This window comes from Bicyclus anynana, chromosome 2, assembly GCF_947172395.1.
Source record: "Bicyclus anynana chromosome 2, ilBicAnyn1.1, whole genome shotgun sequence".
Taxonomy (NCBI): Eukaryota; Metazoa; Arthropoda; class Insecta; order Lepidoptera; family Nymphalidae; genus Bicyclus; species Bicyclus anynana.
Genome location: NC_069084.1, coordinates 2,289,497 through 2,542,317, shown reverse-complemented (window position 1 = coordinate 2,542,317; position 252,821 = coordinate 2,289,497). Strand labels below are relative to the sequence as shown.

General features: G+C 36.9%; 7 protein-coding genes across 9 annotated transcripts; 3 read left to right on the top strand and 4 right to left on the bottom strand.

Moving 5' to 3' along the window:
• The first annotated feature begins 13,052 nt into the window (after positions 1 to 13,052).
• LOC112043757 (pikachurin) lies at positions 13,053 to 169,347 on the top strand. Its single transcript, XM_052886383.1, has 18 exons — positions 13,053 to 13,249; positions 93,650 to 93,786; positions 112,991 to 113,107; positions 118,675 to 119,060; positions 121,241 to 121,349; positions 134,535 to 134,736; positions 136,499 to 136,643; positions 143,345 to 143,522; positions 154,145 to 154,800; positions 159,364 to 159,441; positions 161,795 to 161,940; positions 162,420 to 162,657; positions 163,318 to 163,412; positions 164,105 to 164,491; positions 165,547 to 165,684; positions 166,376 to 166,462; positions 167,239 to 167,342; positions 167,533 to 169,347. Exons 2-18 carry the CDS (start codon positions 93,675 to 93,677, stop codon positions 167,691 to 167,693), a joined length of 3,339 nt encoding a protein of 1,112 aa, XP_052742343.1. The 5' UTR covers positions 13,053 to 13,249; positions 93,650 to 93,674; the 3' UTR covers positions 167,694 to 169,347.
• On the bottom strand, positions 81,583 to 91,792 carry LOC112055343 (alpha-N-acetylgalactosaminidase). The gene is made up of 9 exons (XM_024095415.2): positions 91,428 to 91,792; positions 90,672 to 90,846; positions 90,117 to 90,291; positions 89,203 to 89,300; positions 87,955 to 88,116; positions 85,153 to 85,347; positions 83,798 to 83,962; positions 82,859 to 82,931; positions 81,583 to 81,854 (listed from the first exon to the last, which is right to left on the bottom strand). Exons 1-9 carry the CDS (start codon positions 91,589 to 91,591, stop codon positions 81,823 to 81,825), a joined length of 1,239 nt encoding a protein of 412 aa, XP_023951183.2. The 5' UTR covers positions 91,592 to 91,792; the 3' UTR covers positions 81,583 to 81,822.
• A 4,177-nt stretch (positions 169,348 to 173,524) lies between the features above and the next one.
• LOC112043756 (putative ferric-chelate reductase 1 homolog) lies at positions 173,525 to 209,966 on the top strand. 2 transcript variants are annotated; one of them, XM_024079316.2, is made up of 13 exons: positions 173,525 to 173,829; positions 193,414 to 193,522; positions 194,669 to 194,851; positions 196,904 to 197,070; positions 199,834 to 199,987; positions 200,598 to 201,072; positions 201,804 to 201,975; positions 202,389 to 202,446; positions 203,084 to 203,237; positions 203,531 to 203,623; positions 204,139 to 204,251; positions 205,300 to 205,419; positions 206,436 to 209,966. In XM_024079316.2, the coding sequence occupies exons 2-13, from the start codon at positions 193,427 to 193,429 to the stop codon at positions 206,562 to 206,564; spliced, it is 1,914 nt and encodes a 637-aa protein (XP_023935084.2). In that variant the 5' UTR covers positions 173,525 to 173,829; positions 193,414 to 193,426; the 3' UTR covers positions 206,565 to 209,966. The 2 variants fall into 2 exon arrangements, with proteins under 2 accessions (XP_023935084.2, XP_023935085.2); XM_024079317.2 differs by lacking the exon at positions 205,300 to 205,419.
• On the bottom strand, positions 209,540 to 213,096 carry LOC112043754 (DNA polymerase epsilon subunit 2). Its single transcript, XM_024079313.2, has 3 exons — positions 212,776 to 213,096; positions 211,921 to 212,094; positions 209,540 to 211,547 (listed from the first exon to the last, which is right to left on the bottom strand). The coding sequence occupies exons 1-3, from the start codon at positions 212,991 to 212,993 to the stop codon at positions 210,359 to 210,361; spliced, it is 1,581 nt and encodes a 526-aa protein (XP_023935081.2). The 5' UTR covers positions 212,994 to 213,096; the 3' UTR covers positions 209,540 to 210,358.
• A 425-nt stretch (positions 213,097 to 213,521) lies between these two features.
• Positions 213,522 to 222,341, bottom strand: LOC112043755 (uncharacterized). Its single transcript, XM_052887953.1, has 11 exons — positions 221,803 to 222,341; positions 219,477 to 219,635; positions 217,698 to 217,817; positions 217,456 to 217,593; positions 216,719 to 216,915; positions 216,361 to 216,524; positions 215,894 to 216,119; positions 215,189 to 215,338; positions 214,974 to 215,051; positions 214,624 to 214,747; positions 213,522 to 214,372 (listed from the first exon to the last, which is right to left on the bottom strand). The coding sequence occupies exons 1-11, from the start codon at positions 221,835 to 221,837 to the stop codon at positions 214,198 to 214,200; spliced, it is 1,566 nt and encodes a 521-aa protein (XP_052743913.1). The 5' UTR covers positions 221,838 to 222,341; the 3' UTR covers positions 213,522 to 214,197.
• A 6,584-nt stretch (positions 222,342 to 228,925) lies between these two features.
• On the bottom strand, positions 228,926 to 240,880 carry LOC112043753 (uncharacterized). The gene is made up of 12 exons (XM_024079311.2): positions 240,676 to 240,880; positions 240,501 to 240,550; positions 239,273 to 239,431; positions 238,389 to 238,508; positions 237,629 to 237,766; positions 236,632 to 236,828; positions 235,132 to 235,334; positions 234,827 to 235,055; positions 233,910 to 234,059; positions 232,761 to 232,844; positions 232,331 to 232,454; positions 228,926 to 231,469 (listed from the first exon to the last, which is right to left on the bottom strand). The coding sequence occupies exons 1-12, from the start codon at positions 240,730 to 240,732 to the stop codon at positions 231,301 to 231,303; spliced, it is 1,680 nt and encodes a 559-aa protein (XP_023935079.2). The 5' UTR covers positions 240,733 to 240,880; the 3' UTR covers positions 228,926 to 231,300.
• Positions 240,881 to 242,272: 1,392 nt separating this feature from the next.
• LOC112043752 (uncharacterized) lies at positions 242,273 to 252,527 on the top strand. Of its 2 annotated transcripts, none has more exons than XM_052887925.1 (11): positions 242,273 to 242,304; positions 243,359 to 243,523; positions 244,216 to 244,335; positions 245,740 to 245,877; positions 246,698 to 246,894; positions 247,322 to 247,509; positions 248,368 to 248,602; positions 249,339 to 249,488; positions 250,047 to 250,130; positions 251,076 to 251,199; positions 251,627 to 252,527. In XM_052887925.1, exons 1-11 carry the CDS (start codon positions 242,288 to 242,290, stop codon positions 251,790 to 251,792), a joined length of 1,584 nt encoding a protein of 527 aa, XP_052743885.1. In that variant the 5' UTR covers positions 242,273 to 242,287; the 3' UTR covers positions 251,793 to 252,527. The 2 variants fall into 2 exon arrangements, with proteins under 2 accessions (XP_052743885.1, XP_023935077.2); XM_024079309.2 differs by lacking the exon at positions 242,273 to 242,304 and adding an exon at positions 242,315 to 242,667.
• The last annotated feature ends 294 nt before the right edge of the window (positions 252,528 to 252,821 follow it).

The following is a 252,821-nucleotide window of genomic DNA, read 5'->3' as shown; positions in this document are numbered from 1 at the left end:
TATATTCTAAGTAACTTACTTTTCCAAATGAACTGCATCATAATCGACAATATCCACAGTTTTCTTCATTTCGTCTATATTCACCAGACCATCAACATTGCAGTGTTGTCTCATCTAGAAAATTAAAAAAAGATTTTCATAATTATCAGCTTATTTAACTTGCATTTAACCCTTTACAGAACCAGGCTTCTCTCTTTATCCTTATATCCTTATAGAGGGAACACCAGACATCGCGTCTATTTATTTATAGTCATTGCAGTCCTCCATAAAATTCACAGCACTAGAAACAGCACGTTTTTAATAGAATTCTTTACATTCTTCGCACAACTTATCAAATGCATTTTATATTACACTACCGGATACCCGCGATTTCATCCGCATAGTTTTCGTTCTCGTGGAAATACGAGGATAAAAATATAGCTTATATAACTAACTGATCGTATAGCTTTTCATTTAAAATCATTTCAGGCATGAAAGACACTAACAAACCCACTTTAGCATTAATAACATTAAGTAGGTATATAAATAAGTATGTTATTTACATAATTTATCATCTCAAGTTATATTTAGGTACACGGATGCCCATGATTAGAAATCTTTATAAGTCCGAATCTCATGTCATTAGTCTATTTTCGGGCCCCATTAGGCAATGCTTTTGCGCTTGCCCCCGGTGACGCCGCTGGAGTAAGGAGCCTACGGCACGATGTCTTGATATCAAACATGTGCAAAATACAGAACTAGAAACAAATACGAGTAAATAAAGTAACTCAATAAAAAATTCTTAAAAAATGCTTTCACTTTACCTTCCAAAACTGACTAGGGTGTCCAAAATAAATGGCCTTCGAGTCACCTCTGTTCATCTTCACCATCGTTACACAGTGGAGCCACCGTTTATCAATCAGTTAGTGTCAGGTTCGCGTCGGATTTCACTGCGGATTGGTTTGAGATATCGATCCAACTGTTGCTGGGGTTACGGTGGTGCACGCAATTGACGGATTAATATTTATAGCTCAGACCAGACGTTAGAAGCTTTCTCGAATTGCTTTTGGCGTGTGTATGATGGCTACTATCAGATCCAACCATCCTTTTTATATGAGTAAAGGTATCTAAAAAATATTCTTGTTACTGAGGGGGCCGTTCAGTCTTCTAAATAGGCTCCGGAGTAGATCTAACAGTAGGTTTGACAATGACAATGATTTTATCCTAATACTAGCTGACGCTACGTGGTTTCACCCGCATAGTTCCCGTTCCCGTAGGAATGCGGGCCTTTCTCGATAAATGGGCTATCTAACACTGGAAGAATTTTTCAAATCGGATTAGTAGTTCCTGAGATTAGCGCATTCAATCAAACAAACTCTTCAGCTTTATAATATTAGTATAAGCCGTCCCAAAAATTCATACCGCTTGATGCAAACTTGTTTTGTAATAGGTAAACCGATGGGAATCAGCCTGTATGGACTCTTCCAATGCTATCACAGTCCAAACTCTATAATTGGCTACCGTACTTACTTGTGTATCCGATCTGGGGCATGCACCTCCAACTTTTCAGTTGTGTGCATTTTAAGAAATTAAATATCACGTGTCTCAATCGGTGAAGGAAAACATCGTGAAAAAACCTGCATACCAGAGAATTATCTTAATTCTCTGCGTGTGTGAAGTCTGCCAATCCGCATTGGGCCAGCGTGGTGGACTATTGGCCTAACCCTCTCATTCTGAGAGGAGAGCTCAGCAGTGAGCCGAATATGGGTTGATGACGACGACTTACTTGTGATACCGTACATTATTTACCACATTATCATACCAGTTCCAGAAAGTAAGGTATATTATATGGCTATCACAGGCTAGTCCATTATAACTAGTAAGGAATATCCTATGTACCCTGGCAATAAAGATAATAAACACGCACGCCGGTCGTCAACCCGCCATTACAGAAAGTGCAGCGACCGATTTATTGTGTTGTTAGCGTTTCATTTACTTGAGTGAATTGACCAAATTGGAGCCACCAGTGCGTGCCGCCCCGTGAATAGGGTAGTTATAGCAACGTTTCTCCCTACTCGAACACTTCTACCAAATTGTTCTAATGCCTTTTGCGTACTCAAATTGTAAGAACTGCTATTATTTTCGGCCTCTTTTTCGTCTCTCGTAGTCTCTCGTCTCAGTAGTTATTTTTATAGGATTTTTTTTATTCTTTATAAGTTGGCTCTTGACTACAATCTCACTATGTTAAGTGACGATGCAGTCTAAGATGGAAGCGGTCTAAGATGGAAGCGGGCTAACTTGTTAGGAGGAGGATGAAAATCCACACCTCTTTCGGTTTCTACACTTTCGGTTGCCGCTTGGCGGTACGTCTTTGCCGGTAGCGTGGTAACTAGCCACTACCGAAGCCTCCCACCAGCCAGACCTGGACTAATTAAGAAAATCTCAATCTGCTAAGCCGGGGATCAAACCCAGGACCTTCATTTTGTATATCCACCGCGCATACCACTGCGCCAAGGAGGCCGTCTAAATTTACTAGAATTTGTCATTTATTGATTTTGATAAAAACACTAACCATGGCTTTTCAAATTTTAAAACTATTATTCTCTTCAACTAAGCAAAAAGCTTCTAATATGGCAATAGTCTAATGTTCTACGAACTTCCTGATTCGATATGTTCTTCCGCGCCTAGTCTGAAATGCGTCCTACAACAAAGCATTCCTACTTATCTAACCAGCCACAACAAACAAATACAAACATTCATATAAAAAAATTGTAAAATAAAATAATACATTGAAATCAAAAAACGACCTAGAAAAGGAATGTAGGGCACCTCCGCAGCAGATTGAGAGCGACTTTAAGAAACATTCGAGGAAAATGAACAAACACCGGAGGCGAAGTTCTGGAAATGTCAGCGAAATGAAAAGCTGAAAATTAGGTATGCATTCTATGTTCTAGTATTTAGGTTATTTTATACTAAGAGGGTCGCATACCGTGATAGCCCAGTGGATATGACCTCTGTCTCCGATTCCGGCGGGTGTGGGTTCGAATCCGGTCCAGGGCATGCACCTCCAACTTTTCAGTTGTGTGCATTTTAAGAAATTAAATATCACGTGTTTCAAATGGTGAAGAAAAACAATGTGAGGAAACCGGACCATACCAGAGAATTTTCTCAATTCTCTGCGTGTGTGAAGTCTGCGAATCCGCATCGGGCCAGCGTGGTGGACTATTGGCCCAACCCCTCTCATTCTGAGCTCAGCAGTGAGCCGACTATGGGTTGATAATAATGATGATCGCCTTTTTCTTGTAAATAAAAATAATTGCGATTTACTCGTACGGCTTGTATCAACACAACAATAATAAAATTCCAAATTTAATATTATGTGGATACTGGAGACAGTGGTGATTAGAAGTCCTTCTATGAGGCGTAATATGTCCAGCAGTGGACGTCCATCGGCTGATGATGATGATGATAATTATGGTGTTGATGATGATGACGATGTATTGCGTCCAGCTAATCGGTGCAATAAACTCTTGCAAGGCGCCCGCACTGTGTTAATGTATAAACGAAAAACACCTAGCAATAATTAGTCCCACAAGGTGTTGTAGTGCCTTGCGTTTCTGTGGGGTAAGGAAGGGAATCCCTAGTAAGTTCACTTTAGTCTCGATTGCATTATTTAATTAAAAAGGTCACATTACAGCGCGCGCGACTTATTAATCAATTTGGACCCTTTATAAGGCGCCGGCTATACTGTGACAATCATGTGTTACAAAATATAATATAAATGTGAAAGTAAGTTAGTCCGTCTGTTTGTCTGTTACCTTTTCATATAATTTTGGCACACAGTTAAGTTGGACGTTTAAGTAGAAGACTATTTTCTGTCGCAAATATTTTCTATTCATGATTATTATTAACTAGTTGACGCCGCGCGGTTTCACCAGCGTCGTTCCCGTTCCCATAGGAATATGGGGATTAAATATAGCCTATAGCCTTCCTCGATAAATGGGCTATCTAACACTGAAATAATTTTTCAAATCGGACCAGTAATTCCTGAGATTAGCGCGTTCAATCAAACAAACAAATAAACAAACTCTTTAGCTTTATAATATAAGTATAGATTACGTTTGGTTTGAAAGTTAATAGCAAAGTTCTTGACTTTTAAAGTTACATTTATAAAATTGTTCCAATTTAAATAAAAATCACTCGCGATTTCACCCGCATAGTTCCCATTCCCGTGGGTATATGGAGATAAAATAATAAAGCCTATGTTACACCCTGATAATGTAGCATTCTATTGGTGAAAGAATTTTTCAAATCGGTCTAGTATATTTTTGAGTTTATTCGATACAAATGTTTCCTCTTTGTAATATTATGTTAATTAAGCATTTATGAAATAATTCTATAGGGGTTGAAAATAATGTGTTACAAGAATTTTGATAAATCACCCTGTAGGGGACGAAAAGCTGCCTATCACATTAGAAAGGAATTTAGAAACTCCGCATTTTTCTACACTTTGACATTTCACGCAAAGTAAATCCAGAAAGTTCACAAACGTAACTCAGTGTATACACGCGACGTTACTCTATATAATTAGTTCTTCGGCACAGAATAAAGAATGATACAGAATGAGTCTATACAAGCAGTGCGGTGGGTCGGTGAAACCCATAAAAAAACAACATCACGCGTCTCTTTGACATTCGCATATACAAACTTTTTTCATAATTTGTATTTCAAGATTTAATACTAAAAACAATTACGTAAATTGATATCTTAATAGACGAATAATCAATAATGGCCTATAAAAATACTCCATCTTATTTTTTAGTTTTTGTTTTCAAAATATTTAAAAACATAAGACGCCATTTTTCTTGAATAATAAAAAAAATTACTGATGCGACGCTTTGTGTCGTACTGACTCGAAAATGTATTCGTTTTGAATTTGTATTTGGAATGGCCGCATCCCTGCCGTGTTCTGTACGCTCTATCTGTCTATTATTCTATAATCTGTGTTGTTAGGGTGTTCGTATCGCGCACTCATTATGCATGTATTCGGTAACGTCGCATTTTACACTCGCTTTGTTCCGCAGTCATGATTACAGGCATGAGTGTTCGCTACTAGAGTGAGTATGAGTGTCACTCATGCCTCATTAGGTGTATTTGGCACTCGTTTTGCATTTCCCTCGCCTTCCCTTAACTTAGGATCTAATGGAATAGTAGCAATGACGTACATACTTTCAGCTTTGACAATCCTCTGCTAGAGACTTCGAAGAGTTACCACGGAGCTTGACTGGCGAATTTGGACATGATTTCTCATATTCTGTAAAGGAAAATATAAAAATATGCGCTTTTTACTTGGACAGTTTAGGTGAGGGTACCAACAGGGCGTGGTGGGCGGGGGCTCCACCGTTGAGCTATTGAGGCTTTCTAATTATTATGAAGGTCTGACTGCGACAGGCTCAATCAAGTGCAACGTTTTAGTAAACTACTGCTGAAATTCATCAATTTCCTGATAGCATATTTTAACAGCCGAGCGCGGGCAAACGATGCGTTGCGCCGACGGTGCGGCGCCGGAGCGGTGTAGCTGCGTCGTATTACACAGAAATATCTGTGGCATGTCACACGATGCGCTCCAGCGCCGCACCGGACTTGCAACCGCCGAGACGAGGCGGGAAGGGGCAAATACGTTGCGACGTCGGAGCGGCACCGCTCAGTTGTTTATGCGTCACAATATTACTTTATTAACAAACTGTCCAACGCTGCTACGGCGCCGCTGCGATATACCAACGTTGCGGCGCCGCACCGCTCCTGTGTTCACTGATACGGTGGAATCTTTGCGATGCGGCGCCGCAACGCATTGTGTGCCCCCATTCGACGACCCTCATTGTACTTTCCGATTCCGAAAGAAAAGCGAACCTAACCGAACCGAACCGCTTCAAACCGAAGCGTGATCAGACAGCACGTTAGTTAAACCAGTGGATAAACGTAACGTACGTAATGTAACGTAAATAATTACCTATTACTAGTAGTAATCAAGTCAATGTAAATATTCAGCACTAGTAGACGCCGCGCGGTTTCACCCGGGTGGTTCTCGTTCCTGTAGGAATACGGGGATAAAATATAGCCTATAGCCTTCCTCGATAAATGAGCTATCTAACACTGAAAGAATTTTTGAAATCGGACTAGTTCCTAAGAATAACGCGTTCAATCAAACAAACAAACAAACTCTTCAGCTTTATAATATTAATATAGATTACTGTATACAGCTACGGAACACTACGGTCATTACGAGCAAGTGGTTATTGTTGTGATTTCAGACAGTTTTCTACTTCGCTTACACAGCAGCTTGGTAATTGGTGTTTTGTTGTATTATCAACGTTAGTAATAATTATTTACAGTACGATGTTCGTACTCGTAGAACAAGTTCAAAGTGGCTTAGTACACTTGTTCTACGAATACTCTGCGATCTACGAATACTCTGCGTTCTACGTTCAATCACACTTATATTATAAGGGCGAAAATTTGTGTGTTTGTATATTTGTTCCTCCTTTGCGCTGCTGCTACTGAAGCGATTTGGCTGTTTGAAATATCTTTTTTGGCTTTTAGGTTTTCTTAACGTGGGTACAGATTGGTGCAATGCAACATGTAATGTAATATTCTGCCTTACATTGCATGTTCCCTTACACTGCCTTGGACGTGCGGCGCGCGCGGTACGCGCATTGACTACAACATCGGGAACATCTGTTGTCGCATTTCGTAACAAACACTATTAATTAACATTATTGCACTTTTCTGCTGTTATTTTCAATAAATGTCCGATTTCATCCCACGCATCTTTCTTTAAATTTTGTTTAAAAAAGTTTTCATTTTGAGGGTTCCATAAAACTTCTCTTGTTCTGTATTCCTCTATCAATAAAAGTGACTCCTCATCCATCACTCCACGCACCCTCTTTCACCGCCATGATCGTTGCGCATGCGAACGAAACGAATGACCGTCCACGGCTCAGTCCTGCGCACACTGCGCGCCCCTTTGTGTTCGTACCAAAAACCGACAAATCTCGGATCGAACCGCGCACGAGTTGTAACGCTCGGAGCGTGCGCGACCCAGGCGCAGTTCATGCGCGCGAGGCGTCCAAACGACGAGCATTCGTGATACATTGCAGCAATGTGGACGTCAAATTCTTGCATTGCATGTTGCATTGCACCAATCTGTACCCAACTTTAATTGGTCCAGGTCTGGCTGGTGGGAGGCTTCAGCCGTGGCTAGTTACCACCCTACTGACAAAGACGTACTGCCAAGCGATTTAGCGTTCCGGTACGATGTCGTGTAGAAACCGAAAGTGTAAAATTTTCTTCCTTCTAAAAAGTAAGCCTGCTTTCATCTTAGATTGCATCATCACTAACCATCAGGTGGGATTGTAATCAATCTTTAAATAATTAATTATTTATAAAAGATTAATTATTTATGAAATAACCCTTCTTGAAATCGGGTAAAAAACTCAATAAACTTTTTGGTCAGTTATCAAAGTTGTGTAACCTCGTTGGTTCCGTTGTTGAGGCTATCAAAAACGGCTTTATGTCAAACGCTGCAAACTTTAATTAAACGAAAGTTATAGCAGAAAATTTCAAAACAGGAAAATCTGGAATTTTCTATCGCATTCTGTCCTGGGTATTTACAATATCAATAAAGGATATTGCTTTCCCTTTTCAATTAGGTATTTATATATAGCAAATTTCGTAAAAACACTTTTCGAGTGCATTTTTAATTTAATTGCAATAGTCAGTAATTAACTTAATTAATTATTATAGTCGATTAGACGGTAAAACGTATCAGTTTAAAGTCGTTGCCAAGCTTGTGTTATATTTTTTTAAGTTGTTACTGAAAAAAACGGACGAAAGAAAAAATAATGTCTGAGAAATCAAAACGAAGATAAGATACGCCTTGAATAAATATCACCGGCTTGGCACCGCTTTTAAAATGATCAGAAGTTAAAAATACGTCAATGTTATTTCTCGCTTTTTAGTTTCGTGAGTATGTTTATGTATAAGAAGTCGGTTATATTTTTTTGTATATAACTAACCGTACCGTTACAAAAAGTACCCGCAGCATGCTTAAAAAGCTTTCGTTCAAAAAATGTTACTTCGAAGAACATAACATTTTACACACGTGAACAAAAATATGTGCCTAATGGGGATGATGACTAGGTTTGATTATATTGATTTGAATATATATTCGGTTAAATAAGGTCATTGTTAACTAATTTATACATAATTATACAAATCTAACGATCATTATGTATCTACAACGTCGGTAGTTCGTACCATTTTGTATGGGGCGTTTTTCAGGGATCCGCGGTAGCGCCGCAAATCTGACCTTTTAAATTCCTGTAGCTCCGAAAGTAATTATCGCAGATACCCTGTTACTTTTGCAAAATTGCTTTACTATTAGCATGCTCTTAAATTATATACAATTAAAAAAAACTGTCACCATCCCTATTGAGAACATCCTTCTTTTTTAAAGTCGGTTAAATACAACAGTAAGTACCTATTAGTAGTAAATTACTGTCACAGAGCAAGTGTAATACGGGCTGCACTTCACTGGTCGCTCACTTAGGGTCTGTTCAAACTTTACAGGGCCTGTAGCCTTGTGGCACGTCGATTCTCTTTCTACAAACGCTAACGCTGCGTCAACTAAAAAAAATATGAGATTTTCTATCGACAGGTCACGTGATCAAGTTGTCGATCGGGTCTATCATTTCCATACATTTTATTAGTTTTCGAAGCGTTAATGTTTGTAGAAAGAGAATCGTACTACATGGCTATAAGCCCATCAGTACTAAAACATTTGAGCTCCTCAGTACTGGAAAACTGGCAGCACTCGCACTGACACTGAATGGCTTTCGTGACATTTTCCCTTGGACCAACACAAATTGGTTTTTGTGATTGGAGATCAAATTGTTGAATTAAACATGTGTTTAATGTAAAATATTGATGATCCCAAGACTGCGATCGACCTGCCAATGCATAGCTTTAAGCAATGTGTTAAAAAACATTTACTTAGTCGAGGTTACTACACCATTGATGAGTACCTTAAAGATAAAGGCGCTTGGAAGCCATTGGATCAGCTTCCACCTTCACACAGGAAGTAAAACTATAAGAAATTGTAATGTTGTTATTTATAATTGTAGATTATAATACTTACTGTATGATTTTTTTAAAAAAAGATAACTGTTGAATTTTTGGCGGTTTCTTCTCAACAGAACTTGCCTTCTAAACCGGTGGTAGAATCTTTACAAATAGTCAACGTGACGAGTCAAAAGCGCTTGTAAAATGAGCCTACTTGAAATAAATAATGGATGTCTGGATGTTTATTACTCTTTCACGTCGACTACTGAACCGAATTAGCTGAAATTTGGAGTTGAGATAGATTATATAGCCTGGATTAACACATAGGCAATTTTAATTTGGAAAAATTTATGGTTCCCGTGGGATATTTGTTACTTTTTAACGCCGCAACAACTGAACCGATTTGGCTGTAATTTAAAACTAAGATTGATAATACCCTGGATTAACACATAGGCCACTTTTTATCCCGAAAAAATCCATGGTTTCTGCGTGATTTGCAAAAAATTGATGGTTATGATGGTATAAATGTTTGTTACTCTTTCACGTCGCGTTGCTACTTCTGAACCGAATTTGCTGAAATTTTGAATTGATATAGATTATAGCCTGGAGTTACACAAAGGCTTCTTTTTATCCTGCAAAAATCAATGACTCCGACCGACGCATAACGTATACGAGGAACGGGATTGTAGCACCACGAGCTTCCCAACTGCGGGCTAATTGCTGAAAATTACTTACAAGAAATAAAGCTCAATACTTTATAGCCCGACCCAAGACCCGAACCGGGTATCTCATAAGCCGAAGCATCATGGACTAACCATTGAACAAACGAGGCAGAACAACCTACTAAAATTAACTTCTAGAACTGAAAAATACAACGTAGATCGCAAGCGTACCAACTATGCTAATTTGCAATAAATGAAAGCTACACATTAATCATAATTATCACGCTCGTGGAAAGGATTATCGGAAAATCAGCATTCCGTGTAAAGTTGTTTGATGTCAGTGAGATCGAAGTTTAGATGAATGGACACGGGGTCGGTGGGATGTGTCACAGCGCTTGGTTTAGTGCCGCGCCGACATTAACACGACCCCTCCTAATCAGTCCAATCTATCTAATTCTGATACGTGAGAAAATATAATAGATGAACTTTTTAATCTAGTCAGCTGGTCCCTCGATTTTTCCTTTTTACAATTCTCTTCTATAAATTGGAGTACTCGTTCTCGATATTTCCATTTTACTTTTCTGTTTTCCAAGGCGTGGGCTTTTATAGGGCCACGACGCGTTTAGATCTTTAAATTGAAGTTTTTGACATTACTTGTCAAAATAGTTCATAATAATACCTAAACGAGTTTCTCAGAAATCAGAAGGCTCCCTTACAAGGCGGTGGTTAGGTACAGTCTACAGAACAAGTGAAATAAATATCCAACCGTGTCTTCTCCTCCCATGAAACAGGTGAGGGCACAGGTTTCGAGGCTTTGCCTTACCCGGGTACGTCGCGGGGGATCTTGCTTCCCCGGTAAGCTTTTCCAGCTCCGAAACCCTCAAGTCTTTCACAAAGGCCCCTCTGGGCCTAAGGGTCTTTGTGAAAGACTATTCAAAAATCCAGTGTCCCCGCGTGATTACCGACTAAAGAGTGAGAAAATCCAAAATTTCGGCTATTTTAGATTACTAAGTCCACTGTGTTACCTAGTGTATTGTGTATAGATAGGTAGATGATGTTCCTACAAGTTACCAATTGTCTACAACAGTTACAAATTTGATCTCCAATTACAAGACAATATCTTTGGATAGATACCTAACGAAGATTATGTAATAAGAGCCGGCAACACTTGCCAAGTCAGATGTTTGTAACTTAATTAAGGATACAATATTGGGCAATCTAACGCTACACTATTTCCGTTTTAGCTATACAGTACATAAAGTAAACGGGCAACTGTAATTGTCCAATTTTGTGCAATACTCACTGGTCAAGAATTAAGCCCCGGCTATATCGCGCAATTCATTGCATTCAGCATTCATTAGTTTAGAAATAGGGTTCCTATTTCTAAATAGACTCGAATGTGATCTCTGTTTGACTATTAGTTAGTATTTGACTGTCGTTTCACTTGATGTTAAGTGAAGACGTAGTACCAGATGATCAGATGCGTTAATGGTTCACGCAGCGTAGGGATTCCAGATATACTATTCGGGTCTTACAGCCCAACTATCACTTTGAATAATTTATTGAGAAAAAATAGAGTGGTAACTTATGCAAACATAACTATACAAATCATCATCCACGTGGAATGGTGGCAAGAAAACTGGATGTATTTTTGCGTTGGAAATAGAATCATTTACTATAACTGTCGTTGTAACATATTTATTTTCAGGGATTTAAGTAACTTGAAGGCGATGTTTTTTAGAGCCTAAAATTACCTCAGTTTTTGTCAAACTCTCATGTGAAAATTGCCAGTTGGCAAGTTAAGCTGCGTGGAATATTGTCCGTTTAAGTTACTCATTGCTAAAATTATATTAGTACCATGTGATGTTCACTTTATCGTTCTACATATCGCACATACAGATTCATGTAAATCTGAAGATATACATACCTATATCTATATTTGTATAAATATGTACCTAACTACCTACAGTATTATTACGTTCATAAATAGGTAGCTTTTGCCAGTAGATATTTTTATTATAAACCTCGTCCGGGGAAATACTTATTGGTGATTGGAATTCCTAAGGCCTTTGTCCAGAAGTGGACTTCCATCAGCTAATATGATAATAAACCATTACTGAGCCCGAGTTTAATAAAGAAAATTAAATAAACACTTAATTTAGCGCAGGCGAAGACGCGGGAATCTGCTAGTGTTCATTTGTGGCACAAAATATTGTAATGGAATAAAAAACAATCGTAGGTAAGCTTATATGGTCATTAAATTAGGCCACAATAACCATTTCTATGGGCGTCCGGTTTGCATTGAGGGCACAATTTGATCTGCCCGGCATATTGCGTTTAGGGAGAGGGTAAGGGCGAGACACAATGCTCGGGGAAATATACGATCGCGGCGAAGATATCTACAGTGCTTATAGTAATTACAGATTGAATTTATTGCTTCCTTCAATTACTTGATGAGCTTAATTAAGAGCAAAGCAATGTAATAGTGCGCTGAAAATACTGAGGCAATTCTCTTCCCGGCTGGGTCGACTGAGATTTTCTTAATTGGTCCAGGTCTGGCTGGTGGGAGGTTCGGCCTAGTTACCACCCTGCCGGCAAAAACGTACCGCTTAGCGATTTAGCGTTCCGGTACGATGTCGTTTAGAAACCGAAAAAGGGTGTGGATTTTCATTCTCCTCCTAACAAGTTAGTCCGCTTTAATCTTAGACTGCATTATCACTTACCATCAGGTGAGATTGTAGTCAAGGCCTAACTTGTAAAGAATAAAAAAATACCTTTATAGAATCACTTTGGTGTCTATCCGTTTGTCCATCTATCTGTCAAACGCTATCGGAAAGGCGTGGAGGTTTCGAGTTAAAATTAAATCAGACTTATAAACGTTTAAACGTTACCTAATAATCGAAATAGACGTGAAAGAGAAGTAGGTACTTACCTTCTAAGTAGATATACGTGTAGGTACCTATAATTGTAAACGAAACACAATAAATTTAATAATCATTTCTAATTTTGTATCAAAGTAAACCCAGTATTTTTCAATATCCAGTACTTTGGAAAACAAAACAAAACAAAGGAAAAAATATTACGCTGTATAAAAAAGTAAATGGAGCGCCATTTCAAATCGTCCATTTTGGAAATTGGATTTCGCGATTTAAAGAGATTTCTTCACTTCCAATTCGGGTGATCAATTTTCCAGCCTAATCGTGGATGAACAATGGGGAATGACCTTAAGGTGCTGTAGCGCGCATGCGTGGAGTAACCTGGCAAACTGTCATGGCAGCTCAGTACCGTATCGACGCCAAGCCGTCGCGCGTATTTTCCTAACGCGGTAAATACATATCTACTGATTTCACTAACTATTCGTCTCCCTATACAACAATCCGGCTCTCTGTGTTTCTGTGTATCCGTGACAATTCGGACAAGTGTCAGTGTGAACTGGTTAGTGCCGGAAAAAACTGGTTTCGTCCGGATTGAACCGCTTGGAGTAAGCTGTAAGTAGTTGAGAGTATTTGTTTGAGCACGACGCACGTTTCCGTCCACTCGGCCTGTTTTCGGACGGCTCTGGCTGTGGAAGTAGGATACGTCCGTGACTATATCTATATACCTTCGTCCGTTTAACTGCCTCATTGGTCCCGTGGTTAGCTAGTTCAGCTACGAACAATGAGGTCCAGGGTTCGAATCCCGGGTCAGGCCTACAAAAACAAATTGGGATTTTTCTTACAAGGAAAATCTTAATAGCAGCCTGGAGTTGGGAAGTTGGCGGTGTTAGTACACCCCCGTGCCTCGGAGAGCACGTAAAGCCGTCGGTCCTGCGCCTGATCTCTCACCGGTCGTGTCGGTCTGCCGTCCCATCGGATTTCGAGAGTGAGGGAAGAGAGAGTGCACCTGTGCTTGCGCATACACTTGTGCACTATAATATCTCCTGCGTACATGGCTAATCTCACCATGAGATTAGCCGCCGTGACCGAAAAAAAAAATAAAAAAAAAAAAAAAAAAAAAAAAAAAAGTCGGTCGGGAGCATATTATTATTATTATACCTTCGTCCGTATTGGTACTCGACTACAAATAGGAGTTTTGATACAAAAAACTTATCTTTAAACTGTTGATTGTATGAAAGATTTGTAAGAGTAACGTAAGGCACAATAATTAATAACTAAATTCGACAGAACCAAAAAAGGATCTACAGAGCCTAATGCTTTTTCAATCAAAATTATTAAAAAGCTTCACGTGGTTTTAATTCTCATGATTAGCTTTGCCTGATTTAGTATAGAAACATAATAAGCTTTTAATTATCGTTTAATGTTTGTCTATAGACAACAATAACTAGGTACCCACTTATCTAATTGTTTAAGAAAAAACATTCTAACAAAGCGACTAAATTTTCTTACACTCCTACAGTTTTTAAACATCTATATTACTTCTTCCGGCTATTTTCCTTATATTTAACCTATAGCACAAAAGGTAAACTTTAAATTTGACAAGAATAACGTTAGGTCCAGCTTTTGGGAGAGTAAAGAAATATTCCTGTATAAAAAATGCACTATCATAGTTTTTGTAGTGCACAGACATTCAATACACTCTTCCTTATTAAGCATTGTTGAAAATAAAACATTGTTATAAGTAAATTTTAAATGTCTATAGCGAGTTCCACAACTCCTTTGTGTCTGCTACCACTCGAAGACGAACACCAAAGGGTCAGGTTATGTTGGACTCTTACCTTTCGGTCTAAAACGCTGATAATTTTCAGAGGAAACATTTTCGTACATCAAGACGACAAAATGACGATCAGTCTAATCATTTTTGTATGTGAGCAGAATTACTAAATGGTCAATCTATGGTAAACAGAGCAATGTATCATAGACAATGCTAGGAACTCGCCTTACATGGTGCCAGTACCGGCCAGCCTGAGACCTAGGTCTTAAGCATTGTGCCTGTAGCCTGTACCTAATAATACCGGACCCACATAACCTTTAGACCAAAACCGCCCAAAGATAGATACTTCGCGATATATGGTCGTAGTGCTTTCAGTGATCAGCTTTATCTTACAAACTCTACTACTAAAGCTTTTATGGTAATCCCTAGTCTATCCAAACAGAGGAACGTTGTAAAAAGGGTTTTCGCAATCCTGCGAAAAAACTGGTAACTCTACAATACGGCCTTATTTCAAGTTTATGAAAAAATCCAGGCTTACCAAATATGGCTACTGCTTCTGCCTATATTATTATCTTTTTTATCCTTACTTCAAACTTTATGCATATTTGGCACGTCTGTAGAATAATGCTGTACCTTTTCTTTGATAAAATGGGTATCGAATTTTTAAAGTTTTAATGCTATTCTTCGCCTTAATGGATTTAGGAATTTTCATTTCAGGTGAAAGGCTAAATAACTTCGGCCCTTATTTGAATATTTAGTTCATTATTCGCTTGAAACGGGCTTAAACGGGGAGGAATTATACGAGTATTTATTGCCTAGATGAACATTAACGATCTGTCATGGTTTGCCAAAGCTTAGAAGGTTAAATTTTCTGTTTATTTAACCCTAATAATATCAATCAAGATAATAAACCGAACTAAACTATACTAAGTTACCACAAATTCTAAACTTACGTTTTACGAACTTAAGTTTTTAAGATGGTAGGTAATCTCGGCTTTACCAACTTAAAAACTTCAACCTAATATAGCACAAAGTAATACTAGACGGTTCCGTGCTGACCGAAGAGTTGGGGGGGAAAAAAGGTACCTAATAAAGTATCATAAATATTTGAATGCGGGCTTTCATGGTTTTGCGATACCAAATAGGATAATAATTCAACCTTATCTGACCTTTCTTGATGAATAACTCGAAGATTTACGAAATTACATTACAAATAACACAAATATTTTTAAAAATGTAACGTTGTCCAAAGAAAGATTTTAAAAAGTCACCTGTGTATTATTATTTTAAGGAATTTCAGCACCCAAAATTAATTAAAGATCGTAATTCGAAACCTAATTATGTTAGGGTGAAAGGTCTTTGATCATCTAGTGAAAGGTTGATCGGTTAATTAAAAGGTAAAATTCCATTGAAAAACATTATGTATAATTTTGAGTTTATTATATTCAATTATGATTCAAATTAGATAGGCTTGAATGATTGCGGTAAAGTGCAAACCTTATCTATAAAGGACCCCGTTCACAAGCAAGTTTGTCAAATACGAAAACTTGACATGTTTGACAATATTTTCAAACAGACAAAAAGTTTGATGGTTAACGGGTTGCTTAATCTTTTTTTTATTTTTTTTTTAAATTATCGCTAATCAGTCGGACTGGGTTACAAGATTTTATTTTACGTTTATCGTGATAGATTTCAAATCATTAACAATGGCGTAACTACTTATACCGTCTAAATTTGTTAGATAGGGCCCTAGAAAATTCATATTTTTTTTTGAAACTTGAAAATAAACTCACGGTCTCTAGGAGTTAGGGGCTCGCGGCATTTTGCCAGTCCTGCCAGTTAAGCCATTAAATCATAGGTAGGAAACTTGAACATAAACATGAAACATAATAAAGATTAAAAAAAATTACAACCGACTTCAAAATCTAACAAAACTAAATAGTAAAACTAACATTAAAATATTTTCTACCTACTGATTACTTTGAAGGACGTGCCAATCAATGCTGGATTTCTAATAAAATAAATTATCAAAATCGGCCCACTCAGTAAAAAATTACGAGTGTTCATACGTAATAAAAAATTATACCTACACATCAAATTGATAACCTTCTAACTACTAACTAACCTTTAAAATAACATTAAAATATTTTCTACCTACTGATCACTTTGAAGGACGTGCCAATGCTAGATTTCCAAAAAAAAAATATCAAAATCGGCCCACTCAGTAAAAAATTACAGTAGTTCAGAGTTCATTCATAAAAAAAAAATTATACACGTCGAATAACCTTCTCTCAGTTTTTCGTCGTTTGAAAATAAAAAGGCATTCCACACTTCAACTGTTCGGCACAGTAGGTCTGTGCACAGCGTTTAATGTGGGTCGACAGGATGTCAACCACATAGGGATGCCACCGTTGACGGTATAGCACTGTTTTGTGGTATGAAGGAGACGGAGGAACGAGATTTTGGAGTGGGTAGGCGCCCCTCCACCCCATCCTCCGGCAGTCACTAGTTTAACTAGAATGACGACTTTTGTGTTAGTAATTCTTGAACTAATCATGGAGGCTTTTTTGGATTGGTTTATTCGATATTTATCTTATGCTGATGCTGATTAAATCTTCGCCCTGTATAGCTAACAACCGTGTCTCGATAACAACTGCTTTTAAATGAAAAAATTGTATCATAATCATTCAATTTTTTTAGAAGCTATACGATGCCACAGAAAACATATACCATTTCTCTGTTTTACCTATTAATGCGGTATTAAGTATGTTTGTGTTTTTGTCTGTCTGTATGTCTATTACCTTTCCACGGCTTAACCAATGTACCGATTTCACACAACAAGTTATAGAGATAAACTGGGCCTTAGAGCAGAACAAAGGCTACTTTTCATCCCGGAAAATTTCGTGGTTCCCGTGGGATTTCTAGTATCGCACGTATTAAATGAATTGTTTTGAAACGTTACACAATTATAAGAATAAAGTAAAGTAAATGTAGTATATATAATACTACATTATGATATAAGTGCGGTAAGTTGAAACTACAGCCGAGGCGATATTGCAGCTCGAGCCAAAGGCGAGAGCTTAGTAAGGAAGCAGATGCTGTAATTATCAAAGCGTACATATGTCATAAGACGTTTAATAATACATTTGCGAGAAAACGCATTTTAAACACACTCTGAAAATTAATGATCTTTGCCTGTTTTTCATATGATGTCATTTTTGCACAGATAGCGAAGTGCGTGCGTTTTTTAGGCAAATGCACCAAAAACAGCCAGTATTACTATTACTAGTATATATATTTCTAGTACTAGTATAGTATTACTAATAAAGTAATGTATGATCGTATGACACGCTCGGAGACGCAAATCACGTTTAGCTAAAGTCTCAGAGATTTGTATGGGACGAGCCTTTAACTTAAGAGTTTAAGCTTTCACGTAAATGTTGACCTCATTTGCTTTTATAAAGCTTGCTAGAGATGCTTACTTCGCTTTTATGTTTGGAGCATCAGCTATTATCCGATTCTCAATAGGTTGCTCAAATATTTATCAACTCCACCTTTTGAAATTACTCTCCTCTATGGAATGGTAAATAGGTACTTGAAGATATGATTTACCTGTACATTTTAGATTATTTCTTAAGTAAGATATCTTCCAGGCTTTTTTTGATGCTTTTTATTGACAAGTTGCCCAGCTTTGGTCAGTTTAGGATAAAAATATTTTTAAATTTGTCAAGCGATTTAGCGATCCAGTAGGACGACTAGAAATTGTCAAGGCATGTGTAGGTTAAAAATTCTGCGAAAATTTTCGTCATTAGGTAGCGTTGCTACCGCCGTATCAATGATACATGTAAAAGCAAATAATAGTAAAGCGTAATCCACAATTTCACTGAGTCCTGGTGCTTCCCGAAAAAAAAACAAAAAAACTGCCTTCTCTTAAGAAATGACAAAAGTCAAAAAAGCAATTGTTTTTCCCGGGTTTTACCCAAACCTTGCACCCAAAAGTTGAAAACATCCTACATAGGTTAAGTCACTATCATATTTATTTTAAGTAAGCATTTTTGTTTCTTTTGTGAGAATTTTTTACCTTCATTTGGGTCCAACTAATTTTGACACAGGGCCCCTTCAAGACTCCCTACGTCACTGCAGCCTTGTACCTATTCAGCCCCTGTAGCTAAGTGTTACGTCAATTCTCTTTCTACGATCGCAAACGCTTCGAATACTAGAAAAATGTATGGGAATGACATTTGCTATCTTCAGGTCACGTGATCAAGATCTGTCATTCCCATACATTTTTTTAATTTTCTAAGCGTTTGCGATGATAGAAAGAGAATCGTCGTGTCACTTGGCTAAGGGTCAGTGCTGTTATACAATCAAAGTGGGTGTAAAGAACTTTGGAGGAAGGGTGAAAGTACTTACTAGTACTCACAGTTCAATTACTATTTGGATTCGACTACATCTTACCGCTTCTGCGAGTATTTTGTAAGGGTTCCCGTTTAGCTCACCATTACGGCAGATATTCAGGAGCGGGAATGGTCTCCGGATAAAGCTATTCTCGAAGGCTACCGCAAATTTATTCATTGGATCGTCCAACGGTTTACAGTTCCTGCGAATATCCACTCTTTTTGCTTTGAACAGAAATAACTGCGTTCAAACGTTTCATAGACTCCTTTCATGTTTTGAGCTCGTTTTTCTGCTAATTAATGAGGTTTTAAGAAATAATAATATTCTTATAAAGTCATAGATGTTTGTACTTTTTGAATAGAAGCCCAAAAACATGCAGATTCGAATTAGGTATTCGAAGATATTTTTGGTTAGTTTTTAGCTTTATTTACTTTTTTGTCTTTACTCTTCTGTGGGCAGTTAGACTGACTTTTGCATCTAAGGCCGTGGGGTTATTATCTACTAGCAGATGCCCGCGACTTCGTCCGCGTGAAAATCGATGTACATTTTCGAACCCTTCGCCCCTTCTATTTACATTTTCGAATTTTTTATATATGAAAAATACAAAATCATAACCCCTATACAATAAAGTGCGCGTTTTTTTTGCTTGGGTAAAATGCCCAGCCGTAACCACGGTCGGTAGTCCCATCATACGCCCCCAGCCAAAGTTTTTTGTGCTTGGGTAAAATGCCCAGCCTTAGCCACCAGAACGCGCGGCCAAAGGCCGTGCGTTCTGTTTTTTGTGCATAGGTAAAATGCCCAGCCGTAGCCACGATCAGAGGCCATATTACAAACCCCTGGCCGAAGGCCGCGCGTTCCGTTTTTTGTGCATCGGTAAAATGCCTAGCCGTAGCCACGATCAGAGGCCACATCACAAACCCCCGGCCGAAGGCCGGTGCACAATAAAGTGCGCGGACGAAGGCCGCGCGTTCCGGTTTTGTGCATCGGTAAAATGCCCAGCCATAGCCACGATCAGAGGCCATATCACAAACCCCCGAACGAAGGCCGGCGTACAATAAAGTGCGCGGCCGAAGGCCGAGCGTTCCGTTTTTTGTGCATCGGTAAAATGCCCAGCCGTAGCCACGATCAGATGCCATATCACAAACCCCCGGCCGAAGGCCGGTGTACAATAAAGTGCGCGGCCGAAGGCCGCGCGTTCCGGTTTTGTGCATCGGTAAAATGCCCAGCCATAGCCACGATCAGAGGCCATATCACAAACCCCCGAACGAAGGCCGGCGTACAATAAAGTGCGCGGCCGAAGGCCGAGCGTTCCGTTTTTTGTGCATCGGTAAAATGCCCAGCCGTAGCCACGATCAGATGCCATATCACAAACCCCCGGCCGAAGGCCGGTATACAATAAAGTGCGCGGCCGAAGGCCGCGCGTTCCTTTTTTTTATGCATCGGTAAAATGCCTAGCCGTAGCCACGATCAGAGGCCACATCACAAACCCCCGGCCGAAGGCCGGTGTACAATAAAGTGCGCGGCCGAAGGCCGCGCGTTCCGTTTTTGTGCATAGGTAAAATGCCCAGCCGTAGCCACGATCAGAGGCCATATTACAAACCCCCGGCCGAAGGCCGCGCGTTCCGTTTTTTGTGCATCGGTAAAATGCCCAGTCGTAGCCACGATCAGAGGCCACATCACAAACCCCCGGCCGAAGGCCGGTGTACAATAAAGTGCCAGAGAATAGCGCGAACAAAGTACAGACACTCGATTTCTACTCTTTTATTATAGTATAGAAGATAGAAGATAGAAGATAGATAGATAGATAGATAGATAAAAAGATAGATAGATATAGATATAGATAGATAGATTAAGTAGTTCCTGAGATTAGCTTCGCGCGTTCAACCAAATAAACAAACAAATTGGTCAGTTGAGTATAGAATATGTGCCTTAATGTCGATATTACACAGTTTTAGTGGAAAACTCGTTTCTCCAAATAACGCCTGCGAATCAATTTGAGCAATCCGGTTTTTTCAAGATAACTTTTTTTCTATCTGTCCGATCTTAATGAAACAAAGCCTATATGTTGCCCTGAACTTTACCTAATCTATTTGTGAAAACCGCATCAGAATCCGTTCAGTAGAACCAGAGAATAGCGCGAACATACAGACAGAAGGACAGACAGACAGACAGACAAGAAAATTAAAAAAAATATTTTTGTATTCTATTGCTCATTTCTAATCGCCCTAACTTGATTTTAGTTAAATTTGGTCAAAGTACAGACACTCGATTTCTACTCTTTTATTATAGTATAGATAGATAGAAGATAGATAGATAGATAGAAGATAGATAGATTAAAATAATTTCTGTTAATAAAAGTCCTTGAATTTTACACTAAAGAATAAGTTATACTAACTGCTAAAAAGTTATCTCTTTAGTTTTCGAATTAAGTTAAATAACTTACAACAGGAGCTCCCGATCAGCGGTTTTCACACAAACGGTCTATTCACTAATCTGGTCCTTATTAACAAACTATTAAAATAAATAACAAACGAACTGAGATCCTACCTACTGTATGATATCTACGAAGGGTTGTCAATAGGTAACGGATGATATTTGTTACATAGAATCTCAATTTATATCAAACTAGCTGACGCCGCGCGGTTTCACCCGCGTGGTTCTCGTTCCCGTAAGAGTACGGGGATAATATATAGCCTATAGCCTTCCTCGATAAATGGCCTATCTAACACTGAAAGAATTTTTCAAATCGGACCAGTAGTTCCCGAGATTAGCGCCTTCAATCAAACAAATAAACAAACTCTTTAGCTTTATATATTAGTATACTCGTAAATGTGTCTAACTTACTTCAAAGTTATTGAATTAACTGGAAAATGTAGGCAATGTATTCTTAAAGTTCGTCAACATTAGCAGCAGCCTTTCGGCCTTAGCTTGAAGGCCAGGCCTTCATCGCAACGCTGCTCCAATACGAGTAATAATGTTGATTTTTTACCGATCATTAACAGACGTTAATGATCGGACCAGAACCGACAGATTAACATTACGTGACAATAAAACTCAGTATTACATAGCCTGACCCATGACTCGAACCCAGGTCCTTTTCATCCGAAGCCCCATAGGCTAAAAAGTTAACCAACGAAGCAGTAGGAGCGTTAACATCTGGTAATAAAATATGTAACATTGTTTGATAGGTCTGAAGGGTTGCAAGTTTGTGGATTATAATATCTTGTTACGGTTAGATGGCATTTAAATAAAAGGCGTTTTCACGTTAGGAGGTTTACTGATCGACTATATTACATGGAGCCTTTGCCGTAAGGCACACTGAAATAAGAGACATTCTATAGTTATAGTGTAGTTTGAATTTTAATGTGTACCTACTTTTATTTTATTTTTTTAATTATTGTAATGTATTTGTTAATAACTGTATATATTTCTGGAAATAAAAGGCTTTATTATTATATTATTATTATTTATATTACATGGATCTACACTCGACAGCGAGATGCGTGTCTGTACCATATTGTTTACATAAGACTACGTCATTTTATTACATTCACTAACAGCTAACTTACACGTTTAATTAATTCTAGCCTACACGCTACACAAGTATATAAAAAAACTGATGATATTTTTTAAAGTAACTTCCTCGTTGACCTTAGCAAACCCATAGAGCGGGTAAGTCGAACAACTCGTATAGTGTAACGTGCTTGTAAGGATTCGCCACACCCTAAAAGAAAGGGCCCCGGTGAGTCGACGGCGAAGTTCGCGGGATCGATAGCGAGCACGGGGTAGCATACGGTGTGTAATTGAACATTATTCTACAACTTCGTATATCCATACTAATAATAAATGCGAAAGTACGTCTGTCTGTTAACTTTTCACGGTTAAACAGATGAACCGATTTAAATTATTTTCTTGTATGGGTGTATATGTTTGGATGTTTGTTACCCTTTGACGCCGCGACTATTGAACCGATTTGGCTAAAATTTAGAATAGAAATAGATTTTACTCTGATGTAACGCAAAGGCTACTTTTCTTCCCGGAAAAATCCATGGTTCCTGAGGGATTTGTGTAAAACTAAATTCCACGCAACTAAATTAAACGCGGACGAAGTCGCAGGCGTCCGCTTGTTAGTGATAAACGGAACCTGGAAGCAGAACATCAAGGTACTTTTTAACCCGGAATAAATCATGGGAGATTTTAAATTGTCGTGAATGAGAAATAGAGAGAAAACAAGAAAGAAATTTATTTATCACACTAATATTATAAAAGCGAAAGTTTTTGTGTAATGGAAATAGATTTCACTCTGGATTAACACATAGGTTACTTTGCATCCCAGAAAACTCCATGGTTCCCGTGTGAAAAACTGAATTCCACGCGGACGAAGTCGCCGGCGTCCGCTAGATTAAAAATAAAGTAAAAACATCAAATTATTTCGTTTAATATCACCTTGGGTATTTTATTTATTTATTTAACTTTATAAAGTTTTACAATAATATTAAAACTACGTACCTACATATCTATAACTACATATTATAAAAATTAAAAAGGAAATATACTAAATTTATATTATATCTAAAGGTTCAGGCGTCGTAGAATTCGTCCGAATCGACGATTATTGGTAAAATGCCCAAAATGCTGGCAGTATTGCCACGTTGTATGGCAATACTTATTCTTTGGCCTAAATATAGGCCAGAGTTCTGGTCACGGGAGGTGTTATATCACCTTTTTAGAGACACCTGTATAAACAGATTTGAAACTAGTTAATACAAGTTTCTGGTACCGAGAAAAACGTGTATGTGGAGTATATATTATGTAATATTATGTAGATTAGGATATAAGAATGGTATGTTTAAGTTGTTACATACCTGTGCCCTAAACACACGAGTATAACGCAGAGGCCCCAAAGAAAAGCAACGCAGAGGTTGAGTTATGAGTGAACTTGGCAAAGCGTTCGATGGGGACTCGTTTCGCAAATGGACTTCTGAACTTTGCAGATTTCCTTAACGTTGTTTGATTTTATCTCTCTCCCAAGATGTATGAAGAGAACTAACCAACTAACATTAAACTGGCTTAGACAAGGATTTAAATTAAATGAACAAACTTTGAATTATACTGTGAAAGACATCTTCTACGGTGTGTTCTTTCTTCAGATAATCGACACTATTCTCTCCCAACTATATGCCTACTTAGAACACTCTGTCTGCCGTTTTATACATCCATCCTCCAGGCTCCAGCCCTTATGTTCATTGACCTGAGGCATATGTGCTAAAGCTCATGGACCTGTAATTACACCGGCAGCATTACCTTTCTTCACACACAGAAATACTGCTCGGCGGCGGAAGTAAGGTCCGAGTCCTAGAGGACGCCATTAGAGACTTTAGAGAGAAGTTCCGCCTGTCTCTTCTGTTTCTGCTTTCGGGCCCCATCAGGCGATGCTTTTGCGGTGCGCTTGTGTGCCTGTGTCCCATAATACAGTGTGACGTTACTTAATAACGTTGTGGTCACGGATTCGATCCCCGCCTGTTTCCGTAACCGCTACTAGTCCTTACGACAAATATAGAGAGATCGGGCAGCAATTTGATATCACATACTTATATTTTTTATTTTTTATTGGATTTTTTTTTATTCTTTACAAGTTAGCCCTTGACTACAATCTCACCTGATGGTAAGTGATGATGCAGTCTAAGATGGAAGCGGGCTAACTTGTTAGGAGGAGGATGAACATCCACACCCCTTTTTGGTTTCTACACGGCATCGTACCGGAACGCTAAATCGCTTGGTCGCTAAATCGTCTTTGCCGGTAGGGTGGTAACTAGCCACGGCCGAAGCCTCCCACCAGCCAGACCTGGACTAATTAAGAAAATCTCAATCTACCCAGCCGGGGATCGAACCCAAGACCTCCGTTTTGTAAATCCACCGCGCATACCACTGCGCCACGGAGGCCGTCAAAATAATATAGATAAAAATACTATCAAATCAATAACAATACTTCGAGTAACATCGCCGATTTAGGAAGCGTTAGGTTTTAGCGTTGTCCTTTCAGGATGTTCAATGCTCAAAAACTCTTTTTTATATTTATTTATAAGTAAGTACTTTTCCTGAAATGTATCTGATTGTACTCTTTTTTTTAAATTAGTGTAATATAAAACCTAAACTTCAATCTTAACGTAGACACATTACAAGCACAGTATAGTTGTGTTAGTTACATTATTCACATATACATATGTTTAATGACATCATCACAGACAAAGCTTTTTGTCGGCGAATGTTTGTACATTCCGGGATATTTCAGTTAATCGTAAAACTATTAGCTAAATCACTGCACGCGAGAGTTCCAATTAAAATCCAAAATGGCCGGAGCGTTAACGAATGCCGAATAATAAATTAAATCTCTTACCGACTCAGGGGTTGTTAAAATTCACAGTTTTCCGCTTTGATGCTTGAGTATTATTTGATGAAAGCTGATATAATTTATTAAAGACATTTCAGTAATAAAGGTTTTATAATTACAAGGGTGAGATACTAGAAGATGTTTGCATAAGTTGAACATTTATTGGTTTTAGGGGTAGATCTTTATAAATTCATAAAGTATATAGGTAGAGTTAAGAAATTAAATATTACGTGTCTCAAACGGCGAAAGAAAAAGCATCGAAAGGAAACCTGCATACATGAGAATTTTCTTAATTCTATATGTTTCTCTACGTGACCCCTCTTATCGAGAGTAGACTCGTGCTCAACACTCAGCTAAATAAGGGTTGATATTGATGGTACCAATTAATATTGATCCATTATAAAAATAATTCAAGGTCGAATATCGACGGAATCGATCCACTAATACGTAGGTAACATATATTCTAATTTCTAAAGGTATAAAGACAACAAGTTGAGTAGATGAAATAGAAGTAAAACGAGTAAAATGTTCTTTTGTTTCGCCTCTCGCCTCCCGTCTAAGCCTATTGTTGTCGTTCCCATTGCTTCTTGAAAATGGGTGTGGATGAAACTTATTATTATTAAACAGTAGCGCATCGAAACTGAGACGAACAAAGGTGGATAGTTGTCTTAATTTCATTTAGTCGCATAGTAAACAACGAAAGTTATTTAAACAAAAAATAATACCTAAATATGGTCAGAATCGTGTGTTCAGGAAGTGTAAAAACTAATATACATGAATATAATATAGTTTAAGTAAACAAAAAAATGTGCATGTGTGCGCTCAGTGGATTAGGTAAACTCGTATCACTTTTTTCGATTTACACTAGGGGTTGAGTAGTTGTAGGGTAGGGTAGGTTAAAGTAGGGTAGGGTAGTGATATCTTGGGTAGGAGTAGAGTAGGTGTAGGGTAGGTATGGGGTAGGGGTAGGGTAGGGGTAGGGTTGGGTAGTGATCCCTTGACTGGTGTTGACTCGCAGCCGGTAAGTCCCACATACTCCCTTAGAAATACTGCCAGCTTATGCCGCTCTATTTTCGGAGGAGATGTGTAAAAGCATTTCCCAGCGACAAAAAAAATGGTTGAGTACTTGGTAGCTTGGGTAGGGGTAGGGGTAGGGTAGGGTAGGTGTAGGGTGGGAGAAGAATAAGTCAAAGCGAAGCTTGACCAAATCCGCTATTTATAGATATTTTTCAAAGTCTTCAAATTATAGGTACTAACTAACAACTTTCTCTTAAATATGTAAACATTATATCCCATCCCATCCAAATCAAGTTTTTGAAACGGCAAAACGTACATAAATTCGGGCCGCATACAGAAACTCATTGTTTCTAGTCGGTTAATAAATACAATAAATTACATAAGAATCTGTAAGCAAGGCATCAACCTCACGGAGAATGACGGATAGCCTTGGGGGATCCAAATTGACTGCACGCAGGGAGGGGGTTTATTTGAGAACTGTCAGATAAATGATTGATATCTCCAAGTTCGGAGCCCACCTTATTGGCAGTTGTGTATAAACCCCCCGCCTGATTTTCATATTGACAAAGGCGTAGGTTGCTAGCCTACATAATAATGTTAAAGGATGTTTGTTATTGAAAAGAGTAAAAATATGAATGTACTAGCGGACGCCCGAGACTTCGTCCGCGTGGAATTTAATTTTTCACAAATCCCTCGGGAACCATGGATTTTTTCGGGATAAAAAGTAGCCTACGTGTTAATCCAGGTTATAATATATCTTAATACCAAATTTCAGCTAATTCGGTTTAGTAGTCGAGACGTGAAAGAGTAACAAACATTGATATCATCAAAATCATCAGTTTTCGCAAATCTAGGGAAACCATTACTTTTTCGGGATAAAAAGTAGCCTATGTGTCAATCCAGAGTAAAATCCATTTCCATTTAAAATTTCAGCCAAATCGCTTCAGTAGTAGCGGCGTTAAAGTGTAACAAACATCCAAACATCCATACAAAGTTTCGCTTTTATAATATTAGTAAGACTAGCAGAACCTAAGACTAAGAGCCGTGATAGCCCAGTGGATATGTCTCCGATTCCGGAGGGTGTGAGTTCGAATCCGGTCCGGGTCATGCACCTCCAACTTTACAGTTATGTGCATTTTAAAAAATTAAATATCACGTGTCTCAATCGGTGAAGGAAAACATCGTGAGGAAACCTGCGTACCAGAGAATTATCTTAATTCTCTGCGTGTGTGAAGTCTCGTGGTGGACTATTGGCCTTACCCCTCTCATTCTGAGAGGAGACTCGAGCTCAGTAGTGAGCCGCATATGGGTTGATGACGACGACGACGAAGACTAGCAAGCGCCCGCGTGTCCCATCGCTAATGGATTTTGGATGGTTCAATGATTTAGCCTTGAAAAGCTAACAGACAGACAGACAAACACTTTTGCATTTATAATATTAGTATGGTGTATGGATTCGACTTAACAATGCAAAAAGGATTAATCGGTTTTAAATTATGTTTGGCACACAATTAATATCCACTCTGAGTTTACGCAGTGCGAAAATATTTTATCTGAATTATATCACTGCGGCTAATTGCCTCGACTGGTGACAGAAGGGCTGGATCATTTTTTGCGCAAATGATCAGCCTGACTGTGTAGCGTAGCTATGCAGTCAGCATTGCCAGCATTCCACTTAGGCATGATTTGTATAGCTATGAGGATAAGTTAGCTTAGGTTTCTTACACACTTTATTACAGGATATTTTGAATCTCCGTCTGTATGTGTAAACTAAAGGAAAGTCAGCACACAAGATAAATCACAAATTATACTCAGAGGCACAATTATCCGCCAACTTTAATATGATGCGAGTAATTAAAGTGGGCGGATAATTGTGCCTCTGAGTATAATTAGAATAAAACTGAGATAGTCGTATGATTGGAACAGTCTACCAAAAAACCGTAGCTTACAATGACATGTACGCATAGGCCGCATAGCTATCACTCACAGATAAATAATCTATACTAATTTAATAAATAAGAGTTGTCTCTTTAATAAGTTAGTAGTATTGTAGGGGAAAATCTGTGGATATACTGAACCGATTTTGAAATATCTTTAATAGTAGTAAAAGCCACGTTATTTGTGAGTGTCAGATTTTATCCCCATATTCTCACGGGAACAGGAACTACGAATATAAACTGATTATGATTTGCTGACGCTTCTACAGTTTCACATTTAAAAGCAATTGTACTACTAGAAGCAAATCCAAAGCGTCTTCCAAAAATGGAATATTTGTAACTAAAGTCCAACTTTTGAAATTAATCTTTGTCAAAAGATAAAGGAAGAGAATTACAGAAATCGGTATAGATTTGTCCCAGATATGGAAAGGATTCGGTATGAAATGACCACTCAACCCGTGGCTCCGATATTACGAACTCTTCCAAATATAATTACGGCCCGAAAATCAAAAGGTAGAACTTTCAGAGTAATCTTTCGGATCGTTCTGTAAAAGCAAGCCGGAAATCTAATTTTAGATTAGTAGGTAATTTAGTAATGTAAATGAACTTTTTTTAAAATATCAGTATGATTGTCGTACTTTCTCGTACAATAGGAAACTATAAAATATTTATCATAATAAATATTAAATTATTTATTAAAAAAATACGATTAAATAATACGAGTCTCAAACGGTGAAGGAAAAACGTCGTGGCATTTTTCTTTTCTTGGCATTGGCATTGGGCCAGCGTATTGGACTATATTGGCTTAGGACATTTCATCTGAGGGGAGACTCGAGCTCAGCAGTGAGCCGAATATGGGTTGATAATAATGATGATGAATGAAGATACTTTAAATATTATATAAAGCTGAGGCGTTTGTTCGTTTGTTTGGTTGAACACGGTGATCTCAGGAACTAGTGGAATGAATAGAAAAAAGTGTTATGAATTAATGTTGGATAGTCCATTTATCAAGGAAGGCTATATAAATGCACGCTACAACAAATAGAGCAGCGTTAATGAAAAATCTGGCAAAATCTGAAAAAATATACGAAATCGTTTCCTTTACTTTAAAAAAGCTTTTTGACAACTACATCATATTGTACCTACGTTTTATACCCAGTAATGTCGAATTCTGTAATTCTTTACTGAACCTAGTGAAATTCTATAATAAGAATTATTTTGATACTGCGAGTGTGCATAATACATATCTCATATCATCATGCCAACTGTGATCGAGCATCCTAAAGTACGGAAATTGGCCATTAGAGGGCAATTTTGTGTGTAACGACAAACAGGGTAAAACGTTCTGAAACCGTGCATGTTCTTTGATCTATGTGCACCTGAAAACTATTTTTGTCGCGAAAGTTAGCGGAACAAGCAGATAGTATGTACTTATAACATGTCATATCCATCTATTGCAATGCACTGCAAAGGCAGCTGAGTCAAAGAATGTATCATAGGTTTGTTAAGCTTTTTGTGAAAAAAGTTCACTGGCAAAAATTCAATCTGCAACAAAGTTTGGAAGTAAAAGTAAAAGAAAAACTTATAAAGAGTTCTACTATTTTTACTTTTGTAATTATCATCCTACTGTGCCATTATTGAACTGAAGTTTGGTGGTTAATATGTTAAGTAAGTTAAGTTAATATGCGAGTCCTACAGCATCCAACCACTTACATCCTTGGCGGCACTTTCAGCAAACACTAACGCCTTTAGAGCGTTCCGTCCACTCTTCTATGTCTCCCTTCGGGCCCCATCAGCCGACGCTTCTGCCCTGGTGACGCCGTCCGATAAAGGATCCTACAACACTTACACACTCAGAAAAAATAGTAACTAGGCAAAGTGATCACTAAAAGCATAGTTTTCTTCACTTGATGGTTAATATGAGTTCTCTGTCTTGGCCTATCAAACAGTTACCCGTCTGCCTTTGCCTCTTATTTGTAAGGTGTATGTGAGACATGTGACGTGGAATTTTCATTTCGTACGTGTCTCATATCGAGAGGTGTGCCCTCGTCACGACAGCATGTTAAGCAGCGATGAGCCATTAATCCAAATGGCAGCTACCACAGTCAATACCGAAAGTTCTCTTTTATCTTCATGTTCTCTTCTAAATCAAGAATTTTGCTTAATTAGGCGTGAAAGAGGACGCTGGCAGTCTTAAATGTTAATAAATTATTGTTGTAAAAAAAGGTCGGCGGAGGTACAAGTTGAATAAACTTGTGCCTCTTCCAAGGAAGTCCGCTTTCAACTTAGACTTGCATCATCTCTTATCATCAGGTGTGATCGCAGTAAAGGGTTCAATTGTCAAAGAATAAAAAAGCATTGGCAAATTACTAATTACGACTGTTACCTATATTTCCGAATTTGGGTATTATTATATTGGTTATGAGAGGCAGACTTTACAAAAATTCTCTGGTATGCAGGTTTCCTCGCGATGTTTTCCTTCACCGTTTGAGACACGTGATATTTAATTTCTTAAAATGCACACAATTGAAAAGTTGTTCCCATCCCCATCGGTTTCGAACCCACTGGACTATTACGGTTAGCTACATACACATACATGAGAACAAATCCATCTTTTCCGTGAACATAACATGGAGAGTCAACAAATGACGTGCAATTTCGAAGATGGACAAGTTTTGCTTTTGTATGCTTTTATCATTCCGACCCCCGAGGGATGACTCTACATTTCTGTGTGTGTACATTTTATGATTGTGACGTCTGCTTTTTTAACATGTCAGACGTTAGAAATGATTGCCGTCGTTTTTGTGAACCAATGACATAAATGTTTCCAGCAATAAAAAAAAAAAACAAAAGGTGAACTTTATACCACCAAATATAGATTTGAGTGTAAATCTTGTCAGCATACTGTCAATTCTATTTCGTAGTAGCAACTTCCATACCGATACCATTTGGTCACTGTTCATTTGGGTTATCCTCATCAACTTTGTTGTAAAATAACCTTTTTTTAACAGCAAATATTTTATGTCAATATCATCCACTTCAATGTTCCTTATTCATTCATCTATTTGCTTAGTGCATAGAAATAACATTCAATAAGCTATAAATGCACCAGGAACCTTTTGAATTAGAAAATATAAGCTCGAATAAATCAATATATCAAAATATAGGTCACTTCATTCAATAATGTTGAAAGGCGCAGTTTACCTTTCGAAGTCAACAAGGGTGAAGCACGAATACAATCGGTTAACAATCTAAACTGTGATGTACAATGTTCATAATAAAGTTTATATTTCAGTGGCTGATATTACTACCAGTTACCTTATAAATGCTAAACATAATTATTAGGTTACGGAAGCCTTAAAAGGGTCAGCAGATGTAGCATGACATGGTTACTTGATTGTCGAAATTCAGTAATCGATACGTGTAACTTTGATAACGATCTCTTCGGTACAGAACGTGACCTTACGACGCATTGATAAATGAACATTGTAATCTCACCTGATTTTAAGTGAGGAGGACGCACTCTTAAAAGCATCACGCTAACTTGGATGAATTGCAGTTATTACCTACATCCTAGACTTTCGAGTTCTTTCTAGATACGAGTATTGTCGTATCTGAAGTATCGTAGAACAAACACTATATGAAAGTTTGTAACGTCTTTGACGGTATAGTGATAACTTGCCACAGCCGAAGCCTACAAATCAGACTTCGTGGTTTATAAGCTAAATCGCTGTCTTTCAGAGGATGAAATCAACTGAGCTTCAGTAACATTAGTACGTTCGCTAGTACAACTTGAATTATAGAAAAACATCTGCTATGAAAATCATCAAATGACTGGAATGATCATCAAATGAATGAAGGTCGGTGGGTTTCATTATTGTAAAGCGATCGAGTTAGTGATACATCATTTCATTATTAGAATTCGCGTTGGCGAAAAAGCCAATTAAAAAAAACGCAACGCTGCTTTTATTTAGGTCCGAGAAAGTAACAAATCATTCTTCAGACGGCAAAAGGTATTTTTCCAACATGAAAGCAACAAAAAAAACCTCGAAATCACGCATAAATCTGCATAAGTAATCAAAAGAAGTCTTATTTACTCAGCGCCAACAGATTGCTGCCTTCTTAAAAGCTTCCCTCCTTGTATTATGTCTTTGTGTTGTCGTATTTGTTTGAAGTGTTTTTATATTATGAGCTCGGGAGGACGAGCGGTTGTAATATGCAAATCAGGGAGGCGTCTAATTAATTCTTCATTGTTGGGTAGCTCATTCAGTGTAGGTACAGTGCAATTTAGTATCGCCGCACACGGGCCACACGCGTCAGCCACAAACGCCGCTACAAGAAGCAAGAAGGGGCCACAAAAGTAGCTGAAGCGCGCGACAGCCACTTGTGGCCGGTGGTAGACAGTTGTGGTCGGTGGTGCTACATTTTAACCCATACATGCATAATCGCGCGAGTGGCTTGTTGTAATGTTTTGTGGCTGGTGCGGGCCACATGAAGCGAGCGCGATGATTGTAGCGTGTGGCGGCCACTGGCATCAACCGTGTGCGGTGAGTCCATATAAAATGTATGAAAACTACAGGAAATAGGCCATTTGTAGTTGTGGCCGGTGACCCGTGTGCGGGATCCCTTAGCCGCACCTACACATACCTCATTTTGTAAAGGTTGAAAGTTTGTTTGCCCACATATCTATTTTGAAAGTGCGGGTCGGACCCGCACACGAAGGGTTCTGTACCATTATTTAATCCCATTCAACAAACGAGATAATGTTATGTGGGAGCCCCCTTGAATATTTGTTTTGTTATAGCGTCTACAAATTCATCATGATCATCTGTGAAAAATATGTACGTACGTGTACGTTATGTCATCTAAATATCACGGTTCATAAGATACTGCCTGGTGACAGACAGACGAAGGTCCGATTTACCCTTTGGGTACAGAATCCTAAAATCGATTCTTTTCATTACAATAAATTATAGGGCCTGTTTGTTATCGGATGCACCGAAGTCTGGAAGATGGCCTGGAAGAAAAACGTTCCACCACGAAGGTTCGTCACGTTCGTACCTTTTCCAACTCGCCATTAATATCACATAGGTGCCTACAAAATTCTCATGTATGTAGGTTTCCTCACGATGTTTTTCCTTCGCCGTTTGAGACACGTGATATTTAACATCAAAAAAGTTCAATTAGTTTAATATCAGAAAAGTTGGAGGTGCATGCCCCGGACCGGATTTGAACCTACACCCTCTAGAATCGGAGGCAGAGGTCATATCAACTGGGTTATCACTATATGGTCAATATGGTCATGAATAAAAGTATATATTCCGTAAGGAAGTTCCTGTCTTGGAAATGTTTGTTTGTGATTTATGTAGATTTTCACAAAGTAACGTTTGACAGATTCAGTGTTTGACCACCGAGCGATATAAGCCATATTCAGCAAACCGTCAGGAAGATAGAATACCTATGTACGTACTCTTAGGTATTATGAAAAGGTATGCGTATGCGAGCGTATGGCGTTCCGAACTTTCATAAATGCCCTGAGGCTTCAAAATATTTGTGCAATCCAAACAATCCGAGCTTATAGCACAAATACTCGTTCAATTCAAGCCCCGAAGGATATTTTAGACCTTAAATACCAGGAGACCAGTGGCACGCACTACGTAGATAAAAAAATGCCCTACTTACCCTGAAGTCTCATTACAAAACTGTAATGAAGAAAGAATTTTCCACTTTGTACAATTTCTACGTATAGTGCAGCATAAACCTTAAGCACGTCACTGCGAGAGACCCAACCATAAAACTTCGTTTAAAAGATTTCTCCCTCTGACAGTAGGTATTTTATTTCCGTAAAATGATGTTTCATCAAGAGATTCAGCCGGGAAGCCCGTTCTTTAGACCTTATATGAATAAGAATCTTCTCGAGGAAATAAATATAGGGTTCTCTGTATTATAATGGAAAGCAAAACTTATGTACGAACACATTAGATTCGTACATAAAAATATCTGGGCTAAAGGTTCATTTCCCAAGTCAGATACCCATCAAAGTTTTTCTAGATAGGTCTCAGAGACGAAATTTTATTAAGCTTTATTATAATATTACTAGCGGACGCCCGTTACTTCGCCCGCGTCGAATTCACTTTTTCACAAATCCCACGAGAACCATGGATTTTTCCGGGATGAAAAGAAATCTAATTCCATTCCAAATTTCAGCCAAATCGCTTCAGTACCCACAGCGTAAAGGAGGAAAATATTATTATTTATCCCTCGTGAAAATTTTACGAAATAACCATAATGCATGTTAGGTTTAGTAATTTTATAGTATTTTTTTAATATTTGTATACAATATGTAAATACATTTAGATAATTTAGAAGATTTTTTCAGTATGCCGTAGGTAATGGCACGGAACCCTTCGAGCGCATGTTCTATACGCACTTGACCGTCATTTTACCGAAATTTCACCGTCTCGAGATTGGGTGATATTAAAAGGAATATGAAACGGAGGCTGTAGGTGCGTAGATACCTATCTATACAGCACTGTGCCTTTTCAGATTAAAAAAGTGAAGGTTATCAGATATTGTTTGAATGCTTTTTTGGCTGTTAATCACATATACATACTAATCAATATTTTTTTACTAAAAATATAATTATCTTCATGGCTTACGGCCAGTTTCTTCATCGCAAGTAACAGTCAAAGTAACGTCATAAATCAAAAGTGACGGTCTTATTCACTGAAAAATAAAGTCTTCTTTACTACTTACTACTTTTACTGTTACTTTAGCTTTACATGAAGAAACTGGTTGTTAGACAGGTACATACATAATCGTAGGTGCTATACCAATCTTTAGGCGCCATAATGCAAATTATATTCATCATCATAATTTAAGTAGTACAACAAAATTTGGAAAAAAAACTAACTGCTTCATTGGTTCAGTGGTGGTCACCATAAGGTTTCGGACCACGCAGTCTTTGGTTCGAGTCGAGAGTTTAAATTAGTGCACAATAACCTCAATGTATTACAATATTCTGCATAAATATGCGAAGGAAATTGAAGCTCAGTGTATGGCTAATGAGCCGATAAAAGCAGTTGCCACATCCTTTAGCTACACAACCGTATATCAAAGCGCTTCTTACGAAATTGCTCGGAGGAATTTTCAACTAAAATAGGAAGGAGGAAAGTTAAATTATAGTTTATTTTTCGTTGCGTTTAACGTATTTTCAATCAACTTAGCCTTTTGCTAATAATATAAATGTATACATAAGTTAATTTATTCGTTTATACAGGGTGCTCGGGAGTATTTCCCATAACTTCAAGGAGTTGAGAACATCCCATCACACTAATATTATAAAGGCGAAAGTTTGTGTGTAAGTGTGAAAGTGTGTAAGTATGTTTGTTACTCTTTTACGCTGCGGCTACTGAAGCGATTTGGCTGATATTTGGAATGCAAATATATTTTACTCTGGATTAACACATAGGCTTACTTTTCATCCCGGGAAAAATCATGGTTCCCGCGGCATTTGTAAAAACTAATATTTTTTAACTAAAAATAAAAACTTTTTATGTTTTCATACAAAGTAATTAAAATAATTCCGACTATCCATGTAACACACGCCTTTATCTAATGCATTTTAAAATGTGTCTAACTTGGTTACGTCATAATTATAAGGATGTGTCCCATAAACGCGACACATTTTAAGATCTATTTACAAAAGAAATATTATTTACCCCGAAAATATTAATTTTAGAATACATGCTCCTTGAACATTTGTAATTACTTTTCGGTAATCTTTACTGAAAAATAATTAAAACGCCAGAGTTATGGAAAATCCTCCCGAGCACCCTGTATAAACAAATAAAGTAACTTATGTATACATTATTAAATAATCAACTTGATTATCATCATCATCATCAGTCCACGGCTGGGCATAGCCTCTTGTAAGGACTTTCCCTTCTTTAAGGTAGGCTAAGGCCCTATATATTTTACTTTATATGGCCTAAGATAATTTATTATTATAAATTTAAGTTCTGTTATCTAAATTCCTTCAATAATTACCATCATAAAAACATTATCGAGTAGTTCTACTATTGATGTTTTTATAAATAAAAAAGTACCTTATTACCTAATCCATTACTAGTTGAGCTATTTCTCTCAAGAAAATTTATTACAATTGCCAAAAACAGACGCGCGGGTAATTTACTACCGACGATCCTAGGCCTCAATTCTATAATAATACTTCAATCGGCTCTAATGTTGCCAAAGTTTCTAATACTAAAGTTCCACGAGCGAATTCGGTGTTTGATGAAATAAAGCGATCTTATCTTTATCTAGGCTTTATCCTGTCTAAACCAATAGATGTTTCACATTTATTAACCATCACAGTAACTGAAACATTATTGATTTATTACTAGTTCTACTATTATTAGTGACATTGACAATAATAAAAGACCAATTTCTTTCAAAAAAAATATAAGAATTGCCAATAACAATAACTAATAAAAAATAAAAAATAAAAAACTAATAAAAATAAAAAATAACTCTCAAATAAAAAATGAGAGTCGACTTTTTGAGGTGGCGGCCATATTGAATTTTAAAATTGTCATTAATGTATTCTACTAGTCAAGCCCGTTCATTTGATACCCATAATGAGGGAGTTTTGACAAAAAGAATATGTAGTAGGTACGCTATTTTGTGACGGCGGCCATCTTGGACTGATTATTATCAACTTAAATGTTTTATTTTTCAGCAATACATCAAATATAGCTAAGAACACTCCCGAATAATTCTCTTTATAAACATAAACCAAAATCAAATTCAACCGTTCATGAGCTATAATACCACTGACAGACACGCACTCACATACACACACACGACACACACAGCCACGTCAAACTTCTAACACCCTGTCGCTTCTGCGTCAGGGTTAAAAACAGACGTGTCGGTAATTTACTACCGACATTAACATAACCTCATTCCTATAATATACCTACTCCAATCGGCTCTAATGTAGCCAAAGCAGCAAAGTTTCTAATACTAAAGTTCCACGGGCGAATTCGGTGTTTGATGAAATAAAGAGATCGGCTTTATCCTGTCTAAACTTCGGCGCGGAACTTGATAAAGCGATAAAAGCGTTTACCGAATCTGTTCTAGCATCCATTGAAGTGGTTATGAGAAATTTGCTCGTGAATTTTCCTCTAAACCCTTTCTAACGCAAGTCAAAATGTTTTCCATGCTTGAAGTAGTTGGGGACCTCTATTTGTAAACGGATAAGGATGGTCTACGAAATTAATTTTCGAAATACCTTTGGAATTTATTTCGATAGGTCATATTTTCAAGGCGTATATGTTTGTTTGTTGCTATTTTTCTCTATGTCAAACCAAAAACCTTCGCCTACCTACTTATATACTTATGAATTTGTATACTTAAGAGTGAAAGACATTAGGTTTAGGTGAAAAATAAAACATTCTAATGATGATTTATCTATCTGTATCGGTTTATTGCATTTTCACTTCTAACTCAATGAATCCATTTTGGTATGTTACGAGTTCCTCGATTACGGGTAGTATTGACATTTATTATTTATGTTATTGTGGAGGGGAAGTATTTGTTCAAAGTTGTTGCAACAGTGATGGTATAAATATGTGATGGTTTTCGATGACTTGATCTCAGTTATTTGTTAGGCAGCGTGGACACCGTCACGCTGTTGGTCGCGTTAGTGATTTTTGCAATAGTGTTTCATTGTAATTATTAATAATGTTTTGTGTTGTAAATATTGATAATGTTTTAATTGTAATTATTGGTTATAAATTGTTTAATGTGGGCATGGAGAATATGTGGGGCAAGGGAGGTGAGTGTCAATGCATTCTAAAGGTATACCTTAAACCTACACCCAATGTCACATGGCCTGGGACCTGCGCGAGGAGTTTCCTCTATCACAAAATGATGGTACAATCACTGACGCTGCTACCGTTCCGTCATAGTAGATTGCTTCTCGGACATCGTATACGTCTTGTCTCAAATGCAAATCGTGAATGGGGCGAAATTTCCATACCACTCTGTTTGTCTGTTCACGATGATTAGGTACTTCACTGGCACTCGATAAACCTCTCGTTATATCTTCTCTTGTGTAACTAGCCTTAAATCTTAGTAGATACTTAGTATAGCACACCAACAAGCTTGTTCGGAGCTTATCTAATAACTTCTCACTTACATTGATATATTTAACGTTACACTCATAACAAATGAGTGCTGTCGGTGGAGACGAGTGTCTTACAACTAACAACCAACTATTCACAACAAGAACAGGCATTATACAAATTTGCGGGCCAAGTCCCTAATAGACTCATTACTCCACTCGTCCTAACGTTAGCGAAGTTTCACCTTTACTGGAGTTTCACTTGTGAATTTCTCAGCGTTCGGAATAAAGAGGTCGACTCCACTTGGCTTTGTACTTGATGAGCCGACGGAGGGTTATCGAATTATTTTACGTGCGAGTACGTAGGTGCAATAAAAACGAGGAGTAAAATTGGAATCGGCCTTTAAATACACAATCAGATAATATCGAATGAATGCTTAATTTTTTTATGTGTGTGTGGGTGAAGTGATTTTAGAGATACTTGTTTGTGTAAACGTCTCCCATCTATTGCATAGTTTACTATTTCATTTTACCGCAAAATGTATGGGATGGTTTTGGAACAATTTTTGGAGTGAGAGGAAAAACGCCAAGCCAAGTGTGTAGATTTTTTTTGCATCATGTACTAATTCAGAAATAAAGCGCTAAGCAAAATGTCAAGATCTTTTTGCAAAAAGTTTATATAGGTACTAACTGATTTATAGTCATCATTAATCTAACTAGACTTTTAGTCAAACCTATTAATGAAGTCAAGGTAAGTTTTCGCAAAAGTAAAATTTTTCGCGCTTTTTAACTTATACCTATTTTATTCAATAACATATACCTACCGAAGATTACTTTAACAAACAACTAGGTATGATAAAAATATTTTTCCCATCTTCAAGTAATAACAACATGAAAGTTATTGAGACTTATTCTGTAGTTGTAGTGCTCATGTGTACGTGAAATCCCACAACACGTAGTATAATTACGTATATATTATAATAATGGCAACACAACAAATCCCGTGTCTCTCTGGCGGCGAGCGCTTGCTGCATGCATACCAAATTACGTGAAATACGTGCATACCCGGCCTCACCGCGAGAAAAGGCGGCTCTACACGTGTTAGCGACGCAAATTATTATTATATTTATAAAGAAAATCCCGACCTTATTGTATGTATTTAATAAAATAAATGGGCCGAGCAAACAACGGAATGTATAACGTTCAAGGGCAACTGTCAGTTTTGACAGATTTTTGAATAAACCCAGTTCGTTAAGAATTATCCAACTGTCTACATCCCTTGCAACGATATACGTCCCGAAGAGCTCATTATTTCTGTGTTTTGTTTTGTCCGTTACAACACGTACGCGCAAGTTCGACGAACAAGAATGAACTACGGTACCGCGTTCACAGACATCATGTTTCTTTTGTGACATATTCATATACAGCATTGCAGTGATGATTCATTGATTATTTAATTTAGTTATTATAATAATATCAATAACATTGTTTCCCAGGTGATGGTTTGGTAATATAATTTCCAATTATCTCTATTCTATACTAATATTATAAAGCTGAAGAGTTTGTTTGTTTGATTTAACGCACTAATCTCCGGAACTACTGGTCCGATTTGAAAATATCTTTCAGTATTAGATAGCCCATTTATCGAGGAAGGTTATAGATTATATATTATCTCCGTATTCCTACGGGAACGGGAACCACGCGGGTGAAACCGCGCGGCGTTTGAAAATAATGTACTTATATGATACATCTTTGAAATCCTATTAGATATTGTAAAATCAAAAAAAAAAAATTAAATGCTGCACTAGTAACATACTAGATGGCTCCGCAGCTGATACGTAAATTAAAAAACATAATTATAGGTAACGTGCATAATTTCGTAATCGTGAACTCATCGATTTGAACGCAGCGTTAAAGACAGTGATTGTCAGCGAGGCAAAGGTATAATCATTCAACCCCATCGGTTTTTGGTAATATAAATTTAGGAAATAGAGTCTGTCGCTGCCAGCTACGCTCTTTACACAGGTTTGTCGAATTTGCAGCTACGTGTGTAGCCATCATAACATTCCGAGATGTGCATGCGGTACGTAAACTACAGTACTACTGCTTTATTTATCCATTGTTTGTTGTTACTGTGTAGTGTAGATGAACTGAAATTGCACTGTTTCTAAGATAAAATACGGACTACTTTTTTTTAATTGCAAGTTAGTTAGCCCTTGACTGCAATCTCATTTGATGTTAAGTGACGATGTAGTCTAAGATGGAAGCAGGCTTACTTAGAAGAGGTACATCTTTATTCTACCCATAGCTCTGATGGTCTCTACATTGCGCGGACTATAATTTCATAAAGATAATGCGCGATTTAAAGAGCAATGGGATCGGTGAACTTAGCTGCAAATTATTATTACTACAGGAGTAGGTAGGTATATACAAAAGATATATAATAACAAATTAGAAAGAAGATAATCGTATTACATATATTAAGTACCACTACCTATCAGAGTATTTTCCGAGACAAATGAGCCCAATTCTAAAGATTTGTTCTTATATGTTAGGATTTCCCAAGGTCACATTCTCGCTTCATCATCATCTATCTCCATAATTATTATCATTTCATTGTCACCGAAAATACGATGAAATATACTAAATGGGGTTCATTTGGTCGTCCTGACGTCCCAGTTCTAATTTAGGTTCCAAGATTTGACCCATATTTAGTAACAAGTAATATAAAAGCTTCTAATTTTATTTGTAATAACAAAAAGATGTGGGTGTATGAAATCTAAAAGTGGCTACATTGAAAATACGAGTACTCTGTTTCGATGTTGTGTGGGTTTCGGACGTTTGTGGAATCTGCTTGTCACTTTTGTAAGTGTTTTTTTTTACAAAACAAAACATATCTAATAAAGATAGGTCGTACATAACTATGCTAAATTACAGCTTTCTAGTACTAGTCTCTGAGCTAAACCGCGGACAGACGGACTGACGAAGGGTTACATGTTGACTCTAAAAACTCAAGTGACTTCGGCAAATATGAACAAGACGCCATTAATTGCATTACGCTTTTTCAGTGTTGCGTTACGCCTTTTGTCGCAAAGATAAGTAATCACATCGCAGAAATAAGTAATACTGACGTAAAACAAATAGTCACACCACAAAGCAAGTCATACTACCACAAAATAAGTAATTACTAAAGAAAATGAAAACACGACGGATACTGCGTTTGCTTATGAATTGTGCAAAGTATCAACAAGGAACGTTTCCCTCGGGGCGATCTCCCTCCGACCTCAGTCGTATCCCATCCCGAGCTTCAAGGAGCTACGTCATTTCAAGATTTCTTTGTTATCAGTTTTCATAATAAAAGTGTACCAGTAAGCCGATTTTTATACTCGTTATGGTATTAATTTTTATTAAGGTTTTTTGGATACTGATTATAATAGGTAGGTAATTACTATCGAATGCCCGCGTCTTCATCCACATGGAAATTTTGAACTACACTATTTAAACATTATTCTATCTATTGAGTAAAATACGTTGCGTAGTTTAAAAGATAAGCGTACAATATCAATGGCAAAAAATCGCTTTTCGCCATCTATAGATGGCGAAAAGCGATTTTTTGCCATTGATATAAAAGCACAGCTTAAGCGCTTTGTGTTCGGTGTTTTTATACTTATTGCTTATTTATTGGTAAAATTTGATCACATTTTTTTATTCATTGACAAGTTAGTCCTTCGCTGCATCTAACTTGTTGCTAAGTTAAATGCAGTCAAGAAGGTAGCTTTTTTGGCTATTGGGTAAGTATACTCGTAGGGTTTTTACTTGCCTCGGCCGATGCCTAACACTAACAAAACCTGAGCTAATTTTGGAAATGTAAAATCGTAAGTCGATCGAACTTAGGGTTTACTGAAAACCTTAGCATGACCTCCGTATTTTGGATACCTCCACCGCCACACGAAGCTTGGCAGGGTTAGGAAGAACAATCAAGCGAGCAATGCACTAGGCAAAGTAAATTTTAAAAGTAAATAAAAATAATGGGTTCATTGCACTCACTACAACAAACGGTAACAGACGGCCGTCTCGACGTCTTGCAGACGTAATATTGTTGGTTTTATATAAAAACTTTTTTCTTTAGAATATTTAAGGTACCTACTTGTGTATGCGAGGTTCTGGCTTCGATTTTTAGCATTGTTTTCTAAATTGCATGCATGTTGGTATACCATGTCCAGATTGAATTGCGCTATTTGGTAAATAAACAAACCCTTTTGTCGATGCCAAACTTTTATAATAGTTTTCAGAACCATCAAACTATTAAAACACGCACAAACACTTTGTTCTTTACAATCCACCTATGGAGAATCATACAAACGTAACATTTTTTTAATTTACACAGGGTTTAATCAAAATTTTTAGAAATAAACGAAATTAAACACGAAATTATGCACACAGATTACATTTAAATGTTAATTTGACGTTTCGTCTCTCTAAGGTTGTGCCAAGTAAAATTGTCACCACAGATTAAAAATGAACGATTTACCGATTGTAAATATCGAATGTATTCCGTTCAGTATCGATATCGTAATTGAGTAATTTGAATAAAGTATTTTTTTCATAGCGCTGTTTAGTTAGTTACGTACTTATATGTTAAAAAAAGATAATGCGTTAACAAGTACCTACTGCCTAAATTTTTTAGTACTCTTTTAATTTATAACAAACAGATACAAGTGAAAAAATTGTTATTTGATAGGTATTAATTAATATGCAACAGAAAGAGGTAGATAGTTAATATCGCGCGTATTTTGACTGTGTGATTAGTGTTGCCAACTTAGAAGTGAGTTTTTAAGTAAAGTGATTTTTTTACAATTGATATAAAATTCGATTAGTATAAGTTAATTCTCGATATAGTTCATCAACGGCCCATCCCTAGGATGACGTCACAACTAATGTCAGTGATGAATACGGCCATATTTGTTTACAAGATTTTGCAATTCTAAAAAAATGAAGTTTAGGTAGGCTTATGTTATGGCTGGTTAGTACAATCATCAAAGTTTCAAAAACGCAACGGTAATAAGTCGAAGATGAACGTTATAAGAAATACTAAAGGATATACAGAGAAGTGTATTAGTGCCTTCTTACTACTCCGATCATCTGCTTACCCTTATCCCACTTAAGTGGGGTAACTTAACTTCTTACTACTCCGATCATTTCTAAAAAAAATACTTTTTATAGGTTATGGGATGAGAGGTTTTTAAGTATGTGACCTTAGTAGTAAACCTATCACTAAAAGGCTTGCAAGCAGTTTTGAAACAAACTTCAAATCCTTCTGTTTGAGGTTACTACCGTTTCGTTTAGTAGCTCCTGAGCTTGACAGGCCAAAAAGTTACCCAGTTTTTGAAAAACTATATTTACCATAAAATTGTTATTATTTACACATTTTCATTACTTACTATGTGAAAATAGTAGCTGATCCTATTGCATCTTTGATTAATTAAGAAAGAAATTCATAAAATGTGAAAATTAAAACAAAATGATTTATTTATATCATATGGCCTCCGTGGCGCAGTGGTATGCGCGGTGGATTTACAAGACGGAGGTCCTGGGTTCGATCCCCGGCTGGGTCGATTAAGATTTTCTTAATTGGTCCAGGTCTGGCTGGTGGGAGGCTTCGGCCGTGGCTAGTTACCACCCTACCGACAAAGACGTACCGCCAAACAATTTAGCGTTCCGGTACGATGTCGTGTAGAAACCAAAAAGGGGTGTGGATTTTCATCCTCCTCCTAACAAATTAGCCCGTTTCCATCTTAGACTGCATCATCACTTACCATCAGGTGAGATTGTAGTCAAGGGCTAACTTGTAAAGAATAATAAAAAAAAAAAACTCTGCTACCGTTTCGTTTAGTAGCTCCTGAGCTTGACAGGCCAAAAAGTTACTCAGTTTTTGAAAAACTATATTTACCATAAAATTGTTATTATTTACATATTAATTACTTCCTATGTTAAAATAAAAGCTGATTCTATTGCATCTTTGATTGATAAAGAAAGAAATTCATAAAATGTGAAAATTAAAATAAAATATTTATTTATAAAATATCACATAAAAATTGCTTAATTTTGCATTGCCAGGTTCAAAAGGAATATCTAAACTAAGCTATAAGCAACTTAAATGTTATTTAGACTAATAATTTTGTATTCACAAAAGGTACACAGAAGATATTTCTAGCTTTAAGTAAGCTATGGCAATGGCAGCAGTTTTAATGGCTTGTGGGGATCCGATAGCGTTTCGTTTAATCTAGAAAATGGCCACTTTCACAGCGAACTTCGAATAAATTAATTCGAGTTTTGCTTCTAGCTCTATGCGTGACTTCACACCTAACGCTCAGTTTCTGTAAACAAGCATTGACCTGTTTGAACGAAATGTGTATGGAAAAGCAATAAGCATTGACCTGTTTATTGCTTTTCCATACAGATTTCGTTCACACCAAATTACATTCCTTTATTAAATTTTAATTTTTTCATATAGGTATTAAATAGGTTTCATTTAATTTGACGACATCCCTGGCGCAGTTAGTACTGTGTTCTCAACAGAGGGGTCCTGAATTGGATTCCCAGCATGGGCCCGTTAAGGATTTTATATTTTCTAAATTGGCTCAGGTCTTCGACCACCCTACCAATAAAGACGTACAGCAAACGATTTAGCGTCCGGTACGATAAGAAAACGTCATAAGTATGGATAAAATGAACTTGTACGTACCTCTTCCAAGTAAGCTCGCTCCCAACTTAGACTTAGCATGGTCACTAAACATCAGGTGAGATCACAGACAAAGGCTAACTTGTCCTTAAATAAAAAAAAATACGTGTGGCACTCGGGAACTGTCGCGGTAGCATTTTTTATCAAGTTATGCAAATTATAATTAGGTATTTATCTATTATATTCATGTAGTATTTTTTTTTTAGATAATAATAAAAAATAAAAATGACTTTACATTGAGCTGGAATCGAACTCTGGTTTAATAATTTTTGCTTCTTAGTTTCACAGCACTTGTTCAGTTGAGTCGATATGTAAACGTCCAAATGTGTTAACTTAATGCACGGCTTGGGGGTTAGGTTTATTTTCGTTACGGAATTTCTTAATTCGGTCCCCGCGCTCAAAATCCGCGATAAAAGCTATGCAATAGCTTAAAAATGCCAAGGATTATTCAGGCTTTATAGATTTTGTTGAAAAATTCAGAATTATATGCACTAAATGTCGCGTGTCCACTATAGTATGCGCATTATCATCTGAGTCGTCCGGTCATAAAAGTCAAAAAAGATAGGAATGTGCAGCGCGCCTACCTGCGCACCCTAATTATCGATAAACGGCTACCTGCGCACGTGCTAATGATGAGTCAATAATGATTTGGACGATTCTGATTGGTCGGTTTCTAATGTAATTGCATTGCGTATTTTTTTTGCTATAAATGTGTTTACTGCAATTAAATAAATACATTCATGTGTTACTCGTTGCGCACTATGGATACTAATATATAATAAATTTGGCAGAAGACGAAGATTCTGATGATGAAGACTCAGATGAAGATTAATTTTATTTAGTTAATAATTATATAATATGAAATATGTATTATATTAAATCAAATATTGTTAATTTTTTTAATTTTGTGAACAAGATACGATAATAAACTTTACTTATCGATAATATGTCTTTCATTGTTACACCCTTCACTAGACGGCTCCATAAGACCCATAAGTGCAAGCGAGATAGATATAGAGAAATGATTTATGGCCCTAAGACTCAGTTGTTAATGCTATTAGTATAGATACTATTTTGTGATTATGCAAACACGTGTTGTGTGTAATACAATTATAAAATTAATAATTAAAATACGTTTATTATGTATGCCAATTACCAATCAAAATTGTTTCAATTCTGAAATAGGTAATTGTAAATGAAATATGTTAATTAGATTAGAATTATTAGGTAGGAATCATCAGTTGAATATTAAATCAATAAATATTAATTAGCTTATAATTAATGTTACAAATTATTTTCAATTCAAAGTGGAGGTTTAAAGTTTAATAAATTCAACGTCATTCCGGATTACTGATCGACATGCTTAATTAATTAATTTGACGGTTTGACGGGGAAAAAGTAAAAAATCGAGACACGTAATAAAATTCTATTCAAGGTAAACATTTTGACGAATATAGAGTAAAAATTACTGAACATACAAGTAATAAAATTCTATTCATGGAAAAAGAGACTTCTTCAAATTGTACATCAAAAAATAAATCCTTTCCTGAAAAATATGCATTTAAGTAATGAAATCGAGCAAAAGTTCACCAGTAGATTTTGAGAAATCTCAGAGATTTGTATACATACGAGTATACTACAGAAATTTTTTTTAATGCAATTTAAATAAACTATAGACCTATAGTTATGACGGTAACGTTAATGCTAAGAGCAATCTCTAAGGTAGCCTTTCCAGACGGGTTCTAGGCAATGGCGTAGCTACTTAGGGGCTAGGCTGTGCAATGTCCCGGGTTCCTCAAGTTTAGGGGGCCCTTGAATCCTAACCAGGAAATCGCGACCGAACGAACTGAATTTTTTTAGAAAATATTGATTTGTAATTTGATAAAGTAACTTAGCTTAAAATATTAAATTATATTTAAATACATAAAATATGTATTTAAATATAATTTAATATTTTTCATTGGTAAAACCTAACCAGTTTATATAGTAGTGGGAGTGGGGGCCCATTATTTCATTTGTACCAGGGCCCTTGATTACCTAGCTACGCCACTGGTTCTAGGGTCCTCAACAAGGCATATTGAGGTGGTATTTACTAAGAGACTCTGAAATATATCTACAAAATCGTAAAAGGTTGTCAAATAGAGCACAGTAGGAGCGTTGTTACATGTTAGTCTGCAAACTTTCTAACGAGAACCGAAAGAAAAGAAAAGTTTCCACTGAAATTGAACGAGAAAACTCGCTCTTTCTCTCTTTATCTTGAAAATTCTCGCTAGAAAGTTTCATTTGTTAATTAGTAGGCACAAAAAGCACTGTTTACTCAGTTTCGAAAAGTCTTTGCGAACAAATTAGGTATTATATTCATATTCTTTTGCAGTGGTAGACTTTTTTATATTGTGGTTTTCACAGCTTAAGGTGAGAATGAAGTTAAACAGGAGGAGGAAATAAAAAAAAAAGTGTTTATACATTATGATTTGTGATATTTTTCTTCCATTCTCTCTTTTATTATCATATTTACTCTGTATGTTGTACTGTATTTAATACGTACGTAATATTGAAAGTATCTTTAACTGAATGTTACAATATACTTACGTAATATTGACAAAATATTTCAGGTTTATTTGCCGAAACGGTATGTAAACAAGGTATTTTCATCATCGTTCGTTTGTACATTGTTAACTGGTTTGTGCTGGAAATAAATAAAGTAAATAGATCAATAACGATTACTTTTGCTCGAACCAAGTACCAATCAAGAAAGTTGTGATTTGTGTTTAATTTTCATAGATTTGTAGATCTAATTTAATAGTTACACGTTTTGAACTGTTTTTTTACATACATCATCATCATTACCTATCAGCCGAAGGACGTCCACTGCTTAACATAGGTTCTTTGGACTTCTTATTAGGTACATCGGTATTGAGCCAGTTCGGCTCCATGTAATCAGTTCGATGTCGTGGGTTCACCTAGTGGGGGGTCGAACACTGCTCTCTTCGGTGCGGCGTTGTCTTTCTAGTACTTCTGAACCCCAACGTTTATCGGCTCTATGAATTATGTGCCCCGCTAATTGCCACTTCAGATTTGCGACTCGATGAGCTATGAAGATTTGGTTTTCTGCCTCTGATTCGATCACGAAGAGATACTACGAGCATAGCTCTAAATCTGAGCCTTTTATTTTTTTTTTTTTTTTTTATTCTTTACAAGTTAGCCCTTGACTACAATCTAACCTGATGGTAAGTGATGATGCAGTCTAAGATGGAAGTGGACTAACTTGTTAGGAGGAGGATGAAAATCCACACTCCTTTCGGTTTCTACACGGCATCGTACCGGAACGCTAAATCGCTTGGCGATACGTCTTTGTCGGTAGGGTGATAACTAGCCACGGCCAAAGCCTCCCACCAGCCAAACAAGTTTAAAAGCAATGTCCGATGCTGTCATAGTTTACAAAGTTTAGTAATTACTTATCTAATTATTCTTTATTTTCAATTATTTTCTTGTACTAAGCCATCGGTTGAAAGCAGAGAAGAGAGAGAAAAGAGAAAAAGATAAAATAGCTAGTGTTGGCATGAAGAAATTAGCGTTGCACTACTAAGACTTCCGAGTCAAGAGGAGATTCTTTAGTCCGTGGGCAATTGGGCACGCCCTGACCAAATCGGCAGAGATTTTTCCTCATCAAAAAAAAAACTCGGTGCCAGAGTGTAACTTGCATTTGTTTGGTTTATTATTCATCCAGTGTAACAAATGTTACTGACAAGTAACAAAGATTGAAAGCAAGAACAGTTTGTTTTTGTAACCCTACTCTTAAGAGAATTTATTAAGGCAAGTGTTACAATAAGTTGTACTAAGTCTCACTTGTCTCCGTCTACATGAGGCCTCAAGTTGTCTGGCGATGCTTAGCCAAGTTCAGAACATCTGTTGAACACTCCTCCGCTGAGTAACTAAGATAAACACAATATTACATACTTGAATATTACTTAGATTGAGTGCTAATGAGTATCGTTAGTGTGGTAGGAGAACTATGATTGCATATCAAACAGATTTGCTGTTTGAATTATTTATCTAAGTAATATCCATCTATATCTTAGAATTACCTACACTATGAAAGTTTGGCGCACTGCGTTGCATGCTCGTGACTAAGGGCCCCGTATCGGTTAGAAATTATTCGGGCATGCTCCGACATTGTGTGAATTACAATTCAAATCTTAGTTTGTTTATTTTTGTTTGTTTGGTTGTTTACGATTTAACTCAAAACTACTCGACAAATTTAAAAATTCTTTTACCATTACCTACAAGTTTACTTAGTAACTTAGCTAATATATTAACATAAGTATATGCATATGACTTTGTCCCCGTATTCCCACGGGAATGAGGAATAGAATAAAATAAAAACTACTGGACTCTCACCAATCGAAAGTGTAAGTGTATACTTGGATTAAGAATCACTTTAATAGCAGTAAGTCACCGTCTCACCACGACACTGTTATACACTATAATGGCCAGCAGCACACGTCCGCCTTCTGTCGATGCCAGAGACAGAATGCCCGCTCTCTCCCACTACCGGTGTATATATACACAAACACTACAGAAAGCTTCATTATCAGAGAGTAACAAAGGTTATACATATATTACCTTAATATTCCCACGGGAATAAGAACTATGCGCGTTTAACCGAGCGTCGGCTAGTGTAATATATAAAGCTTGTCGTATGATAGTGCCGCCACTCGTAGAAACTGCATCGCATCGTATCACCGGCACGTATCGCTCTCATCTCACAGCCGAGCGCGCCCAGATGAGATCTGTCAGCGTCGCGTCGATTGCCTGACGCGTGTCAAATCGAGCGCGACGATTTAAATCACTCTCATATCCATTGCTGTACATCGATACTACTCGCATGGTATACCTACGTAGTACTATCAATGGATAGCCAATTAACATGATGAATACGTGACACGAGAGCTAACAGAATCAAGATATTGGATCCCTAAGACCGGACATAGTAGGCCTGTTTGCCGAAAGCGGAACAATGCTTGGCTTGCCTTCCATTTATTTTAAATCACTCTCATATCCATTGCTGTTCATCAATATTACTCGCATGGTATACGTACGTAGTACACTATCAATGGATAACCAACTAACATGATGAATACATGTCACGAGAGCTAACAGAATCAAGATATTGGATCCCTAAGACCGGACACAGTGCGCCTGTTTGTCGGAAAGCGGAACAATGCCTGGCCTGCCTGCTATTTATTTTAAATCACTCTCATATCCTTTGTTGTCCATCGACACTATTCTCATAGTGTACCTACGTAGTATATCATACAGTACTATCAATGGATAGTCAGTTACCAGGATTATATGATGTGAGAGGTAACAGAATCAAGATGCCTGAGACCTAGCACATGGCCAGTTTACGCCGTATCGGCGTAAACTGGCCATCGGCAAAGCCTACATAAGTACATAGTCGGTTAAGAACTAGATTAAGAAGAATGTGAAGATAAATAAACTGCTTCATTAGTTAAGTGGTTAGGCACTGATTCTGCCAAATCACATAGAACATGGTGCGTCCAAGCTTCAAATCCTCTCTGGTACCTGTAATGGGTTTTTAGATTTTTTGGCAGTCTATATATTATGTCATTATCCATTATAGATGTTGAAAGGACAAAATTACATTTATTAACTAATGTAATCTTTTTTCAGTTATTTTGATTTTAACACCAAATTACTACTTACATATTCGCAAACCAATTTTCATGAAAATGAAATGGGAAATTTTCAAAATAAATGACGAAGTTATGAGGTAACAAACATTAAAAAGAAAAAAAAACGTACGCGTCGAATTGAGAAACTTCTCGTTTTTTTAAGTCGATTAAAAATAAAGGAAAATCTATAACACAGGAACGAAAAACAAAATCTGGTTTCATTTGCGCTTAAAAGCGCAAGTTATATTTTTAAAATCACTTTTAACATTTTAAATTGGAGCGGAAAACAGCAGTCTTCATTAACTGTTCACGTCAAAGTCAGTGTTTTATTTACACTCAAAGGCTTTCCGGATTACAGCTTTACAGAATTCCGAGAGTAAATTTCAATTTTAGGGTACGTTTTTACTAAAGCGACGAAACGACGCGTGGGCGAACAAACCAATCAGATCGTTCGGATAATCCGCGTCTGGTGAAACCGATAGAAACGAGCAAAGATGAGACATTATAGAGTGCATAAAAGCGAAGATCCGTGTATATATATAGCCTGAGTGATTGATCCGGTTTTCCCCTCCGCACGAATACAAATACTTTGGTCTATAGATCCAGTTTATCAGTAAATAAATAGATTCCTGGCTCAACTCTTGAATTAGGATAAAGGCTTATAAAGTTTATAGAGTATAGAATAGTATCCGTCGTTTCTGTGCGGTCATTAGTTTTAATATCTTAAACATAACAATAAAGCCCAACTTGCATTGAGATAGCATGATTGATGTTTAATAAGTAGGTTGTAAGTGGTATTTTGTTCTGTAGTGAGATGTAGGCAGATAATAATAAGCCGATTTATCGAATTGTTTGTTTTGAATTTATCGAGTGCCTCGAGATTCCTCGACATATCCTATGTACGTCTCCTGGGTTTAAGCTAGTCCCTTCACCAATTTTTGGCCGTCCAGCCGTTCTTGAGTTATAAATAGTGTAACTAACACAACATTACAACCAGTTCGGAAGACACAATCTACTGAAAAGATCCGGCAAGATACTTATCAACAATATAGTCTGTAGACTACAGATAAATTTTCGACGCGTTTGTTTTAAATGAAACTGTACCTTTAGCCGGACAGAGAGCAGCGCAGAATTTTCCAGCGATGCACTCGAAATTAAATACCCTAATAAATGCTAGACTTAAGCGTAGCTTTGGCCGATATTTTCGCATTTTCCCCGTTTTTAAATCCGCGGCAATTAAGTGTGAATTACTTAAATGGTGTTTTTTCGCACTAATTTGTTATCGTTTCGCATTTTGTTTTTCATAACTGATGCTTAATAATAAATTACACGGATAAAGGCTTTGCTTTGCGGGTTTTTGTGGGATAATGAATTTTGTTGAAGTAGATGAATTTAATCTGGTTTTTAACGAGATAAAGGAAGAAAGCTTGTCAAATAATCGTGTTTTTTTTATTTTACTTCTTAAGAATCGATTTTTCATATTTAGCCCCCGGTATGAAAAAAATATGGGCAGTGAAATTCGATAAACGAATGACAGCGTTACGTTTTTTGTGGCGCAATCTATTATGCGCACCTTTCACCATGCGCTGCTATCATATGGTGAAAGGTGGTGTGCTGCGGGGCAACATACACACACCTATTTAGACGATCGATCCGAAAGAGTAAACTCCATACGTGCGTCGGAGCTGACACACACTTTTTTTTAAAATTTATTTACGAGTATGTAGTCGTATGCATTTCTGGCAAGAGTCGAGATCTTGCGAAAGCATATTATGTCTACTGTTTTTTATATGTAGAGAGTTGCACTTGACTACGAAGGAAATTGCGAAAATGATGACCAGATTAAAAAAATCAGAAAACACGGACTTAGAAGAGTGTGTTCTGAGTATGATGACCATGATTTATTGTAAGCCCACGCGAAATCTTGCAGTGTGATGGTAAAATGTCGTTCTAATCAATGATTATTTTATACTACAGATATGTTACGTGCCTACAAAATCACCGCAAAGTGTGATTGCGATGCACTCGACATTGTAGACATTATTGAGGTATTATGTGTTTAAATAACTTTCGTCGTTTAATAAGCAACAAAATGAATTTAAGACAATTACCTGTGCACATTTGTCCGCCTCAGTTTTGTTGCACTAACGCCCTATCTCTAGTATAAATCGTTGGTTCTAATATTGTTTTAGCACTGGACTTCCATGGACACTGTTATTATAGGGAGATTGTACACGGTATGTTACGTTGTCTTTACGAAAAATAAACCTACAGAGAGCTAGATGACTAGCCATTTCAACGAAGTTTCACTGCTTGGTTTGTTTTAAAGCTTTTGTAAGTATTTTTGTACCCTATTTCAATCATCTCGGCGGTTGGGCGCAAACAATTACAAAGAAACAAAAGCCCAACCCCAACCATCATTTATTGAAGCCTTCCCTAAAATTATAGCAAACTATAAGTATGTCTGCACCTTCGAGTTTTCCTTGAGCATCAGAACCCTTATAGGCTCCCCTCTTTTAAATCACCTTGCACAATGTAACGAGTGACTCCAGTGCGATTATCAACTCTAATGCCAAAGCTTTAGGGTTTAAATGCATATTTTGTTTAATGCAAGGGGAATATTGAACAACAGCCATTTCCCTGCCTTTTTGAAAACAATGCTTCAGCCGTGTGGACGTCTAGTCTGAGATATTTGGATTACTTCCTTTAGAAACGTATTATCACTCAGTCTGAGCTTTTACTTTACGATTCTTGCTACAAGTGCGTTGAACTTCACAAGTTTTTTTATTCAAAAATAAGTTAGCTTTTAACGCTAACTTTTCGTTTCTTCTCGTTTTCAATACGTTATCATCTCACCATGTAAACGATGGTAGCACGCTAACTTTATAGAAGACACACTTTCGAATTTATGGGCATCTAGCGGACGTCGCTATTCCTTAAACTACCTCCTAATAATATAAACATACACAATATAAGCTTATCACAACTAAAAATTAATGTTTAAACAACAAAAACTTTGTCTAATTCAATAAGTATACCACGTTCCATTAAAGGAAGAATTATTATCACGTTCAAAAAGCTAATTTCAAAATTCAAACAGCCATTTTCTTTTTAAGTAAAATGTAAATTTATTGCAAAGTGCAAAGAGCGCGATAACTCACAACAGCTAAAGTTGTGAGGCGCAATAAATACACATTAGTAGCTCGCCGCAACTTTGGGGCGAGCGACGCGACGCGAGCCGGGATTGTGCTGTTTTATTTGCTCTTTTACTACAGATTAAACTGAAAATAGGGACACACTGCAAAACGCGGTTGGCTTATTGTCTACATAACACTGTAGTGTCCAAACAGTGCTGAACAAACAAAAATATTCAATAGAAACAGTTGCTTTGCGAAAGTTCATGAATTGCAATTGTTCGTGAGAACTAAAAAGTATGTGTTAACGAAGTTCACCTTATTATGCATTCAGTTGAATTATCTTTGGTTTGGTCTGCTCTGGTTGGTTTGAATGGTTTGGATAGATACCAATCTATCTTTATTGTCAAAATGTACCTCCGATCGCTAAACTTCTGGGGTTTCTTGGTAGACAGGGTTACTTAAGGGTACACAGTAGGTAACCAGACATGGGCACAGTTTAGATTTTCTGTAAATATTTTGAAACTTATGCTGGACTCTGGCGTTTTAATTGCGTCTCATCTAGGTCTCGTGTAGCACAGATAGAAATAATGCTGAATTTGAAACTAATATAATCGAATTATGTTTCTATAGAATAACTCGGTAGCTTGAACAAGAAAAACGTCATCTTTGACGCATGCTATGAAAAATGTCATCCGGTGCTTACTGGTGGATATCACACAGTAGATACCTAAATGACATTTTGTCAATTGATTTGATGTTTATTTCAATAGGTTGATAATAAAGACCAAAATAGTGAACAAGCCAGCTGGTACTTTTATACGGTCAGTATAACTTTTATACGAAATACACGACTTATTTCCAGACATAATTACTAGTATGTTGCACAATTCTGAAACCTATCTGGCTCTATGGAATTTAGATATGGTCTATCGCTAGCACATCCAACAAACCAAGGTATCCAAATGACCTAGAATATAATATTGGGAACAATTGCAAATGCGCCCTGGTACTCACGCAACACCAATATATGGAAATACCAACAATTCAGGAAGAGATAAAGACGCACAAAATGCAACATCGGGAACGCTGGTTGAAACATCAAAACCCACTAGTTTGTGGGCTATTGACTGTTGACAGAGTCAAAAGGTTAAAACGGGCAGACGTGCTCGATTCAATGCAAACTTGACGACAGTGGTCCCCAGCTGGCCTATTTCCTATTATGGTTTTTATTATCAACCCATCAAAATTAAAAACAAATCAATTGACATCCAAATGTCATCCACATACTATGATACAAATTACAAATGTCATCCGGTATTTACGGTGTATATCATATAGTATGTAGATGACACTTTGTTTTCCACTTCAATAAGTTGATAATAAAGACCAAAATAGTGAATTAGGCCACTGGTCTACCAACGCCAAATTAAACTTTCAAAGTACACTTAGATAGTGTACCATCACATAATATCAGATGATAAAGTAGACTAATATCGATAAGAAAAACATATTCACATCTTCTCATTTATAATATAATATTATAGATACAGCTGCGATAAGAAACGATAAATTAGCGTCACCTGCTAATTTATCGTCTCTTTTATCACAAAAAATCGTTTTCTACTTTTTCTCGTTCCCAATTTTGTTGCATTTTCCGAACAGGTGGAGTTGCGCAATATTCGCATCAGCCGAAGTTGCGAAAAGCAATAAATATACATTAGCAGCACCGCAACTTTCGGGTGCGGGCTTTCACTGTTTTGCTTTAATTGCGTTCGGTGCGCCGCTTTACGGATGATGCAGATAATGGGCACCGATGTACCACCTACTTATATATGTTCAGTTTAACTTTTATACGAAAAACACGAGCAATTTCCAGAGGGAATTATACGGAGCACATTTAATTCTGATTTTGTGCAATATCCAAATAAATAACTTTATAGATGTTATCTATCACAGAATAAAGACGCCGCTAAAGCTGACGCTTGTATTAATTAATTCCGTGTTAAGTACATTTCCTTGTTTTGATTTTTTTTTTAATTAAAAGTAAGGAAATGTAAAGACTATAGCAACATTCGAATGTTACTGTGGTCTTCGTTTTCAAATAGACTACATCTAGATCATCTGGGTGCACACGATATTTTTTTAAGTATTTTAAAAAATAACAAGAGCAATTTAAAATTCTCAGCTCAATACTCAAATGAAAAGTTAAACAAAAAAAATGTACTGTATTTACAGTACGTATACTGTAAATACAGTACATTTTTATTGTTTAACTTTTCAATCGATCATCAACATAAATATGGTTGTCAACAAAAATGAATACCTTTTCAGAATAAACTACTGCTCCTAAAATATTACAATAGTGATACGCGAGCGAAGCCGAGCTAGTAGGTAATGATAATAAGTTATTTCACTTAAATCGTAAAAAGTTTTAATACTCGTATAAATCTATACTAATATATAAAGCTGAAGAGTTTGTTTGTTTGTTTGATTGAACGCGCTAATCTCAGGAACTACTGGTCCGATTTGAAAAATTATTTCTGTGTTAGATAATTCCATCCATTTATCGAGGAAGGCTATAGGCTATAAATTTTCTCAGTTTTCCTACGGGAACGGGAACCACGCGGGTAAAACCGCGCGGCGTTAGCTAGTAAACTTATAATAGAGATACGATGTATTGCTATAAACTGGAGAGAAACTATTAGAATCGACGGAAAAATGTCGTCAATTTATAAAGGTAATAAAACCTGTCTTTTCTTAGAGACTTATTTGATTTGGTACCTTGGCGATTGGCTTTAGTATCCATAAAACTGTTCACATCACCACAATGTAATAGAATATTATTTTGTAAGATTATATCTATTGGGATTATCAGCGAAGTCTTGACAACTTTGTATACTTCTGCGAATCTGATAAGAGAGTTGCACAACTGTTTGAGTCGTACTTAAAGAACTAAAACCAAACAGATAAAATGAAATTCCCAGCGACGTCGTATTGCAAGCCTGTGGCAAGCGATTAACTTTTGTTTATTCCGCCTCGAAACTTTAAATTAAAATTCACCTGTCCCTAACAATAAGTTGAAGTTAGAAACAATTTTATTTTTATCATGAAGTCTTTAGCTTTGAAATATAAGTTTTAAAAATCAATTGCCGTTTGTTTAAAAATGATAAGTTAGAATAACTTAAAAACAGAAGTTTCTAAGCGCGAACTTTATAAAATCCACAAATATAGACGACGAGGATAAAGACAAGGAAGAAGAACTATGTATAGTTTACGCCCATAGACAAATAGTTCTATCACCTTTGCGTATTTGGTATCCAGGCGTGCTAAATGTTTTGCCTCTACATTTCTAATTTAAACAGCTAATATGTAGATGCAATTGCAGCATTTGTGTTTCTTACTACCTACCTTTAATTTAAAAACTTTCAAAGCAAGCTTTGTGCAGCTATATACAGCTTGGACTTTTTCAGAATAGGTACGAGTAAATAATAAGACGCGGCTAAAACTTACGAGATTATTGTCGGAGTACGCCTGACTAATTTCGAACTCATTAATCATGAGCTAAGAGCCGTGATAGCCCAGTGGATATAACCTCTGCCTCCGATCCCGGAGGGCGTAGGTTCGAATCCGGTCCGGGGCATGCACCTCCAATTTTTCAGTTGTGTGCATTTTAAGAAATTAAATATCACGTGTGTCAAACGGTGAAGGAAAACATCGTGAGGAAACCTGCACACCAGAGAATTTTCTTAATTCTCTGCGTGTGTGAAGTCTGCCAATCCGCATTGGGCCAGCGTGGTGGACTATTAGCCTAATCCCTCATTCTGAGAGGAGACTCGGGCTCAGCAGTGAGCCGAGCCCGAGTTGATAATTATGATGATGATGAATCATGAGCTTGTTCGAGTAACGCGGTGTGAGCCAAACTGTTCATCATAGCTTTCCATCAGGAATGATTGTTGACAAAAAAAATGTTCTCAATATAAAAATGACTACCAATTCTGTTGACATAATGTTTTCGCAACTGCAATAAACTCGACATAAAATAATTGCGCTGAAAGCGATATTTCAGTGAATTCGGTAGTGATCATATCTTTGGTGCATTCGCAACTGCATTGATGTTGCAAAGGTTCGATTGATTTCAGTCGTAGCAAACATTCAATTGATGTTTGCACAACGTACTTTGATCCGCAATCTATAAAACATACTCGTAATTGAAATACTACCATTATCCTTTTTAACTGCCCACTACATAGTCAGGCCTGCATAACTCATACAACATAAGAAGTTATATGAGAGGCGTTAATGAGCATATACTCATCACGCCACTCCAATGCGAGTTGGTGGTCTAAAGCTACTGTTACACATGCTTATTTCAAGCACGAAAGCATGCTACTATTGAACAGTTGCTACTTATTAGCATGTGTATCGCAACATTGCTAATAATGAGCATGCTTATTTCGAGCTTGCCCAAGAATTAACAGTCGTGCGATTTTTGAGCATGCTACTTGCTGCGCGGTTGGAAGGGGGCGTGCTTTTAGCGTGTCTGAACGGGTTTGGTTATTGAGTATGCTAGTCGATTAGCATTGCTATGATATACTCTTTACCTTCATCTCTCCTTGTCTAACACGATACTATAGACAGAGAGCGGTAGATACAAATTAACATGTGTAATTGGAATGTTTGCTTTGAGCATGCTTATTCAGGAGTATACTTGAAAATAGCATGCTTATTGCTAGCAAATGTAAACTGATGATAAGCATGCTCGTATGGAGCATACTTAATAGCACGTTTATAGCATGCTATTATAGAGCATGTGTAACAGTACCTTTAGGGTGATAATGTTTGACTGTTTATGTTAACTCAGGCAATGATAATGATGTCCTACGTGCTCTCCGAAGCACAGGAGTGTAATACCATTAAATTCCCAACTTTAAGAATTTCTTAGTAGAAAGTAAAGTTAATAACCTCATAACCCTACCAAGGACTTGAACCCACGACCATAAAATAGCCACATAGGCTTACTACTAAAAGAATGAGGAAATTTAAAGTACAATATTTGAACATAATTAAATCTGCCAGCAAAAAGCTCCGTGCTACAAAAAGTTGCCGTTTATAAAGTCACTCTATCACAAAGTTGCGTTACTAGCTACAAAGTACAAAGTAGACCATTTGTCATGTAATATTGTCACTTTTTTTGCCAAAAGGGGAAAACTGTTTTAGACGTTTTCGCAACTTGGGGGAAAAACTGTCGTTGTAAAATTGATTATCGCCTCCATCTGTTGTTGTCTACCAGATTTCAAAATATTTGTACTAAAACTTTTTTATTTTGTATTAGTTTTTAAAATGAAAGAATTCGTGACTTTTGGCTTCTAAGAGATAAAACTTTTTTCATTTTATTAACTTGTAGTAACAAGTTACCTAGTCCTTGACTGCGATGAGAAATATTTCGTGACATTTTGCTTTAAATACAGAAATAATTAAAACTTTTAGCATTTTATTTAATAACAAACTTACTGCGGTCATGCATTTTGAGATGGAAGCAATTTAACTTGGAAGAGATGAGTTTATTGTACCTGACAGTTTCTAAACGGCATCATGAAGAAACGCTAAATCTATTATAGCTTGGCAAATTCATTCATAACACTCCAGATGGTCCGCGGGGGCCGGCAGGTGCGTAGCGATGACAGATAAACCCACAACTGATACATCCTACTTCCAGTCTCTACCCCGCGCGCACGACTTCACACCCGCTCAGTCATTCCCTCCCCGACGCCCGCATATCATGTGAGTGTCGTCAACGAACTTGCCAAGCTATAACTACTACTCTAAATTGACACTGATGAAAAAGTTGATCGATTTATTGTTGATCTATTAAGGTTGAGGTTTTGGTAGCAATATAAATCTATTCTACCTACAATAAGCAGTATAAGCGAAATAATAATCTGAGAACATACAAATTCAAAAACCTACTTACATATTAGATCGATGTACTCAACTATGGTTTTACTTTTTTGGAAATTAGAAACCAACTTCCAGTTGGTTAGTTAGTTGATTGGCTAAAAATACATTTCTTTTTAAATGAGAAATATGACAAATACTTTTTAAAAGGAAATAATCAGATATGGTAAGTTTCTGATATTTTTTTTCCTGACTCAAAGACTGTTAGCGATGGGTCAGAGTACGACCACGGATGGTGCGACCAGTGGCGGCACTTCATACATGCAAAAATGCACTGCATACCCTGAGGACTAATAACGAGCCTGTCTTGTAGAAGAAACTTTACATTATGTACAATTTATACGTATATTGCCTACCCTAGTTAAGAACCGTGTGCACGCCAATGGGTACGACAATAGTCCAGCGGATGACGGTCTTGAATTCGGCCCATTTACCGTAAAGCTATGGAGTTTTAATTTAAAAAAAACAACAAAAAACTGCTGGAACTAGGATTTTCTTTTTTAGGTAGTTGGTTAAAAACAGGTCAACACAAAAATGTGATGATAATTCCCTCACGCGATCGTTCACCGTACGCCTGGGGCGGACGCCATAACAGTTTTTTGTGCTTTTTATCTGTTGGTATTATTTCAAAAACAGAACACAACACTGCCGGGAATACTCTAAATCAAACCAAATCGGTCGTGCTTGCAATTTAGATGACAACGGTGATTATTTAAACCAAATGTTCTACGAGTACAAATAGAAAATATTTATAAATATATTTTTAAATAGAAATTATTAAAAACATTCTCTAACTTATTTTAAAGTACATATAAGGGAATAATATATGTCACTGTATATACTGTTAGATTATAATCAATTTCGCGAGATAGTGAATTGTCAAAAAATTGTAAACCACAAAATACTGCTTACAATTTAACGTATTATTTTCGGTACATTTAAAGGTAAAACGTACAAATGTGTATATTGGTTTCTGAGTCACTGAAGATCCCTTTCTTTGGAGTATGTTGCGATTCACAATCTTTCGACAGTTTACAATCACGCGAGATAGATTATAATTTATATAAACAGTATTTTACAATTTTACTGCGTCATATATAATATGTAAATATAAAAAAGTATATTAGAGTATTTGTGTGCCAATTAAAATTGACTTTTCAAACAGTGCAAGCTGGTTATAGCAAGTATATAACCGTTTAGAAATAGCTTTATGCATTTCTTCATAATACTTTAACTGTGCCCAATTTCATAATCCTGCATTTCCGCAATTAATTTTTCTTTGCGTTTACTAAGCGATCACAAATTATGACACCGAGTACTTGGATAATGGGTATATTTATAATAAGGGTTATAAAGAGGCGATAGCTACCTGGATGCTGATTTCTGTCGCGAACATCGCAGTGTTTCAACTTTCAGCTGATTGGACTGGTAGAAAGACAAACAAGCTTAAACGTGATAGATTTATTCGTAGCAATTCAAGAGATTTTATCTCTCATCGCTACGCAGGTTCTACATTGAAACATTCGTAGCAGTTTCGTAGTGCTACGCAAATGTATTCGTAGCACGATATAGACATTGCAATTGCATTGTTTTGAGATGCAATTTATAGTTTCCACTTATTGGTAGAGGTGCACAGGTGCACAGCAGTTTTGCATACGAATCCCTAAAAAATAACAGGTCAAGTGAAAAACAGAGGTGCACCGATGGTTTCGTAAAATTTGAAGAAAAATACGATCAAAGAAGCTTAGTGCTTTGCAACTCATATTATCTGGAATTTTTTTTAGAATATATTATCTCCAATATTTAGAGTAATTTTTTAATCTTTTTAAGCTGATATCTCTTATCTTAAAGAAAGTCAGAGCCACACAGCAGGCGATGGAACGAGCTATGTTAGGAGTACCTCTGCGTGATCGAATCAGAAATGAGAAGATCCGCAGAAGAACCAAGATCACTGACATAGCTATACGAGTTGCTAAACTGAAGTGGCAATGGGCGGGGCACATAGTTCGAAGAGCCGATGGACGTTAGGGGCCCAAAGTGCTGGAATGGCGACCCCGCACTAGAAAACGAAGTGTTGGTCGATCCCCCAACAGGTGGACTGACGACATCAATCAAGTCGAAAGGATTTGCTGGATGCAGGTGGCTCAGTATCGTGATATTTGGAAGTCGTATAGTCCTACAAAAGGCTTATGTCCTGCAGTGGACGTCGATCGGTTAATATGATCTCCTAAATCCTTAACTAAATTCCATTGTTGACAACTTACCTGTGATAGAAGCATTGGCTGTCAAATTATTGTTAAAAGAAATATTTTATGGATATCGGCACAGCCTGTAATACCAGACTCTGGCTTTATTCCGTAGTATACTAAAGTTCATAAACGATGAAAGGGAGAAAATTAAATGTCCGACGGAAAACTGGTTTTCAAACATCGACATAAGTCGCGTTTAGTTTTCCAACTGCAAATAAGTTTAGGTTATGACGCGAGTATATTAAAGTGGGCGGATAATTGTGCCTCTGTTTCTAACTTAGTTTGCGTTTTTCTTTTTATTTCTATATTACCTCGGGTCTAGTCTGGAGGAAGGTTTCGGGCGTGATTAGATTCCTATCAATAAGGAGACATAAGTGTCATCATCAGCTATTGATGGACTTCGAAATACCACGGTCTTGACTTGACCCTCCAGCATCCGCATCAGCATCGCATCATGTCATCGGTTTACCTAAAGTTCGGCCGCTCAGATATTGCGTTTCTTGTTATTAGTATTATGTCAGATATTGACAAGTGTCGTCAATGTCAATGAGAGTGATATTGTCCATGTTAATGAGAGAGAGAGAAAGAGATAATGTCAGTGTCAATTTCAATGAGAGAGATAAAATCTTTATTACCCTTTACTATGCCAACTTACAATAAACGTATTACTTTCGGACTAAAATTATTAACAATTAATCAATTAACAAAAATAAAAAGGTGACATTGACAGGTGTCAGAAATGCAATATCTGAGAGGCCGTATTTTAGCGGGGATCGACCTAGACTGTGCTAAAGAAAGTAGTTATTAAATGAAAACTTTATAGTAATAACCGTTATAAATTAAGTGTGGAAAATTTAATGCCGGCACATTAGCTGCAAATTAGGTCAAACATAAAATACGTACAACTAACTCAACTTAACGGTTACGGTACGGGCCATAATTTTATATGTAGTTGTTATAACGAATAACAATTTATTATCGTAACAACAACCAGCTTTGTTATCATCATCAAAGCCTGCGTCGAATATACTAAAATGCAAAATATCCAATGATTTTCATTTCCCGTTTAATATCATAAAATGTATTACGCGTTATAGATATCTATATTAGGGTATCGAGATGAAAATTTATATATTGTTATCGGAAAACTCATTTGAGCGATAACGCAATTAATTGGAAAAACACCTAGATTGATGATACATTTAAAATTTGGGTAATTATAATTATTTTATTTTATTACCTTGTTAGTTTGTAGCTACAATTAATTTTATATTTTTCTGTATGAGTTATTATTTATATTTACTACTCGTTTAAATAAGCAATCGTCTGTTAATTAAGAATACTAATTAAGTAGTACTAATTAAAAATCTAATACAGATAGTGCGCGCTGATTAGTTTGCTCATTATAGATGCCACTGTTGCGGTTTCTACTGTGCGTCAATTAATAGGCAACGTTTAGAACTGAATAGAATATAATAGAAACGATTTATTTGTTTGCACAACACACAGAAGGCTTAAAACCATTAATAACTAAATTTAAACATTAATAGTAAAATAGCATTGTTGAGAAACCATCATCTTATTTTAAGTATGCTTCAAAGTTTGGGCTTACCTTCGCGGACGGATAAAGATATAATATCAACAATTTTTGGCCGGTGGGAAATTCGGTCGTGGCTGGTTATCACTCTAACGTTCCGGTGCGATGTCGTGTAAAAACCGAAAGAGATTTTCATGAAATTTTCACAAGTTTATCCGCATCCATTTAGGATAGCATTATCACTTACCATCAGGCGAGATTTTCAAGGGCTAATTTGTAAAGAATAAAAAAAAAACAAAAGAAAATCAATTGGAAATCGGATAAGGAGGATTATTCCTAAGGTTATGGACCAACTTTCAAACGCTCTTGCTATTTGCTATAAACAGTAAACACCTACGCTATATAAGCTAGTTAACGATCTACAACAATAAAATAGAGAGGTGACATCCGATTGCGTTTGTATAAAGGGACGTGCGGAAAGCGCAACCTTAATAGCCTGTCAAGATGGAAGCGGATATTACGAGTAGCTGGTAGTTCAGTCACCACTCGCGCTCGTCATATCCGGAGACTATCGCCGTCGGATGACCCGGATGAAATCAAATGTTCCCACGGTAATTCACGTTTTTCTATTGCTGAAGGAGGGTTGTGTTTAGAGAGTATTTTATCACGATTCTACAGTCAGACGTGAAGAAAGCACAACCTTAATAGCTTGTCAAGATTGAAGCGGATATTACGAGTAGCTTTTTTTTTGGCTGGTCGAAGGCTTCGGCTACGGCTAGTTACCACTCTAATGGCAAAGACGTACCGCCAAGCGATTTAGCGTTCCAGTGCGATGTCGCGTAGAAACCGAAAGGGGTGTGGATTTTCATCCTCCTCCTAACAAGTTAGCTCTCTTCCACCTTAGATTGCATCATTACTTACCATCAGGTGAGATTGTAGTCAAGAGCTAACTTGTAACGAATAAAAAAAAAGCTGGTAGTTCAGTCACCATTCGTGCTCGTCATATCCGGTAGGAGACTACCGTCGCCGGATGACCCGGATGAAATAAAATGATCTCACGATAATCTTCACCTACTATTTTTGTCTATTGGTAACTGCGCTGTGTTTAGAGTGAAAATCATGTACCTATCTATAGTGGGACATGAGGAAAGCACAACCTTAATAGCCTGTAAACTGTCAGGCGGAAGCGGATATTATATTATGAGTAGTTGAGTCACCAATTGCGCTCGTCATATCCGGGTGCTGGGTGCGGGTCAAAGTCAAAATTTATTTATTTCAATAAGGCTTAACGCACCTAATGTTAATATGTTAATATATAATGACGATAATTAGTTGTAAATTTAAAATAAAGTTACTAGGGCTCCAAAGTGGTTCTTCATGGAGTCTGAAAATGTTTAAAAATTTTTCAATTAATTTAATTTTAACAGTATATGAAACTCTACAATATGGTGTTCATAGTGATCGTACAAAAAAAATACCCAACTGTACCATTGTACATTATTTATGTCCATTTTTATTGTTATACAAAAAAGAACTGTATTACCTTGTAATACAATTGATAACAGCTTGTAGGTGATGTTAACGGATATGAGCCGACTTTTCTCTGGCGTCATATCCGGGGACTACAGCCGGTTCCGGCTGAGGCCGGTATGATTTATGCCGCACTTGCTGTTACAGGAAATGCAACTCTAAACACATTGGTGTATAGTTTATAATAACTTGGTATTACTATTTTGGTCAGCAATGTTTTTGTTCGCAAAAACAAAACAAAACAGTATGGCTCTCGGACGTGACGGTCGAAAAGGTGTATTGTATTTTTAACCGACCTAAAAAAAGGACATTTTAATCATCATTAGAGTCAACTTGTATGTTAGTACTTTAATTATCTTTATATGCAATAAATTTCAAAAAAATCACATTTTCAGATGCCGGCGGGATTCGAACCTGTACTTTTTTTTATAGCAGCCACAATGTTTGATCAATACCTCCACAGTGTTACTCTACTGTAATAATCTGAAGCCGAATTAATAATTTTCTTGTAGTTTTATTATCTGTAAGAAAATGTATGCGATATCATAGAAAGAAAAATTACAATATATTGTTTATGATTTAAGGCTCATCTAGATAATAAAACAACGTTAAATTCAACTTTTCTATACTTCTATACTAATATTATAAAGAGGTAAAGTTTGTAAGTTTGTAAGTTTGTAAGTTTGTAACAATTTTTTGAAATGGGGTAATCTTCGGAACTACTGGACCGATTTTAAAAATTCTTTCACCAGTAGAATGCTACGTTATCGGGGAGTGCTATAGGCTATATTTTATATTTCTATCATATATAACTACTGAGATATCGCGGGTTTTCTCTTACAGGTCAGACCGAAAAACTTACTTATTCGCATGCGCTGCCTCAACCATTGCGTATAACTGAAATAAATGTATGGAGGCTTTTTGAACCTTTAAAAGTTCTACAAAAAAGTCCGCGACACCATATATCTATCTTTTATATTTTAGCAGATATAGTACCTTTAGTACTTTAATAAATTATTTAAATTTTAAATTAAGGTTTACGTCATTATTTACACAACTAAACTTAAATCCTTATCAAAATAAATTGTTTAATAATCACAAGGATATTATAGAGATAAGATTTGCCCTTTACAGTATGTTAATTAGTTATATAGTTTCGGAGATAATACAAAATTTCTGAAAGTCGCAGAAATGCCGCTATATGACGCCCCGCGGTTTCAATTACGTGGTTCCCGTTCCCGTATAAATATGAGGACCAAACATAGCCTATGACACTCGCAAATAATGTAGCTTTCTATTGGTAAAAGAATTTTCCAAATCGGTCCAGTAGATCCAGAGATTACCCCCGACAACCACACAAACTATACCTCTTTATAGTATTAGCATAGAAGTCGCTTGGGAAATTATAGTCTTTTGGTCATTGCACCACGCACAAAAGGCTGGACCAATTTTGCTGGGGGTAGGGATAGGATAGAGGTAGGGAAGGGGTAGGATAGAGGTAGGGAAGGGGTAGGATAGAGGTAGGGTAGGGGTAATTTAGGGAAAGTGTAGGGTAGGGTAGGGTAGGGTACGGATAAGGTAGGGGTAGTGTAGGGTAGGGGCAAGGTAGAGGTAGGGGAAGTATATGGAACGTATAGGGTAAGGGGAGGAGTAGGATAGGGGTAGGGTAGGGTAGGGATAGGGTACGGGTAGGGTACGGGTAGGGTAGGGTTAGGGTAGGGATAAGGTAGGGGTAGGGAAGGGTTAGGGTTAGCGGTAGGGTAGGAGTAAGGTAGGGGTAGGGTAGGGGTAGGGTAGGATAGGGTATGGATAGGTTACGGGTAGGGTTAGGGTAGGGTAAGGTGGGGGGAGGGAAGGGTTAGCGTTAGCGGTAGGGTAGGAGTAAGGTAGGGGTAGGGTAGGGTAGGGTAGGGTTGGGTAGGTTTACGAGCAGGTTAACGTAGAGGTAGAGAAGTTTACATCAATTTTTACGCGGACGAAGTCGCGGGCGTCCGCTAGTAATTAAATAAAGCGGTTATATTATCTCGAAAATTGAAGATATTGAAATAGAAGAAAATTCATTTACTCATACACTTAGTGAACATTATATCTACCTAGCTTCTCACTAATTCTACCGGCTACAAACATAAATTTAAAATGCCATCGATAAAATTTTATAATTAACATATTATTTAAAAATCTCTATTTGTCTTAATCGTGCCATCACTTGAGAACGATTTAATTATTTCTTCTCAGTTTTGAAGAAGATTCTTATGGAACGAAAAATTAAGAAACACTTCACATCTTCCACTTGACGGCCTCGGTGGCGCAGGAGTATACGCAGTGGACTTACAAGACGGAGGTCCTGGGTTCGATCCCCGGCTGGACCGATTGAGGTTTTCTTAATTGGTCCAGATCTGGCTGGTGGGAGGCTTACCGAAAAAGACGTATCGCCAAGCGAGTTAGCGTTCCGGTACCACGGCGTTTAGAAACCGAAAGGGGTGTGGATTTCATCTTCATCCTAACAAGTTAGCCCGATTCCATCTTAGATTGCATCATCATTAACCATCAGGTGAAATTGTAGTTAAGGGCTAACTTGTAAAGAATAAAAAAAAATCCTATCCGGAATCGGTTTTATGATTTAGTAAATTAATAATTTCTATTTCTATCTTCTAATAGAGACTTATTCAATATGGATGTTAAAACTGTTAAAAGGCATAGACTCGACAGAAAACCTGAATCGGCATATTGAAGCGGCGGCGAGCGACACTAGTTGGATCGTGCTTAATGATCCGCACCTCGAGGCCTTTCATCTGCGAGTGTTCTTGCCGTTCGCGTGTTCCACATTTCCATGTGAAAGGCTTTTAAATGAAATCATGCTTAAGGAGGTTTTTAAACCAATTCCAGTCGGCTCGTTTGGTTTTTAAATGTGGAAGACATAAGGTTGAACAGCTGTGAACTGATTTTATATTTCTTTTTATTATTAGAATCTATACTAATACACTAAAAGCGTGATAGCCCAGTGGATATAACCTCTGCCTCCGATTCCGATTCTGGATGTGGGTTCGAATCCGGTCCGGGGCATGCACCTCCAACTTTTCAGTTGTGTGCATTTTAAAAAATTAAATATCACGTGTCTCAAACGGTGAAGGAAAACATCGTGAGGAAACCACCCAGAGAACTTTCTTAATTCTCTGTGTGTGTGAAGTCTGCCAATCCGCATTGGGCCAGCGTGGTGGACTATTGGCCTAACCCCTCTCATTCTGAGAGGAGACTCGAGCTCAGCAGTGAGCCGAATATGGGTTGATAAAGACGACAGTAAAAGCTCATTATTCGCGGGGGATACGTTCTCTAACTGTGTCGCGAATACAGAAACCGTGAATATGGAATGGTATTTTATATGGGATTCTATGGGATACGTTCTTGGGTGACAAAATAAAAAACAAATATATAAAGAAAAAACAATTAATTGAAGTTATTGATTAACTATTATCTTCAGTCTTAGATGGCTTAAAGAATTTTGTTTTTTTTTTAAATTCAGAGTGATTTTAAGCAGTTATTTTATTCATTTGCAATAGGTATTTGTAAGTTAAAGTTTAAATTTGCAGATTTTACGTCAGTTTCGTCAATCAGATCCGCGAATAACGAAATATTTAGCCGCGAATATGGGAATTGGGATGCAATTATTTAATTCGCGAATAGTGAAAACGTGAATAAAGGAAGCTTGAATAAGGAGCTTTTACTGTATTATAAAGCTGAAGAGTTGGTTTGTTTGCTTGAACGCGCTAATCTCAGGTACTACTGGTCCGATTTGAAAAATTCTTTCAGTGTTAGATAGCCCATTTATCGAGAAGGGCTATATAATACATATTATCCCCGTATTCATACGGGAACGAGAACCACGCGGATGAAACCGCGCGGCGTCAGCTTGTAGTTAATATTGAGGGAACAATAGGATGGCCTATTGATGGCCGATGAAAAGGTAAGTGGTAAAGTTGTCGCCTTATGCTAGGCGTCCACCAGATCAGCATCGTATGTGTTAGACGCATCGCATCTAACGGATTTTTAATTTTACGGTAGATAAAATCCGTTTGATGTGATCCGTATGATGCGGATCGGTGGACGCTTACCTTTAAACAGAACTAAACTCCACGATATTTTTAAACATGTCCTACAATTTGTAGAACATATTTTAAAACTGATTACAAGTCAATTTTTCGTGAGTAGTTTCATCTCAACGTTTTTATTCACGAAAATTCTTAATTCTGGTAGTACCAGGATTTTGTACGAAATTTCTGAGCGTCGGAACGAGATAATACACCACGCAATTTGTAGGACATTGTGGCTGTTAAGTTGTATAAAAATTAATTAAGCAACAGTAAAAAAAAAATTAGCTGCTTAGTATCAACTTTGAATATCCTCGTTATTGGTACAAGTTGGAAGTTAGGGTACAAGAGGGTAGTTTATTAAATTTATTATTTTAGTTTAAAAATTTAAACGGCATGAAAGCAGTCGATAGTCATACAAAACGGAAATATCCAACAAAATCCAACAAAGAACACATAAAAGAAAATAGTTTCAGTAAAACGCACCGCCCCTCGTTACACACCGGTAACATGCTCCAACGAGAATTGAGAAGTTTAACACGTGCCGTGAATCTAAGCACTTACTCGCACGAGCAAGTATTTTTCGATCGCCTCGCAAGTGCAAGAATAATCAACGAATAGTTCACTGCGAAATAAATGGCGCCATATAAACGTCTGGCCAGTTTATCTGATAGAATAAAAGAGAATCGAATATCTCAAAGCTGTAGAAAGTTATAGTACGATGCCGGCAGATGTTGGTCGGCCAACGGATGGGGAATTATACTTGGATTGCTCAGCAAGTGTAGCAAATCGGTTTGCTTTTGTATGAGAGGAATTTACTAGAGATAATGTTGAGAATGTAGAGCGGATAATAGCTTATCTGATTCTAAGAGTTCAGAAGATTACACTTTAAGATAAAAAGTAATTAAAGAACAGAATAAATACTTTTTTAAAGCTAACCTTTTTCAAAGACGCAAAGACTGCTGTGAGTGGGAACGACAATATTGAATTGGAACTACGAAGGATTTGCTGCCAGCCTTTGGAGTTAAAATTTGACTACAAAACTGTGGAGCGAACTATTAAATCAGGACCTCAATCTACCTACATTCATACATTTTAATACCCAGTTTTTTACTAACGAACTATCGCATTTTTTTCGGGTAGATTTTTTTTATGACAAAGAAATAGATCTGACTGTAAACTGAATAAGCATTAAATATATTTTGTTTTGATTTGAACAAAACATGAAATTTTCATTTTTTTACATAGAAGCTGTCCGTTTAGTAATTAGAGTGAAAAACAAAAGTTGTTTTTGTTCTGATGCTTTTGTACTATATCAATTTATAACCGACTTAAAAAAAAGAGGAGAATGTAATTGAAGCGTATTTTATTTTGAAAAATTCAATGCATAGGTATACTTTCGATTTTTAGGTACCTACTCTTTTACTTACTAATCTATTATATGTTAAAACATAGTATATGTTAAAACATTTATATGTAAAAGCTTTTTAAATATAATTTGAAATATCAATTTATTATATATATTATACATATATAGCTAGTAAAATGACGTAACAGCAAGTAAATAAACAAACGGTTATATTATTACATAAATCCGCTTGTGGTAAAAGGCAGCCATTTTCCGTCGAACAAGTTGTTACAAACTGAACAAGTTTCAATAGAAAGCATTTCCCAAGTTGACGTTAAAGAGATAACCTGCCAAGACATTTCGTACAGCAGTTCCACATTATAAATGGGTCAATCACATTTGACTGTACCAAGAAATAAAATAGATTCGAATATTTCAATGTGGTATGGAAAAGTACAGGTGGGAGGAGATAAACGTGTAGAGTTTTCTATATGTATTCTTTGATATACCGAGATTTATTTTTCATAAAATCACAGAGTAAAGGCGATACAGAGTGAGTCTTTACAAGCAACGTGGTGAAGTCGGTAAAACCCATAAAAAAACAAATGTCACGCGTCTCCTTGACATCCGCATATATACAAACTTTTTTTATAATTTGTATTTCAAAAATTAACACTAACAACAATTACGTAAATTAATATAATAAACAATAACAAAATACTCCATCTTATTTCTTTAGTTTTTGTAAACAGTTTTTAAAATGAGGGGGGGTCTCCTATCAGAATGAGAGGGGTTAGGCCAAATAGTCCACCACGCTGGCCCAATGCGGATTGGCAGACTTTACACACGCAGAGAATTAAGAGAATTCTCAGGTATCTGCATACCTGAGAATTCTCTTTTTTCGTTTCCTCACGATGTTTTTCCTTCACCGTTTGTGACATGTGATATTAAATTTCTTAAAATGCACATAATTGTAATTTGGTGGTGCATGCCCCGGATTAGATTCGAACCTACACTTCGGAATCGGAGGTAAAGGTCATATCCACTGGGCTAACACTGCTCTGACTATGTAATGGTTTGATATTTACAAGCGTTAGATATAGGCTATAGTCACAACAGCCACAGCGTAACAAACATGTAACTACGCTCAAACAATATGTAACAGTTAGCCCAATGTTCCAATATAGAAAGTGTTTTGCGATACCCGTTACTATTTGGCCGGACTCCAACTAGGTTCTAATAGAGGTAGATTAAAACATACAAAGTAAATAGATCGAGATCGCTCGCGTTTAAGGTTTAAACGAATGAAAAAAGAAAAAGTTTAAGCAACTTATACATCCAAATACCTATTATATCACGTCTCATCACACTAATATTATAAAGGGAAAGTTTGTGTGTAAATATGTTTGTTCTTCTTTTACGCTGCACCCACTAAAGCGATTTGGCTGAAATTTGGAATACAAATAGATTTCACACTGTATTAACAAATAGGCTACTTTTCATCCCGAAAAAAAATGTGTAAAACTGATTTCCACGCGCACGATGTCGCGGGCATCCGCTAGTCTATTATGACCCATAGTTAACGACAAAATTACTGAAGTTTCCTACGTTTAACTAAACAATACGCACCTCCAAACATTTCTACGGTCGACAGTACCGTGTCTGCGCCGCCCAAAGCAATGGCTAAACAATAGGGCGTGAGACCTCGGCCCTCGGGTGCGGGGTGAACGCTCCTAGCGCGCCAGTCAAGGCAATGTCACTGGAATTAGATCAATATAGTCTAGGAGTCAACGGACTCGCGGACACATGGCGTTCTGTCTAGGCCATTCTTGACCTATTTGCGTTTTGCTACATTAGTTTTATGCTGATTCACATACATTTAATAAAGATGCCCGGGAACTATTTTAGTACCTAAATAGGTACGCTGAATTAAAACAGGCTTACGTACGAGTAGGTAGTCGCTTATGCTCGGTTGAATTATGATTTAAAAAAATCTTTGGACATCCAACAATTTTAAGGGAAAATTTCTTAACTTTTAACTGTTTAGGTATAGAGCAAAAATATCGATCATTGCATTAAAATATTTTTTGTGCATTTTTAACCTACTTCAAAAAATTACGAGGTTCTAAATTCGACGCCTATGTTCTTTTAAATGTTCTTCTTATAAGCTCAGAGATAGTAAAGCTACTGTTACACATGCTCATTACAAGCACAAAAACATGCTTCTTTTGAGCAGTTGCTACTTATTAGCATGTGTATCGCAACATTGCTAATAATGAGCATGCTTATTTTGAGCTTGCTCAAGAATCAACAGTCGTGCGATATATGAGCATGTTATGTTATGTGAAAGGAGGCGTCCTTTTAGCGCGTCTGAACAGGTTTGCTTATTGAGTATGTTAGTCGATCAGCATTGCTATTCTGTATTCTCTTCACCTTCATCTATCCCTGTCTAACACGATAGTGTAGACAGAGAGCGACGAGATACGAATTAATATGTGTAATTGGAATGTTTGCTTTGAGCATGCTTATTCAGGAGCATACTTAAGAATAGCATGCTTATCATCAATTTATTTATGTGCTATTATGTATGCATAATACATAATATCTATTCATTCAATACGCAAAGTGCTGACAACTTGAAAATTGTGATAAATTGTGTTCGCAAAAGTTTCAAATTCCAGAACTTTCGGGTCGAATTTAATACATAATGATGACAATAGACAAAGGATCTAGGCCTTTGTCCCCAGATTGGGCCCCAAAGGCACCTTTTTACCCCACCTGCGATATGTCAGGTCCAGCCGAAGGGTTGATTCGACCTGCGCAGGGTGCAGGGTGGATTTACTTCCGGGTAACGCTGAAGCTCGGCTTATCCCTTTTTAATGTCCATGACGGGTGTGTTTTTTGGTATTATTTTCTTTTTCTTCGAATGATGAAAAATATTTGTATGTCACATATTATTGTTATGTTTATCTTTGGTTTTGAAAGACATGATATCCCAGTAGGTATGATAATTTTCTTAATTCTCTGCGTATGTGAAGTTTGCCAATCAGCATTAGGTTAGCGTGGTGGACTATCTGCCTAACCCATCTCATTCTGAGAGAAATCTCGTCGTCAGTGAGCCGAATATCGGTTGTTAATGATGATGATGTCTTTGATTAATAAACCTAATAAGTACTTATATTATTATAGAATTAACTTTCTTTGTCTACGTAATTGACTTCGCTTTTGAATAAAGGGTTTGGATACAAAGGCATCGTTGGGACAAAGTAACTCCTAAGGAGGTGCCTCTATCTGGCACTGACCGCCGATTGCCAGTCAACTTGAAAACAGCAGGAGCAGATACTTTTTATAAATTTTCATGGTTTTATTACGAATTTGTTAAAAATTAAAAAAACCTGTTTTTTTTATTCTTCACCTTGATTACAATCTCACCTGATGGAAAGTGATGATGCGATCTAAGATGGAAGCGGGCTAACTTGTTAGGAGGTGGATGAAAATCCACACCCGTTTCGGTTTCTACACGACATCGTACCGGCACGCTCAAAAGGCCCAAAGCCTCCCACCGGCCATAAAAAAAAGGTTAATCGCTACACTTGACCGATTTGTTTTTCATTCCATAATAATTCTCATTTTACTTGACGCAAATCAACAGCACCGCAAAACAACAATTTTTATTTCTTAATCTTACGATTGTCGGAGGATTAGCAACAACAAAATGTCATAACATCAAAGAACGCAAATAATCGTAGAGGGGTCGTGGAAGGCGGCGGCGCAGGATTATTGGGATTAGATCTTTTATTTTCTCTCCCTCTTCATAAGCCCAACACATCCCGTATAAGCTTGCTATTTAACGCGTTATATTTACAATTTACGTTATTATATCAAGAGATAGATATATAATAATAAGATTCTGGTAAAGCAATAGCTTAAGCTAAAATACGCTAAAAAGACAATTCTTAAGTGAAAACGGGCAAGTCACACGGTCAGAGGCACAGAAAGAAAGGTATACAGGCCAAATGCAAAGGAGAAGAGAAAGGCCGACTGAGTGTCCAGGAATTTAGCATATCATATGCCATCATATAAATAAGAAACCGAGGCAAATACCGAATAAAAGAACGGATGGATATAAGCGTCCGTCCTCTTTTGTAGTCCTTCCATCCGTACATCGTCACTGTGGGGAGTGGCAACTGCTAAAAATCTGCAAGGGAACTGTGGAAAAGATAAGAGGAAACCTTTGTCCAAATGGACTATCAGATATACCTACTCGTATACTTTTGAATAAAGGCTGTTATTAAAGCAATAGCTTCGCACAGATGTGCGACAGAGCTCCTCCCAGAAAGTTGGTACTACCGCTTATTTCTGCCGTGAAGCCAGATTACAGCCACATAAAAACACACATATATCTCAGATTAACGGGCGCAAGACGTTAAAGATATTAACTTCAACGTGATCTGTCTAAGGGTTGCCTAAATTAAGCGTCTGGTTAATATCGTACCTAAATCAAGTTAAATAAAAACTTATTCAAAGACATTATGTAACTTGATGGCAAAAATATTAACCGATTTTTTTAGTGTTTTTGTTAGTTCAATGTAAATAGATAATCCGAGCAAAAAAATAAAAACGTGATATTAACAGTAGGTACTTTAATATTTGCTATTTAAAAAAGGCATTTAGTTTACAGATAATATAAAAACGTGTACGGAACGCTCGCCAGAAGTTATTATGTAGGGGAGACGGGGGAAATTGGAGCCTACTAAGGAAAAAGTTGAATAAAAGGCAAATTTATGGATATTTTAGGATTTTTCTATTAGAAACTAAATTCTTACTTATTTGGCTATCTTTTAATCACAGCGTTAACCTTAGATTATTAGACATTTGGCCACAGATAAACTTTAAACAAAAAAAGAGAATCGCTCCCATTACCCGACTTAGCGGGAAATAAGAGCCTATAAATTTCCATAAGTGTAATGGGAGCTACTTAATTATTAAATCAGTCTCATAAATTTTTATGTTATTCTGAAATGTCACATATTCATATACATTTTGATATAAACGTAAACGTACAACAATTAGGTTTAAAGATCCAAACAAAAAACGCAAATATAATCAACCGGACTGTCAGAACCAGAACATTCTTTATGAGCCCGTTTACCGCAACCTCTACAACAGTACCACATTTCGTTATTTTTTCCAATTTCGCTAGCTAATAGCACACAATGTCTCTTCTTCTGAATATTCTGACTCATCGTCGCAAAGATTCTCAAACTCTTCTTCATCTGACGTATCAGTTCCATCCGCAAAAAGTTTCATTTTAACTCTTTTTTATTTTTTCTTTCTTGTTGGCTGCCATGCTTGTTCCATCCGCCTTTCGCTGCGGGACATTTTCTTTCTTTGTTGCTGGTTGCTCCCTTCTCCTTTGATTTTAGTTTTACATTTTTCTCTAAACGTTTCTTCTCCTTCTCTTGAAATGCTGTTTTCATTGGTGTGCTAGATAATATTACTGAATGTTTTCTTTGACGCGACGTGTATTCTTCTTTCTCTTCTTTCTTTCTCAAAATCTAATTTTCAGTTGCAGTTTTGGAACAAGCAGATGTTTGGACATTAAAGATTAAAGTAACTGATTGTAGAATTTTAGACGGTTGCTGTGTATCATTTGATAAAATTGGTTCTGTGTAGAGTGATTGTTCTTGAACGTCGTTTATTGTGGACGAGGTCATGGAAAATTTGACATTAGCTAGCTCCAGGAGTATTTTATCATTTGACATAAACGGGATTTTTATAAGGGATTGTGTTTGGCGATATGTTTTGTGTACTATTTGTTGTAGATGCTTCCACTTGTAGCTCACTTAGTACAGATGGACTTATAGCATGGTCAATATCAGGGTTTTTTTTGACATCTGCAAAAACATATTATAATGTATATGGGGCAATTGGAGCTACTAAGGGTAATCAGAGCCTAATATAATAAGCTCTGATTACCCGACTACTACCATTTCGAAATAAAATAAAATAATTTATTGGATCTAGCTTGTAATTAAATTATACGCGCAGATACTCAAAATTAATATCATTAGCTATAAAATAAAATAGATTTGATTGTAACAAGTGCATAACTTCACACTTACCTGGCCGATGAAATTTCGTATTTTTTATAAGCGCGGAGCAAAAAATCGACAAGCGCCCGTGGTTACACAACGCGTGGCACTGGCGAGTCTAGAACAGTAGAGAAACGCGAACGCAGCATGCCGAAGGTGCCCGAGTGACAACTGAGTGAATACGAGGCCTAGTTTTGTCTCTAGTCGCACCGCTCCAATTACCCTCTGGCTCTCATTACCCTCTGTTCCCCTATGCGTGATAGAAAGAGAAGCTAGACAGATTGGCATCGTAACGCGTTACGTTACAAAGCTGTTTACCCTTCCATGAAGTTATCACTTCAAAACAGTAACTTTGTTCTTCAGATAACTAGTCCATCACAAAGTTTTAAAGTTACCGTATTTTCACGATCCAGCTTTTGCAATCCCTTTAATCCAATTGACTTACATAACCTTCTACTGTATAATATACATCTCTTACTGTATAAAATAGGTATATTATGCATATGTCCCTATCTAAGTCGTACTTAATTGTTATTTCTGTATAACTCCCTAATTAGCGTTCCGTGTCTACATTACGTATGCCGGGATCACGTAGTTAGCTACACGTATCTTATAACTAAGACTTGGCTTAGTTCCCGTCACATTTGTATGTGTATCATATCTCAATGTAACTTTGAGGTGAATAACTTGACTAGCTTTACTTGAGCTCTTTGTGCATTGTTGCAAATATTCATCTACCAATCATGATGGATAAATAATGCACAGACGTTATTTCATGATAGGTAGGTAGACAATTATTTTCAATGTATAATAAATAAAGATAAATAATGCACAGACGTTATGTAGGTAGGTAGACAATTATTTTTATAAATAAAAAAACAAAAAAACACAATCCCTTTCTAAATTTGGTGTATCTGATACTTCCCTAAAATATGCATTTAAACTTGCACAAACCAAGTAGTAGTCGAGGATTTTTAAGAATACCATAGATTTACAAATAATCAATCATATACCTACAAACGCTTTTTAAAAGTCACATGAAAATCACTGAAATAGGTATGACAATTTGATGAAAGTAAAAATCAATAAAACGCATACGTTCATCTCTACTAATATTATAAAGCTGAAGAGTTTGTTTGTTTGATTGAACGCGCTAATCTCAGGAACTACTGGTCCGATTTGAAAAATTATTTCAGTGTTAGATAGCCCATTTATCGAGGAAGGCCATAGGATATATATTATCCCCGTATTCATACGGGAACGGAAACCACGCGGGTAAAACCGCGCGGCTTCAGCTAGTGTTAAAATATGCCTATAATTTCTTCGGCAACCATAATGAACATAACTCTACCTAAAAGTAGGCATGTAGCTGCATATACCTATAAGCAATAAAACATTTACATATACCTTCTTCCTACTAAAGCTATTAGGGCGGTAATATATTATACGGAATGAAGCCCACAGCCTTAAAGTGGCATAACCACAAATTAATTATTCAATAATAAGGAGAAAGTGCTTTCTGCCTACTTCATCCGTTGTAAATAACATAAGAATTGGATTCTTAGTAAATCTATGGTATCGTCTAGATCATATGGCACGTCGATTGTGTCTACAATCGAAAACGCTTCGACAATTAAAAATGTTTGGGAATGATATTTGCTATCGACAGGTCACGTGATCAAGTTATCGATCAGTTATGTCATTCGCATACATTTTTATTTATCAAAACGTTAGCGTTTGTAGAATATGCCACATGGCTACAGGCCTATGTTTGGAATCGGTTGTTGCGTATTGGATGAAAATGTGAATTGATAATGATGTTGATCAAAATAAATGTTATCTTGTCATTACAACATGTCTTTGTATTAGGCCTACATTAATACCTTAATGATATTAAAATTATTTCGTATAGGTACTTATATAAACAGTTTTTTTATTGTCGCTTTTTCGATTTGTGTTTGATATATTTAGACTGTTTCTGAGATATGCTTGTATGGGTCCATCATACAAATAATCAAATGTTTTTGGCAAAAGTTAAGATAGGCCACTTTGTTGTGGAGGACCTAAAATAATCTTATTCGCAAAATAATAACTTTGCGGCCGACATTTACTGCTATGCGGAGTGTTGGCTTATTAGGATTAGACATCATTTACAGGGCCCTCTTGTTATAATATTATAACACAATATTTATTAATTTCTGGTTTTTTCAAGATTTTTAATAACGCTTAAGGATTAATAGCTCTACTCTACGGTAAACGGACCGGACTTAATACCTACTTACGCTTTAAGGGCGAATGTCGTACCGACTCTTAACAGTCTTTTCGACTAATTGGAGAGGAATAGGACTATTGGTCACAGTAAAAAAAATGACAGTCATTAAAAAAATAATAAGTATGAACGTTTTAAAGAGCAGAGGATGACAAAAATATTGTAGACTATCTAAAGACATATGGTCCAATTCAGTAATTTTCTGTTATGCACGCCATTGACGATCAATTATTTTCACGTTTCTGCACCATCCACGACTATAACTGATCGTGTATTGGTCACTGCGTGCATGCACTGCGTCTTCGCTGCCGTTTGCGCTGCAGAAACGTGAGAATAATTTAGTTAGACTTTAGTCTTTCAACTTCGGATGATGAGGTCCTGGGTTCGATCCTGCATCAGACTACGAAATATAGGTACAGCTTTTCTTTCGTCCCAGAAATTCCCAGAAATATAATCGAGTTTATTTCTTCTCTCAAAAAAAATAAACTAATAGTTTCTCGCAATAGTTCTCTGCCAACGTCGCCCTTTGTCCTGGAGCGCTCGTACCCGCCAAATGCGGCTCGTTAAACACTTGGAGCCTCGTAAAATGACGCGCGACTCATAAAACTCGCCTTTGTTTAGCCTTATTGGGTGACGGAATGTGAACTATAATTGGATTTTGAAGGAAAATAACCATTTATGTAGGACATCTATAGAATAATGTCTTCTAGGTATTTAAATGAGTATCAATCATCCAAATGCACCTTGTTTATAGGCGCATATTTTGGTGGGCCGTAACCATCCCTAGAATGGAACTGTGCCCACCCTAGGATTATGGGCTACCGATATGGAATTCTATTATGATATTAATAATAGACTTAAAGTCGGGGGCCGGGCCACCCTAGGAAATAATCCTAGATACTCCAATTACCTTGTTTGGGTTAGGGCACAGAAAACATATGTACAAGTAGTTAGAGCAACATTGCAGGCAAAAGATAGTAGAAAAAAGGAGGAAGTAGGAAGTAGGAAGTACTAGCTACGAAACATAAGGGAGTGGACAGATATAAAGACAGTCGGAGAATTTTTCCGCCTAGCCATGGAGAAGGAGAAGTTTGGGAAGCTAACCGCAGACCTTTAGTAATGGAGAGGCACTTTAAAAATAATAATTGATGCACCAGCCAATTGATTGTAAATGAATAACCATCGCTATCACAGGGCCTGCAAAGAAAACGTCCTACAAAATGCCGCCCATTAACCAGAAGAGGGGGTACTTTATCTAGGGTCCTGGCTCTGCTTGGTGTGGGCAACATATTTCCCCTCCTATAAAGAGAGCGTCTCTGCTCCGTAGTGGGCTCTTAAAGGCTATATGATATATCGTATATTATATAGACTATACGAAAGATTATATACCTACTATTAGATTTTTTGTTACGTGTCTACAAAATCACCGCAAAAAGTGATCCGAATTTAGCTACTGAACTGAGGGCACACATGCACAATTTTGTATTTACTTACATTATTTAAATCATACTCTACAGGCTGATAGGCTAGACACTAAGGATACTAAAAACCGTAAAATTTTGGCTAATATATATTGCATTATTTTAATAGGCCTTAATGTCAGCTATCATCTTGTAAAGTATATACGAGACAACCTGTGTATATAGTTTTTACACTTCTTGAACACACAACTCGGCATTGTAGACAATATTTAGGTTTTATTGGTTTAAATAATTCTCGTTATTTACCATGCTACTAAATGAAACTTAAGACACTTAGAATAAGCCACTTGGACTCGTAGATAATATGTCACTAGCGCATCTCAGACAATAGAAATCCCGGCCAGAAACATTTTCTAATTTTCCTTTTAAATTTCCCCTTCAGGCCTACGTCCTCTGTTACTGGGGCGACTCTCGACCCGTTAGCTCAGGCTAGACTTTTAATCGTAAGTTAGGCACAAATGAGACAATCCAAACGGCTCTTTGGAGTGCCGCCAACACCAATTATTACTTCGAATGCCCTTACGTTTTGAAAGTCACAAAAACTATTTGAGCGTTGATACGCTTAGCTTAATGTATTTAATGTCTGCGCTATCCAGTTATACTCAGTGATTTTGTTGTTTTAACCTACTATAATGAAAGTACGAGCCGTGATAGCCCAGTGAATATGACCTCTGTCTTCGATTCTAGAGGGTGTGGGTTCGAATCCGGTCCGGGACATCCAACTTTGCAGTTGTGTGCATTTTAAGAAATTAATTAAATATCACGTGTTTCAAACGGTGAAAGAAAATATCGTGAGGAAACCTGCATACCAGAGAATTTTTTTAACTCTCTGCGTGTGTGAAGTCTGCCAATCCGCATTGGGCCAGCGTGGTGGACTATTGGCCTAACCCCTGTAATTCTGAGAGGAGACTCGAGCTCAGCAGTGAGTCGAATATGGGTTAATAATGATGATGATGATGATGATGATGATGATGATGATGATGATAAAAGTAGGTCGTCCCGTATTCCTATATCATATATACCTATAGGAGTAGGTACTTACTCCATCTTAGGGAACAATGTAAGATTCAAAATCATTTCAGTAGTTTTGAGAAAGATGTCTAAAGCCAGAACTAGAATTTTAAAAAATAAAGAATATGAACTTAATTTAAAAAATAAACTGACTTAAAAATTATAAGTAGGTAGTTTTAATATTATTTGTATGTAGCCGATTGTGTCAATCAACATGGCTAATGGCTCGATGAAGGAGGAACAGAAAAAATATTTAATTCTCACAACAAAATGTGTATATTCTTCCTGATCATTCCATAAATTAGTAGAGGATATTCGAGTAGCATTGATATATTACATCTCTTAAATACTTCAGTTTTTCCATCTTCAATATGTATATAGTCTTCAACTTACTGATAAATGTGTCATAATGGAAACATTGTATAAATCAATGAATCTGAAAAAAAAATAATTTAAAATTAATACATGTTGATACATATAAATAAAATTAAAGTGTCTGACTGTGATGTAAAAAAAAACTGTTTTTTCAAGTTTATAGCTGTTTACACGATAACAAAACATAATCAAGCTTTTTTAAAATGTTAGCCTGTCTGTCTGTGTTTCTGTTTGTCCGGACTAATCTGTGGTGATGATCGGCTAAACCGATTTTTCTTCAGCTTTATAATATTAAGTATAGATTGTTACACTTTTGTACTTATCGATTTTGAAAACTTTTTCGCTATTGAAAAGCTGCTTATAGCATATAAGATATCTGGGACTTTCACTGGAATATGGAGGAGGTTATAGAGCAACATATGATTTATAAAAAACAGAATTTCAAGGTAATTTGCGGGCGTCCACTGCAAAAAATGTGTCATCTGTGATTTTAAACTAACTGTTTTCTCAAGTGATTATGCGCTGTGAGTCGAAAATATCTCTTTCGTCCCATCGTAACGAATCGAAGCGAGCTCTATTAGTCTTTTTTTCTACAAGGCATGTCGATCACAAATTACAGGCCTACTAGTCAAGTTATAATTTTCTATATTCGACATTTTTCAATATAATAACTAGTCCGCCATTTTACCGCCATATGGATTAAGAATGACGTCACAAAGTTAACCATCCATTGTCATCCAAATTGAACAAGTATACAAAATTTCAGCTCAAATTGGTTAAAAATATCTGCTTTAAAATTGTGCTGCAAGATTTCACAATAGGTACAAACAGACATTACATTTGAAGTTAAATGAAAGCTTGTAAAAAAGCAATCACTCTTTATTTAGATTTCGACGTAATTCTAACGAAGACACTTTAGTGCTTAATACTATCTAGACTTCATGAGCTCTTAGCCCTCAAGTATAATAAAAAATTCATTATAAAATAATGCTCAATTTGCCGGCAAAGGCTCGGTCCAATTCGTATTCCTTAAGAGCCTACAGGAATGAGTAAAAAATGCCTCACCTTCAGCCGACAGGGATACTTGGAACGAGTCGCTTAACGAGATATTCTTTATGAACACTTGGGCGAAAATATCCTGGAACATCAAATTTTTCATTTTAATTGTCACTATACATATATAAATATAGGTATTATACCTATATTTATTTATTTGAACCAACAACAAAATCATATGTACTCGTAAATGGAACTAAATCATCTTAAAAACTAGGGTAATACAAAACATATACTTAAAGGTAGCTACATAATGCACAAAGAATATATCGTTGGTAGATATGCACTTGCACACACACTTTGTGTATTTTTTGTATTATTTTTTACATAGTAAATGATATTATTCATTAAATAAAAGTTTGTTAATATAGAGTCTTCGCTTCCTTGCCATATTTTGAGTATTTAAGTGTGTTTAAATTTCATATAACTGTTTCTCAAGTACTCATAGTCTACGAGTACACTATAGGAGTACTAAAACTCAATCAAGAATTTTTAAATTTTTTGCCGGTCTGTCTGTCTACTGTATGTATATTAGTACTGTAGTAACCAGGACTTTCACTGGAAGACTGGAGGATTATTGAGCAACTTATAGGTTACTTTTTATCCCGGAAAATTCATGGTTCACACGGTATTTTAGAAAAACTGAAATCACGACCAAGTCACAAGCGTTCTAAAGCGTCTAAATATATAAAAAAAGTCTTGTTAGTTATACTATTTATAACTCAAGAGCGTCTGGACCGATTTGACTGAAAATTGGTAGAGAGATAGCTTAGAACCAGGAGACGTTCATACAGGGTAGGGGTAGAATAGGAAAGGGTAGGATAGGGATATGGTAGGGATAGGGTAGGGGTAGGGTGTAGAGAGATTAGGGGAGTAGGGTAGGGTAGAGGTAGGGCTTTACACGGACGAAGTGGCGGGCGTCCGCTAGTGTATAAATAAAATACTTACCATTACAGTATATCCATCAGTGGAATTCAACCCGTAATGTCCCGGAATGAAAGAGACAGTAGTTTCGTCTTTGGATAAATTGACTAGTGCGAAAGAGACAGAGTGGTATTTGTCACCTTTTCTCGGTAAATGCGGTTTCACCCACAAAGTTACTGAGTACTGCAACTAGAGAAATGAATTCCATTTAGTATCTATCCAAATCTCAGACCAATAAACCATAGGACCTGCCTCGCTAGACGTTACTCCTCTATCAAAACTTATATGATCATATTCTAACGTGTTCATGCAAACTGTTTAGATTCGATGTTTCATTGTGTTAAAATTACACGTGTGTGTATTAGGATTTAAATTTATAGTTGTGTAGTAAGGACACAGGATAAATTTTTTGGTGTTCAATATTTTCGATGTGTGAGTTTACCTAGCCCCCTCCCAAAAACGACAGACAATTTTTCTGGTGAATTTGAGTGCCATACAAGTCCAAAGGTAATTGGTCTGAGATCCAAATGGATATTATCTTAAACGTATAAGTTTGTATACCTTGATGTTTGCTACTTATATCATCAACCCATATTCGGCTCACTGCTGAGCTCGAGTCTCCTCTCAGAATGAGAGGGGTTAGGCCAATAGTCCACCACGCTGGCCCAGTGCGGATTGGCAGACTTCACACACGCAGAGAATTAAGATAATTCTCTGGTATGCAGGTTTCCTCACGATGTTTTTCCTTCACCGATTGAGACACGTGATATTTAAATTCTTAAAATGCACACAACTGAAAAGTTGGAGGTGCATGCCCCGGACCGGATTCGAACCCACACCCTCCGGAATCGGAGGCAGAGGTCATATCCACTGGGCTATCACGTTTGCTACTTAAGCATGCTAAATTGTCTAAAGATTTTTTTTTAATTCTCTACAAGTTAGCCCTTGACTACAGTCTCACCTAATGGTAAGTGATGATGCAACCTAAGATGGAAGCGGGCTAACTTGTTAGGAGTAGGATGAAATCCATCCTCCTTTCGGTTTCTACACGACATCGTACCGGAACGTTAAATCGCTTGGCGGTACGTCTTTGTCTAAATGATGAGAATTCATGTATTACATTACACGTCAGATAGTAGTTCACAATTTTGTCTTATAATTTTAACTTCACATGGATATTGGGTAGTGAGGTATTGGACATTTAAACCTTGATTTCTCAGTAGTCGGAATTTAGTTTTTGATGTGAACATCTATCAGCGCCTTAGTAGTTTAAAACAGACAGTGGCGAAATCGCAGTCAAATGTTAACTTAAAGAGTAACAAACATACACACACATAATATAGATATTTAAAATATTAATTATAATTTTGTTCACTTACTACATAAGGTTTCGCCATAACCCCCAGGGGGTCTTGAGCGATGGCGATGAGATCCAAATTGAGTAAAAGTTTCTTCTCATACGTATTTAAACTGTTCATGTCACAGCTTAGCAGCAAAGGTGCTGCCAGCATTGCGTATACTGCTATATGCACGCGGCTTTGGCTGTCTGTCAGCGAGTTTGTGCCGAATATGAGCTACGGAATAAAATATCATGGAATAATATAAAACACATGGAATAAAACATAATGGAAGTATTAAGAAAATAGGGGATGGTTTTTCATTTAAAATCAGTGCCGTGCACTTATTTTAATAGCCTATTCCAAGGTCATGCCTCAAGAGAGAGAGAGAAGAGGATATGGAACTTAGACCCATAACGATGCTCCAATTCGATTTGGCAGCTTGAGGGTATAACTTATAATGTATAGAATATAGTTACTATTACCACGTTGAGTGGTAGGGGGTGAAGGTTTCGTTACGCTCTAAGACGGTTCGTGAACGATTAATTGGACCCGTCTTCTTGTAGACAAACTGAACTATCTTGCTCCAAGTTTGTTATTTGCGACATCTGAATAAGCAGTTTCCACGCTTTCGCCAGCACCCATGATAACGATTGAAATTCGGATGACGACTATTTCTATTGCTTCTCGTATCTTACGATGTACTAGAAACTTTTCCCTGGACAATACAGAAGCCTTATTGAAACGGATATAATGATTCTTATCCGAAGCTAGAACATGCTCGGCTATTGCTGAATCGTCTGTGTCCACATTCTTCACACTATGTATAAATTATGTTCTCTCATTCTTGTAATAAAGCTACGGCAAGTCTCATCTATTATTTTTTTGCCGATACACACACGATAGTTTAAATTCTACAATATCTGATTCAACATTATTCATATTCAATGATCAGTTCAATCAGATCAGCTTAATATAAGCTCATAATATGGGATTTTTGTTAACTTTATGGAATATGAAAAATGCGATTGTTATTGATTTGATGTCAATTATATTAGATTGCTACGAAACCCAGATAATATATTTTTTTTTTATTGTACTCTCTGTATTTCTCAAGAATCTGTCGTATCACGTGAATATGGTCTACAGTCGAAAAGTTGCTCCTAAATCCAGCTTGTTCTCTCGGCTGACTTTCATCGAGGATGTTAGTTAGCCGGAATAATAGTATTTTTGAAAAGACTTTGTATATGTTAGACATTAAACTTATCGGCCTATAATTGTCGATGTCCCCTTTGTCTCCTTTTTTGTGTAACAAAATTATGACTGATTTTGTCCAATCTTGTGGGATGGTTTCTGTCGTTATTATTTCGTTAAATAAATTTGTTAGTTTTGGTACAATTATTGGCATTAATATGTTGAGAAGTTCATTAGTAATTTGATCAGGGCCGGGTGCTTTTCCTAACTTCTGCGTAGTAATAGCTCTTTCTGTCTCTTCTCTTAGGACAGGTGGAATGTTATCAGATTCTTTCGTGTCATCAGATAGTGTCATAGAGAGCTTGTTATGTGTACTTGCGTTCAATAAAGCGTTCGACTCTTTAGAACACTGCTATATATGGGAATCATTAGAGCTACAAGGGGTCCATAGAAAGTATATACGCATATTGAAGAACATTTACGGAAAAAGCACAGCACAAATAAAACTGGAAACTACAGGTCCTGAGTTCCGCATTGAAAGAGGGGTCCGTCAGGGTGACCCAATTTCACCAAAGTTATTCGCAGCAGTTTTAGAAACGATATTTTTAAGACTGGATTGGGAAAATTTCGGCATTAATGTGAATGGAGAAAAATTAAGCCATTTGAGGTTCGCTGATGATCTTATACTTTTCTCAGAATGCCCTAAGGACTTGCAACAAATGTTGCAACAATTAGCAGATGAGAGTGCAAATGCAGGACTCTCAATGAATATATCAAAGACTAAAATAATGACTAATTCGACTAATTACAATGATATAACGGTTAACAGACAGATATTGGAATATGTTAATGAATATATTTATTTAGGGCAGTTAGTATCACCAGCAGGATGCATGCAGAAAGAAATTGAAAGGAGAATAGCCAACACTTGGAAGAGATATTGGTCACTAAGTGAAATTATGAAAAATAAAGAGACACCAATGTCGGAGAAACGGAAAGTGTTCAATACATGTATCCTGCCATGTCTAACGTACGCATGCCAAACATGGGCGTTAACTGAACATCAACAAAATAAAATTAATGTATGTCAGAACAGTTTAGAGAGAAGTATATTGTGTGTAAGGCGAAGAGACAGAATCCAGTTAAAAAGAATAAAAGAAAAAACTAAGTTCAAAAATGTTTACAATGTATGTAGAAAATTAAAATGGCAGTGGACGGGACATATGTTGAGAGAAAAGAAAGAGAAATGGACAAAAATAATAACGGAATGGTACCCTAGAGATAGTAAACGAAATAGAGGAAGACAGATGAAGAGATGGGAAGATGATTTTAAGAAAATAGGAGGACCAGAATGGATGCGATTAGCAAAAGACAGAAATACGTGGAAAATATTAGAGGAGGCCTTTGTCTGTACAAGACAAGCTGTTTGAAAGGGAGATCAATCGGATCGGATAGAAAATTACTATTTTAGCTAGTTGTTAACCCTACATTTTATTAACTTTGTTAGCAAGTAACTACTTGTATGTAATGATAAAAAACAGCAATAAAGGCTTATTTTATTTTTTATTTTATTTTATATTAGATTGCTAATAGACCAAAGTTAGTGAATAGGTGAAGGGTGGCTCTAATGAGTAATGACCTTTAGCTCACCATATCAGGATCGTTCCAATGTCCCGGGCCGTGGAACCTGTACAGATGCTCGTACTGCGTTGCGTAGTGGGCGATGATCGCCTTGACGACGGGCCATGACGTCGCCACGTCGTGGTAACTGCGCCACACGTTGCAGTGCCGGGACACCGCACCATAGTCCGGCTGCGAGAAACATACTAGAATCCGACTGCGAGAAACATCGTCGTCATCAACCCATATTCGGCTCACTGCTGAGCTCGAGTCTCCTCTCAGAATGAGAGGGGTTAGGCCAATAGTCCATCACGCTGGCCCAATGCGGATTGCGTGTGTGAACACGCAGAGAATTTGGATAATTCTCTGGTATGCAGGTTTCCTCACGATGTTTTCCTTCACCGATTGAGTCACGTGATATTTAATTTCTTAAAATGCACACAACTGAAAAATTGGAGGTGCATGCCCCGGACCGGATTCGAACCCACACATAGAAACATAATCCTATCAATAGGTCCTAATTTTGATGACACTCCTATGATATGCGGGAGACGTGGGAAAAACTGCGCGGGTTTTTTTTTATTATTCTTTACAAGTTAGCCCTTGACTACAATCTCACCTGATGGAAAGTGATGATGCAATCTTAAGATGAAAGCGGACTAACTTGTTAGGAGGGGGATGAAAATCCACACTCCTTTCGGTTTCCACACGACATCGTACCCGAACGCTAAACCGCTTGGCGGTAGGGTGGTAACTAGCCACGGTCGAAGCCTCCTACCAGCCAGACCTGGACCAATCAAGAAAACCTCAATCGGTCCAGCCGGGGACCGAACATAGGACCTCCGTCATGTAAATCCACTGCGCCACGGAGGCCGTCAAAATGTGTGTGATATCGTGCGTGCGGAGAAGTGACGTGCATCAGGCGTGGGTTTTTCATTCATAGCTTTTTTTTATTATAATCAAATTCGTTTCTAAAATAACGTATTATTTGCGAGATTTTTTATAAAGTACATTTTTCTATTTTATCCAAAGCGTAGATACGCTGTTAAAGTCTGGCCGCTCAGAAATTGCGTTTCAGTCAGGTCGTGCGAATAGGACACACATATTCAATTACAATTGCATCGTTTTTTTGTCTCTCTCTCATGTTACATCGCCCAACCGTCAGAAACGCAATCTCTGAGCGGCCGGGGTGTCTGCGAGTTTATACATTTTAACGACACCCAACACTATGGGATAATCAAGTAAAAAATTATAATTGATAATGATGAATCTTGGTACCTTTTTGTGATGTATGAACTGTATGTAATAGGGCCAACTGCACGAGTACACCATGGGCCGGCCGGTGGCGTTTAAATGCGCGCCCAGCTTTATGTACGCTGGAATATGTAGTTCAATATATACTCAGAGGCACAATTATCCGCCCTCTTTAATATGACCGCGATTTATTAAAGTGGGCGGATAATTGCACCTCTGAGTATATTGTGTAAAAAATATTTTGTTTGTCTGTTTTAGGGAATTGATAACTCTTTAATAAGTGATTAAAATACAATACTTTTTCAATGCCATTAATTATTGAAGCTCAAAAATTGTCTTAATATATAAATATATTTAACTTGAAAACGATCTGATGTTGGGGGACATAAAATATTGAGCTTTCTTACTTCCAAAGATTTTTCAGAAACAATTCTCAACCTAGTGTTGGGAAACAGGCAATGTGGCAAACGGCAAAGACCCCATGACTTACGGCCAGTTTCTTCATCGCAAGTAACAGTCAAAGTGACGTCATAAATCAAAAGTGGCGGACTTATTCACTGAAAAATAAAGTCTTCTTTACTACTTACTACATTTACTGTTACTTTAGCTTTACATGAAGAAACTGGCTGTTAGAGAGTAATTTCAGCCGATTATCTCTGTCATCATCACTAACAACTAACATTAATTGGTATAACCTACAAATCGGTTCAGGCGTCTTCTAGTAATCAGTGAACATCCATAAAAAAAATAAAGATTCCAAAGAATCGAGAACCTCTTCCTTTATAGAAGTTGGTTAAAAAATATTTATTCCCTCCAACCTGCATCGGTACAGCATGGTGGGTTCATATTCCCTCTCCTGTTCACACAGTGCTGTATGGATTGTCAAGTACACATTATTCACATATAATAGCAAAATAAATTAAATATTCATTGTTTACCTGTATTTAGATAATCTTCTTTAACGAAACAGCCGTCTACTTTCAAATAATCGACATCCCACTCTGCAAACATTTTAGCATCCACCTCAAAGTGACCTCTTGAGCCGGGGTATCCCATACACGTTTTGGTAGCTATGTTTGTGTACATGCCGAACTTTAGACCCAATTTGTGTATCTGTGGATGTTGTTTATGGTTGTATCCAGAGGCGTAGCTATTGCTGCATCAGCCGTATCAATGATACGGGGCCCTCGGACCACAGGGGTCCCTTAATTGTGAAAGCAAAAGTTAGTAAAATTTAATCTATCAATCTCACTTAATCTGGTGCTTCCTTGAGGAAAAAATATGGAAAAAACTGCTACTTATAAATATTTTCAGGATTTACCACTCGTCTATAGGCCCCCAACAAATTTTGATACAGGGCCCCTCCAAGGCATATGCCACTGGTTTTATCAGATAAAATTCAGGAAGTGAGGGTAAGCCAATAAAAATGAATTGGTTCCAATTTTATAAGCCAACACCTGCAGTTTCAAATAAAAAAAAGAAAACAAACATACATAATCAGCAATATACTTCATTCCACGAGGGAATCTCTTCTTATCAGCTACAAGTCTGCCGTTGTCATCTCTTGCCTTCTCAGACCAGCAGTCGTCAATGATAATGTACTCAAAACCTGCTTCTTGGTAACCTTCTGTGTAGAACTTGTCTGCCACAGACAATATTAGCTTCTCACTGTAAAAAAAAAAATTTCAAGGATAAACTATCCATAAATAGTATTTCATGTACACATTATAAAATGAAAAGATTTGTATTTTTGTATGTATTCAATAAACTCAAAAACTGCTAAACTGATGTAAAAAATTCTTTCACTAATAGAAAGCTACATTATCAGGGAATAGCAAGTAGCATGCACTTCATAGATGTAAACATACACTGCCTACAAGCACTGCCTAAAGACTCTATACCAATATGTGCCATCTAATTGTTTCCATGGGAAAGGTACCCAATATACCGGCAGTATTAACCCTCTGGATGTGAAGGCTTATCCTTTTGTCCAAATAAGCACAACTCTTGTGTCACCTGACGCGTGGATCAATTTCTTGAAATTTTTTTTGGTGTCTGATGACCAGTGATTTTTTAAAAGCAGAAAGTATGTCTGCTCATGTTTAGCTTAGTTAAGAATGGCAGGTAAGGAGATTGAACCAGAGTGAGTTTGAGTGGCAACAGGAAGTATATACGTTTGTATTTTATTAATTGTCTACCGAATGGGCCAACAAAGATCGGCGGAAGGTTTGTCATAAAGCATATCTTACTCGAGACATTTATGTGGATTGTTGTCACAATCGACGCCGCACATGTAGTAGCCCCACGACATCCAGCCCATGGGGGGCCGCCGAGCCAATCCATTATCCAATACTTCTACCACGCCCGACAAATACGCGAACACGAGTATCAGCACAAATAAATACACTGCCATGTTTTACATCACAAATATATCGTAAATAGACATTTTTTAATTCATTCCTAGGAACTAAGAAAATTTAATGATATATTAATTATTTGTTATCGCGGTAAGCACATTTTTTAATTACTTTCTTTTGGTATTAATTTTGTTTGTTATTGTTTACAAATACGAATTTGATTTGAACGACCGACACGACACGCCGACGTCACCCGCACTGTCAAACTTGACAATGACATTGACATAATATTATCAAAAGTGATTTTTTAAAACTCGTCTGGCTCTGGGTTCTAGTTTCTAAGTGTCAAAAACAGAGAAAAAACAAAACCCAAAATAATTAAAAACACTGTATTTTGCTTTAACAGGCGCTATTTAAAGTTATATCTCTATAGTTTATTAGCGTTATATTTTCCGTTCAATTTCAAGCAAAATACAGAACAGCATTGGCTCTTCAGTATTTATTAGGTCACTGTTTCCCAAAGTGTTTCCTGAACTGCGATAAAACCCGTCAGAGTTCCCGTGTAGGAATAATAAAAATAAACATGAGTTGTAAGTATTTTCGCAATAAACTGTCGTCTCAAGAGCATTACGATCCAATGCCACATCAAATGCAAGGCGTCACGTACGCCGGGCAATCGTCGAACAAAATAAAATGTAACTGAACTCGATCCACACGATTTAAGTAAAGGGTCGGACGAACCCTGCCTGTACGTTATAGCTTTCAGAGTTTCATTCGTAGCGGGAAAGTAGAAAAGACCAAGGAAATAAGTCTTGCGAGTTATGTTGCAATAAGAAATGGCTCTAGAAAAGGATTCGCTTTTATTGGAAGATTCTTTCGTGAATTTCAACCAGCGTGTTTTTGTTACGAAGGATGGATGCAGATTATTATTCTCTAAATGACGATTTCATAAATCAAAATTCATGACAAATGCTAGAGAATATATAATTCATCTTCGTCGTCTTGAGCTTGTTTTCAATATTATTTATCTAACCAGTTTTAGCTTTGGCTTTAATAATAGTGTAAATATTATACGCAACTTTTGAAAGTAAAGAAGACACTTATTTGCTTTTAAATTAATATAAATTAGTCTTTTCACTAATCTCAATCTAAGCTTGCTTAAAAGTTTTCAAATAGCATCAAGTAGCATAAATGAGTACCTACTTAACTGTCAATTTTAGAGATTATTAAAGGTGAATCAGTGGGTATCCGATATCCATCCACTGGTTTCATTAACATGGGCCTTTCAAAAAGGCCTGTACCACGATCTAGACATCCTGAGCCACCTGCATCCAGTGAATCCATGTGACTCGTTTGATGTCGTCAGTCCATCTGATAAGAAGTCTACACGAACACTCCGCATCTTGCGCTAGAGCTGCAGTGTGAGGTCGCCTTAAGAGCACTTTGGCACCTTGTTTCATTTATCTGTGGCTCGAGTGGCTCGAGATGGTGGCGTGGTGTTTGGAATTGAAAGTCTATGCAAGAGGCCTACGTCCAGCAGTGGACGTCCAGGGTTGCCAACCGTAGTATAATACTTATATAGTATTGTACTCTATCTCGGGTCAGCGTACTATATACCTACTGTTGAAGAAACATATAGTACGCAAAAATACTATATTTTCAACACTGATTTCTAACTATATTTTTTTGAATTTAAAACTAAATCTTTATGAACATTAATTTTCGACTGATGCAATAGCGTTTAGTCTAGCCTATCCGAACTTTTCTATCTTATTTAAATATCAGATGCATAGATCTATTACTATATAATGAGAATAAGATGTGAAAAAACTGACACTCTATTTCGGACAAAAAAATCTTGAAAAATGCAACTAGAGTAAATAAATACTGTTTCTCAAAAATAAATGTTAATTTATTTGCTTATTTCTTAAAATATTATATTTTATATTTTATGTACTACATTTTTTATAGCTAAATCTGAAAAATACTATATTTTTTCTGAAAATATGTTGGCAGCCCTAGACGTCCATCGGCTGTTAATGATGACGATGATGAAGGCAAATCACATCGAGATTGTGCTGGGAAGTGTTTGTAACCGTTGTATTCTGTTGCAGAGTGTTGGCGCGCGGAGCATGGGCGATGGCATGGCGTGAGATGACGCGCGTCGCGCTCGCGCTGGCGGCGCTGCTGGCGGCGGCGGCCGCGCGCGCGCCCACCAGCGACCCCGCGCTCTTTGAGGCGGCTTTTCAAGGTAACCTGGGGGTCATTGCTTAACTATAGCTTGGCAACTTCGTTCCGATGGTCCGCGCGGGCCGGGGGCGTGTAGCGATGAAATGAAAAATGAAAAAAACTTTATTCATCAACTAAGTCTTACAAAAAATACAAGGGCCCCAGGACTAGGTGGAAACCCCGTATTACTGTGTGCCCCGCTCATTCACCAGCGATGAATGAAAAACCCACGACTGATGCACTTCTCTTCCTTGCACACACGATTTCACACCCGCGCAGTCTTTCCCCCGTCGCCCGCATATCATGGGAGTGTCATCAACTTGCCAGACTATAGATCGAATCCGTTTGACAGCAAATTAATTTCATTAAAGTTGTCAAATTGACATTTTTCCTAGGGATTTGACGTTTATTTAACGTATATTACACGTAAATGGAGATGCCGAACGGATCCGATCAACCCACCCGAATATTTACCCACCTGGACCTGCAGCCATATGTCTCGTCGGTTTTCTTTCTGACGCCTGACGCTTCGAATGCAAAGGCAGCCTTATTATTGCTAAAAGCAATATCTAACAGGCAATCCCTGATGATAGGATTGCGGAGAATCACTTGATTACGTGACTTGTCGATAACGAATGTCATTCCCATAAATTCTTAATTGTCGAAGCGTTTTCGATTGTAGAAAGATAATCGACGTGCTACATGGCAGCCATTTGTCTTACATAATCGGAATTGCAAAATCACTCTAGTGTTCAATTTAGCTCAGCGTTACACAGTTAGAAGTGATACGTCGAGATACATAATCAGCCTGCTGCTCTAATAAAAAAATACTAATGTACTACTCCCACAGTAACATACGATAGGTAGGTACGTAACGTAACCTATCGTCATTACCTAACGTCATTAGAAAGATTTCATCTAGTCTACTAATATTATAAAGAAGAAAGATTTAATTGCAAGCTATACACTATTCCCAGCTACCTACTTATATTTAATCCCAGTATTCCCAAGGGAACGTGAACTACGCCAGTGAAAGCGCGTGGCATCTGCGAGTATTTAATAATTTCGTAGAATTTATTCTTTAACTTGAAGAAAATGACTAGTATTTTTAAATGCTAAGTTCAAGGTTAAGAAATATATAACCTGATAAAAATCTTAGGAATGAAAACACGGAAAATACCGCAACAGTTAATCACATTGTTCGTGTTTAATAAACAGTGCCTACTTAACTACACGTAATTAACTAAGAAATTAATTGATATTTAACTTTTTAAACATCATATATTCAATGTTAAAAAAAAATAATATATATTAAACTATGTAAAATAGAAACATATTCCTACATTAATATTTAAACGTAAAAATAAAAAGTAACACGTTTTATTTTTCATTTAAATTTCACCAAACAAAGAACAAAAAATGTTTTCACATTTTATTTGTAAAATTGTATTAAGCAACAAAGAGACACCGCTGTACTGTACCGTCCATAACAAATACTTATTAAATAAAAGTATGCTTCAGGCCGTTTACGATCTCATAAAAGAACCATTCGTAACATCCGTAGGCGGTCTTTCATAATAATAGCTTCCTATTTAGAATTATGTATTGATTTGGAACACAATTTTCTGTCACGTTCTTACGTAACTTACGCGGAAATTAGAAATGAAAATATTGCTGTCTTTAGTCCAGTGGCGTAAATAGGGCGGTGCCATCGGTGCTCAGGCACAGGGCGTATACTCTCAGGGGCGCAAGAATTGACAGAATTAAGCATCAGAATGGGCATCTCATTTGCAGTAGTGAACCTGCGTTTGAGTTTTAGTGAGTGAGACACAGTGGGTAGAATGATAGGCAAAGGGTCTACTTAAACAGGGCGCAGTTATAGATTTGAGAGTTATAGAAGCTCGCACAGGGCGCGGAAAAGGCTACGGCGCTGCTTTAGTCTCATCGCAACGAAACAGAAGTATATTTGTTGCGAGTAAATTCATTGATTCCTCAATCCACTGCACTGTCATCGGTGTGATCAAACTGCCTTTAAAATTCAACATGAATGAAAATGAAGAAAAAAAAAACATCGTAGAGGTGCCGCCTTCCAATCCGCATTTGAGCAGCATATATGTACCGAGTATAAGCTACAAATTCCCTGTCCTCAGCAGCCTGAATCCTGCTGGCCTATTCACTAACTTGGGTCTATTAGCCACCTAATATATTTAACATCAAATTAAAAATCAATAACAATAATCTTTTTCGTATTTATCAAAGGCCGTTGTTAACGAAAATCACAATGTCAAACAAACATGTTAGGAATTTGATCAGTTAGCAACTACTGTATGATAACCACGAAGGATTGTCAGTAGGCAGGTAGGAATCTCTATCTCATATATGTTTACTATTACTGACACACGTCAGAGTTAGTGAAGTATATGAGCTTACAGGTGGCCTATTCACTAATTTGGTCTTTATTATCAACGTATTAAAGTAAACATCAAATCAAATCAACTGAGAAATGTCATCTATTTACTGTATAATATCCACGAAGGGTTGTCAATAGGCACTGGATGACATTTGTTTCGTAGGATCTTAATCATAATACATATATAAATGCGAAAGGTCATTCATAAATAAAAAACTCGAAATCCGCTTGACGTACAAAGATGAAATTTGGCAGGGACGTAGATTATAGTTAGTAGAGGTTCACTAAGAAAGGATTTATGCGACAGGGCCGGATTAAGGAGGCCAAAGGGCGGACGTAGTCGCGGACGTCCGCTAGTTTCGTATATGTCAGCTAATATAATTACGTCAAAGTTAATGAATAAGCCTGCTTGTCCCACTGACCAGTGGTATTTATTCAGTTTCTGTCAGCGACCGATTTAGCGAATACACGTGCTAGGCAAACAATAATAATTACACACTTAATTTGTGATTATACATACGTACAATTATAATTATGTTTGTATTTGTCTATTGCTGATGATTTGTGGTCCACAGATAAAGGTACTGAACCGTGGTGAAATTATTATTAATGTCCCGTTTTAATTAAGACTAGGGGTTGGTAAAGGATAATTTATGTTCATATATAATGACCAATTCTTTGTTTTGAGTAACGGATGAAATAGGTTCTGTGAGAAAAACTCTGTACGACCATCTAGGTACTTAATTATGATGGGCCTCTAAATAAAGTAATGGATTTCACCTTTTGCTATCTGAAACTTATATTACAGTAATTAAAACCTAAAAAAATAACAAATCGCTCACTTAACCGACTCCAAATTCCATTTTTAGGGTTCCGTACTTCAAAAGGAAAAAACGGAACCCATTTACGATCACTTTGTTGACCGTCTGTCGTCTATAGAGGTATAAAATTTCAACATGACCGTGGAAGTCATGTTGAAATTTTATACCTTTACTCAGGTCTAAGATTCCATGGTGTTGTGAAAAAAATCAAACTTCTAAGATTATTCAGCTAAAAACACACATTTCAATACTCTCAAGAATCAAAACTCATAGGGCAGGAACTTCCAGTAGAACTTTGAAATTTGGTAAGTAAAATCGTTAGAGACCACAAGTCCTACAAGAAAAGTCTCAAAACTATACATTTGTAATTAAATCTTAAAACACAAGGGGTCTGAATTTCTCTAAACTACGCAATTCGATTCTTGAACTATTTATAATGATCCTACGTACAGAACTCCCGGTGGGCGTGTCCGACTCGCACTTGTTAAGTTTTTTCTTTTATTCTTTACAAGTTAGCCCTTGACTGCAATCTCACCTGATGGTAAGTGATGATGCAATCTAAGATAGAAGCGGGCTAACTTGTTAGGCGTAGAATGAAAATCCACACCTTCTACGCGACATCGTACCGGAACGCTAAATCGCTTGTCAATACGTTTTTGTCAGTAGGGTGGTAATTAGCCACGGCTGAAGCATCCCACCAGCCAGACCCTGGACCATTTAAGAAAACCTCAATCGGCTCAGCTGGGGATCGAACCCAAGACCTCCGTCTTGGAAAAATCCACCGCGCACACCACTGCGTCACGGAGGTCGTTTTTTTATTAATTAATTATATATAATGAGGATTAAAGTTTACCTAAATACCTTATTTAAAATAATAATTCAGTTCTGAATGCATTAGATAAGTGTTAGTTAGCAATGTGCATAATTTAGTTCGCAACTGTTTGTAATTCAAATCCGACTGAGAGCTTTAGCTGCCAGCCACCTCGAATTTGCTAATGAAAACATCAACGAGTTACATTTCAGTGTAAACGTACCTGCATATATTTATAGTCTAGGAGTCTGCGGTGGTCACTACTTTGATATTTTATAAAGCTGTAAGTTTATGTGCCCCACGTTATATTATTATATGACTATGAAGTTAAGACTGTAGGTTAGGATGCTTTAGGAGATCTTAGGTTCTTGGTAATCCTTCCAAAACACTGTTCGAATGACCAAGCAAAATTATTTTTTTCTTTATTAAAATTACACGCACACTACAATCCTAACTATAATATAGGTATATTGGAGTGTTTCGATTGGCGTAATTAGTACTAAAATCTTGTACATATGTTTTCTGGTCACAATGTCACAAAAATTAGAAATTCGGCTGAAAAATGAAAATGTACAGTTAATTTTGTATATGACGCGGGGGAGCAATATCTCAATAACAATGAACGATTGGTAAAAAGTGATATATACCTTAATTGTAAAGCGTATCAAGAGCAATTAGTCAAAATGTTTGTATCTCAACGGAAAACCGAGTCATTGTAAAAAAACTTAATTCAGCCCTTTTTTCAAGATGGCGGAAAATGCACATAGGCAATATTGGTCAAAAATTTGTAGTTAATCTTTTTTAGGCTCCCCCCACGTTATATTCAAAATTTAGCTTTCTCGGCTACAAAATAATGTATGTAGTTACTGGAGTATAGTAGCAACGTATTATTTTACGTTATTGTTTAAAACGAACACGTTATGCTTGTAATCTGTAGCTAATTACTGTAAGAAAGATGCATTTAATATAGCCGTATCTATCAACAAATAAAAATATATCCTCAATATGAACACGTCACATCAACAGCTAGAAATTTTAAAATACACCTTCAACAAAGTGATGGAAAGCTTAAGAGAACGCGGAAAGCAAACATCTTATTACAGTACATTTGAATACAGAAAATGTTGTTGCAATTTGTTTTGCTGACTCTACGAGAGGAGCGACCGAGGTCTTGACTTGCTATTTGAATAGGGATGATGACAGTTTTTTAAATTGTATATAAATTAAGAGTATACTAATAGTAAAGCAATTTTGTAAAAGGAACAGGGTATCTGCGATCATTACTTTCGGAGCTACAGGGATTTAAAGAGTCAGATTTGCGGCGCTGCCGCGGATCCCTGAAAAACGCCCCATACAAAATGGCTCGAAAAAATGACGTCATAGGCAATGTAGTGATCGTTAGATTTGTATGCGCGTTCAAACAAAATTACTAATATCTTTGTTATTTGTGCGTTTATCTTTATAGTTCATATATTAAAAAATGTCACATTTAATGTAAGGAAGCTAAAACTGTATGAATTTTCATCTAATTACGATAAAAAAATTTTAGTAGTTTTTGAAATTTTATAATCTCATTTATTTTGCAAATATCCAGACAATCTTTGCTTTTTATGTATAAATTAGTTAACATTGACCCTATTTACCCGAATGTATCATAAAAATCAATATATTCAAACCTAGTCATCATCCCCATTGTTGGGACAGCTTCGGCGGCGTATTTTAAAATGAGCTCACTGCGTCTTGAAAAGACAACAGAAAGATAAGTAAACAGAAATAGATTGCTACAGCATTTCTGTAAAATAGATAGAAGTATTGTTTTCTTACATTTAAGTTTTTCCTGCAATTCTAACGAGTTTGTTAACTTGTCTCATTAGCAATGTAGGTCTATTTATTTATAAGATGCCTACGCCAATAATAGTATAGGTCTCCTATTCTTGAAGACAGGAGTGCCTTTGCTAGTAGCAGTAAGTTGACAGACCTAATGACATTGTGTGTGTAACATAGAGAAGTAAGTTATTAACAAAGGGATACGTACGACATCGAATACCGTTCATCATATTTTTTTTTTTTTAAATTTATTTTATTAATAAGATATAACAATTATTTAACATATCGATACTCTCGCCAAACTGTACAGGCAGTTTGTTGGCGAGTTGACGCTCATTATTCTAGTTATTATTTAAAAGTAATTGCTAAATCTAATTTTAATAAGATAATTAAAACTGTAAGGTAAGGAATTGAAAATTCTTTCAGATTTTCACGCAAACGCGCCTGTCAAGCGTTTGTCTCTTTTACGTATATATAAGGCACTTTTACTATGCCTAAGGTCTGTACATACTTTCACAGTCAAACCGTCTTCCAAAATAAAAGTAGAAATATTATTTGTATTGAAGAAACACAAAATAGTCAATCAAAAACAAGTCCATCCAATAATAAATCCATTCAAATAATGACACGATAATGGTTGTTGCCCATTATTTTGGACAATGGTATTAAAGCTTATGAAATTCAGCTTTTACAAATTCAGTGGGAACCATGGATTTTCCCAGGATTTAAAGTTGCCGATATGTTATTCTGTTTTTATTCAAAATTTCAGCCAAATCCATTCAATAGTTTTTGTGTGAAAGAGTGACAAACATCCATCCATACATCCACACTTTCGCGTTTATTAAGCACAAGTACCTCCAAGTGTAGGATATTAGTGAGGAGTGGGATCTTGAATATAACCCTATGATCTCTCTGTGCCAATGAATTCAATACACAAATAATAGCTGGGACCCATATCGAGAAAGCAATAGTTCTGATATCCGTTTATCGGAACAACTGAAGGCAATTACTGTCAATGCCAACAATCTCGGCGCAGCTCCTAAAGCTCTCAGAAGTGCTTGAGACAAGGGCGAGCTTCACGGCCCATCGCACGACCATTGGCTTCGAATAACTCACAGACAGACGTTTCCACTAAATATTAAGTGTCTATTTGAAATTGTTGATTTACTGAATGCTACGGTACGATGCCCAATAATTGGGTAATATGTATATTTCATTGAAGCATCATTGGTTTTTTTTTCGAGAATATTTGCCTTATCTTTTACATTATCTATATTAGTGTTATAACCCAGTGGATATGACCTCTGCATCCGATTCCGGAGGGTGTCACCTCCAACGTTTCAGTTGTGTGCATTTTAAGAAATTAAATATCACGTGTCTCAAAGTGAAGAAAAAACATCGTGAGGGACCTGCATACCAGAGAATTTTCTTCATTCTCTGCGTGTGTGAAGTCTGCCAATCCGGCTTGGGCCAGTGTGGTGGACTATTGGCCTAACCCCTCTTATTCTGAGAGGAGACTCGAGCTCAGAAGTTAGCCGCATATGGGTTGATAATGGAGAGAAAAGATTTGATTGTTTTTTTTTTTCATTGAACTTTGCCTCTGAAACTACTGAACCGATTTGAAAAATTCTTTCATTGTTTGGAAGCTACACTATCCCCGAATGCTAAAGGCTATAACATGTTATCCCTTTATTTCTACGGTAACGAAAACTACGCGGGTGAAATAGTTTCTAATAAATATAATCTGATAGGTACGAGTATCTAACGTGGAATAGGGAACCAAGAAAGTACGAGTATTTCAAAAGCGAGTGGAATTCAATAAATTTTATCATCAAAATACCTTTGTTATTGCTCGGGAAGGGATCCGCTTATAAAGTATGTTATTCTCAATCAATGCGTATTATCAATAAATTTAAAGGTTCAGTTTGTTATTTCAAAATAACTATGTTTTCTCAAGTGCTTATAGATAAATTATTGGTTTAAATATAAGTTCCGAAATTCAAATTCAAAACTTACAATAAAAACAAATTAGGCGCTCATCTTACTTCTTTAATATTAAAAGGAGGTAAGTTTGTGAGGTTGTAGGGGGTAATCTCTGGATCTTTTTTGAAAATTCTTTTACCAATATAAAGGCTCGTATTCCCACGAGAACGGAAACTACGCAGGTGAAACCGTGGGTGTCTGCGTTAAAAAAGCGTTCAAACACAACAATGCATTACCAAGCATATGTTCACACGACAGCGTTTTTAAAACACGGCGCTGTTTTTCGAGTAGTGCTGCGTTTTCAGTTTTGGGCATTGGAAATAGACCTTCATTTAACTTCATACTATAATTGAACGTTTAACGTCCGTTAAAAAATGAGGGTTTAGAATGAGATATAAACTATCACAATAGATAAATTCCCTCGTGTAACGTAGCCTTAATAGAAATGGAGTATACACGGGAAATATGACTAAAACACAATGCACAAAACAAAAATACACTCACAAGAAAGCGCATAAAAATATTCCCGATCCATTTCCATTGAAACTGGGGATTTCTATTTCTATTTCTATTTCTATAGTATATTTCTGCAACTGGATCGTTCAGAATCCATTTTCGTGTTGAATTTTTATCGTATTCCGATATTTCCATGGCAGCGCGCAAACTACTCCCGCGACAATTATTTGTTGATGTCTCTCATAATAATCAAGACTAGCTTGAAAGCGTCTAGCTTTGAATTATCTTTATTATTATTATTATTCATCTGACGAGTTTTGTATACATTCCGTTTAATATTTGTCCTTATAGAAATGTTTGTTATTTTGTTTTTATATTTTATGTCGAGGTACGCGGCAGCGTTATTCTCCAAAATCAAGAGAAAGCCAGCCAGTATATTTTAACTCGAAAGATGCACATTTTTGAACTTTATATCTGAATCCAAGTACATCATACTTTATCACAGAGATTTAAGTTAGGTACTTCATATTGTATCCACGGCTCTATCATAAGTTTCTTGCAAATTCAAATGAACTTTTCGTTTAATTTTATAATATTTTTTTAATAACATTTTCAAAATATAAGTTTTTTCAAACTCCGTATTTCCTTAATTTAGAAGATATCTGACAAATGGACAGCTAGATTAATGATTATAATCTCATCATAGAATAATCTCATTGATTTTTACAAATTAGCTCCAATTTCTTGTTTTACACGAAAATCGAATGAATTAGAAGAAACAACACTATCTAAATCTTACAAAGTTCCTACAAAGATTTTCTGAATCAGGTGCATCCGAAAGATATGTTGACAATTGACATTATCATGTAAGGTCAATTTATCTTTAAATTTAAACAATTGGTATTGAAACAAAGTACTAACCCAAAAAAATTAAAGATGATGAGATGACCAGTCGAAAGTGCTATCTCAACTTATCGCTTATTTAAAATTTTATATTTTACTCGTTTATATTTTTATTCGGCTCCGTTTATCGCGGAAGAATTCTTTTGATGTTGAGTAATGCAGTCGTTTGAACCGGCGCCGCTCCACTGTATAATCCTGCAGGTATTCTTAGATGTTCCAAAGCCGATTAGAGCGAGAATCTTTTACTGCATTTCCCGACAATATCAAAAATGGAATCAAAGATAATCTTACCGGCTTAGACATTGACAACTTAGGCTGAGTTCCCACTACGCCGGACCGGCAGATTTGCCGGAAACCGGATCGTACTAGAAAATCGTGTAGTCAAATACTCACCTCTGTATAATTTGAACCTCTGTGGGTCTGGTAAAAATTCTGTATTTGGTTTTATGTGCTTGGATCCGGGATAGTGTAAATAATTATTATTAGCAACTATAGCTATTACTGTACTCACTGTTGAGCACGAGTCTAGTTTTTTTTCTTTACAAGTTAGCTCTTGATTACAATTTCACCTGATGTTAAGTGACAATGCAATCTTAAGATACAACTTGATAGGAGAAGGATGAAAGTCCACACCCCTTTCGGTTTCTACACGACATCGTACCGGAGCGCTAAATCGCTTGGCGGTACGTCTTTGTCGGTCGGTGAGTCTCCTCTCAGAATGAAAGGGGTTAGGCCAATTAGTCCACCACGCTGCGCTGGCCCAATGCGGATTGGCAGACTTCACACAGTAGAGAATTAAGAAAGTTCTCAGGTATGCAAGTTTCCTCACTGTTCGTGAATAACTTCTTATAAATTGTACAACCTCTAGCCGTTCCGGCAGTTTTGCTGGTCCGGCAAATTACCTGGGTTTGTGGGAACCCGGTCTTACAGGGCTCATTTTAAAGTTGTAATTAAACTCGCGTTCTTTGAAATTAAATTTGTTGAAATTAATTTCAAAGAACGACATTTTTCCAAAGAAGTGGTTCTATTTATGGTGGGAAAGCTGTTGATGCTAGTTATGGATTTACTCGAGTGTCTCAAAGGCTTTGACTTATTAAATTTTCTAATGGTAACCCGAAACAATTAAACATATCTATACTAATATTATAAAGCTAAAGAGTTTGTTTGTTTGTTTGATTGAACGCGCTAATGTCAGGAACTACTGGTCCAATTTGAAAAATTCTTTCAGTGTTAGATAGCCCATTTATCGAGGAAGGATATAGGCTATATATTATCCCCGTATTCCTACGGGAACGAAAACCATGCGAGTGAAACACACACACACACTAGATAGAGGTACTCAACAACATGCAAAGACTCCACCTTCATCTGCTGCAAAGCCGCGCTCCAAGCTGATCTTTAGCGCAAAAAAATCCAAATCCAGCTCATAGGTCACTATTCTACTACACTAGTCGAAACTATTCATTACTTACATTCTAGTTAGAATATATATAAGCAAATATAGGGTTAATACCCCATTATGTGCTTACCTAACCTTGCTTATTTGAAGAATAAAGAATATCTGAAAACTGAAAAAATATTTATGAATTTTCACCTATAGAACACTTCATACTTCATCAAAGAGTTTTAATTAAAACAAGAGTAGAGTTAAAAACTGAACGCAACAAACTTCCAAATATAATTAGCTCTGAACTTCGAAAAAGGCATTTCAAAAAACACGAAACTGTACTACAACTACTTACCCCAAAGTTTACCCTGTCTGAGGTATTGACTCGGACTTGTAATTAAATTTAACACGGGAGAGCTTTCTTTGAAATTTAGCTACAAAGATTTTATATAGAGTCCTCTCAAAGCACCTTAACTTTAAGTTGATAATGTAGGGAATTGTACGATGCCCTCTTGATTTTTATAAAATACGGCTAAAGCCACGGAATTAAAAAACGTTTGCTTTAGAGTTTTTTATGTTCTGCGGCTAAAACTTACGTGATACAAAATTTTTCACGATAATTTAATATGAATAATACTCACGATAATTTAAATTCTAAAATACTTCTTATTCATTTATTCAACTGCCTAGTTGGTTCGTTGGTTAGTCTGGCTTCAATGCCTGACCCAGGCTCGAATCTAGGACCTCGTGGAACTACCACGAGGTTCACGAATTTTTGTTGGCAATTCGACTCCATGGCCAGGGGTCTTCGCGGCAAAAGGTACAAATATGTAGTAACTCTCAGTCAGAGAGATACTTGTGCCACGTTTCAGCTTTTTCCGATTCGGCTCCCAGTCTTGATTCTGTCTCCCTGTGCTAATGAGTCAACGCATGTAGCGTCCCATATTAGGGCACGCCCCATTTCTCAGGGAACCAGCGTCAATCCACCAGGTATCTTGCCACTATCCAGACTCGATTAGCGCAGGAATAATTATAGTGGCAAGAGCCCTTTTCCCCACGGATATTTGTGCTCTAATTACAATGGTGTACTCAGTTAGAGTCCTAGAACAACATAATAACGTGCCAAGATTTTTCGATAGCATAGCATGGAGCCCAAAGCGTTAGCTTTTAGCGATGTCTATTCTCTGATGGAGCCAATACCCAGATTCCTTATTAATATTCCTTACTTTCTTTACCTGCTGGCGGCTCGAAACCGTTTTGTTTGGAAGTCCATGCAAGAGGCAGTGGACGTCTATCGGCTGATAATAATGATTATGATGATGCCTTACCCAGAATAAGTTAGCTCAACTTCCTTGTATTCTTTCTCAATAAAAATTGGAGTTAAGAAGTCAGAAGTGTTACACCCCTTATAGAATACCGGGGCTCGGCGTGAATCCGTCCCCTTTATCATTGACGTGTTAAAGCTATTTTACACCTATTCAGAAAATGGTCTTAAGTTCACGTTGCAACCGATCTCTATAATTAATAACCAAAGCACATCCACAGTTTGCTGTTCGGTGAACAAAGGTATTGACGGCAAAGGATTTTATGGTTGAACGGCACAAAGTGATTCCCCGCGGTGCGCCTCTTGTAAACTTTCTGTAGACACGAGCATTTTTATGAACCGACGATTGACAAAGGCTTGCTTAGTACTTGCAGCTGTCTTTGCAGCTTTTGTTTTTACACATTTTTTTATATATAATGAAGTCCGTATTATCGTACTATAGCGGGCGACGGGGGGAAAGACTGCGCGGTGTGAAATCGTGCGTGTGGGTAAGTGAGGTGCATCAGTCGTGGGATTTTTTTAAGTTGCCAATATAATAGCAATGTTAGTTTTGCAACAACATTATATTATTCTTCTTTTTAGGGTTCTGTATGTATTGAAGTTTTATAACCTGTACAATGGAATGCTTATATAGGTACATTATAATCTACGTTTGTCTGTAAAGATCATTTTTCTCCGAAATTAATGTTAAAAAAGAAAAAATCTCTGCGATTCCTTGGAGCTATGACAAATCAAACATTGACGAGATTGTTTTATTCAAAGAAAATTTAGAAGTGTTTCCACAAGATTTGTGAAAAACTGAATGACAAAGTCACGGGCATCAGCTAGTTATTCCATCATTTCAATCAATATACATATACATATAGTGGTATACGCATTTATTATATATATTCTCACTGTTATCATTGCCCCATTCCATAAGCGAGCAATAGAAAAATGTTCCACACATTAAACTGGGAGTGGAGCAGAAAATAAATTATTATTACCCTCAGATTTTCTCCTTTCAATCCACACGAATGTGTGCCAACATTTCTGTATAAGCCATCCCGGAGACGGCCGCCTATTGCCGCTCTCTGTAATAATACTGATATTATTACAGAAGGAATCATGAATATATTCGTTTTCATGAAATATGAGAAGAATGTCTCGTTTTCGTTTGAATATAAAGAAAGAATTTACATGAAACTCTTTATGTGAACGCGTCAAGGTTGTCTGTCTATGCAAGATGGGTTAGACATCGCCTTGAGGTTATCTTCTTATCTCCCTGTAATGTACACGACATATTTTAGCCCATCAGTTTATTAATTTGTTCACTTTCGTCTTCGAAACAGATTGAATGCGATTTTCACAGATTTCTGGGTAATTTATAAAAATTACAAATACTTTGTTTTTATAGAAACATACTGTCTGTTTTAATAATTGCTACGACAATTATAGTCCAATGGGCGGGAATCGATCCCACGATCTCTCGGTGACAAGCTAATCAATCCATAAACCGTAAAGCTGTACTCGGACATCGCGGACGTCTGCCCAGCCCCTGCATTCTGTAAAGTTAAAGCGATGTGACATCGCTCATTTCCATGACAACTTCGTTGTAAGTGACATTTTATTTTTAGCATCCCATAGAAATAAAGTTCAAATTCTATTAAAACTTGTTATAGGTGAAATTACATCGACGAGTATAAAATACCAGAATCATACCCCAGCCCCCGCATTCTGTAAAGCGTCATCGCTGTGACATCGTCGGTTTCCATGGCAACTTAATTGTTAGTGACATTTTATTTTTGGCATCCCATAGAAATAGTGTTCAGAATAAAACTTAGTATAGGCGAATCTTTCATGGACGAGGATATAAGTAGGGGAATCGTAACCCTGTTCCGTTGTAAATATATATTAATATCTATATGCCGAGATATACTAAAGCCAAACTCGATATGCCATGTTTATCAACAAAAAAATTAAAAATGAGGGTAGGTATACTTAAATCGCTAGTCATTTCACATCTAATAATAATTTTACTTGTTCCTAAATTAATTATATACTTAAAACAATTAGTTATAGTTAACATCTTTTGAATAACATTGTATACAAAAACAATATAGGCGTGCATTTTTTTTACGTTAATTTCTAATTTGTATTTTGATAAACATTGCTCTTTGAATTTGGCTTTAGTATAATTAGCCCATAGGAATAGAGACGTGCTATACAAATAGTTGTAGACAATAAACACAATATCTGTTACCTACTTAGTATTGACGTGCAGTAGGTGAGGATCAAAGCGGCGGCATGTCAAACACTCAGCTAACATCGTATCGAGTTTTGGTACAAGTTACAGTTATTTGTTCCTTGACTATAATTTGCAACAAATTGCATAAACTGGATCGCAATACTTACAGTAAAAACCAAAGTTTGATTTTTTCATAGCTCCAAGGAGTCGTAGATTCAAGTTTTTGGTATTAATTTTGACTTGACACTTCTATTCGTTGTTGAGAAAAAGAGTCAGACATACAGATAACTAACTATAAAATAACTGACTGACAAACGGACAACGATGTGAACAAATTGACGAACGCGTGGCTTTCTGCATGGACAGACGTAGATTCGATTCCCATAACTGGAAAATGCTTTGCCCAAGCTTTGTTGTGACTCATTCCCTACCCCTCTTCTATTCTACTCCCACCCTACAACTGTCTTACTCTACCCCTACCTATTCAAGCTACCCCTACCCAATTCTACCCCTACTATACCCTTCCCCTACCCTAACCCTACTATCAGGGCCAGACTCAGTAAAATACAGATTTACTTTGTTCAAAACGGCATAAATCTGGAACGTATATGGTGAATGTATATATGAATGTATATACTTAGGGTTTGAAACAGAGATAGTAGCTGATTCTCAGACTTACTGATTCAAAGGACAAGCTGATTCAAAGGAGTATGGAAACAAACATTGTGACATGAGAATTTTATGTTAGATTATGAAACAGGATAATCTTTAAACGTTTACAGATACCGAACCCAAAAAAATACGAACTTAATCACATTGTTCTGATCTGTCAGGGCTCGTTGGAGTTTCAGATCAAACCTAATAAAATTTCCTTCGCCATTGCGGGATCAAAAATCAAATAAGTGTAATTCCTTTTGTTATCTACTATTTTTTTCTCGTAATGAAACTAAATTACCATAAACGTTGCCTAATTTAGTTACAATAAAGAACTTTGTGTTACAGATAAGGATTTTAATCCAAAAGCGTTTGCATGCAGACGATTTTCACAAGTAGAATTTATAAAAAAACATTCAAAGAATTTATATTCACTTTTTTTCAGAATTTTTATTTATTCATACTTGTTTATACCAGTATAGATAATAAAGATAAAAGAAAGCCTACTAACGGACGCCCGTGATTTCGTCTGCGTGCCATTAAGTTTTTCACAAATCCCGGGTCAACCCCCCACTAGTTATACCGAGGACATTGAGGGTTTCAGGGAGCCGCTGGGTGCTGACGGCTCGAGACCGTTTTTTTTGGAAGTCCATGCAAGAGGCCTATGTCCAGTAGTGGACATCAATAATCGGATATTAATGATGATGATGATGATAACCCGTTGTCTGTACCTCATAGATGTTTTGAACTACGCAACGGTTAATTTTTATATCGTATATTTTAACATTGTTTTCACCACGAAATCAAAGTTCGGGCATTAAAAGGAAGTTACGATGTCTTTGTTAGTTCAGTAGATCTAGAGATTACTCCCTACAATATGACAAACTTTATCTCTCTAAAATATTAGTATAGACTAGTTGAACCAACAGACGTTCTATTGCCATAATTATCACTTTATTTGTATGCCTCCTGAGTTAGTACTATATTGCAGATGCTTCGACCACCTCAAGATCAAAACCCAAATACTTGTTTGGTACTACAAATATGCAGATTGGAATTTTTTCGAAATTTGATTTAGACGGCTTGGCTAAATATGATAGTTTCACGTTCAACAATATATCGTATCCAAAGTTGTACGTTGTAATAGTTATGTATTAATAAATATCCGCTTCTGCTCATAACTTGCGGCTCGATATAATGAAATGATTGCGCTCGACGGGTCGGTAACTCGTGGCTATACCAAGCTCTAGTTCACACTCATAATACCTATTATAATTTATTGGATCAATCCCTGTTGACTGTTTATTATATTTTAATGGAAAATCAATTGAACTGTTTTAAGTAACATAGTGTTATCATAACTCTCTCATTTATTTATTACTTCTTTTTTTTTAATTTTTAACAATATAAGTATAAAATACAAAACATTATTAAAAATTTATAAAAAAAAAATTCACCATCCCGCTGCGGGACATTTAAGTGTCCAAGCAACCGGTGGTCAGGGCTCCAGAGTGAGGAACCTCCTCACAATACGCGCCGTCTCAAGAATACTGCTCTGCCTTTTGTATCCGACTCTTGATCCAACAGTTAAGCGAAAGCTTCTTAAGGTGTTAGTCGAAGCTTTTCGCTATAAGACCATTGACTGAAACAACTATCGGAACAATAATAGTTGATACAACATTCCACATAGTGGTAATCTCGTGAGCAAGGTCCAAGTATTTTGATACTTTTTCCTTTTCGGCTTTAACCAGATTATCGTCATGTGGAACAGTAATATCAACAATTATTGCACGACGCACTGACCGATCGACTAGCACTATATCAGGTCTATTGGCTACAATATACCTGTCAGTGATAATCGTTCGGTCCCAGTAGAGCAATGCACTGCTATTTTCAAGAACTGACGCTGGGTCGTACCTATAGTAAGGCATCTCAAAATCGATAAGGCCATAGTGTTATGATTATTGACAGCGCTTAGAGTTGCTGTTTTGTCTGTGTACTTTAAAATGGCCGCTCTCATCTGATTGGCTGAAACACCCGCGAAATAATCGGTGACCAATCGAAATCTTACCGCAGCCATAATGATATTTCTTAAGTTTTACTGTTTAATGATATTTTGTCGTGTTACTCTTCGTATGTTGTTTTTATTGATTGACGAGGGGAAAACGACGTAAGCACTGATCAGCAAGAATTGAGTGTTGGTAATAAAAAATTCTTAACCACAAGTCATGGAGCAGCTCGTGGAGTTAGCTCTGCCTGTAACTGATTAGTAATCTATACTAATATACTATATACATACTAATATTATAAAGATGAAGAGTTTGTTTATTTGAACGCGCTAATCTAAGGAACTACTGGTCCGATTTGCAAATTTCTTTCAGCGTTAGATATCCCATTTATCGAGGAAGGCAATAGGCTATATATTATCCCCCTATTCTTACAGAAACGGAAACCACGCGAGTGAAACCGCGCGACGTCAGCTAGTAATAGTATAAAATAAAGTCGCTTAACATCGTACGCTTATATGTTTTGAACTACGCAACTTACTTAATTTGAATGCGGTTTCCTTTGTATATTTTAACATTGTTTTCACCACTAAAGTTCGGGAATTGAAAGAAAGTTACGATGCCTTTGTAAGCTAAGTTTCGTTTGAAATATGATGAGATTTTGTTTGAGATGGCAAAGGTATTGTAAAAAAACATAAATTCATCCTCGCCGGTTCCATTAAAAAGAATTACAATTTCATCTTTCAACACTTCCCCGTCGTAAGCAAGTAATTAAGTTAATTAGGAGCGCGAGGTCACAAAGAGCTTTTTCATATTCTCATTATGATGCTAAGGCGTAATAGATTGAGGGCCTGTTGTAGCCAGATCTTCGGGATTTTATGAAAGCTTAAAGTTTTTCAGCCCATGTTTTGTGAACAACTAGCTGACACCGCGCATTTATTTCCGCGTGATTTCCGTTTCCGTAGGAATACGGCGATAATATATAGCTTATCGCCATCCTCAATAAGTGGGCTATCTAACACTGAAAGAATTTTTCAAATCGGACCTGTAGTTCCAGAGATCAGAGCGTTCAAGCAAACAAACAAACGCTTTATAATATTAACTCTGGAGTTTGGAACTTAGTGGTATTTTTCTCTTAGCTAACATGATATCCAGTAGTAAATATTAATAAAATACCTTTTTTTTAGAGAATATTTGCCATGATTTTTTTATAATATGACCAATATTCCCGTTCAACTGTGCTAGGAGTGGGAACAACAATAGAGCAACAGGGCGGGGATCGAACCACCACCCCTCGGTGATGAGTCCGATCGCTCTTACCGTTGAGCTATTGAGACCTACGCGAGCTGTACTTGTACTTAGACAACTGAGGATCTAGACCAATAAAACTTCTCTCCTCCCAAAGACACCAAGTTTCAAAATCTATGGCTATGTAGACATAACCTATCGTATTTACCTATGGTAGAAGGACAAGCTAACAAAAAGTTTGGTTTTATAAAATAAGCGAAGTCTAGCCATTACAGACTTTTTGTCCAGTACAATTTCATTGAGTGATTCAAAAAAATATTTCATAGCATATCTATGGGTAGCTATTAAAAGTCAAACGAATTCGGTATCTATCATTTCGAAAAAACCGAGTTTAGCGATTAGCACAGCTGGCTTACAAAGCCTTAGTAAAACAAGTCGGACATCGAAGCAAACGTTCGGTTGGTACATTCCGCGTTCACTGTAAAGGGTCCAAAAAACCAAATAAAAAAATAACTTACGATAGTGCTCTTGCTCGAGCCAAACGGCGCGCACAAAAAACGGATAATTCCATGATAAATGACCCGGGACTGCACATGAAACTAACCCTACATTTTTTCCACAGATAATGAAACGACAAAGCGGACTCAAAAAATAAAACTCGGTATTTTGTTGTAGATTTAATACAACATATTGTATCGTGTTTTGATACTAGTTGAAATATAAAAACAACTAACGAACTCTCTGATCTTTTACTATCAAGCAGTGTGAATAAATAAAAAACACTGTACTATAGGTAATATTATGCACTCGTAGTTTTAAAGTGCAGTTTGTTACTATCAAATAATTTTTTACATTTATACGTTTTATATAGCGCATTATAAATAGTCTATTTTTAGGGTTCCATACCCCAAAGGCACGGGACCCTATTAAGACTCCGCTGTCCGTCTGCCACCGCTCGGTGCATGTCAGGCTGTATCTGATGAACCTGTTAGACTGTTTAAATGTTCACTTGTTGCTGCTATTACAATAAATACAAAAATTTTTAATTTTTAAGGGGTTACCCATAAAAACGTGATTTTCGCAGTTTTAATAAATAATGGTACGAAACCCTGTGTGTGCGAGTCCGATTCGCACTTAGCAATTATTAATGTTCATGCGTGTTGTTGCAGGGCGGTGCGGCGAGGGCAGTCCGTGCGAGCAGCTGTGCCGCGAGCTGCACGACGGCACGTTCGAGTGCGGCTGCGGGCCGGGCTACGTGCTGCACGTAGACGGATACGAGTGCTTAGGTAAGGTCACAACACAACACAACACCATAGGGTGTTGTTGCAGGCCGGTGCGGCGAGGGCAGTCCGTGCGAGCAGCTGTGCCGCGAGCTGCACGACGGCACGTTCGAGTGCGGCTGCGGGCCGGGCTACGTGCTGCACGTAGACGGATACGAGTGCTTAGGTAAGGTCACAACACAACACACAAGTCAACCCAAGTCGAATCTATTTTGCGACTTGCTCGTAATGATATTATGTTAAGGTGCAGACACGAATTTTCATAAGCCCAAACAGCCAAAATTAAGGTTTATATGAACGAACTCATATATATAAAAGGTATGAATGAACGTATTTCTAATTCTGTGGTTGATTGACCTTATTTATTTTATACTAGATAAAATATAAAATACTAGTAAGAGATGTAATATACGATCAAGTAGTTGACTTAATCATTAAACGTTTTATCAACTTAGCGGCGTAGCACTAGCGTAGCAGCGTAGCATAGTCTACGAATCCTCAACCCATTGTAGTGTTCGTATTTGTAGGTTTTTGTCAACAGTAATAGACGTTGATTGTACTTTCGGCCGTCTTGTTCTGAATTCGTATTCATGACATAACGGAGTATCGACTGTATCCATTTTTACAATATTTAAATCTTAGCTTACCCTGTATGTCAACAAAGTATACTAGTAATAGTTTACCGAATATTTCCCGCTACTTGTTAGTCTGAGTTCCAGGTTTTTGTTTGTCTATCGGACAAGTTCCTGCACTTCTTCTACTCGTATATTGTTACCCAAATACCTACCATAAAATTTTCTTTTTCAGCTTTCCAGCTATAGCTGGATGTTCATTTAGTACCAAGAATACTTTCTCCATACTAAATGAATCGTCGAAAAAACCAACCCTTCAAAATTTCAAGAAAATCATTGTGGCTGTTCACTCCATTAGGCGCGAAAATAAATACGTGGCCACGCCAGCTAATCCATTAGCATTTCTCCTAACGAACCGATAAAAACGTAACGTGAGAATTTTCCAAAATTGACGAGCAGGCATTAATCAAACTCAATCTCCCGAGATAAATCATAATGTACGCTCCATACCTATACCTTACGCTTGATGGGGGACATTTTTTACCCGATCTTATTATTTCTGGGGTTCAGCCCATGTAGCCAAGTGGCTCGTCGATTCTCTTTCTACGATCGCTTTGAAAACTACAAAAATGTATGGGAACAGGTCTTGATCACATGACTTGACGATAGGAAATGTCATTCCCATACATTTTTCTACTTTTCGAAGCGTTAGCGATCGTAGAAAGAGAATCGACGTGCCAATTGGCTACAGGGGCTGGATTCACAGACAGCGTTTTATCTAACAACCAATTATGTATTGATCTTACGAGTATCTTTTCGAGTAAAGGACATGCCTCGGGCATAACGTCGTTACTTACTTGTCGTTCTCATTTCAACTTATCCTTTTTTAATTCGGATAGACAGAGGTTAAAGTTATTTTGTCTTATATAGTCTTAAGTATTAATTATTAATATAAATTGGATTATTAATAAATTATGAAATATAAACTGGATTATTAATAAATTATTGTTAACCAAGAAAAAGTCTATGTAAGTTAGAATCCTTAACTTGCGATAGTATCTTTTTAAAAAAAAATCTAAATATATAAAGCTCAAACTGTCATAGTGATCTATCAACACACAGCCCAAACCACTGAACGGATCGAGCTGAAATTTGGCATGTAGGTAGATGTTACAACGTAAGCATCCGCTAAGAAAGGATTTTGATCAATTCTACCAGCAAAGGGATAAAATAAGTGATGAAAGTTTGTATGAAACTATGTCAATAATGCGATTTGGCTGAAGTTTGGAATGAAAATAGATTTTAATGTTGATTGACACATTGGCTACTTTTCATCTCGGAAAAATTTATAGTAGTATAGTTCCCGCGGGATTTTGGAAAAACTGAATTCCACGCGGACGAAGTAGCGGGAGTCCGCTAGTAGGCTATAAATGTATATTTACGGATAAACACGAAAAGCTTAGTAATGACGCGATATTCTTATAAGTACAATTTTTTTTGTTATTCTTAGATCTAGAGATTATCCCATGCAAATGCCATATGCAAAACCATGATATTTGCCTCTTTATAATATTAGTATAGTATAGATCTACAGATATAGTAGGAACCCATTATAAATATAATACTCGTAGCAAATAATCTCCAATGCGATCAACCCCGCACTGGTAAATGGTTTCTCATAACATAAAAGACCACTTCATAGCGATCCACCAAATCGAATCCTTTGCGAAGAGTTGTCTTATTCAATTCTCCGTCGCTAGCCAGCAGTATAAAGCTAAATTTCACAAAAGGGGACTCAATTTCTAAGGATAAAGATCCTAGCAAAAAGTTCGATTAAAAAAGAATAGACGAAGTTTTTATGCGACTTAATTTTTATGTAAAGGAATAGGTATCGAGATATAAGTATTGACACTAAATAGCTTTTTCTAATTGTGATTTACTTGAAAACTGCCTAAGCCATGAAAGTCGCGGACAGCGGCTGTGTGATTCCGCTTTTTTATACTTTTACTAGCGGACGCCTGCGACTTCGTCCGCGTGGAATTCAGTTTTTTACAAGTCCCACGGGAAGTGTACTTATTAATCCAGGTTGATAATCTATATCTATTTCAAATTTGAGTTAATTCGGTTCAGTACTCGCGGTGTGAAAGAGTAACAAACATTCATACCATCAAAACCATATTTTTTTGGACAAAGAGTTACCTATGTGGTAATCCAGAGTAAAATATATTTCCATTCCAAATTTCAACCATATCGGTTAACTAGTTGCGGCGTTAAAGAGTAACAAACATACAAACTTTCGCGTTTATAATATTAGTAGGATATTCGCCAATAACAAGTTTTATTAGAATATGAACTTTATTTCTATAGAATGACAAAAATAAAATGTAACCAATAACGAAGTCGCCCTGGAAATGAGCTATGTCACATCGCTGTAACTTTACCGAATACAGGGGTAGGTATAGGTAGGGGCAAATAAGTATATACATACATACAGACATAGAAGCGAAAAAGATTTTTATAACTTTTTACCAAACCAGCGGTTCTATTACTGATGGACCTGATTTTCAAAGGTGTTTAAAAACCTACTTAAAATCATTGCTTGAAATAAATCAATTTGAATACAAACAAACCATAATTTTTCAGTTATTTTTTGGAAATTTTACACTCATTTTAAAATTCACGCCAGTTTCATTATCACGCAAGTGCTCTTCAACACCTCGCTCGCTGCAGACACCACTTTGTAAATCTGAATCGGCTTAACGTAAATAATACTTTTATTTAATAACATGGAAAATATTCGCAGCTCGTTCGTTGTTTTTCGCTAAATTGTGGGATAGTTATTTTTACTACTCATTTATTTATTCGTCCTTTTTTTTAAATTAACAATGTTTATATAAAATATAATACGAAACACTATTAAAAAATATAACTATATAAAAAACCCTCCCGCTGCGGGACATTTGCGTGCCCAAGCAACCGGCATTCAGGGCTCCAGAGTTAGGAACCTCCTCACAATACACGCCGTCTCAAGAATTACTGCCTTCTGTATCTGACTCTTGATCCAACAGTTAAGTGAAAGCTTCTTAAGATGTTGGTCCAAGCTTTTCGCTATAAGACCGTTGACTGAAACAACTATCGGAACAATAACAGTTGACTCAACTTTCCTCATGGCGACAATCTCGTGAGCAAGGTCCAAGTATTTTGATACTTTTTCCTTTTCGGCTTTAACCAGATTATCGACGAGTATACGAATAACCTTTTCGTGTTGTACACTTAACACAAAATTACGAAAATCACTTGAAAGTGCCAAAGTCAATTATTTTCATTAAATTTTGTGTCACAAACCAAAGCTACGAGTACATTGTACAAAGCAAAACTCAAAAAAAAAAAGCAAAAGCAGTTTGGATCGTGCCGCGATGCAAGAACCAGCTCATGACTAAGGGCCCCGTATGGGTTCGAAACTAGTCGGGCATACTCCGACGTAATATCACGTGAGTTTTAGCCGTGTTTCATAATCATTTAATAAGCAAAACTCAGCTATAAATTGTTACAAAGTAACTCTATTTAAACTATTTTAGTATCAAACACTGCCGGTAACCTATCCGCGGACCTTTGTGATGCTCAAACAAGCTAATATAATTATAATGCTTGGACGATTGACTAATTGGATTAGTTATGTGGCCGTATTCCGTGATCCCTCGTATAACGTAATAAATGAACTTAATACTCGCGATATTATTTTTAATTGAATAATAAATGGGTGCAATGACACTATTATAATACGGTCTGATACTCGTTTATTAAAGCTTCAATTTAAGTTGCCTAACAAATCTTAGAAGCTAATTTAAGACCGCTTTCTGATGTCCGTTTGGACTATTTGATATACTTGCGAATCTTCGGTGCCAATGCAATACGGCCAATTTGTCATTCAAATAACGCCTATCATCATTATCAGCCAAATGAAGGGTAATAATGGCGGATAGATGACGTTTTCAATGCAGTAATCGATTTGACGTTTGCTGTCAATTGTCTTGTCATAGTTGCTCTATGGACGCCATCTTGATATAACTCAAAAACTTGGGTTTTTTTTTTATTTATTTCTTTTTATTTAGTTAGATTTATTCACTTTAATAAATTTCTTGTATTTTTTAAATTTCATTTAATAATTCGGGGTACAAGAGTGGACATGAAATGGACCATCTCCTTTACCAACTAAAAAAACACAACTAACACTCTCAAATTTAATATTTGACTCGCAAATTTCGCACTAAAAGCTAATTAGGTATTATGTATGTAAAAGCGACTCGGCGTTATAAAGTGAATGTATTTCACCGGCTAAGAGTCGAGGCGTGCTGATAAAACTCGCGTGCATTTTTTATAACTGGAAAGCATTTTTATGAGCTCGTTACGTTTATGATACATCACTCCTCAGTCGGCGACGACGATGCCGAAGATTATAAATTTAATGGAACCTCCATACTCGTTATATGTTATAGGGATATAATTCTGGTCAACTTCTTCTTATAACTTAAGATTAAAGTTTATTAAAATGTACTTATCACGATTACTGTCGTTCCTACTCGTATGATAAAGTTCTAGCCAACTTAAAGAGAGTATTCAAAAATAAAACAAAAATATATATTTCCTTGTTGTGCCCAAACTTTTGTGTAAATTACTGCTTTAAAGATTTAAAGAAAGCTTGTCGTTTCTCCCTTTTATTTTAAATTTGTGTATATTTGATAAAAATACAGTAAGAAAATGTACGAAAAGACTTGCCTAAGACTTACCTAACGTATCAAACTAAGTTCATCATCATTGTTAGCGGCCAAGAAATGTCCACAGCTGGACTACTCCTTCCAAACATCACGGTCTTCATCCACCTCTATCCAGCGTCTCCATCCTGCTGATCTTTTAATGTCGTCGGTACATCTAAAGGAGCAAGACCAAAGACTGCGAACCCATTTAAACTAGTAATAAACCTAAAGATATCTTTTGTTACAGAATTAAACTCAACGAAATCAACGGAAAGCTCGTCCGACAAACAAGAAGATGTTCTCTACCAGAAAGACGTATCTTTCTCCGCCGAGCTAGAAATAGCCCCGTCCAATAGACTTAGTAGGTTTAATATAAGCGAAAGACATATCGAAAATGATAAGAGAAGACTAACAACACTGCCAACACTTGTAGATGTCGTTAAGAATATCAGAGAACCCAATTATACAGTCACCGGTGAGAGATATAAAGAAGTAGATGGATTGAAAAGTCTTATAGAAGACGGAGTGAGCAAAATAGATCTGAACATAATAGCAGATGATAAGGAAAAAGATGCTCTGGATGAAGCAAACAAGATCAAAATCACTACTCTCGGACCTAGTTTAGAGCAAAAAGTAAGTAAATCCTCCAAATTCTAATCAATAGATGCATTATATTTTTCGTGGTGAGTAAACATTTTGTAACTTTGCTTTAACTATAAATCGTTAAAAGAGAAAATAATTAATAAAAAAAAAATTATAAATGTCAATTCAAACAATGCTTAATTTAAGATCTTATTAAACGAGTATACTTTCGTTTTTTTTAATCTAAAAAAAAAGTAAAGTTGTTTTTAATTGCAAAATTGATAACGAAACATTCAAGACACTCCGGCGAGACAAATTTTTAATTTTTACGAGTAAACGAATATCTAAAACTATAGAAAAGTATTGTGTACAGCCAAACACCAATTTGTAAAAACATTGTAAATTAAGAACAATTGTAAATGACTTTTTAAAAAACACATGGATACTTAAATACGATATCAAAACTTTGTACTCAAGGACAAAGTATTCCTTTTCAATTAATCGATTAAAGCCTAGTCATCGAATGTACGAATAGAACTAACACGCATAGTTCCCCACCAATGAATGGGCAGGAGGAAATAATGGCACGTCGTGTACACGGCACGCCTAAACCAACCGCCTAATGTTTTTGTACGTGGATGTATCGATTAGACCCTTGATGTTAGCAGATTTGGTGAAAACCGACTTGTTTTGCATGGAAAATTTTCATAACAACATTAGTGTATTTATAAACTTGAACCCATAATATGAAAACATTTTTCGTAGCTCCATAACATAAACAAATTGTTTTGATATTTTTACGAACAAATTTTTTTTTTACAATTTGTTTTTAGCTTCAAAATCTGTGTGCTTATTTGACGCAAAGGAAAAGCATGCTTTTGATAATAATTATTCACACAAATTCGACTAAACAACTCCAAACCAAGAGAAATTCATAGTTTAATTTCATTAACACTGAGATCAGAAAATTTGCAAGAGATGTTATTATTTTGGCTTTAGTTGATACTTTACTGTATTTTATTTTGACACAAGTACTCGTATATATCTGTTTAATATAAGAAGATTTTGGTACAGCTGCTATTTAAAAGTATCTCACAAAGAAGGCGCACACACACAGTGTTATTATCTGTTTTTATTCGTTAACAAATTGGCGCTTGACTTCGTTCTCACTCGTTACACGAAGGAGTTCCAAAATGGAAGTGCGCCAACAACGACTTTTGACATAAATTAAAACCGTACTCCTAAGAAACTCAGAACCGCTTAGCTTATACGGCTTTATAGCTGGTAAGTAACTAACTAAAGTACTCGTTAAACTGCTGGGCTATTCTCTCACTTAAACTTTTTAGAAATTTAAGTCAATATTCAAGATTTTTTACTATACAAAAAGTTTGGTTGCTTTCATTTTGTTGCTACCACGTAATCGACCAACTGGTATTTATGTCAGAATATAGATTCATCATATTCTTTTATAAGCCCATAATATAAACCCAACCCAACACTATGCCAGTCATTAGAGCCAGCTAGCACGCGATCTTCATTGACTCATCCAGTTTTTTATCTTATGTTAATCGGAATTGTATTTGATTAATATCATGCCTGATGCAAAACAGTGATGTGTCTAGAAGGTAGGCCTTCCCTCTTGTTTTGAAAGTGTTAAAATTATTGATGGTAAAAAACTATAAAGTATTTTTATGAAGCGATCCAGTGATGATCATGCAGTAAGTTTATGTCTATAGAAATTATCCATATAAAGAGTACCAACCAAACGAGGCAAGGTGGAGCTGGTAGATATAAATAATGCCACAACCATAGAATTGTTGAAAAAGTTGAAAAATTATACAAACGAGATAAAACTGATCCGGTGCTAAGTAGCTCTAATGAGCTGCGACTTAAAAATATGTGCATATGTGTCGCTCGGATGCTAGGCATCTTTAATGATCTATTACGGTAAATGTGTGTAATATGCATAGTGTTACAACATTAGCTGATAAATTTGACAATTAAAAAAAACAAGGACAATAGATTTAATAATTTTATTTAATTTAGAGGAGGTATCCATGCTTAAATCACATCTAACTACCTATTATAAACAAATGAGTGGCTGTTTGTATTGGACACAGACTGCCAAGTTACGGGAATATACATAAGAAAGAAAATATGCATGTTATGTGTTGGTTGGGTGCTAGCTAGCTCTAATGGGACATCACCTTTAATATGCATGTATGTGGTAGGTGCCGGGCGGTACGCTGTCACCGGCCAGGACTACAGCGGTGGAGAGCTGCCAGTGTACCACATGTGACGAAGCCAGTTGTATATGCTCCACCTCGAAGTGTAAGCCCAGTGAGTAACTTTATATATAACACTAATATTATAAACTAGCAGACGCCAACTTCGTCGGCGTGAAATTCTGTTTTACAGAAATCCTGCGGGAACCATGAATTTTTGCAGGATAATAAATAGCCTATGTTCTGCTCCAAGGTTCATGTTCAAGTCCAATCTCAATACCAAGTTTTAGGTTTGGTTCGGTTCAGTATTTTAGCTGGGAAAGGTGACAGACAAACTTACTTTAGAATTTATAACATTAGCTTAGGATAGTAGGAAGTAGGAAGATGCGAGAGCTTATATGTGTACCTATCTAAGTATGTAGGTTCGTTACTCCTTCATGCCACAACTACTGAACATTTGGCTAAAATTTGGAATGGAGATAGATTATACTCTGTGTTAACACATTGGCTTAGAGCCCCCGCTCACTACAACTTTTAGTTGGCCGACTTGGTCGGCCGATTAAAGAACAGGTATAGCGATGTATGACAGCCCGCACATCTGTCTAACTAAACGCACAATTAAAAAGTCGTCCAACTATCGGCCAACTAAAAATTGTCAATGATCGGCCACCCTTAATATACCAGAATAATTCATGGCTTCCGAACTCAGACTAATTAGATATAGACCTGCCTCACAAGACATTATTTTTCTGTCAAAGTATATGATCAACGATCTTATCCGTCGGCTAAAAACCTCCGTAAAAATACTTTTTCTGTAGTTAAATGGTGTAAAAAACGAACAAAAACTGCTAGTTTAGTATAAGATATGTATGAAATCTAAGCTCGTTTTCCTTAGAAAATGGCAGAAAAATTTGTTCGTGAATTTGGGTGCGATACTAGTCCTTATGTATTTAGTCTGAGCTTCCGAAGAAAGGAATATATTTTTTTTCATTGTACATACATACGGACATAGATATGTACGAAATAGTTTTTTATTAGCTTTTAAGCAGTTTAAGAAGTGTTTAAGTTTAAGAAGTATAAAAAGTTATTTCAAGAGTCGTCTTAGAATAACTTATTAACTTATCGACTAAGCGTTTTGAGATAAAAGCAATTAGTTTTCAACTGTTCATGTTGTCATAAGGGCTCGGCCACACAGAGCGCCGGAACCGCAGCGGCATTCGGTACCTCGTTAAAACTTTTAAACGCTATTGTTATATTAAATTGCTAACAAGCTCTTCGTGTGTATAATTTTAATAGTCAAACGTTTGACAATTAGTGTATTTTAATTGGTACATCATACAAAATTGGTTAAAATTCTAGTATCATATGTATAATATGAAACTTCATTACATTTTTATGCTTTGATTGATGGAGCAATTTTGACGAGGTTCAAGTATTAATAACATGTTCATTTCGCCTATTGGCCTCTTTAAACGACACGATACATGGTCAGACCTTTCTCCTTATAGGAGAGAGTTTTTGAATTTGATTTTGAACGCTAGTCAAATGCGAGCTTAAGGGGCCTGTATATCCTAGTGTAATTGATCTTTTTTCCCCCGCGCGCCCGCTATAAAATATCGTTGGCCTCTTTACCATAGTGCATGCAGTGGCGTTGACAGATTATTATCGATTGTTTTGCTCTAGATAAATAATTGTAAAATAAATAATCTTATACGATTATAATAATAATAGTAGTTACTGTAATTAACTCATTTAGTAACTTTTACAAGCTCTCATTTAACTTACTATGTTAGATAATTTTATTTGAACATTTGAACAACTACAAACATGGGATTATTATATTCAGAATCGTTGCCACCCTACTGGCAAAGACGTTCCGCCAAGCGATTTAGAGTTCCAGTACGATGTTGCGTAGAAACCGAAAGGGTTATGAATTTTCATTCTTCTCTTAACAGGTTAGCCCGCTTCCATCTTAGATTGTATCATGACTTACCATACTTACGTGAGATTGTAATCAACTAAACTAACTAGTAAAGAATAAAAAATGTTATAAAACCCATTAAAATAATGGAAATGACTAAAATTTCAAAAATATTAAGACGAAATTTCATTTACATTTGACAAAACATATTTAACCACAGTTGAAATTGAAGTATTCATTGAAATATTGTTCTCCGTTCTCGTTACATTCATTCATTTGATAAAGTACACGATTGCCAATGTGAAAGCGCTCTTTGGATACATTGTATTTTAGATTCGTAGATTGTAATATCGATCAGAAAATTCCAATTATAGAATAAAATTAGCCTGGGCTTTCACAAAGTCATAAATTTAGATTACGTTTCTTAGGCCACTCACACACTGTACTGAAAAACGCTTGCTTAGTTAAAACATACTGAAAACATGAATTTTGAAATAACACTATCACGTTTTACACTGTAAGCAATTCTGATATATTTTTTCTGTTCGTCTCAAAACAAAAAATATATAGTCATCTACAGTCGAACTGTAAGTTATTTTTTGACTCTATATTAACTTTAGTCAAGTGATTAACAGTACACTGTCCACTAGTTACTATACAGTAACTCAAATGTTCCATAGTCTTCTTATTAAATTCGTAAACTTATGAGTAGTATGAGTACTTACTTACTAAGTTAGATTGGTTTCACGCAAAAATAGATTTCAAAAATCATTCACTAATGGTAAGCTACATTAACTGCGAGTAACATGGGCCTTATGTTTTCCTCGTATTTCCGCAGCATCATGAAACGCAGGGCATCCGCTAATAATATAACGACTTATATTACCGAAGAGAACGCCCTGTGTGTCGGGGCCCTTATATACTCAGAAAGAACATGAAAACGCAATTACATTTTATTATAGTACTTGTTGACACAAAACAAGCTATGATAATTGCTATTCCGTTGACTGAATACTGTAATTTGGACAAAATTTACATCTCTAGGAATTCTTAACTGAAACAAAAAGTAATTTGTTCTGTCGCGTTTGACGACCTTTTGAAGCGCAGTTGCCTTGAAGCTACTGTCTTACAATCAAAACTATTTCGTTTGTTCGTTCGTGTTATAAACACGTTTGTCAGTTTGTTTGTGTTTCATCATTGGTTTAAGGATAAGTTTTTCGTAACTACAGACAGACAGGCTTTGAAATTAAGTCAAATTCGGTTATACAAAAAATATACATAAACCGATTTTTATATGACATTGCTTGCTTGCAAAATGAAGAATATTACAAAAAAAAAAACAAATAATACAAACTTTCAACGCTTATTTCACTATCATCTAATTAGATTTTCGAGAAAATATGATTTATAACTATACAAAAATTTATTCAAATCAGTTTACTTATATTTTATACTAGAGATGGTGCACTAGCTTTTCAAAACTGTGAGGCGGGCAAATGTGGAAAATTGACTTAATTTCATTTGGTTGCTAATCAAACAACGAACGTTATTTAAACAAATTATACCTAAATATCGTCTACAATATCAAGTTGTGTGTTCAGGAAGTGTAAATAAACTATATACACTTACATAAATATATAATGGAATTAAAGACAAAATTGTGCATGTGTGCGCTCAGTGGTGTTACTAAAAAAAACTACTAAATTCGGATCACTTTTTGCGGTGTTTTGTAGGTACGTAACCTTCCTATAATATAAAATTATCATTGAAAAAAGGTTATAATCTTAGTACGGATAAATTGCAATATTTTACATTCGTAGACGCTTTGAAATTCCAACAAAAGTATCCTCGTCATTGTTCTTTGCTAATCTATTAGTAGGTTGGCGAGGTCCTCTCGACGTAGGATTTATTTGTGTGTGTATTTCGATGTTTGCGCGCCATCTCAAAGGCGACGGCTCGTTCCATTACCGACTGTGACTTGCTGGATTGTAACTCACTGCCTCACGCCTCTGCCTCATGTCTGTGATACATCGACATGACTTGCACTATTGATTAAACAACACGGAGTTCTTTAAGCCTAAGTATTTCAAGATAATTAGCTAGAGAAATAAACATGATATAAATGGTTTTAAAAACGGTAACTATTGAGTGGTCTATAGTTGCCATCTTGGTTTTTTTTTGTAATTTTTAAATTAGTTCATGGCTAATTTATTAATAATTAGAAGATGCTCGCGACTTCGTCCGCTCTTAGACCTCCGTAATCCGGCCCTATTGCAAAACCTCTCTGTCAAATTTCCTCTTTTACGACCAGCGGTTTTCGACCTTTCGCATTTATATATTGAGATTCAATTCATATTTTTGTAAATCTTTTTCATATACACTTAATTTATCCCTAATAACGTCATGTAGTGTAGTAGTAATAAACAAAATATTGATCAACATATATTATTTAACAGGCTTAATTTTAAGTTTTTAATAGTTTTGCTCAATAACCCGCTTTTTCGCAGCATAAGTACTTTATGTTCTGTACTTATACCCCTAGCATAAACTATATTAGGTTAGTTAAAAACGAAAGAGATATATTAATGACGTGAAGAATGCTTATTTTAAAGATGGACGTATATACTTTCTCCAAATGGTCTTTAGTCTTCAAAATCCGCGCTGACAATCATGATATGCTGGAAAAGAATTAAATACACTTTAGCACTTAAGATTAAGGTCGATATTTGTATAGAGCGAATGCTAGATGTGAGTTAGGGTTTAGTTTTAACACGATAATAGTTGTAGAGAACTTTTTAATTGGCTACGAAAGACAGCTACGACGCGTACACACGTGCTACGCCAGCAGCTACGGCGTAGCACTTGTAGTTTGGAAACTACCGTAATTTTGAGTGCAGACTCTTCACATTCTCGTAGGCCTGAGCACGTCATATGAATTATTATTATTGACGAAATAAAAATGCCATCAAAACATAAATGTTAAAATGGAAGCCAAATTCAATATTAAAATCATATCTTGACGGATGCCAAATTCTATAGATAATACTGAAAATTATTCATTAGAACATGCAATATTCTAAAATAAATTTCAAACACAAATTTTTTCACTTTTTTGATACAACAATGTTCTTTATATGAAATTGTAACTTCTTACATTTGTACAGTAAAATTATTTGAACAGAAGCTTATAACTTGAGGTACATATAAGCTCGGGTGAAGGTAAAAATTCATGTTTTTTTTTTGTTTTAGAATATAGAATAGAATATAGTGTATATATTCAATTACTGTATCTGATTTTCTGGATCACGATACATAATAGTAAATCAATTTTTAATAAAATTTTGTATTTTATACTTATATTGTTAAAAATTTAAAAAAAAGAAGTAATAAATAAATGAGAGACATAAATCAAAGTTTACTCAGTGGTTACACATTTGATTAATCAAATATTCATAAATCAATATATGAGTCTCCCTCACATATACGCCAGTAAGTAAAAGTACGTACCGTGGCTGCACGTGATGTTATATTACTTCAATAATAAAAGTTTCCCAAGAGGGACACTGCAGGCTTCGATGGGATAAACGTAGGGTTGTTACTTTCAACGCACTGAAAATATAATTAAATATTGGTTGTTTTGTTTAAAAAAAAGAAACGTTTGCGTCTCGAAATGCTCGACAGAAGTGATAACTTATGCGTGAGAGAACGGGAAGTCAGACAGAGTGTCGCCGTGATGCGTTACGAAGCGGTTTACCCTCCCGTTAGAAGTTATCACTTCAAAATTTTGATATTTTAAAGTTATAATTTATTTTCAAAGTAATTTTAGTTGAAAACCGTTAAAAACACGAATGTTTTATCACACATGGACTAAAATTATTGCTTTGCGGGTGGACAGCTTTATCTCTTACAAAAAAATACAGAATTTGATAAACAATTAACATAAAATGAACTTAAATATTAATTAAATAAATATTTATTAAATGTTAATAAATAAAATATTACAAATCAAATCAAAAAATCATTATTTCAAGTAGGCTCAGTTTACAAGCACTTTTGACACGTCAGTTGACTATTTGTAAAGATTCTACCACCGGTTCGGAAGGCAGGTACAAAAGCGAAACCATTGTGTCGCTTTTGTAATTTTTTAAACGTAAATTATATTTTCAGTTAGAATCTTATAACAACTTTTAATATTTAATTGCTATGAGTTAATACTCTAATTAAAATTATTATTATTAAAATTAAATTGTATAGTACAGTTAAATGTATAAGGCTCAATTTTACTTGTACATCATACATCAGATTCAACCTACATTTTTAAGATTAAAATATCATTAATTCAACACATACGTTACCTACGTGGTACATGGAGTATATCTCTACGGCGTAAATTTATAAAAAATATAATTGAAAGTAATCGACAACCCTAGCGACCGTGGTGCAGGATTTTTCGATTACCGCGCCCTCGCAGCGGTGCCCCTACTGAAGAATGCGAGCCTGAATTACATTAAGTGATATAGGGGGGTTCGATCTATAAGTTCTTGCATGCTTTCATCTCCACTCCTAATGCTTAGAGTGCTTCTCCCATGCAGTGTGGTGACTTGCGTTGTTTTTATAAGGGGAGAGTAAAATGGACTCAGCCCCTATAAAATCTTCTACTCTGTGACTCTGATCGAGTACTACAACTACGATCTACGGTAGCAGTAACTGCTAATAAAATGTTTATTACGTTTCAATTAAAAAAGTAATTTGTAAGTGTAAGTACATGATTGATTTTAAAAATTCATTCTCCATTAGAAAACGAAATCTTCACCGTGTTGACGGCCCCCGTTGCGCAGTGGTATGTGCGTTGGATTTACACGACGGAGGTTCTGTGTTCGATCCCCGGCTGGGCCGATAAAGGTTTTCTTAGTCGGTCTAGGTCCGGCTGGTGGCTGGCTGGCTTTGGCTGTGGCTAGTTACCAACCTACCGGCAAAGACGTATCGCCAAGCGATTTAGCATTATGGTACGATGTCGTATAGAAACCGAAATCGATGTGGATTTTCATCCTACTCCCAACAATTTAACCCGCTTCCATCTTAGATTGCATCATCACTTAACAACAGGTGAGACTATGGTCAAGGGCTAACTTGTAATGAATAAAAAAAATGCGGTGCAACTGCTATTACTTTTAAATAAATAAAGAAATGTCGATTTCATACAAAAGGCGAAAGTTTCAAAACTTTTGTCTCTAGACACAACCCTATAAATATTCCTCGTTGACCCCAAGTTGTGAATATTTCCGAATCAGAATTGGTTCGCGTATAAGTTTCTTCCAAACCAATTTTTGTGAATTCTACGTTGTGCAATCACAACGCTTTTCAAGAGCAATACACGAAGTTATAAAATATGTTGGATTTAATTAAACAACAACTCTATACCGGAATAGCCACTTCCAACTATTCCTATGTAGCATTGCTATTCTTTTGATAAAAAAAAAGTTTTCAATCCAACCCGTATATTTTTTCGCATAAAATTTTACAGTATGGAATACAAGTATTTCGATTATGCGTGTTTTATTGGATATACTACTTTAGATACTTTAGATACGTAATGATAAATTATACATGTTTTGAAGATATTTTTTCGTAACCCTTTTTTATTAAATTATTAGAATACATGGCTATTTAAGGTATAGTAAAACATAGCTAGGTACATGATATTCGAGAGCTGTGATAGTCCAGTGGATATGTCCTCTGCCGCCGTTTACGAAAGGTGTGGGCTCGAATCCGGTCCGGGGCATGCACCTCCAAATTTTCAGTTGTGTGCATTTTAAGAAATTAAATATCACATATCGCAAATCCACATTGGGCCAGCGTGGTGGACTATTGGTCTCATTCTAGAGGAGACTCTAACTCAGCAGTGAGCCGATTAAGGGTTGATAAATGCCCCGGACCGAATTTGAACCCACACCCTCCGGAATCGGAGGTAGAGGTCATATCCAGTGGGCTATCACGGCTCTCACCACTTTAATATCTAATCATAAAAAGTAAAAAAACGTCTTTTTTTAAATAATAAAACCACAAAAAGCTAGGTTGAACTTGAAGCAGAAAACCCTTCCGAGATACTTAAAAACTGTAATAAAAATGTAGGAATTTAGCTACGAACAAAGTGCGGGCCAAGGAAGATTACAACCGCAGTAAACGCCTCCCACCTACCGCCGCGTGCGTATAATAAGTAATAAGGCCCGCTCATTATAATTTCAGATTAACTCCTGTTGCTTTTATGGAGCCTTGTTGAGATAACCCGTGGCAATATTGTTTAGTGAGAAAATGTCTGCTGTATTAAAAATTTCAAATAACTGCTATTACTAATAAAAGCTTTTAACAAAAAAAATTAACCGACTCAAAATCACAAAAATAAACTAAAAAGCGAAAAATGGCATCGTATGTGCTACCTTCTGATCACTTTGACGGTGTCAACACAGTGATGCATTAACTTAAGCCGTTTAAATCATAAAGTTTTCTGTTTTTAGTGTGTTCTAGCATAGTGAACGAAAGCGCCACAGTACGGAAAATTTCGTTATTTTCATTTTAAATGAACCTAAACTGAACCGATTCTCATGAAAATTAAATGGGACCAATCTGGAAGTATACTCTTTAAAACAAAAGGAAATTTCAAAATTGGTCAAGAAATTAAAAAGTTATGAGGTAACAAACATAAATAAAAAAAAACATACGAGAACCTCCTCCTTTTTTGAAGTCGGTAAAAAATAATGTACACTAGAATACATTCTTCGCTGTTTAACCTTTATTTTAAGGGGGTGTTTCATTATAATTATCAGCATAGACTAATAATAATAAGCAGTCAAACAACTGAAGCACTATAATGGCGCCGATAATCTATTTATGAGTGTGAAGTGTATTGCTCTAAAATAGCATGCTAAAAACGTGATATTAAGTATATCGTACGAGCATGCAGTTTACATTTGCTAGCAATAAGCATGCTATTTTTAAGTATGCTCCTTAATAAGCATGCTCAAAGCAAACATTCCAATTACACATGCTAATTTGTATCTATCGTTCTCTGATACACGTCGTGATATTTATTTTCTTAAAATGCACAGAACTAAAAAGTTGGAGGTGCCTGCCCCGGACCGGATTCAAAACTACGCCCTCCGAATCGAATACAGAGATCATATCCACTGGGCTATCACCCCGTCAAACGTATTACACAAATGTAAAAAGTGCTAGTGTAGTAATTTTTGCCTCTTTAGTCCGCTACATGACCCTAATCTCCGAGTTGGACGGGTGTTGGCGTCTCTGTGATGAATACGACGGCGGCTAAACAAATGAGTTCTCAGCAAAGTTGGGCCGAATACGTTTTTATCAGTTAAAACGCTGTTTTATCGTATGTTAGGACCACAGATTAAGAATTGTAGGCAGATAGAGCGCACAGAACACGACGGTGACGTAGCCGTTCCAAATACAAAATTCAAAAACGAATACATTCTCGAGTTAGTTGTCGTACTAACGTCAACGTCAACGAAGCGTCGCATCAGTAATTTTAATATTATTCGAGAAAAATTGCGTCTTATGTTTTTAAATATTTAAAAAACTGTTCCCAAAAAGTAGAGAAAATAGAGTAAAGATAGAGTATTTTTTTATAATAATTTACGTAATTGTTGTTAGTGTTAAATTTTAAAATACAAATTATGAAAAAAAATTCTATATACGGATTTAAAGACGGGTGTCGTTTGTTTTTTTATGGGTTAAGCGGCTTCACCACGCTGCTTGTAAATACTCATTCTGGATCATTGTTGATTCTGTGGTTAGAACCTAAAAGTTTATTCTTGTTATGAGGGACTATCGTGATACCACAGTCCTTTCGCTGTTGCTACTACTTTTTAACCGACTTCCACAGAAGAGAACTTAGATTCTATGTATGGCTGTTTGTGTGTTTTTTTAATGTTCAAATGAGCTTTGAAAACATCAGGTTTCGGTAGGTGATAAGTGAAGTATTTTTTTTCAAGTTAAGTAAAGTCGAAAATAAGAGTTATGAGAGTCTCAAACGCGCCTAAAATTTTGGCCATGTCTTATAAACATGATCAAAGTTATTGTTTCTTTGATATCTGATGTAGAGATTTTTGTACGCAAAAATTGAATTCCTCTGTTCCAGTCGTTTATAATATTAATAGCTTTAGGCGTCAAAAAGTGCGGAAAAGCTTTATAGCAAAAAGTTATACAGACAAGTACCTAGTCTACACACAGAGTTGAATTCCGCAGTGAAATGAAATTCCGATTCGCTGTTAATTTACGTCATTGCGAATACAATATGGTTTATATTTTTTAAATAAAATAAAAACATGTTCCACCGGCACGGAGCGAGAATGCGGGAAAATAAAATGTTAAATGTCTCTGCATTAATTTATTTTCTGCATTTCCATGTACCTATTTGCTAAAATTTATTTTGCTTTTAATAGTTTCATAGCACAAAGCTATTTATTAAATGTAACAGAATATTACGCTTCGTGATTATTAATTTAAAAGTTTTCAGTATTTATTCCGATGTGAACTGATACTATTTATTATTCAGTCGTATTATACACAGTCGTAGCAACTTCGTTCGCATATTTTTTTTAATGGTTGTTTTTTAAAATTGTATGTCTCATACCGATAGAGGGACATACATTAGCCAGCATGCGTCAACTACATATCGTGTATAGGCCTACAGAGTTAGTTAATGATAATTTCTAGTGGAGCGAGATAAATTTTATTATTAACCTAAGGCTAAAAAGTCACAAAAGTCTTCGAACAGTGCGTGTATTTTCTAATAAGGCTCAAAGTCACTCAGCGAGCTGACTGGAGCGTACTATGCATGAAGTTTCTATGCGTGAGAAATCAGGAATGAGGAGATCCGCAGACGAACTAAAGTGACTGACATAGCTCAGCGAGTCACGAAGCTGAAGTGGCAATGGGCAAGCCACATAGTTCTAAGAGCCGATAGACGTTGGGGTCCCAAGGTGCTGGAATAGCAGTGTTGGTCGACCCCCCACTAGGTGGACCGAGGATATCAAACGGGTTGCAGGGAGCCGTCGAATGACGTCAACTGCTGCACATAGGCCTCTTGCATGGACTTCCAAACACCACGGTCTTGAGCCGCACACCATCCAGCGGATCCCTGTAGCCTTCTCGGTGTCTTCGGTTCGCTTAGTGGGAGGTTGACCATCACTGCGCTTTTCGGTACGGGGTGCCACACCTTGGGACCCCAACGTCCATCGGCGGTTAAAACTTGTGTTAAATATCAATTAAATAATGATTAATTGTTTACAGATACAAAAATCGTAACGCCACGTTTCTCGGGCGCGTCGTGGCTGGCCTTGCGTGCGTTGCGCGGTGCGTACAAACGCGTGCGGCTGCGGCTACGCGTGCAAAGTTGGGCCGAATACGTTTTTATCAGTTAAAACGCTGTTTTATCGTATGTTAGGACCACAGATTAAGAATTGTAGGCAGATAGAGCGCACAGAACACGACGGTGACGTAGCCGTTCCAAATACAAAATTCAAAAACGAATACATTCTCGAGTTAGTTGTCGTACTAACGTCAACGTCAACGAAGCGTCGCATCAGTAATTTTAATATTATTCGAGAAAAATTGCGTCTTATGTTTTTAAATATTTAAAAAACTGTTCCCAAAAAGTAGAGAAAATAGAGTAAAGATAGAGTATTTTTTTATAATAATTTACGTAATTGTTGTTAGTGTTAAATTTTAAAATACAAATTATGAAAAAAAATTCTATATACGGATTTAAAGACGGGTGTCGTTTGTTTTTTTATGGGTTAAGCGGCTTCACCACGCTGCTTGTAAATACTCATTCTGGATCATTGTTGATTCTGTGGTTAGAACCTAAAAGTTTATTCTTGTTATGAGGGACTATCGTGATACCACAGTCCTTTCGCTGTTGCTACTACTTTTTAACCGACTTCCACAGAAGAGAACTTAGATTCTATGTATGGCTGTTTGTGTGTTTTTTTAATGTTCAAATGAGCTTTGAAAACATCAGGTTTCGGTAGGTGATAAGTGAAGTATTTTTTTTCAAGTTAAGTAAAGTCGAAAATAAGAGTTATGAGAGTCTCAAACGCGCCTAAAATTTTGGCCATGTCTTATAAACATGATCAAAGTTATTGTTTCTTTGATATCTGATGTAGAGATTTTTGTACGCAAAAATTGAATTCCTCTGTTCCAGTCGTTTATAATATTAATAGCTTTAGGCGTCAAAAAGTGCGGAAAAGCTTTATAGCAAAAAGTTATACAGACAAGTACCTAGTCTACACACAGAGTTGAATTCCGCAGTGAAATGAAATTCCGATTCGCTGTTAATTTACGTCATTGCGAATACAATATGGTTTATATTTTTTAAATAAAATAAAAACATGTTCCACCGGCACGGAGCGAGAATGCGGGAAAATAAAATGTTAAATGTCTCTGCATTAATTTATTTTCTGCATTTCCATGTACCTATTTGCTAAAATTTATTTTGCTTTTAATAGTTTCATAGCACAAAGCTATTTATTAAATGTAACAGAATATTACGCTTCGTGATTATTAATTTAAAAGTTTTCAGTATTTATTCCGATGTGAACTGATACTATTTATTATTCAGTCGTATTATACACAGTCGTAGCAACTTCGTTCGCATATTTTTTTTAATGGTTGTTTTTTAAAATTGTATGTCTCATACCGATAGAGGGACATACATTAGCCAGCATGCGTCAACTACATATCGTGTATAGGCCTACAGAGTTAGTTAATGATAATTTCTAGTGGAGCGAGATAAATTTTATTATTAACCTAAGGCTAAAAAGTCACAAAAGTCTTCGAACAGTGCGTGTATTTTCTAATAAGGCTCAAAGTCACTCAGCGAGCTGACTGGAGCGTACTATGCATGAAGTTTCTATGCGTGAGAAATCAGGAATGAGGAGATCCGCAGACGAACTAAAGTGACTGACATAGCTCAGCGAGTCACGAAGCTGAAGTGGCAATGGGCAAGCCACATAGTTCTAAGAGCCGATAGACGTTGGGGTCCCAAGGTGCTGGAATAGCAGTGTTGGTCGACCCCCCACTAGGTGGACCGAGGATATCAAACGGGTTGCAGGGAGCCGTCGAATGACGTCAACTGCTGCACATAGGCCTCTTGCATGGACTTCCAAACACCACGGTCTTGAGCCGCACACCATCCAGCGGATCCCTGTAGCCTTCTCGGTGTCTTCGGTTCGCTTAGTGGGAGGTTGACCATCACTGCGCTTTTCGGTACGGGGTGCCACACCTTGGGACCCCAACGTCCATCGGCGGTTAAAACTTGTGTTAAATATCAATTAAATAATGATTAATTGTTTACAGATACAAAAATCGTAACGCCACGTTTCTCGGGCGCGTCGTGGCTGGCCTTGCGTGCGTTGCGCGGTGCGTACAAACGCGTGCGGCTGCGGCTACGCGTGCGGCCCGAGCGCGCGCGCGGCGTTTTACTGCTGACAGGCGAGCATGATGACTTGTCCGGGGACTACCTTGCGCTCCTACTGAGGAACGGCCACGTGGAGTTGAGGTTCGTATGATAAACTGGTAGAACAGACAGACGCGTACAAACGCGTGCGGTTGCGGCTACGCGTGCGGCCCGAGCGCGCGCGCGGCGTGCTACTGCTGACAGGCGAGCATGATGACTTGTCCGGGGACTACCTTGCGCTCCTACTGAGGAACGGCCACGTGGAGTTGAGGTTCGTATGATAAACTGGTAGAACAGACAGACGCGTACAAACGCGTGCGGCTGCGGCTACGCGTGCGGCCCGAGCGCGCGCGCGGCGTGCTACTGCTGACAGGCGAGCATGATGACTTGTCCGGGGACTACCTTGCGCTCCTACTGAGGAACGGCCACGTGGAGTTGAGGTTCGTATGATAAACTGGTAGAACAGACAGACGCGTACAAACGCGTGCGGCTGCGGCTACGCGTGCGGCCCGAGCGCGCGCGCGGCGTGCTACTGCTGACAGGCGAGCATGATGACTTGTCCGGGGACTACCTCGCGCTCCTACTGAGAAACGGCCACGTGGAGTTGAGGTTCGTATGATACACTGGTGAAACAGTCAGACGCATACAAACGTGTGCGGTTGCGGCTGCGTTTGCAACTGCAGCTGCAGCCCAAGGTGTGGTTCTGACGGGTGAGTATGATGACTTGTCCGGGGACTACCTTGCGCTCCTACTGAGGAACGGCCATGTGGAGTTGAGGTTCGTATGACATACTAGCGGAACAGACAGACACGTAGATATACGTGCGGCCCAAGATGAATCGCTGGCTAGAACAATATGACCTGTTTAGTGCCTCGCGTCCCTAATGAAGACTGGCCATGAGGAGTTACTTCTGTCGAGTGCGTTAGCTCATCATGAACATGAACTCAAAAGATGCGTACAACCTTGTGCGGTTGCGGTTACGCGTGTGGCCCGAGCCGTACAAGTGAAAAAATCATTAAAATATAAAAAATATGTAGTGTAGGAGTTCCTCAATTACCATACACAAAAAAAAGTTTTAACATTCCGTCTTGTAGTTGTTCAACCGAACAAATTCTTTGGTCTTATGATGATTAATTAAGGTTTGTTTCCTTACTATTTATTTTATAATTGAAGGATAGATGCGTTTATAAATAAACGCCATGACTACGTATCAATGTTATTAAAGCTCGAACAATTTTTGCCTGTCTAACGTTCCAATACATTTTATGGGTACAATCATGGTACAATATAAATTTTAATCATTTTCGGGAGCCGCGTTTCGGATACACGATGTTTCACACAAGTCGTTACACGCCTCCAGGGCAGCGTTTTTTATTTTACATTCAAGCTACAAACGTGATGTGAAATAAATTTTGAAACTGAGTTAAAAGGGTTGGTGTTTTTATTTAATTTCGCATTTCAGCACAAGCTTCTAATTTACAATTTTATCCAGATTGTTTATGTAACTTTATTCCATTAATTTTCTGTTTTTCTTTTTTTTGTCAAAAAGGATAGTTATGTTATGTACGGCTTTTCATGACGATCGTAAAGCCTTGTTAAAATCTCCTGTTTATTTAAAGCACGAAAACGTACAACAATAATCAAATTCACATACTAATTATACCAACGCTTTCACGCCTAAACCACTAAACTGATTTTAAAAATTATTTCACCAATGGATAGCTACATTAGCAGCAAATAACATATGCTATATTTGATCTACTTATTCCCACAGGAACGGGAACTACGTAGATTAAACTGGGTCCACTAGTTAAGAGATCCGTAAACTAAAGCTTCTATTCAATATAAGTGTTGTTGTCCACAGGTTCGACTGCGGCAGTGGCGCGGGGGTGCTTCGCTCGCCGGAGCCGGTGCAGCTGGGCCGGTGGAACACCATCTCCATGTACCGCCACCGGTGGGACGCCTGGCTCAAGCTCAACAACGGGAAACGAGTGCGCGGCAGGTCTAAGGTATGTTATATGTTCCATGTTAGGTGAGTCTGTGGCAGTGTATATTAGTGTGCGCTAAGCTTTTACCTGTGTAACCACGGAATTAAAAAAAAACGTTAGCTTTAGCGCTTTCAATTTAAAGCTATGGTTTCCATCCATGAAAGAGTTTTCAAATCGATCCTGCCCCCATAGCCAAGTGGCACGTCAATTCTCTTTCTACGATCGCTAACGTTTTGAAAACTAGAAAGATGTATGGGAATGACATTTGCTATCAACAGGTCACGTGATCAAGATCTGTCATTCACATACATTTTTCTAATTTTCGAAGCGTTAGCTATCGTAGAAAGAGAATTAACGTGCCACTTGGCTGGGGGGGTTGTAATTTCAGAACCTAGTCAATGCAAACAAACAAATAATGCCACAGTTGCGATGTAAAATTTTGTCAGGACTATTATTAAATTATTTGAAGACGTGATAGCCAAGTGGATACGACCTCTACCCTCGATTCGGAGGGCGTAGGTTCGGATCCGGTCCGGGGGAATCACCTCCATTTTTCAGTTGTGTGCATTTTAAGAAATAAATTATTACGTGTCTCAACGGTGAAGGAAAAACATTTTCTTGAGGAGAATTCTCTTAGTATGTGAAGTCTGCCAATCCGCAATGGGTCAGCGTGGTGGACTATTAACCTAACTTCTCTCTTTTTGAGACTCGTGCTCATCAGTGAGCCGAATATATGAGTTATTAATGATGATAACGATGATGATGATTATTAAATAGATACCGACTGTTAGTTTACAATGATAACTCATATTACCACCCAAACCCGACACTTCTGAAGTTTAAAAAAGTGCTTAAAAAACACTTTTCGTCACCTATTGTACAAAAATGTGCGGCGAATTTCAAAAAGCGCCGTCGCTCCATTGAAAGCTTAGGAAACGGAGCGGTGGGGACAAATTTGTTTTATACAAGTTTTATATACTTTGTAATTCAATTTTAATTTAGCGGTAAAGAAACTTTTTCCAATCCTGTAAGTTGGAAGTGTTTTATTTTGCACCTTGTTGGAGGTAACTTTCCAATACTCATTTCCCATTTAAGATTAAAAATAGGAGAATAATTAGGCAAGTTTCGAAATATTTTCTATATATAGTGTCGTTTAAGACAGATTTTTTTTTTTATTCTTTACAAGATAGCCCTTGACTACAATCTCACCTGATGGTAAGTGATGATGCAATCTAAGATGGCAGCGGGCTAACTTGTTAAAAGGAGGATGAAAATCCACACTCCTTTCGGTTTCTACACGGCATCGTACCGGGACGCTAAATCGCTTAGCGGTACGTTTTTGCCGGTAGGGTGGTAACTAGCCACGGCCAGCCTCCCACCAGCCAGAGCTGGACCAATTAAGAAAATCTCAATCGGCCCAGCTGGGGATCGAACCCAGGACCTCCGTCTTGTAAATCCACCGCGCATAACACTGCGCCACGGAGGCCGTCAAAAGATAAAGAAAATGAGGCTTATTTAGGAATTCAATCTGACGTGTTACTAATAGAAACAACGTTCAGAATAGGTACAATATTCCTCTTACGGGGGTAGTCATTTTTTTGTTGTTATTGACTAGGCTGGTGGGAGGCTTCGGCCGTGGCTAGTTACCATCCTACCGACTGAGATTTAGCGTTCCGATACGATGCCGTGTAGAAACCGAAAAGAGGTGTGCATTTTCATTCTCCTCCTAACAAGTTAGTCTGCTTCCATCTTAGACTGCATCATAACTTACTTACCAATCAGGTGAGATGGTCAAGGGCTAACTTGTAAATATTAAAAATAAAAAAAAATTAAAAAGTAAATCGTTTTCGCCTTAGATGACCAAGTAGTCATCTGAAATACTACTAATACCCAATACTATCCTCTATGAAACCGTTACAGCAGTTAAACATAAAATATATCACACTTTTTCACTTAATTTCGAACCTGGATAGCTGCAACAGATGCATTGCAATCACTTAAATAGCTCGAAATGGTATAATCAAGCCAGCACCGACACCGAGAAATGATTAGCTTCTTTCAAAGGCTTTTGCCTAACGGAATATTAAAGGAAAATATTTCTTTGTAGAAAATCTCCAAGAGAGCTTAAGTAGTTAGCAATTAATTAAGTAACTCTACATCTTTAGTACTTCCAGCTATTCCATGAAACCTAGATCCAATAAGTAATTTTTAAAATTACTTCAATAAGAAAATATATTTCTCTCTGAAACTTTTAGTTCAAAGGTTCAACGTAGGTAAATTAAGCAACTACTTAGGTACTACTAGGTTTTCTTTCATAATAGTTTTACACTGTTTTCTCTATTTACTTTCAAACTAGCGGACGCCCACGACTTCGCGTGGAATTTAGTTTTTCACAAATCCATCGGGAACCATGGATTTATCCTTGATAAAAAGTAGCCTATGTGATAATCCAGAGTAAAATCCATTTCCATTCCAAATTTTAGCCAAATCGCTTCAATAGTAGCGGCGTTAAAGAGTAACAAACATCCAAACATACATCCAAACATCCATACAAACTTTCGCGTTTATAATACTAGTAGGATAAGGTTTATAAGCTTCTTCTTAGTTTTTATGTTCTGTCCTTCCTTCAATAGAATCTGGCAGAATATCAGCGTTGTAGGTACTGATGTACCCGCAACATTATAGCTGAGTCGGATCCATTTTATTAAGTCAAAGTCAAGTCAAAATTCATTTATTTCAAATAAGCTTAGTCTTTCGAAACATCAGGTAATAATATTAAACTTAAGATAATGGTAATAATAATTATTAGAAAACTTAAAATTAAAGTTACGAAGGTTCCAAAGGGTTCGCCTTGGTCCGAGAAGAGCCCACAAGAAACTCATTTTTTCTTATCCAGGTTTATCCTTTTTTAGTTTATGACCATTTAACAATTGGTATATAAGTAGCCTGTCATGTAATACATTTCATTTCCAAGCAATTTTGTCATTGACACTATAATACGACTTTTCTATAAGCTTACGTTTAATAAACTTTGAACTTATTGAGAGACATGCCAGTGGTTTCATGTGGCAGTTTATTATAAAAATGTATGCAATTGGCACAACACATTTAATTCTATAAATAATAGTTATAAGTATCAAGACGTGTCTAATACTCTTTTAAGTCTTCAATGTGCTAACAAATAAAGTATTTTTATCTATTCTATTGTATTCTACTAATTCTAATTCTAATCTATAATGATAGTCTATGGTGTACAATACAACACGGACTTTTTGGTGGATCTATGAAACACTTAACGCGTCTTGCATTGTTTTGTTAGATCTTGAAAGTATAACGCAGCGTTATCAAAGTAAGTTCCCACTTGACTTTTCCACACACTTCCATATTTCGTCATATAAAAACAGATTTAATTAATAATGACGTCAATTAGCTACCCATTGTTTAATATACAAAATCGTGCAATACTGTAGCTCACTTAATTTTGGAAAACTGTATAATGTCATGTTTATAATGTCAAGACGTTTTATGTAATGTATCTAACATAAATATTCGAAACATAACAAATCTATACTAATATTATAGAGCTGAAGAGTATGTTCGTTTGAACGCACTAATCTCAGAAATTACTAGTCCGATTTGAAGAATTCCTTCACTGTTAGATAGCCCATTTATCGAGAAAGGCTATAGGCTATATATTATCCCCGTATCCCTACGGGCACGGGAACCACTCAGGTGAAACCGCGCGGCGTCAGCTAGTATATAGATATGTACTCAATTACATTTCCTTCTCTTTAAAATTAGCATAAAATAAGTCATGTTGTAGCCATACAAACATAATATCTATTTTATACTTACCTCTGAATCCGTATCACAATCTTATAATCCAGCGAAGTTTCCACCACCTCGGAAAGTTGTGTCGAAGTTATAGGCAAGTTTTCCCCCTCCACCCATTTAACCTGCGAAGGTTTTTATTTGGGCTCCGTGAATGTGGAATGAGCGGAGTCGTGTTATAGGAACGTATAACTTCGGGAGCATAACTTGGTTTATCTTTAAACCTCCCTCACGGTTAGTGAAAGGGAAGTTTTAACTAAATTGTAGGCACGAATACCGCTCTTCCCTATACGTAAACAATTTGCGACAAGAAATTATACATCCATTTATGTACCTACTATAAAAATAAATATTGAAAAAAAATGCAGAGGGTCAGACAAATTAAATAAAAATATGTACGCGCATTTCTTCAGAGAGGCTGGACCGATTTTGATGATTTTTTGTCCTTAAGAATTCGATGTTGTTTATAGATATAATAAGACTTGGTTCGATAGGTGGAGTTTTTTAATAGCATTGAATAAATAGTACATAATTATTTTTTTGCATTTTAACCGACTTTAAAAAAGGAGGGAGTGCTCAATTTGTCGGAAGAATAAAGATATTATTAATTATTATTAGTAGAATCTACCTTCGAAAACTGTAAGTGTAGAGTAACTGCAAATAGTCAAAATATGAAACGTGTTAATTAACCAAGTGTTTGTAAACCGAATGTAATGAATTTGAATTTCAACAATTCATGAATTTCCTCCTTTTTCCTCACCCCAATCATTTGATTTTCCCACGCCCACCCTTTTTTACGCTTCACGGGAACCCCCATAAAGCAGGGCCAATGGCGTGAAATACCGTCAACGAAATACCTCTTTTAAAAAACAAAGTGCAAGCATCACTCATTAAAAATATTCGTGTCTCGCAAAGGGAAACCGAAAGGACAAAAGTCTTTAACGTAGGTAACAAGACACAAGAGTCAGCGGGATATAATTTTAGGTTTCTAGATTACTATTTTCTGTACAGTGTGTTCCGAACCGACAGTAGATTCACTAGACCGACAAACTTGTAACTTGCTTGGTAAATAAGCTAACCCACTTGATTTACCAAGCAATTTGCTTTATTTATTTGATTTGATCTAAGTACTTTTCATTACATTTGATGTAAGTATATTTTCAAATTCTATAAGTACAAAAATCGGAAACATATTAAAAATTAAAGTAACAAAAATATGTAGTTGTTTGAAGTTTTTTTATGTTCGTTAGGATCATTAAAAATTCATAAAAATAATCTGCTACCACGAAATTGAAGTAACAATACCAACAATTGTGGAGTGGTGAATCACGATATGAAATGACAGTTTAAAAATTAAAAAGATATTTCTTACAAAAGCAATTATACAAGTTTTTTCTTTTAATTTCATTCTGTAAAATTGAGCTTTAAAATAGCAAATCTGTTTGTCAGTCAAAATGTACTTTTTAGTCACTACTGTTGCTTCACTACGTAGATTGAAATTCAGAAAACGCTATCAGCTTATAATTTGCGCACTAAAAAGGCGGATTTCAGCACTTATTGTGGAGTCTCCAAGTTAATGTTGTACAATAATTGACGGAATTCCCGCCGTGTAATGATCCGCAAGTTTGTAATTGTCGTTCACTTAGCACGGGAACGTTTTTAACGCTTCGGAATTTCGCCAAGAATCGTTTAAAATTACGTTTCGCCTTTAGTGAGAGCGTTTTAATTTGTATGTACTTGACCTAATTTCATACCCTTTAGGTAGACATTGTGCTTACCTATGGAGTAGGCAAAATATACCTACTATAACGATAGAATAGGTAATATTATCAAAATTGTTTTTGTTATTTTTAAGCAATTTCGAAAAGCCAGATCAGCCTAGTTGTAATGGGTAATGTAACTTTACTATCGCTACCGTTATGGCTTATAGCAAAGGGGAAATGGGATTTTGTATTAAAGCCTGGCTTTAGGGGCCCAAATCCCATGCGTTCAAAAACAGAACCCTTATAAGGTCACTTATTCTGTCTGTCTGTCACAGTAAATTTTCTCCGAATCTACTAGACCAATTAAATTAAAATTTGACACATCGATTCCTGTAACCCAAACGCTGAGGTGTGGTGTGAAAAAATGAAATTTGAATATGGAGGATGATTTTGGCGGGTAACCCCGCAATCTTTCGTATTTCTAATGTTATCTGCAGCCAACATAGTCATCATCATTATCAACCCATATTCGGCTCACTGCTGAGCTCGAGTCTCCTCTCAGAATGAGAGGGGTTAGGCCAATATTCCACCTCATTGGCCCAATGCGGTTTGGCAGACTTCACACACGCAGAGAATTAAGAAAATTCTCTGATATGCAGGTTTCATCACGATGTTTTTCTTTCACCGTCTGTGACACGTGATATTTAATTTCTTAAAATGCACACTGAAAAGTTGGAGGTTTTTTTTTATTTTTTATTCTTTACAAGTTAGCTACTACAATCTCACCTGATGGTAAGTGATGATGCAATCTAAGATGGAAGCGGGCTAACTTGTTAGGAGGAGAATGAAAATCCACATCCCTTACCGTTTCTACACGACATCGTACCGGAACGCTAATTCGCTTGGCGGTACGTCTTTGTCGGTAGGGTCGTAATTAGCCACGGCCGAAGCCTCCCACCTAAAGAAGACCTCAATCGGCCCAGCCGGGGATCGAACCCAGGACCTCCGTCTTGTAAGTCTACGGCGTATACCACTGCGCCACGGAGGCCGTCACAATTGGTCGGTGCATGCACCGGTCCGGATTCGAACCCACATCCTCCGGAATCGGAGGCAGAGGTCATATCCACTGGGCTATTATGGCTCTCAACATAACAGTTCAAGAGTATAATTAGGTGTCTCTATTCCCAGGGTCTGTTCTCGCGCATGACGTTCCGCGAGCCGGTGTGGGTGGGCGGCGCCGGCAACACCACGGGGCTGCAGAGCAAGCTGGGGCTGGCGGAAGGCTTGCTCGGCTGCGTCGACTTCCTGCGCATCAACGGCGACACGTACCGCCTGGTCAAGGACTCTGTCTCTACTTCTGATATTGGTAACTTATACTTTAGCTTATTAAACATCTCCTGGTTCACCAAAATAGCAGTCAACATAAAACGCAATATAACATAAAAGCAGACTGCAAGAGCACATAAATAGTCTTGCCAAATTGCTAATCACGTCTGCCCCTGTAGTCAAGCGGCACGTCGATTCTTTTTCTACGATCGCAAACGCTTCGAAAACTAGAAAAATGTATGGGAATGACAAGATCTTGATCACGTGACCTATCGATAGCAAATGTCATTCCAATACATTTTTCTAGTTTTCGAATCGTTTGCAATCGTAGAAAGAGAATCGACGTGCTACTTGGCTTGTGAGACCTAAATTGTGTTGTGTTGAATTGTGCGGTGGACAGTAATACCCAAAAAGGACCACAACACGAACAGTCGTATTGAGGAGATTCGTGCTCTACAGTGAGCTGAATATGGGTTATTAGTGATGATGATGATATCTTAGCTGGCTGGTTGTCATAATAAATGTGAACTGTCTTTGATGGTCAAATGGTTAGTGTATGAAACTTTGGATCACGAGGTTGAGTTGGGTTATGAAGTATTGAGCTTTGTCAACAAAAAAATCTTAGAAAAAATTATAACTCGGAGATGAGAGATCACATCACATCAGTTATAATTAGCCTCTGAACATCAACATTAACACTCTAAGCCTACCAACCCGCATAGGATCAGCGTGGTACCCGTATAGGTACCAGAAGGATACCCTGTAAAGTTAAAAACCTTTTCCTGAAACTCAGCTTTCTATTAAAAAAACCGCATCCAAATCAATCTCGCTAAGTTCCCATTATCGACACAAGCATATGTACCTCTTTTTTTCGTCTTAGACCTCCTAAATCCGACCCTGTCGCAAAATCCGTTCTTAGCGAACATCTGGTAACTATAAACTAATTCCCTACCTTATTTTTGTGTAAAGAGTCATCATTAACCGACTTCCAAAAGGGAGGAGGTTCTACGTTCGGCTGTATGTATCTTTGTACGTCTAGCGGTTTTCGAGATTTTGTAATGAAAGACCTTTTGTTTTTATATTACGTATATTCAGACAGTACGTGAGATTTATGCTTTGATTATAAATAACGAAAATATATATACATATACTTATTTCGTTCACGCAATGAAGAAATTGAAATTCAAAAGGCGGCTCATTTGTTTCAACGTAATTAGATTCGAAAGTTCGTCGAGTTATCAAACTTATTAACTTTAATATCGGTCCACAATTTTGTATTCCACGAAGAATCCTATTAACAAGTTTTACCGTAGGTACCATCCGTTTCTTACTCCTTAATAGGTATCTACTACAGTACCTACTTTGTTTTCACTTTTTATACACGTTTCTTATACATTAAGAAAGAATACAAAAAGGAACTTAAGCTAACTTATTCTAATAACTATACAAATCATGTTCACGTCGAATGGTGGCAAAAATACTGGCTGCATTTCCGCGCTGGACAGCCAGGGTGATTCTTTGCGCAAAAAATGAGCCATCGCTTCTGTCACCACTCACGAGTCGAGGTAACTAGCCGCGGTGAAATGTTTCGAAGAATTTTTTGGCACTGCGACTCCATGGCCAAGGGCCTCCATGTCTTATACATTTATAAATGTTTATTTAGATAAATAAAACCGACTTCAAAAATATATACCTTCCTATATACGAAACTAAAAAATGAAAAATAACATTGTAATATTTTCTACTTACTGATCACTTTGAAGGCGGTGTGAATTCATCTAAATCGGTTTAAAGATTTACCGTAAAAAGTAACAAACAAACAGACAGACAGACTTTCTTTCGCATTTCCAATAGTAATATTTATTTAGCATCTTTCCTGGCGTTAGATTTAAAAGAAAAATATAGTACAACCACCCTCGATCAAAAAGTCCGTTATCCCTGTCCTTGGATTGCCTCCGGTGTAGCTCTTTGATTTCATTAACCTTTCGAGGCCCTTTTGGGGATCCGAGAGGATTTTTTGTGAAAGTAACAAAATTTCCTTAGTTTTAAAGGTAATACGTCTTACTTGCTCACGTACCTACTGTATTTTATTTTTCAATGTCTCACATGTCCAGAATATTTACTTTTCTTATCGTTTTCAAGGCTTTTAGAAGTACCTACTGGTTAAAATATAACTTTAAGAGCGAGAGATATATTTTCGTTTTGATTCATGCTTTTTTTAACCCCCGACGCAAAAAAGAAGTGTTATAAGTGTGACCTGTCTGTCTGACAGTATGTCAGTCTATCTATGGCACCATAGCTCCCGAACGGATTAAGCGATTTCAATTTAGTTTTTTTTTTGTATGAAATATGACTTATGCGAGTGTTCTTAGATATGTTTGATGAAAATCGGTTGAGCCGTTTAAAAGTTCTGGGGGTTGAAAGTAGGGAAGTGTAACACTATTTTAACCAACTCGTTACTGGAATTGACAATCTGACATGATATTCATTCCAAAATATATCTATTTCGCAAAAAACAGATGAATATTTCAGCAATATTTTCACAGAAAAGTCGCCATAAATCTCTTCTGAACGCGAAGAGCGTTTGAATGAACGTTACAAAGTCATACAGTAACAAACTGCATTTTCAATCACCATCGACATAAAATGTTCGCCTCTAAACTTGCAGCCGCAGAGGAATCGAGTTTTGAATTTTATCTCGTGACATCAGAATATACTTGTGCATTCAGAGCCTGCGTGGCCCGACCTACGAATAATGAAAATAAATTACATTATTCGTAGGTACGGTAAGACACTATGGACAATGATGGGATTAGCAGGTATGTAGGCTCTCTATTGTCCAAGTGTAAAACGTATTTATTTATATATTTTCTACTAAATATAACGTGAAATTATGTCCACAATCGTCATACCTTCAGCTTGATGATTAGCGACCATTTGGTAGACCTATAAAATTTATTTTCAATAGTGTTTTTGACCTGGCGGTGACTGGAGACATGATTTCTCATATTATTCCGAGGAAAATATAAATAATACGCTTTATACTCGGATGGTTGGGGGTCTGGACCCTTGAAACCTGCTACAACCCAAAGCTACCACGTATAAATTTCACAGTGGCTTACAGCTTGCATAAAATTACGAAGGTCTGACTACGACAGGCTATGTTCTGTTGTCTATTACCTCAACGGTCAAACGGAGCGACTTTAAGAGGGCTATTGTTGAATACATGCCCCTCTTGAGGCCGATTGCGAGTGCCAGTTGAATAACGGGCAGGAGTCTCTTGATAGTGCTTACACTAAACCTTTATATATATGTAAGTACTTAATATTATAAAGAGGAAAACTTGGTAGTATTGTAGGGGGTAATCTCTGGATATACTGAACTGATTTTGAAAATTCTTTTACCACTAGAAAGCCACGTTTTCTGTGAGTGTCATAGGCTATACTTAATCCTCATATTCTCATGGGAACGGGAGCTACGCGGGTGAAACGCAGAGCGTCGGCTAGTTATACATATTTACGCATTATCATTTCAACATTCAAAGTTTATTTATTTCAAGTAGGCTCAGTTTACAAGCACATTTGAAATGTCAGTGATTATTTGTAAAGACTCTACCACCTGTTTGGAAGGCAGGTTCTGCTGAGAAGAACCGGCAAGAAACTCAACAGGTTGCTCTTTTTTTAAAAAAAATCATACTGTATTATAATTTACAATTTATAAGAACACTACAATTTCTTATAGTTTTACTTCCTGTGTGAAGGTGGAAGCTGATCTAATGGCCTCCAAGCACTTTTGTCATTAAGGAACTCATCAATAGTGTAGTTTAAATTTCAGGTAAGGGGATATTTACTATTATAAAAATAGGTATTTGTATATTATACTTACCAATCTGATAGAATTCGTAACGGCAAAAATCCGTATAACCAAAGTGATAGTTTTCGATCTAAGATCTACTTCGATGTTTTTAATTGTCCTTTTGAGATTCCATAAACACCTCTGTATAAATCAATCGGATGTTTAGGTTCAGCGAGACTTTTAAACAGCAAATATTTACAAAAAAATAAGCCTTCATTGATATGATCTTCTTGAATTTTTACTCTTATGAATGTAACATACATGACCAATTAGTTCACCTCCTTTTTCTTAAACCCAGTAAAGGAAAATCATTTGGTGATATAGTAGTCAAACGCCAACCTGTCAGCGATGGGGGAAAGCCGGAAAACATAGGTTTCTCAATTGCTGCGCGAAAATAAGGTCGCGTTATAAATCAGCACCCTAGCACGAGACTGTTCATCTCGCAAGCAACCATGATTTTTGAGACTCCCAGGACTATCGATGCCAAAGTAAAATAGACCTAATATACTTCTATTTACAGTCTAAAATTCCGTAGCACGAATTTTTACTTCCAATAAGTTTTCACTTGAACATCTCAATGTAGATGGTAGGACAAATAGGAGTTTTAAGACAATGTGCTTAGGTCTGTTTTACTTTGAAGCAATAGATTTTCGAAAGTCGAAATCCATCGTCGCTCGCGAGATCTAGAATCTCGTAGGAAGGGTGCGAAACGAGATGAAGGTCGTAAATAACGCACCCTCGTCACACAGAATATTAAGCCCAGTTAGGAATTACGTGGAGTTTGTCAGAAGAGAGTTTTTAACAAAAACGATATAGAATTATTGATAGTGATCCACGTGTTTGTGACGTGGAACGTCTTTACAATGGAGGTTCTTAAAATCAAAGCTCGGAAACAGAAATATTGGACTGTAGGTATCTAATAGTATTATATCGTCTTCACTTAATATATCATCATTCTCATCATCATCATCATCATCATTCGGCTCATTGTTGACTGTTGAGCACTGTTGAGTCTCCTCTCAGAATGAGAGGGGTTAGGCTACTCTATAGTAATAGTAATAGTAGTAATAGTCCACCACGCTGGCCCAATGCGGATTGGCAGACTTCACACACGAAGAGAATTAATAATATTCTCAAGTATGCAGGTTTTCTCACGATGATTTTCCTTCGGTGTTTGAGACTCGTGATATTTAATTTCATATAGCTGAAGAGTTAAAACTAGCGGACTCAGTAACTCTGTTAGCGTTAAATTCATAAATCCCACGGGAACCATGGAACTTTCTGAGTAAAAAGTAGTCTATGTGTTGCTCAATAGCCTCTTTACCAGTAAAGATCCCGTTTAAATCGGATTAATTATTCCAGAGATTAGCCCAGACGAAATTTTTGAAAAAGCTTTATTGTGTTTTAGTCTCGTGTAAGTAAGCTACTCTTATAGAGCACTTGAAAAACACAGTTTTTTTTAAATCACAGATAGACACTTGAATTTTATTTATACGTATTGGTAAATTATATGCCTCAGTTCGTTTGGTTTATAAACTCCACTCGAGTTTTAATAACCCTCATTGTGCAACCATTTCATAATAATACTATTCTAATGAAATAATAAAATAGCCTCTGTGGAGGATAAATCTGGGAACGCTAGTGACGCCATACATCCTCATTACGGTCCCGGATATCCGTTAGGGCGACGTCACTAATTAGATGCGGCTTACCTGTGAGCCTTTGGGGACAAAGCGACCAGGTGTTCCTTAATACATTAAAGCTTCACATGCTTTTGCAAAGAAATAAACAAAAATTTTCAAAATTTACTGAATTTTTTACTGATTTCATAAAATTCTTCAACTGAATTATATATAACGGAGAAAGAGTTTCCGAGGTGTTTTGAAAAAGAGTGACGTCATAATTGTCGGCATCTTGACCATTGCTCATACTAATATTAGATTCTTGCAAAGAAAACTTCACTAGTGCTTGGTAAACTTCGTTTAATTATCTAGCAGCGTAACGACATGAAATTACATCGAAAACCACTTAGAATGATGTTAATTTGGCAGGGAGGTAGATCGTTGAAGTATTTTGCGGCAAGGCTGAATTAAAATAGTCTAATGGCGGACGAAGTAGCAGGCATCCACTAGTTATAAATAAATGAATGTTATACACAAACTATTAAAAACATAATCCTCTTCCCGTCAAAGTTTCGTCCGCCATTTTCCAATATGAGACGTGCATAAAACTTGCACCGCGTAACTACGTAGTTGCCAACTTACCTACTTGAAAAGCATTAACCGGTGGCGTGATGTACGACTCTTCTTTATAGCAGTCAAGGAGCATGTTACACGCTTTCGAGTACTTTATTTAGACGTATAAATTATCTAAGTTTCACAGAACAAAAATCATACAGAGTTTTTAGAAGCAGCGTGGTGGAGCCCATAAAAAACCCGTCACGCGTCTCCTTGACATACGCATATACAACCTTTTCCATAATTTGTATTTAAAAATTTAACACTAAAAGCAGCAACTAACAAGTCCGTAAATTAATATTATAATTACCAATATAAAAATACTCCATCTTATTTCTTTAGTTTTTGTGAACAGTTTTTAAATTCTTTAAAAATTAACGACGCCATTTTTTTTTAATAATATTGAAAGTTACTGATGCGATGCTTTGTGTTGTACTAACTGGACAATGTATTTGTTTTTGAATTTTGTATTTGGAGCGGCTACGAGACCATCGTGTTCCGTACGCTCTATCTGCCTTTTATTGATTATTCTGTGGTTTATACGTTATATTTCCCTAGCACATAGAATAATAATAATAATATAATCTATTTTTCAGATAATTATATCCATAAAATTATACGAACTAAATTGTGCATTGTCTATACTTGTTCTAAACATCTCCAATAGCAGACACAGCGTGGTTACATTTGCGTAGTTCCCGTTCCAGTGGGAATTCGTTGATAAAATATAGCTTATGATACTCACAAATAACGTAGCATTGATAGATAAAAGAATTTTCGAAATCAGTTCAGTAAATATTGGATAGAAGCAGGCGTTACTTTGCGGAAGTTCATCATGATTATATAATGATTTATTTATTTTGCTATCATCCGCGAAAATTCGGCGAACCCATGCGACAACGTCACCCAGGTCCGACAAAATACTCTCTACGTACGTTTCACCCCGAAACCGGAGCATCCTCAGGAGATGTTGACTCTACAACGTGCAATTGCAAAGTGTCGTTTTCGACGACGATCGGGTCTTCCACGGTAACCCCCACGGGTCACAGGGTAACAGTGGTCGGGGCGTTGGCCCCTCTCTGTGATGCTCGACGCCGCCTGCAACGACAGGCGGGGCGCTGGGTGGGACCTGTTTAGGTCCGTGGTGTCAACACCGGGTTTTTCAGATCCGGTGCTATCTTGCCGCATCGCGATCGAGCTCGCAGGTATCGCGGGCGATCTGCGGAACTGTGGCAGAGTGGTAAATCCTGGTGGTGCTACACCCACTGCTCAGCGAGGTCGAGCTCGCCGGAGAAACTCCGGCAAGCGCCCGTCAGCCAGCAGTGAGGAAGTGGTCATGTCCGGGGGGGGTTTCAGGAGATCAGGTCTCGTGGCAGTCCTCGTGCGTCCGGCGGACGTCGATGGTATGGCGCGATACCTCGCAGGTGCTGGGATCGCGCTCCGTCAGCGCGCGCGAACATTGAGATGCTCAGGCGGCGAATGTGGTCGTCCAGGCTCTCTATGTTCAGATCTCTGGAGATGACCTGGTTCCGTACGTAGCGTGGGGCGGCGGTAATTGTGCGCAGCGACAGTGACTGCTGCGCTCGTAGCGATTTGCGGCCAGACTCGCAGACCAGCGCGTACCACGCTGGGGCCGCGTATGTAAGGCGCGTGCGGATGTATGCTTTGTAGATACCCAGCTTCGCACGAAGAGGCAGCTGAGACGCTAGCACAGGGCGCAAGAGCCTCCGTGCGGCTCGCGTCTGCGTGACCACATTTTTCACGTGGTGTCGCATGGAGAGATTCCTGTCTATGGTCACTCCGAGGTATTTAGCCGTCGGGGACCATTCGACAGTCTCATCCATTAGTGACACCGGGGGCGGTAGGTGGGATCGCCCTATGTAGATCGCCTGGGTTTTCGCCACGTTGACCTTGAGTCTCCAGGTCTCTAGCCAGTGGGGAAGTGCGTCCAGTGCGCGCTGCATTTTGATCGCCGCGTGTCGGCCCGACAGCGATGTGGTTATAAACGCGGCGTCGTCGGCGTACAGCGCAAGCATGGCGCCGTTCGCAACTGGGATGTCGTCCGTATATCTGCTATAGCAGACGGGCGACAGGCAGCTTCCCTGGGGCACACCGGCACGTATGGGCCGTTCCGTGGACAAGGCGTCTTCGACCGCCACTTGAAAACGTCTGTCCAGAAGAAAGGTGTTCACAGTCTTAACTACTCGACGAGGAGTAGTAGACGTGGACAACTTGTACACTAGGCCGGTGTGCCAGACGCGATCGAACGCTTTTTCCATATCGAGGAATACTGCGATGGAGTGCTCTCGCTTGTTGTGGGCGGCAGCGAGGTGATGCAGTACCCTCGTCACTTGGAGTGTCGTAGAGTGTTCGGCACGGAATCCGAACTGTTCGTCGCGTGGTTGTAGATGGGGCATGATGTGCAGCAGGAGCAGTTTTTCGAAGACTTTTGAGGTGGTCGATAGCAATGTGATAGGGCGGTAACTCCCAGGCTGCAAAATGTTCTTCCCTTGCTTGGGGATAAGGATGACTCGGCCGAGTTTCCACGCTGAGGGGAAGTACCCGGTGCGGAGAATTCCATTGAAGAGCTGCGTCAGTGTCGCAATTGCTTGCCGGGGGAGGTGACGCAGGGCCTCGTTGGGGACTCGATCGGGGCCGGGTGCTTTGCGGAGTTTGGTTCGTCGAATCATCCTTTGGACTTGTCCAGGGGAGAACACGACGGGGTCTTCGGTCGGAGCTATTGGTGCCTCGAAGTATGTCTTTATGTGTCGCTCGATGGTGTCGTCATGCTGCACATCAGTGGTCGGATTCGGTTGGAACTGCTTCTCGAGGTAGTCCGCGAATATCTCAGCTCGGTCCTCGGCGCGGTAACGTGGGGTACCGTCACTGGCCAGGAGGGGCCTAGTCGGAGCGCGAGTTCCTGAGAGGCGGCGACAGAGGCGGTGGATGCCGAACCAATCGTCGCTGGCTCGCTCGATGGTCACGTACCAAGATTCGGTCGCGTACATATGATTATCTGCCAGCTTATGACCAGTATCTAGGAGATGCTTTGCAAAGTGCGACCTTTGTGGACGGTCATTTCGAACAGCGGATATGTGTTCCTTGTAACGTGTATCAAAATTCCGACCGGTTTGACCAATACAAGGAACACATATCCGCTGTTCGAAATGACCGTCCACAAAGGTCGCACTTTGCAAAGCATCTCCTAGATACTGGTCATAAGCTGGCAGATAATCATATGTATGACATTTTACACACTTGCAATAAAGGCCTACGACTATGCGTTTTGGAACAATTAGAAATAATAAAACATAATAAGTCAGGAATTACCTTATTAAATGAACAAATAGAGTTATCGAAGTCACCACTAATAAAAATGTTTGAATGCGATGCGAGATAAATCGCTTATATTATGAGTATCTTGGCAACGCCCACCTCTTGCCCCACCTACTTTTTGGTCTATAAAAGACGAAGCAAAGGTCGAAAACGACACTTTGCAATTGCACGTTGTAGAGTCAACATCTCCTGAGGATGCTCCGGTTTCGGGGTGAAACGTACGTAGAGAGTATTTTGTCGGACCTGGGTGACGTTGTCGCATGGGTTCGCCGAATTTTCGCGGATGATAGCAAAATAAATAAATCATTATATAATCAGTTCAGTAAACTCAGACATTACTATTAGAACGTCACAACTCAACTTTACCCTTAGATAGATTAGCCTCAATACAGTGCGGCATGATATGAAGCGACGTTGGTGTTTTCGAGTAGGTAAATGTTGTTGGAAATTATGGAGTTTGAAACTTTGGCCTCTGTGGCGCAGTGGAATGCGCAGTAGATTTACAAGACGGTGGTCCAAGGTTCGATCCCCGGCTGGCCCGATTGAAGTTTTCTTAATTGGTCCAGCTCTGGCTGGTGGTAGACTTTGGCCGTGTTTAGTTACCACCCTACCGACAAAGACGTACCGCCAAGCGATGTAGCGTTCCGGTAGTGCCATGCAAATAGTATATAGTGCACGCCACTATGCTATACACAAACTATTAAAATCATAATCCCTCGCGTACTCGTCTCTTCAATATGAGACGTGCGCAAAAGTTAGCTATGTGCCGACTGGAGAGATTAGCTGCTGCCGTGATAAACGACTCGTCTCTCAGCAGCTAAGCGACAACCCTCCGCTGCATGTTATGAAGAGATTAGCATGCACGTGTCTGTAGATTTTGATGTTGTAAAAGCGTTTGCTTCGCGGTTTTCGAAATAAATATCTTCGGGAGAAATCTGAATATGATATTGCAATTAAATCTACGAAAATAGAGAAACCGAGTGCCTAGACATCAATAACCTTTTCTGGTATTTTAAAAAAAAACATAGCGAAGACTATTTAGTTTGCAAAATTACGTATTTTTATATATATATATACATTATTAAGTTGTAATAGAGACGAATGGAGGAGATTGACATATTTTGCCACATAAATGGAATAAGAGAAAGGAGATGATAATGACAGAATGGGTCAAAGTTTTAGTTGTATATTTTTACTCGTATAAGTGTGACTAATGGGTCTAATTTATTTTCAGCCGAATGCGCTCCGACCCTAGCTCCATGGAGACCAATCAGCGAAGTTACCAGTGAAATCATACCGCACAAACCCAAGCCTGTAGACATCCACGGTATATATGATATCAACGACATAGTACACTTCGAAGACAATGACATAGTCATGCGAGATGGAAAAGATCACAACAAACTAGACAACTCTTTACTTCAGTTCAAATACAATGATGTCAAAGCACAATTTAAGGACAAACTAGAAAAATTCCGACTAAAAAACAATGTCATAAATGATTCTAAAGGACGATTTCACGACAAACATGACAAACAGTTTATCGGTGATAAAAACGATGATCGTAATGATTTAAAAGCGAGATTTAATGACAAATATGGCAAAATATTTATCGGTGATAACAGGGGTGGGGACAAATATGTTAAAAACTATGCTTCTAGCAAAAGTAGTGAAAACAATGCTCTTAAAAATGAAAAATATGATACACAATTCAGTGGTGACAGTAAAAATGAAGAAAGTAAAATTGTTAATGATATCGATAATGAACTGAAAAATGAAGAAACGAAGAACGACTGCGAGTGTCAGCATGGTGGTGGCTGTGTTAATCGCGTCTGTCTCTGTCCTTTGGGCTACGCTGGAAAGAGATGCGAGATCACACTGGATTTAAAGGTGATTATTTATTTATACTTCACTAGATGACGCCGCGCGGTTTTACCCGCATGGGTCCCGTTCCCGTAGAAATACGGGGATAATATATAGCTTGTAGCCTTCCTTAATAAATGGGCTATCTAACACTGACATAGTTTTTCAAATCGGACCAGTAGTTCCTGAGATTAGCGCGTTCAAGCAAACAAACAAACAAATTCTTCTGCTTTATAATATTAGTATAGATTAAAAAAATGCCTAAAATGTATTAAAACCAATTTAATGTGATGTAAATTTGAAACCTATTTGTAGTGAAGAATTAAAAACATAAATTAATGTTTATGTAACATTTTAAAATGAAGCTGTTATAAACTATTACTTAGAGTATTTAACGAAGTACTTAATTAATTATCGTAGTAAAACAAACAGTTATTATGAAGGCTAGGCTTAATTTAAAACGAAGTTTTACTCATTCATTCTTGTACAAACAAAGCAATTTTATATTAAGGAATATAATTGAATAAGAAGAGTATACCACAAAGGCCGTTAAAAATGGTTTTCTTTTCATGAAAATAAGCTTGAATAATAATTCGCAATTACCGTGGCTATTATGATTATTATAATATTTCCCCACAGTGGCGTAATTAATTGCGCTCAAAGACTTATTCATTATACGTTTTGCACTTCTGTTTTTCTGTACTTTTTTTTTCATTTTCAAGTAGACTCTTTCTTGTAGGTTTATCACACTAATATTATAAAGGCGAAAGTTTGTGTGTGTGTGTGTGTGTATGTAAGTGTATATGTTTGTTCCCCCTTTGTACTGCGGCTACTGAAGCGATTTGGCTGAAATTTGGAATGGAAATAGATTTTACTTTAGATTAACACATTGGCTATTTTTTATCTCGGAAAAATCCATTGTTCCCGCGGGTTTTGTGAAAAACTGAAGTCCACGCGGACGAAGTCGCGGGCGTACGCTATAGTAATATCTGTAATAGCTGAAATATGTTGTTAAACTCTAACGGACTCTGCATTTGTTATTGCTGCAAATTGAGCAGTTTGTTACTAAAAAGACAAATAACCCAAAGTTGTTTATTAATTTAATAGTAGACCCAGTAGAACTTCCAATCATGAAAAAAATTCTGTTTTTTACAATCTTGGGATATAAAGACGAAATAACCGGCCAAGTGCGAGTGAAATATTCCGTAGGTACCATTATCTATAAAAACGACAGGATTTTTGTAAACAAAAATCCTGTCGTTTTTATGTCGTTTTTAATACAAATACATCATATTCTGTGAAAATTTCAACAGCTTTTCTATCGGTTCATGAAGTGTTACTTATTCGTTGGCTTTGTTATTATTATTTAAAATAATAATTGACAATAATTGTGTGAAATTTCATTCAAATGTTTATGAGTTTTAACAACAAACACACCGGCAATTAATAATTGTAATAATCGCAAATACTAAATTGCACATTTACAGTAATAGAAGAATTATTTACCTACTAAATGTGAACACCTGGTTAAAAAGTATTTGAATGAATTTTTCAAATGTCTTTAGATGTGAATATTTTCCTTAAACTTGTTCCTGTGGTAATGAATTTAAATAACGCGTATAAAAAAGTGAAAGAAAACTCTCCTTTGCGTCGTGAAAGTGCTTTAAATTTAAATTGCGAGGATTCAGAGTGAGCTTTATGCGTTTTCTTTTTAAAATGTAAAGTCCGTTTTGATGTAAATAACGCACGCTTACTCGCAGCTAAGTGAAATAGTAGTAGAGTGAATTACCGCTTTAATTTTATACCGGTGTGTATATTTTAAGCTTGGGTTTTTTTTATTTAAACTTGTTTTTTAGGGTTCCGTACTTCAAAAAGAAAAACGGAGCCCTTATAAGATCACTTTGTTGTCCGTCTGTCCTTTTAAACTACTAGACTAAAAAAAGATACGGCCGTTTATTCAGAAAAACACGCATATTTCGACATTTTCAAGGGAATCAAAACTCATAGGGAAGGTATTTTCCGTTGACCTAAAACTATAAATTTTGGCAAGTAACATCGTTACAGACCTTAAGTAGGTAAAAGAAAAAATCTCAAACTACACATATTTACTATTAAATCTTGAAAAAAATAACTGTAGGGCTATATTTTTATAGGGATCTGAATTTCATATTGAAGCGTCTAATTTAAAATATCATAATAAAAGGCTTGTAGTGCACATTGAAAAATACATTTTATTTATTTTTTCCGATTTTCAGAATTCCGACGCAAAATTTCTCATTTATAATGAAAAAATATATAAAAATGAGTTTTTTTTTTCAAACAAATTCGAAATTCTGATTCAAACAATCTGAATTTCGGGAATAGCTCTGTAAAATTCGATTCCTATTGATCCTACGTACGGAACCCTCGATGGGGGAGTCCTACTCGCACTTGTCCGGTTTTTTAGTTTAGTTCTTAACCGCCCACCTAAGACGCCCGCGACTTCGTCCGCCCTTAGACCTCTTTAATCCTGCCCTTACAGTATCGCTTTAAAAATGGAGTAACTTCTCTCGTTTTCCCAACATTTCCTTTCACTGCTCTGCTCCTATTGATCACCTGCCCAGAAGTATAAAGAATAATTGTACCAAGTTTCATTAAAATCCGTCTAGTAGTTTTTGTTTCTATAACGAGCATACAGACAGACAGCAATTCTACTGATTGCATTTTTGGCATCAGTATCGACCACTAATCACCCCCTGATAGTTATTTTGGAAATTATATTTCATGTACAGAATTGACCTCTCTACAGATTTACCTATTATAAGTATAGATACCTGTTGAGATACTTTTTCACAAAATAAGATCGTAATCATCAAACGTTTTAATGATAAAATAGAGACAGTTTTATGCATTGAGTCTGTGACTGTACCTTCTCGTATCTGACTTGATTGATGTATTACCGTTTCATTCCGTTTACTTGGTTGCCTTAAGCTTGTTTTAGATTGCGTAATTTATCTTGATCGTACTTTCTTTTCTCAGTTTATTCTGAAACAGTGGAAACCCTCGACTTTGTCTGTGTGGAACCGGTTTTAACTTAACTATGTCACGCGGTTTCACCCATGTGGATTCCACTCCTATGGAAATATATAAAAAGTACGCTGCTGTATCGAATAAGTATAATCTATCTCAAGTTAGTTTAATCTAAAAACGTTCAGCCATTGCACTGTGATTGAGTATTATTTTCTGAAAATATTGTAATTTTTTTTTCCTAAGAACTCTCTTTATTACATACATTAGAATACGCTAAATAAAAATGAATGAAATTGTTTAAATCGTTAACGTGTTCAAATCAGTAGTGTCAAAAAGATATTGGGATTATAATATTATAATTATAGTTCAATAGGATTTGATCTCTATAAAACAAAGCCTGCTTCAGACTTAACATAATCACAATCTACCCCCATTAGTTTTTGACTAATGATTGAACTTCGGAACAGATTTCGGCCATGACTAAAATAGCTTTAGCTTTGAGCGATGTCGCGTAGGATCGACTTAGATAAAAAAATAATAATTTGTAACTCAAGTTAAAAACATAAATAGACAAAAATAAATGTTCATATCTGTACTAATATTATAAAGCTGAAGAGTTTGTTTGTTTGTTTGATTGAACGCGCTAATCTAAGGAACTACTGGTCCGATTTGAAAAATTCTTTCAGTGTTAGATAACCCATCTATCGAGGAAGGCTATAGGCTATATATTATCCCCGTATTCCTACGGGAACGGGAACCACGCGCGTGAAACCGCGTGGCGTCAGCTTGTTACTAAAATAAAGTAGTTTCAGAGTAGTCAATGCAAACAAACAAACAAACAAACAAGCAAATCTTTCCTCTTTATAATTTTAGTATAGATTAATAGTGTTACGAGTAGAATATACATAGTAGGTACCTACATAAATTGGTAAAGAAGATAAATAAATGCATCATATATTGTTAAAACATGTATTTATCTATCACTTTCATTCTTAAATTAATTTGATTTGGTAAACTAATATGCACGTAACATAATATGTACGTAGCCTGTACATGATCTTAAAAGTAAGCAAGGGACGTTGCAAAGGAAAACGTATAACGCTTACCTATTGGTAATGAATTTCACTCTTCATAAAACTTCCATACCGGGCGACTATATGAAAATCGTTTCTTGGAGTAAATTGCAGTAAACTCCAATAATGAAGTTGTTTTCGTCTCACCTGATGGTAAGTGATGATGTAATCTAAGATGGAAGCGGGCTTATTTGTTAGGAGGATGATAATAATCCACACCTTTTTCGGTTTCGGTGAAGTATAGAAACATGGTTCATTCGCATATGAACAACTCCTTCGGTTTTTCCTCGAGGAGTGTATAGCTTGGCAACATCGTTCGTAACACTCCCGATGTTGTAGTAGTTGGGCGTGTAACAATGAATGAAAAACCCACGACTGATGCACGTCACTTCCCCGCACACACGATTTCACACCCGCGCAGTCTTTCCGCCCGTCGCCCGCATATCATGGGAGTGTTATCAACGAACTTGCTAGACTATAGCAATATTTTGAAATTATGACATTCCAGGTTCCCCGTTTCAACGGCTCGTCATATCTCCGGCTGCCGGGTCTCGGCAACTCAGCGCAATCGTGGCTTGATATACAGGTAAAACATGTTTCTTCAATCATCAGAATTAACACGGAACTACCTCTAGATTATTTCTCTTCCTTTTTCCCTTTCTTTCCTCGTCTCTCGTTCTCACTCACTCACTCTCTCCGCTGAACAGCATACGCGTAATCAGGCTAGCGGAACCCACGTGGCCATCCACTCCCTTTGCCACCTCTCTCAGATCGCCACAGACCAAGCATTCGAATAAAGCATGTCGCGCAGTGCCCTCTTCTCCAAAAAAGTTGCAATTAAATTACTCACTGCTGTGTGAAGTCTGCCAATCCTCAATGGGCTAGCGTGGTGGACTATTGGCCTAACCTGTCTCATTCTGAGAGGAGACTCGAGCTCAGCTGTGAGCCAAATATGGGTTGATAATGATGATGATGCTGATGATGATGACCTATTGTAAACATCACATCACAGGGGCAAAATGTCGTGTAAAGTTATAGTCGCGAAGCTGAAGTGGCAATGGGCAGGCCACATAGTTCAAAGAGCCAATGAACGTTGGGGTCCCAACGTGCAATGGCGACCCCGCACTGGAATGTGCAGTGTTGCTCTACCCCCCACTATATGGACCGAGGACATCAAGCGGGTTGCAGGGAGCCGCTGGATGCTGGCGGCTCGAGACCGTTCTGTTTGGATGGAAGTGGCCTATGTCCAGGATTGGACATCCATCACTTGCTAATGATGTTCATGATTGTTATTAATATTCGAAACATATATAACTGTCAATTCTTCGCGATTCACCGACCGTTTCATCAGCGATATTATTTCAGACATATACATCATCATCCATCATCATTAACAACCCATATTCGGCTCACCGTTGACCTCGGATCAGCTCTCAGAATGAGAGGGATTAGTCTAATAGTCCACCACGCTGGCCTAATGCGGATTGGCAGACTTCAAACACGTAGAGAATTATGACAATTCTCAGGTATGCAGGTTTGCTCACGATGTTTTTTCTTTACCATCTGAGACACGTGATATTTAATTTCTGAAAATGCACATAACTGAAAAGTTTGTGCATGTCTTGGACAGGATTCGAACCAAATCCCTCCGAATCGAAGACAAATGTTACATCCACTGGGTTATCAGACATATACATCGATGTATAATTTATACGATTCGAACCACATTCGATCAAACACAATACGCGTTAATTAAACTCCTTGGTAGCGTGCCGAGTTTGCCCGAAGTTGCCGTGCCGAAGTTTCTCGCCCGATAGCCGAACGAAACGAAACTTCGATGTACCAGCATTGCGCACAGCTGTTATATTTAATTGGCGAGGCGATATCGAAAACAATAATGGCCGATATTAAAACGGTTTCTGCTTGCTACGACCCAAATTTAAGGAATAATTCGTCTGTGAAACAATTATTTTATTGGAATCTTAATCATTTTCGGTGAGAATTATTTATTATTCGACTTGCTTGAGTGTTATTTAAATTCTGTTACATCACTATGTCGTGTGGTTTTACATGCGGTTTTATAGGCGGGGCTGTAATATACTGGTATATCTACAAAATATCTTCATTTACCCTCAATTCCTTTGCGTTTCCGTATGAAGATGTGATTACTAAATAATATACCTTCTTACAAACTTTAGCATATAATATAACATTCAAGAAGAAGAGGCTGATAATTGTAATCAGCCTATTGCCCTTAAGAGAGAGATGATTCGGAGCTTAAACCCATCATACGATTTCAATTCAGCTCCGTGATTTATAAAATAAGCAATGCGTTGCAACTTTGCGGTTCTGCGAAATTGCGCTTAGTTATATCCATGTGTCACTAAGTTCAAACAGATTAAAAAGATTATACGGTAATTTCTATCAGAAGTCTTTCATCGATGTTTTGTATAAATCGCAACTGCGAGTTTCGAATTCCCTTCTATCTTTCAAATCCTATAGTTTATTGTTAGAGAACATCGTTACAGAAAAACTCAAATTGTGGTCTGGTCAAAATGAATTTTGTCTCGCTAACATAGAATCTCAGAATGAGAGGGCTTAGGCCTTAGTCCACCACGCTGGCCCAATGTGGATTGGCAGTGAATTAAGCAAATTCTCTGGGATGCAGGCTTCCTCACGATGGTTTCCTTCCCGTTTGAGACACGTGATATTTAATTTCTTAAAATACACACAACTGAAGAGTTGGAGGTGCATGCCCCAGACCTGATTCGATCCCACACCCTCCGGAATCGGATGCAGAGGTAATATCCACTGGGCTAACACGGCTCCATCGTTACAAAAAATCCCAAATTTTGGTCAGGTCAAAATGAATTTTCTTTGGCTAATATAGGCTCTAGTTCTATAATATCCATGTGTCATTAGTAGTTTATGTCCCACAGATCACTCTGAGGCCCTCTAGCGGCGACGGGCTGGTACTCTACGACGCGGAGCACCCCAGTGGAGACGGTGACTTCTTCTCGCTGCACTTGCGGGACTACTTCGTGGAGTTTGCCTTTGATCTTGGCTCTGGGATCGCTCTAGTGCGGTAAGCAATTTGCAACCAACTTATCAGCTCATTTTAGTAGCTATAGGACCAGGCCAGGAATATACGGATTAGACCACAGTCCACCTAACTAAGACCACCACATCCACTTAGGATCATCAGCTGCGTCATGGTCATCAAATCAGCTGATGGCCTGATGAACTGCCGAACATAAGCCTTTTATAGGGACTTCCGAAATCCGCGATTCTGACCCGCCTGCTTCTAGTTGGGATGTTAATTATAAATGCCAACCACTACGAGATGTTAATGATAATGATCATGACTGACTGCTTAACGCGTAAGCGTAAAAGGCTGCATATCCCATGGGCATTATGGATTTACCTGGGATAAAAAGAACTTCAACTTTATGTTCTTATGTTCTGCTCCAAGATGGATGTGTCGTGAAAAGTAACAGACAGACGCACTTACTTTGGCATGTATAATATTAGTATCGATACTTACTATTATATATCTATTTCTAGATCAGCATACCCTCTCGAGCAAAACGAATGGCATCGCATCTCAGTGAGCCGGTCGGGTCGCCGCGCGTCCCTCCGCGTGCGGCGACACGACAGCGCGACGGATACGACACGATCGGTCACGTCACGTGGGGCGGCGAGACACCTCACACTACGGCAGCCTATGATGTTGGGGGGCGCCCCGCACCCCCTGCCGCCGAGGCTCGCTTTGAGAACTTCTTTTAGTGGCTGCGTTGGTAAGGTTAGTATCCCTTTCACTTTACACTAGCAGACGCCACGCATTACCCGCATAGTTCCCGCAGGAATACGGGGATAAAATAGCTTATAATACCCGGAGATAGTGTAGCTTCCCAACAGTGAAAGAATTTTTCAAATCGGTTCAGTAGTTTCAAAGCCTATATGATGCGAACAAACAAACAAACAATCAAGAAAAGCTGTGTCTTGTGGTTTCATCAATTTTTATCTAGTCCATTGAATGGTACAGTTTTTTTTATTTATGGTTTGTTTGTCAAGTGACGTAATTTATTTTTTTAGATATTAGGGGAGTATAAAGTTAAACAAAAGTTTATGGGGTTACAAACCTTGCCCTAAGCCTAACACAAAAATATTGTTTACTTGAATATTCTACAACTTTGGTCAAGTAACAAACAAAACAAGTAGGTAACAATAACATATCCTTCATAACTAATAAATAAAATTACGTCCTCTGATGCACTTTTAAACGGAATTACGCATACGACAGAAACGGACAAAAACTTGAAAAATTTTAGTCAAAAAAGATGACGTACAAAGCGCTGTTCGCATCATAATTAATGAGTTCAAGTGTCTGTCACTTCGAGGCGTTACGATTTGAGCAATTATTCAAATGTCGACCCTTTTTGAACGTCGGGCACGTTTTCAGCTGGTGATCAACGACGAAGAGCTGTCGGTCGTGTCGGCGGCGCTGGGCGGCGTCGACGTCGACAACTGCGACGAAACTCACAACGACACGTGCATGTACGTACCTGTGGCGCTAATTCCATACTTAGCCTTTCTAACGCTAATTTCACAATCCATAACTTTAATAGGTCTAAGTTTATTGTGGGCTTCATAACTGAGGTCGAATTTTATTGGGGTCAGTAGGCAGGTACACGATTGAAAACTAATAATTACCTACAAAAAAATCAATAAAACTAAATCGTTAATCAACACCGTGAATCACAAATTAATTTTTTAAATAATTTTATTGCTTTTATTTTAACTTTACATAATATATATCTACCAACCTTTTACAAATATTTTTAACCAATACAAAATTAACTTTCACTACTAAATGAAATGGATGGATGATAATGGATGGAAATTTGAATAAAGTAACTCGTATTTTTTTAGACCGTCTATAGTTTCCTATTTTTTTCTTTTAACCGACTTCTACAGTGCATTTTTGACAAATGCTTTATATAAACAAAATACTTAATTTATGAAATACATTCAAATTTGATCGAAATATATGAATCACAAAAACGAGTATGGAACAATAATGACTCATTTTTATTAAGCTATTTTTTACAATGCCTTTTAGACAAATAAACAAGTTACATATTTAATTATTCACATTCACATTAGATGGAAATATATGAACCACAAAATTAAATTGTCGTTCCTTTATTTATTACGCTATTTTATTAAATTTTAGTATAATATTTCAGTGAATCATCATGCAAGGAAGCATTGGACCACATACCAGTATACCCTCTAAATATATCAAACAATGACATCCATCGCTCAATAGTACCAAAAAAGGGGTTCAAAATTAAATACCACAAGGTGAAATCAAAAAAGCACTCTCAACACAACCACATAGAGAAATACAAAAAGAAGAAATATTTAGCTAGTAAAAAGCGACTGCAAATGCAGAACGATATAGAAAAGAAGAACGATATAATGACAGAAGGACCCGTCTACGATGGACAGACGTACATGCAAGTTAAATATTTGGACACGAATGAAATTAATTGGGGCGATACCAACACATATCCGAGTTTTAGTGGTAAAGACAGCTTCATCCATATTGACGATGAGGAGACGATTAAAAGGTAATTTTGAATTTTTTTTTTAATAATATCAAATTTATTATTGAAAGTAATGGGTTACATTACTTTATCCGTAAGTACCTACGTACGAAAAAAATCAGTCTTTGCGTGCAAAATGACCGATAAATGATGCTTGTTTCTCCGCCAAGCACATATCTTTTGCTGTAAAAGGTATTTTAAAGCAAAAGGTATGTGGTAGGTTTTGATGAACATACAGGCACGTGAGCAATAACTAAATGTATCAGGCTGACAGGTGCAAGACAGCGCATTGCATATTGCAGGTCTCGCCAGGAATCATTTACTTGTTTTGTCATTTTGTATTACAAAATTACCGTGTCCTGAATTTAAATTTCTTTACAACCTGCACAAAAAACTAAAAACCTGACCTATAAATCTCTTACTTCAATAGTAACAGCTCCGCTCCACGCTTTCATCCGCATAGTTCTCGTTCATATGGGATTACGGGGATAAACTATAGCCTATGACACTCACAAATAACGTTGGTTTCTATTGGTAAAAGAATTTTCAAAATCGGTTCAATGGATTCAGAGATTACCTACACCCTACAATCTAACAAACTTTACCTCTTTATAATATTAGTACGTATAGATTATTCATCAACATCATCATCATCATCCTCAGACCAATTATTGAATGGGACCTGCCTCGCTTGACGTTACTTTTTTGTCAAAGTATATGATAAACGATCTAATGCGATTATAAAAACTGTCTCTATAGAATCGATGTTATATAGTTGTAATCGTGTTCGTCGTTTAAAGAGCTCCGTAAAAGTACCTTTCTGTGTAAAAACGGGCAAAAACTTCTGGTTTAGTATAAGATATATACCAAATCTAAGCTCGGTTTCCTCAGACAATGACAGACAATTTTGTTCGTGACTATGAGTGCGATACAGTTCCTTCTATAATTGGTCTGAGTCATCATCATATCAGCCGATGGTCGTCCACTGCAGGACATGGGCCTTTTGTAGGGACTTCCAAACATCACCATCCTGAGCCGCCTACACCCAACTTATTACTATTAAATATTATTTCCGCTAGGTTGCTGAGTTACACGTTGGACATAAACATCCGTTTCCGGTCGGTGTCGTCGGACGGGCTGCTGGTGTGGAGCGGCCGCGTCACTCCGCCGGGGGACTTCTTGTCCCTCGCTGTAGAAAACTCAGTGCTTGTATTCAGGTAAGTAAAGGTTTCAACAAGAAATTGTCTAATCATTTACGAAAATAATCGCTTCGTCGTCGTGGTCGTTATCAACCCATATTCGGCTTGCTTAGCTCGAGTCTCCTCTCAGAATAAGAGGGGCTAGGCCAATAGTCCACCACGCTGGCCAAATGCGGATCGGCAGACTTCACACACGCAGAGAATTGAGAAAATTCTCTGGTATGCAGGTTTCCTCACGATGTTTTCCTTCACCGTTTGAGACACGTGATATTTAATTTCTTAAAATGCACACAACTGAAAAGTTGGAGGTGCATGCCCCGGACCAGATTCGAACCCACACCCTCCGGAATCGGAGGCGGTGGTCATATCCACTGGGCTATACTATAATCGCTTACCTACTACATACTCGTAATAATAGTACATACTGCATAGTCTGAAATCATAACTCTGCCAACTTTTATACTCTAACCGCAAACTACTATAAAAATCACGACAAGAATGAACGGAGAAAGTTAAATTAGAGTGATGATAGTGAAAATGTTAATGGTTATGGCAGACTTTAATCGTTTTAGGTTTAATGAAAAGTAATATAGGAACATATTGGATTTGATAATGATAATGTCATAGAAAAATATAAATTATAATTTCTTGGGTATCTATCGAAAGTTATCAATCTTCTAAATAACACAAATTGTAATATTATTTTCAGATACGACCTAGGTAGCGGTGAAGTAATTATCATTGCTAATCACACCAAAGTGGATGATGGACTTTGGCATAGAGCCAGAGCAACAAGGTAAATTATAGATAGGATCTATTATTGTAAGTAAGTTAGCTAAAGTAGAAGCCTATGAAAGAATAAACGAAAAGAACTTTATTTCTAAGTTTTATCACATAGAATCACTAATCCAAATCTGATGTTACAAGTAGACTATCTATATTATTTTATTAACTATGGTATAGTTTTTTTATTATTTAGTTGAATACATTTAACCTTTTGCAGTTTAGTGAGCTACACAGCTCAAACTGCATCAGCACTTAAACATCACAAATGAAGATTTTGGTTGAATTAAATAAGTTTCCTGACGGAGAAATGTGACATAATGCCGAAAAGGCAACATTGCTATTTAAAGTGCGAACGGAATTGACTGCGTAATGAATGGCAAATTCAGTTTAAACCCAAGTTACCTAACACAAAATGTAAACGTGTTCTTATCTTTTTAGATAATGCATTTCCGTACATAGTCTAAGTGGCTTAAAACTACAAGGCCCGGGTTCGAGTCCTGAGTCAAAATATAAAATAATGAGCTTCATTCCTTCTAAAAAATAATTGTGTAAAAAGTTCTCATCCCAGAACAAGATGGTTTTACACGCCGTACATTGGAGACCACGTCAAGCCGTCGATTTTGATAATTTTCATTAACACTTTTGATAGTGGTACTTAGTAGAAACTCTTTAATCATTATTATTACTATCATGCATTATTCCTATTAGTATGGTGGAGGCACTGGCCTAAAAGTGGGCTGTTAATATTATATGCTGATAATATTGAATGCTATGAAATCATTTCAGAAACCGGCAAGCAGGAGTCCTGGAAGTAGATGGATTGGGATCTGTGGGGAAAATATCGCCTGGCAAACTAAAACAATTGAACACAGAAAATGGCCTTTACATAGGTAAAAAAACAAAAACAACCATCTTGTATAAAAGTTGCAATTGTGTTGAAATTCGTGACCAGTAATAATATTTTTAAGTAAACCCATTTTTTATTTCTTATATGTATGTCTTAAACGTGAGTTTTTTAGTAGATAATTAAATAGTACAGAAAATTAAAAAAAATGATTTTTATGTCTTTTCTGATTGCAGGTGGCCTACCATCAATAGAACTGAACACCATGGGCAAATACAAGAGTGGCTTATTCGGCTGTGTCTCACAGATCTCATTAAGTGGAGATTTTGACATACCATTATCGTTATCAAAATTGCCTCACACTATTACAAATAACGTGGGTCGTTGCACACCATAGAAAACTTTGAGTCATTTTTTGACCTGAGAAGATTTATTTAAATGAACCGAGTAGATTCATTTATATGAACCAAGTAGATTCATTTAAATGAACCATGTAGATTCATTTGAATGAAACAACGTTCAATTTACATTTAGTCTGAATATAATTTGTGTTTAGTTCGATAAAATTAATTTAAAAAATACTCGTTCTTTTTAAATTAAAAAATATTATTAGATCGGTGAATCATTATAGTAGATCATTTAGGTACTCATAATATTGTTTTTTCTTTAAACTTGCTGATAACAATCTACAGGTGTTATCTAACGCCTGTTTATACAGATAAATACTATTTGTTTTGTGTTACTCTGCAAGGAATAATATTAAATTTTTGGTTATAGTAAATACAGTACTTAAGTTATACGACTTAGGTTTACGAGTAACAGTGAGTTATTATGATGATTTACCGACAATGGCCCTACAAATTTAATTTAAAAATATGAAATTGGTTCATAAAACTCCGTTCTCGACATATCAATAAGTATAAAGAACATCGGAGGCAATAAAACACAATATGAGTGTAAGCGTCGTTATTTAAATTAATGACATTTAACACAATTAAGCTTAAATTTAGTATGGAACACTTTAGTCAATTTAGAAAAAAACTCTACCAAAAAGTAAACTGCAACTACAACTTCCTACTTTCACATCTATTTTCAATGTCATCTATTTGAACGACATTCTTTATCTTTTATTCTTTTTTCCATTGTCAATGGAACTTTTCGAAGTGCTTTACTATCTAGTAGATATGAGAAAAACTATTTGTAATGTAAAATTAAATAAATTTCTAGTCTTACAAGTGATTTGCACGCATCTTGAGTTACACAATTATTAATTAGGTTCCATTAAAATAATTACTTAGGTCACGATTTGTTACGATGAGAGTGTATTTATAATAAAATGCAGCAAACAATTGTCCATACCACTAACGCTCCTATTTCAGACCTCCCTAAGAGTAGGTGTCTTACCTGAGATTTGGAAACGATCTACGATTGTCCCTATTCATAAAAGCGGTGATAAGCACAATATTAGGAATTATCGTGGGATTTCAAAGTTGTCTGTCATTCCAAAATTGTTTGAAAAGATTGTGTACGATACATTATTCCCGGCAGTGAGACCATTGCTCTCAACGTCTCAACATGGCTTTATAAATAAGCGTTCAACGGAGACAAATCTTTGTGAGATGTTGGATACGATTTTGGATGCTATGGACAAGGGATTTCGTGTTGATGCCGTATATACTGATTACTCGAAGGCGTTCGATAAAATTTCACATAGCTTATTAATTGCTAAAATGGATGCTATAGGCATTCACGGTGACCTCCTGAGATGGCTCTCGTCGTATCTGCGCGATAGGACCCAAGCGGTAACTGTCAAGGGTTACACTACAACTTTTGTACCAATAACATCCGGCGTTCCTCAGGGCTCACATCTCGGACCTTTGCTCTTCAATATATTTATCAATGATGTGGTAAAATGTATAAAAAATTCTCAATTATTACTCTATGCTGATGACACTAAAATTTTCAAAATAATTAAAACAGAATTAGATTGTTATAGTTTGCAGGAAGATTTAGACCGCATCACTGATTATTGCTTGAGTAACGGTCTACATCTGAATGTTGATAAATGTTGCACTATCTCCTTTACAAGAAAAAGGACAGTGTCAACTCCTAATTATTATTTATGTGGTAAAATTCTCCGCAGAGTTGACGTAGTAAGGGACCTTGGCGTATTGTTGGATAAACAGTTAAATCTTGATTTGCACATTAATAAAATTAAAAATAAAGCCTACAAGATGCTTGGATTTGTCCTTCGTCAAACTACTGATTTCAGAAACCCTAAATCCCTTATTTTACTTTATAACTCTCTGGTGAGATCCCATTTGGAACACGCCTCTACCGCTTGGAACCCACAGTATGCCTGTCACGTCGATATGATTGAGGGCATTCAGCGTAAGTTTGTGAAATGCATCAATAAAAGATTTGGCTCCTCTGTTATTAGTCTAACTTCATTAGAATTAAGACGAGAACATAAGGATCAAATATTTTTATATAAATTAATTAATGGTATGATCGACTGTCCTTACTTATTAAATAAAATTAAATTTAATGTACCTAAACCGTCAATGAGAAAATGTCGGCAGTACAATACATTTCAACTATCACAAGCACATCGCAATTACTGCAAAAACAAGTTCTTGCAGAGATCTTGTGATAAATATAATAAGAAATACCAACATATTGATATATTCTTTTATAAGTACGGAATGTTTGCGTCTGCACTCAGGAAATGTGATTAATTCGTTTCCTGATTGCAGATGTAAGCCTTACGTTAGACAAATGTATACGAGCCAAAATAAAAAATTAAATGTATCTATTATATTATTATTTATGTACTTTGTAATTATTTCTTAATTTATATGTGAAAACTTCGCTGGCTTAATGTCAACAACTATATATGTTTAATTTTAAGTAATATGTAAAGCTGTTTGTTTTCCTTTAATAAATAAAAAAAAAAAAAAAAAAAATAAAATAAAATAGTTCTAAGTACACATACCTAGCGTTTGTATATCGGAATTTTCATATGAACGTGGTTTTTAGAAGAATGTAAACTTAGCTCCTACAATAGCATTAAATATATAAGTTATTGAGCTTTTATATTATATTAAGTGTTAAGTGTAATTTTGCTTTGTTTCCGCGCGATCGCTTGTCCGAGTTACAAACAAACAAATTTAGCGCCATTCTAGTCATATTAATAAAATATATCCTGTAGAGTAATTTCAAATGCGCTTTATATGTATTTACATAGTGTTATTTATTTCATGTTCACTCTATCAGTATATTATAAAGGTAAACTTCATTGATTGATGCAAATCGATTTATAGTAATTAAATTTATTATATATAATTTTAAATAGGTGTGTATGACATTATAAAGCGATGTATAAAATAGTTTTCAGACCAAATAAACAATAAATTAGCCTGTATATTTCCAAACTTAAATTTAAAGAGGAGAATTACTTTAGGACAATTTGTAAGAATATAAAAAGATTTTCTTAGAACAATAAAGTATGTGTGGGCATCACCTTTATCAGGTTTCAAAGATGTATCTTATTATGTCGTTCTGTGAGAAATACCATCGAATATGTCCCTACAAATTTGAGTCCTATTTTTACAGTTTTCTCCGTCTTTAGCAGTGTCCCATTATTAAGGGATTTAATTTTTACCAATAATTTTGTCAATTAGATACTTTACAGGGTTAGAACTCGTTTATAAATAACATATCTTCGTTATGGTCTCTTTAATTTTTGTTTCAATATAAAAGATACGCAATATAGTGACAAATTTTCTATATTTAACTGTAAAATAAAAGCGATGACTTTTTATGTATAAAAAAATATATATGTAAAAAAAGAAATATAAATGTATATGAAGAACGCACAGTCGCACACAGAATTTAAAATTCCTCAAAATATTACGCTGAAATGTATTTTCTATCTAAAAACACACATACAGCCGAACACAGAACCTTCTCCTTTTTGGAAGTCGGTTAAAAAGTACGCATTACCACAGAAAACATGTGTAATCTTTCATACGACAAATGATGAATAATATAGAAAGTTTGTCATTTAAGGTTCAATTAATTAATTATTATAGGTCGCGCTCCGCTGAGCGAAACCCATTGTCAATCTAAGTTACCTATTATTATTATTAATTTTGTATTTTTTTTAAATATTATTTGCGTAAATTCTGGTGTGCTGTAGTAATGATTATTAGTCTAAAGAAAAAGATGCGATTTAATGAACCGATCCTGCATTTCATTTAGTTATGTAGGTACGAGAATAATTTTATATGAACCCGCAAAATGAATGAAACACAAGAAAATGAATGTAACTTTGTCTAGTCGGTTTATTTGTACAATTTTACAGAGTTTTGTAACATTTACAATAATTATGATCTCATGTATTTTAATTTGGTTTTCAGTAGATTGTGTAAGGATTATTTTTAATTAGAACATGTGACATACATTATGATGATAGCTTAGCATTAGTTTTGTATGTGAGACCTGTCCGATGTATTATACGCCGTTATTTGTACAAAATTATATCAGTAAAATATAATTGACAATTGTTTTATTTCTTACATCATCATCATTATTACTTTGCAGCAATCTCTATCAGATGATTATGATAACTAGTGGGACCGATGGCATAACGACATAAAAAGATTAGGATACGCGATCCACGATAGACTGCATCATCGCTTGGAGTGACTTCATCCATCAGGCGTAATTACAGTCAAGCTAGCTTATATTATAGAAAGAACGTGTTTACTGAGGCACGGGTCTGTACCTCATCGACTTTTTTGAACTACGGACTGCTGTTGAGAATTTCATCCGTTTCTTAAGCAAGACATTCAATTATTCGTCATCATTCATATCATCATCATTAACTATTCATGTTTTATTTGCTAATTCCTTTTCACCCGCACCTACACACCATCTACCTACTCCTATACATATATTATGTATTATATAGGTATTAGGTATACATCCATAGCAGTACTGGCGTAGGTACATAAGTGTAAGCAATCATATTTTTTAATTCCGCTCAAGCTTCGCTTTGACCTATGTGTACTTCTTCGTTACCCATATCTCTACCATATCCTCCTACTTTATAGGGTTGGGTAAGGGTAGGACTACAACTATCCTATCCTACTCCTACCCAACCCTATACAGTAGGTACAGTTGGGAAAATATCGTTAGTGACGTCTGGATTCTGGAGGCTAACTATTATTATACAGGGCTTTCCCAAAGCGGTAAGTGACAAAACCGAACCAGTCGTAAATTGATACCTATTGAAAAGAATGAGTGATTCATTTTCCGATGTAAAAACCAAAATGAAATGTGAACGGAATGGGACGGTCGAAATGACTCGCAGCTCCCCACTGCCAATGCCGTTACTTCATCGCCTTGTCGCGTACCGGTCATTCCACTGACTTAGTGTTGCCAGTCGACATACATTTCCACACATTGCGGCAATAACTATTCACGAATTTAGTTTTAGCTTAGCGTTTAATATTTGTTGTAAATATTAAAACTTAACAATACAAACAATATAAAAAGAATTCCATTTGATATTGTTTGTATTAAACAATTTCAGTCAATAATCATTAATATCAGCTTAATTTAACAGCTTACTACAGGGTCTCACTGCTCTAAGGGATTTAATCAGTCAATTACAATGGTTTAGGTATTTTATTATTCCGTGTTTTTCAGTTGACATTGATTTACATAAATTATGGATTATTAATTGAAAATACTTAAACAAGAAAATATTATTCTAAAAAAATGTTATAGGTTTTTGCTGTAAGTACTTTGTTAAATAGGTTTTTTAGGTGTTAACTTTACTGTTTTGGTTAAGTATTTTTTACCCACATATTATCCCCGTATTCCTTCGGGAACGGGAACCACGCGAGTGAAACCGCGCGGCGTCAGCTCGTAACTTTATAAAGTGACAACTTCAAATTAATATGATTAATATGCATTCAAAAGGCTTTAAATGCATATTAGTTAGTCATAATAAAATATATAATAGAAAGTTAATATGATGAAATAACTTCGTTCGCTTTTTAAAAGTTAATATCGATTTATTATTTAAACTTTATTTATGCTCAAGGGTTTTTAATTAATTTTGTCTATGGAGTCAAATGGTATCGTGTAAACATCGGGGGATTAAAAACACATTGTGGGGTAATATTTATTCAACAAAATGACAACACAACTTTTCCGCGCTCAGTTGTTTCAAACTGTTAGCGGGCGAAGGCTGACTATTCAAAAGCCTTGCCAACATCGAACTTAGTTTAAAAGTTTCTAAGTATATTTTAACTTTCAAAATAATAAAGCAAATAAGTTGTAAGTTAAATATTAAGATTATAAAACTCGAGCAAGTTTATTTATGGTAAGAACTAAATAAAAAAAGACTTTATTTTTAATATTCGTTTGGACTACAGTGGCGTGTGTATAGTGTTTTGGTGCAAAATTAAGAATTGTGAGTAGAAATTGTACGAGTTTTGCGTTAACCGGACCGGTTTATTGTAAGTATACCTACCTACATAATTATTTTGAAAGTAAAAGTATTTGTCTTGAATGTGTTTACGCTCTGTCGGTTTTATAAAGAACAACGTCAACAAATTTCGCATTGTTGAATAGAAGCAGGCGTTAATTTGCGAAAGTTCATTATGAATCGGAAATAATTGTTTAAAAACTGAAAAATCAAAACGTCACTTGGAATTATCGAATTTTCGCGGAGAGTAAAAAACAAATTACCTACTTAACTAAGTATTCTACAATCAAACATAGCATTTATTTTTATATCCAACGTTAAAACAGATTTTTTTTGCCAAAGACTCGTTTAAATAAACGTTTATTGTTTGTGTCTTTGAACGATAATCTCAAACTACTGATTTTATTTGAAATAAGTTTTCGAATGATTATTATCACCATTATCTTACCTTAAGTTTAATATTATTACCTGACGTTTCGAAAGAGCTTGTAAAGTAAGTCTATTTGAAATAAATGAATTTTGACTTTAACTTTGACTTATCTGGATGGGGTTTTCCGTATTTCATTATCAGCCTATTTTAAGGCTCACAGGGATGCCTCCCTCGATAAGGAAGTTGGAGTTAACGTCCACCACATTGATTCATTGCGGGTTTGCGGTCTAAAGGTTAGGACTTTGTAACGATAACTTGTTCTTTTTTTTTATTCTTTACAAGTTGGCCCTCTTACACTTACCATCAGGTGAGATTGTAGTTAATACAATCTCACCTGATGGTAAGTGGTGATGCAGTCTAAAAAAGGACTGCGCATAGTTAAACTCTGACGCGTAATATACCCACTTGGAAGAATTAAACAAACTCAGCCCATTGTATAGTTTATTATTTATAGAAATTCATCAGTTTGATATTTGGATCGCTTCACCAGTAGGTACATGCGGCTGAGACTAGGACACTGAAAGTCTGCGAAGTCACGCAAAATAAAATGTCTTGAAAATAAAATGAAAACTTTGTAACAGTACCCACTTTTAGAAGAAGCAAATAAACTCTGCGAGAAGTTTACTCGTAGCTAGTCTTGCTTCTGAAGTCTACCCCCTTTTAGAAGGGGTAACTTGTGGGTAAACTAGTGATAACTTGGCTAGTGCTTGCTTCTGTTACCTACCGCCTTTCAGAAGAGGTAATTCAGCAGATTGTTGTGCTCGAGTCTGCAGTTCAAGCCAAGACTAGAACTAGCTGAAGGTCTGCAAAGACACGCAAAATAAATAAATGTAACAGTACCCACTTTTAGAAGAAGCAAATAAACTGCGAGATGTTTACTCGTAGCTCTTGCTTCCGTAGTATACCCTCTTTTAGAAGGGGTAACTTAGCGCTTGCTTCTGTTACGGTGTTACCTACCCTCTTTTAGAAGTAATTCATCAGTTTGTTGTGGTCGAGCCTGCAATACAAGCCAAGAATTGGACGAGCTGAAGGTCTGCAAAGTTACGCAAAATAAATAAGAGTAACAGTTCCCACTTTTAGAAGAAGCAAATAAACTCTGTGAGATGTTTACGCGTAGTATACCCATACCCCCTTTTAGAAGGGGTAACCTATGGGTAAACTACTGATAACTTAGCTAACGCCTGCTTCTGATGCCTCTCCCTCTTTTAGAAGAGCTCGCTTCTAATGCCTCTACCCTCTTTTAGAAGAGGTAATTCATCAGTTTGTAGTGCTCGAGCCTGTACAAGCCGAGACTAGGACGGGCTGAAGGTCTACGCAGTCACGGCGGCTGGTCGTTAATACGTGTCAATGGCACGGTTCCGCAACGACACGGTACAGCGGTTACGAAAATCCCCTGCCGACCGTTTGTCCGTGTGAACTGACGCTCTCGGCTCTAGCCATGTTACATATCGATTCTGTTTCCATTATCGCTAACGGTTCGAAAATTAAAAACTTATGGGAATGTGAATCTTGTTATAAACGGTTGAAGTGTATGTTTGTCGCCGATAGCCAAAAAATCGCGTTTTTTACTTTTACATACATTATTATGTATTATTTGATATGGGAGCGTTGAATATTTATTTTATAATCGGTGGCAACAGAAATACATAATTTGTCTAACTGTGGTGGGCTATGAGATACAGCCTAGTGACAGACAGACAGACGGACAGCGAAGACTTAGTAACAGGTAGGGTTGCCAACATTTCTTGATATAAATATAGATTTTTTATATTTAGGCATGAAAAAATATAGTACGCTTGAAGAACACATAGTAAGTATTTTACGAAATACACGAAAAAACACGTTTGTTTTTATAAAAACTATATTTATTTACACTTATTGCATTTTTCAAGATTTTTTGTCATATAAGTAAATAAGATATGCTTTTTCACTTTAAATACTATTGTACGGTTGGCAGCCCTAGTAACAGGGTCCTGTTTTACCCTTTAGTTACGGATTGCTAATAAATCGCGGTCACCCGGCAATGGGTTCAAATATAAAAATTAAATTCGCTTGTTGATATACAAGGAAAACGGTATTATTAGGTATGAGACACCAACAGACGCTGCAGACAATCAAGTCACAATTAATTATTACCCCGGGTCCTTGAGTCAACGCCGAGAATGAATTATTCATTATTCGTTTTTATCTCTGCAATAATAAAATACATATAAAATACATTACTTTACATCCAAATATTTTGTATAGATGAAACATAATAAAATTGTAAATGTGACGGTACATTAATGAGTTTGGAGAAATAGGTATAGGTCCCGGCACGTAATTTGAACCAAACTGACCTGTTGTCTCTGCACTGGTTCAGTAATTATAAACAAAAGTATTAAACACGTGCTCCGGGGTTGACCGTTTACATGTGGCACCGTTAATTTAAATCGTTAACACCAGAAAGAGTGTAAGTCCTTGTCCAGAAGAGGCGAATACGTCGCGAATCGTATCGCGCGAATTCATACGCGCGTTGTCGAAGTACTAGACATCAATACATCGCGTCCACAAGCATCGCTCGATTTCAAAATACGCGCGTAAATCGCGTGGACTACGCCAGACTCTCGACACGCGCTTGATTCGAGCGTATTGCGCATATTGCGCGCATTGCGCGTGAGTCGATATACTAGGGACGCCTTGTTGCGTCCAGTTAACGCGCGAACTCTAGAGCGAACTTCATATTTCGTACTAAATTCCTCCCCAAATGCTCGCGCGTTGGTATGCACCTTGTGGACGCAACGGTCGCGCGAAATATGCGCGAGAGAATCGCGGCGAATTCGTCCTTTCTGGACTGAGCATCTGCGCATAGTTCAACTTACAGGCCGCTTACTACATGCTTAATTAAACTTTCATTAGGTTTGTCTGTTTGTAGTATTTCTTCTATCGGTTCGGAAGACACAATGAAAAAGGAAAAACATTATCCCAAGAATATCACACCAAAGAAATCGCAGACTTTTTATGTTAACAATTTACATATTAATATTAATTAATAATATTAATATGTAAATTGTTAATCATTAAAATCCAGTTACCATTAAAATCGCGAGACATGAAAATAAAAGACATCTAATGAATATCTTTTTTTACGGAAAAACATATCACAAACAAAATAAGAAAAACTCCTTTAAATCAGAATGTATCGCCATCACAAGCGTATCAGAGATTCAGAGATTTGTCTTAATATACCAGCTCTATACCTACATAAATATCAGCACATAGTAACGCGATATGTAACACATTCAGTATTTGTCTCTGTACATTTAGGTAGGTACTTAAATTATTTTGATATGCTGTTGTATTTCGTCTGTGTGAGTTGTTGTGTTATCGCTCTTACGTTTACCTATATTATAAATACACACACTCATACATAGAGAACGAAAAGTGAACCTCCTTTTTTAGAATGGATTAAAAAAATTCATCATCATCATTATCAGCTGATATACGTCCTCATAAGGATCCCTAACGACACTGTTTTCAAAGTCAAAGTCAAAGTCAAAATGCATTTATTTCAATTAGGCTTAGTTTTAATTTAATTTATTACCACCATTAAATTAAATTTAATTTAATTTAATGGTGGTAATAATAGTCGAAAACTTAAAACTAAAGTTACGAGGGTTCCAATCGCGCCTTGGTCCGAGAAGAGCCCACAACAAACTCAGCCAAGGTTTTTTTTGAGCCACCTTAAAAAATAAGCGATTTAAAAGTGACATATCGAAACACGGTATATAATGTTACATACTTGTCTTTGTTATGCCGTCCTATTTTATCTTTTTTTGCCGTTTATAATTACCGAAACCAGTGTAACGCATCGTTATTAAAAATATCGCTAGTGAAACCGATACCTTGGCAGATCACGCAAGCCAAGTGCAGGCAGCCACGCCAAGGGGAATTAGTTCAGCGCGGCGCCTTCGACACTCGCCAAACATGCGGTTGGAGGCAAACTTGTGTGGCAAGTTGAGTGCAAGAATGGAAACGTTGACCATACTTGTATACCTACTCATCAGTGGCGTGCACAAGGTGTTTAACTAGGATATGCACTAGAAGTAAAAATTGGGAAATTCCTTGTCCAACGAGGAGTACTAGGGTAGGCAGTGCTTTTTTTTGCATCTATAATTTATAAATATAAATTACATAGACCTTTATTTAATACTAGCCGACGCCGCGCGGTTTCACCCGCGTGGTTCCCAAACCCGTAGGGATATGGCGATAAAATATGGCAAAAATTTATAAAAAAAAAATTACTCCTATATTATCATTGATTTAACATCAATGATAAAACCTCTAAAAACGGCAGAACAACCTTGCAAGACACTTCAATCAATTTGCAAGACACTTCAATCAATCAATTTGAGATTTAGTTTGGTGTTATATAAGAGCTTATAACACCTGTACAAATCTTGACTAACTTTGAGCTTAATGACGACATCTATAGCTTGGCAAGTTCGTTCGTAACACTCCCGAGGGGCAGCGCGGGCGGGGAGGGGGGGTAGCTATGAATGAAAAACCCACGACTGATGCACGTCACTTCTCCGGACGCACGATTTCATACCCGCGCAGTATTTCCTAGTATTCTTATTTATCAACGAACTTGCGAGACTATAGTCATGTAGACTTTTGGACCATCTGGTCTTTCCACACAAAGAGCGATGCTGCATTCAATATGTATTCGCCTTCTCGCAGCATTGCTTCAATGTGATTGGCTTTGACAACATTCCGTACTAAATCATACCGCATGTGTTTTCACACAGCGTTTCGCGTGTCTCTCAGACCAATTATAGAAGGACCTGTATCGCACTCATAGTCACGAACAAAATTGTCTGCCATTTTCTGAGGAAAACGAGCTTAGATTTTGTATATATCTTATACTAAACTAAAAGTTTTTGCCCGTTTTTTACACAACTCAATTACACAAAAAGATATTTTTACGGAGCTCTTTAACCGACGAACACGATTACAACTATTTAACATCGATTCTACAGACACAGTTTTTATAATCGCATTAGATCGTTGATCATATACTTTGACAGAAAAGTAACGTCTAGCGAGGCAGGTCCTATACAATAATTGGTCTGAGGCGTGTCTACACGTTTTAGCGGTTGGTAATGTGTGTATACTACAAATATTTACTAGTTAAGTAATAACTATCCTATGCACTAAATTAATGTAATAAGCAAATTTCAACGCTATAATTTTTGTATTAAAGCATACATTTCAATAACAAGCAACGAAGCAGCTGTCCACTTGAAGGTCCAATGCAATGATTTATATGCATATCAGGTAGATCGTATATCTTAGTAAGTAAAGGTCATTTTAAAATGATAAACTACAATGGCTTTACAAGTATATTATGTAGCGGTGATCTTCCGTTACGGTCCCAAACTTTCTCTAGAAGTGGTTTAACGTTGAAGTTGTTTTGTATGTTTCCTACATACAAGTTTGAGTAACGCTTTCATTTCCAACCAATTTGCTTGCTATTCGGCATTCTGCATCAACGAAGCTATTATTTAACTACATAGTTGGCTTGTCTTCTCTTAACAACTCTAGGGTCATGCCAAGAATTATGTATTCTGTGGTAGGTATTAGTTATTTTGGAAGAAGTAGAGGTTTTGTGGGAAGTACTATCACCAAGTAGCATTTTTTTATTCTCTACAGGTTAGCCCTTGACTGCAATCTCACCTTTTTTTTTTAAAAAAAAAGAATATTTGCCTTATCTTTCATAATATGACCAATATTACCATTGCCCTCCAACTAGTCAGGAAAGACTGTGCTAGGAGTGGGTACGACAATTGACCAATGGGGTGAGGATCGAACCACCACCCTTCGGTGATGAGTCCGACCGCTCTTACCGTTGAGCTATTGAGGCTATACCTGATGGTAAGTGATGATGCAATCTAAGATGGAAGCGGGCTAACTTGTTAAAAGTAGGATGAAATCCACACTCCTTTTGATTTCTACACGACATCGTACTGGAGCGCTAAATCGCTTGGCGGTACGTCTTTGTCGGGAGGGTGGTGACTAGCAACTCACCCCACCAGCCAAAAACCACCAGCATTGCTATGTGGCTATGCCTCGGATTTTTTATATGCCTGTAGTGAGTGTCACGTTGCTTTACAGATGATGGATTCCACTTATCATCAAGTAGGTCATCAGCTTTTCTGTAAACTATTGTTAGTTCTTCACTCGCATTGTATTTTCTCTACAGTGATTACTTAGAGATAGGATGAGCCGCACTCATAGTTGTTTAAACAATAAGGTTGTCAACCTACATGTTATTCACGAGATAAACAAACTAATTCGTTTATATAAATACCTACACAAGTGTTTACCCGCGACTTCATCGATAAATATGTTTTCTAATTTAGAACCTAGTTTTTCAACGTGTGATTTATAGCTGGTGGGAGGCTTCGGCCGTGGCTAGTTACCACCCTACCGACAAAGACGTACCGCCAAGCAATTTAGCGTTCCGGTACGATGTCGTGTAGAAACCGAAAGAAGTGTGGATTTTCATCCTCCTCCTAGCAAGTTAGTCTGCTTCCTTCTTAGATGACATCAACACTTACCATCAGGTGAGATTGTATTCAAGGGCTAACTTGTAAAGATAAAAAGGTTTTGAGGACTCGAAAAAAATTATCAGGCTCTGAGGTGCAATGATAATTTCATACTATAGATCGGTTACGTCCCTACAAAATCACCGAATAAAGTGATCCGAAAAAGTGGCTACAAAACTGAGAGCACACATGCACAATTTTGCCTTTAATTCCAATCTTTATTTATGTATATATAGTTTTACAGATAAAGACACAGAGCTATCTTCTACCTACCCAGATATTAATATTATCTCTTTGTTTTCAAAGAAAAGATGCAAAATTATCTTACACTGCGAATATTATCTGACACTTTCTACACAAGCGTTGTTTTTGTACGAAACGTGCACCGGCCTCTCAATCTAGATTTGATTTGGAGTTTTAACGACCTGTCGTGTTGTGGTTCTCAATAGAGAAGTACAAAGTTCGACTTCCAGCTCCAGTTAGTAGGATTTAATAATTTCTTAATTTACTTTAGTCTGAACGTACCGCCGAGCGATTTGGCGTTCCAGTACGATGCCGCGTAGAAACCGCCAGAGGTAAGTTTAGAATAAACCTGTGTAGGAAATAGTAGTCTGAGTCGGGTATGACGTCGCTCGATCTCGTATTGGCTCGTGCGGCGCTAGGTCGCGTGACTTAATTCCGAAAAGCGTAGGGATTTAGAGAGGGGTAGCGATTGGTTGGCGGGAACGACTTACGATATACGGTGCTCGTTGTACGGTCGGCCTATCGATCGATCGATCTATACTTGGGATAGGTGGGGAGAGTGACTTGAGTGGCAAAAGGAGAGTGTTAGCAAGCTGTCAAAGACTTCTTTAACCCTACACACAACGTTGAGAAGTGCGTGACTCCACTCAAGGTCATTCTCTACCATTCGAGGGTTTTATTTAGGTTACAGTTTGGTTGGTTAATTAAGTTGTCCTGAAAAATATTGTAAAACCTTTGTTCACCATTGGTTTTAATATTTTTAAATCCACTTTAAAAAAACCTTCTGCTAAAACCTGTACCTCTTCCAAGTAATTCCCGCTTCCATCTTAAGATTGCATCATCTCTTAACATCAGGCGATATCGTCAAGGTCTCACTTGTCATCTCGTAAAAAAATATACTCTACTCGAGCAGGATAGGATTTGTTAATGCATTCAGAAAATAATGCCATCATCATCACTATTATATAATACGATGACCATCCATTATTGCGCTATATCCAGTATTGATGTCTTTACAACTCTTTCTCTCTCTCTTTCTATAAGTATATCTCTTTATATATGTATAAGTCAAAACTAAATTACTTGTGGGTGTCGTAAGTGAATAGAAATAATAACTACTAATACTGAAATTCAGTTAGGTGAATTGCAGTATTCACCAGTATTTCAGTATACTGGTGAATACTGCAATATACTGTAAAGTATTCACCAGTATACTGAAATTCACCTAACTGAACCAGTATTCACAGTAGTTGTTCAGTTAGTTGTTCAATTGCAGTTAGTTTTTCAATACTTAGGTACTTACTACGGTACGCAAAATGCATTCGAAATACTTTACGATAATAAAATTCAACCCAAAACCATTTCTGGACGGAAACTGAATAATAATTCGGAAAACTAAAACATTACGACTTCCGACCAAAACGCTAGCTAGTGTTAGTCATAGTCCAGCCACTACTTGTAAACATTAGGGTGCTCGCACATTGACCGATATCGCTATGACGTCACCAGAGCGACAGGTGTTAGAGTGACGTTTTAAATGTTAGAAAACTAAGCTTACTTGAAATAAATGAATTTAGTTTTTTTTTATTATGATTGTTGCAAAATGCTGACTATTTCTCATTATACTATATCAACAAAGAAATTAGAAATTAAGGTAGAAAACACATGTCATTTCATAACTTTATTTATTTTAAATTATGTATGGTTTGTTTACAAAATTTTATATAAAATATATTATCCATATCTGATTTTTCTAAGCATATTAATCAAATTTATTATCATTAATTTAAGAACAAGTTAATTATAATTATTTTTAGGTGTGAAATGACTAGTGAGTTATACCCTCATTTTCAATTTGTTTGTTGGTAAACAGTAATCATCGAGAAAGGCTGTAGTGTAGTTGCATTTATTGACGGGTGTATTTACGGTGGTGTTTCTGTTCAATTACTTCGAAATATACATATTTCTAATGTCGAAACTTAGACCAATAGTTGTTCAAGCGACAGGTAGGACTGCTTAGCCAATGTGCGGTCAGCGTTAACCGGAAGTTTAGTTACGTCGCTTACAGAAGGTTACAAGTCTGTGAACGAAAGCCGCTCGAGAACTATAACAACTTGACATTGAACTTTATTTTATTACTGCGCGATGGTAATTAATTCATTTGTTTTGCTCTTTAAAATAATTAGAGTACCTATTTACCTAATGAGTACCTATTAGTCTTAGCAAATAAATAAAAACGAATTAATGACAATTACAGCATTTGCATAATGAATGTGATCATATAACCATATAAATATGGTTATATGGCAAGATCATATCTATACAAATACGAGTATGTAATTTTAATTAACAGCTTTTCACTAAATGTAAATGTATGAAAGTAATACTTACTTACGGTACTTATTTAAACAAAAACTTTTTTTTCTAATTTTTGACTATCTCTGTTTGTTACGGTATTCTTTAAAACCGATGTCGGCAGGACTGTTACTGGCAAAAAACTGACAATAACTAAGATTTTTTTTTTTTTAAATCAGAGATCCCACAATTTTTTGTTATTCAACGCGGACCGTGTATACCCGTTTTCAAGAGCTAAATCTATACTAATATTATAAAGAGGAAAACTTTGTTTGTATGTTTGTTTGTTTGTTTGTTTGATTGTAATGAATAGGCTCAAAAATTCTACTGGACCGATTTTAAAAATTCTTTCACCATTCGAAAGCTACATTATCCACAAGTAACATAGGCTAAATTTTATTTTGAAAAAAAATTAGGGTTCCGTTAAATATTTAGGTTTTTCGGACACAAGGTGTAAAAAATCAACCATAGAAGTAGGGTAGGGGTAGGTAGGAGTAGGGTAGGGGTAGGGGTAGGCTAGGGGTAGGGTAGGGGTAGGGGTAGGATAGGGTAGTTGAAAGTTTACATCGAGTTTCACGCGGACGAAGTCGCGGGCGTCGGCTAGTAATGAATACAATTGATACCACCGCAAAATCTTAAAGTTTTGATAAAATTAAACTCGTCTACTTAATAAAAACAAGACCACCGTTCAAGTCGTTTTTGTATTATTTGTAACATAGTAGGTACCTATTATCAGGTAGTCGCTGCACCGTGATTCGTGACAGTTTTTACAATGCTCTCGACTCTGGTATGTCAGTAAGCGGTATTTTCCCGGACGGCGAGTATCTTTATTTGTATCTTGAAATTTTCCTCGTTAAATATATCTATGTTGCACAGCTTCTATTATATGTATCTACTGTCATTGGACACAACTAATTCATATATTCATATACTAGTAGATGCCGCGCGGTTTCACCCGCGTGGTTCCCGTTCCCGTAGGAATACAGGAATAAAATATAGCCTATAGCTAGCAAGTAGAATAATCATGATTTTTAAAATTTGAATAATAACTATACTACAGCCTTTCTTGATGAGTACTGTTTACCAACAAATAAATTAGAAATGAAGGTAGAAAATGCTTGTCATTTCATGAATTTTAAATTATGTATGGTTTGTTTATAAAATGTTATTTAAAATATATTGACCATATCCAATTGTACAAAGTATATTGATCAAATTTATTTTCATTAATTTATGAACAAGTTTATTAATATTATTATTAGGTGTAAAATGACTAGTGATCGTTTTTAATTTGTTTGTTGGTAATCAGTACTCTTGATGAGTACTGAGAGGCTGTAGTATAGGGGATGCCCGCGTTTTCGCCTGTACCCGTGAGAATACGGGAAAAGAAGCCACGTTATTAACACACAAATAACGTGGCTTTTAATAACTCTTTATAATATTTGTATAGATATATAGATTTTCTTTCATTTATATTATAATAATGACATTTGTATCTATAAATCGTTCGTTGCGCAAATCGATCGGCACTCTTTTTGCGTGACACCTACACATTTCTAGATTGTTTATGTTTTTTATCCAGAGTTAACCAGGAAACACCTATTGTGTACACTGAACATAATCTCACGCATAAAATGCACCTGATTATTGCTGCAATAATAAATGATCAGTTAATATTACATCTCAAGTTCAACAGACTAGTAACTAAATCGCCATTTGTATAGAGGTAGAATAGGAGGAAGAATGCCAACACAGAACATTAACTCCTCGGATAAAACAATACATTTCAGCCTTTCAGCTGTGGGCAGTAGGGTGCACTTTATACATGCAAAAATGCACTGCCTACCGAAGGACTCAATACAAACCTATGGTGGACCACAGAATACGTAGTTGGACAAGGAAATTTATACGTACAGTGCATACCCTAGTTGAAAACCTTATGCACGCCACTGGGTGTGGGTGTAAAGGTGTAACTCTTCTAGTACATTCGTGGAGCGAACAAGAAATATCTCTATAATTTTTGTATCAACGCTTTAGATCGTTGATCTTATACTTTCACAGAGGGGTAACGTCTAGCGAATCAGGTCCAGATTAATTGATCTGAGGGTTTCTTCAGTAAACCAGCTCGTTGCGGCCACTGGTCGTGGTCGTGGCCACCTAGTGTGTAAGGTTCCTTAGGTAACTTGAAAAAAGCTCAGTAGTTATACAGGTCCCGTAATTAATGGATAAAACGCAAATGGAAGATCCACCACCTAATTAGCTAAAACTGATTTGATTAGTTTTCAAGAAATCTCTTGGGTGACCAAGTTATATATTTAGTTTTTTTTTTATTTTGAATCAGTTTTTCAATGCGCAGCTGCTGTAATTAAGATAATTAAGATCTGATTTTTGTTAAACATTACAAACTAAATTGTCTATGTACTGTGCTACTGTTTTTAAAAATAATGTTTTATTTGTTTTCTAGAAGAAGCTTTGAGTGCAATAATTATTTTTTTATACGTCTACATTTTTTTAAAGGACAATTTTTTTTAATCGGGTCATTTTAATGAAAGAGATATAATTACTGCACTCAAAGCTTGTTTTGCTTGCGATGTATCCATCCATGGTCACAGAAACAGACACACAGATCATTCATAAAAACACAATATCAAAGACTTTGGTATCGTGTTTTATAAACGAACGCGTGGGAACTGTCGTTATCGCAGATGCGTCATAATTTATATGCAGAATAATCACGAACGCAAGTTGGGTTGAATTTAAATATAAATATGTACAAACAATGGTCTTGTGACCCAGTGACATAATACAAGTAAACCCTTACCTTACACATTTAAGCTTGTATTTCAGTCCACTTTTGTAGATACGAGTAGACAGAAATAATGACAATTAATGGAACTGTAAAATTAATAAACATTTCGCTTCCACGAAATTATTTGCTGTTTTAGCATTATTTGTACAATGTAAATTGTACAAATAATGCTAATGTTTTTTTTTACTCAATGAAACATTAAAGGCTGTTAAACGTGGTGAATTGTGAATCGTTTAAGAAAAATCTCATCGCAATGAAAGGAAGAGCAATATTTTCGATTCCGCCGCTATTGGTCGACAACATGTCTCTTCACAATATAAATCGTTTAGTTGACGTATGCTAGCCTAGGCCCACTGAACTTGATATTGTCGGATGCAATCTTTATGATCTCTACGAAATAAGGTTCGATGCGGATTAGTGGACGCACTTGTATGACTTTTTATATCTATAGAAACAATACTAAAATCCATTTGAAGCGATGAGTGCGATGCGGATCTGTGGACGCCTTTTGTAAATCGGACTTTACTACTTGAACAATATTATAAAACGTATTAAGTACTTTACTAGGCAAATGCCCACGCAGTAACATGCCAAAAACTGGTTTTAGTTCGAACCTTGAGGTTAATGGAACAACGAATTCTTTGAATTTTGTAACGTAAGGATATAATGATAGCCTTCGGTATTACACTTAAGGCGTACAGACAGATAAGTGTATCTACATAACACAAATCACGTATATTGTGGGACAAAGAGTGACTGTGATACTGATCAGTTTCCTCATCCGGGAAGCTTAACCATGAGCTTGTTCACACAACTTGTTTGATCCGCGTTTCATCCATTTTTCAACTCAAACAATTAAAACAATCACATTAGCTAAAATAAAATAATGATATATTTTTTCGCGCGAGAACATTGGTACCTACCGAATGGCTGTAATAAAATTACCACCATACTACAAAAACAAAGCTTATCTTTTACTCTTCCTAGCAAACTCTTAAAATCCCTTGAAACATTACATGTTGCAAAAATATCAACAATAACCCGCCAACCCGCATTGAGAAAGATGATGGTTCGAAGCTCTATACCACTCTCCTATAAGGTTTAACCAAAAAGGCATTTTAAATGGGCTAATAATGATATTATAATTATAATAAAATAAATTTTCATACTGTCTGGAAGGTACAGAAATATTTTACTGCTTCGATCAACTTGTATGATAAAGTAATCGTGGTAACGAAAATCGTGGCGCTCTACATTTCTCGCCCTATTTTACGTTATTAATTATTTCTTCAAGAAACGTTTCTTGACCCTTCGCGTCCTACATACAAGTCACGATATCGAACCCACAACCCTTATTATACGCCGTAATCGTATTATGTATTAACCGAACAAAACGAATAATGGCTGCGTCTACACCGAACGGGAATAGTCATTAAAGCATCATGAAAATGCGACCGAAACCTTACACTATGACTTCACGAAAATTACACAATTAATAGTAGGGGAGCCGAAGGGATTTTTGGGTTTACTCGAGCGCGGCAGATAATAAGGGAGCACACCTTGCACGTTGGTGAGTACCTCCACTAGATGTTTTGGAGCGACCAAAAAAAATGTTAGCATCATGGACTCCCCTACCATAAGAAAATCAATGACGAATCGGTTGTATATCTTTTTAGTTTTTAGTAACGGGAGAATGTATTAGTAAATAGATAATCTATTATGTATTATGTATTTAATTTCACCCCTATTTTCATTTCATGTTATATTCATGGGACATTTCATGTTATATTGACGGTGATTGGTACATTTGACTGTTGTTAAACTGTAAAATGTAAAGGTGTAAATAATTTTATAGGTTTATACAATATATCAGACGTCCCGCGGTTTCATCCGCGTACTTCCCGTTTCCATGGAAATATGGGGATGAAATATAGCCTAAGATATCGCTTTCTATTGGTAAAATATTTTTTTACTAACTCTTTAATCCAGCCCTTAAAGTAGTATCGCTGTAAAAATGGAGTAACTTCTCCCGTTTTCCCAACATTTCCCGTCACTGCTCTGCTCCTATTGATCGTAGCGTGATGAAAAGTATACAATAACCTGCACAGGAGTGTGAAGAATAAATTGTACCAAGTTTCGTTAAATCCGTCGAGTAGTTTTTATTTCTATAACAAACATACAGACAGACGAAAATTTTACTGATTGCATTTTTGGCATCAGTATCGATAACTAATCACCCCTGATAGTTATTTTGGAAATATATTTCATGTATTTCTGTACATTGACCTCTCTATAGATTTATTATTATCACCATTATCTTAAGTTTAATATTATTACCTGACGTTTCGAAAGAGCTTGTAAACTAAGCCTATTTGAAATAAATGAATTTTGACTTTGACTTTGACTTTATTATAAGTATACATATAGATAATCAGTTGAGTAATATTTGAGTTAAAAATTAAATCTATTTATTTAATAATATTACCTCTTTATAATATCAATATCAGTTTAGATTAGATCATTTACAAATAAACATGCTATCTGCACCGTCATTTCTCACAGTCAAGTGCTAATTCGTCACCAAATAAAAAGTAGCTCACTGAATCTGCAATAATCTACTAGTCCTATGCCTCCGATTTATAAAACTTGCATCCGTTGTTACAAAAATGGTATATTTTTGTATTACACAAATAATAATAATTATTATGGAACGTAACTATTAGAATCTGGACCAACAGCTGACATTGCCGCGAGGTCGGAGATATCTGGTCGACCTCCGTAAGTCATTGCAGCAAATCGGACATTGATTCAATTTAAAAAATTACGCGACGAGGGAAACAAGTTACTAAATCTATCCAAGTTTGTGGTGTTGTATGGTAATCTCCGGATCTACTCAACATTTGAAAATTCTTGTTTTTATGTTTTTTCTCTCATTTATTGATTTGTCATTTAAAAAAAAATACGATTCTATTAAGTAAAATAAAAATAAAATTATTATTTTGTATACTTACATAATACAAAACACTATTAAAAATTTATAAAATAAAATCAACCCTCCCGTTGTGGGACATTTGATTGCCCAAGCAACCGGTGGTCAGAGCTTCAGAGTGAGGAACCTCACAATACGTGCTGTCTTAAGCCTTCTGTATCCGACCCTAGTACCAGCAGTTTAGCGAAAGCTTCTTATGCCTAGTTCGGACTATTTTACTATTTTAGTTGAGTACGAACAATTTACCGCCCAAAAATCGTTCGTACTCGACTAAAATACTAAAGTAGTCCAAACCTGGCCTTAAGAAGCTTTTCGCTATCGAACCAGCAATAATTAACTCAACAATTTATTAATTATTATCAGGCGTAAAATGATTTATAACTTAATTTTTAATTTGTTTGTTGATACACATTTCAGATCGAGTTTGGCCTTAGTCCAGTGCATTCTGATATTTGCTGTGATTGATGTAATTTGTTTGCACTATGATCGGAATAGAAGTGGTCATTGTCTCACTCTCAGTCGGCCGAGTGATAAGTGCTGAGCGAAGGCTGAACAAAAACCTGCGTTACAAGGTTCTGCTCCTGAGAGGTGTGACCAATTTGTTTACAATAACTTATTTTAACGTTCTTTATTCGCCCTTACATTTAATAGATGACGTGCCTAGCTATATTTAACTCTAATCATGTTTCTAAGCTAAATCCTACTAATAATATAAACGAAAGTTTGTATGGATGTTTGTTACTCTTCAACGCCGCAACTACTGAACCGATTTGACTGAAATTTGTAACGAAGATAGATAAATACCCTGGATTAACACATAGTCTGCTTTTCATTCCGGAAAAATCAATGGTTCCCACGGGATTTGTAAAAAACTGAACTCCTCACAAGTCGCGGACGTCTGTTAATAATAATAATAATTACTAAGGCAATAAATGCATAATAGGCTACTTGACACTTTTTAAAGGGTCTTAAATTGTTAGTTAGCGTTCTACTAGATTAAAAAAATATATATATTTTTTTTTTTTTTTTGACAATACGAGCCAAAATACTGTCAGTCATGATGGTCTGTAGTTTAACTGTTTCATGACTGTCACGTTCAGACTACTTTAGTATTTTAGTTGAGTACGAACAATTTTTGGGCGGTAAATGCAAAAATTGTTCGTACTCAACTAAAATACTATACTGTTGTATAAGTAGGTACTAGGCATAAGAGACATGACATCGTGACATCACAAAATAGACGACAAAATGTTTTTTTTTAAATTAACTTTTATAAAAAATCCTTAACTTATTTTAATTAATATCGATATATTACGGCACCTTAATCCATGTACCTACTATACGAAATTAATAGTTATTGTATTTATTAAATTTGATATAAGTCAACTACCCTATTACTCATATGTACACCAGCATATTTTGGCTCGTGTTTCGACAATTGGTAATTAACTGCAACTTCCATGAGGTGTGACAAGTGACAATGACAAAGCGCCTAAAGCTTTAACAGACCATCACTTTGACGGGTTAATCGAAGGATTGTACCTACTGTTAAATCAAAGCTATTCCAATTAACGTATTTAGTACAAACTCAACAGTGTGATTTTTTGTAACTAGCGGACGCCCGCGGCTTTGATCGCGTGGAAGTTTTAGCTGCGCAGTATAGTATCTCGCAGAACTAACGGTGGAGTTAACCCTAAAAGATATACATTACGCAGACTTCTTTTTAGTTGAGTTCCTTAAAGATAAAAGCGCTCGGAGGCCTTTGGATCAGCTTCCACCTTCACACAAAACGTAAAACGTAAAGCTATAAGAAATTGTAATGTTGTCATCAATTGTAAATTATAATACTGTATGATTTTTTTAAAAGAGCAACTGTTGAATTTCTTGCCGGTATCTTCTCAGCAGAACCTGCCTTCCGAACTGATGGCTTGTAAACTGAGCCTACTTGAAATAAATGATTTTTGATTTTGATTATGAACTAAACGGGAACAGCTCTGTCATGCAAAATTACAAACAGACACTACAATTTTATATTTTATTATTTATTTGTACCAAGATTTTTTCTGAAAGGAGACTCGAGCTCAGCAGTGAGCCGAATGTGGGTTGATGACGTATTTATTTGTATGTAGCTATGTAAGTATGTATGTTAATAAGCAGTAGGTAATTGATTGACGTCAAAGAAAATACTTACACGATACTTTAGGGATTAGCAAACACATGATTTATGAAATGTTAAAGTTCGTAACAAAGTTGTATTGTCTAAGTTAATTACAATAATTACCTACCCTTACATACTTCTAAGTTAATTTACATAAATACTTACAAGTTAAGTCATAAGCTGGTTATCAGACATGGCTTAAGTATTACTTAGAGACGATCTTCCAAAGGCTCAGACTGACCTACTTAATGGCTTAAGATGATACACGTGCAACCTGCAGTCTGCACTCTGTCTAGATGTGAGTCTAGACTAGACTCTAGATATATTAACAAATATCCGACGCCCGCAACTTTGTCCACGTGGCAATGTAAACTATCAACCCTTTTTTCACAACTTTAGGGGTTGAATCACATTATATTTCGTATTTTTTTATGATTTATGAACAAATTTTCAAAACTGTAACTCTTAAAATGTAGGACTTTCTATACAAACTTTCAACCCTCTTCTTATTTTAATTTCGCAATAAAAAGTATCCTTTAACCTTCTCCCTATTAAGGTCTCAAACTGTGCCAAGTTTTTTTTGAATTCATTTAGTAGTTTTAGCGTGATGTACGGTTAACAAAAAATAAGGACAGACAAAAAATCAAAAAAAAAATATTTTTGGCTTCAATATCGATTGTATAATGCCCTCCAACAAAAATTTTCCGAATACCCTTCCATGTACAGAATTTGATCTGTTAAAGTTTTATTATAAGTATAGATATAATATAGTTATAGATTATTATAAGTATAAATTCGACAACGCGTAGTTCCCGTTTCCGTCAGAATGCGGGGATAAAATAAAGATATGACACACACAATTAATGTGGATTTTCATCAAAATCGGTTCAGTAGATCAAAAGCATATCTTTCAATTTTAAAAGACCAACTGCTGAATTTCTGGCCAACTCTTGGTTTAACCTATGCGTTCCGAACCGGTGGTAGAGTCCCTACTTATCGACTGACTTGTCGTTTCAAAAGTGCGTGTATAGATCCAACTTGAATTTGATTTTATTACATACCATTGTTATACCATGGCGGCTATAAAGGCATGCACGCAACACCCACGTACAAGTGAACGCGGAAGTGAGGTCACGGTAAAAGTGAAGGGGTCCTCGGTATGGTTGTGGAGCAACCTTGGGGGCTTGGAGGATATACATAAATAACTCCACTATTTATTGGCCACTAGTGAGCTGTGACGGACGTAATTTTCGATTAATTCATAGTTTTTTTTTTTTTTTTAAGAATATTTGCCATATCTATTAAATATGACCAATATTCCCATTCCTCTCCAACTAGTCGGGAAAGACTGTATTAGGAGTAGGTACGACGACAATAGACCAACGGGGCAAGACTGTGTTAGGAGTAGGTACGATAATAGACCAACGGGGCGAGGATCGAACCACTACCCCTCGGTGATAAGTCCGACCGCTCTTACCGTTGAGCTATTGATGCTCTATAAAATTGCACAATCATCATTATAAAGCAAAGTATTGACGGAAAACTGGGGATGAATAATCTGTTTAAAAAAGCATTTTATATGCAATTAAGTGTTTATTTTTCTTCGTTTAAAATCAAACCTATGAGAATTTACTTATTAGGTAACTATCTATTTCTTCTAGTTATTGTCTGAATCTGATTTTCCACACTATAATACACTTTGCTTCTAACGCTAGATAATACACTTATATGCTTATATGCTTGTACGACATAACGAATTTCACCGGCAAAAACTGGCTGGCAAAAATATACTTAAATAATAATATTATTATATTATATACTGGTTAAAACTACCTCTTACTGTACCTATACTTAACCCAATTCCATCATATCAAAACAGATCACAAGGATCTCAATAATTTTGTGTTCATGTTTTGATGAATAAATAGCAAATATGAGTAAATTTGAGTGAACATACTCGTACCTTCTCGTCATCATAACTCTTGCTTAGCTCTTGTTGCCTTGCAATTTTTTAATTTATTTATTATTTCCTTTGTTACAGATAATCAGAAACAATGCTACCACGAAAAAGGAGCACGCGGCTGATGCTGCTCACAGTGCTGTCTCTCGTCAAATACACGCAACAATATGGATCGGGAGCGCCGCCTATGGTAGGTAACCTTGATCTGATCATACTCATTATTTTTTTTTTTTGGGGCTACGGTGATTATCATTATCACCGTAACCCCACTACTCGTCAACCATGTATTGGCATAGCCATGTGTTAGGGTGGTAAAAGAGATTTACAGGATATGATTTTAGCATTTGTCAAATACCTGGGTAGGTATTTAAAGCATGCTCGACCAGGTCTCCAACTATTTGCTTAGACGAATGTCTCAACTGCTGTGTTCATTGTCCGGTACTACCTGCTGTCCGGTGATAGGGGTATAGCGAGGAAAGCCACCAAACCCGCTTTTAGTGGCTGTAACGGCCTCTTTTCTGTAGTTTACATTTCATATAGACTCGCCGCACATGTGACGTCGATGGCCGCCACACGCCCCAAAATGCCGCTTCTAGCTTCAAGTGGCGGCGTTTGTGATTGTGGCGTGGTTTCCGTGTGCGGTGACACTTACTGTAAAGCTGCATTTTCATTAGGGGACATGTCGACGAAACGACGAAATTCGCATGTCCCGCGCGATGTCGCCTGACGTCCCAAGCGACGCGAGGTTTACAGGTTGCGCAACATGGCGCTAGTCGCGATGTTCGACCGAATCATATGTCGCGGGACATTGTCCAACAACCTTTGCAGAGACATGAAAGCTGAGCGATGAGTATCTGCGACATGTCGCCTAGTGAATGTGCTCCTTTATACTGTACTAGCGGACGCCCGCGACTTCATCCGCCCTTAAGCCTAGTTTGGACTATTGTAGTATTTTAGTCGAGTACGAACAATTTTTGGATTTACCGCCTGAAAATTGTTCGTACTCGACTAAAATACCAACTAAAGTAACTAGGCATTAGACCTTAATCCGGCCCTCTCGCAAAATCCGTTCTTAGTGGACCTCTGCCTATAAATTACCTTTCTGCCAAATTTCAACTTTGTATGTCTAGAGGTGATTTTGGCTGGTGGGAGGCTTCGGCCGAGGCTAGTTACTCTACCGGCAAAGATTTGCCGCCAAGCGACTTAGCGTTCCGGTAGAAATCGAAAGGGGTGTGGATCTTCATCCTCCTCCTAACAAGTTAGCCCGCTTCCACCTTAGATTGCATCATCACTTACCATCAGGTGAGATTGTAGTCAAGTTTCGTGATTTCCACAGGCCTGCCTCGACCAACTGCCCCGACACAACGGCATCCAAGCGCAGACGTCGGTGCCGCCGTACGCCATCATGACGTCGGCCTCGCAAGTGCGCCAGGGAGACACGCTCAACGTCACCATCGGCAGCCCCTTCGGAGCACCCACGCCTATAGGGGGCTTCTTGTTACAAGCTAGAGAAGTACAGGTAAGGTTTTGACGGCCTCCGTGGCTCCGACGGAGGTCCTGGGTTCGATCCCCGGCTGGGCAGATTGAGATTTTCTTAATTTGTCCAGGTCTGGCTGGTGGGAGGCTTCGGCCGTGGCTAGTTACCACCCTACCAGCAAGGACGTACCGCCAAGCGATTTAGCGTTCTGGTACGATGCCGTGTAGAAACCGAAAGGGGTGTGGATTTTCATCCTTCTCCTAACAAGTTAGCCCGCTTCTATCTTAGACTGCATCATCACTTACCATCAGGTGAGATTGTAGTCAAGGGCTAAGTTGTAAAGAATAATAAAAAAAAGGTAAATATGAGTCTCTCATCATCGTCATTAACAACCCATATTCGGCTCATTGTTGAACACGAGCCTTCTTTTAGGATGACTGGGGTTAAGCTAATAGTCTACCATGCTGGCCCAATGCAGATTGGCAGACTTCACACACGCAGAGAATAATTATGAAAATTCTTTGGTATGCAGGTTTCCTCACGATGTTTTCCCTTCACCGTTTGAGATGCGTGATATTTAATTTCTTAAAAAGAAAAGTTAGAGGTGCATGCCCCGGACCGGATTCGAACCCACACCCTCCGGAATCGGAGACAGAGGTCATATCCACTCACTAAACCTGTGCCTGCACCAATGTGGCACGTCGATTCTCGTTCTACAAACGCTAACGCTTCGGAAACTAACAAAATGTATGAGAATGACAGATCCGATCGAGAAATTCCTCACATAACCTGTATATCGATCCTATATATATATATATATATATATATTTTATTTTCGAAGCGTTTGTGTTTGTAGAAAGAGAATCGATGTGTCGCATAGCTATAGCTACCTACATCCAAAGCTAAAAGAGCTTCTCGGAATAGATAAACCTAACTCACCTCCACCCACTCCTTTATCCCATCTCGCATTTTTCATTTAGTTGTACAGGAAAACGATACTCATGTCAAATACAACGAAATTTTACCGTTCATATACCTATGTAAAATTATATTTAAATAAGCAACGAAGCCAACATAATTTAATTTAAACAATCCGGAATATTTTAATTGTAAAACTTACGTCATTCGCAAAAAATATAATGAGCCATATTTACCTACACTAATGGCCGAAAAACCAGCTTCGTATATTTAGAATGGGAAATCTGTATTTGTCAACGCTACAAACGAAAGTAATAAATGTTTTACCACACTGAATGATTCAAAAGGCTAACGCAGTTGTTTTCTGACGTAATTTATACAAAACTGTATCCGATAAGACAAATTTGTATTCCAGTATGATAATTTGAAGAATCGTAGGTAAATGAACATTTATAACTAACGAAGGCTCATTTCGTTGAACAACGTTCCTAAAACTTAGACCCACCACGCTTTCCCATTGCTGGTTAGTCTTTAACAATCATTGTCAAAATGTTAATAATAACGACCGTGATCAATGGTTTCACTTGTTCTGCACCAACTTACGAACTCTAAGGTGCAAGTATCAAGAATGACCTGATGATCCGAAGTTACAAAGGACAACCGCTAGGTCAACGAAGCAGTTTGTTTCATGTGTTTTTAAGTCGGTAAAAATAATAATCATCACAGCTGTACATAGACTGATAATGTTACCAATAAACCCTGAGTGGCAGAGAATGATCTTGAGTGGAGTCACGCACTTGTGAACGATGTGTGTAGGGTTAAAGGCGCCGTTGACAGATATCTAACACTGCCCTTTTCCACTCAAGTCACACTCCCCGCCTATCCCATAACAATCCAGGACTATTATCCAACAAAGGTGTAGACGGATCGAACGCCACGACAAGAATGAGCTACCGACCGGGTCTTCCTCGGTAACCCGAGGGTCACGGGGTAGAATGAGCTAGACCGCCCGAGCGGTCTCTTATATCACCAGCACTCGGTCTCCCACTACTTCTCACCTACGTACCTTCGTACTATCTCGACACATGACGACACGAGCTGACCGATCAAATAACTTACTCGCACCGACAAATATATAAATAAAATTTTAAATTACCAGTGTAATTCTCTTTCTAGGACACGAATAAGATAGTGGGCCGCTTCACGCGAATCCCCGGGCCCGCACAGATCACCAGCTGTCGCGGACAGAACGACACCGTGACCCACACCTCGCCTGATGAGAAGCCGCCGCTCAGCTTCGTGTGGCAGGCGCCTAACGACTTCCTGGGAGGAGTTGAGTTTAGGTGAGAAGATCTGTCATCATCATCATCATCATTATCATTATCAAGCTTCGAACATTAATAACAGGACCTGCCTTGCTAACCGTTACCCCTCTGGCAAAGAACAAAAATCAATGAACGCGTTTATAAAAACTCTTGCTATAGAATCGATGTTTCATTTTCGTCGTGTAAAGAGCTGCCTAAAAATGCCGGTTTGTGTTGTTAAATGGCATAAAAACGGCCATAAACTTCTAGTATAGTAAAAGATGGAGTAACGTTTCGCTTGTAAGTATTTCTACCTTAATTTTATCAAAGTAATAAAAACAATTTCTAAAAAGAATTGATTTTTTTGACGGTACAGCAAAAAAATCGATTAAGTAATCGAATATTCTATGTGTATATTCTGTGGATAGTCAAAGCGATGCTTTTGTTAGGCTGTGTAAAAATTACGCGTGTGTGAATTGCGATTGTGTGTATTGTATGGACACAGAATACATTTATTGGTGTTAAATATTTTCGATGTGTGAGTTTACCTCGTCCCCCTCAAAAAACGGCAGACTTTTTTGTTGGTGAATTTGGGTGCGAAACAAGTCCATAGTCTAAACAGTTAAAGTTATCAAGAGTCCCAATGTACTAAAATGGCGATAAAACTAGCAATGAAAATTCATGTTAGTAATAAAAACAATACAAGATACCTACACAATAGTTATGATACACTTTTGAATGAAATATGCTCATGTTTTTGTGTTAGATATCATTGTTCAAACATTCTTTTGTTTTTGTCTTGTTCTTGGGAACCGCTATACAATTAGTGTTTGCAAAATCTTAAGCTGTTTCCGCGGAACTGGATACGTTTCTTGTTATTAAAATAATCATTTTGAGTCAGGCTTATACTCGTACTAGCTGACGCCGCGCGGTTCCACCCGCGTGGCTCCGGTTCCCGTAGGAATACGGGGATAATATATAGCCTATAACCTTCCTCGATAAATAGGCTATCTAACACTGAAAGAATTTTTCAAATCGAACCAGTAGTTCCTGAGATTAGCGCGTTCAATCAAAAAACAAACTCTTCAGCTTTATAATATTAGTAGGTATAGTATAGATAATTACATGCATCAATAGAAAGATGCTTAAGAAACATCAACTTAAAAAAAAAGTGTGCTAAAGCACACGCACACGATGCTAAAGCACATATAAACTTTTTTTTTAATAGAACATCCACTAAAAGTGGTTTTTGTACTACATCTAAAGTAGGTACTTTTATCCCGTAAAAGTCCACTGTTCCTGGGAGATTTGTGAAAAACTAGATTATTCGCGGATGAAGTTACGAATACGAGTATCCGCTAGTTATTTTACAATTGTGTAACCAGCAGTATAGTATAAGTACCAGCGGCGAAGAGTTCATGCAAACCGATTCCCGTCGGGTTACCTTTAAAAATCCGTGCATATTCATTGTTGTATTGTATCTAGATATATGAGAAACCGGAGTTTGTATCACACTGTATGAATTTCCTTGTTTTTGAGACGGTTCACCTTCATCTAAATTCCATTCTTCGCCACTGATAAGTACTGCCATAAAATACCTACATACGAGTACATTTGTGAATCATTATTAATTGGTATTATAGAAATTCAGTAATTGAATGATTCAATCTGTTATGACTCGGATTTATTTCCTCTCTGCATATATATGTTGCTTTAGCCTTGTTTAGATAGCGAGTTTGTCACCATGGACTTGAAACTTGTGGAAAACAAAAGGAATTTGTGGAGCTTGATTCGCATTATCATATCCTGCAAAGGATTTTCTGGATATGATAGATAATATTTTATATTTTTAAATATACAAATAATACTGCTATTCCTATTATCTATACTAATATTATAAAGAGAGATTTGATTGTGTTTGTTTGCATTGATTAGGCTCTGAAACTACTGAACCAATTTGAAAAATTCTTTAACTATTGGGAAGCTACACTATCCCCGAGTGCTATAGACTATATTTTATTATTCCTAGGGGAATGAGAACGCCAGTGAAACTAAGAAAATATAATTTATTAATATACGTAGATAGAAAGGAACGTGTTTTGTTATTTGGTGACATTTTTAGCGCGTTTAATAATAATGAAATGCAATTCCGTATTTCAACAAAGAGGCCCTAGATTCGATTTCTAGCACGAGTCAATGTAGAACTTTCTGCAATCATTTAATTCTGGTCTGACGGTGTGCTTCGGTCGTGGCTAGTCACCAACTTACCATTAAAGACATCGCTGAACGTTTTAGCGTTCCGGTATAAGGTCGCGTTGATAGACACCGTTTGAGGTATACTACAATAACACGTATCTAAAGTAAACCCACTACTATCTTCGATTGCATCGTCATTTAACATCAGGAAAGATCGCAGTGTAATTTCATCATTATCAACCCATATTCGGCTTACTGCTGAGCTCGAGTCTCCTCTCAGAATGAGAGGGGTTTGGCCAATAGTCCACCACGCTGGCCCAATGCGGTTGATCAGACTTCACACACGCAGAGAATTAAGAAAATTCTCTGGTATACAGGTTTCATCACGATGTTTTCCTTTCACCATTTGAGACGAGTGATATTTAATTTCTTAAATTGCACACATCTGAAAAGTTGGAGGTGTATGCCCCGGACCGGATTCGAACCCACACCCTCCGGAATCGAAGGCAGTGGTCATATCCACTGGGCTATCACGGAATTTGTGAGTGTAACTTATCAAATGAAAAATTTAAAAACAAGTTACGAGATTTGGAATTGTGTTTCCAGAGCCACAGTGGCTCAAGGCTACGACACCTTCTGGAAGAACGTGGAGTCGCCGCTGGTGGAGGTGGTGTCCAAGAGCACAGAGATCGTCACCACCGAACCGCCCTTCACCACCAGGAGGCCTGCGCACGGCCCGCCTGTCATTATGGAGAACAAGGTTGGTTGTAACAATGCAACTGCAATCCTAACTACGATATTTGGTGGATATTATTTAATCTGATGGTGCTTCCCCGAAAAAAACATGAAAAACTGAAGAAATGACAAAATTAAAAAAAGCAGTATCTTATGATGAAAGAGTTAGGGTAGAGAAAATCAAAAACTAAAGAGATTTTTCGGGAGTCGCCTCTTGTCTATTGATCCACAGTTATCCAAACATCCACAGATCCACATCTGGGTCTAATCTCCTATTCCACTGAATATCAATTTTTAAAGTAAGATCAAGGTCACTTTGTATTGGATACCTACGTATATTTACCTGCATATATTTTCTAACAAGTTAAATTTCTCTTTTAAATAAATATTGTATGAAACTTGGAAACTTGTAACTAATATCCAAATTATACTCAAAGCTAATCTAGTAAAACCGTGAATTTTTAGTCCCTAGTTGCCATAATTTGTATAATAGTTGTCTATAATTTACTCCTGTGTGTGTTAACGGTCTAAGAAATCCTTTAAACTACAGCAACTATATTTTACTTGAAACAGCATCATTTGCCACGTCAAATTGTCTGTGTGACTTAAGAACTTGTAACTTATATTGATTTCAGCCAACAACAACACCGGCTCCATTTGATTTAATCTACCAAGGTTGTGCAGACACCAAGCTCTGTTTCGGCGTACCCCAAAACTGCATTCAAAGCGGGAACTGCAAAGCTATAGTTGCTATATTCGTCACAGGCGACGTGTACACATTTGAAATACAAGGAACTGACAACCCAAAATACGTGGCAGCTGCCCTCAGTATGGACAGCAAGATGGGAGACGACAGTGCTATGGAGTGTGTGAGAAATGACAACGGCAGAGTCAACCTCTTCACCTCGTGGACATATCCTAAAGTGGAACCTTACGTCAGGAGGTCCGATTCCCCACAAAACATTGTCCAGTTGCTAGAATCTTCCACCATTGACGGCAAGTTGTACTGCAAATTCAAGAGAGATACAGTTTCAACTGTTATGGGACAGACGTTCGATTTAGCAAGTAATCGGTATAATTTGATGGTCGTTTCCGGCAACTCTATGAAAGGTGAGTTGTCTATTGTGTTTTTGCTATCATCATTATCAGCCAATGTCTACTGCTGGACACAGAATTCCTTTAAAAACTCAACAACATATCAGTTGTTGAGTTTTTAGTACGTAAGTACGATGGTAAAAATGTCTTTCGAAAACATTTCCTAAAAAAGTCTGCCATTTTTAAAAACAAAGTTTTATTAAGTATTTGTTAGTAAAATGAACCAAAACGTTAAAAACAGATTACAATCTAGTATGAAAGTACTCGTTCAGACGAATCAAACGAGTCCAAACTAGATGTTGTTGCGTTTTTTAATTACGGAGTTCATATAGCCACCTTCCAGCTCCATCATCAGACCCTGATTACCGTATAGTAGCTAAGTACTCGTCAAGACAAATCAAATGACCCCAAACTTGATGGGGTTGCGTTGTTTAATCACGGAGTTCCTATGACCAGCTTCTAATTCTCTCATCAGATCAAAATCATCAAAATTTCAGCTCAGTCGGCAACCGTGAAGTAGATCAAATTTAATTTGCAAGATTTGATTACAGATCGACAGACTATGGGACAGGTGAAACTAGATAAAAGCTTGTAAAAATCGTCTCATCTTTATTTATGTTGTCACATGTCTACTGGATACGTATATCTTAATATTGTAATGTGCAGCAAAACTTTGTTTTATTTCAATCAATCTTTGTTTGAACAGGAAAAAATATATTAAACACAAATATTTTCGTAATTTCCAGAGGCCGACAGGGTAGGTTTCCACGGGCTGGCGTACGAGGCGACCGGGCAGGCGCTGTCCCTGGCGTCAGTGGGCGCCGCCGCCGGGGGCTCCAAGCTGCTGCTGAAGCTGCACGGGAGCTTCATGATCATCGCCTGGCTGGGCGCTGCCTCGCTCGGCATTGTGCTGGCTAGGTCAGTCTCGGATTACTTATAAGCTATTTAAGCAATTGCTTAGTTAGGGCATCCTGTCTAGGGACGACCGAGAAAAAAAAAACATCGCATGAGTGTTAAGGCAATTTCAAAATCAGACTGTTTTAAATTGACTGAAACATATTCTACATAAGGTACGTATACTATACCACATTTTTTATTAATACTTTGTAGTTTACTTACGGATAGGGGGGCCCACAGGGTAAGATTGCTTAGGGCATCAGGTTACCTTAAACTGGCACTGCCAATTATTGGGTACATTAGGCTTAAATTATTCTCTCTCTGCTAATAAATTGATATTGAAATTCTTTAATTGTTATAATGTGTACCTATTGGTGCACATATATAACTCAGTAGTATGCATTTTCCTCAAAATGTTTCTTTTCATATTGCAGATATTTCAAAAAGACCTGGGTTGGAAAGACGCTTGGAGGAGTTGACATTTGGTTCGCAGTAAGTATTTTTTAATAAAACTTCACGTATTTCACTTATGTACCTAACTAATACCTATGCTATCCTGTATTGTTGTCCTTCAAAATCAAAATTTAACGTTTCAATGATACAACTAAAATTGCCAAGACCTTTTATGGCTTATTCAGTTTAAGGACTGTTGTTAAATCAAACTTCTATAGGCACAATAGACTTGTAACTTGGGAGCAAGTTGGTGAACGTATTACGAAAAATGTAATCAATGAGGCTTGATGCGTGCTGCCATCTACAGGCATAGCGAAACATTGTTTGTTATTTTAAACTACCACTAGCGATCGTGAAGAACTTCAAAACAATCTCTTTTTGTGTACATTGCGATGCAATGCATTGTGCCTGAGGCTCATAGATGGCGTTTTGTTTATTATTTTCGAAAGAAGTTTTACTGCAGTCGTGTAAAAGTTCAGTATCACAGAATCAGGGTTTGTTATTATAAACTACCAATAGATGGCGTTCTTAGATAACTTTGAAACAATCCCATTTTGTGTACACTTCAAGATTGCGATGCAGTTGTGTCTGAGGCTCATAGATGGCGCTATGTTTATTCTTTTTGTAAGAAGTTTTACTGCAGTCGTGTGGTCTATAAAGCGAGTTTTTGTTTCAGTATCACAGAATCCTGATGGTGCTCACATGGGTGCTGACCATTGTCGGCTTCATACTGATCCTCGTGGAGGTGGGCGGCTGGCAGACCACGGGCGACAACCCGCACGCTATCACTGGCATAGTCACTGTGGTGCTGTGCTTCATACAGCCTATTGGTAGGTGGACTATACAGACCTTAAGACCGGCCGCTCGGAATTTTTTTTTATTCTTTAAAAAATATATAGCCACTAGTTATAATATACGTAACCCGTACTTAATTATAATAGTAAGTACTACATAATAGTAGTACCTACTATTATACTATACGTAAGTTGTGTTATGAGTGATTAAAACACATAGACATACTAACTATGTAATTTTAGTATCTTTAAAATAGTTTTTAATTTCTTCTCGTTTTTTTATTGTTGATTTTATTGCAGCTATAAACATGTATTTGTTCTTATTTCAGGAGCATTCTTCAGGCCGCACCCGGGCACCAAGAACCGGCCGATATTCAACTGGCTGCACTGGCTCGTCGGAAACTCCGCGCATACTCTTGCGGGTGAGTTCTCTCACCATTACCACACTCCTTTCAATTAATAGCTCTACTAAAGTGAGATTAATAGGCTAGTTGACACTTTTGTGGAAATGGTCTTATATGGTTCATTATCGTTCTGCTAGATTGAAAAAAAAAATTAAGGACAACTTAATTAACAAATCACACTGTAACCAAAATAGGACTCTTGAATGGCAGAGAATGACCTTGAGTGGAATCACGAACTTGTGATCGTTGTATTTAGGGTTAAGGACGTCCTTGACAACTAACTAAGACTCCCCTTTTCTACTTAAGTCACTCTCCCCGCCTATCCCAAGTAGAAAAGAATTACACAATAAGAAATGTGGACGGCTCGAACGCCACGAGCACACTGAAGACCGTACGAGCGCCTTATATCGCAAGTCGTTCCCGCCAACCGATCGCTACCCCTCTCTAACTCCTCACACGTCTCAGACTACTATTTCCTACACACGGTTATTTTGAAATCAATGACGTTGACTATGTATCATGGTCATCCTTAGTGGCCACCATCTTCCTGGCCGTGTACCTGCAGAAGGCAGAGCTGCCGCCGTGGACGGTGTTCGTGCTCACCGCGTACGTGGTGTTCCACGTGCTCGCTCACGTCGTGCTGTCGGTGAGTACCTAGCGCCGGCGACTGGCGCGCACAAGGTTTACAACGGCGGTAGGCATTGTACATACAATGTACAAAGTTGAAAATAATCTAGTAAATTTATGATGTGCGCCCCACTGCGTTGTACACAATGGTGTTAAATATTGTACACACATTACACAGATTACATAATGTAGTCTGTGTAACTAACAGATCAACTATGATTTTTAAAACAGTACCTTATAGATAAGAAGTTCACCAGGTCAACTACAACGGTTTAGAAGTTCCAACTGAAGGTCTAGGTCCCATGTTGAGCAAAGGATCCATATCCACATACGAAAGATTTGTAGGCCTAAGATATATTGTATGATAACAACTTAATATCTCGAAACAAAAGAAATGTCTACCAATATCGGCTAAATCGAAAATACCTCACCTTCTTGCCCCGTCAAACACTCAAAGATAATACTTAAACATTCCCATATTAAATTTACATTAGAGAGTATGTCATCATGCTACCAGTCCACCGAAGCGGAGCGAGGCTGCGGAGCCGAGAAACGTTATACGATATTAACCAATATGTGATTGCCACAATACAGGGAATCCTAGTATGGAGATCACAGACCTATGTAAAATTATTTTTATGTGTACTAGTGAATCAATAAATATTATTATTTTAGGATTGCACAAAATCCTCTCCACTCCGCTCCTCTTAAGTGGACAGGGGCTTGCGAGCTAGTTTAAAAATTTATATAAAAATGGTAAGCGGAGCTGGGAAACGGAGCGGGGTATCACGTCTGCAACTCGGCTTCGCATTACTTTCTCACTCCTCTCCGCAGCCTCGCTCTTCTCCGGTGGACAGATACAGTACGCAACTCTCATTACTTTGTTTCTCCCGCTCCGCTGCCTTGCACCGCTTTGGTGGAAAGGCAGCCTTATGATTCTAGCTTACGGTATTTGATTCGAAAATACCTATATCTCTCTTTCGTCCCGTCAAACTTTCAGAGATAATACTTCAACGTACAATTCCCATAATCAACTTACATTAGAGAGTATGTTATTATGATTCTAGCTTACGGTTTGTGTATCGGAGGGTCGGATTAGCAACGGCAGAGTGAACTCGTTCCCCATGAAGGACATGCTGGGCCAGTCCCGACAGGTCACAGCGGTTGACAGGAGTTCAGACGCTCCGGTGAGATGAAGCTCTCCGTCTGTCTTCTGATATCTACTTCTCTCTTCTACGATAACTCACATTCTTCTTTTGCTTACGTCCACTTCGCACTTATCCCCTTCTTAATTTAATTGCTTAAGATCTGTTTTCTAATAAATTTTCTTTCACTTTTTTGGTATGTGTTTGCACTTTAATATCTCTAGATAATAATTTGGTGGTAATGGATTTTTTTTTTCTGGTTTTAATATGTTATAGTCAATCTTCTCCTGTCTTCCACAATAACTCACATTCTTCTCTAGCTCATTTCTATTTATATTTTCACTTGATTTTACAGCTTTTTTTCTGTTTCTATTTCGAAGGAGTTTTTCTTTCTTCTGGTTTAGAAATCCTATTTTTTACTCTTAATTTGTTTATACTCGTAATTAATTGCTCTATTTGATCACATAGTGATAAAATATCTACAATATATTTGATTACTGATATATTAACGGTCAGTAATTCTAATATTCTAGTGAAATGTTTCTTACTCATTGTCTGGTTGTCACACATTATTTGATTTTGTTTTTTAGATTTTTTAAATATTTTTTGACATCATAATTATAATTTCATAGTTATACTTTGTGTATTCTCAACAAATAAATGAATAAATATCTGGTTTTTAATTTATTTTATTTGATACTCCTACGAAATAAATAAATAAAAATCAGCGTCGTGTGTTATGCTTGTATGTAGTGCATATGCTGAGCTGTACACCCCTTCTTTTTAAGGGTGACAGACAGATATTTATTCATTTATTTGATGTTACACAAAGTATAATTATGCATTCGACCATTTCTGGCGAACAACAATTTAGAAAGACGCGAGTAATTAAAAAAAAGTCAAACTTGATTGTGATGTTTAGAAAGTAATGTTTAAATGTCAAATATACCCTATCCTTGTGTCATGCTGATTTATGGATAGGGTACCGACTGATTGTGACTTTTAGATGAATTTTATCGTCTTATTTTTCTGTAAAAACAAAATAATTTTGTTTCCAGTTCTCTGGCTTCAGGAAGCACTTACTCGGAGTGTACGCGCCCATCATCCTGCTGTTCGTCATCGCCATGATCTGCCTCGTGGCGCTGGCGCCCATCGGTAGCACCTACAACAACTTGATGGGCGCTTGAATTGTTCTGTCAAAGACTTTTGTGTATAGGGACAGTGAGAAAAATACCAGTCAAGTATACTCAGAGACAAAATTATCCGCCCACCTTAATATGACGCGATTATATTAAAATAGGCGGATAACTGTGCCTCTAAGTATGTAAAACAGGCCTTCTATCTCCTTAAGGAGAGGTCGATTTAGAGCTTTGACCCACTTTCTCGGTCCTTAGTATATACAAAAGCCTTTCTACCAACAGAATACTTAATATTTAAGAGCATGTTTAGTGATACAGAAATATTTAACAGCCTCTTAAATGTTAAGTGTTTTAGTATTATGTATGTATGGAAATGTATGTCGCAACAAACTTCTAGTATTTACTTAACTTATTAAAAACTAAAATAAAGGGAATCCTTGCCATAAATTAAAAAAAAATTGTGTGCCAGCTCCGACGCACGAATGGAGTTTATTCTTTATGATCGATTGTCTAAATAGGTGTATGTTGCCGCGCAGCATACACCTATTTAGACAATCAGCAAGTCTCAATACTCGCGCCTGAAAAGTGAAAGGTACGCAACCGAGGAGCTGCAGGCAGCGGCAGCGCACGGTGAAAAGTGCGCAGAATAGGTTGCGCACAAAAACGTAACGCTGTCATTCGTTCATCGAGTTTTACTGTCCATACTTTTCTCATACCGGGGGCTGTTTATGAAAAATCGATACTTGAGGAAATAAACTCCTAAAATCTAAATTTAATACTAGTTTAAAATTATAAAATTTCTTCACAAGCACTTTTAAAACATCAAAAAGTACCACCAGATTGGAAGACAGGTTCTTCTGAGTAGAACCGCCAATCAACAGTTGCTCTTTAAAAACATGATTCTTCACTTTTAAATTGAAATAAATAAATAACTGAACTCACCGTGGATATACAACGTAATACGCGATGTTGCCAGAACAAACTCATGACTAAAGATGGGATGGGTTTTGTACTAGTCGTATTTTTGTTTTTTGGGAAAACCAACTAGAAGTTTGGTGCGATTCTATTTGGTTCTATTAATTTATGTACAGGGTTAGAAGATAAGTGTAACAAAAAGTATTCTATGTATCCGGTGTTGAAAATGATCAAAGTTTCCGTCCAATTTATTAAATATACTATAGTCTGGCAAGTTCGTTGACCCCATGATATGCAGGCGACGGGGGGAAAGACTGCGAGGGTGTGAAATCGTGCGTGCGGGGAAGTGAGGTGCATCAGTCGTGGGTTTTTCATTCATCGCTACACGCCCCACGGCCCGCGCGGACCATCGGGAGTGTTACGAACGAAGTTGCCAAGCTATAGTTTATACAATAGATTATATATATACATTTATAGTGAACAATTAAATAGTATAGACAACATGGGTGTTAGCCTCAGACCAATTACATTTGGACTTCGCACTCAAATTCACCAACAATATTATCTGTACTTTTTTGAGGGGACGAGGTAAACTCACACATCGAAAATATTTAACACCAATAAATACATTTTCTCTCCTTACACTACACACAACTATAGGTTTAAATCGTAATACACACATGTGTAATTTTAACACAGTGAAACATCGATTCTTACACAGTTTGTGTAAACACGTTAGATCGTGATCATATAATTTTTGACAGAGGGGTGACTTCTAGCGAGGCAGGTCCTATGGTAATTGGTTTGAGGTGTTGGCAGGTAGGTGCTTGGGAAAGAATGAAAAGTTGACAATTTGTAAAATTAGGAAAAGTTTGGAATTCAAGTTTTGGATACCTGTAGTTGTAAAGAAGCCAAGTTTTAGATTCTCTCACTCCTAGCAATGCCAAGTTTAATAATATGTCACTTCTGTTAAAACCAAGTTTATGATTTCTTCAGTTTCAGATTCTGTCACTGTACCAACGCAAAACTTGCGATTCCACATTCCATAGTTTTGTTTGCAAGTTTCAGATTTTGTCATAAGTTTAGGAATTCTTTTCTTCTTGCTTGATTATAAAAACCTGCCGACACCCATGATTAACAGTAATTTATCTCATCGAGTCTGTCCAAAGAGAACGTTAGATATAGCTTTGAGATATATTTACAGATATTCAAACAATGTGTCGTTAATAATTATTGTTATTATTAAGTCTAATATTGTTTTTACGTATAAATTTGTTATGTTATCTTATTAGGATACTCTCTGAGAACGGGATGAGGAAATAATACTGCAAGCACGACTCTGGGACTCTTTACCCTACTTTATTGACATTAATAATGTGTAATATGGCTTGACAATTAATTAATTTGTGTGAAGTTGTACGCAAACACTCAATAATTAAATCAATGTTATCCGATATAGACATTTAAGTAGGGTAAAATGGCCTAATGTCGAACTCTGGCTATATTACAAAATACAATATTATTTCCTTTGGGGCAACCTACATAAGGACAATATTATAGAAAAGTGTTTGGGGCCCTAAATATTTTTAAGTTTAAAAAATGTTATTGGAAAGTTTTATCAAAATCGAATCAGTAAAAAAATATAATGGGAACGCGGTAAGTACAAGTAGCCATAAACAAGAGAATGTCTTAATGCTTCTTAGATGTGTAACGTCATGCCTTTTAAAAAAACTGACATCACAAAATTTGTGATATTTCGAATACTACAGCTTACATAGAAGTAATGAATGAATTGTTTCATTAAATAAATAAAAATGAGCCGTCACGGGACGCCTGGCAGATGTAAAACATCGACATTATTTTGTAAATTTACTTAACAGATGATACCATCATATAGCGAGGCGACGCGTCGCCACGCCAGAATTTTTTTTTTCACGCCAGAAACGGTTTTACTTGCGACTATAGATAATTCACATCAATAAAGGTTTTTGTACTACGTACGTTCGGAACCCTAATATTTTTGATTTTATATAATAAAATTATGTTTAAGTTATAGTTTTTAACTCAGGACAGTTAGGGGCGTACACAGGAACAACTTCATTTATTAAAAAAAAAAACATAGTTTATAGCGTTGTTATGGACCCAACAGTGCGCGTGATATAAGTTTGCCTCTGAAGATTGTGCCTATTAAAGTATTTTAGATTAATCAACTATTTATGTAATTATTGCAATCGCAAACTATGCTACTTATAAAAACAATTAATCAACTTGGTGTTTGACGAAGTTCATAATGTTTTCTATGTTGTGGTGCATTTTTGAACCTCTTATTTTTACCACACAGCTGGACACTTCAGCTTATTCAGCTCGTTCATAAGAAATATTCTTCATGTAAATTATACCTATTCAACTAATTTTATTATATTGAATGTGAAATGGCTACTAATTTAGAAGTTAATTTACATACTTACCTTACTAGTTAAATAGGATGAAAATGATAATAAGTTGTTAATGTAAATACAGATCTATTAAAACACAGCAAAGATTATTTATTTAATTTCATTTCCCCATTTTTAATGAATACTAAAATTTGATACGTATGCAAGTGCTTATGGCAAATTTTTGTCAGTCTGTCTGTCTAGACTAATCATTGGAATGACTCAACGGATTTAAATAGGACTTTCACTGGGAGATAGAGGATGTTGTTGAGCTACATGTAGGCTACTTTATAATGCAGAAAAATCCATGGTTTCCGCTACATTTGTCAATTTCATGAGGACGAAGTTGCGGGCATCTGATAATATAGTTCCAGTTAACAATGAATTACAGAAATTAAAGTTTATTAACCAGTTCATACATTTTATTTAACAGCCAATCAAGATTTTCTTACAAAGTATATCACAGTTAACAATTTTATACAGTTACAGGTTTCAAGTATCATCCTCGTTAGGTATTTGTGAGTCTTCAACTGTTCTTGAAGCTGGAACATACACTTTGAAGGAATACTCAGTGCGAGGAAAAGACCCTGGATTTAACACTTGACAGTTTTGATACATTCTAGTGTACGGTTGAAAGTGATCCGCAACAACCACCAAATCTGGCATCGGATACAATGATAAAGCATCTGCATTCTTCCAATAAATTGGTTGAACACCCAAAGATAATGGAGATAATGTACATTGACTTAACAGAGTCTTTGTCAAATGATCAGGTATATCCCCGGTCTCTGGGAAATGTATTGAATTTCTACACATTTTAGTAACCAAGTCCTGCCTTATAACCACAATTTCTTGGGTACAGTACTGTATTCTACACGGATTGGATGTAAATATCACAGAATCACCCAACTTGTCTCTTATGTCTTTGGTGATAGAGTTCGGAATTGCCGGTCTAGGTAACATGTTTGGAGCGACCGGGTCCCCTCGGCCAGGTACAAAGATAAACTTGCATGCGTCCCTTAGTCTTGTAAATGGATACAAAATATCGCTCAAATTGTTTAAGGCAGCTTTCAATTGTGTACTGTGTTCGTAACCATACGGACATGAGAGAAATTCACCTAAAAAGACTATAGCTATAGGTGGGAACTCGTTGTAACCAGAGAATAAAGTCTTCAACTTTGATATGACTTTGAGGTTATCAAACCATACATCTGAAAGAAAAATAATCATCCCATCCTCATTGTCTTGCTCTATTTTTAGCAAATTCTGAGAATTTTTCAACAAACATTTAGATTTTCCTCCGAAAGTGTTTAAATTTCCAAAAAACGGTAATGAAGTTGCTCTGCTTTCTGAGGGAGGTAAAACCAAGCCCATGACATGTAAAACTTTATCATCGTAATATCCTTCAGCAAGGACAAAGCTGCTCTCCGTAAATAGGCCAGAATGATATCTTGTTTGTGTCATATCTAAAAGCACACTGCCGGTCGGATCTTCTAAATAATATTTCCCTTCCGTCAACTGGGTTAGTAAGCCGAGCACAATCACATCGTCTACTCTGCTTGAGGAACTCTGTAACACCTCTATTTTACGTAGCTGAAATTTGTTTTCGCTTTCCATGGACGGCAATGTTTCCTTGGCAAATAATTTGTTCCTTATAGTCCTCTGCCATATTAATGTATACCTGTCAATTGAAAAACAATTATAGTATTAGTAATATGTTGATTAATAAAATTATTGAAATCAAAATATTACTAATACTAATTTACTGGGTGTTAATTTTGCAAATTAACATACTGCCAATAATTTTCTATTCCCATAATTTGAATACAGTGTTTGTTAGAATGTTTACTATATTATGTTTAATTGGTATGGTCATATCAAAGTCAAAGTTCATTTATTTCAATTAAGCTTAGTTTACAAGCACTTTGGAAACATCAGGTAATAATATTATTAGATAATGGTGATAATAATTGGTTGAAAACTTAAAATTAAAGTTATGAGGATCCCAAGCACGCCTCGGTCTGAGAAAAGTCCACAATAAACTTGCCATGTACCTGTCTATCAAAAACTGAGCCTTCCACTTGGCCTCTGGATATAAATTGTTAGCAGCATTAACATCCTTAGAGAACCTCTTCCTTTCAGTATCATAGAGGAGTTTTGGGATACTGAATGCATCTATTATGTTGAGAACTGTCTCAGTTTCCTCCAGACCTGAAGATGAACATTCCCTGGAAGTAAAGATAATGTTTGAGACAATTCATTTTATTTTAGTCCAACATTATTTATATATAACTTTTAACAGTGTAATTAACTGAAATTCTTCTTCTTAAGGTGCCTCTCCGACTAGCGAAGGTTGGCAGTCAGTTTCTTGAACTCGTATCTCTATCCTTTGCAAGGCGAAATAATTATGCGGCGCTCACGACTTAACTAAAACTGAACGAATTAACTGAAATGAACTTAATGAAATGTACAGCTCATGTGGATTAACTTGACTCCTGGCTCGGTTGATGTTTGTGTGTGTTTGTTTGGTTGTGTTTGTTTGGTTGTGTTTGTTTGTTAGCCAGGTATCAAACCACAACCAAACAAACACACAAGTTATACATATTATGAATTTACAAACTAACAGAATTAAGGCTATGTCTCCTGATTGCCTTAAATTACGTTTGGTTTTACCAAGTTCTTATTTAAATTTTTAATAATTTAAGTTTATTTACTTAGTTTATTTTTTAAGTTTATTTACTTAAAGCAAATTAACAGAAACAAATATTTTGAATGGAAGTGAAATAAAGTTGAGTATATAAAGATAGATAACACTAGAATCAAATTAGAGGAAGAAAAACATTAAAGTTCTTAGAAATCTAAGCTACAGTACTAGTTAGTAAAAACTTAGGTACATAGAGATGTTGTACCTATACGCTACTTCCAAGTGTTGCTTTTCCAAGACGGGTTGCGAAAGACACTGGTGTAAAAGATGTGCTATCAATTTGTCAAGCATTTTCTTCCGATCTTGATGTGATAATCCAACCAGCTGTTCGGCTACAAACGTACTCGCTTCCCGCCGCATAGTGAAACCGCTGAGCTTAAATGCGTTGTTTACTTCAATACGTGTTTGCTGAAGTTCTGCCATGTTAATTTTACTCACAGATTTATTTTAGTTTCGTTTTTAATCGTAATATTTGAAATTGAAAACATTAGACAAACCGCGCGCCAAAACAAAACGTTAAGCGACTGTCATTGTCAATTTCATTTGACGTTTGTGATTTTCAATGTCATCTTTACAAGCGTCAAGTTGTAAAAGAGTTGTTGTTGAGTCGTAAACCGTAATAACCGAAAAAATATTTGTATACAAAATGGATTTTCGGTTTTCAGTATAGCTTTCTATGCGCTTTCCAGAAAGCTTATTGTGTGTGTTAACTTAGCTTGACGTGTGTGTTAATTTCGTTTGTTATTTATTTTTTTGTACCTTTGTTTAAGTTTGTCTACATTTACTTATAAACAGCTCATAAATATAGCGGTAATAGAGAATACTGCTATACCAGACTAAATCAATGTTTTGTTACGATCAACATGGACGCTGATTTTAGTTGCATCTGCAGCAAACTCAGTTACATAATTCGTCTAAGGCCGCAAAGAAAAAAATATAAAAAATAACTACTTGTATTAAATCATCTTTAATAAAATATTAAACAATACTATAAAATATATTTAAACTATAAACTAGCAATCTGCTTAAATTATTATAGCATCTCGAGTCAACATCAACAACTCTATACATACATTTATAATTTGGCTATTGAAAGTAGGGAATGAAAACACTCGGCAAATTAAAACAAAAGCTACCTATGTATGTTTAAAAATCGCGTGAGAAAACATAACCACATGAAAAAACAATTAAATTATAAGTGTAACAAGTAACAATCAAATGGAGTTATTTTAATATTTGCACTATAATTTTGGGAATGCCCTCCGAATCGCTTTAAATTTGCCGGGCGATTTCAGTATCTACTTTTATCCAGACTATTTTATCTTATTTTATATACCTATTAGTTATCTACACAAATAGTATATAGTAGAAAAAAATGTATTTGTGTATTAAACGAATAAACTCAAAGCTACTGGAATAAAATAATACTAAAATACACGCAAGTCCTCTGGCTGGCCGCTGGTAGCTCTGCGAAGTACTGGTACGACGCCGCTTGCGGGCGTTGGCTGCAAGCGCCAACGCCCGCAGCCAACGGTTAAAACGTTTTCGATTCATACGCTCGGTGTCGAAGATTGCGGATACTAATTAGTTATATACTTTAATTTAAATCAAAATGACAAAACTCTTTTTAATCTGATATAGTTAGAGAAAGACAGTATTCAGACAGCGTTTTGAGGCCGTGTCTGCCAACAACACGCACATTATTTGCACTAACAGCGGGGTTTATATGAGCGTTGTGAAGTTCCGTAATTTGAGTGGAGCTGGCGGCTGCAGAGTCACCTGTTGATGCCAGGAGACCGCACCTGGTGAACAGGAAAAAATAGTTTGTAATACCATAACAGGTATTTTAAACACACATTCATCTAAATCGATACAATAAATAATATTTTAGGAACGCCTTCAATTTAGTGGCGCCACTGTGGTGCGTTAACAGAGCCATTACTTTTTCCTTCCTTTAATTTCTCTAATGTGAAAGCGCCCTTCATAATATAACTTGTTTTCCGCATCTGCACGTTTATACCACCTATAGCACTTGTCAATATAATATTCTCACCACCACTCGTTGCCGGGGTGCGCGTTGCTGTCCCAGGGGTAGGTCATGACGAGCAGTTTCCCCGCGTGCGCGCCGCCCAGCCGCGACGACGGCTCCCTGTTCTGCATCTGCACGTTTATGCCACCTGCCAATATTACAAATTCTGTCGAAATATGTCGCGATCTGATGACTTAGTTCTGGTAATTCTTTTTTATCGTTGACTACTCCAGAAATGTCTCAATTTTGGCAGCACATGGGCATATATTTACACATGCGTGTGTTATGTTCGGTGCAGAAACACCTAATCATTTGCCAATATTGTACGACATGATGCGCATTTATTTAATGTCTAAGACACGTTGCAAACATACCTTTAGGATGTCCTTTATAATCTATAAAAAGTTTTATCAATGCTGGTTCCGTTTGATCGGTATCTTTAGTGAACAATCCTGAAACAAAGTCACAGAGAATATTCTTAAATGTTTTCATGCAACTCCTGATTCTTAATTTTGATTCACAAATAATGTAATATGTCTGTATGTCTGGCATGCACTGCTTTATTTACAAAAACCTCATAAAAGCCTACCTTCAATTCCAGGGCTCACTTTTATATAAGCAAAATTGACATCAGAAACATGGTTCAACAAGTCTTTACTAAGCAGGAAATGGATTCTCTCCAGGAATGTAAGTATGTACACATCCACTTGATGTGGCTGTACCATCCATACTCCGAGACCTGTCAACATTTATAAGAAAGTGATTTATATGCTCACCAATTAAAATGACTTTTGCCTTAAAGCTGTGACATTTAACTATTATAAAAATATACATAATTAGAGTAACTGTCGTAGGTAGATAACTTTGCTCACACTTGTCACATGGCCAGCTTTTGCGCGAATTTCAAATTAATGGCTAAGCATATTTTATTTTAATATTATTCTCTTTTTATAAAGTAAGATGATTGAAAGTGGTAGTGTCAGTGTAACAGCTTACGTAATTTTTTTCCGAATATCATCAAGTACTTGATTACGTAGTATGTCTATAAAGAAACTTTGTTTGAAATTTTTAATTCATACTGATCTATTGCCTATCGGAATGGAGCACAGCAACGTACAGCGTGAATAGGCTCTTAAAGCCATAATAAAAGTACAAAATGTTTTGTAAAGATTTCATTTTTACAAAAATTTCAATATCGACACACTACTTTCAAGAGTATTAAAAAAAATAAACAACAAACCGGGAACAATCATTAAAAATAAAATAAATTCATAAAAAATTAATGTTCACTTACCACACCCTACCACATTAATAAAGGCGTGCTTCCCGCTCTCCACCGCCCTGCACTCAGCTTCCAAGAGCGTGCTCTCAGCTAATATGCTGATCCTCTTGTAGTAAACCTCATTATCGAATATAAGTTTACTGTTCTTTTTGTGGTGGTATCTCACTATGTATGGTCTGGTCTCGTTCCGAGTTTTTTCAACAATTGGAGTCACTTTTTCGTAGGTAACATTCTCAGTCTGAGGAGAAAGGACGGAGAAGTATTTAATATTTATATTCTTGAGTACACTAGAATAACCAGTATGCGGCGATCACATTCAGATCGAAAACTCTTAAAATGAGACAGGAACGGTTAGTAGACCTGTATACTCGTTACTCCAAAAAAGAAAAAAAAGCATTAAAATTATCTTGAAAAAAAAATTGCATGTGATATTTAAACTCTTGAGGCAAAACAATGATGGAAATAGTGTACCTACTCACGTCATAGAACTCACACCACATTTTCCTCCACATGTGTTGTCTTATCTGATGAGGTTTGTGACTTTCGTCACCGTAACCATTGTCCCGAATGTTCTGCTCTTTGGTCACAAGAATATCTTCGTAGTCCATTTTGCTGCGGCGTTTTAGACGTGGGCCGATAAGACCTTCAATTTTAGAACATCTAGTTAGGATTTCATCCATAAAATCAATAATCGCGATAAAAGTACATATTTAGTTAATATATCAGAGGAATTGTTTTAAAGTAATTCTCGACACAGCTCCGTTAAAGCACGACCAATACTAACTTACTAACATATTGCCTTTCTCTCACACCGTAAGTTACAAAATTGACACAAACCAATCATAACAGCATTTTCTTCAATATCCTTGTCCTTTACTACAGCGGCATTCTTTCTGGTACCGTCATTTATACAATCAGTATATCCGCTCACGTAGACTAGAGAAGATAGCTTAAGTTCGTCGTAACTAAGACATTTTTCCAGTAAGAGAGGTGACTTTTGTTCTGAACTGCCAATTAGCTCCCAACCACTCATTCTACAATGTTTAAATTTAATTTATTTTTAAATATGTGTTTATTTACTGTTTCAATTCAATATCTGAAAAAGATAGCTAAAAATATTTATCGGTATGACCGATTGTGTCACGTCCCTACTACTTACTAGTCCTATAAACAGGCTACACATGAAATGTTATTTTTGTTTTGTTTCATCAAAGGAAAAATGGACTTAGGGTCATAAGTCCTAAACATTATTTAAGCAAATTTAATTTACGTTATGTCATTACATGCTACAAACAATAATTAAAACCTTCAAACCTCAATATGTGTTTTTCTACAGTAGACTAACTGCAATGACTGCAATGTTATTTAGCTTCCCTAACCTTATTCCCAAACCCATAATATGCAACCCACTTTCAGGTCAAACTACACAGCCTAATGTAAAATTAGCTCTATTAACATTCAACCTAATATTACCAAACTTGCCTAAAATTACCTAATATTATCAATCACAATTTTGTTCAGTGATATTAGAATCACTATATTTATATATATATTATCAGTTTGTTCTTACTTACCCCTTTTCACCAGTAATAAGTAGATATCTATCCCTAGGCCCATAGAAACTGATTGCGCGTTTGGTCAAAATTCTTTCAATGAATTCTGGTAAAGTCATGTTTTGGTATAGCTGTTTTTCAATAGTCGAACTAAATTCCCTGAAAATTAAGTATGTAAATAGAAAAACTTTCATTGAATAAGAACTAAATTTAATTTAACTTAAAATATTTTATGCTACAGTAATATAATATATTAAACTTACTTCTTGTATGCAAGGAATCGTGTCATCAAAATGAGAACTCTTTCATGAATTATAGTGTATGTAGAAACAACGTTCTTTTTCAATCTCTCAATTGGTCTTCGTGATTTTAATTGTACTAATCTGAAAAAAAAAACAAAACTTTATTTTAGAATTTAAACTATCGTGAGTGTTATTCATATTAAATGATTATGAAACACGGCTAAAACTCACGTGATATTACGTCGGAGTATGCCCGGTACCAAGAAGCCTCATAAATCGAGCCCTAAGTCTTTGTGACCCACCCTATATTGAGAGCGAACTAAGAATAGTGAGACAGGCGCTGGAGAACAATGGCTATAGTTGGCGTCAGAGTTCCAGATGGGCACAAACAACAACTAGGCGGAAACCGTCCTGTGTGAACCGGTCACCAGTGTACTTAACATATGTGAAGGGCGTGACGGACAAAATCAGCCACTATCTCCAACGGAGATTTGACATATTGACGCGGGTTCGTCCACCTGCACTGGTGAAGAGTATACTGCGATCGCCTAAGGATAGGGATCCGCTGAACGTGCCCGGGGTGTACAAGATTCCGTGTGACTGTGGTAGATCATACATCGGTGAGACTCGCCGTAACATCACCACAAGAGTAAAAGAACACATACGGAGCATGAAGAATGTGGACACGGACGGTTCAGCAATAGCCGAGCATGTTCTAGCTTCGGGTACGACTCATTATATCCGTTTTGATAAGGCTTCTGTATTGTCAAGGGAAAAGTTTCTAGTACCTCGTAAGATACGTGAAGCGATAGAAATTAGTCGTCACCCGAATTTTAATCGGGATCATGGATGGTTGCTGCCCACAGCGTGGAAACCGCTATTTCTTTCATTGTCACATACAACAAACTTGGAACAAGATAGCATTAGTTCGGTTTGCTTACAAGAAGACGAGTCTAATGAAGATGACATTAATGAACCGTCGGAGAGTGTAACGGAACCTTCACTCCCCACCACTCAACCCCTCTCCGCGCGCGCAATGCGTGCAGCAGCGCGTCGCGCAGCCGCTTCGCAGTTTGGATCGTGCCGCGATGCAAGAACCAGCTCATGACTAAGGGCCCCGTATGGGTTCGAAACTAGTCGGGCATACTCCGACGTAATATCACGTGAGTTTTAGCCGTGTTTCATAATCATTTAATACAAAACTTTATGTACATAATGAAAAAAAAATAATAAATTAAGTACCATCTATGCTATAAGACTATGCAAGGTGTTAAACTTAATGAATTATAATATACAATTACAATGTATACAATTACAGCAGCTACAGTATTGAAAAAACTGATTCAAGATAGAAAAAATTATAAATATAACTTCGTCACCCTAAGGATTTTTGGAAAACTATTCAAATCAGTTTTAGATAATTAGATAGTGTATCCATTTGCGTTTTATCCATTAATCATGGGACACCCTGTATATTCTTAACATTGTGATGTTAATTGATAACAAAAAGTTCTTTAGACTTATTATCCAATAAAGTAAAATACATTACACTAACAGATGCCAGGCGGTTTCGCCTGCATAGTTCCAGCCCTCATGGGAATACAAGATAAAGAGCATAAAATGACACTTAAAAATAATGTGGTTTTCTAATGGTAAGTAAAAAAAAATTCAAAACTGGTTAAATGGATCCAAAGATATCCCTCAATACAACATCACAAACTACCTCTAATAAAGTAGGTAGTAGATAAAAATAATGATATTGATTTAAACTTATAACAAGGAAGAATATTGTCTAATTACCTCACTGTATCAACAGGAAATTTTATGGGGAATGCATTGCTGTTTTTAATAATTTCCTCCAAATTATCTACTAAGTTTGCATTTGGTAAATCCACACAGTTGCTCAAAAACTTATTTGTTTCTTTTGTCACATTTAAATAGGACCACTCAGGCTTGAACCTAAAAAAGACAATTTACAAAAACTATTAAGTCACGCACTTGTGAACGTTATGTGTAGGGTTAAAGGATCCTTTGACTGTTAACAAACACTCCCCTTTTCCACTCAAGTCACTCTCCCCGCCTATCCCAAGTAACGAAACCCCACGTCTAAGGTCATACAACCATAATATGATACCTACCTACCTATTGTAATTTATGTTTAAAGATTTAAGATTAAAATGAACAATATATATGATAGGGTTTGTAAGTTAGATAACCCTGTAAATAGATAGGTAGGTATGTACTTACTAGAAAATATTGATTTTTCATGTACTATAAGAATTATTATCACGAGGTGAGATAAGACTTATGCACCTACATCCTTTACTTTTCTACAATAAAGATTAAATATTAAGATGACATGCTATAAATTAAGTATGTATGATTATAGGTACAGTTTTAGTTGCCTCGTTTTCGTGCAGATTTTTTACTTTTATTTGGTGTACAAATAAATTGATATGTGGCACCATTTTATGTTTCGAGCAAGATGACTATTCAAATGCATTTCTATTATGTTTCCAAAATAAGATAAAAAAAACTAGAATAATTAAATGTATTAGTATGTAAACAGTATGTATAAACCATCGATTCGATGGTATAAACATATACGTAAACTAGCGGACGCCCGCGACTTCGTCCGCGTAAATTTCGATGTCAATTTAACTACTACCCCTACCCTTCCACTACCCCAACCCTACCCTACCCAACCCCTACATCTACCCAACTCCTACCCCCACCCTACCCCTACCCTACCCCAAACCTACCCCTACCCCTACCTTACCTACACCCTACCCCCATCCTACCTCTACCCTCCCCGTACCCTATCCCTTTCCTACCCCTATCCCACCCGTACCCCTATCTCAAGCCTATCCTACCCCTACTCTACTACTTCCCTATCCTACCCGTACCTCTACCCTACCACTACCCTACCACTACTCCTACCCTACCACTACCCTAAATCCGGCCCTAAACCTACCCTACCCCTACACTACCCCTACGCTTCCCTACCCGTACCCTACCCTACCCTGTAACTTCTCTATCTTACTCCTACCCGTAGCAAAATCGGTCCAGTCCTTCGAGAGTGGTGGTATGACCAAGAGGAATAGAGACTTCTATACTAATAATATAAAGAGGTAAAGTTCGTGTGGTTGTAGGAGGTAATCTCTGGATCTACTGGACCGATTTGGAAAATTGTTTTACCAATAGAAAGCTACGTTATTTGCGAGTGTCATAGGCTATGTTTGATCCCCATATTCACACGGGAACGGGAACTACGTAAATGAAAGCGCCGGGCGTCATATAGCAGAATTTCTGCGTCTTTTAGAAATTTTGTATTATCTCCGAAACTATTTAAGTAATTAACATACTGTAAAGGGCAAATCTTATCTCCATAATATCCTTGTGATTATTAAATAATTTATTTTAATAAGGATTAAAGTTTAGTTGTATAAATAATGACGTAAACCTAAGTATATAAAATTAATAATTTTTAAAACACAAAATGTACTATATCTGCTAATATATAGAAGATAGATATATGGTGTCGCGGACTTTTTTGTAGAACTTTTAAAGATACATAAAGCCTCCATACATTAATTTCAATTTTACACAATAGTTAAGGCAGCGCATGCGAATAAGTCTGTTTAAGAGGATTTTCAGTCCGACCTGTATAACAAAAACTATGATAACTCGGCTAATATATATGATACCAATATAGCCTATATCACTCCCCGATAATGTAGCATTCTACTGGTGAAAGAATTTTTAAAATCGGACCAGTAGTTCCGAAGATTACCCCATTTAAAAAATGTGACAAACTTACAAACTTTACCTCTTTATAATATTAGTATAGATGTATGCTCATTTTATAGATATGGGTATTTATTATAATCGGTGTAGGTCGAACTGTGCTCAAGAGATGGCGTTGAACGGAGATGGCAGCTCATGACTATCCTTTAATCAATGTACCTACTCTATGGCTAAGCACTTGTTGTTGTTGTACGGTGTACCTAGTTGCTAAATATGTTGCAATCTTGAGAATTTCTGAACTTTTGTAAATTATATTACACTAAATCAAGTAAAAAAATTAATACCTATATTAATAAAATAAATAATTGTCCCAACTTACCATATTATGTTTTTTAATTGCTTCAAACATTCCATTTTATCCTGATTTTTTTTACTTTGCTTTTTATTTTATTAAAATAAATTTAGCTTTATCTACTCTAAAGATACAGCTTTTCTTTTCTACAATTTATAACTAACTTCGAGTTCAACTATGAATACGAAGTTCGAAAATAGGTATTAAATTGTCACTCCGCTCCGCTCGCAAAAACAAATTGAAATTGTGTCGATCGCGAATGATCAAATCTCCGACACCCGATCACTACTTGTGCGTGAGTAATTGGGTCGCGGACGTTAAAAACACCCGATCTTATGTGACCCGTTTGGTGACCCGCCCGGGCGCAGACTCGATTAAAAGATCGAAAGGTTTTTGTTTACCATACTAAATTGAACTTTATTTTCATTACAATAACTCTCAAATCTGTAGATCTCGTGAATAATCGGGTCGCGGACGTCTAAAACACCCGATCTTGTGATTCATATAAAAACTCGATCACTCGACCCGACCACGCTAAATTGAACTTTATTTTTAAAACAATAACTCTCAAATCTATAGTTCTCGTGAATAATCGGGTCGCGGACGTCTAAAACACCCGATCTTGTAATTCATATAAAAACTCGATCACTCGACCCGACCACGCTAAATTGAACTTTATTTTTAATACAATAACTCTCAAATCTGCAGTTCTCGTGGATAATCGGGTCGCGGACGACTAAAACACCCGATCTTGTGAGACCCGTTTGGTGATCCATATAATAAACTCGATCTCTCGACCCGACCACACTAAATTGAACTTTATTTTGATTGTATTAGTGTTATAAATAATTATTTGGCTCAATTGCTTATAATGTCGAATCATCATTCGCAAGTACAATCTGTAGTTGTCTCTTTTTAACCGACTTCCAAAAAGGAGGAGGTTCTACGTTCGGCTGTATGTATGTTTTTTTTTTATTCGTATGTAAAGGAAGATATGTATTACTCTGTATTTATGAGTTTCATCGGCTTCATCTCGCGGCTTGTAAAGATATCATTCTCTATTCTGTAGTTGATAATGATGATGACTTGAGTGGTAAATTCGTAAGGAATAAAGTCTAAAATATATATGTAGGTATGTATTACTTTTAGCAATAGTTTTATCTATATAATATATAATAACTTTAATTATTTACATTTTTTTATCTATATTCATAAAAACATAAAATAAAATTTCCCATTTTTGAATGTAATTTTAGACGATGACTTAATATTATTGTATCACCACGCAAAAGCGATACAATTACAAACCACAATATTTATTTAACTGATAGTAGGCATAACTTTGTTTTGAATCCGTCGGTCAATCAAAGGATTGGGTTCCGGTTCGGGTCTTACGGGTGTTCAGTTCAAATACCTACCTACTTCAAGCCGCATCGCAACGATACACAAAACCCAAACAACCCGTGACCCGAATGATCGAAATGATCGAATCATTGAGACCCGATCTCCATGAGTATGGGTCGCGATCGACCCGGGTTTTACGAAACGATCGAATTACACAGGTCTAATTTGAATTTGAAACAATTACAATTGATCCACACCACAGACAGAACAGCAGTAAAATCACAAACGGCTAAAAAGATAAGTAAAATCAAGATCATGTTGTTTAACACTTAATCATAGACAAATAAGTTTTGTGTGTGAGTGTGTGTGATCCGTGATACCACAGATTAATAGATACTATGACGTAACCACGACGATAACGGATGTAATTTGTTTTTTTTATTTATTCTTTACAAGTTAGCCCTCGACTACAATCTCACGTGATGGTAAGTGATGATGCAATTTAAAATGGAAGCGGGCTAACTTGTTAGGAGGAGGATGAAAATCCACACCCTTTTCGGTTTCTACACGACATCGTACCAGAACGCTAAATCGCTTGGCGGTACGTCTTCGTCGATAGGGTGGTAACTAGCCACGGCCGAAGCCTTCCACCAGCCAGACCTGGAACAATTAAGAAAACCTCAATCGGGTCAACCGGGGATCGAACCCAGGACCTCCCTTGTAAATCCATCGCGCACACCACTGCAGCAAATATGAATGGCCAATGGAACTGTCTCATACTGATTGATGTAAGAAATGCATTTAATTCCGCCTCGTGGCCTATTATAATACAAAAGTTGAAGTCCCGGCATGTCAATAAATACATAATAAACATAATCGTAGACTACTTTAAAAATCGTTACATACTACTGGACAGCAAAGTTAGGGCAAAAGTAACTGGGGGAGTACCCCAAGGATCCGTACTTGGCCCAACTCTGTGGAATATCCTCTATGATGACATAATGAACATTGAAGTGCCAGAGGGAGTGAAACTCGTGTGCTATGCAGACGATTTAGCTATATCGGTCACCGCAAAGGAGGAATATGAGCTAATCATTAAGTCAAATGAGACACTGCACTCTGTAAATCTGTGGATGCACCAAAACAAATTATCAATTGCACCGGAAAAAACGGAAGCAGTCATCTTTAATAGGAGAAAAACTATTCAGCGCGTACATTTTGACTGCGGAGGAATACTAGTAAGACCGTCATTTAGTGTTACTTACCTTGGCGTTAAGCTGGACTGGGGATTAACTTTCGGTCTACACTTAAAATCAGTCTGCGAGAAAGCCTTTAGAACAGCTAGGGCCCTGTGCAAGTTGCTACTAAACACAAAAGGCCCCAGTGATAATAAAAGAAGGACGCTGGCTATGGCGACTCAGTCGATAATTCTGTATGCAGCACCAGCCAAATACCAATTGGCTGCTTTGGATGCTGTGGATCGCCGAGCCAGGAGACTCATTGGCACAGATTCACCGCTTTTGACCAAACTCCAGACCCTTGAGCATCGGCGGAAAGTTGCCAGTTTATCGGTGTTTTATAGGATATATTTTGGAGAATGTGCTCAGGAGCTATTCGATGTCATACCACCTTCGCCTTTTTACCATCGCACCGCAAGACATCGGGTGGGTTTTCATCCCTATATTGTAGATGTCCCTAGGACCCGTACAAAACGCTTTGCGTCTTCTTTTCTCATACGCACGGCTAAGGTTTGGAATACCCTTCCCAAGTCTGTGTTTCCTGAATATTATAACTTGGGTATCTTCAAAACAAGAGTGAATAGGCACCTTCTAGGCAAGCGTGTCCCATCTTAGACTGTATCTACACTTACCATCAGGTTAGATCATGGTCAAACGCGAGCCTATTTGCATTAAAAAAAAAAAAAAAAAAGTCTGGGGATCAGCCATGAAGTTTGCCATACACAGAAGGAAGGTACTAAAAGCTCAACGTGTATTAGCACTCCGTGTCTGTTCCGCATACAAGACAGTATCCACAGATGCAGCGCTGGTTCTCGCTAACCTGACGCCTGTCCACCTAATTGCAATGGAAAAAACAGAATTAAGGCAAAAAGATTCCCAAGTTCCTGAATCAGTCAAAAAGGAAACCCTTGCACGTTGGCAAGAGGAGTGGGATGCATCTGACAAAGGCAGATGGACGCACCGTCTGATTCCAAACCTAACAAAATGGACCAGCAGACGACATGGGCGCTTATCATACCATCTGACGCAATGCTTGACAGGTCACGGTGTGTTTATGGACTATCTCGCAGGAATCAGAAAAAGGCCAGATGCGACATGTATATACTGTAGTGAAACGGACAATGCATTGCACACAATATTCCACTGCCTACGGTGGAGTAAAGACAGAGAAGACGTTTGTGCGAAAGTGGGTGATATCTCGGAAGAAAATCTTGTACCCAAAATGTTGGAAACGTCAAATAACTGGACGACTATCGTTGACTTCTTAGATAGAGTCATGAGAGAAAAGGAAAAAGAGGAGAAAAGGAGAAAGACTTGAAATAGACACAATGGTTGCCGTGTTAGGCTGTAAGGCGGGTACACGGACAACAGGGCGACAGGAGGGGTTTTAGCCGGTAAGAGTCCGGCACTACCTAGCTCAACCAGGTGTCCATGAGGATTTCCCCTTCTGTATATAAATAAAAAAAAAAAAAAAACACCACTGCGACACGGAGGTCAAAAATATACATGACTGTTTAGTAAACGTCCACGGTGGTGAAGCTTTAGATAGGGTCCTGTTTAAAATGGATTAAACGCGAGTGGGAGTTACCCACCTCATTATCTAAAACCTAATCAGTTTTGAAAAAATTCGTAGGATGACCAACCTGTACTTTTATTTGGCGATAAAAATCTAACAAGCTAGGTTTTGTTTGCGAAACTTTTAGGCGTTCAAGGTTTCTTTTAAAACCAATTACAGATTATATAATTACAGATACATGTGTATTTTAACCGACTTCCAAAAAGGAGGAGGTTCTACGTTCGGCTGTATGTATGTTTTTTTTTTTTTTTTATGTATGTCCAGCGATAATTCTGGAATTTCGGAATAATGGACCGATTTTGAAAATTCTTTTTTTGTTTTGTAGGGTTTACTTCCAGGGTGGTCCCATTTTTTTCATGTCAGGATCTGATGATGGCATCCTGGAGAAATTGAGGGGAACTTTCGAAAGTTGTAGAGACGGCTAGTACGTTTGTTAGTGTTTCCATAAGGTATTTTAAACCACTACAACTTTATGAAGGTTTGGAGTTGGTCTGATTATGGAGCCGAAACACAGACGATGGAACTCGTCAAGGATTTTCAGCAGTCACCTTTTGTTTGGGCTTGATTAATTTGTATTGATGAGTACTTTCCACCTATATGGGTTGTGACTGTATTAAGGGTCTGGTGATGAAGACGAGGGACAGTGAAGAGAACTCCTCGACGGTTCACAATAGCTACCTTGTGTTTGGACTTGATAAATTTGTATTGATGAGAACTTTCCACCTAGATGGGTTGTGACTGTATTAGGGGTCTGGTGATGAAGACGAAGGATAGTTAAGGGAACTCCTCGACGGTTCACAGTAGCCACCGTGTGTTTGGACTTGATAAATTTGTATTGATGAGAACTTTCCACCTAGAAGTATTGTGACTGTATTAAGGGTCTGGTGATGAAGACGAGGGACAGTGAAGAGAACTCCTCGACGGTTCACAGTAGCTACCTTGTGTTTGGACTTGATAAATTTGTATTGATGAGAACTTTCCACCTAGATGGATTGCGACTGTATTAAGGGTCTAGTGATGAAGACGAAGCACAGTGAAGAGAACTCCTCGACGGCTCACAGTAGCTACCTTGTGTTTGGACTTGATAATTTTGTATTGATAAGAACTTTCCACTTAGATAGGTTGTGACTGTACACGCACACGCAGTGGGTATGCTAACACTAAAAATAAAAAAATAAAAATTTTAATAAAAAAAATTCAACCGACTTCCAACTCAAAAAATAACTTTAACTAAAAAGCAAAAAATAACATCCTACCTATGTGCTACCTTCTGATCAGTTTGAAGGCGGTGCCAAGCCAGTGTCGTGTTTTAATTAAAGCTGTTTCTGGAATAACCACAGAATTTTTGTAGTTTAAACGTATTTAATTAAAACATCACTGGCTTGGCACCGCCTTCAAACTGATCAGAAGGTAGCACATAGGTAGGATGTTATTTTTTGCTTTTTAGTTAAAGTTATTTTTTGAGTTGGAAGTCGGTTGAATTTTTTTTATTAAAATTTTTATGCTGTTCAAGTATCGTTCAACAGTAATATCATTGACCTCCGAGGTATTTACACGTACCTATTGTACCAAAGCGCTTTTTTCTACACTTCATACAACCTTGACTTTCAGAGCCGGGTCAATAAAAAACTGAATTGATTCAACTATTGGTGATTTTAGTCATGGATCATAAACAGTACTTACAAAAATATCATTTTTGAAGTTTTTCTGGTTTTGAATAACTAGGAACACTGTAACAAGCGTCACACAATATAGGTTACAATATAATAATTTATACAAAGTGTGACTGTAATACTATACTCCGAGGCACAATTATCGGCCCATATTAGTATAATCGCGCATATTAAAGTGGGTGGATAATTGTGCCTCTGAGTATAGGTACTTTTAAATATTAGATAGGGTATGAAAATAAAAGGACTTTTAATAAAACATTAGGATATATTTCTTACGAAATAAACGTAACAAATATAATTATTTGAGTATTGGCCTAATCAACGATACATACCTATTACAGTATATTGAGACAATACATTATAATAATATTCAACACAAAACGTTGGTTTACATAGAAACGTGTAAATTTTCGCTATATATTAGTCATAATTGATTTTAGCAGATTAAATATAAGAAAATTAAAACTATCCAAGTTAGCATAAGGCGCGTACATTTGGGCACACCACAAATTCTCAAAAAATGTTATAGTTATCAACCCATATACGGCTCACTGCTGAGCTCGAGTCTGCTCTCAGAATGCGAAGGCTTAGGCCAATAGTCTACCACGCTGGCCCAATGCGGATTAGCAGACTTCACACACGCAGAGAATTAAGAAAATTCTCTGGTATGCAAGTTTCCTCACCATGTTTTTCTTAAATTGCACACAACTGAAATGTTGGAGTTACATGCCCCGGACCGGATTAGAACTCACACATTTCGGAATAGGAGGCAGAGGTCATATCCACTAGGCTATCACGGCTCAAAAAAAATCTTATACAATTAAATAATTACATAATACATTATTAAAGGAAAATGGTCTATGCCTTATTTTATTGTAATAAATATTTTTGCAATATAAAATAACCATCTTTTTTAAAAAATATTATGAAGCTTTATCAATGGTCAGTATTTGCTAATACACTTTTGCTAATAATGTATGACATTAATGTTAGCCTCTGAGAAATCTTATACAGGATGCTCGGAAGTATTTCCCATAACTTCAAGGTATTAACGAGACACACTTAACACAGAAACACTTATAGGAACCGAAATACATAACTAACATGTTATTAGCTACAAAAAAAATATATGTTTTCATACAAAGTAATTCAAATAATACCGACTATCCATGTGACACACGCCTTTAGGTAAGAAAGCGATAATGCTACATTTAAAAATATAAATACGTCATTATTACAGGCGTGGGACACATTATAAGATCTATTTACAAAAGAAATAGTATTTACTCCAAAAATTTTCATTTTAGAACACATGTTCCGTGAACATTTTGAATTAATTTTAGTAAAAGAGTAACCCTAGAATAATGGGAAATACTCCCGAGCACCCTGTATACAGTTTAAGGCAAAGCTTACATTTAGACTTAAACACTAATAACATACGAGACAATAATTAGTAAATTATAATTATAATAATAGTGTTGTGGTGTGATTCTTTGTGATGCGCCCCTGAACTATGCTGACAATTTCCTATCAATTATACAAGGTACATTTTGTCTACAATTTATAATAAATATTGCTTGCTACAATTTATATTACACGAAACATTTCATTACTTTATACATTTGTCCGTATATCATTTAGGCAAAAAAAAATTATTACTCTTTTACCATAATGTTTTATAGTAAAACAGGCAAGATTAATTACCTAAACCTAAAATTGCTTATATTGTTGATGATTCGTTACAATATTCACTTAATTGATTGAATAACTTAATATACCAATTCAGTTTAGTCAATAAAATGTAACTTTTTGACTATAAATCTTGTTAATTTTTCAATTCATCGCCATGACTCCTGGCCGTCTGGTTATATAACTTTATTTCTATGAATGCAATGGATGCTATTTGTCTATTTACTTTTCTGCTAACGTCTATTTACTTTTATGTCCTGTCCTTTTCTTTACTTTTAGACTGGACTGGTCTTTCGAGATCACAATGTGATTGAGTAAAGAACCTTTGGACTTTTCATTTTCATTTAAATTCCTTTGTTAATTACATTAAATATTCCTTAAAACTACATTACATACACATAATATATACATCCATCACAGTTATATGTTTAACCCTCCACGTTATACAAAATCCTATTGATAACTTGGTATTTTACCAATATCGAAATTGATTTTGAAAAACAGCTTTCCGTATGACATACCATGCGCGACTAATTGGCCTCCTTAGGCAATACAGGCAAAGGAGAGGGCATATAGAAATCAACTAAACTCAAAACCTAAAAATACTACTTAGACTAAGTCAAAAATGTCTCATATATTTAAGATCAGTAAAGGAGACATAAGTTGATATCTCGTTAAGAGGCACGGTCTACATACATTGTTACTTATTTAGTTTTTACATGTGCGTTGTAGTCTCGATACATTGCTATATATTTTACTATACTAAAGTTATTTTGCCACAATAGATATTACAATATATATAAACATATATTTGTTGTCACTGTTGTGCAACCACTAATAAAACTTAGTTTTATTCCATTCCTTCGTAAAGTGTTGATAGTAATAGATCGTTTAAATTAATAAGTGAGTACTCTCCCACCATGTTAACTCCTGCATGCAAAATACATAACTACAGACGAGAGATAATAATTAATTTGTGTTGTGCCAGATATCTGTAACCGGTTTTCAATGGGAGTAGAAATATCCAAATCAGTTGACTCTTCTTTAACAATTCTTTTATCTCATTATTTTTTTCTTTGTAGACATTTTAGATTAAATGTTAGTAATACAATCGATTACAGCATACTAATAAAAAGCAAGAATATTTTCTTCTCACAGATTTTTAAAATCACTGTTAGTGGAGGGGATTTCAGTTTTATATTAGACGGTATCTACTTACATAAATTCCATACATTTCATTCTCGATATATCCATTCCCTTTACATATTACATCGTCAACATATTCGAGTTCACTTTATTACATACTAGGAAGGATTATATTCCATCCGGTTTGAATGGCTATTATACATAAAAGGGAATTGCGAGTATACACCTCTCTGTCCCTCAATATTACGTGGTGAGAGAGCGCGAATATTCCGTCAGCTTGTAGTATTCCATCCCAACCGTGTTATATGGGAATAGAGTGCTAAATATTCGGCTCGAAGGACCAATTTTTTAGTATATTCTATCCCACAACACCTCCATTGTGTGTACATTACATAGTTATACGGGGACAAGTGTATACCCCTGTGTCTCGCCCGATTACGCGGTGAGAAAGCGCGAATACTCCGCCAGTTTGTTATATCCCATCCCATCCTCTGAGTTACATAGATATATGCGAATATTCTGCCAGCTTGTAATATTCCATCCCAAATATTTTATATATAGATATATGGGAATCGAGTGCTAACTACCCGGCTCGAAGGACCATTTGTCATGTATATACGATCCCAACACCTCCATCGTGTATATAGATAGATTATCTGTCCCTCAGTATTACGTGATGAGAGAGCACAAATACTTCGCCAACTTGTAACATTCCATACCAAACGTGTTATATAGATATATGGGAATCAAGTGCTAACTATCCGGCTCGAAGGACCAATTTTTATGTATATTCCATCCCAGCACCTCCATCGTGTACATTACATAGATATACAAGAAGTAGAGTATCTGTTCCTCAGTATTACGTGGTGAGAGAACGCGAATACTCCGCCAGCGTGTTGATACCGTAGCGGCCGGCGACGCGAACATTGTAGCCACTGACGGCGGGGTTTATGTGTGCGTTGTGAAGTTCTGCCACTTGTGTGGAGCACGCCGCCGCTGGGTCGCCTGAACCGGACAGACTTCCCATCCTGTAGAAGGTTTAACCATTTAAACATTTGGAGCAACTGCTTTTTTTAGGGTTCCATATTAAAAAGGAAAAAAAGCTTTATAGGATCACTTTAATATAATATGTCTGTCAATATCTCGGTAACATGTCGAGGTATCAACTTAAGATTGAAACTTTATACTACGCTACGATCTACACTCTACAACCCTTCAAATTGAAAAAAAAACTTCTAAGTTAACGTCAAAAAACCGTCATCTTTCTTTCTTTCTTTCCTGGGCCTTTTCTGCACTTGGCCACTAAGATAAGCCGTTGTGCGTAGGTAAGATACGGCCATATATGCGCCTCATAAAACATGAAATTCATAGGGTACTTCCCGTTAATCTAGAACTATAAAAGTTATACAACTTACTAATATTAGGAAAAATCTAAAACCCTTACATTTGTTTTCATAACAAAATAGGGTCTTTATGCAAGTATTGGTTGTCCGAATGTAGGGTAGGGTAGGGTATATGAAAGGACTTCATTGGTCCTTAACACATATTTTGGCTTAAACAGATTTTGATTTATTATTTTAAGTATTCGATGTATGACTTGACCTCGTTTTCTTTATAATCTTTTTCTCTAGCAATGTAAATTGTATTATCATCAAAGGAATTTAGCAACTATAAGTCACCACATAGTCTTTATAAAGAAATAATAGTAGTCCTGGGTGTGATAGGTACTTAGATAGATATGTAGGCAGACAGGTATAGACTATAGATAGATGGGCAGATAGATAAAGACTTTATATAGATAGACAGATAGGTATAGACTATAGATAGAAAGGCAGTTAGGTAAGAGGCTAGATATAGGTATGTATATAGGTACAGGTAGGTTTTCTCACCAAAACTCGTTTCCAGGATGGGCGTTTCCATCCCAAGGGTATGTTATAACAAGCAGTTTTCCCTCGTGTTCACCCTTTAGTTTAGCTGAGGGCTCTCTGTTCTCCATTTGCACGTTTATACCGCCTGCAAACATAACAAACCATACTATTCATACTAGTAGCGAAGGCTGATATTTTGTACTAGGTAACCCGATCATGTTTTTTTCATTAGATTGTACAAATGATCTAAATGCTGAAATTGTAATATTATATATCTATTTTGAGCGTATAAAATAAATTATAATTACGAAAATGTACGAGGATGTATGGATTTTTAAAAGACAAGCCTAGACAAGCTAGGAATCGGGCTGTTAAGACTCCTCGCTGCTGATACATACTAATATTATAAAATGAAATACAAAATGAAGGAAGTTAATAATATAAGACATACCTTTTGGATGCCGTTTGCATTCAAAGAAAATCCTCTTTTCAATCGGCGACTGATCATTGTGTTCCGGTGAGTTCGTGAACAATGCTGAAATTATATATTTAGTTAATTAAAGAAATTCCATAGTACCCAATTAACAATAGTTTGGCAAATTCGTTCGTAACACTCCCGATGGTCCCGCGCGGGCCGGGAGGGGAATAGCGATAACCCGCGCAGTCATTCCCTCTGACCCGCGCGCGCGACTTCACACCCGCGCTGTCCTTTCCCCTCGTCGCCCGCATAACATGGGAGTGTCAATAACGAACTTGCCAAGCTATTTTCGTTTTTGTAAACTTTACATATATTAGTAACAAAAAACGCAATAAAACACAAAAGCAGACTGCTAGAGCACACAAACATTGTCAAATTGCTAATAACGGGTGGTAAGACGAAAAAGCTAAAGCGATCCACCGTGGAAGAGTTGTGGTGGACCAATCAATGTATGACCTCCAACCTAAAAAAAAATTCTCTTCTATCAAAAAATCAGTTTATAGTCAACTGACTGATCACTGATGGACCTACTAAACAAAAAAAAACAATAGTAAGTTATTTTATTTAACCAAATAGTTTAAAAGCTGCAAATACAGTGGTGGATTATGCTTAGACTATAGTATAATGGCACGGTAGTGGTATCCGCGGTGGATTTACAAGACAGAGGTCCTGTGTTCGATCCCCGGCTGGGCCCATGGAGGCTAGTCCAACCATAGACGTACATAGCGGGCGGGCCGGGCCCACTCAAGAATGGTCCAGTGCCCACCCTAGGATACTGGGCTATCGATTTGAAATTCTATGATAGACGCGGAAATACTAAATAAAATACACACACAAAATATCATTTAAAATATCAAATAATAGTCTTTACAACTTATAAGAAAGACAAACCTAGACACAAAGAAAAAATAATAAAATAAGTCAAGTCATATCAGAGTTCTGCGTCGATAAATATTGTTAACGAAATTTTTGTATTAAGTGTCGGCTGTGTTCAGTAATATGTGGGCCCACCCCAAGATCTAATCCTAGATACGCCAATGAGTCCAGCAAGCGATCGAACCACGACTTCTGCGATAAGTCCGGCCCCTATATCTTTGAGCTTAGGCAACGAGTGACACTCACACTGTATGCCGCGACTCGTCCTGATGTACGCGAAGTTGACATCGCTGACGTGGTTCAGCAGATCCTTCTTGAGGAAGGCGCGGACGCGCTCCAGGAACGTCAGCACGTACACGTCCGGCTGGTGCGGCGCTATCTTCCACACGCCGAGACCTAAACAAATAGACCAATTAATGTTTTTAATGGTCATGAGCTGTATTTATTTTCGAGTTAAATATATACTAATATTATAAAGCTAGATTACGAAATGCCTCAGGCCGGTGTCGGGCAGCAGCGACACCGGCGCGAGTAATCTAGCACTGCGCTGACCAACCCGCATGCCCAGCGTGGTCAGTACTGGGCAAAACTTAGTATGGACTACAAAAACATAACACAGCCCCTAGTCCCCGGCAGCCCCGCTATTCCTGGCTCTGGCAGCGGTTACGGTAACGGCGGGGCAAGGGGTGTTAAGAATCTCCGGCAGAGATTCCGCTGCCAACCCCAACGACTAGACCTGGCAACATACAACGCACGCACTTTGAGGTCCGACGAAAAGGTCATCGAGCTGGAAGAAGTTATGAGCAAGTTGCACTGGGATGTCATAGGATTGTCTGAAGTCCGAAGAGAGGGGGAGGGCTCGATAGTCCTTGAATCCGGCAACATGCTCTACTACCGGGAGGGCGACCAACAGTCCCAGGGTGGTGTCGGATTTATCGTTCACAAGTCCCTCGTGAACAATGTTGTAAAAGTTGAGAGTGTGTCGAGCAGGGTAGCATTCCTGATCAAGACATAATTTGTAGACAAACAGCAATTTGTATCTTCTAACCGTAAAAAATACTATTGACCTGCTTATAAAATATAAATAATAAAGGCCCATTTTGGGACATGTCCTTTCAAGTCTGCTCAACTCAACTTGGATACCAACTTGGAACTCAACTTACCACATCCTACAACATTAACGAAGGCATCTCTCCCACTGCCCACGGCTCGGTACTCCGCCTCCAACAGCGTGGTCTCCACCAACACGGTCAACCTCTTGTAGTACACTTCGTTGTCGAATATGTTCTCAGTGTACGGCTGTTTCACGTATCTGTCTAAATACTGTTTGTCTTCGTCCTTGTCTTGAATGTTTATGTATGATGTTAGTTCTTCATATGTGTAACTGTGAACCTACAACACACAAACTTAGTTATCTTCATGTCCATCTATATATTACTATAATACAGCCTTTAATCAATAATCTAACCTGATAGAATTCCGACCACATTTGCCTCCACATATGTTTAGCTGACTGGTTGTTCCTAACATATGTAGTCTTCAGAACATTTAGACATGTTGTAGGCGTCACCTCCTCTCCATAACCATTCTCCAGACAGTTCTGTTGTTCGGTTATTAGTATGTCTTCGTAGTCCATGCGGCCGCGTCTCTCGAAACGTGGCCCGATAAGACCTTCAAATAGTAATAAGATTTATTAATGTTGTATAGAATGGAGATACAATAAAGGGATTAATCCACACTGTCAAACAAATACTCGAAAAATACACGGAGCATAACAAAAAAATATACATAGCGTTTATCCACTACGCCAAAGCCTTCGACAGTATAAGCCATGAATCCCTCTTAGACAGTTTAGAACAGCAAGGAGTACCCGCAGCATACATTGACATCATAAATATGATTTATAACAACAATAAAGCTAAAATCCAACTAGAAAGCTTAGGAAATGAGTTTAAAATTGAAAGAGGTGTCAGACAAGGGGACCCTTTATCCCTCAAACTGTTTTCAGCCGTGTTGGAAAGCATATTCCGCAACTTAGAATGGGAAGACTTCGGATTCAATGTTAATGGTAAAAAACTTAACCATCTCCGATTCGCAGATGACCTCGTACTATTTGAGGAAGTTACAATCAAACTCGGGTTTCGGCATGGTTTCGAATCTACATGAAGAGAGCATTAAAATCGAACTCAAAATGAACACAAAGAAGACCAAACTAATGACGAACAGTACTGAGGTCAACATCGGCATTGATAACAACCCATTATTGTATACACATACCTTGGACAAGTTGTTACCTTCAGGGACCAAATTACTAAAGAAATCAGCACGAGATGCATTGCCGTTGGCTGGAAAAGATATTGGTCCCTGAAGGAGATAATGAAATCCAAGGAACTGAGCATGGTAATTAAGTGGAAGGCCTTCAACACGTGTATCTTGCCATGCCTAACATACGGCTGTGAAACCTGGGCGCTCACCATGGCTCAAAGGGCTAAACTGGCCAGGTGCCAACAATCCATGGAGAGGAGCATGGCTGGCCATAATAAAAAGGATAGGGTAAGAAACACTGACCTTCGAACTAAAACTGGGGTCACCGATGTTTTAACTTGTGTCGACCAGCAAAAGTGGCGATGGACAGGCCACATGCTAAGGGACACTACGGGGAAGTGGAACAGACTGGTGACGGAATGGTACCCTAGAGATGGCAGAAGGAATCGGGGCAAACAGTTCCTTAGATGGGAGGATGACTTAAAGCTCACAGCAGGTCCAAACTGGAGAAGGGTCGCATTAGAAAGAGCAGTGGAAGTGGCACTGGAGGAAGCCTATGCCGAAAGGCACACTATGTTAAGGGCTTATTATTATTATTATTAAAGGGATTAATGGCCATGTGTGGCCATTAATGTGGTCATGCTAGCTATTGTTTAGTTCTTAACAGATTCATCTCGTAGCTCAAACAGCTCACAAGTCTCACCAATGATAACGGCGTCCTCCTCCGCGACGTCCTCCCTGATGACGCCGGCGTTGGTCCGCGCGCCGTCGTTGATGCACTCCGTGTGCCCGCTCACGTACACCATGGCCGACAGCTTCATCTCGTCGTAGCTCAGACAGTTCTCCAGCAGCAGGGGCGGCTTCTGGTGCAGCGTGCCCACTTGTTCCCAGCCATCATGACTGGTAACACATCATTTCTTTTTTTATTTGCACTAACCAGGAAATTGGAAGAGTTGAGATGAATATCTTAGCATTTCATGGAATTACCATGTGGTTAAGAGCCGTGATAGCCCAGTGGATAAGACCTCTGCCTTCGGAAGAGGACCTCATTACGGAGGGTGTGGGTTCAAATCCAGTCCAGGGCATGCATCTCCAACTTTTCAGTTGTGTGCATTTTAAGAAATTAAATATCACGTGTCTCAAACGGTGAAGGAAAACATCGTGAGGAAACCTGCATACCAGAGAATATTCTTAATTCTCTGCGTGTGTTAAGTCTGCCAATTATTGTCTTGCCAACTATTGGCCTAACCCCTCTCATTCTGAGAGGAGACTCGAGCTCAGCAGTGAGCGGAATACGGGTTGATGATGACCATGTGATTGCCGGGTCCATTGTGTGGTAGAGAAATACTCCGAGCAGAGTCCTGGACTTGCGACGATTGAGCGTAGGGTTAAGGAATTCCTTGCAGCATTTAACATACCCCTTCTGCTTGTGTTGTTCTCCCTGCCTAGCTAAATTTGGTAAGATCCAACTAGAGCAGCTTTGGATACCCATTCTTAAATAGACCTTGCTGCAGTTCTAGAGAGACCAAGGCTTTTAAGCAAGTTATAGAGAGATCTATATGTGTTATATAAAAGGGAAGAGACAAATATCCCACTACCTAGATGAATTGAGCTATTATAAAATTAGAATGAATGGTGGAACCCAACAATGTTTCAACATATAAATACATGGTTATAAAGATATTATGAGTTATGCTTACTCTCTTTCACCAGACAGTAGAATATAATCATCGCTTTCATTCATAAATGTGACAGCACGCTTTTTGAGTATCCTCTCTATAAATTCTGGCACTGTCATGTCTTTGTAGAACACCTTTTCTATATTAGACCCAAATTCTCTGTAAAGAATAGATTATTTTTTATTTTAATACTTGCTTTTCTTTAGAGTGATGAATCATGATAAAATATTATAGTATACGAGCGGACGCCCGCGATTTCGTCCGCGTGCAACTCGATGTAAACTTTCAACTACCTCTACCCTACCCTACCCCTATCCTACCCCTACCGTACCATTACCCTACCCTACCCCAACGCTACCCCTACCAAACCACTACCCAACCCCTACCCCTACCCCTTTCCAACGAATGCAAAACTGTGGAAATTGGTTTGTGCATTCTGGAGTTATAGCGTCAGGAAGGAAAACACGACTTATTTTTATATAGTAGAATAAAATAACTAGGTTTACGATTTATGTTTATGGAAATTATAGCAGCAAATACAGAGGAAGTTGACACCTATAAATACTAAAGTGTTATTCAGATAGCATGGGTATGGTGACAGTTTGTTTCACTCTTGATTCACGATAATAGTGCATATTATGAATGTCATAAAGCAACTGCCAATGTACCCGTGCAATCTGAATAACACTAAATTTGTGAGTAACAGGCTTAGACCGTGTTTCTAAAGATAGATTATTATTAAAGTAATTTGGGTAATGAAAGAAAATTTTGTCTGTCATACCTCTTGTAGATAAGGAAGTGTGTCATCAACAACAGAACTCTTTCATGTATCAGAGGGTATGTTGATACTATGTTCCTCTTCAATTTGTCAATTGGTTTACGCACTTTTAACTTCTCCAACCTGTAAATATTTTTTTAAGTAAAATGTTTTAGATGCTTATATTGAATTACTCTTAAACTAGCAGAAATTATTTGATTAGTTATTTAATTATTTGATCGTGCTATGAGTGGTTGGGGTTCCAAGGTGATGGAATAGAAAACACAGTGTTGATAGACCCCCCCACCAGGTAGACTGACAACATCAATTGAGATGCAGGAATTCACTGGATGCAGGCGGCTCAGGATCATGATGTTTAGAAGTACCTACAAAAGGCTTATGTCCTGCTATGGATGTCCATCGGCTGATGTTGATAAGTGGTGGTCAAAAAAATAAACTTACTTGGCCAGACAATAAAGGAATTTACTTTTGCCAGCCCAATCTAATTTTTGATATCTATTCACAGCACAAGGATCCAATCAAACCACACTTACTTTATTTAGAAAATTACCCATTTATATATGTAGGTATGAAACTAGATAAATTCTAGTGAACCTCCATTTAATTATCACTCCAACTTAAAGTCCCCCGAATCTTTAGTGTGGACCCTTAAGGGTTCACCTGCACCACTGGGAATCAATAATCTATACTCTATACTAATGTTATAAAAAGAAAGGATTTTATTGAAGCGAATAGGATCTGAAACTACTGGACTAAATAAAAAATTCACCAACTAAGAGCTACATTATCACACAGTAATAGTAATATTGGGAAAGGAACCATGTGGGTGAAACCCCCATGGTCTATTTCTGATAATCTAATGATCTATGACTGCTGTTAAAATATACCTGATGGTTTCAATGGGGAAGGGTATGGGAAAAGCTTTGCTCTTCCTGATGATCTCCTCAACATCGTCCGAAAGCTTCATAGTTGGCAAGTCTATACACTGGTGCAGTAGTTCATTTGTCTCCTTACTCATGCTCGGATAGCACCAGTCTGGTTTGCACCTGATGGAAAATTATTTCTCAATTAGTAGCGTCGCAGCACCGGTTCACTCACACTTTTATTTAACTACCCTATAATGATTATTCTTGGTATTTATCCTCTTCTGTTTGTTAATTACTTTTGTTCCTAAATATTGTATTATATAGTAATAACCTGTGCACGGTAAAACCAACTGTGGTTTGTGTTGCACTGTGGTTAGGCTTAATTTAAATGTGTTTTTTGTTGAATAATAAATAAATAATAATAATAATAATTATTATAATTACTAATCTGTCATTATAGTAGTTATTATACCTGAATGAATGACTATCAAAAGTTCAATATTATTGTATGAAATTAAGAATAAACATGCTATACTTATGCCCTACTTGATGTGCACAGTTTACCAATAAACAAATTAAAAATGAGGGTATAAATCACTAGTCATTTGACACCGAACAATAATTATAATTAACTTGTTCTTAAATTAATGAAAATAAATTTGATTATTAAGATTGGAATTTTAGAGAAATTTGGTTAATAAATTTAGATTGACATCCTTTTATAGAAATAACAATAACAAGATTATAATATACATATTGTTAAATGGTGATAAATTATTAAAAAGAAAATATATATATTAAAAAGAAAAAACCTGGCTGAGTTTTTTGTGGGTTTTTCCCAGACCAAACCCCCAAAAGTTTGGAACCTCCGTAAATTTAATTTTAAGTTTTCGACTAATTATTATCACCATCTTGTAATATTAATACCTGACTTTCGAAAATGCTTGTAAACTAAGCCTATTTTAAATAAATGAATATTGACTATTGAAACATGAAATAAAAACCTCTGCCACTTTATGTATTGGTTCATTTTGTTTCGAATCATACTCTGTGACACATAATTATTAGTATTTACCATGCAGATAGACAACTCAACTGTTTGGTTTAAATATCTTAATAAAATACTTGCCAGCTGCAGGTGGTTGTTGATATCTATAAGTTTAAAAATAAGAAATATAACAGATACAAAAGACTTTTTACCGACTAGATACCGACTGGGCATAATATTTTATGTTAAGAATCAACTTACCAAGAAATGTTTTGAAAATGACGTAAAATGTCCATTTTCTGCGATTGTACCTGAAAAATTTTGATTATTAACAATAAATAAGAGACTAGAACATATTACTATCAATTTATTTCAACGGAAAAAGCTATAATCAATGTTTTTATGTATCATCATAGTTATTATGTTGTGTACTTACTAATCGCCGATAAACAATACAATACGCAATTGATGCTATTAGTTTACAGAATCGCATTAAATTCACAAGTTTAAAGCATCTCAAATTGGAACACTCGTATAATCATTTAAATGAAATACATATATCGCAATTTTCTTTTACACTTTGCAGTAAATCCATAGCAAAAGAAAATAGAATTGAAATCCGAAACGAAATGTCACTTTGGTAACGTCACAGATACGGTAAACGATAATGACATGTATGTTTTTTTTCATAAGCTGACTTTACGGCTTCGAGTTCTAGACTAGCTGTTTGAGTTTTTGCCGGTAATGCATTGGCGTATCTAGGATTATTTCCTGGGGTGGGCCTGGAGTTACATACCATTGAACAGAGTCGACACTCAATATAAAAATTTCGTTAGTAATATTTGTAGACGCAGACCTCTGAAACGGGTCGACTTATTTATTATTTTTTCTTTGTATCTATGGTAGGTATCAAAAAAGGTCTTAATATATTTTTCAAAATGTTTATTACTTATAGATTTTTCTTTATTATAAGTTGTAACTGTTATTATTTGATATTTTAAATTATATTTTATGTACAATGATTAGTATTTCGGCGTCCATCGTAGAATTTCAAATTGGTAGCCCAGTATCCTAAGGTGGGCACTGGACTATTCTAGGGTGGGCCCGGCCCACCCGGCCCACCCTAGAATAGTCCAGTGCTCACTTACAACTTTTAGTTGGCCGACTAAATCGGCCAAGTATAGAACAGGTATAGCGTTGTATGGCAGCCCGCACATCTGTCCAACTAAATCGTCCTACTAATAACACGCACAACGAATAATGTTAACTATTTTTAAATGTTAGCTTTCTATATTCTCCGTTGAAAACAAAAAATACTCGTGAAAGTATATAAAACGAGAAGAGATAAGATTAAGAAGTATATAAAAGCTCTAATGCAAAGAAGTTTCAAATAATTTTGCGTACCTAGTAATATTATCCATTACGTATTATATGTCGTTATAAGTCGCTAGGTCAAGAAAGAAATATTATTATTTTCAATTTAAAAATATTAAGAGTCAAAAAATCCCTGAAAATACCCCTAAACATTGTTGTAACATGACGTCACAAGCGGTCACGCGACTGTTAGCGGGACTCGATATTTGTCGAAACTTTGAATGCCTATAAAATCCAAACTATTAGGTATTTTGACTACAACAAAAACTAGTGTGTTTGTATACATACAGGGTTTACTAGACAACATTTCAAGTAATTTGGCATACCTAGTAACATTATTCATTAAAAAGTCGTCCAACTATCGGCCAACTAAAAATTGTCAGTGAGTGGCTACCCTAAAAGATGAACTTATTACGTGGAGGGTATAATTCTTTGTCTTAGACTTATTATATTTCTTGTAACTTATTTAAATCCAGAAACAATATTTATGTAGAATCGATTCTTTAGCCGGAACCATTGACCAATAATATGGCTGAAATAGCAAAACATCACAACCTTCAACCTCAAATGTTACAGCATATTTGTTACACGGTGTTTATTCCACGACGACGTAAAAGCAGGAAAAAGCGCAATGAGTCATTCAACACGTCATGATGCTTAGAGTATATAATAATATGGCTATCCTGCGCAGGTAATCTTCTAAAGCTTGAAAGCACATCACCAAGGACACATCACTAACAACTGGCAGCTGATGACAAGACACAAGACAACAAAGTGTTTGACATTTCAAATTTATCTATTTACGTTTTTCGCGCACTCATTTGAATTTTGAATTTCTTAAGGAAAATTGTAAGGATAATATATTTACCGTATTTAACATTTAATTTATTGTATTACTAAATCATACATTAAATTATCCTGTTTACGTGAAGTGGTGTAAGCTTAAAAAAAGGAAAATTTGCTCATTTTTCTTATAAAAATACATTTGCAAATCGCAATTCGTCGTGTATTCAATGGAGTGTATAAAAGATATTCGTCGTACTATAAGTAACTGGTGAGTTTCTATTACACATTATTCATAAAATTGATCCATGAATGATACAAAACAGCAATAGCAAAATAAATAAGGAGGTACTAATCATGTAGGTTGGCTAATCGCACACCAAGTATTGCACCATAATAGTTTTGTTTCATTATACAGTTATATAGATACTTATAAAACTCAAGTATGTAGGTAACTGTAATTTGTAAAGTAATGGCTTTTTCTGAAGATTTGCAAGGTTTATTTGCACCTTTTAAATCTTTGTTATCTTATCTTTGCCGGTTGCATGGCGGGTAGTAACCCTTTTTTCTGCATCTACGGCCGTGAGTTAAATTCTCACACCTTGAAAATATTTGTGTTATGTACATGGGTGATTTCCAGTGTCTTGGTGTTTTATAGCACAAAACAGAAAACGCTAAAACTGATTTATACATTACAAGCAGACCCAATAAAACTTAGCTTTGACAGTTACTCATTCATTCACTAGAAAGCTATTGGTCACAATCAGAGTTTTTAGCAGCTTAAATTTATGATAAAAGCTTTGATAAAGCTATCTGTCACAAACTGAATTTTTAGCAGCTTAAATATAAGATATACATACATAGAAGCTTAAAATAAGATATATATGGAAATAAAGCTGTAATAATGATCTTCTATAATATTGAGCTACTATGAATATTAACTAATTGTTTATAATTTTAAGGTGCAAGGAGGAATGGCCCTACCCGGTTATAAATGACGAGATCAAGGAGCTGCTGCAACAGTGCACAAGTGTGACAATTGGTGATGATGACAAGATAAATACACCTGATGGAATTATCAAAAAGAGCCAAGCGTTTCCTGTACCATTTCCTATTGAAACTGTCAGGTAAATAAATATTTATTGATTGCTAATATTAAAATTGGATTTTTGATATACAGGCTTATTTTATTTATGGACATTTAAAAACTTAATCAATGATAGGTGTTTTAAAGATACTTCTGGTTAGCTTTTTACAGCATTGTAATGTTTCTGTACCATGGCAAAATCAGTCAGACAACTTGCATGCAGGATGGTGGGTTTTACCTCAATATCCCCTCTTCTATAAAGTGGGAGGGCTGGCCTAATAATGGGCTATTCAAATAGATAGGCTAATAAAGTAGATTGTTGAATCAAATAAATTGATAAACAAAACGATTTTTTTAATTTAAATTATTATTCTGAATCACTTTGCTCTCAATCTCTGAAACTACTTAACAGATATTTATGCAATTTTCACAAGCATATAACAAATAAAAAAATCATGGAGCAACATATTATGGGCAGACTTGTAATATTCGAAAAGTCTGTGTATGTACCTACCAGTAGGGTAGGATGGAATTTAGATAAAGGTAAGCCATCTCAAAGAAAAGGAAGTTCATATAGCATGATAAAAACTCTGGTTTCTCATATTTAGATCCAATACAACCATGGATTTTTAAAGGTCAACCGACGGGAATCGGCATGCACCTACTATATACTAATTGTTTCTCTACCGTTTTTAAAGTTACGTAATAATTAATTAAAAATGTTTTTTTCAGGATGCATGAATTAAAGAATCAAATACCGCTAAACACATTAAGAAAAAACATCTCATCAACCTACCCTTTGATTCATGAACGAGTCCTGATACTGATGGCAAAATTTCTTTCATATAAAAGGTATGTAGGCTGTATGTTAAAGTGAATTTATTTGTATTTTGAGACCTCTACCTATTATAATAAAAGGATGCACAATCATATAGAAAATGTCACTTAAAAACTGGCCAAATTTTGCTTTGGCAGTTTTAGAATGATTGGTAAAGAAAATTATACCTAAAGTCCTTTTAATACAGTCCATCTATACTTATAATAAATCTGTAGAGAAGTCAATTCTGTACATGAAATATATTTCCAAAATAACTATCAGGGGGTGATTAGTGATCGATACTGATGCCAAAAATGCAATCAGTAAAATTTTTGTCTGTCTGTCTGTCTGTCTGTCTGTCTGTCTGTCTGTATGTTCTTTATAGAAACAAAAACTACTGGACGGATTTTAACGAAACTTGGTACAATTATTTTACATACTCCTGGGCAGGTTATAGTATACTTTTCATTACGCTACGATCAATAGGAGCAGAGCAGTGAAGAGAAATGTTGAGAAAACGGGAGAAGTTACTCAATTTTTTAAGCTTCCGTCGCGTGTACAGCCTTAATGGCTAAAACTACATAGAAATTATGTATGACGGAAATGTTCTCCTTAAAATTATCTATAAAAACACAACAGCATATATATGTCTATCTTTTATGGTTGACTCACAATAACACGTGTAACTCCCGATAGCTTAGCAGTTCGGAGCTTTTAACTCTTTAGCTTTAGCTTAAGCGGAGCTTTAACTTAATATAATTATATTTGTCAACTCTCATGTTTATAACACTCATCACTCATCCCTAACTAAAAAAGTTAACATTATTACCTATTCAATAAAAAAAGAATCATAAAAATCGGTAAAGAAACACCAAAGTTATACAAGAAATACGCTAAGCCATCGCGCGTGAATACTAATTCATGCTATATGGATTATTTTTGTGTAACGGTTGCCGCGCTCGACGCGACTCGCGGGGGAGGGAATAAATAAAGAAGTGCAGCCTTAATGAGTAGGGTAGGGTAGGGTAGGGTAGGGGTAGGGGTAGGGTAGGGGTAGTGTAGAGTAGGGTAGGGGTAGGGCAGGGGTAGGGTAGGGTAGGGGTAGGGTTGGGATAGGATAGGGTAGGGTAGAGGTAGGGTAGGGTAGGATAGGGGTAGTTGAAAGTTTACGACTTTCACGCGGACGAAGTCGCGGGCGTCCGCTAGTATTCAATAAAAAACCAAATTCAGAACAAATTCAACCTTAAGGATTGAGATTAAGGTTGAATTTGCAAATGCGACTACTTGAATTGAGTGCCAAGAAGTTGTGTTTAGCACTCATTGAGTGAGGACGTTTTTTGGTCGCTGATTGTGCATCCACTTTTTAAAAGGAGATTGCCTCTACCTGATCAATAGGCTGATAATGATATGATAAGTAAAGTAAAAGTAATTTTTTGCAGACATTACGGCACAAGTGTTGAGAAGCAACTATACGAGAATATGTCGGTCTGCGAATTGATTGATCGGATATTAAAGAAACGCGCTGCAAGCTTCGTGGGGCCTTACGACAAATACAAACTGCTGACTGGTGAAGAAGGGTAAGTAACTTCTGACAACCATGACTTCTTGTTTTTCTCTCTAATGCTAGACACGCACTAGAGTAAGTGTAACGTGACGGGTAGCAGCGATAGTGGTTGTACCATTAAATTTTGTGGCAGAATAAACACCCCGAGCAGGTCCCAGTACCTGTGACCTTGAACGTAGGTTTAGCAGCGTGACGGTGTCTACGCTACCTACCACATAACTGAGCTCAAGTCATACTAACACTGATACCTCCCCTCTACAATAAAATAAATAATGAATGCCACCACCTATAACCAAGGAACTTGTAACATAAGTTCACGTGTCTGCAGCGCTAACGGCAGGCCATTCGATAAAACTGATCGTGTGTTGGTCGCGATGTGCATGGCATCATGCAGATCGTAGTATTGGATGGGGAGTGGCTAGCATAACCCGCCCGCAACAGACTGGGAAGTAGCGAGGGAAATAGGCAGTGGCCACAGTTCTCGCTCTGCTGCATTTCATGCCGCTCGTTCTGCCCACCGCTCCCTTATGTCGGCGTGAGCGCGAGTCAAAGGACTATTACGGGATGTTGCGATTATTTGCACGAGTAGAGAAGTGAGTGGGCGGACATAGCAATATCGCGGCAGGGCGAGCACCAATGGGGAGAGCACAGTATGGCTGCGGTATAATAATTAAAAATTATAGGTAATTGCTCAATTTGGTAAGGCAGCACCCATTTATCTGTTTTTCTGTCATAATCTTCATGTTTCTTAATTTTTACCCTGTTTTTTTTCAAATTTTTTTTACCTTTCTTCGGCAAAATAATAATTTTAGATATTTACCTAAACTCTACAGGGCATCAGGCTGGGAAGAAATAGGTACAACCCATGAGAAGCCACCACTTACTCTGGAGCACTGTCTGAGTTACGACGAGATGAAGCTGTCAGCGCTGGTGTACCTGAGCGGGTACACGCACTGCATCAACAACGGCGCGAGAAGCAACGGTGGAGTCGTGCAGGAGGATGATGTTGAAGACCAGGCTGTTATCATTGGTGAGCAGAGTTTTTCTGTATTTGATCATGTAGGAGGAGATGGGTACAGCTCAAGAAAAGTTAACACTGTCTCTGGAGCACTGTCTGAGCTACGAGGAGATGAAGCTATCAGCGCTGGTGTGCCTAAGTGGGTACACGCTCTGCATCAACAACGGTGCGAGGAGTTTGTTACCACTTGCTTAATTCTAGTTGGTACCAACATTTGAGTGAATGATTGATTACGTTGAAGACCAAGGTGATGGGACTATGGTCGATGTCATGCGTCACCGCAACGCAAGTGTAGCATGCGTTGATCTCTTGCGTCGACGCAACGCAACGCGCTAACGAGTTATCTACTTTACTTAACATTAGATATCTATATGATCTTCTTTTTTTTAGTGAGTGTAACTATTAAAAAAAAAGATCATAACAAATGTTGCTCTCCAAGGTGTCATCGGGCCCCGTTTCCACCGGCGCGGTAAGATGGAGTACGAGGATATCCTGGTGACGGAAGAGCAGAACATCCCCAAGAACGGGTACGGGATCAAAGGCTGGCGCCTCGTCGACGTGTTCCGCTCCAAGGACGCCAGAGAACGGAATCTGATGTGGAGGAGAATGTGGGCAGAGTTTTATGATGTGAGTTTCAACTGAGGTGTTCTTTTTTTAGGGTTCCGTAGACAACAGGGATCCTTTATAGATAAAGTCAGTTTCAACTAAGTTGCTGTTAGCTAATGTTCTTTTTTAGGGTTCAGTATTCACAAGGAACCTTTATAGTTTTACCATGTCCGTTTGTCTGTCCGAAGTTTAGCTCAGAGACTATGATGGGAAGAATTTTTTTCAACTCCCTTAATCCCATACTTCCTACCCCTACCTTCCTTCCTTTACTTCAATCCTTTAATCTCATACTTAGTTATTTGATACGTATTTAAAAATATAAATATAAAAATATGTTGGTCTGTCGGTCACTATTTTTCGATTCAGGGATCCGTTTGTAAAATTAAGGTTTATGCTTATTTCCGCCTTCTGCCAGTTAAACGGTTGTTTATGGATACTAGAGAAAATCACAGATTTAGAATTGTAAGTCTGTTAATCCGCATTGGGTTATCGTGGTGTACCATTAGCCTAACCCCTCTCATTCTGAGAGGAGACACGTGCTCAACAGTGCGCTGAATATGGGTTGTTAATGATGATGAAATATAGGTATTCCTCTGCAAAAAATTAGGGTACCTATTAGGGTAAATAGAACATAATATAACTGTAGTCTAACTTTAGAATTAAAGGACTTTCCATACAAACTTTCAACCCCTATTTCACCCTCTTTAATTTTTGTTTTAGTAGACAAAATGTAGCGATTAATCCTAGATCACATTTATTATTGTAGAAAAATTCATCATGATCGATTCAGCCGTTTAGTTGTGAAAAAGTTAACCGACAGACAGACAGACCTACTTTCGCATTTAGGTATAATATTAGTATGGATATTGTTGTTTTTAGATTGAAAACAGCACCTTCGAAGACATATCGCGACAAACCAAAGGCGAGCAAGATGAGCAAAAATCATACGAACAGAGATTCTACACCATACAGAATCTCAAGTACACGTATCCTATATTTGACAACCAGGCGTATTATAGGAGGATCACCATCATAGCAGAGTCGACGTTGTTAGAAGCTGACCATAGAGCTAGAGAAGCAGGAAAAATGGCCTTTGTTAATGTTATAGGGTGTGGTAAGTATCTAAAATCTTTAAACTTTATGAATGCCAACCGGCCAATACAATACAATAAAAAAATACAATACAAAAAAACATTTTTGTCATTCTTCTTGCCCAATAATTCGCCGGGTTTACAAAAGCGGCGAAGCTGTATTATTTTTTTCGGTTACCAACAAGCTTAAGAAACACCAAAACGAATAAAAAAACCAATCATCGGCTGGTGGGAGGCTTCGGCCATGTTGTTACCACCCTACCGACAAAGCCGTACCGCCCAGCGATTTAGCGTTCCGGTACGATGTCGTGTAGAAACCGAAAAAAGGATGTGGATTTTCATCCTCCTCCTAACAAGTTAGCCCGCTTCCATCTTAGACTGCATCATCACTTACCATCAGTTGAGATTGTAGTCAAGGGCTAACTAGTAAAGAATAAAAAATAAAAAAATCAAAATTTTCAAAAAATGTCGTAAAACTCAGGCTGTATGGTCAACGATCTTTGCTTGTCCGTTGGGGACAAATTAAAGATGAATTAAAAATGTTTTTAATTTTTTGTTAAAGTAATGATTTCTTTATAGAAGTTAAATTATCAAGATTTTTTTAGATATTAGTAAATTGTCGGGTGGTTTGGGTAGGCCTGGGCCGGAGATGGGCATTCCCTTTTATATTTAATTTAGCTTTTTAGGGTTCTCTACCTCAAAAGAAAAAACCTTCAATTCTTGGCCTTTGTACGTAACATTATTGTCGATTCGGCCAAGGTCTCGGCGCGTGGTTGATATCGCCCCATCAGGCGGACGTCTACGTGTTGTCGTTCTTGGAGCGCGTGTCCGCCATGCTGAGTGCGCGCGCGTTGGACCACGTGGCTGACGTCAACTTCGCCTACATCAAAACTGGCCAGGATGTACAGGGTGAGTCTTTATTTATATCATCATCTCAGCATATTTTAACAACCCACTACAGGCGAGGCATGTATTTTTGTAGGAGAAGGGATATTGACCCACCACACTACTCCAGTGCAGGTTGGCGCGCCTAGGGTAATAAATTCAGTAATTACCACTATCAGATGTTAGTGGTATTGACTACTATCAGATGTTAGTGGTATTGACTACTATCAGATGTTAGTGATAATGACCACTATCAGATGTTAGTGATAATGACCACTATCAGATGTTAGTGATAATGACCACTATCAGATGTTAGTGATAATGACCACTATCAGATGTTAGTGATAATGACGACTAAGCACTGAACCTACGGCAGTAAATAATTAATTATATCTATACTACTATTATAAAGAGATAGAGTTTGTGGCGTTGTGGAAGGCAATGTCTGTTTTAGACTATTGTATGTATGCAAAAAATGTTTACTATCCTGAACCCCTGTTATAATTCTATAGCAATCCATTTGATAATTATTTTGGTATTATAAAGTCCATAGGAACTGTTACATTTATTTTTTGTTTTTAGACATATTTTCGAGCAAGGAGGCTGCGAATGACAAATCTCCGAGCAGAAGTTGGTTTTTCATAGAAAACAAAGAACATCCAAACGGTAAGTTTGTTTTTATTATTATATCCAATTTCTTATTCTATCAAGTAAATTATTTATCATAACGTCTCTACATATTGAAAATATCTGTCCTGTCTATCGTTCTTATTTTTATTCTTTACTAGTTAGTCCTTGACCACAATCTCACCTGATGGTGAGTGATGATGCAATCTTGGATGGAAGCGGGTTAACTTGTAAGGAGTAGTATGAAAATCCACACCCCTTTCGGTTTCTACGCAATATCGTACCGGAATACTAAATCGCTTGGCGGTACTTCTTTGCCGGTAGGGTGGTAACTAGCCACGGCCGAAGCGTCCCACCAGCCAGACCTGGACCAATTAAGAAAACCTCAATCGGCCCAGCCGGAGATTGAACCCAGGACCTCCGTCTTTTAAATCAGACGTCATCAGTGTTTGTTTATTTCAAACTACTAATAGACGACGTTCATAGAGTTTGAAACAGTCCCTCTTTGTACTCTTCAGGTACTTGTTGCGATGCAGTTATGCGTGAGGCTCATAGATGGCGCTTTGTTTATTATTTTTGATATACGTTTTACTTCACTTGTGTGGTCTAAAGCACACTCGTTTGTTCATTGGCGTATCTAGGATTATTTCCTGGAGTGGGCCTGGGGTGTTGATACTAAATATAAAAATTTCGTTAGCAATATTTGTGGACCCCGACCTCTGAAACGGATCGTTTTATTTATAATTTTTCTTTGTATCTATGGTAGGTATAAGAAAATGTCATAATATATTTTTCAAAATCTTTATTACTTATAGTTTTTTTGTTATTATAAGTTGTAATAGTTATTATTTGATATTTTAAATGATATTTTGTGTAAAATTATTAGTGTTTCGGCGTCCATCATAGAATTTCAAATTGGTATCCTAGGGTGGGCCCGGCCCACCCGCTATATACGCTTATGCGTTTGTTGTGTAATATTGGCAGGTGGCATAAACGTGCAGATGCAGAACAGGGAGCCGTCGTCGCGGCTGGGCGGCGCGCAGGCGGGGAAACTGCTCGTCATGACCTACCCCTGGGACAGCAACGCGCACCCCGGCAACGAGTGGTGGTGAGAATATTATGTTGGCAGGTGGCATAGGTGGCATAAACGTGCAGATGCAGAACAGAACCCTGGAGCTCATTTTCCGTAGTCAAAATGCACAGTTACTTCTGTTCGCATATATGGACCGTTCAGGTATTACGTAAGTCTGGTTCTAGATGATGATTTACTTTTTTTTTACATATACTTATAGCAACCCGTCATTGAAAACGAAACGCATTTTCAAAGGTTCCCAACAATAAAATAAAGCATAGGAAACTTCCTAAAAATTTCTTCAGACTGTGTAACAATGTTTACGTAAGCATGGCAGGAGTGAGCTTTGCTGTCAAAGGGGATGGGGGTAAATAATTGTTCCTAATTTATCTGCTTACGTTATACATGAATAACCTCATCAACTAAGTAAAGAAAGTTTTAAAGTAGTCTTTAATTTTACCAGGTTTGGTAGTTTAATGACGTCAGGGGACCCCGCGGCGGCGTGTTCCACACAAGTGGCAGAGCTACACAACGCACACATAAACCCCGCCGTCAGCGGACACAACGTGCGCGTTATTGGTCGACACGGACTCAAAACACTGTCCGAGTACTGTCTCGCTCACACATAGGATGAAAAGAGATTAATGTATTCCATTTTTGAAGTAAAACTTCTTTAGGCACGCTTAACTTGGCGAAATTCAAAATTCAAAACTGATTTATTTTAAGTAGGCTTGGTTTACAAGCACTTTTGAAACGTTGTGCGACTAGCTAGTGCATGCGTTACGAAAAGTAACGAAGCGGTTTTTGTCATTTTAACTACCAGTAGATGGCGTTCTTAAAGAACTTTGAAACAATTTCTATTTTGTTCACTCTATGAACCTGTTGCGATGCAGTTATGCGTGAGACTCATAGATGGCGCTTTGTTTTTATTTTTGTAAGAAGTTTTACTATGTGTGGTCTATAGCACTGTCGATTTTTTTAATCGGACAAGTGCATTTAAAGTATTTTAATTATGTCTTAAGTAGTTTTTTAAAATAATATGTATAAGAAAAATATTTTTTATATAAACCCACTAATTTATATAAACTCAGCGGACAGAACGCGCGGATTATTGGTCGACACGGACTCAAAAAACTCTCGTATTACTGTCTCGCTCACACTTCATAGGATAAATAGAGATCAATGTATTCCATTTTTCAGTTAAGACTGTGTATTTTAAGTAAAATAATTATGTGAGTAAAATGTTATGTCTCAAGTTGTGTAACTACTTATAGTTACACAACTTGAGAAATAAATAAGAAAAATATTTTATATAAACTTTTTTATATTTTAAATGGGAAAATATATATTTTTTAATAAATGAAGGCATTCTTTTATTTAAAATACCCTACCTATCTACTACCCTCTAGCTAGCAGACGCTCGCGATTTCATCCGCTAGAAAATCGGTAAAAACACAATGTTTTTCAAAAGATAGAATGTGTAGGTAATATAAGATGTCCGTAGATACCTATATGCCTATTGAGGAAACTCTAACATATTTTTTTTGTTATATCGCGAAAAATATATTAGAAAACGTTTTCGATAATAGCTCCTAGGCGACTTCTCTTTTTCCGACTCTTCCAACTTTACACGAGTTACCATACCAACACGTTGACGA

Bases quoted from the DNA above. Each gene is read 5' to 3' on its own strand.
- LOC112055343 (XM_024095415.2), bottom strand. From the start codon at position 91,591: ATGGCAGTGTATTTATTTGTGCTGATACTCGTGTTCGCGTATTTGTCG. The intron at 85,348-87,954 runs GTGAGCTAAAGG...TTTATTCCGTAG, and splicing joins ATTGGAACGATCCTGATATG to CTCATATTCGGCACAAACTC. The intron at 83,963-85,152 runs GTAAGTGAACAA...TCATTTCTCTAG, and splicing joins TTATGGCGAAACCTTATGTA to TTGCAGTACTCAGTAACTTT.
- LOC112043757 (XM_052886383.1), top strand. From the start codon at position 93,675: ATGGCATGGCGTGAGATGACGCGCGTCGCGCTCGCGCTGGCGGCGCTG. The intron at 159,442-161,794 runs GTAAAACATGTT...TATGTCCCACAG, and splicing joins AATCGTGGCTTGATATACAG to ATCACTCTGAGGCCCTCTAG. The intron at 163,413-164,104 runs GTACGTACCTGT...ATAATATTTCAG, and splicing joins ACTCACAACGACACGTGCAT to TGAATCATCATGCAAGGAAG.
- LOC112043756 (XM_024079316.2), top strand. From the start codon at position 193,427: ATGCTACCACGAAAAAGGAGCACGCGGCTGATGCTGCTCACAGTGCTG. The intron at 199,988-200,597 runs GTTGGTTGTAAC...TATTGATTTCAG, and splicing joins CTGTCATTATGGAGAACAAG to CCAACAACAACACCGGCTCC. The intron at 205,420-206,435 runs GTGAGATGAAGC...TTTTGTTTCCAG, and splicing joins ACAGGAGTTCAGACGCTCCG to TTCTCTGGCTTCAGGAAGCA.
- LOC112043754 (XM_024079313.2), bottom strand. From the start codon at position 212,993: ATGGCAGAACTTCAGCAAACACGTATTGAAGTAAACAACGCATTTAAG. The intron at 212,095-212,775 runs GTACAACATCTC...CTTTACTTCCAG, and splicing joins CACTTGGAAGTAGCGTATAG to GGAATGTTCATCTTCAGGTC. The intron at 211,548-211,920 runs GTACATGGCAAG...TTCAATTGACAG, and splicing joins GCTCAGTTTTTGATAGACAG to GTATACATTAATATGGCAGA.
- LOC112043755 (XM_052887953.1), bottom strand. From the start codon at position 221,837: ATGGAATGTTTGAAGCAATTAAAAAACATAATATG. The intron at 215,339-215,893 runs GTAAGTGAACAT...AAATGTTGACAG, and splicing joins TATTAATGTGGTAGGGTGTG to GTCTCGGAGTATGGATGGTA. The intron at 214,748-214,973 runs GTATGTTTGCAA...TAATATTGGCAG, and splicing joins TTATAAAGGACATCCTAAAG to GTGGCATAAACGTGCAGATG.
- LOC112043753 (XM_024079311.2), bottom strand. From the start codon at position 240,732: ATGCGATTCTGTAAACTAATAGCATCAATTGCGTATTGTATTGTTTAT. The intron at 234,060-234,826 runs GTAAGTTGAGTT...CTATTTGTTTAG, and splicing joins CGTTAATGTTGTAGGATGTG to GTCTCGGCGTGTGGAAGATA. The intron at 232,455-232,760 runs GTATGTCTTATA...TTATGTTTGCAG, and splicing joins ATGCAAACGGCATCCAAAAG to GCGGTATAAACGTGCAAATG.
- LOC112043752 (XM_024079309.2), top strand. From the start codon at position 242,627: ATGGAGTGTATAAAAGATATTCGTCGTACTATAAGTAACTG. The intron at 250,131-251,075 runs GTAAGTTTGTTT...TAATATTGGCAG, and splicing joins AAACAAAGAACATCCAAACG to GTGGCATAAACGTGCAGATG. The intron at 251,200-251,626 runs GTGAGAATATTA...TAATTTTACCAG, and splicing joins CACCCCGGCAACGAGTGGTG to GTTTGGTAGTTTAATGACGT.